This window comes from Diabrotica virgifera, chromosome 4 (assembly GCF_917563875.1).
Source record: "Diabrotica virgifera virgifera chromosome 4, PGI_DIABVI_V3a".
NCBI lineage: Eukaryota > Metazoa > Arthropoda > Insecta > Coleoptera > Chrysomelidae > Diabrotica > Diabrotica virgifera.
This window is the reverse complement of record NC_065446.1, coordinates 100204747-100493104: the sequence shown is the minus strand read 5'-3', so window position 1 is coordinate 100493104 and position 288358 is coordinate 100204747. Positions and strand designations below refer to the sequence as shown.

At 33.3% G+C, this 288358-nt stretch overlaps 5 protein-coding genes across 6 annotated transcripts; 1 reads left to right on the top strand and 4 right to left on the bottom strand.

Moving 5' to 3' along the window:
* Nucleotides 1–15126: 15126 nt before the first annotated feature.
* LOC114330255 (UDP-glycosyltransferase UGT5-like) lies at nucleotides 15127–46354 on the top strand. 2 transcript variants are annotated; one of them, XM_028279580.2, is made up of 5 exons: nucleotides 15135–15448; nucleotides 29168–29401; nucleotides 34893–35456; nucleotides 45073–45298; nucleotides 46039–46354. In XM_028279580.2, the coding sequence occupies exons 1-5, from the start codon at nucleotides 15187–15189 to the stop codon at nucleotides 46313–46315; spliced, it is 1563 nt and encodes a 520-aa protein (XP_028135381.2). In that variant the 5' UTR covers nucleotides 15135–15186; the 3' UTR covers nucleotides 46316–46354. The 2 variants fall into 2 exon arrangements, with proteins under 2 accessions (XP_050505507.1, XP_028135381.2); XM_050649550.1 differs by lacking the exon at nucleotides 29168–29401 and having other exon boundaries at nucleotides 15127–15448.
* Nucleotides 46355–53980: 7626 nt separating this feature from the next.
* Nucleotides 53981–101422, bottom strand: LOC114330257 (UDP-glycosyltransferase UGT5). The gene is made up of 5 exons (XM_028279581.2): nucleotides 101036–101422; nucleotides 91134–91406; nucleotides 65212–65748; nucleotides 62824–63049; nucleotides 53981–54259 (listed from the first exon to the last, which is right to left on the bottom strand). The coding sequence occupies exons 1-5, from the start codon at nucleotides 101286–101288 to the stop codon at nucleotides 53983–53985; spliced, it is 1566 nt and encodes a 521-aa protein (XP_028135382.1). The 5' UTR covers nucleotides 101289–101422; the 3' UTR covers nucleotides 53981–53982.
* Nucleotides 101423–115785: 14363 nt separating this feature from the next.
* On the bottom strand, nucleotides 115786–126174 carry LOC114330258 (UDP-glycosyltransferase UGT5). Its single transcript, XM_028279582.2, has 4 exons — nucleotides 125797–126174; nucleotides 119663–120472; nucleotides 118678–118903; nucleotides 115786–116101 (listed from the first exon to the last, which is right to left on the bottom strand). The coding sequence occupies exons 1-4, from the start codon at nucleotides 126050–126052 to the stop codon at nucleotides 115792–115794; spliced, it is 1602 nt and encodes a 533-aa protein (XP_028135383.1). The 5' UTR covers nucleotides 126053–126174; the 3' UTR covers nucleotides 115786–115791.
* Nucleotides 126175–129009: 2835 nt separating this feature from the next.
* LOC114330259 (glutamate dehydrogenase, mitochondrial-like) lies at nucleotides 129010–130942 on the bottom strand. Its single transcript, XM_028279583.2, has one exon. It carries the CDS (start codon nucleotides 130824–130826, stop codon nucleotides 129090–129092), a length of 1737 nt encoding a protein of 578 aa, XP_028135384.1. The 5' UTR covers nucleotides 130827–130942; the 3' UTR covers nucleotides 129010–129089.
* Nucleotides 130943–144609: 13667 nt separating this feature from the next.
* LOC114330260 (UDP-glucosyltransferase 2) lies at nucleotides 144610–254623 on the bottom strand. The gene is made up of 5 exons (XM_028279585.2): nucleotides 254275–254623; nucleotides 171353–171590; nucleotides 159703–160253; nucleotides 156587–156806; nucleotides 144610–144869 (listed from the first exon to the last, which is right to left on the bottom strand). The coding sequence occupies exons 1-5, from the start codon at nucleotides 254504–254506 to the stop codon at nucleotides 144617–144619; spliced, it is 1494 nt and encodes a 497-aa protein (XP_028135386.1). The 5' UTR covers nucleotides 254507–254623; the 3' UTR covers nucleotides 144610–144616.
* Nucleotides 254624–288358: the final 33735 nt, after the last annotated feature.

The window sequence follows — 288358 nt, the reverse complement described above, 5'->3', positions numbered from 1 at the left end:
TATTTGCTATTTTTGCTTTCCCACAAGTTTCCTCAGCTGCTTTGATTATGCTGGTTTTTAGATATTCCCATTTTTCTTCTATATTTGTATTTTTTGCCCTACCTTTCAGGGTATTGTCTAATTTTTCTTGGAACTTCTTCTTATATCTTTTTTCTTTTAATTTGTAACTTTTTACTTTTTCATTTACTACCTTTCTTCTCTTTTCTTCTTTTTCTTCTGTTGTTCTCATTCTCATTATTACTAGATGGTGGTCACTGCCAATGTCTGAGCCTCTTTTCACTTTCGTATCCTGTACTCTTTCCATTTGTTGCTGCTTACCAAAAAGTAATCTATGATTGATTTTTCGTTTCTGCTGTCTTGTACTCTCGTGTATTTGTGTACTTCTTTATGTTTAAATTTTGTATTTGTTATAACTAGTTTGTTCTCCATACATATTTCTATTATTCTTTCACCATTTCTGTTTAGTATTTCTTCTCCTTCTTTTCCCATGCACTCCTCTATTCCACTGTTGTTGTTTCCGACTCTACCGTTTAGATCTCCCATTACAATTATGTTTTCTTCTTCCCCATTATCAATTTGCATTTGGAGCTCCTCGAAAAATTTATCTTTCTCTTCCTTTCTTGCATCTTCATTTACGCCGTAGGCTGTTATTATTGTCCATATTTCTTCGTCCATCAGTTTCATTTTCACCGATAATATTCTCTGGTTAACATATGTTTCTTCTATAACTTGTTGTATTCTATTCGGCGAAATTATTATCCCGACTCCTTCTTTTGCTCTCTCTTTTGTATCCGCTCCTACCCAAAGCAACCAATATCCTTTGTGTATTTTCTTAAGACCTTTTCCTTTCATCTTCGTTTCCGTTATTCCTAGTATTTCTATTTTTTGTTTTATCATTTCTTCTACCAGTTCTTCCTCTTTTCCATTGATGCTTCTCACATTCCAGGTTCCCATTTTTATCTCTCCTTTTTTCTGCAATCTAGCTTTCCCCTTCTTTTTATTTTCATCCTTGTTTACCTGTGCATCATCTTTTTCCCTATCGCTTTTCCCATTCATTGCCTTGGTCGTCATTGTTGTGTGTCCGGTCTCAATATTTTCTATTACTTTTTTGGGGTCCTTTCCCCGACGTTTCTGTGAATTTGTATAATTTTCTCATTATTATGGTCCCATTTCCACTCCTTCCCATTAATCTCCAGTTTCATATATCCTATCTTCGTAGTATTACCTTTGTCTTTTTCTTCTTTTGCCATTTTCCTAATTTTTGCTTGTATTTCCCTTTCCTTTTTTGTTAAATCTGATTCTATATACACCTTTTGTCCCTGTAGATTCTTCAGTTTTCCTTTGTTTTTTAGTACACTTAGCTTATCCGTTAGGTTTTCCATTTCTGCTACAAAAATTTGGTCTCCGATCTTCACCGCTCCTCTCAGTTTGACCTGTATTTTCAGATTTCTTCCTATGAAGTGTTCTATTGACTCCTTTACTGGTTTTCCGTCGTTAGGATCCAGTGTTAGGCCCTTTAATACTATATTATTTCTCCGTCTATCTTTTTCCAATTGTTCTATTCTTTTGTTTGCCATTTTCAAACCTTCTTCCAATTTTTTGTTTTTTTATTTTAGCTCTTTAATATATTCCATCTTTTCCTTTTGGCCTTTCCGTATGGTTCTTATTTCTGCCATCATTTCATCATTTTTCCACATAACTTCCCGCATCATTATTATCATCTCTTCATTTGTATCGTTGGTTTTATTCGGTGTTCGTCTTGTTATATTACTCTTTTCAAAATACAAATCATCCCCTTTATATTTTTTATTCTTAGATTCTTCGTCGCTACTATATTCGTTCCTTCTATTGGTTTCCTTTCGGATTGTTCCGCCACTGGCCATTTTAAATTAAATTATTAGATGTTATCCTCAGCACTAATATAAATATTATTATATACTTACACTTTAAAGACTATTTTTAATTTCACACAAGTACACTTTTTATCTTTAACGATTATCGATAACGATAGGTCTTTTAAAAACCGGTGTTTTTATTGTGATAGGTTTCGATTCCGAATTTACCTTATCGCCAAGCACACCGGCCGTAGATCCTCTCGCTTTGACTGCCAAACTCGAACTCCCACCCTGATTAAAATGAGTAATTTATCTTATTTCGTCTTCTTTACTTAGGTATTATTAATAAGTTCTAGAAGTTTAACTGATTTAGAATGATTAGTTTAAAAAAAAAATGGAGTCAAAACAAATATCGAATTTTTGAAGTTCGGTAAAAAATTTCCTTTTCTTGAGAATAGAAAGATTATCATCAGAGATACGCAAAAACATTTAAATATGAAATTGTAGCTAATTTAATTCCCAAGAACTTGGTTTGCAAAAATTTTTTCTACGGTAAAAATTGAGTGAGCTATTGACAACTAAATCTTGTAATAACTTGCAAAAATCACCTTTACCAACCCTTTCAAAGTCACCACTTTTTGCGACTGAGGATTTTAAAAAGATTTAATATTATCAGTCTTATAAATCTTCTAAAAACCTACAAAATTATGTTTTACTTAACTTTCTAAGAAAAAAATTAAAAAGGTTAAGGTTAAAAAATCAATAAATATATTTAAAAAAAAAAAAGAAATCCAATTGGAAGCATAATAATGTAAGTTAGCTTTGCTTTTAGTCATTGATCTTATTAATTATTATTTATTTATCTATTATTAATAGATTTTAGAAGTTTTACTGGCTTAGAGTTATTAATTTTTAAAAAACTGGAGTTAAAAGCGAAGAACGACTTTTTGTAGTTTGGCAAAAAATGCCATTTTCTTCAGAATAGAAAGATTAGCATCAGATATACGAAAAATCTTTTTATATGACATTGTAGCATGATACAAAGAATACAGAAGATATAATCATGCGCATGACGGTAAAGTAGGCGTTTTTATGGTGTGACGTTGTGACGTCAGTGGAGAGTGAAAACATAACCTGGCTTAAATTTAGCACGCTTATTGCCGTAAGAAGGTGTCATTTGCTTTTATTTTGAATGTTTTCTTGTATTTTAAGAGGTTTAAATAGTGCAATTGTGCGTTTTTAAAACTTTCGATTATCGAACTAGTATTTATTAGTGAACTGTAGGTTTACCGTTGAATTTTTGTAAGCGAAAGGTACTCTTTTCGTTATTTCAAGATGAGATGTTCAATAGCTCTATGCAATAGTGACAACCAAAGTAAAATGTTTCACAAAAACTTTATGTTTTTTCGGTTTCCAAACGATCCAAAGATGGCAAAAATTTGGATAGATGCATGTAAACGAAAGGACCAGTTTCTTCCTAATTGTTCAAAACATTTTACTGCAGATAGTTTCACGAGGGATTCACCAGTGTTGAATGAACGATGGGCTCCCTTGCTATTTAGTTCCCGGCCCCAAAAAATACTTAATCAGGCGTTTAATATCACATTCCTTGCAAAAAAAAAATAATAAAAACATTTAAACTGACGAAACTAAAGCAGTCCTTCCTTGTATTTTAAGAACGCCACTCTCCACTGACGTCACTGCGCAGAACAGGCGAGATTTGGTCACGCTGTTGACCATATCTTCGTTCTCATTGTATCATGACATTTTAGGTTATTTAATTCCCAAGAATTTGGTTTGAAAAAATTTTTTCTACGGCAAAAATTGAGTGAATGGTAAATGAGTATATATCGAAAAACATTGATTTTTCGATAAAAAACTAACACTTTCGATAGCGAGTAAATCGAAAAGTATTAATTTTATCAAAAAAATGTATAGAACATTTTTTGCTTAGAATGAATGTTTTTATCAACGTTTGCAGTCAAAATATAATAAAAAATGTCCACACCTAAGATGGGGTGGCAACCGCCTCCATGGTAAAAGCGCCTTTCGGCATCATATAGATTTTGATCCTTGAACTATCCACTACTTACTCTCAAATTTTCAAGCAAATCGATCCATTCTGTAAAAATTGCGAGGTGAAATGCTTCGGTTCCTGGACTATATATTATAATAGAAGTATAACTTCTTATGTGCGTACAAAGTACACACACATTCTTTTTTTTTAATAAAACATTTTTATTTTTTTGACTGCAGTAAGATGTATAGATTTAAACAAATTATATACATTTAGCTTTTTGTGTCAATTAATTTAATTTAAAAAACTTTTTTTGACATATTTTATAAATAATTTTGTAAATGTTTATATTAATAAATAGAGAATTACATCCCCTTTCAAATGAGCTATCACATGACAAATATTGTCATTTAAAAAAATCATCGATTACGTCATCACGCCCAGATGGATGACGTAACTAGTATGATACATATGCCAAAACATCGTAATTTAAAAATAAAAATCGACCTGTTTCGGCATTTTTCCTTAAAGTCGCCGATTTATGAAATAATGAATTTATGCGTTACTTCATGGACGCACTGTATATGAAATAGGCAAACGTTGACATACGGAGCAGAAAACTGGATTTTAAGCAGAACACACCAGAGTAGGATACAAGCAACAGAGAGGAAATATCTCAAAAAAATAGGGGCTAAAAGGGTCCCCTTAAAAATGAAGAAATACGAAACAAACTCTTATTCAAACTGTTGTATGAAAGAATAGAGGAGAAAAAATTAACATGGATGAACAGTAACAGGCAAATGAAAAGAGTGTGGGAAGCTACACTAATAGGGAAAACGAAAAGAGAAGACAAATAATAGAGTGGAAAAAGATAGCAAAGATATCACAAAATAAGGGTAAATCTTGGCAAAAAGCATCACAAATGGCGAAGACTAGGAAAGAATGCAGAAAACTCAACAAAAGCTCATCGCACCTTCTCGACAACTAACACTAGAAGAGAAATGATTAGGTCATCATCAAGCAGCCAAATTTGTCCACTGTCGGACATAGGCCTCCTTAAGATGTCTCCACACTTCTCTGTTCTGCGAAGCTGCAATCCAGTTTGTCGCTATCCACGACTTCCCTTGTCTGCCTTTGGCCGCCACTCTAAAATCTTCTTTGTCCATCTGTTGTCTCTCTGTCTTGCGACGTGCCCTGACCATTTCCACTTCAACTTCGTAATGCGTTTTATGATGTCTTCCACTCCAGTTCTTCGCCATAACTCATCGTTTCGTATTCTGTCTCTCAAAGATAGGCCAATCATGGATCTTTCCATTTTTCATTGATGCTTTCTTATTGATGCTTCAGTCAATGTCAGTGTTTCAGCTCCATAAGTAAGCACCGGAAGTACGCACTGTTTAAATGCTTTTCTTTTTAGCTTTATTGGGATGTTTTCCTTGAACACTAGTTTGCCATACGCTGCCTATCCTAAAGCTTTAGAATGATTAAGGTATGTCCTTATAAATATTCTTATAAGGATCTTCATATTGTTTTCTTTTATGAATTGTATTTTTCTAGTTTTTGTATTTGAGTGGTGTTCTTAACTAAAATAGAAAATATTGTTCTTTTCTCCCGTTATAAAGATATTATCACCGGTTGTAAAAATTTTTTGAAAATTTTTGTTTTATTTGAGTTTGGTACATATTTTTTTCATTGTACCATATATTAAAATAATATGTAGTATCGCCAGACACAAATATTGATAATATTTTTACACCTTTCATATCAAAGGTCATCAGTTACTTGTCACAATTCAAATTAATAAAAAAATAAATTTATAATATAGACTATCTGAGAATTTTAAGTTTTAAACACTGACTTAGCATTATACTAACTTTATTTAGTAACACTGAATTTATTAAGACGTACCCCAGTCCTTCATAGACTTTAAACAAGCATAATATGATTCCATAGATCGCTTTGAACTGTAGAGTGCAATGGTGGAGCTAGGCGTACCAAAGAATCTGACCATGGTTGCGCGAATGTGCGTAAACAATTATTTTCTCTTCTTCTTGTATGTAGGCTTTAAAGCCTGTTTCTTCTTCAATATTAGCCTCATAAATTATTTAAGTTATCGCACCATCTTTTTCTTGGTCTGCCAATACTTCTTCGTCCATTTGGTGATTTATCACGTGCTATTCGTACTATCCTATCCTCTGCCATTTTAGTAATGTGTTTGTTCCACTTCTGTTTCCGTTTTGTTTTACCCATCCATTTATGTCTTCTATATTGCATGATCTTCTTATGATTTCTCTTCTCTCCCTATCCAAAAGACTTTTCCCTGATATTCTTCGGAGTGTTTTCATCTCCCTGATATTCTTGTTTTAGATGTGTCAGGTCTTGTCTCCGCCGTGTATCTAATATAGGTCTTTGTTCTTCCAGACTGTGTCATTAAGAGATCCCGCCGCTTTACTTGCTTTTAAACTTTGTTGTCGTACTCCATCTTCAACATCTCAGTAACTGGTTATATCTATTCCCAGATATCTAAACCTTGCATCCTGCTTTTATTATTTTCCCATCAATTTCGATTTTACATCGTAGTGGGTATTTAGATGTTGCCATACATATGGTTTTTTCTGCTGATGATATTTTCTGCTCGGAACCCGACGGAATCTAAGGTGTAAACATTTCCTTTGCACAAATTAGAATAGGAGGTAAACTTCAAAGGCGTTCGGCGTAAACACCGGAGTCAGACAGGGAGACACGCATTACTATTTAATCTCGCATTGGAATATGCAATACGAAAAATCTATACCAGAGTAAAACCAGACATACCTGCCAGAGTAGCAAATAATGTTCTCGCATTTGCAGGTGATATATATGTAGATGCAGTAGCATAGACAACACTGGAAGTTAAGGATATAGTTTCGAAATTTAAAGAAACAACACTAAACGTCGGCCTGAAAATAAATGAAGAAAAACCTAAATAAATGGTCGTGTCAAGAAAGGAACGACAGTGAATTAAATAAGACAAAATATTACTATAAACTATTATAATTTCGAGACAATCAAATAATTCAAATACCTAGGAACAATAATTACCAGTGACAACAAAGGAGAACGGGAGGTTGAAATACAAATACTGGCGAGGAATAAATCCTTCTTTGCCGTTCAACATCTAATGAGGTCAAAGCTTCTCTCAAGATGTGCCAAAATTCAAATGTACAAAACCATAGTACGACCAGCAGTGACATACGGAAGTGAAAGATAAACATTGAGAAATAAAGATATCAATAAACTATTAGTATGGGAACCCAAAATCCTGCGAGTTATATATCGTCCTTGCAGAAACAGTGAGTGTGACAAATGAATGGAGGAGCAGATACAACAATGAATTAGAAACTCTCTTCAGGCAGGGAGACATCTTAAGATACATAAAAGCCAATAGACTAAGATGGGCAAGCCATGTGGTTCGGAGGGATGACGACAGACTGATTAGCAATGTATTTTGGGAAAGACCAGACGGTAGAAGATCGGTAGGACGGCCTAGAAAAAGGTGGAAAGATGTAGTCAGAGAAGACCCGGAGAAGATAGACGTGAGACCATGGGAAAAGACTCACAAAAAGTTGTTAAATCCAATGATGACCTAGTATTTTGCATTTTAGAAATTTCAACACTGAGGTTAGTCCAATTTCTCTTATTCCTCAGCCAAGATTTCTTCTTTCTTTCCAAGCCTTTTTTCCCTCTAGTTGTTGGCATACAGTCTCACTAAATATCACCTTGTATCTCTTAGCCAAGCCGCACACCAAAGAAACATGAAACGAAAAATATGAAACATGAAACGAAAAACATGTTTCATGAAACTAAAACACTGCTAAACAAATCTCAAAGTCCGCCTACCAATGAAACGAGTGTGATTCATGCTCATGACACATTTTTATTTTCGGAGAATTTCATAAATGGCCGGACGTATATTTGTTTGGCAGTGGTTTATTTCCATGAAACGTAATTTACGTTTCATGTTTCTTTTATGTGCGGCCGGGCTTAGATTCACATATATCTTCGTCTCTTGTCATAAAATAATCAATTTGGGAATCATTGTGTCCTATTTTATGCGTAATTAGTTGAGTTCTTTAATTTTTCTTTTAAAGAATGCGTTAACAATAGTCATATTTATTGCTGTTGCTAATTGAAGCATATCTCCAGCTTCTAGTTCTAAAGCCAAATTTCACTGACATTATACGAACTCCCTTCCTAGTGTTACTTTCCCTACATACCACAATTTGTATCTGTCATCTAGTTCTTTCGCTCTTTGTCCTTTCCACATAGTCTCTTGAATGGAAGCAATTTGCACTAGCCTTCTTTTAAACTCATCTACTAACTCCACACTCTTACCTACAAGACATCCAAGATTCTAAGACCTTATTAGTCGTCGGTGATATGGCAATACGTCCTATGTCAAAAATTAAAAATTTTCAGGAGAGGCTAAAAACATGATATTTGGAAAATTCTTCAAAACTGTTATATTATTTTATGGTATTATTATCTTGTTTTTTGGGATATATTGAAAATAATAATACCTATCTTTAAGGCATTAATGTGGAAAGAGTTACGACCACATAGAACCTATTGCCATAAATAGATATTACACATATAGGTAAGGCTGCTGACATAGAACCTATTGCAAATGATGTGGTCTAAGTTAAAATATTTCCAAAGATTAAAAGAGAAAGGGAAATAAGTAAGTAGAATTAATCTTTACTTATTACAAAACATGTGCAAATAAAAAACTAAGTTTAGCTGTTGGTGATATTAACATAAACTATGCAAACAGGTAGATGAATTTAGGCATCGATGTGGTTATTATAGAAATGGTGATCTTCTTCTTCACGTGCCATACTAAAATGGCGATCACCATCGCGAAGGCTTCTCGATCTTCTGAAATATGGAATTGTTGTCCTGTATTTGACATCTTTAGTCCATTCACGAATGTTTTTTAATCGAGAAACTTGTTTTCTTCCTATGGTGATGGTTACCTGGTATAGTCGGTTCGCTAAACTCAGACACAACTGGCTAGTGATTTTAGTCGGTAATTTTTTTATTTTTGGCCAATTTTGACAAAATTGGCAAAATTACTAACTATTTAGTAATTATTAACTATTTAGTAATAATTTTTTTGCCAATTACTTACTAAAATCACTAGCCAGTTGTGTCTGAGTTTAGCGAACCGACTATATTAATGATTTCATTTATTGTAAATGAACAAATTTTAATGTTTCTATGGGTAGAAATTTATGCTTGAATATAAGAGTGTTTTATTTGGTGAGATGTTCAATTGCATGGGTCTTCTAGGCACATCTGACCATTCCATGCTAAAATCAGTTTTATATTTTATTATACGTTCCACTGGATCATAGTGAAGTCCCACGAGATCACTATCGCATAGATCACTTTTTTTATTTCCAGGACTCAAATATTCTGCGAAACTCTGCAGTACAGTGATTCAACTTTTGGCAAGCTATTGAGAAATTCTGTTACCCCTTTTCCCTTTTTCTTCTACTTACTTTTGGTTTTATACTGGTTTGTTTATATTTTCCGTCGCAGTTTTTCTGAAAGCCCAGGTACGATTCACTCTTAAGCCTAGATAAAGCATTTTTTGCACGTTTCCACTTAGTTGGATCACCCTTCCCTCTCCTTGGACGTTTTTTTCTGACGGCCATTGCTAGTTGCAACTACAAATAAATCACCAGTAACAGGATCCAACTCTTCTTTAGTAGAGCTATAATCCGATAGAGCGGAATGCAGGCTAATATCATCAGGAGTATTCTGAGCCAGCTAGGTTCTGGATCACTCTATACACTTTCGTCAGATAAATCTTTAGATCTGAATTTTGTTTTCAGTTCTCCGGTGTTCTCATCTAGGATTGCCTGCTGATGTTAATCTAGAATCTAGAGCTAAACTAACCAATTTCCTAGCTCGATTCATTAGTCCTGTCGCCAGGGGGGGGTACAACGGCCTCCTTAATTCAGATGGACTTACCCAAGTTTTTTTTATATATTTTGACCCGTAGAATACGAATTTTTTGGGTAACAGTTGATCCGGATGTCGATAAGATTGTTATAGACAAAGAACTTGAGGAATTACATAACAGTGATTTCTCGCAAAACAAAACATATTTTTGTATTTTTTGGGTCATTTTAAGCAAAAAATATTCCTACAAGTTTTTTCGTAGAATGCATAGTTTTCGAGATAATCGAAACACAAGTTTAACCGCGGTTATCTCGAAAACTATGCATTCTACGAAAAAACTTGTAGGAATATTTTTTGCTTAAAATGACCCAAAAAATACAAAAAGATGTTTTGTTTTGCGAGAAATCGCTGTTATGTAATTCCTCAAGTTCTTTGTCTATAACAATCTTATCGACATCCGGATCAACTGTTACCCAAAAAATTCGTATTCTGCGGGTCAAAATATATAAAAAAAACTTGGGTAAGTCCATCTGAATTAAGGAGGCCGTTGTACCCCCCCTGGCGACAGGACTACATATTTGACATTATACGCAGGTACCTTTCAATATTTATCAGCGCTAGCTGCACTCTCAACACTATCTTTAACCAAAATACGTTGTCACATAGAACATATTGCTGTCAGTTAAGCCGCCCGGCTGACTTATAACGTTTTGCAATAGCTTTAAAATCTAGTTTGTAATCGGATATTTACATGGGACGTATTGCAGGAGCATAGTCAAGGTCATAATAACACTGTTGGTTAGATACACCAAATAACGAAATTTTTGACATAGGACGTATTGCCGTATCACCGACGTAGTTCTATTAAAGGCTTGTTCGTTGGCTAAAATTTTCGTAAGCAGTCACATGTCCTTTTTTGGCAACTATCAGTCTCTTGATCCAATTTTTCGACACCTTTTCTTCCTTCCATATTTTCTTTCTTCTGCAAGTGCCATCTCCGCGACCGAGGTCGGCAATCATCATAGCTATTCGGACTTTACGAGACGACTGCTCTAAAACGATCATTTGATGTACATCCGTACCATTCTCTCAGGTTGCACCAGCGGCGGCTCGTGGCCTTGGAGACAGGGTCGGCAAGGTTTTTTGTCTCCTCATATAGGTATACCATCAAACTAAAAGGCTTAATTCATCATAGGAGATTTTGTTGTTTTTTGCTTTTTTTTATTTGATGTACTTGACATTCTCTCTTGTTTCATGGTGTTTCGACAATACGTGTTGATTCTTTTGAGACAAGGTAAATCCCGTTTTTTTTGAGGCAGAAATTGGTGGTAATAAGAAAATTGATAAACAGTTTGTTGTAATGAATTGCAGTACTTACTACATAGAATTATACATACATATTGTGCAACTTATCCCACTTTCTGAAAATATTTGGACCAGCATAATTTTTAAGTACCTAACTTGTAATAATAAATATCTTAGAAATTCTTTGGCGAAGGTAACTTTTAAATTTTAAATCGTCAAAGAGGTCAAAAATTTGCAAATCTTCAAAATTCGAAAAACGAGTATCTATTTGCATATAATAGTAGGTATCCAAAATTTCAAGATATACTTACTCGTTTTTCGAGATATGTATCATGTCGTTGTCTTTTTTGGGGTGGTTCGGAAATATCAAGCGAATCCAAAACGTCACTGCGTATATATTGGAAACTACTATCATTACGAAAATCTCTGAGATTTTGCACCAGCTTTCCTATTCTATTTTTTGATTTTGAACAACAAGGAATATCTTGGGCAAACTCTGTCTTAAAAATATTTAAAAAAATATTGAAAGAGTCATTAGTATTTAATAAAGTTCTCAAACCGATTGCTTCACGGATCGAGGTATCGCCACTTTCAAAATCATCGCCTTCGATAATAAAATCAAAAACTTCCAAAAGCTGTTCACGAAAATCTGCTACAGATACTAAAACTATAAGAGATAATCTGCTTAGATAAAACTAACCGAGATTTAAAATTTCATCGCGTCTGACAAACTGTTCGCTTTTTTTTTCGAAACAAATTTGTTCTAAAGCAGTAATCCGTTTAGGTGAGCTAAACTGGCAAGAAAAGACGATATTCTTTATTTTTGTACACGTATCATGTAAAACTAAATTCATTATATGCGCATAATAGTGAGTAAATAAAGCTTGTGATGCAATAGTTTTAACTTTTGCCTGGAGACTATTCAATTCACCACTCATCACAGCAACGCCGTCATAAGACTGCCCCAGTTTGCCCTACCAATTTATTTTTGGTATCAAAAAATTTGAATCTGTTCTTTAAAACACCAAAAATATATTCTGCCTTATTGCTTTTACTCACATCTCTAAAACCTAAAAACCTCTCATAAATATTACCACGTAACGCATATCGAACAACAATAATTGATAATTGTGAATGACATGATAATCAGAAGTTTCATCTACTTTCAGTGAAAAGCAAATGGTTTTCTAAATCTCAGATTCAACAACGTTACTTTGATTACTTTGATTTTTAACAAATGCTTCTATCCATCATGTCCACTAAATGATAATTCCTGACAACTTAAAAAATTACAATATTAATTAAACGACGTAAAACGGCGTGATTATTTTTGACAATTTCTACCGATGCATGCTTCCAAATGAAACACCGACCGGCAAACCGAAATGTGCCATACTTGCCGCTTAACCTGCCATGCCGTATCTGCTATTGCCCACGGAGAGAAGTAATGTTCGCTTGGCTTGAGTTTTACGTGTAAATTGTCAAGCTACGGATGAGTTAGGGACGGCTAGCCGAAAAGTCAGATAAATGGCTCGAATCATTCATTTTTTGAGAAGTCTGTTATGCGCAAGAATCACTTAACGCTCGGATTGATCAAATTCTTTTAAAAACCATGAATAAAATTTAGTCTGTATTATCTGATAGATTTTTTTTTATTTCACAGATACAAATAGTTAAAAAATCTATATCTATAAATGTGGGTCGGCACTGCCGACCCTGCCGACCCTGCCGACCCTGACCGGCCGCCACTGGGTTGCACAACCTTGATATTCTACGTTTCCCTATGCTTCTTTTTCCTTGGATCTATCCCTGCATAATGAGTTGGAGTAAGTTATATCTCTCTCCACGTGTAATATGTCCGAGGTATTCCGATTTTCTGGTTTTGATGGTGTTTAAGATTTCCATTTCTTTATTTATCTTTCTCAGAACCTCTTTGTTTGTGACGTGTTCTGTCCATATTGGTCTCCTCGTTTGCCATTGGTTCCGTTTATGAGGAGATTCTCGTTATCTCTTTGCATTTTAGATATTCTCATAAATTTTGTCTTCTTGATGTTTATTGTTAGACCGTATTTTTGGCTATATACACCGCTACTCTGTTCACCAGTCTCTGAAGATCTTCAATAATTTCGGTTAAGATGATAAATCAGTTCACTGAGAAGTTCAATGGAACTGTATAATTTTTTTATGGAATTGTCCACATAATGTAAAGATTAAAAAATGTAACCTCTATTATTGATTGACATTTTTGAAGTTATACTTCTTTAGGCGCGATAGAGAGTGAATTTTTATTATTCTGCGCGCATGCGCACAGTGTCAGTATGTTATTCGTTGCCAAATATTTTAAGTTATATATGTATCAGTCCAAAAAAGGTGTGGAAAAAGTATATTAGTGTTTTTAGTAAATATATTTATTATCATTTTTGTGTCTTTGGATTTGTCTTCCTCAGGAGTAAAATAATACGTATTATTAAAACATTTTTATATTTAATACTTCACTTCGATTATTTGTTACCGTGATTTGTCTTAATTTCCGAGAAACCGTAAAATTAATGCCTTTGTAGCGTCATTGGTACTAGTCTAAGAGCTAGAGCCGAAAAATCCGCGTCATAAGTAATATGGAGTTTGGCATGTGAAATGTGTCTATTGTATATTGATAATTATGGCCTCTTTCAGGCTGACACCTCAGTGGATACAGGAAGTAGCAATAAGGGATGAAAGGGGAAAGTTAGTGTAGTCTTTAAAGGTTTTCTCCTCCTATTTTGTTAAAGCTCCATCAATTTGCATGAAAATTAGTGACTAGTTAGAGCATACCCCAAGAAATAAAAATGATTTGGTGCCAACTTGCACTTTTACCCTGGGGGTGGATACCATCCCTTCTCGGGGGTGAAAACAATTTTATTAAAAATAACCCCACAAATCGATAGAGGGACAAATTATAAGTAAAATTTGTATCATGTTATTAAAATAAATCAATACTTTTTGAGCTATTAAAGATCAAAGATTTGTCTGCTTAAGAGCACATGCGTGAAGTTACGGATGATAAAAAGAACATATTAATTAATTGTATGTTACTAAAATATTATTTTTATATTATTTCGATATTATAAATTTAGCAAAAGTGTATTCGAATATGTCAAATGTGCCCATTATTGGACACCCCCAGTTTCTGGACATATTCAGTATATATTGATAGAAAAAATTCAATCAAATATCAAAATAATATAAAAATAATATTTTACTAACATACAATTAATTAATATGTTCTTTTTATCATCCGTAACTTCACGCAGATGCTCTTAAATAGACAAATCTTTGATCTTTAATAACTCAAAAAGTATTGATTTATTTTAATAACATGATATAACAAATTTTACGTAAAATTTGTCCCTCTATCGATTTGTGGGGTTATTTTTAATAAAATTGTTTTCACCGGCGGGAAGGGGTGGTATGGTATTCACCACCAGGGTAAAAGTGCAAGTTGGCACCAAATCAGTTTTATTTTTTGAGGTACGCTCTAACTTGTCACCAATTTTCATGCAAATCGATGGAGGTTTAACAAAATAGGAGGTGAAAACCTTTAATGACTGCACTAACTTTCCCCTTTCATCCCTTATTGCTACTTCCTGTATCCACTGAGGTATGAGCCTGAAAGGGGTCATAATTGTTAATATACAATGGACACATTTCACAAGAAAAACTCCATATTATTTATGACGATGATTTTTCGGCTCTAGCTCTCCGTCTATACAGCATTCGACTAGTGATCGAGAGGTCCCGGGTTCAAATGTGGACAATTGTTTTCTTTTTTTTTAATTTTTGGATTTTTAAAAAGTGGTAAGTATTAAAATTAGTTTAATAAAATAGAAATAAACTGTTTAAAGTATTTTATTTGGTTGAAATCAGATAATAGAAGTGTAACTTCTTACGTGCGTACAAAGTACACACACACATTCTTTTTTATTTTTGATACACCGAAATATTACCTATGAGTTTAATATTCAAAATACACTATAACCGATAACTTATCTCTCATCAAACCAACTTTATAAATTAAGTTCAATTTATATCCTGCCGATATTCATGATGTTGACATTACCGTCTCGTTTTGTTCTCATATTAATTTTTTGTTTGTGGTGTACAACTCCAACAAAATGCGCCAAAATCATAGGAGTATTTCCTGTGTTCGGCAGAAGTCATCACATCTTGGCCATTGCTTTGATGAGGGGATTGGCAGATGCTGGGCATGATGTAACTATAGTTTGCTCCTATGAAGATAACTACTCCCCAAAACGTGGATCTTATAGAACTGTTATTTTGGAGGGATTTGCCGAGGAATTTGCAAGTAAGTTTTCAATTTATAATTTGAAAATTTCTGTGTCTTCTTCTTCTTTTATATAAGCAATTTTGCTTGTTTATTGGCGGGTGGTCTCTATGGAAGATTGTCACTCCATCTCTTCTGTCTACGGTCTCTACTTCTTCTACCACTTGGTGATTTATCCCTTGCTATTGTGTCTGCCATTCTACTGATGTGATTGTTCCATGGTTTTTTCTATTAAGTGTCCACTCGGTTATACCCTGAACATTTCATTTTTTCCTAATATCGTCACTCCTTATTCGGTCTCTCAGTGTAGGTATTTCCTATAATTTCTTATATTTCTAGCACTTTATGTGTTTTGACTGTGTCTGGTCTTGTTTCAGATACGTACGTTATTATTCATCTTATCTAGACTGGCCTTACAAATTCTTGATTTCATCTCACAGTTAATCTAACGGTTACGCCATATTATACCGGGTGTCCACTTATATTTTCCCCCATTTTAACTGCCTATAACTTCTAAACGGTTCAAGATAGAAATATGCGGTTTTCGCTGAAATGTTTTATTTTAGTAAAAGTTTTGTCTGAATGGATTGAATTTTTTTATATCGCTTTCAAATACGAAATAAAAAATTGCGAATTTTTGAAAAAAACTTTGTTGACTTTTTTTTAATGGAACACCCAGTAGATTTTTTTGTAAATTGAAACAAAAGTCATTCACCTATCCAGCGACATAAAGTTTTTAAAAATCGGTTGTCAAATCACTGAGTAATTAATTTTTAAAATGAGAGGTGCAACGTGGATATCCCATACCTAAATAACATAACTGAGCAAAATGATATTATGTTAAGTGATTTCCACATTGCATCTCTCATTTTAAAAATTAATTGCTCAGTCATTTGGCAACCGATTTTAAAAGATTTTATATCGCTGGATAGGTAAATGACCGTTTTTTCAAGACACAAAAAAATATACTGGGTGTTTTAATAAAGAAAGTCAACAACGTTTTTTTTTTTCAAAAATCCGCCATTTTTTATTTAAAAGCGATATAAAAAATGGTCATTTACCTAAAAACTTGAAGAAACGGTCATTTATCTATCCAGCGATATAAATTTTTTTAAAATCAGTTGTCAAGTGACTGAGCAATTAATTTTTAAAATGAGAGATGCAATGTGGAAATCACATAACTTGCTTAGTTATGTTATTTAGGTATAGTATTTTTACTACAAAAACGTTATTACGTAGGTCAAAATTTTTGACGTAAGAGAACTGTCAAAACATTAGAATGTGACTTTTCTTTATTGCCATGTTTATAATAAACATGGCAATAATGAAAAGTCACATTCTAATGTTTTGACAGTTCTCTTACGTCAAAAATGTTGACCTACGTAATAACGTTTTTGTAGTAAAAATACTATATGTGATATCCACGTTGCACCTCTCATTTTAAAAATTAATTACTCAGTGATTTGACAACCGATTTTGAAAAACTTTATATCGCTGGATAGGTGAATGACCTTTCTTTCAATTTACGAAAAAATATACTGGGTGTTCCATTAAAAAAAAGTCAACAAAGTTTTTTTCAAAAATCCGCCATTTTTATTTCGTATTTGAAAGCGATATAAAAAATTCCATCCATTCAGACAAAACTTTTACTAAAATAAAACATTTCAGTGGAAACCGCATATTTCTATCTTGAGCCGTTTAGAAGTTATAGGCAGTTAAAATGGGGGAAAATATAAGTGGACACCCGGTACCTATTTACTAGCGTAGGGCACAGTGAATCTCCCTGTGTTATTCCATTGCCTTTATCTATACGCTTTGTAAGTTGTTCATCTATTCTGGCTTACATCTTATTTTTTTGGTGGACGTTTTCAATTGTTTCTATAATATCTAGAGAAATCTCATCTACATCTTTAATTCTTACTCTGTCAAATGCCTTTTTTAAGTCAATTAGATATAGGAATGTGGGTCGATGGTATTCCAATACCGTTGTATGACGAATATTGCATCTGTAAACGTTCTCCCTGTACATAAATATTCTTGCTCATAAGCTAAATTTATAAGCTGATTTACACTTTCGTGCAAAATTTTATTTGGAATGTTCAGGCTACGATTTAGCAAATTGATCCTCTTGTAATTTTTGGTTGTTTCTTATTGCTCCTCAACAATTGTTATTATAAATAGTTGTCTAGAATGAAAAACTATGTATATGCAATTACATCTCTGTAATTGAAAAAAAATTCTGCTATTTTTTCACAAATTACGGATACCTACCCAACATAATTTTTGTTTAATACAAAAATATAATAGATCTCCCGTTCCAATAAAAAATGATAAACATGTTTTCACAAAATAATCTACTGAACATTGAAGGGTTAATAACCGTTTTTCTGCTAAAATTTGGATACAGATTACACATTTTAAAGTACAAGACCTTTAGTCCGTTCTCTAACGGTCAAATATTGCAAATTGTAAAATTGTAAAATATTGTAAATTTTAAAGAACCGCTTAGATTGACATGAAATTTGTCACACACATAACTAACAAGTCAAAGAAAAAAAGTGATATTGTGCCGATATGTGCTTTTGTCCTGGGGGTGGTTTTCAGCCCCTCTTGGGGCTGAAAAAATATTCGTCCAAAGTAAGTCAGGAAATGGATAAACCGGCTAATTTTAAGTAACCTTTTTTCTATAGAGTTTTTTCACCAAGTCAATACTTTTTGAGTTATTTGACAGTGAATATGTTCATTTTTTCAACAAAATAACCACGCTTTTAGACGGTTTTCCGCAAATAACTCAAATAGTAAGTATTTTGTCGAAAAAACATTCTTAGCAAAAATATAGCCTGTAAAAAATTTAAAAAAAATGGTGTATATATCACGTCTCTACACCTAGTAGAAGCAGAGTTATAGCGAATGAAAAATAGGTTCACATTCGTCAAATTTCAAATGGATAACTTTAACGTGAAATAACCAAAAATGAAGCACATTTCATGGAAAACTCATTACGACTTATTTAAAGTGTTTAAAAAAAGCTTCATTTTTGTTTTATAAAAAAAAATTCTAGCATCAATAGTAAACAAGTTACGCTCAAAATAAAGTTAGTACCTTTTGGTTTTGGTAAAAAAATCAAGAAAATCACCCCCTAATTAGTATCTTAAATTATCTTAATCGTTACGACTTCACAAGTTTCTTGACTCGTGTATGTATTGTTTATATGATCTGTAAGTTTTATCGGTTCAAAGTCCTTATTATTGAAAGGGCTGTAGTTAAAAGGGGTTGAACGAGTTACTGATCACGAATGTATGCAAATTTAGAAACACCAAATTTTAATCAATTTTTGTCTAAGAGAAAAACAAAAAAATACATGATATTCAAAAAAGCAATGCTGACTTTTTTGTTTTTCGAGATTTTTGGTATCTCTAACAATTATTAAGTTATTTTGAAAAAAAAAATATTTTTCAAAATTAAAATTTTTAAAAATTTTACTTTAAAACCAAATTTTTTCAAACATAAGCACTTTGAATCCATGAAACTTACAGATCATATTTATAAAAACAATATAAGTAAAATAATTTGTGGAGCGGTAACGAGTATTTTCATTTAAGTTGCTAATTAGGGGGTGGTCTTCCCGATTTTTTTTGTCAAAACAAAAGGGACCAACTTTATTTTGAGCGTAACTTGCTTAAATTTAAAGCTAGAAACTTTTTGTAAAAACAGAAATAAATCTTTTTATAAATACTTTAAAAAAGTCATACTGGGTTTTCCCCAAAAAGTGCTTAATTTTTGGATATTTCACGTCGAAATATTCTATTTGAAATTTGGTGAATATGAATCTATTTTTCATTGGCTATAACTCTGGTTCTACGAGATTCAGAGACCTAACGCGTACACCATTTTTTTTTACTTTTTTTATAGGCTATATTTTTACTAAGAACGTTTTTTTCGACAAAATACTTACTTTTTGAGTTATTTGTGAAAAACCGTCTAAAAATGTGGTTATTTTGTTGAAAAATGAACATATTCACTCGCAAATAACTCGAAAAGTGTTGACTTGGCGAAAAAGATCTATAGAACAAAAGTTACTAATAATTAGTTAGTTTACCCATTTCTGGACTTATTTTGGACATATATTTTTTCACCCCCACGAGGGGCTGAAAGTCACCCCCAGGGCAAAACCACACATCGGCACAATATCACGTTTTTTCTTTTACATATAAGCTATAATTATGCCAAATTTCATGTCAATCCAAGCGGTTCTTTAAAATTTAGAGCAAAAACCGTGAAAGAATGTACTACTTGAGAATTAATAAAATCATACTAGACAAAAAATAATAGCATGTGATTAGTCTTGCAGTCACATGCTAGCCTCTCTAGTAATGTCATTGTAAATTGTGAGGAAAACAAAAAACAGGTCAACAAACTGTCGTAATAAACTGAAAATAACGATACGAAAACTGTCAAAGTTGAATGAAATACTTTTATATCAGAGTTCTCTGAAAAAGCCGTTTCGTTGAGACAGAAAAAGTAGTACTGCAATAATTTTTGTCACGTAGTTGCAAGAACTATATTCCGAAGTTAATTCTGAGAAAATTTGGATAAAAATAACTAATAATTTGGAATTTAAAATTTGATTGATTTTTTGACAAGGTAGTGGTGTCAGAATTTGAATTGCTGCCAGCTTTTGAAAGTCAGGTATTTTAATAAAATCCTTTATAAATTATAATTTTAATAGCCTAAATTAAAACACTTTAATAAAATAATTATAAAAAAAAATTAAATAAATAAAGCAAACTAGTTTTAAAAATGGGGGACACGTCTGGGGGTGATAAGCCCCCAGATTTAAATTTAGTCGGAAAAAATGATAACTTTGATGTTCCAATGACTACAGATACGAGTTATATAGGCAATCTAAGTAATAATAATTTAAGAAATAACAAAAAACAAATACTTGTGAATGATAAAAAAGAAAGTATAAATTTAAATAACATCCCATGTAGATATGATATTTATGATAAAGGTCCGTTTGAAGTCTATATAGAATCCAATAATGAAAATTTAAATATCGGGAAATATAACTATTTGACCATAGCTAGAGAAATCTATGATCTAAAATTAAATGAAATCTTTAAAACTCATAAAAAGGGGATAAATAAAATCAGAGTGGAATTTAAAAACAGAAAAGCGGCAAATGATTTTTTGGACTCAAATACGTTAAAAGATAAAGGATATGACTTGTTCATCCCTAATAAGAATGTAACCTGTAAAGGTATTGTGAAATTCATCAATAGAGGTTTCACAGAGGATACCCTGTTGAAATACTCAGAACCCAATACAAAAAATTGTAAAACTATTCATGTCAAACGTTTTAATAGAAGAATTAAGCAAAAAATGGATGAGATATCTCAACAGGGCAGCCAAAGTGAGGAGGTAGTTACACTTCTCCCAACTGGAACTGTTTGTTATACCTTTACAGGGACTACTTTACCGAGGGGAGTATTGATCTGCGGTATAGAACATAGAGTCTTGCCATATATAATGCCAGTTATACAGTGTTATAACTGCTTAAATTACGGACACACCAAAAATCTGTGCAAAACAAAAAATAGTAAATGCATTAACTGTACTAAAATACATGAACCAAATGAAACGTGTGTTATGAAATGTGTTCACTGTAATAGTATTGAGCATAATAGCACAAGCCATCAATGTCCCGAATTTACGAGACAAAAAAAATTAGAGATGATGTCTTTAGAAAATCTATCTTTTTTTGAGGCTTCTGAAAAAATTCCAAAAACAAAAAACAATAATTTCATTAACCATCCGAGTGATTTCCCTGCCTTTCAAGGCACTAAAAACCTGGAACCACAAAGTATCCCATTAAACTCTAGACGAACGACACACGTCAGTAATCAACAAAAATCCAGCACTTATAGTGTCACACTTAAAGGAAATAAAAGGCGAGCACAAGATAATGGGACATATGATAAAGATCTACACAACGAAAATATATTAAACCCCAATGGTAGGTTGCCATCCACTTCCTCCATGGCATACAGTACCCCAAATTCCCCAAATATTAATAAAACCAATAAACAAACCTCTGAAAACGTTTTCAGAGAAAGCTCTCAGTCCCTTCAAGATATTATGAATATGGCTAGTAAATTAAATAATTTAGACAGAGAACATGTTCTCAATTTTATTGCACAAATTTGTAATTTTAAAAGCACAGGCTCACATACGTTTGACACAGGCTATTTAGATATTAACTCATCACCCACATCATTTTATGGATCAAAATAGAAATAAAAAATTCCAAATGCAAGGCTGTCTCACTCTCATGCAGTGGAGCATTAGAAGTATTAAACCAAATTTTGATAATTTAAAAACCTTTATTAAAGAACTTAAACCAGATGTAATCTTATTAAATGAAACATGGACAAATAACACGTATATATTTAATATAAAAAACTATTTTATATACAGGAAGATATATATGATGGATATGGTGGCATTATGATCCTAATTAAAGATAGTTTTGAACACACTAGTATACGAGTGAGCAACTCTGACAGAACATCAAATATGCAGGTGATAGGTATAAACTTACCAAAATTTGACCTAAATATAATTAATATCTACAACCCTTCAGGTCAGCAAATAAAACAATCAACATGGAATAAAATTAAAAAAGATTTTCACAAACCTTATATAATCATGGGAGACTTAAATGCACATGATCAGGTATGGGGATGTGCTGGTAACAACCATAATGGAAAAATAATAATGGAATTCGTTGATGAAGAACAATTAGTTATAATATAATGAATGATGGTACCTCCACCAGAATGGTACAACCAGGGCAGAATCCATCAGCAGTTGATCTTACCATAGTAACTCAAGATTTAGCATCTAAGTGTCATTGGTGGGTACACCCAGACACTGGACAAAGTGACCATTTCCCAACTATATGTGAAATTAACCAAACACAATCCTCAAATGGAGGCAGCACATTAGGTACCAGAAGAAACTTCAAAAAAGCAAATTGGCGAAAATACATGGGCACTATAGAAACTAAGCTGTCTGATCGACATGGCGTGGATTATAATGAATGGCATAATATTGTCAACTCTAGTGGAGAAGATAATATCCCTTACATAACAGTTAGAAATAAAACTAAGGGGGCACCATGGTGGGACAACAAATGCGATGAGTTAATAAAAAATAGACGAAAAGCAATCAAAACATATGTAGATAATCAAACCGTGGAAAATTACATAAACTGTAATAGAATTAAAGCTTTCGTTAAAAAACAATTACAAATTAAAAAAAAAAGTCTAGTTTTAGACGATTTTGTGGATCACTTACGAGGGAAACTCCAGTTAAAAAAATTTGGAACACAATTAAAAAATTTAAAACTCATTTTCTAATAGCCATGTAACTTTTCCCAATAACGAAACCTCAATAAAAATTAATTCTAAATAATTTAACTTCATGCAATGTAGATCCCTGGTTTAAACTTCTGAGCCCTAGCAATGAAGCTGTTGAGCAAATAACCTACACTGAGTATACTAATATAATATACTCAAAAACAGATAAGGCCACTGGTATGGATAAGGTATCTTATTCTATGTTAAAAAACATACCCACAATAGCAGAATCCCATTTGATAAAAATTTTCAATAATATATTAAAAACAAGTGAGATACCATGGCAGTGGAAACAAACACTAATTTTACCTTTCCTAAAATCTAATAAATGTCCAAACAGTCCAGAAAGTTACCGACCAATTGCCTTAACGTCATGTGTAGGTAAAATTCTAGAAAACATAATTAAAAATAGAATAGAATGGTTCGTAGAGCATAATAGTGTTTTACCTAGCTACCAGCTGGGCTTTCGCAAAGAAACTGGATGTAGTAATGCTCATGTAGCGCTTTCCCACATAGTACTTAATGCTTTTACTGAGAGGAAAGCGGTTTTAACGGTCTTCCTTGATCTAAAAGCTGCTTATGATAATATAGATATTTACCTTTTATGTAGAAAAATGGTGGATTTAAAAATACCATATACATATAATAACCTAATTTTTGAATTCTTAAATAACAGAAATATCTATATCCGAGATAGGGAATACCAAATAATTGGACCCAACATCACTGATAAAGGGCTGGTTCAGGGATCGCCCCTGAGCCCACTACTATTCAACATATATACCAAAGCGCTACATGACATTATTCCATCTAATTTCAGGCTAATTCAATATGCAGATGATCTAGCCCTCATAACAGTTGGTGAAGATATAAATAGTCTTATAAGATTAACTAATATATGTCTTACTCACATAACTCAATGGTTAACAGAAAATAAACTACCCTTGTCCCATGGTAAATCCTCTGCAGTAATCTTTAACAAAAAGAAAAACATCACCAATATTATTCCGTTAAAAATAGAGGGAGAGATAATTCCTATTAGAGAATCAATTAAATATTTAGGGATAATATTCAATAATCGACTTAACTGGATTGAAAATATTAAACGTATCGAAACACAAGCTCAAAAAGGTTTGAATATAATGAGGGCAATATGTGGAACCTGGTGGGGAGCAAACCCCCATATACTCTCATTAATTTATAAAGGAATCGTAAGACCCCATTTGGATTATTCATGTGCAATATTAAAACCCTGTAGTAAGTCCCCACTCTTAATATTAGGTAAAATTCAGTTTAAAGCTTTACGAATCATCACGGGCTGTATGAGATAATGTTTTGTTAGCAGAAAGTGGAGAAATTTCATTAGATGCAAGAAGAAAAATACTTTGCTCTAAGTTCTATCTGAAAATCCTAGCTGATCTGAAAAATCCACTAAACGACATCCTGTCAGAGTTGGGAACCAAAGTAAATTATAAAATAGGAATTTGGAAATCACAAGAGCCACCATATCTGATTGAAATCAAAAATAATTTTGACAAATACTTTATTTATCTATATAAAGAGAACATTAAATCCTGCTTTCAGATCGAACTGAATTATCTTACGGGAACATTTCAAACAATTTTCTCAACCCACAAAAAAATGGAAACCTATACTCATCAGGAATTTCTTAATGAATTTTCAGCTTCTTATGGAAATTATACATGGGTATTTACGGATGGTTCTTTAGATCCCGAGTCGAGGACAGTAGGTTTTGGGGTACACATACCTTCAATCAATTATAACTATGCATCCAGATTACATGAGCACACTCAAATATGCACTGCAGAAATTATTGCAATTAACAAGGCAGTATCTGTTTGTATAGAAAAAAATATTAAAGAAGCAATAATTTTTTCAGATGCAAAAATTACATAACACCACCTGGGGGACAAACAACCATATTGTAAACCTAACTAAAAGACTCATTATTGAGTCAATGGAAGCAGGATTTAATATAATCTTAGCTTTGATTCCAGGCCATACTGGAGTAAAGAGGAATACAGAGGCTGATAAATTGGCAAATATAAGCAAGACTTTAAATGTTCCTGCAGACATTAAAACAGATAAATTTGACTTTTTGCCTTTTATTAAACAAAAAATTGTAAATGAGTTTAAAGTTAAATGGATAAAGCAGTTTAAAACTAAAGGGAAATGGTATCAACAATGCCAAAGTGATTTTTCTATAAACCCTTGGTTCCACAAATTCACATTTGTGGATCGAAAGCACTTGACATCAATTATTAGAATGCGAACGGGCCATTGTCACACACCAGACCATTTGTTTAAAATTAATTGTAGTGATACTCCTTTTTGTGAATGTGGACAAATAGGAAGTATAACTCATATGTTACTTGAATGCCCAATTAACAAAACAAATCAATTTGACCTGTATCAGGAACTTGTTAATATAGGAAGTCCAACCCCCATTTCAATACAAAATCTCCTACATAATATTAATGACCAAACTTTAAGAAAGATCAATCAATTTTTAACAATATTTCAAATTAAAATATAAAATAAAAATAGTTATTTGAAAATCATATCACAGTGAATACAAAGAAGGGAATATGGAAAAATCCAGACCCTTTGAAAAGAGGATTCCCTTCCAGTTAGTATAAATACGAGGACTGGCCAAGTACCTAAGAGGTGGAGGCCATGAAACTACAAGAAGAAGAAAACAAAAAATCTCATGATAATGACATATTAAGTGTTTTGATACAATATCTACTTTTCACTCAATACACTCACTTTTTATCTCCATTTTTTTTTTCTCACCATCTATCAATTTTTGGACACAATACTCCAGGGAAATAATCAAAAAAAGACTTTGTTTGGGACTCTGAATAATCCAGGTATCTAACAAGTTTTTAAGTTATTCTTAACCTATAGGAGGAAAGCCTACCTGTTGCCTGCCAAGAGTTCGGAGCTGTTTATTAATTATTAACAATTTAGTCAAAAAAACTCGATTTTTCCGATTTTTTTCACCCAACAATCTTAACAATAGTTAAGTCCTATGTTTGGTCTCTACTTTTGTATGGTGCAGAAGTGTGCACACTACATATATCGTCCCTGAACAGAATTAAAGCATTGGAAATGTGAATTCATAGACGGATGCTGAAGATACCCTCTACAGTAAGAAAAATTAATGAGGCAGTACTAAGAAGAGTCAACAAAGATAGAGCACTGCTAAAGACTGGTAAACACTGGAAAATGTCTTATCTGGGACATATCGTCATCATCAACCCGTATGCATCCACTGCTGGACATAGGTCTCCCTCAGATGCAGAACATGCTTCAGATGGTCGGCCCATCTGGTTGGTGGGCGTCCTCTGCTCCGTAGTGCTTCTTCTCGTAGCCTCCACTCGACTCGACAATACGTTTTGTCCATCGGTTGTCTGACAACCTGATCACGTCTCCTACCCAATTCCACTTTCTTCTTTCTTCTTCTTCTTTTGCCCTTTAATTCGTCCAATTTTGAACATAGGCTTCCCCCAGTTTCCTCCATTCGCTTCTGTTTAATGCTTTCTGTTTCCAGTGCGTTCCTCCTATCTTTTTAATGTCGTCTCCCCATCTCATCTGGGATCGTCCTCTTGCTCTCTTTCCTGTCCATGGTCTCCATTGTTGTATCGTGCTATTCCACCTATTGTCCGTTTGTCTAGCGTTATAACCTGCGAAGCTCCATTTTAGCCTGGCTATATGTTGGCCTGCGTCTTTGACTTTTGTTCTATTTCTGACCCAGTTGTTTTGATTTTTGTCTGTCAATTTTACTCCTAACGTTGCTCTCTCCATGGCTCTTTGTGTCTTCATTATTTTATCCATGTTTGCCTTTGTCAAGGTCCATGTTTGGCATGCGTATGTGAGAATTGGGCAGTCAAACACTCTTGTTTTTAAGTATTGTTGTATTTTTTATTCTTTAGGACCCATTTTAATTTTCCAAATCCTGCCCAGGCCAATCTGACCCTCCTTTTTACCTCCGCTGTTTGGTTTTCCTTATTTATTTTTATCATCTGTCCCAAATATATATAGTCATTAACCGCTTCTATTGTGGTGTCGTTTAGTATTACGTTTCTAGTGTCTTGTGTGTTTGTCATGGTTTTTGTTTTGGCAAAATTCATTTTTAGACCTATTTGTTCGGATTCATTTGCTAGTTCGGTTAGCATGGTTTGTAGTTCTTGAAAACTTGATTCCACTTTAGCGACGTGATTTTTTCGACGGCGTCTGTTGTTTTTGTTCTACGGCGTATTTCTTCGTTTGGGATTCGGTCTCTCAGGAAGACACCCAACATCTGGTGCTCTATAGCCCTTTAAGTTACGCGAATCTTGTTCACTACCTTTTTTGTGAGTGTTAATGTTTTGGCTACATAAGTGAGTACCGGCAATACACAGTGGTCAAAGATTTTCCGTTTCAGGGATAATATGTCGGCGAACATAGTGGAAGCGGTTTCCGCTTACGGTCAAACCGCGCGGACCCGCTTTTAAACGTTTTGAAAATGAATGCACGTCTTTAAATCTACACGAACATAGTCAAAGCAGGTTCGCGCGGGCCTAAATAAATATGCGGGTTCGCTTATTTCTAACTTACATCCTAGAGAGCGCGGAATACCCCCATGTATCGTTCTCTAAAAAACACGTCCAGGGATATTCCGGGTCGGAAGAGGGGGTGGTTTTAGTTGGTAGGCGGCCGGTCATGGGGGCACGCGGGACGCATGGACCATACTCTGGTCTGTGGGCCCTAGCGTGTTCTCCTCTCCTGTCCGAGTCCAACAGTACTAGGGACACCTTCCCTAGTCTGCTAAGAGCGTTCCACCTCAATCCAAAAAAAAAGGTTCGCGCGGGCCAACCGCTTTAACCCGCCTGACCGCTTTTACTCGAATGATAATTTAGTTTTTTCCGCGCGGTTTTAATGTTTTAATGTTTGTACAGTGAGTAAGGAGGCATTAATTGCTGCCGTTTTTGAAAGATCCCCTATTTGGGACACGAGGGAGAACGATATTTCACTTTCTTTCATTATCTTATTTTAAGTTTTGAAATATGTAGATGATGATATTCTCCATAAATTATTTTTTCGCGATTAAGAAAATGTATTCGCGAGCTCAAGCGAGGGTGCTGCCGCTTATTTGGAACTAGAGGAATTGGGATGAAAATATAAACCAATCATCCGTTAACCGATGTATGAATGTCGTTTGAAAGTTTGTCGGATATGTTTATTTAATAAATAATTTATTTATATTAATTAGTTACATCAATAACAATATTAATTATAGAAAAATACGATATCCCAATTACACCGGCCATTTTCATGCAACTGCACTGCCACCTATAGTCGATTGAGTTCGCGAATACCATCTTTTTTTCTTTTCAGTTTAGTCAAAACAGAATCAAAACCAATCATATCGTCATTAGGAGACTAAATTTTGCTATAAGTTATAGACGCAACTGACAAATTTGAACTATTTCTCTCGCTTTTACCCATCTTCACTGTGTTACCATTCCCGCGCGCGACAACCGCTCAGATTCGCGCGGTTTGCCCGTAAGCGGAAACCGCTTCCACTATGTGTGGCGCTTATGGGTAAGTCCGATTTAAATACATAATTCAGTTCATACACTGGGACATATAGTGAGGGGAAATCGATATAGAATACAACTGATCCTTAACGAAAAGGCAAAATAAAAGGCCGTAGAAGTATAGGAAGAAAACAAGTTTCTTGGTTAAAAAACATTCGTGAATGGACTTAGGTACTAAATTCAGGATAATTATTATTTCATGTTAAAGAAGATCGAGAAGCCGTCGCAATGGTGGTCGCCAACGTCTGCAAATTCTCATATGGCAGGTGAAGAAGAAGATTGACGTTTTATCAATACTACTAGTTTCTTCTTCTTCTTCTTCTTAGCCTTCTATCGTCCACGTTTGGACATAGGCCTCTCCCAACTCCTTCCATCGGTCTCTATCTTGAGCAACATATTTCCAATTTGTTCCGACTACTCTTTTAATATCATCAGCCCACCTCATCTGTGGTCCTCCTCTCGGTCGTTTACTTTGGTAAGGTCTCCAATGTTGTATTGTTGCATTCCAACGTTGGTCTTTTTGTCTAGCAGTGTGGCCTGCGAAGCTCCATTTAAGTTTGGCAACTTTTGTTGTTATGTCCTCGACTTTTGTTTATGATCTTACCCAGTCGTTTTTCTTTTTATCTAACAGTCGTATACCTAACATTGCTCTTTCCATTGCTCTTTCTACTAATTTACTGACAAATTATAGATTAATCTTTTTGTTCTAGATGAAGCTATCAATTTATTCGACTTGCAGGACTTTAACAATGTATTCCAAGAGGCTGTATTTGAAGACTATATGTATGGTATTACCGAGAAAGTATTTAAAGATCCAGGTGTAAACAAACTTATACAAGATAAAGAGACATTTGATGCGATAATTATTGAACAATTTTCTAACGATGCCCTGAAAGCACTAGCATACATATTTAAATCTCATCTAATAGCATACAATTCATTTGGTAAGTGTATGTAATAATTGAATTCCTTTTCTAGTCCTTCTCCATTTTTTCGATCACAAAGTACTCCGCTCATTCGATTCGAGTTAAACCAACCACTAACCAGTGACGTGTATCATGTAATCAATTTCTCGATCTAATGTTTCATTTTTTCACACTCTTTAGTCCGCAGTCTTAATCTATCGCAAGTGAGTCAAGTCTTTTGATGACTTTTTCCTTGGTGTAGCAATGCTGAATAATCTTTTCATACCATCGAGTGTTTCCTCTTCATTACCATCAAGTCTTCCCCGGACGACGAGGTCCAGCATTCTCCCCATCGTTTTGGGGGTCTACCCTGTAATCTTTTACCTACTGGGTTATTCATGTTTGTGCTTTTAAAAACGAGTCTGCTGTCCTCCATTCTTTTTATGTCTGTTCCAGTATTTTGTTTTCTGTCTGATCCAACTTTATATGTCTTATATTCCACAATTTTGTCTGATGTCCTCACTTCTTATTCTGTCACGTAGAGCTTTGCCTTGTATACTTCTTAGTTTAGTGTTCTTATTTCAACTGTTCTCATCATTTGTAACGTTCTATTTGTGTCTGGTCTTGTTTCTGTCGCATATGTTATAATACGTCTTATTGTTGTTTTATATATTATGTTGACTTTGCTTTCAGTATTTAGATATTTATTATTCCATGCGATTTCTTTCAGGCACCCTGAGATTCTAGCAGCTTTCATTGTTTGTTGTCTAACCTCTTTTGAGAGGTTTCCATAACTTGTTATTTCCGCACCAAGATATTTGAACTGATTCAACTGTTCCACAGTTTTGGAGTCAATGTCCAATTTGCATCTTATCGATTCTTTGGAAATTACTAGATACTTAGTCTTCTCGGTGTTGATGAGCCTACTAGCATGATCTTTCATGCCAAAAGGAAGAAAAAGAGGAAGAAGAAAAAGAAGAGTGTTTGCAACTATCCATAAAGCTTTGCAGACGATTTTTCTTAGCAGTAGCTATAGCACAATTTACTTCCCTCCTTTGCTATCTTGTATGTGTCTTTATCGGCCTCTCTTTTAGACCTGTTATAAGATTTTATTGGTTTAGTCTTTTTCTTCTCCCAAGCTTCTTTTGCACTTCATCGTTTCACCACCCATATTCTTTGTCCCTAGTAGGCCATTTACCAGTTCTACACACAACCAAACTTGTATGGGATCACCTGATATTTTTTATTATTTTAAGCGAATTAAAGCTAAATTTAATTTTCTTTAATTACATCCAGTGGCGGTTTCTCCATAAGTGCACATGTGCACGTAAACCCCCAAAATTATTTTCACACCAACATTCATATATGTAATATTTATCATTCTATAAATAACATTTTAATCTAACTATACAGTAATTGAAATTCGAAATAACAGATCCAAGGAGTTTATAAGTAGCTAATAGGTAACATTTAATTATTTTTATTCTATTTCAAAGGAGAAAGTTCACGGATGCGAGGCCTTAGACAGAACCCCGCGTTCACCGCTCTCACAGTGGTTCCTATACCAATGACTTTTCATACGACGAAATACAACTCACCACCCACCCCGCTACCCGCTATAGCCCACAAGTTTAGATGGCCACAGGATCACAAGTTGGATGTGATCTTATGGCATGATCTTTGGTGTTTTCAACGTGCACGGCACACGTATGTTTAAATTTTGCTTTCATGAAGTTCGAATTTCGGAACTATATTAAGAATTGAAGGATTTGTGGACGTAAATGTTAGCGTGGAATATTTAAAATCAATTAAATTTACTTCATTATATTTAGAAGAAAAATTAAAAATGCCGAAACCAAAATTGTTAATTAAGAATGTACCAAAGTGCAAACGTCGGGATAATAAATGATTATTTAAAATGGAGATTTGTGTAAAAACTTACAAATTGTGTAGGTGCACATATTTGGAGAAGAGGAAGCATAATGAATAAAATAGAAGATACGATTTTAACTATCCAGTTAGAATTTCAGATTGGAATTCTCCAATTATGTACTTGTTACGATGCCAGTGACAACTGCAGAAACATAACGATGTCTCTCTGCATTGAAACGTATCAAAACTTTCCTAATGCTGGTCACTCACTTACGGATATCGAAGAGGCCATGGCACGCAGGCTAGGACTGAAGGCCCTTATTTGAGTAGTTAAGTTAATGAACTGCAGTTGGGACGCCACACACATGCAGTTTTGTGATCGAGCGTGCCAACGCCCTTACGAAAACTGCGTGTATGTGGTGATTTTGGCTTCAATTAACCGCCTGTCAGTCGCTCGGCCTCTTCGATATCCGTAAGTGAGTGGCCAGCATTAGAATAGCTATGGGCCAGGATCGATTAACAGCACTCGCAATGTTTTTAATAAAAAAAATGATTCAAGGAATTCCAAATTTTACTGAATTTGTTTGTGAATAATTTATCTAAAAAATAACAGGCGACGGACTTTCGTTACAAAACTTGCTTGTAACATTTAAACACTAAATTATAATTTTACGTCAATAAAATATATTATTTATTGTAATTTTTAATAAGGTCCTTTGATTTTTACAATTTGAAGACACTCAAAAACCTTTACCTACGGAAATAGAGTCTCAAGGTCTTTTTATATGTTAACATTATGTGTGCACCCCCAATATTTTACACCAGGCGCCGCCACTGATTACATCTCTTCAGAGTCTAATTACAGGTTATAGAACCAAATCAACATACCTGCGAGCCATTAAAGTTGGTTGAATGAAACTTAAAGGATTTTTTACCTATCATAATTCCTCCCCAGAACATGACCTCTTTTATATATCGCATCCTCAGTAATATAAGGGCCTAACTCAAAATTTGTGTAAACTGTGATTTTAAATGATAATATGGGCACAAAATGAAATTCTCTACCGGTTAGCGCTGACAGAGATAAAAAGAACATTAAATGGTTCAGTAACTATATTTGTGCCTCTCTCTTACTCTCCTGACCGCCTCTTGTTTCATGTCTTTCCATGACGAATCGGTAACATGTCTTTCCATGACGAATATCCTGGTGAGTTTGTGTTTTAACATTTTGTATTATAAAGAACAGTTTTTAGTTAAGCCGTTATATTATACAAAATATAATAAATAAATGGGTGTAATTTATAATGAATCGCTATTTTTCATAAACAGTGACAGAGCATTCATAATATAAGGGATCAAACTTAAACAGTTCCTTATTTCTGTTATATTTTTTTGTAATATATGGGACTAACTTGAAAGTATATTTTTCATTACATGTAATTAATGTAATTCATTTATATTATTATTTTTTCTACGAGCGTGCAAAAATGTCTACTTTCGCGCACGCATTTTTGTTTAGAAAGTTTTACTTTTCCGCACGCGTGTTAATTTAGATATGTCAATACGGCCTTAAAGTAATTATAATACATGCAATAAACTAATATTTAGATATTATTTACTAATTTATTTCAAATATATCTTACTGTGTTCATGTTTTAATGAAATTAACGCGATTATTTCATTCATAGGAGATTCTGACCAATAGAAAGCTACAGAAATCTGAATTAAATCGATAATTTTTGATAATCTCCCGTCGTTAAGTATATTACGTCAGATGCCCTTCGTTGCTACGACAAAATACATTCAGTGACATTAATGAAATTAATGTTTTAAAAATTATAAAAGTGATTACTTTCAATCGTCAAATATTTATAAAAACTGTGTGTTTAATGGTACTTACAAAAATAAATTACAATAAAATTTTGGTTTTGAACAGTTTTATTCATGAAATAATCGCAACAAGTTGCACTCGACCTCTAAAATTAATATAGAATTTTTGCTCTCGTGACACTTTGACATAATTTAAATTAAAATAATTAATTTGACATAATAAATTAAAACTGTCAAAGTGTCACTCGGGAAAAATTCAATAATTTCAGAGCTCTTGTGCAATTACTACTGAGAATTCGATGAAATAAAATAATTTTGACATAATATTCGAAAGTCAAATCAGTAGACAATAACAGTGGTTTTGAATCGTCGTCATGGAAACCAAGATCGTCGTCACGCTAACCAATTATGCTGAAACTTTGGTTGTGACAACCTTGTCAAAGAATTAATTTGTGTATGTATTTTCGTATATAATATCACAAGAGAGAAAATTTTGCCGGCAATATTTTCGACTGGTATAAAAGTTTGTTGCCTGGCAATTTTCGCGAATTAAATTTTGACTTAAATCACGAGACGTCAGTCGAGTGATTTTGTCAAAATTTCATAAGCGAAAATTACCAAAAGGCAACGAACTTGAATGAAACCAGGAGGAAATTTTGCCGGTAAATAATTTTCTCTCGAATGATATTCGACAAGACTATTTCACGAGACAATTAATTCACCATATCAACGAAATATAATCTTTATTTATTTGTTATTACCAAACACTTTCGTGACGGACCTGTCATAATTTTGTCGCTGAGAAATCACGTCGCTAAGGAGTTTTGTCAGTAGGAAACGATGCGTTGCTATGACGTTTTATCAGTTAAAAACAGTCGAGTGAAATAGTCATATTAATTAAATTAATTGATTAAGATTTGGTCATTTTTTAAAGACTCGTAGAAAAAATATTGTTCCTAACGCTTGCAGAAAGTCTTTTTTCCGCACTCGACTGCTTGCCGAACTCCCGCTTCGCATCGTTCGGCAAACTGCAGTCACGTGCGGAAAAGTATGACTTTCTGCACTTGTTAGGAAAATAACTATTTTATCACGGCTATTTACTGTCTAATTATCAAGTAAGAAATCTGCCAAATTTCACATTTATAACTTAAATAATAAGCAAGTTATTTGAAAAAATAGCTGTAATATTGGAAACTAGAATCTTTAAACTAGATTTCCCAACAATCTGCTTTTTTGAATTGTGCCTCTATATTACTGAGGGTGCGATATGTGAACAAATCTGCCAGTTTCCGTTCCTGCTTGTCTTCCTCGGCCTCTAAGTACACGAATTTGTTAATCATCTGATTTTACATTTTCTACTTTCGTTTGAAAATAGCACGCTTTTCCAATTTCCAATGTTCCAGTTTTGGTGTTGAAGGCACCAATTTACGTGATCAATCTTGTGCTGCCTGGTTAACTCGAGATTACATAAATTTGTCCTGCTATATAGTCCTTGGACACGGCAACTATTCTTCTTATTGTTTCAATTGAATTACTTACACCTATAGCTTCCAAAAGCTGCAGATTTTAAATACATGATGATTACATATAAGTTGGGTTGAGTATATTTACTAGTACTTCTTCCTCCGTCTCTTCCACAACTTTGCTGTATTCTCCTCAACTCTGTCAGCACTCTACTGTTAAAGAGTTTTGCTAAATCTTGATCATTTAAACTCTTATCCTTTAACCTCTTGGTTAATATCTATTAGCTGTCTTCTTCTCCACAGAGCAAAATCTGTCTGTTTTCTATATTACAGATGTTTATGTTTAATATACATTGTTATTTTAGGTTCTTTCAATTTTGTAAACAGATTGGTAGGGAATCCAACAATAATATCCTATACTCCTCAGTTAATATCAACCTTTAGAAGACCAATGTGCCTGCAAGACAGGATTTATAATACCATTCTATATACTGTTGAAGAAATTATGAACCATTTCTTGTTTTTACCCACACAGGACAAACTAATTCACAAATATTTTCCCGATTCTCCCAGTGTATATGACTTGACCAAAAACGTTTCATTGGTACTAGTAAACTCTCATGAAACAATGTGGCAAGCTGTACCTTTAGTGCCCAACGTTATATCCATTGGAGGTTTCCACGTTAAGCCTCCAAAAAAACTACCAGAAGATCTTCAAGCGTTCTTGGATAGTGCCAAGGAAGGTGTCATATTCTTCAGTATGGGTTCAAATTTAAAAAGCAAAGATTTACCAAAGGATAAGATGAATGTATTAATAAAAGTATTTGGAAGTTTAAAACAGAAAGTTTTGTGGAAGTTGGAAAGTGATGTTGAGGGACTGCCTTCAAATATAAGAACTGGTAAATGGCTGCCACAGATGGACATATTGGGTAAGTAAATTAGGTAAGTAATTATCTATATTAGGAGAATAAGTAAATTTAAGGCAAAATATATTTTTCATAGTAAAAGGCATATTTATTTAAAAAAAAATCCTTAACAAGACTACAAATATCACAAAATAACGTTTTCGCTCCCCAAAAAGGGCATCATCAGTGTTACAAGCCTAACATGCTGAACCTCCCAAAAATACAAAGGGTAAAAACCTTTAAAAGTAGATGGATTCGACCGTTACTTATGGAAGTTCATTCTATCTAACAATAAAACACTGAAAACGTTTGTTTTCTATACTTCCACAAAATTTATTATAACTATGTGACTACAGCTGTTTCGACAAAGTGCCTTTCTCAAGTGATTTAGTTTACTATACTATGTGTTTGCCTTTTTAAAGTCTTTAACTGAAGAGGTTAATGAGTGGGGAGCTTTTTGTCTCGAGTTGGTCATTCAGAATTATATTTGTATTTTTTAATTTATTAATTTCCATAGATTCTAATAAAGATAGCTTAAGGCCTTTATTTTGAATATGCAGAATTTGAAACTCTTCATTAAAAGAATGATTATGATCTAGAAGGTGAAGTGCGTATGTAGAAGTGTCTGTTTTTCTATTGTTGAAAGCCCTTTTGTGTTCTGCTATCCGTTTATCAAAGGTTCTGTCAGTTTGACCGATGTAAGTTTTCGGACAGTCACCACAAGTTAGTTTGTAGACACCACTCTGTAGTTGTTTTCTCTTTCGGCTCTTATTGTTCTTAATATATTTGCTTAAGTTGTTGTTAGTTCTGAAAGCTGGTTTCAAAAGACGTTTTTAGGCGATTTTTCGCAAATAGTTCAAAGAGTAAGTATTTGATCTAAAAGAATATCGTTAGCAAAAATGTTTATGAAAATGTTTATGCAATCGTTATGAAAAATGAAACAAAAATGAAGTTTATCTACCCAGTAAAAAAAGTTGTAGCTAATGAAAAGTTTTTCTTATACGTCAAATTCCAAATCGAATATTTTAACGTGAAATAATCAAAAACTGAAATACTTTTCGTCGAAATCTCATTAGAACTTTTTTAAAGTGTTTAAAAAACTTAATTTTTATTTTTTACAAAAGTTTCTAGCATCAAACCTAAGCCAGTTACCCTCAAAATACTGGTAATCTCATTTTTTGGTAAAAGAATTGTGAAAATCTCCCCCTATTTAGCACCCCAAATGAAACTAATCATTATGGATTTACAAATTACTTAACTTTTTTATATGACCTTTAAGTTTCACAGGTTCAAAGTGCTTATTTTTGAAAGGGTTCTAGTTGAACGAGCTTGAACAAGTCACTAATCACGAGTATATGCAAATTTTAAACAGCCATATCTTAACCAATGTTTGTCTTAAAGAATAATGCCAACATATTTATAAAAGCAAAACCCATATTTCTTTACTCTTTGAGATTTTTCGTATCACTAATACTTTATAAGTCATTTTGAAAAAGGGCATTTTTCCAAAATAAAAAATTTTTTTTACTATAAATTCAAATTTTTTCAAAAATTAGAACTTTGAAACGGTCAAACTTACAGATCATATATATAAACAATAAATATTTAGAGTAAATGGTAAAGCGCTAACGATAAATTTTATTTGGGGTGAGAAATAGGGGGAGATTTTCACGATTTTTTTTTACCAAAAAGGGACCAACTTTATTTTGAGCGTAACTCGTATAGTTTTGGTGCTAGAAACTTTTATAAAAAATAATAATAAAGCTTTTTTTGTAAGATTTAAAAAAGTTTTAATGAGTTTTTCCCGAACAGTGCTTAATTTTTTGATTATTTCAGGTTGAAATATTCGAGTTGGAATTGGACAAATAAGAATCATTTTTCATGAGCTTCAACTGTGCTTTTACTGTGTCGATAGACTTCATAAATAAGTACACCATTTTTTTGTATCTTATATGCTACATTTTTGCTAAAACTATTTTTCGATATCTAATATTTAATTCAATAAAATACTTATTTTTGAGTTATCTAGGAAAAACCAGTCTGAAAACGTGATTTTTTTCGTTGAAAAATAAACATTTTCGCTCGTAAATGACTTTAAATGTATTAACATAGATAAAGAAACTCCATAGAATAAAAGTTGCTTATAATTAGTCAATTTATACATTTACGGACTTATTTTAAACGTATGTTTTTGACTTCAAGAACTTGTGTCACCCCCGAAGTAAAAGCAACCAACGGCATAAGACCAACTTTGAAGTGGAGTGTAACTAGAACCTAAATCCAAATTGTCAAGCAAATACCTCCGTGGTGACGGTGATAATTTGAGTCCAAAACTGTGATTTACTGAACTATTGGTGTATTCATGCATTGTTTATGACGACTTACATTTTTCATCTTTATTGGTATAGAATAAAATAGAACAAAAATTACTAAATGGTTACATTAGTACATAGTATTATTCTATGAGAAGAATAACTTTCTTCGTGCACTACTATCAGCGAATATATCTACAGTTTTATTAATTCGGATGGGCAACTTCATTTTCAATACTGTACTGCTTAAAAAACGTATGTATGCGAATAATATAACAACACATTTTTACATATAAGACGAAAGATGGGGCCCCTGACATATTGTATGAATCTCTAAATAATTGTATGTATCGAAATACTAAACGTAGGTAAAGATTAAAGAGGAAACCCATTTCTAGATTTAGAAATACTGTTCTAAAATTCGGCAAATTGTAATTCTCAAATCTTTCATTGGTCACGTACAAAGCATTATAGTTTATTGTCGCCATAAAAGTTCGAGAGACCGGAAAGGATATATACACACGTAAAATAATATATAACAGATTTTTACATAATATCAGACGACAAGATGGGGCCCCTGATTGATTGGGGCCCCTGATTGATTGGGACCCTGATTGATTGCCCCCCTCCCGCAAGCTTCATGTTGCGGGGGCCCCTGTTACGCCCCTGGTAATCTGTAATCTCTCTTATCAGGAATAATCAAGAAACTATTTTTCTGGGTATAGAAAATATACGCACATCTTTAAATAAATTTCTATTCGATTTCACTGACTATTCGCAGACAAGAAATATACTGGATGAGTTAAATTTGAGCTTAAACGTTATTTTACAACTTTTAAATGAAATAGAAAAATCCGTTACCTTTGAAAGACTTGGAATATTTCATAATAGCATTATTGATAAAAATGAATTAATGAAATTCCGCACATATGAAATACCTTTTCAAAATTTTAATAATACTTACATATAAATATTATGATGTTTTAAAAACACAGGTCTATTACTCTGAAATAAAAATCGTTTTCGCTGTTCACTTTCCTATTGTTCACCCAGAAATCTTCTATTATTATTATTATTCAATCCCTACGTCAAACCACAGTACCAATATACCTCGAAACACCTTTCTGACTATGAATGAAAATTATTATCAATATCACTCGCTGCCCTGTCTGAATCTGAAGCCAAATTTCTATTGCACCGAGGGAGATTTTACTGCTGGAATTGAAAAAGGAAAAATTCAATTATTGCAACTACAGACTAGTCCTACAACTTGCCAAAGGACTCATGTCCTAATATCTGAATTAACGATTCACATTACATTGCCATTTTTTATAAATCAAACGAAAATTGAGACAATATGCCAGAAGACAGATTTCATCACACTAGAAGGAGATTTCCTGATTTACATTCCATACCAATGCCAGTTCAAACCAGACAAAAACACAATTATTAATAAAAATACAATCATCCAGGGCCAACCACTACTCCTTCCTGAGTTGACAGTCCCTAATGCCAAAGAAGAAGAAGAAGAAGAAGAAGAAGAAGAAGAAGAAGAAGAAGAAGAAGAAGAAGAAGACGAAGAAGAAGAAGTACCAGAAATTATTTTAAAAGATATCTCACACTCGATAGGATCCACACAATCCAAAGAAAACAGAACAAATTCAACCGGTGGTACTGAAACATTTAAAAGACCGTCCCGTCAACTATTGGAGTATCATAACTAATTCAGTCAATTTCTACTCTACGAACTCCCTAGTGGGAAAGTTTTGGATAGTTCTGATTCCTTTCATTATACAGTGCTCTTCAGATAAAACTATCCACCATAAATAACTTTTGTACCACTGATTTTTAGAAAAAGCTCAAAAACACGTCAAATAATACTTGAAGGGGGAAACATTATGCCATATTTAAGCTTTCCGGGAAAGGCACCCTCTCACCCCCATTATCATCCCTTATTTTTTTTAATTACTACCCCCTTTTTTATTTTATATTTGGATTCTCCTCTTTGTACTGATTTCAAAAATGTATATAACACTTGATGCTTAAAGTGATTAGTTTATGAGAAAAATAAATACAAATGCAACAAAATTGGATTTAAAAATATTTTTTTACAATTTTATTACATTTCACAACTAATTGACATAAACATCCCATTGAAAACAGAAACTGACATCTATGCAGCAGTAGAAAATCTTCAAAAATCTATTCAAGAAGCTGCTATGCTACCCCTGACTGCTACCAAACAGAATTGAAAGATAATTGCCCAACTGTAATGAAGGAAATGATTGCTAGATAGAGAAAAATAAAGGAGGAGTAGCGAAGAAAAAGAACACCTGAGAACAAGACGAAATTAAATAAAATCACCAAGGAAATTAAACTACAATTGCATAATATCAAAAATAACAAAATACAAGAATATCTTACAGGTTTATCAGCAAACGCAGATAGTGAATATTCCCTTTGGAAGGCCACGAGAAAAATCAAACACCCGAAACAACAAATACCACCAATACGAAACCAAGACGGAAACTGGTGTAGAAATAATAAGGAAAAAGCCGAAGCATTTCGGCATTTCGGAAGCCGAAAGAAAACAACTAGGAAAAAAATTTCGAGATATGTACTGGATCATCGGTCGTAAATCTCAACTATCACTTGAAAACAAACTGCTGATATATAAAACTATATTAAAACCAGTGTGGACCTATGGTATCCAACTTAGGGGGACAGCCAGTCAAACTAACCTAGAAATATTGCAGAGATTCCAGAACAAAGTCCTTAGAACAATGCTGAATGCCCCTTGGTACGTGCCAAACTATGTGATAGAGCAAGACCTCAATGTGCCATCCATAAACACAGTAATAACGGAATATTACAAAAAATATTCCAAGAGACTAGAATCTCATCCAAACGAGTTAGCCAGCAACCTCACTGATGACCACAATGATGTACGACGCCTGAAGAGATTCAAAGTAGTGGACCTAGCAAGAAGATTCGAATAATCTGTTTTAATTTAATTTATTTAAAGAGGGTGATCACTGGATCTCCCTCTACAGGTCAAATTTTCAATTTTTGACAAATAATTTACCTATTGTTCTTAGTTGAGAACAGATTGTAAATATTACAACATTAAAAAAAATAAAAAAAAATTACATTTCACTAGGTACCAAAAATTTTAACAATAATTATTCAAAATGACTTTTGAAAACTTGAATATTTATTGTAAAATTTTTTGAATATTTATTGTTAAAATTTTTGGTAGTGAAATATTCACTCTAAATGTTATAAAATTGTTAAAAAAATAATTTTTATTCAATCCAGTTTTCTTGCTTTTGTATTTATTTTTCTCATAAACTAATCACTTTAAGTATCAAGTACATATTATACATTTTTGAAATCAGTACGGAGGAGAATCCAAATATGAAATAAAAGAGGGGGTAGTAATTAAAAAAAATTAAGGGATGATACAACGAGTGAGAGGGTGCCTTTTTCGGCAAGCTTAAATATGGCATAATGTCTCCCCCTTCAATTACTATTTGACGTGTTTTGCATTTTTTCTAAAAATCAGTGGTTCAAAAGTTATTTAAGGTAGATAGTTTTATCTGAAGAGCACTGTACATGTATTTTTTGCTGCTGAATCCAAATATGAGGTTTGTGGCAAAATTTGGTGGCGCAACATTGGAAAAATCACGAAAAAAGCGAAACATTTTTGCTTTTTCCCGCTTTTTTGTTTAAATCTCGAAAACTATTAACTTTTAGTAAATGCCAAATGGTCTGTTAACAGAAATGAAAGTATTTAAAATTCTCTACAAATATCACTATTTACTTTTTTCAGATGAGGGAATGAGGCTATGTTGGTCTTATTTTGAATGATGAAGATATGTATTGTCTGTATCTCAAATCGTTCAGACTGGTCTCTTTTTTTCTTCCATATAGAGCCAGGAGAAATATGTTTCCTGCAGTGGCAACCTCATCTTGATATGCAGTAGGGTTTTTAAAAGCATCAATGGTTGGTTCCAAGTCTGTGTTCTTCGGCAGACTTTAAGAAATTTCAGTTTCCCCTGATTAAACAATGCAGAAGTAGCATCACAACCACTCATAGCTTGTAGGAATACGATGTGGTCCTTTAGGGATTTTTCAGCAGCCAGATGAGGCTTGTTTCCTTTTCCTGGTTTCAGAAAAAATACATTTTTTGTGTTAGGACTACACGGTACCCCGTCAAAATAGCCCCGTCAAAAAAGCTCCGACAAAATAGCCCCGACATAATATCCCGCACACAAAATAGCTCCGACAAAATAGCCTTCAGACAAAATAGCCCCGCCCAAATAGCCCCGACAAAAAAGCTCCCTTCAGAATTCATCATGAAATAATCCCTTAAAAATACAAATTTTCGGAAATGGTAATTATCCTCTATTCACATCTTAACTAAATCTTAACCACATTAAATAAAAATGGTCTTTTCAGAGAACTGTCTTCTCTGCCTCTTGGAAGTCTGAACATTTAATTTAAGCGAAAATCAATGTTTATTTGTGATATAACCATTTTTTTCTGTTTTCGGGCAACAGTAAAATGCAGTATAAATTAAATAAATTACATACATTCTTCTTTTTTTGTCAAAATAATTTAAATTAAAAAAAGTTTTTTGACACCTTGTATAAATAATTATGTAATTGTTTATATTACTAAATAGAGAATTAAATAACCATTCAAATGAGATAGCACACGACCCCTATTCTCATTTAAAAAAAATCATCGATTACGTCATCACGCCTAGATGGATGACGTCACTATTATGACATATATAACAGAATATCGTAATTTAAAAATAAAAATCGATCTATTTCAGGATTTTTCCTTAACGTCGCGGGTTTACGAAATAACGAATTTATTCCTTCCATTTGCACCATACTGTACGTCTGAATAGCCGATATGAATGAGTCAGCTGAAATTAAATTATTAGAATTTTTTTACTGAGCAACGACATTTTTGTTTAATTTATTAATATATTATGTTTTGACAACGACGTCCGAAGTTGAAGTCGAAACGTTAATAAAATATTTTTTTTAAGTAAATTGTGGCTTATTTCCCAATTAGAATAGTAATTTAAAGTAAATGGTACTCCGTTAAAAGGTAAAACTTTTTATTGGAGGTGTTTTCTAAGAGGCTGTTTTAGCCGGGGCTATTTTAGCCGGGGCTGTTTTGACAGAAGCTATTTTGTGTGCGATCTATTTTGTCGGGGCTATTTTGTTTGCGGGCTATTTTGTCGAGGCTATTTTGTGTCCGGGCTATTTTGACGGGGCTTTTTTGACGGGGCTGTTTTGAGCGGGCTATTTTAACGGGTCACGGGACTACACAGACCAATCAAAATGACCAGAAGGTCGATATCTTCCACCACGAGTGTTACATGTTTATTTGACGGTCCCATCTCAAGAGCTGTTGTGATAATTAGGATATCAGCATCCTCCAAAGCTTGCTTTGAATCAGTTTTTGCATCATTTTTTTTTCTTTTTAATTATTTGTGCAGAAAACTATGAGAAATTTATTAGATGACAGTATTCTAATAAAAAATAAAGTTTTGGAATGTAAAAAGTAGGTTTTGCAGAGACCCTTAAAAATTTACAATTTTCAAGTTGCACTTTAGCCCGAACGGTTCGTCTGAAAAAAAAAAGTAAATAGGAAGTGATATTTGTAGAGAATTTTAAGTATGTACATACTTGGAGCAGAAATTTTTCGATTTTTTCGCAATTTTTTCAATGTTCCGTCACCAAATTTTGTCCGCAAACATCATATTCGGATTTAGCAGCCCAAAATACATATATAATGAAAGAAATCAGAATTACCCCAAAACTTTCCTAGTCAAAACACAATTTTATTGAATTAAATATATATCTTACTAATGATCATTGTTATCTCAATAGCCGTCCAGTATATTAAAAAATTTCATTCAAAAAGAAATCCACACCCAGTACAAGATGACCACTCTACAGAAGAAGATAATCCTACAGTTCCTCTACCTAATCCAAGAGCATTTTTCATTCCGTGAAATACATAGGTACGCAGAGTTAAAAATACAAACAAAAAGGCTAGGTTTGGAAATTAACACAGAAAAAACAAAAATAATAACTCAGGCGAACAAGACATATACATGAAACAGATAGACATATTATACAAAACATTATACATGAAGATGACATTGAAAAGGTTGGAAAGTTTACATACCTGGGAGTAGAAATATTTGCCGACGGATCAAAAGATGGAGAAATACGGAAGAGAATAACGCAGGCAAACAGAGCTTATTTTGCCTTCTCCCATATATTTCGGTCTAAAAGGGTCCATCGAAATACAAAGATGACAATCTATAAAACCTTACTTCGACCAATAGCATGCAATGGCAGTGAAGCCTGGATCCTGAAATAAGCATCCAAAAACATTCTCGACACATTCGAAAGGAAAGTACTGAGGAGAATACTAGGACCTCTAAGGGAAAACGAAATCTTCAGAAGTCGATACAACAACGAGCTTTATCAACTTTATAAGGAAACACCCTATCAGACTTCATTAGAATACAAAGATTGCAAAATAGGCTACCAAAAATAGTACTGAATGCTAGAATGCAGGGAAAGATACTGGTTGTAAAACCAAGAAAGCGCTGGGAAGGCACAGTAAACAGCGACGCACAAGCCCTTTTAGGAGTCCGTGTATGGAGAAGAGCAGCCACAGACAAGCAAGGGTGAAGGCAAAAAATAAAGGAGGCCAAGGCTCAATTTGGGCTGTACTGCCGTAGAAGAAGTAACTAAGCAAAATCTCCAGGGGCAGAACGCTGCGTGGGGGACAAAGGAGTGGCAGACAGGGGTGAATATAAAAATTATAAGGTGTTTTTTGTGAAGGCTTGAGATCGAGATAATGCACCAATATTTGGGAATAAGTAGATCATGACATAACTAAATAAAATCTCCAGGGGCGGACACCTAAAATTAAAAAAAAATGTTATATATCAGCCCCTAAATTCCGTCCCAAAATTTTGCTTAGTTACGTCATGACCTACTTATTCCCAAATTTTGGTGAACTATCTCGGTCATAAACGTCACAAAAAATAATAAAAACCACGACTTTGACCCCTTATAACTACCCTCGTCCCCCGCTCAGGTGTCCGTCCGTGTGTGAAAATCATGTGCAGGACTAACTCAACAAATTCTTGTATAGTTTGTCCATATTACTTATCAGGAGCAAAATCCGCTTCCAGCTCTTGCACTACTAGATCTTATATTTATAATATTAATTCCTTATCTAAATTTAATGACATATTAAAAAATGTTATTATCTTATTTTAGCGCATCCAAATGTTGTGTTGTTTATTACACACGGAGGTTTATTAAGTATGACAGAAACCATTTATAATGGGGTTCCAGTTTTGGTGATTCCAGTATTTGGAGATCAAGCTTACAATGGAAATAATGCAGTATATGCAGGTTTTGGATTATCTATTTTTTACCATGATCAAAACTTTACAGAAGAAAGATTTGGTGGTGCCTTAAATGAACTATTAACAAATACGTCGTAAGTTGCATTAAAAATATTATCATATTTCCATTTTAGGCTTGTTCGTTTTAATTTTTATTTATCATTAAAAGAATTAATTTCCAAGTTTCCAAGAATTTTGGGGATGTCATTGTGGGCTAGAAGTTAACGATTATCTATCTGTTGTTTTCGCCAGGAGTTCTCTGAATGTGAGCATTCTGTCCAAAGTAACCCCAAAGTACTTATGGCATTTATTGTGTTTCAACGGTTTGTTATTAAAATACAATCATAATTTTTTGTTTGCTATCCTGTTGAGGATTGAGATGAAAAGCTGATACTTCAGTTTTTGGAGTAGGTACTTGGTTGTAATCTCCATTTCTTAAAGTATTCGCTGAGGGTGGACAGGTCATTAGTGAGAGTGGCTTCTGCAGTTTTTAAAGATTGATGGCTTGTTGCAAGGGTCCAGTCGTCAGCATATCCAAACTTCCGAGGTTCGCTTGCAGGCATGTCAGCAAAATGGGGACTAAAAAGTAAAGGAGCAAGAACAGAATCTTGTGGAAGGCCATTATTATACCTATAATGTTATACATAGAACAAGCTAAGATCCACAAAGCGTTATTGAGTTAATGATATTGATACATTTTGTAAGTTTCTTGTTGATAAGATAAACCACAGAGATCAATAAAATTCAATACTAGGTACCATACCTCCATATAGATAACCATTTTTTTGATGTTTGTTCGTTATAAAAATTTCTGACATTTCATCTTTTATTACAGATACAAATTGGCAGCTCTTAGACATTCCAAAGCATTCCATGATCGTCCCATGAAACCCCTTGATGTCGCTGTATATTGGGTAAACTACGTTATAGACCATAATGGAGCGCAGCATCTACGGGTAGATGGCCTGTATATGCCTTGGTACCAGTATTTACTTCTTGATGTGATTATTATATTAATATCTATTTTAACAATCTCTATAGCTTTGGTAATTATTACTTTAAGATGTTTGTTTAAATCGAAGAACAAAAATGTTAAATTAAAACAAAGTTAATAAAGTAAGTAAAGAAAAAAATTTCTTCATGCTTCTGAGTTAAACCATATCGTTTGTCACTGTGCCGATTTCGATATCCTCTCTGTTGTCTTCCTCAAGGCTTCAGGGGTATCAGTCTCTCAAGTCCCCAGGTACTACACTCTTCATTAGTCACTCCACTACCCAGCAAACAGACCGACGTGTTAATTACGTGAATTTTGGGTACATTTGTCACCAATATACGTAAATTGCTTACGTGAATTTCACGTGAAAATTTGGTTGGAATGTCACATTGAAAATACGTCTTTAAATTATGTGAATAACTCGTCTTCAATAGACGTATTATTTACCTTAAATATCAATAAAATGTTTCGGGAAATTCACGTTGCAAATACGTGTTGATTAACGTATCTTTTAGGGAATGTATATGTTACAGTTCAAGTTGATTCTCAGTTAGAGTCGACTCCAACTAGTTGGAGTCAACTCCAACTGAAACGAGCAGTAAAAGTTGATTTTAAAAATTTAAATCAACTTGTACTAGTTGGAGTTGACTCTTCCTGGATCGATTCAGTAAATGTTGATTATACGAGAATCTCAAGTGCATTTTTGATGAGTTTGCGTTTCTTTGTCTTGTCCGTTTTAACTACTTATTAGTAGAGTCTGTAACGTCGTCCCCGTTAGGTTAATTATTCTGATTCGATTTTTTGCACAAACTTACTCAAAGAAATACATCCTTATAACAAATACACAGGGTGTCACGCGGTACCGTGGTCGAAAAATGTTTTAACCAATTTTTGTTAAATTCACAAAAATAATTTTTATCTACTTTATCTCATATTATGTAAGTAAAGGTTTTATTGTGTGAAAATTGTAAATATAGATAGCAGTACATGAAGGGCTTAAAGTGTGTCTGAAGTAACAATGTATTTTAAATGGCTTTTAATTTTTCGCACTGTTTTTTAGCACACTTTCATATAATTAAACATCCTTAACTTTCGCCTTCGGGAGGAAATCAGACTCGCCCTTGCAACGGCAACTGAAATGCTCACAAAACAGCGACCACGGAAGCAAAGATGGATGACAGAGGAAATATTGGATTTAATGGATAAAAGAAGAAAATTCAAACAGCACAAAGCAATGTACAAAGCAGTAAATAGAACCATTAAACAAAAAATAAAAATTGCAAAAGAAAAATGGATAACAGAACAAAAGAAATCGAAAACTTATATAAATAAACATGATGACTTCCATCTGTATAAGAAACTCCGAAATTCACAAGCACGACATATTCAAAAGGACTAAATAATCTAATCAACGCAGAAGGCAAAGTGATTTCAAGCCCTGAAGAACAAATAAACATGTGGGAAGACTAACGACGAAGGTCTTCCAATACTGAAGTCCGAACTGGAATATGCTCTACGTCAACTAAAAAACAACAAATCTGTAGAAAAAGATGAAAAACCAGCTGAGCTGTTGAAGTTAATCAACGAGAAAACTTAGACCTTCTTCTTGGACTATTTAATAATGTTTAAAATACAGGGACTATCCCTAAAATATGGCTTGAATCAGTCTTCATACCACTACCTAAAAAGAAGAATGCCAAATTATGCCAGGACTTCCGCCTTATAAGTCTATTAAATAACATTCTAAAGCTTTTCTTGCGTATCATACAGAACAGAATATACAGTAGAGTCTCGGTTATCCGCCCTTCATTTTTCCGCCGTTCCGTTTTATCCGCCGCTCCATTTAAGTAATAATTTTTTTTTCAAATTTATATAACTTTGAAAATATTAAAGAATGAGTAAAAATTTTTTAAGATGAGATAAAATAAGCCGAGCATTCCGAGCAACAAGAAGAAAGAGCTGTCGATATTATGCTGCTACAAGATGGCGAGTATTGGCAGCAACAAAACGAGATACATCAGCAAGGCAGATGAAAATCGCTAGTTTTTTTCGTTCATCCTAAATCATTCTATCTACAATGTCCAATGTCAGTCAAAATTAAACTGATTCTCTTCTTCTTCTTCTTCTTGTGCCACTCCTATCGGAGACTGGAAATCATCAAGGGCTCAACTTGTGTTTCATTTAACGCTCCCTATTATCCGCCATTTTTGCTTATTCGCCCTTCCGTCGGCCTGTTTATGGCGGATAACCGAGATTCTACTGTATTATAAAAAATGTGATGAGGTCACCGGTCAAGAACAATTTGGCTTCAGGAAAGGTATGGGGACACGAAAAGCAATATTCTGTCTTCAAACTCTGGCACAAAGATAAGCAAGCAGACTTTTTATCTGTTTCATAGATTTTGAAAAAGCTTTCGATAGGGTGACGCACAAGACCTTGATAGAAAGATTGAACAACATCGGAGTCGACAAAAGAGATTCTAAAATTATAGAGGCTATTTATTGGAATCAGGCAGCAATCGTAAAGACCAATGGTAATACGTCAAGGCCAATTGAAAATTGAAATACAACGAGGTGTTAGACAGGGTTGTGTGCTATCACCCATACTTTTAACGTCTACTCTTAGGTAATATTTGCGAACTCTTTATCGCACTCTTCAGAAGGAATCAGGATAAACGGTCAGAGAGTAAATAACATCCGCTATGCAGATGACACAGTATTAATGACTGATTCGGACCATAGTCTGCAGATACTGGTGGATAGGGATACTGAGAGTTGTGAAAAAATGGGGATGAAGATCAATACTGCGAAAACCAAAGTTATAAAAATATCAAGGAACAAAAATTTACCTCTTCCAATAAATATGTGAAACACCAACAGCTTGAATACGTAAGCCAGTACAAATATCTTGGTTGCTGGTTCAACAATCAACTTGATTATAAACAAGAAGTCAAGAGCGAAAATACAGGTAGTCCGACAGGGGTTTATCAAAATGAAAAGCTTATTTTGTAACAGTAGCATTAATATCAGCCTTAGATGTCGTTTTCTGCATTACTATGTGTGGTCAATACTTTTGTATGGAACGGAGGCCTGGACACAACACAATACTGATGAACAAGTTGGACGCCTTTGAACTCTGGCTTTATAGAAGTGACTTGAAAATACCGTGGACAACCCACACCACCAACGAATATGTTCTGAGGAGAATAGATACAGGTAGGGAACTGCTAAAAATCATTAAAGTCAGAAAAGTTAGCTACCTGGGACACATAATGAGAAACGAAAAGTACCGCCTCACGCAACTGATCATCCAGGGTAAGATTGAAGGAAAACGGGGTCCCGGTAGGCGCCAGATTTCATGCCTTAGAAATATCAGAGACTGGACCGGCCTTGATTCAACATCTTTGTTTAGAGCCGCATTGGACAGAGACAGATTTGCCAGTGTAGTCGCTAATCTCCACTAAAGGAGAAAGCACCACAAGGAGAAGAACTTTCGCCTTGTCATGGTGATGACATGTAAGCAATAAATTACAAAAAATGTGTTTTTGTGGTTTGACAGAAGTTTGAATTTTTAAATGTCAAAATGGTGCAGTGGTGCATCTCACTCGCACTCACATTGATAGCTACGTCAATACGCTCCTAGCGCTCATTGTTAATAATTAAAAATTACCGCTTAGTAATAAAATAATAACAAAAAGTTCTTCAGTATCTTGTAGGGGAGTCGCTAAAATTTTATTTGGTGACTTTCGGATTTTCTCGTGACTTTCGGTGACTTTCTCGTCACTTTCGGTGACTAATATAATTTTTAACTGAGTTATTAAGCCTTGAAAATGGTCATTTTCGTATTTTGAAATAAATATAACATTAAACAAGTATGAGGTCTTTTGACCTTGCTCCGAATGACCCAAATGATGTAAAGAAAATTGTCCTAAATGAATTTTTTTGTGAGTTTGTTTAAAAAAATTGTTTAAACAATTTTTCTACCACAGTACCATCTGACACCCTGTGGATTCGTTATAAGGACCTCTTTTTGAGTAAGTTTGTGCAAAAAAATCGAACTGGAATAATTTACCTATCGGAGGCGACGATACAGCCTAGAATATAAATATCACAATTTGAACATAATTATTTCCAGTAACATTTAATTTCTAGGATGATGACGTCATCTACGTTTTTTTAAATGAGAATAGGGGTCATGTGATAACTCATTTTAAAGGTAATTCAATTTTCTATTCAGTAATATAAACATTAACATTATTATTTATACAGGGTGTCCAAAAAATATTTTTTTTGAATTAAATTTTTTGACAAAAAGAAGAATGTGTGTAATTTATTTAACTCATAATACATTTTACTCCTATCAGAAAACCGGAAATAATGTGTATTTGACAAATAAAAATATTGTTTTTTGCTTAAATTCAGTATTAAAGCAGCCACCCACCTTCCTCTTGACAGTTTGAACATTTAATTTAAGCGAAAAGCAATGATTATTTTTCAAATAAACATTTTATGAGAGCAGTAAAATGTATTTTGAATTAAATAAATTACATACTTGCATTCTTCTTTTTATGTCAGTAAATTTAATCAAAAAAATAAAAAAATTTGGGCACCCTGTATAAGAAATTATGTTATTAGTTTTATTATTGAATAGAGAATTGAATTACCTTTCAAATGAGCTATCACAAGACCCCTATTCCCATTTAAAAAAATCATCGATGACGTCATCACGACCAGATGGGTGACGTCACTACTATGGTATATATGCCAAAAAGTCGTAATTTAAAAATAAAAATTGACCTGTTTCGGGATTTCTTTCTAAAATCGTCCATTCTCGAGAAAATGAATTTATTCCAACCTTTACGTGCTCACTGTATATTATGAAAGTCAGAAACTAAAAAAAATCAAAGATTAAAGCTACCTCTATAAGATCCTGAAGAAATTTTTGTCATTATTTCATTAATAAGATATTATTTCTAATTATCAACAATGAGCGCTAAGCGCGTATTGAGGCGGCCGTCAATGTGGGTGCGAGTGAGATTCACCATTGGACGGCCCAAATGGTGCATCTCTTTAACACTCACCATTGACGGCCGCCTAATACGCACTTAGCGCTCATTGTTAATAATTAAAGATAAAGCTTAGTAATAAAATAGTGACAAAAATTTCTGCTGGATCTTGTACAGGGGGCTATAAACTTTGATTTGGTCACTTTCTGACTTTCATAATAATGGATTTTAACCGAGTTATTAAGCCTTGAAAATGGCTATTTTTGCATTTTTCAAATTTTAAATCGCGTATAACTCGACAACAATCAATTTTAGAGAAAAATCACAAAATACCTTTTTTTGCTCAGAATAACTCAAATGATCTAAAAAAAATTGTTCGAAGTGAAAAAATTATTTTTGTGAATTTGTCTAAAAAAAATTGTTTAAACAATTTATCGATCAAGGTACTGCCTGGCACCCAGTAGATTTGTTATAAGGACCTCTTTTTGAGTTAGTTTGTGCAAAAAATTCGAATCGGAGTAATTTCACTAACGGGGACGACGATACAGCCTAGACTAATTTGAACATATTCAGTAACATTAATTTAATTTCTAGAATCGGCTGTTTGTGTGAATCAGAATCAACTTTTACTAAATGGCATTGGGAAGAGTATACTTTTCCTAGTTGGAGTCTACTTTTACTAGTAAATGTTGAATATAAATCTTCATTTTATATTTATAATCAACTTTTACTGAAACCAGCCGTTAGAGTCGACTCCAACTAGTTGGAGTCAACTCCAACTGGATAATCAACTTGAACTGTAACATATATATTAGTATTCACGTGAAAGATACGTCCTCGGTTCACGTAAATAATTCGACCTTAATTAACTTATGAATCACGTAATTATTGTCATCATATGATATAAATAAAACAAGCATAATATAAAGTATTAAGAATGTATTTATTTAGTAGAATTTAGAGACTTTAAAAACATTTGTCTTGTAAAATTATTATGTGAGAAGCTGATATTAGAGGTTATGATCATCGATTTTAAAAATCGATTATTTTTAAATTACAGTTAAACTATTCCACTTACTTTAAATTAGTATTACTTATTTTCTTTTTGTTTTTAAATTTCTTCTGCTATTAAACTAATTGGTCTTACTAAAAATCTATTTCAATACCAGAATAATGTAAAAAAAAATAATCGTATCGAAACGTATCTATTATTTGATAAATCGATTAATTTAGTTTTCGAACCAACTATGTTAATTACGTACCGTGGTCACGTGGTAGTAGGTTCGTTCCAAGACGACACATTTGTACGATCCCTTGAACCGTCACGAAATCGATTTGACTGTTTTAATGCGCAGAATCGCCCTTGAACGGTTTTCTTTCGATCCCGAACTGATTATCGGTACGTAATCCTCTTGGAACGTATTTGTGTACCATTTCAAGTTCGAGTTGCGCCTGAGCCATTTTTAGTACGAGTACCACTAGTAGTTTGCTATATCTAACATGTTCATTAAACATCACTTCAACTTCAAAATCTTCCTCAGAATCGATATCTAACAAATCGCTGTCTTCCATAAAAAAAAATAAATTATCCATATTTTTAAGATTAATTTGAAAAAAAAAAGAATTAATAATTATTTAAACGAAAATCAAAATTCACAGGTACTAATAGCCTGGATTGTGGATTATTCTATTATTGAATCATCATCTGATCTCATAGCAGTGACTAGTAAAAATGAAAACAATCCTAACTGCGCAAGTCAGTACAAATAGTTTCTGCTTGAAGGCATGTATCAAAAGGACCGTTCAGTTACCGATTTCGAAACGGTACATGGATCGCTTGGAACAACACAGTGTACGATACGAATCATCGTTCATGTTCGCTTGGAACGCATTTTTTATAATGCGCATGACGAGAGCAGTACGAAGGACGGTTTTCATGTCACTTGGAACGCGCCTAGTATTTAAAGAAGGAGAAAGGCTTGGTAGTACGTCATCACCGCGCGCGATTTGAAAATTAGACTCAACATCATTTTAGCTCCTGTGATATTTTTAAAGAAAAAAAAATAGCAAAAATAGCGTCAAATCAATGTTGGATTGAAATAGTTATGCTAAATGATTTTAAAAGCGAAATCATAAACTCTTTGTTTAAATATTTGTATTATTTACATTACTTTTACGTGAAATACATCTAATTTTTCGACGTCCATAAAATACAGTGAGTAAAATTTAAGCGATACGTATTTAACCAACACCGTTGTAAAATTTTGTTTTCCAAAATATTTCTCAAAATTTAACCAGAGGAAGTTATTTCTGTTTCGTGATTATTACGTGAAATAAACGTACCTTTGCGATGTAACCGACATTCACACCTATTATAAAAAACATGTACTATGTATATTCGTCATTATGATTTTATATTATTCTAATGTCAAACATGTATAAAGGAAGCACTAATATATAGGTGAATGATTTGGCACTGAAATACGTTTTGTCATAAATCACCGAGTTACGTATTCGTTGAAATTTTTCGTAAATTTAACGTAATCATCACGTAACTGGGCTCAAACCTGTTTGCTGGGTACTAACTGTAGTTCAGTGAGTAATATGTTGGATGTCATAAGGATGACACTTCATATCATGACTATACCATTTTATAAGTTCAAATAAAAGAGTAAATAAAAACATAAAAAGCATACGTTTATTACTACACGTTTATTAACAACATAAATGCTTCCATTATGAAAAGTCAAATAATTTAAAATAAGTTTAAATTCATAATCTTAATTAATTTTAATTTTATTTTGTTTTCTTAAAAGTCGATACAATAGAAAACAAAACAAAGAGACTAAAATAACAATGGCTAATACAAACAATAATAGAAACAATACAACATCGACTAAGAAATATTTATACCATGGTAATTGCAATCTTCGACTTCTTAAGTGTTGTGCGCCTTTATGCCTGATAATGTAGTCGATCCAGTGGGTTGCAGTTTGAATTGGTGACATTACTCTGTCGTGGAAGATATTGGAACGCGTTTTAGCATTTTCGGCAAAGCTGAAAGAATTAAATTTACCAATTTAAATATCCAATTTATTTCTGCTTTATAGATTTTGAAAAGGCGTTTGATAGGGACCAACATGATAGACCCATTGAGTATCTAGAAATGATCGGAATAGGTGGTAAATATCTCAGACTTTTACAACATCAATTCTGCTTCAAATCAAATCAAGCTTCAATTCTGGTAGACGGCAAATAAACAGACCTAATTTTCATTCAAAGAGGTGTCAGACGAGGTTGTCTGTTATCCCCAAATTTGATTCACGTATACTCGTAAATATCAGCATCGATCAAGTAATAGCTTACAAATATCTAGAGCATGAGATTAACTTAGGCCGAGATAATCAGAAAACTGAAATACAAAGAATCCGTGTTGAGCTGCCCACCCCCCCACAATTGCAAAAATTAAAATAAAAAACAAATAGCTCTGATTTATGAGCTATTTATGAGCTTTCATATTCCGCACATCAAAAATTTTGAGCTCGTTACACTGAGCAGGAATTTAATATAGGGATATTGAATCGATCTTTGCTACAGAATTACGAGCTATTTATGAGCTCTTGAAATGATATAGTTTCGATTTTTGAGTTCATCCCCTTCACCCCCAAACAACCCTTTAATTGATTTAACTTAAGGGAAACATGCTGAAAAAATTAAAATATATCGTATCGGGGATATAATTCCTATAGCTTATATATTCTAATAATAAACTCTTAAATCACGCGCATTTCGATTATTGAGCTACAACCCCTTCGTAAGAAAACCACCCCATCTTCCCGGCTTAAGAGAGAGTTTTACTTAAAATGTATTAACTTAATTATTTGGCGACTACATATCATTTAATAATTTATCAGCTCCCAAAATAAGCGCATTTAGATCATTAAATTGCAATTTCTTTTGTATAGTGCACTCACTGAAGGTAAAAATCAACTATTACCTTCAATTTCGGTGAACCTTCATGGATTTTCACGAAAATTGGTGAGTGGTTATAGGATACCTCAAGAAACAAAGGTCACATGGTGCTACATTGCGCCTTTACCCTGAGGATGGATACCGCCCCTTTTCGGGGGTGAAAATTATTTTATTAAAAATTACTCCACAAATCGATAGAAGGACAAATTATAAGCATAATTTGGTATATAAAGTTATTAAGTTATAAAGTCAATACTTTTTGTGTTATTAAAGTTCAAAGATTTTAATTATTTTGTTTATGTTAATGTTTAGTAAATCACTGAAACACTGTAAGATTTTCCATAATAGTTAATAGTAGTTTAAAATTCGTATAGCTTATATTCTAAGAATAAACTCTTAAATCACGCGCATTTCGATTATTAAGCTGCAACCCCTTCGTAAGAAATTCACCCCACCTTCTCGGCTTAGTAGAGAATTGTACTTAAAATGAATTAAATTAATTATTTATCGACTACATATCGTTTAATAAATTATAAGCTCGCAAAATACACGCATTTCAATTATTGAATTGCAATTTTCTTTCTATAGTGCAGTCACTGAAGGTAAAAATCAACTGCGACCTTCGATTTCGGTGAACTTCCATTAGTTTTCACGAATATTGGTGAGTGGATAGAGGATACCTCAAGAAACAAAAATAACATGGTACCAACTGGCAGTGATTGCCTAGGGTAAATGTCACCCCTTCTCGGGGTTGAAAATTACTTTATTAAAAATAACTCCACAAATCGATAGTGGGACAAATTCTAAGCAAAATTTGTTATATAATGTTATAAAAATAAATCAATATTTTTTGAGTTATTAAAGATCAAATATTTTAATTTTTGTTAAAAAATGCATGCTTTAAAGCGAGGTTTAATAAATAACTCAAAAACTGTAAGTTTTTACAAACAAGTTTTTTATCACTAAAATTTAAGCTAATAAAAACTATAATAAATTCCTTACTTGTAAAACCATTTAATGCTAATTTAAAGTAAGTTATAGGTAATTGAATATATATATATATATATATATATATATATATATATATATATATATATATATATATATATTGTTTAAGGAGGAGAAAATAATTGGGTAACCAGCTGAATATGGACAAAGTGTACTCTTTTTACTTATTCCAATATATTTCGCCTATTTTCATGGGCATCATCAGGGAAAGCTACAATGTTGGTTATTAGGTAGGTACATAAGATGAATTAGCAGTATACTTACTAAGTGAGAATTGTTGTCACGATGTTTTAAAAGAAGCAAATATAAATAAAATGATAAAAAACTAAAATACAGAAATAACATATCACAAAAGTCCATAATTTAAAATATACATGATGATAGATAAAATTTATATATTGACACAATGAATTGAAAACAAGGTCTGACATTATTTATTTACTTTTATGTTAATTGTCAGTCAAATTTTTTTGGTCATTATCCTATTAAGTTAAACAGTTAAAATAGGTTATCAGCAATCAATATTATTAATTATTTAAGTGAGAGATATTAGCTGAACCTGTTAAATTTTGATTATTTTTATTTTTGTCTAAGAATAGTAAATAAGAGTATATTTCACTCAGGTGATTAATGTCTGATTTTTTGTTGATGCAATTATCACATTGTGCTATAAAAGCCATCTCCGAAAAGATTCTTTTAGTATAATTTTTTTCTATATCTAAAATTTTAAATGAATTATAGTCCATGGTATGGTTATTGTCATTTACATGTGTAGCAAGAGTGCATCTTTCTGGATATAGTCTACTGTCACTTTTGTGGGAAGTAATTCGATCTTTTATCGATCTTGAACTTTGTCCGATATATTCTCTGTCACAATCTGCACATGGGATACTGTAGATATCACTTGGACAAAGTTCAAGATCGATAAAAGATCGAATTACTTCCCACAAAAGTGACAGTAGACTATATCCAGAAAGATGCACTCTTGCTACACATTTAAATGACAATAACCATACCATGGACAATAATTCATTTAAAATTTTAGATATAGAAAAAAATTATACTAAAAGAATCTTTTTGGAGATGGCTTTTATAGCACAATGTGATAATTGCATCAACAAAAAATCAGACATTAATCACCTGAGTGAAATATACTCTTATTTACTATTCTTAGACAAAAATAAAAATAATCAAAATTTAACAGGTTTAGCTAATATCTCTCACTTAAATAATTAATAATATTGATTGCTGATAACCTATTTTAACTGTTTAACTTAATAGGATAATGACCAAAAAAATTTGACTGACAATTAACATAAAAGTAAATAAATAATGTCAGACCTTGTTTTCAATTCATTGTGTCAATATATAAATTTTATCTATCATCATGTATATTTTAAATTATGGACTTTTGTGATATGTTATTTCTGTATTTTAGTTTTTTATCATTTTATTTATATTTGCTTCTTTTAAAACATCGTGACAACAATTCTCACTTAGTAAGTATACTGCTAATTCATCTTATGTACCTACCTAATAACCAACATTGTAGCTTTCCCTGATGATGCCCATGAAAATGGGCGAAATATATTGGAATAAGTAAAAAGAGTACACTTTGTCCATATTCAGCTGGTTACCCAATTATTTTCTCCTCCTTAAACAATTTAAATTGAGTCAGCTATTATTAAACCAAGTTTTCTTTATATATATATATATATATATATATATATATATATATATATATATATATATATATATATATATATATATATATATTTTCTGCGAGTATTCAAATCTAAGAATCCAAGTTTAAATATCGGCAACACGATGCATTTTATAACACTTACTAAATACTTGTCAAAGTACTTAGAAATACTTATCAAATGAGCTCTAGAAAAAGTTGATAGCATCAAAATTTATAGTCAAAAAATTTTTCCAAAAACTTTGTTCTTTTTTTCGAATAACTCTGTTAATTTTTATGGTACCAGGCCCATCCAACTATTTGAAAGGTAATTTCAAGAGCTATAAAACTGTATCACATTTTAATCTTTCTAATACTTTATTTTTTTAGGATAATAGGTTAAAGGACTCCAGTTACATTGTTCTCGTATATAATATCACAAGAGAGAAAATTTTGCCGCCAATATTTTCGACTGGTATGAAAGTTTGTTGCCTGGCAATTTTCGCGAATTAAATTTTGACTTAAATCACGAGACGTCAGTCGAGTGATTTTGTCAAAATTTCATAAGCGAAAATTACCAAAAGGCAACTAACTTGAATGAAACCAGGAGAAAATTTTGCCGGTAAATAATTTCCTCTCGAATGATATTCGACAAGACTATTTCACGAGACAATTAATGCACCATATCAACGAAATATAATCTTTATTTATTTGTTATTACCAGACACTTTCGTGACGGATCTGTCATAATTTTGTCGCGGAGAAATCACGTCGCTAAGGAGTTTTGTCAGTAGGAAACTGCGTTGCTATGAAGTTTTATCAGTTAAAAACAGTCTAGTGAAATAGTCGCAGTAAAATTTAGACTTAAACGTTTTCTATCTTGGTTATTTTGATTCATACAGAAATCAAAAGACAAGTAAAATCTTTGCTAATAAAAAAACTCAAATTTCGTTACCTATCTAAAAATTTTTACGTTTATCGTGTATTGTTGGAGTTATTATCAAAAGCAAATAATGTTGTTCTGAAGCTATTTCCTTGTGGCATTTTTATAATTAAGTATTTTCTATGGGAAATAAGCCACAATTTTACTAAAAAATGAATTTATTAAAGTTTTGAAGCCCAAATCGGTTTTCGTTGTCAAAATACAAAATACAATAGTATTTTGTATTTTGACAACGAAATCCGATTTGGGCTTCGAAACGTTAATAAATTCATTTTTTAGTAAAATTGTGGCTTATTTCCCATAGAAAATACTTAAAAGCAAATAATTTACGAAAATTTGAAAAGTTTAGTTTTTTTAAATCATATATATATTTTTTAAAAATATGCCTTTTAAATCGGTCAAAATGTTTAAGGTCATTACTTATGCTAAAGTAAATAAAGTCTGATAGGGATTACTAAAGATTTTAATTTTTGTGAAAATGGCGTTCGCTTTATTTTTCACTTTTTACTAAAAAATGTGAAAGGGTCCTATTGTTTTCATGTTCATTTGCTTAACATTGATCGTATTAACTTCTTTAGGTGCTCATTTAATAGGTATTTCTGAGTACTTTGACAAATGTATATTAAGTATATTTTATAAAATGCATCGGTTTTCTGTTAATTAGGCTTGAATAATTAGATTTGACTACTCGCCGAAAAAAAAAATACATTTAGTTACCTAAAACTCCCCTTGAATTAATAACAAAAGGTTTTCCAAAGCTTCAATTTTGGTAATGAAAACTTTTTTGTAAAAACTTACAATTTTTAAGTGATGTATGAAAAACCGCTGTAAAACATGTAGCTTTGGATCCCGCGTATGAAAAAAAAGTTGATTAATAGCAAGCTGAACATTTGTTAATAGCTTAAGGGTGTCTAGTCGGACAAACTTTGATATATGGGAACACTGGAACAGGGGAAGTTTTAATTGGGGAACAGGTTAAAAATTTGGAACGGTCAGACCACGAAAATGTCACATGTATTTTGTCCGACAGAAATTAAAATTGATTTGTTACACTTTCATTAAACTCTCATGCAAGAATCAGGCTGCTATTTATCACCAAATGGGAATTATAATGAGTTGAACACGTAGAATATATCAAATGATAGAAATTATGACAGGTGATAAATAGCAGTCTGTTTTTTGCATGAGAGTTTAATGAAAAGGTAACAAATTAATTGGAAGTCTTATCGGACAAAATACATGTGACGTTTTCGTGGTCTGACCGTTCCAAATTTTTAACCTGTTCCCCAATTAAAACTTCCCCTGTTCCAGTGTTCCCATATATCAAAGTTTGTCCGACTAGACACCCTTAAGCTATTAACAAATGTTCAGCTTGCTATTAATCAACTTTATTTCATACGCGGGATCCAGACCCATTTTTTCACGAAAAATTAAAAACTTTGATCTTCAATAACTCAAAAAGTATTGATTTATTTTAATAACTTTGTATAACAAAATCTGCTTATAATTTGTCCTTCTATCGATTTGTGGAGTTATTTTTAATAAAAATAATGTTCACCCCCGAGAAGGGGCATGATCCACCCTCAGGGTAAAAGCGCAAGGTAGCACCATGTCACCTTTGTTTCTTGAGGTATCCTATAACCACTCACCAATTTTCGTTGATGAAGGTTTACCGAAATTGAAGGTAATAGTTGATTTTTACCTTCAGTGACTGCACTATACAAAAGGAGTTGCAATTTAATGATCTAAATACGCGTATTTTGGGAGCTCATAAATTATTAAATGATATGTAGTCGCCAAATAATTAATTTAATGCATTTTAAGTACAACTCTCTTTTAAGCCGGGAAGATGGGGTGGTTTTCTTGTGAAGGGGTTGTAGCTCAATAATCGAAATGCGCGTGATTTAGGAGTTCATTCTTAGAATATATAAGCAATAGGAATTATATCCGCGATACGATATATTTTAATTTTTTTCAGCATGTTTCTCTTAAGTTAAATCAATTAAAGGGTTGTTTGGGGTGAAGGGGATGAGCTCAAAAATCGAAACTATATCATTTCAAGAGCTCATAAATAGTTCGTAATTATGTCGCAAAGATCGATTCAATATCCCTATTTTTAAGTAGTGGGGGGGCTGAGACCCCCCCCCCACTAAAATATTAAATTCCTGCTCAGTGTAACGAGCTCAAAATTTTTTATGTGCGGAATATGAAAGCTCATAAGTAGCTCATAAATCAGCGCTATTTGTTTTTTAATTTTTGCAAGTGGGGGGGGGCAGCTCAACACGGGTATACAAAGAAGAGTAGGTGTCACATAGCCTGCCTTTGGTAGATTAAACAACATTTCCAATTCTAATATTCCAGTCTGTTTAAAAAAATGTTTTTAGCCAATGTGTTTTACGGGGTCTTACATATGGTGCAGAAACACCAACTCTGACAAATGGAACAATAAATAAAATAAAGTTACACAACACGCTATGAAAAGATCAATGTTAGGTATTACCATCAGAGGAAAAGTAAGAGATATAGAAATAAGAAGAAAAACAGATGTCATGGATATAGTCAAAAGAATGGCCATGGCGAAATGCGTTTGGACCGGACATGTTGCCATATTTGCGGATGATAGATGGACCAGAAAGATTCTGAAATGGCGACCAAGACAAGAGACATATCGAAGCAGAGGATGACCACCGACTACATGGACGGATGATGTAACGCGCATCACCACAAATCGGATACAAGAAGCTTAAGATAGAAATAGGTGGAAAATGTTACGGCAGGTTTATGTTCAGCAGTGGACAAATATAGGCTAATTGATGATAGTTATCCGAACGTTTTGAAATAAAAGCTATTATAACACCTTTCACAGATCCTTCAGAAACAATATGTATTTTTTCTTTGTGCGATGAAAGTTCAGACATGCTATTCAGTAATCATTAGACTTAAACAAATATGCAAATAAAGGGTTATAAAATATGCGCATAAATATGCAGTATTTTACGTAAAAATATGCAAAAATATGCAAAAAACATTTGAAAATATTTACAAAAATATTAAAATAATATGAAATATCTTCACATGTTATATTAATTAACATGGTCGTATGTATTTTACAAACTAAGTTTATGTAATTAAATACTTAATTATTTTAACAAATAAATAATATTATTTCGAATTGTGGTAACAATAAATTATCAAATTCTGTTCAAAATTTTTTAACAAAAACTTGAATGACTTCTATCTGAGTATATATTGCCACAAAATGAGCAATAAACTTTATCCATATCCACAGATAGGTCTTTAAAAGTAGGTTTTATCCAAGTTGAAACACAGTTTATTTTCGGCATTTTCAAAGCACAATAATTATTCACAAATTACAAAAACACGTGTTCAGGGCTTTAATTTTACGATGGGAAAACTGACCCTCAAAATAAAAATGTTTACCTTCTGTATAAACTGCAGATTTTGGAACCCTCATATTCAAGGAAAAAACGTGACAAAACTATAGGCCGCTATCTCTTATTAGTTTGATACTACCTACATTCTGATACCAAAAATTTGAATTTGAATATAAGAGATTATAAAACAAAATTAAATATTAAGATTTCCAAGTTATTTGTTACATTAATATAAAAATGGGTATATACAACCAAAATTTTTAATTATATTATGCACTTTATGCACACTTTTATAAAAATATTATGCAAAATTTGACATTGCTGTATTTTTTATGCATACTATGCAAAATATGCAATTTGCATATTTGCCTAAGTCTAGTAATCATCCTACTTTTTTCTTGTCGATGACAACCCTAAATTGATTTTTATTAAGTGTTAATAAGAAAAGGTTTCACTACTTACCAGTGGCGCACCTAGAATTTTTTCTGGTGGGGGGGGTTGGCTTGGACACCGAAATTTTTGCTTGTGAAAGACAAGATTTTTATATGCCCTGGGGAGAGCCCTGGGAATTTTTATATGCCCCCAAACCTACCACCCCCTTGAGTTCGCCACTGCTACTTACCTAGAGTTTGTTAAAAGCTGCTGTAAATAAGAATATATTGCTTCTTCGGAGAACTTAGGGTCATGGTACGGAAGGGATAAAGCATATCCTTCCTGCACTCCGTTAATAGCATTCGAGGCTTGGTCGTAAAATACAGGAATTGCAAGGACCGGCACTCCACAATAAATCGATTCGTAAAAGCTTAAAAGTCCTCCATGAGTAATGAAAACTTTTACATTGGGATGAGCTGAAACAAATGAATATTCCATTTAAACAACTTAAGTTGGCTACTTTTTACATAAACTACTACCCCAAACGCTAGTTTGGGTTCAGAAAACAACAAGGAACAATTGAACAAGTACATAGTGTTGTAAAACACATCAGAAGTGATCTAGAACATAAAAGGTATTGCGCTACGTCATTCCTGGACATTGGTCAGCTCTTTGACAAGATATGGCATGCTGGTCTCCTATTTAAGCTAAAAAAAATATTCTCCATCCTTTCCAGCAAATCCTAAAAAACTATATATATTTCCAACCGGCTACCGACATTTCCTAGTCAACCAGAATAATGAATACACAAGCCTAGGACCAATAAAAGCCGGAGTATCACAAGGAAGTATCCTGTGACCAATTTTGTACTAGCTCTACACTGCTGACCTACCGACAAGTAACAGAATAACGTATACAACTTTTGCTGATGACACTTCTGTACTAGTCTCTCACCATGATCCAATCACAGCATCCAGAAATCTTCAAAAATATCTTAACCATGTAACTTTCACCATGAAAAACAAACATGTCCAAATGTAACTCTGAACGAAATACAGCTCATACAAACCGATACTGTCAAGTACTTAGGAATCCACCTTGATAGAAGATTAACTTGGCCAAAGCACATTTTCAAAAAAGAAACAACTAAGAATAAAATTCCAAGAAATGTACTGGATCATCGGTTGTAAGCTACTGATATATAAAGCCATATTAAATCAGTGTGGACCCATGATATCCAACTATGGGGGACAGCCAGTCAAACAAACCTAGAAATACTGCAGAGATTCCAGAACAAATTCCTTAGAACAATGCTGACAGCCTCTTGGTATGTACCAAAATGTGAAAAGAGAGTGATCAATGGATCTCCACTACAGGTCAAAATTTTCAGTCAAATATTGTTGAAGTGAAAACTTCTTTAGGGACGTTGTGCGATTTTTGGATAGGGGAAAAAGCATTGAATTTGCGACCGTCATCGCGACCGTCATCGCGACCGTCATTGCGACCGTCATCGCTTATGCTATATATTATTTGTATGTATATTATATAAATTGTGTAGAGATATTTAAATTTAAAATAAATGTAAAACCTATTTTAGGATGGGGAAAAAGGATTTATTTCGCGACCGTTATCGCGACCGCCATCTCTTCGGCGAAATAAATTTTGTACGTATCTATATTACGTGTATGTACACATAAATTGTAAAGAAGTATTTAAATTTAAAATAAATGATAAACCTATTTTTGGATGGAGAAAAATATTTATTTCGCGACCGTCATCGCGAAAAAGTATTAATTGCCCACCGTCATCGCTTCGAAGAAATAAATTTTTGAAGTGAAAACTTCTTGAGGGACGTTGTGCACTTTTTGGATGGGGAAAAGTATTAAATTAGCGACCGTCATCGCTTCAAAGAAATACATTTTTGAAGTGAAAAGTTCTTGAAGGACGTTTTGAACTTTTTGGATGGGGAAAAGTATTAAATTAGCGACCGTCATCGCGACCGTCATCCCTTCGACGAAACAAATTTTTGAAGTGAAAACTTCTTTGGGGACGTTGTGTACTTTTTGGATGAGAAAAAGTATTAAGCTAGCGACCGTCATCGCTTCCACGAAATAAATATTTGAAGTGAAAACTTCTTGACGGACGTTGTGCACTTTTTGGATGGGGAAAAGTATTAAATTAGCGACCGTCATCGCTTCGACGAAATAAATTTTTGAATTGAAAATTTCTTTACGGACGTTGTGCACTTTTTGGATGGGGAAAACGTATTGAATTTGCGACCATCATCACTTCGCTGAAATAAATGTTGTACGTATATAAATTATGTGTATGTATACATAAATAGCTTATCGCATTTGCAAAGCGTATATAATATAGGTATAGCACTTCTTTTTGGATGGGGAAAAAGCATTGAGCTCGTAATTTATATACTAGAAGAAGTTTTCACTTCTGTCGGCACTCCCACGAGTGCCTTAAATTTTTTCTTATTTAACGACAGGTTATAAATATTACAAAACTTTAAAATATCTACATTTGTTTAAAATATAAAGAAAGTTTTATAACTTTTATAATACTATTAAAAAAAATATCATAAAATTTCTTTCTCATGAATGGTTTTATAAGAAAATAATGTATTCACCTAACACTTCCATTTGCGGTACCCATTTCTCTATCCTAACATTTGCTGGCTTTCCTGGTAAGACTTCTGCCTCCCATTTCCATAGCACATTCTGTTTTAGTCTCTTAAAAGCTTGTATAAAGTATTGCATCTTATCAAAACTCATCCCACTGCTCTTTAGATGAGAACCCATACTGAAATATATAACACCGTCTGTAGACTCGTCCAGATATCGTTGAAGGTTCTCTGGTAAGATCCCTGCTGGTTGAATATGTAATCCTCCTACGTTGATCAAATTGGGCACCAGAGGTTTTGACGGGGTGAAGCTTTCATGGGAATTAGTAAGCACCAATGAAACGTTGGTCAGTAGTTCAAAAATATCGGGACATCCAGGAAAATGCTGTTGAATCAGTTGGTTATGTTGAGGTAAAAAGTATAACTGGTTAGCTAAGTATTCAAAACTGTATATTATGGTGTTATGTACTCTTTGAAAAAAGTTCATGTCTGTTGGAAAATTAGTATAGGGCATGGGATTGTAAGCAAGTTCGGTCGGGCTACCTGAAACAAATTTTTTATTTATTATTAAACAGAAATAGTCTATTTTCTATTTTAACCCGGTAGCAGTCGCACCGTTAGAAAAAATATCACATTTTATCTTTTTCCGTGATAACTTGATGAAAATTTTTTGCAACATGGCCTTCCACTCGTATGTGCCTCTAGGAGGACCGTAGTAATACGTGGATTTTTTTATTTTTTAATATTTTTTTGTGAAATTTATGTAAAATGGTTAAAAATAGATATTTTTAACATAAGTAAATAAAAATATTATAAAATAGAAATTTGTCTTAAATTCGTATTTAAAGTTTTGTGAGATTTTTTCTCTACGCTCGACTACTCACGTGACAGAAGTGAGCGCGACTGCTCCCGGGTTATTATAAATCAAATTCTTAATATCCCAAGCACAAGCACCATCATCATCATGGGTGGTGGTGGGTCTTGACCTGTTCTCGAATTAGGTTCTTCTTCCAATCCTTCGCCTAGGTATTCCAATTTCGTTCTCTTAACACTCATAAGTCGTCTTCAACCTGGTCCTTAAATCATGCTCTGAACGTGCCTCATTTCCTCACTCAGCTGGTCTTTGATTATAAATGTATTTTGGTGGTTTTATCTCGTTCATTCTCTCTAAGTGGCTTAGCCACCTAGCCTGTATATTTTGATGAACGTACCAATACCAGGTTCACTATAAAGGCTGTAAAGTTCAAAAATGTAGCGCCCACGCCATAATCAGTTTACCTGCACGGCCTTATAAATATGTCTGAGGATTTTACGTTCAAAATACGCCTAAACATTCTTCATCTCTTTTTGTCATCGTCCACGTTTCTGACTTTTAACTGAAAACGGGCTTGATAAGAGTTCTATTTTAATATTTTCGTTCTTTTTGTGACTATTTTTGATGTTAAAAGTTTCATTAATCCATAGTATGATCTGTTTGCTGGATATATACGTCTGTTGATTTCTGCAGTTATTGTCTTACTTTGGTTGATTTGTGAGCTTTTCTTTTGAAATGAGGTGGAAAGATTCATAAATCTGTGTCCCTAGTAGGTAAGGTGTCCCTAGTACTGTTGGATTCAACCAAACCAGAGACATACGCCGACGGCACGGTGTCAAAACTAAGTGACAGAGGGCCCCCTTCGGACATCCCTGCCAGGTCACCTGCCAACTAAAACCACCCCCTCTTCGATCCGACGTATCCCTGGACGAGTTCATTAGCGAACGAAACATGGGGTGTCCTTAGAACTATTTATTATATCTACAGCACTTACCTACTAGCGGTGAGCGTGTAGGGAAAAGATCTAGTTACCAAGCGGAGGAACTTGGGAACATTAAAAAAAAGAGAAGGTAACTGGATACATTTTTATACAATAAAGAAGAAAGAAAGAAATAAATAAAGATTTTTTTTTATAATTTTTTTTACAGTTGACCGCTATGAAGGAGGTAGACTCTCTCACCCAGCTTGTTCTACTCTTTCCATTATAGACTTTCTTTTCATGATGTTTGTTATATGGTCGATTATACACTCGAAATTCTCTTTGCTGGTCATTGCAATCTGAATGATGTTGTTGGGCGAGATAGCGCCAAACCTATTCTGCAGCCTTTGTTGTTCTACGACGAAAACATTACACCGGAAGATGCAATGTTCCGCATCGTCCCTCTCGTGACACGTGGTGCATATGTCATCGTTGGTTTTTTTGATCCCATATGTGTAAGACCTAAAAGATCCATGACCCGTCAGGAACTGAGTAAGGTAGTAATTTACCCGTTTAAATTTATAGTTGTACCAAGCTACAACATCGGGGATCAGCGTTTTGGTCCAGCGAGCCTTCGTGGTCTGTACCTCTCATTCACTTTGCCATTCCATTAGCATGTTTAATCGTATGGTCCTTCTCGCCTGTGGTAAGTGGCCATCGCGTACTTCATACAGCATTTGTCTCTCTTTGGCTAACAGGTGAATAGGAAGCGTGACCAAATTTGTGATCCTAGATATATGAACTCCCTTACTCCACATTATGCGAAATGCATGAAAGAACATCCTGTTTGAAGAATCTCAGAACCAGTGGCGTAGCGTGAGTGTCGGCCGCCCGGGGCGGAAGACAATTTTGCCGCCCTCTTATTTAGGTATTTTAATTTATTGTATACTATACACTACATACATTAATTATAGAGAACTTTTCGGCGAGAACAGTCATCATTATTTTGCATTATACAGGTTGGATTAAATAAAAAAGTTTATCTAAGTTTTACAATCACGTTTATTAATACAAAAATTCTTTTACTTTAACCAATTAGATACATTGATATAACTTAGGTACCTATTACTTAAGATTAGGTAGGTACACCTTGACGATCGACAAAATTAAATAAAATCAATTTTTAATTAGAAGTAGAACGATACTGTTATATTTTTATTTTTATTGAAAGTAATATGAATTAAATTAGTTTAATAAAATTAAATAATTAATTAAATATTAAATAATTAATAATTAAAAAATTAATAATTAAGTAAATAATTTAGTAATTAATATGAATAAAAAAGTTTAGAATTAAAAACAAAACCTCCGTCTTTAATTAAAAATGTATACGTCTAGTTTTTTTAAGAGCAAAGTCTTTTATTGCAGCGTCAATGTCTATAGAATCACACACCTCTTGCTCAATAGACAAAATAGCCAAATTAGTTAGTGCATTGTCGATCTTAAATATTTTTTAATCAATTTCAATTTTGAAAAACCCATCTCACAGCTGGCATTGCTTATAGCAACTGTGAAAAATATTCGGAACATTATTAAAATATTAAGCAGAGTACCTTCCAGCTTGGATTTAACTATAAATTTAAATAATTCCAGTTAGTCTGCATTAATCAATTTCGTTGCCTTTAGCAGCAACGAATGTCCGCAGTCCAAGTTTTTCCAGCTTGAAACCCTGCTCGTCAGTTTCGTCAGATGCGTAGTCTAGGTCTAGATTACATTCAGTGTTGTCTGGATCTAATAATATAGCCGGCGCCGGCGTTAGATAAACAAACTTATCCGTTGAATTCTGTAGCTGTTGAGAACGCTCACGAATTTCTACAATAGCTCTATCTAACAAAGAAAACAGCTTTCGTCTCAACTCATTTTCACAAGATAAGTTAGCACCTCTAGTTCCGTCATCAAAAATATGTTTTCTTGTTATGCGCCTCCGAGGTTTTATGGAAATTCCAAGGTCTTCACACATATTTCACTTCATATGTAGCACAGGTTGCCACAGGCCCAAAAAAACAAAGAAAGGAAAATGACTGCATCGAAACTAGTAAAACGCCTGCATCTGTCCTAGTGTTTAAGCTTTCACCTGCCTCTGTCAGTTTTTCAAAAGTGACGAGAATGTCTTTGTAATGATGCCATATCACATTTATGGCATCGCCTCTTGCACTCCACCGTGTGTCTTGAATCATTCTTTTGCCTGTAGCTGCTATCAGCAGAACTTCCCAACGATGTGTCGATGAGGAAAAAAAGAATAGTAACGTTCTAAAGTACCGAAAGAAGTTGTGCTGATTGTTAGTCATAAACGGGGAATTTCCACAAGACAGTATAGAGACGTTGTTGCCAGTCGCTACAAAATATCATTCAAAGAAAAGGAATTCCCCGAATTCGTCACAAAATAAGTAATGAAAAATTCCGTGCTTCTTTCAATCGGCCCAAAATTGTAGTTGCGATAAAAATATAAAATGGTTCAAATATTTACAAAATATTTTTATTATTTATTGTTAAATTTTGCCGCCCCTAAAAAGTGCCGCCCGGGGCGCACCGCCCCTGCCGCCCCTACTACGCTACGCCACTGCTCAGAACCTGGTTCAACACAACAACTGGGCAGCTTTTCCACGCTGCTGTAGATAAAATTAAGATTGCCATGATGATTGCCAACATTCGTCGCGGATAGTCACATTAAGAAGAAGACTTCTTCGAAAGTATATGTTACAAGCGTTAGATATTCGGGTTTTCCTACTTGATTATTGGTTGACACCTTTATATACTTAGTTTTATTAATATTAACGTGTAGCTCCATTCTTTTTGCTGCTGCTTCCAATGGCGTGAACGATTGGACCAGATCCGCCTTTCTTTTTGCTATTAATAATGGTTCCTCTCATTGTTATCCCAGACTCTCTAATAGCTTCTTCTAGGGCAATTTTAAATAGGATGCACAATAGATTATCATCTACCTGTCGAGATCAAAGGGCCTAGCCGGGTAAGATGGTGAAAAGTGCCCCCAACTCAATTTAAATTCCATATAGGTCACTTTTTAGCACATATAGAGGAACTCACTTTCTGAAATTTTTAGCCCCCTAGGTGGTCACGTGACCCCCCTAGAGCCTAATTGGGCTTTTTATGTTTTTATTTTTTATCTCAGCCGCGTCAAGAGCTAGCCAAAAACTTTATGTAAAAAAGTTGTAAGTTTCAAAAAGATCTATAAGAAAAAATTTTTTGACGGGAAATTCGAATTTTTAGAACAATTTTAAAGTTTTAAATAACTCTGAAAAAAAAAACTAAGACACTCGTTTTTACGAAAATCAATTATAATGTGTATTTTTGCACAATATTTCACCCTGAATTTTTTCAAATTTTTAAAATTGGTGAAACGTACCTTTAAAAATAAAAAAACCGCATTTTTTCGGTTTTTTTTTCGTTTTTGATACAGTTTAATACATATTTTTCAAAAAAGGTAACACCGTCACTAAAATAGGTAAAAAAAATGAAAAATAATTGGGTTTGCTTAATAAAATTTTTTTGTAACGCCATCCATTTTCAAGATACGGGGCGTTGAAGAAAACAAAATTTTACACATTTTTTACGATTTTGCTGAAACTAATGGCAACATTGCAATAAAATTTGGGAGGTTTTAAGAGGTAGTTATTGTGCATTTTTGACATACAATTAAGAATTTTATATTCATCATTGGCGCGCATACGGGTAATGGTCTGAACTTTTTAAAGAAAAAAAGATGGTACGCCACTGTCATATTTGAAATTAACAATCATTTTTGAATTCCTCGTTCCATTTGTGACAAAAAATCTATCTTCTCATTTTTTCATACGACGCGCCTTTTTGTTGCAAAAAATAAAATATCTTAACGCTTCCAAAGTATTCGAATTAATTTTTATAATGGATGTACGAGTTTATGTATTATGTAGAAACTACTAGAAGTTCGAATGCTTTGTAAGGATTAAGATCTTTTATTTTTTGAATAAAAATTCCGCGTCGTATGAAAAAATGGGAAGATAGATTTTTTGTCACAAATGGAACGAGGAATTCAAAAATGATTGTTAATTTGAAATATGACAGTGGCGTACCATATTTTTTTCTTTAAAAAGTTCAGACCATTACCCGTATGCGCGCCAATGATGAATATAAAATTCTTAATTATATGTCAAAAAATGCACAATAACTACCTCTTAAAACCTTCAAATTTTAATGCAATGTTGCCATTAGTTTCGGCAAAATCGTAAAAAATGTGTAAAATGTTGTTTTCTTCAACGCCCCGTATCTTGAAAATGGATAGCGTTGCAAAAAAATTTTAATAAGCAATTATTTTTCATTTTTTTTACCTATTCTAGTGACGGTGTTACCTTTTTTGAAAAATATGTATAAAACTGTATCAAAAAACGAAAAAAAAACCGAAAAAATGCGGTTTTTTATTTTTAAAGGTACGTTATACCAATTTTAAAAATTTGAAAAAATTCAGGGTGAAAGATTGTGCAAAAATACATATTATAAAATTGATTTTCGTAAAAACGAGTGTCTTAGTTTTTTTTAAGAGTTATTTAAAATTTTAAAATTGTTCTAAAAATTCTAATTTCCCGCCAAAAAATTAAAAAAAAAATTTTCGTATAGATCTTTTTGAAACTTACAACTTTTTTAAATAAACTTTTTGGCTAGCTCTTGATGCGGCTGAGATAAAAAATAAAAACATAAAAAGCCTAATTAGGCTCTAGGGGGGTCACGTGACCACCTAGGGGGCTAAAAATTTCAGAAAGTGAGCCCCCTATATGTGCTAAAAAGTGGCCTATATGGAATTTAAATCGAGTTGGGGGCGCTTTTCACCATCTTACCCGGCTAGGCCCTTTGTGTATGGAGACTTCTTGATACCCCGTTCTGCACTATAACCGTACACTCGACTGTTGAGGAGGCTACTTTCATCAATTTCACTAGGTGTAAATTGGGATATCGAATTCTACCATGGCTTTGTACAGCGTGTTTCTACATACTCTATCATAGGCATATCTAAAATTCACAAATAAATGGTGAGTAGCTTCTCTTAATGTTGGGCCACAGTAACATTAACGTCTAACGTCCATTATCGTATTAATTGACACACCAAAAATGATGGAATAAAATGCGCGTTAAAGTGACTGGCCACACTTATTTTGGCGCGTAGTCAGCAGAAAACGCGTTTTTTAATCGAATAATTTCAAGATCGAAGTCGAAGCTGCTACGTTGTTATATTTTATGAGTGCTAATTATTATTTTGTGAATTTATTATTTTATAAACGGATCAAGCAAAAAACCAAGACTCGCAAAAAAAATGCACAGAAAACGAACACGGTAATGACATCAAATGCAAACCAGCTTGTTTTATATACCTCATTCGTTCCCATTATGGTGGGAAGCGGGGTTTGATTAACAGGAACGCACTATGTTCTCATAACTCCTTTATTTGGTTCAATTAGTACCATATAAGTGTATTCAGTTGATAGGTGATTACATAGTTCTGCTATAACGGCAGCAAACTCCCGAACCTAACTAAATAACTCTACTGACCCACTAATGACTCAAATCTGATCGTGTTCCCATATTTATCAAATACTTCGTTATGTAAATATGTTTGTATATATTCTCGTTAGTGTGTCAAAATGAATAATCGACCTTGTTGATCTAAGCAAAACGTGGACTTTAGCTAAGGTGTTCTACTTTGCAATTATTATAACAAATATGCGTGATGTTTATTGTTTTATAAATAAATATCTGACGAATAAGTTAATTGGTTTAAGGATTTTTAAAAGATCTTAATAATGAGATAAATCCCATTATACCATCCCCCTTAGAAAGAAAATTTTCTGAGCCATGTACCGTGCTTCCTTTTTCCTCCTCGAAGAGAAGAAAATTTTCTTACTATCATCATCAACTGATTACGTTATATGTATAGATTTATACAAATTTTTACAAAAAAAAATATATAAACAAAATTTACAAATATATACAATTTATTTCACTAATTATATCAAACATCGTCTATTCTTAGTTATTTCTTTCCTTATGACTCGCGAAAATCTATACTCAGAAATTGTATTTTATACTTTACTTTGATTTCAGAGGTTTAAAAAAAATTACAACTCCTACATTTGAACTTACTTGTTAATTCTACTTCTTTACTGGATCTTTAAGACAAATCTTTTGATGTCCTCAAATTTTACATATTCTTCTATTAGAAATTATCTCTTTTTTTCTTCTTCTTCTTCTTGTCTGGTACTTCACAATAATTACATACTTCTTCATTTTCTTTATACTTAGTACTTTCTTCATCGTATACTATTAAACATATCTCTTCTTCTTATTATTATTATTCATATTTACGCATTTAATTAGTTTAAGGATTTTTAAAAGATCTTAATAATGAGATAAATCCCATTATACCATGTCAGATTTTAACGATTTTTTATATTTATTTAAATGGGTCCTATAGTATCCCATAAGTGTGTCTTTTTTCTTTTTAAAATTTTCGACCGTCGCTGGAAAAGATAATGATTGCACAATTCGACGCCAAGCGTCACCATGAACACCACGATTTTTATGTGATTTTTGTCGGGGATCTCATAAACAAGATTCGGTTTCAAACACTGTTAAAATTTAATTATTTTCTCATTACTCCACTCCATTTTCGTGGAATAGTGTCTATGTAACCTATTTCACAAAACAAATTACTCACAGTAATTACAAGTGTAGCAACAACAACGCGATATGTAATGGATTAACTCCTTTGTAGTGTCGAAAGAAACCGACACCCGATCTATCGCCTAACGTTTAACGGCATTATTAATGGCATTAACAAATTAGAGCGCTAAGTCATGGCTACACCTAACGCGTTAGTCAAATAACGCGTTAATTAACGGCATTAGACGTTACTGTGGCCCCAGCATTAGAATGAATATTTGATGAATAGTATACACCTACATTGTATTCCCGTAACAGTAACATCACCCTGGATGTGGTAAATTTTACAACTCTTTAATTACTCTTATTGCATATCCCTCTTGTCGTTTTCCCATTACTGAGGATCGTGATTTCTTCCAGTATTCCTAACAATTTTTTTCCATTGGCCTCTATCTTCAGCTGCTCTAAGAGCTTCGCAGAATGAGTTTCCAGCTGAATTCTTAATTTGGTCGGACCATCTAGTTGGTGATCGTCCTCTTGATCTTCTCCCCGGAACGATTTCAGAAACAATTAATCTCTCCAAACTATCGTCACCTCTACGAACCACGTGATCGAATAATTTCAGAATTCGTTGCAGACATATTGAGGACAGCCTTTTTTAATCTCGAATTTGTTTATAATGGAAACGTTTGTCCTATGAGCTGTTTAAGGCATGCGCAGCATTCTTCTCCAGCACAACACCTCAAAGACATCAATTTTTTGGCGCTCGCATACGCGAAGAGCCCAAGTCTCTGAGGAGACGTTAATTTGTCCAATTCGTTCCTTTATTTGCGCATGTGCAAGAAATATCATATTGAATTTAGTGCCAAAATTTAAATTATGGGCAGTGGACTTATCACGGCTAAGAAAAAAGATAATAAATAATATTATTCTTTCTTCAACTACTAGATTTCATACTTTCGTATTATCTTAATATGCTTTTAAACAAATGTTAGTGTAGATTTCAATTAAATTATTTATCTTTTAGATATGTGATAGAAACAAATGAAGCAAGTCTAAACTAAAAAAATAGGTTAGGTTAAATAACAATATTTTCAAATAGATTGGATAAGTAGATACGAATTAAAATGGACCATTGCCAACGGAAAAGACGCTATTATTTTATCAGATTGGACACTTTACTACTACACATTTATTTTAGAGTGTAGTGTGCTTAAAGTGCAATTAAAACAATTGATGGATTCCACAGTTACTTTAGTCGAGGCATTGAAGGATTGAAGTGTCGATTTTTTTGCAGTAAGACGGATTTTAATGCGGATTGGTGCGTTAGATTCGTGAGAATGTCAGGAAATTTTGTGAACTAATGTAATGAATAAGAAATCTCAAATTGCATTTGTGCATAAGAAAAATGCATTTCAAAAGTGCATTTTGAAATAGAAATTATTATAAATTTGCAACTCGGTAATTTTTTTTACTCGGGGTTTTTGGGGTCGCTGAAAACGAATATGAGGTCGGCAAGAGTGTGCAAACTACCTGGTGCCTGCAGCGGGTGTAATAAACGTCTTCCTCTGGAGTATTATGGTAATTTATCATATAATTAGTTTAAACTCGTTACTCGGGGGTTTTTGGGGTAATCTATTTTCTTCGATGTAACTATAGTGATCGAAAAGGGTGGTATTTTTATTATAAATAAACATAAATTTTTATTATTATAATATATTTATGGTTAAAAAAGTTCATTATACAAAATTTATCGTAATTTATCTTTAAAATTCATTTTCTTCATCATTATCATCTTCTTCTTCATTATTGCCTTCCTCTCTCGAGTCCAACGCAATATTTGTGCAATCAGAGCCTGCACAATTTTTGCAAGCTAAATTACAAACTAACCCATGCTTCCTGCACCCGCATGAGTTGGCGCAGTCTGACTTACAACTAGAGAAAATTAAATTTAAAATGTTTGGAGGAACAGGTGGCTGAGTCATTCTAACTGGAATTAATACATTATTTTGTAATTCCCATCCCCAATCGGTTGGGTTCATGTTACTGTCCTTTCCATGCAGCCAAATTTGTGTTTGTAAAAATACCCGTTTTAAATGCTGGGTAAATGCATCAACAGCTGAAATAATTTTTCCAATGATTATCTTCTTATTTTTGGCAATAGCCATTAAGTACATTCTGTATCGGTAAGTTTCAGCTAATTGGATATTACTCAGTTTAAACTGCTCAGGAATATTCGGTTTCCTGAAACTTATCGGGGCATTGTACATGGCCACAAGAAGTTGGCAGCCGTGGTCAATAATTTCATTATGGGGTACAACATACAGTAAACCAAATGTGCTTGAGAGTCTAGCAAAACCTCTGGAATAGAACAAACTCAAAACTCCATAATATTCAACCCAGAATACCTGCTTTAAAAATACCAGCACTTTGTAGAAGGGACAAAGTTGTCATGAGAAGACTAAGAATTGGACATTGCCGTCTTACACATGGTTACCTGATGAGACAGGGAAATCCTCCTTGGTGTCATACCTGCAATACTCGTGTCACCGTCAAACACATACTAGTTGAGTGCCAGATATACACGAACACCCGAAGACAACATAAACTGGATGAAAACCAAACCATCAGTCTTAGTGATAATAGTAACTTTAATAATGTGATAATGTTTCTCAAAGACTCTCGGGTATACTACGCCATATAAATGTTGTTTTTTATCATTTTGCTGATATTGTAATTTCTTAATTTAAATTCGTAATTTTCTTAATTCTTGTAATTTAAACATATTGTAAACCTTACTTTTGTAACCGTGTCAATGGCCTGCGTTGCTGAGATACGTTAATTTAAATAAAAAAAATATATTTTTTACACTTCTTTATAATAGATTATTTAAATAACAGGAAAACAAAATAAGAAAAAAAAACGTGTAAACGTGTTCTGTTTTGCTTACAGTGTAACCGTTATATTAGTGTATACAAACGTGTGAGAGAGAAAGGCAATAAATCCTACATGAAATTAGTCAAGAATGTATCAATACTGCCAACATAATTTTAAGCGCCAAATTTAAAAAAAATAGAGATCCTGAACAAAATAATCATGTTTTTTTATATCCTATGAAATTAGAATTTAGTCGTTGAGATATTTATTTTCAGTGACCCCAAAGACCCCCGAGTAACAAGTTTGGGCCAATTATTTAACAAATTACCATAATAGTCCAGAGGAAGACGTTTATTACACCTGCTGCATGCACCAGGTAGTTTGCACACTCTCGCCGACCTCATATTCATTTTCAGCGACCCCAAAACCCCCGAGTAATGAGTTTAAGCCAATTATATAATAAATTACCACAATACTCCATAGCAAGACGTTTATTACACCCGCTGCAGGCACCAGGAAGTTTGCACACTCTCGCCGACCTCATATTCATTTTCAGCGACCGCAAAAAACCCCGAGTAATGAATTTAAGCCAATTATATGATAAATTACCACAATACTCCAGAGGAAGACGTATATTACACCCGCTGCAGGCACCAGGTAGTTTGCACACTCTCGCCGACCTCATATTCGTTTTCAGCGACCCCAAAAACCCCCGAGTAGGAAAATTTACCGAGTTGCAAATTTATAATAATTGCCTACTTCAAAATGCACTTTTGAAATGCATTTTTCTTATGCACAAATGCAATTTCGGATTTCTTATTCATTACATTAGTTCACAAAATTTCCTGACATTCTCACGAATCCAACGCACCAGCATTAAAATCCGTCTTACTGTGCCAAAAATCGACAGTAAGGCCTTTTTTGTGCTTCGATGCCTCGACTACTTGGTGGAAATTCAAATTCATATCTAACAATAAACACAAAACTTTTGTCTTCAATCTTCCCACAAGATTTACCTATTTAAAATATTTGTTTAAGTTGTTGTTAGTTCTGAAAGCTGGTGTTATTCCTTTCTTTTTATGTGTTTCGCTACATATTTGTTGATATCTTACCTGTATATGTATATGTGATAGAGCAGAAGGCATAGAAGCATAGGAACTGGGCTGTGATAATGGGAAGACTAATTTCAGGGTTTGTTTTCTCTATTTGTAGATTAATCTATTTGTAGATTTCAAACAAGCGTATGACTCAATGATTAGAAAAGAATTTTATAACGCAATTCAAGAGTTAAATGTGCCAAAAAAACTAAGCAGATTAGTAAAACTATGTCTAACCAACACCAAAGCAAAAGTAAGGATTCAAAATCAACTGTCCGATGAATTTAACATTAATGAAGGCCTAAGACAAGGGGATACACTGTCAACAACACTTTTTAACCTTGCGTTGGAACAAGTAATCAGGAAAACTCCTATAGATAGGGATGGTACAATATTTACAAAGCTCAATCAGGTCGTTGCCTATGCAGATGATATAGACATAATCAGCTGGACATTAAAAGACCCAGAAAAAATTTATACATATTTTAAAGAAGCGGCACAGACTATGGGTCTAGAAGTTAATGTCTCAAAGACAAAGTACATGATAACAACACGGGAAAAAGTACAAACGAAAGGCAACATATCTCTGAGCGGGCAAATATTTGAAAGAGTGGATCGTTTCAAATATTTAGGATCAACGATAACAGAAGGAAATAAAAACAGTGATGAGGTAACAGCAAGAATTGCATTTGGAAACAAATGCTTCTACAGCCTACAAAATACCATAAAGTCAAAATCAATATCCATTAATTCAAAAGTAAAAATATACACAACAGTAATAAGACCTGTAGTAATGTATGCATCAGAAACATGGACCTTGACTAGTGAACAAGGGGAACAACTTCTCAGATGGGAAAGAAAAATCTTAAGGAAAATATATAGACCTATACAGGAGAATGGAGAATAGCGTATACGAATGAACCACGAAATAAATAGAATGTTTAACAGGCCGAATATTATAAAAGAAATACGAAGTAAACGACTGAGTTGGTTAGGACACGTAGAAAGGATGGATGATAATAGAAATACAAAAAAAGTTCTTAGAAAAGAATTAAATGGGAAGAGACCGAGAGGTAGGCTTAGAAAGAGATGGATTGATGGATTGATGGAAAAACAAGCAAAGGAAAGAAAAACATGGGCAGCTATAGTCAAACAAGCAAAACACACATAACTCCGAAAGGACCTCCTCAAAAAAGAAATAAGAAAGTAATATTTTAGAGAAATATCGTTTAGAATTTTTGAGGAGTTATGCGTGTGGCTGGCCCCCACACCATGTAAAACTTTAGAGCCTAGAAACCACAACGGGCGACCATGGCCTTCCATGGGCTATCGGCCGTCACCGATGATGATGCTGATGAATATTACACATTGATTATACGAACTATGACAAACTCGAATCAAATGAGAAGCGTTGAAAAGTCCTATTTATATTGTGTTAGGATGGGATGATGAATTGTGTCAGAACCTATTTTGTATTAGATAAAAAAAGTAGCAAGTTGCCCAAAGTCTCCTTCTCTTCTTCTTGTCTTTTTCCTTATGCCTATTACGGCGTTGGATAAATGGATGCCCAAAGTCTAATATCTCAAAACCATGTTTTTGATTTACAATGATGATTCGGGAAATTTGCTACTTTTTTTATCTTATACAAAATACTGACACATTTCATCATCCCATTCTAACATAACGTAAATAGGAATTTTCAACACTTCTCATTTGAATCGATAAGATCAGAAAAGGCGTGAGTCATTTGGTGGACATTTCGAGAAAATTGATGAAAACTGTTCTGATCAAGCAAACCGTGTTTATTGCAACTACAACATATCTATGGTATATTTTATGGTATGTTGTAGTTGCAATAAATAAGGTTTACTTGATCAGAACAATTTTTCTCAATTTTTTTCGAAATGTCCACCAAATGACACATGCCTTTTCTGATCTCACTGATTCGTTTGTTTCGAGCTTGTCATAGTTCATATAATCCATTTATAATATTAATATACGACATTATGGACAAAAGCTCTAAACAAATGAGAAAAGGGCTAAAAAATCCTATTGGCAGCTTACATGTTACATAGACTGACAGAAATGCCCATGTCATAAATAACTTCAAGAGAGAACTGTACATCATTCAACAAATAGCAGTAAATAATGGGTTCAAGGAACAAACAATTAACAAAATATAACATCAAAAACTGCATAAAAAGCCCTGAAATTAGTCTTCCCATTATCACAGAAATAACCCAGTACATGTCTTCTGCTTCCTCACATAATATACAGGTAAAAGATATCAACAAATATGTTAGTCCAAGCTGTGGGTGAAAAATAGGTCGATTTCAGGATATAATTCAGGAATTTTTGAAACCTATCAGGTGTTGTAAAGGACGATGCCAGGAATAACTTATACTAAAATGTAACCAAAAATTTTGTGCGGTTTTTTATTTATGACGATTTTCATTTGTTAAATTTGCAATTTTTAAAGATTTTTAATTTTGCAGCTTAGGATATTCGTTTTAGAGAAAAAGTTTTTAAACGAACATTGTAGTAAACTAAAAAAACCTACAATTTGAGCTATTGCAAGTTTAATTTCGTTAATATGTTATTGCAAAACACCCTGCGAAAGGTCCAAAATGGCCGTTTTTTGCAATTGCGTTATTTATTGCAAAAATAACTTTTATGTATTTTTTAAGGCTTTAAAATGAATATCTTTTAATACTAAATATAAAAAAAATTTGTAGTGCCCGATTTGTGAACTTGTTGCTTAGATATTATAATTTGTTTATCCCAAGAGGTCAAATGTCCAAGGCTATAACTTTTTCAAAAAAAAAATCGTACAGAGTTAATTCAAGATCCCCTCTCCTTCTAAAGACTTATATTTTCATATTCTGATGTAAATAAATGCGTATAATATTTTTCAACCTCTTATTTTTTGTTTGAAAATAAGGGGGCAAATTTCGTTATAAACATTTAGAACTGAAGCCGCCCCTGTACATCCTATGAATTTCTAACTTGTAGATTATTGTTGCTGAAGCCAAAATAAAGATTCAGAACCAAATGAAAATATTCTACGACCAACTGAAGCCCAGATAATTGTTTTTGTTTTCTTACTTTATTTATAACAATTAAGAAATTATTTCACAGTCATTGACTAAGGAAGATATTATCTTAAAATAAAAATTATTTTGGCCGAAAATTACATTTAATTATTAAAAATGATTTTTAAAGTGTAGTGGAGATTTACTTTTCGTTTCGACTGTGATTTATTGTGTCGGTTGCCCTTAGCAACGGCTAGCAACTTATAATACATTGAATCACGGTTTTCGCTTTAAATTTTAAAGCGCCGCTTGGATTGACATGAAATTTGGCAAACACGTAGATAATATGTTAAAGAATAAAAATGATATTGGGCCTCTGTGTGCTTTTGTCCTAGGGGTGAATTTCACCCCTTATAAGGGGTGAAAAAATATATGTTCAAAATAAGTTTGAAAATGGATAAAACGTCTAATTCTAAGCACCTTTTGTTCTATAGGATTTTTTCACCAATAATACCTTTCGAGTTATTTTCGAGTAAATACCTTCATTTTTCAACAACAAAAAGACACGTTTTTAGGCGGTTTTTGACAAATTACTCAAAAAGTAAGTATGTTATTGAAAAAAAGAGTTTTAACAAAAATATAGCAAATTAAAAATTGAAAAAAATGGTGTACGCGTGAAATCTCTAGACCCAGTAGAAACAAAGTTCTAGCTAATGAAAAAGAGGTTCATATCCGTCAAATTTCAAAGTGAATTATTTCAACGTGAAATAACCGAAAAATCATGCACTTTGTGGAGAAAAATCATTACAAATTTTTTAAAGTGTTTAAAAAAATATGTATATCTGTTTTAAAAAAAAGTTTATAGCATCAAAAGTAAGCAAGTTACGCTGAAAATAAAGTTGATCTCTTTTTTTTTTGTCAAAAAAATCGGGAAAGTCACCCCCTAATTAGCATCAAAAATGAAATTAATCAATTTTACTTCAATGTTGTTTTACTCGTGTATGTGTCGTTTATGTCTGTAAGTTTCATCGGTTCAAAGTGCTTATTTTTGAAGGGGCAGTAGTTAAAAGCACATGAACTAGTCAATAATCACGAGTGTATGCAAATTTAGAACAGCCATATCTAAACAAATTCTTGCCTTCCAAAAAAGCTAAAAATCCAATATATTCATAACAGCAAAAACTAAATTTTTTTGCTCTTTGTGATTTTTGGTCACATTAATAAATTTTAAGTTATTTATAAAAAACATTTTTTTAAATTAAAAATTAAAACAGATTTACTTTAAAACCAATTTTTTTAAATAAGCCCTTTGAACCGATGATACTTATAGATCATATAAATAATACATGAGCAAAGTAACTTGTGAAGCGGTAATGATTAATTTGATTTAAGATGCTAATTGGGGGTTGACTTTCGAGTTTTTTGACCAAAAAAAAAGAGATCAACTTTATTTTCAGAGTAACTTGTTTACTTTTGATGCTATAAACATTTTTTTAAAACAGATATACATATTTTTTGAAATACTTTTAAAAATGATTTTTCTCCAAAAAGTGCATGATTTTTTGATTATTTCACGTTGAAATAATTCACTTTGAAATTTGACGGATATGAACCTATTTTTCATTAGCTAGAACTATATTTATACTGGGTCTAGAGATTTCATGCATACATCATTTTTTTCAATTTTTAATTCGCTATACTTTTGTTAAAACCCATTTTTTTCAATAAAACACTTATTTTTAGAGTTATTTGTCAAAAACCGCCTAAAAACGTGTTTTTTTGTTGTTGAAAAATTAAGGTATTTACTCGAAAATAACTCGAAAGATATTAACTTGGTGAAAAAATGCTATAGAACGAAAAGTGCTTAGAATTAGACGTTTTATCCATTTCAGAACTTAGTTTGAACATCTATTTTTTCACCCCTCATAAGGGATGAAACTCACCACCAGGACAAAAGCACACAGAGGCCCAATATCATATTTATTCTTTAAAATGTTATCTATGTGTTTGCCAAATTTCATGTCAATCCAAGCGGTGCCTTAAAATTTAAAGCAAAAACCGTGATACAATGTATTATACTGTTGCTAGCCGTTGCTAAGGGCAACCGACACAATAAATCATAGTCGTAACGAAAAATAAATCTCCATTACACTTTAAAAATCATTTTTAATAATTAAATGTAATTTTCGGTTAAAATAATTTTTATTTTAAGGTAATATAAGTCTTTCTTTAGTCAATGACTGTGAAATAATTTCTTAATTGTTATAAATAAAGTCACTACGATTTAAGAAAACAAAAACAATTATCTCGGCTTCAGTTGGTCGTAGAAAATTTTTATTTAGTTTTGAATCTTTATTTTGTCTTCAGCAACAATAACCTGCAAGTTAAAAACTCATAGGATGTACAGAGGCGGCTTCAGTTCTAAATGTTTATAACGAAATTTGCCCCCTTATATTCAAATCCGAAATAATAGGTTGAAAAATGTTATACGCATTTATTTACATCAGAATATGAAAATATAAGTCTTTAGAAGGAGAATGGATCTTGGATTAACTCTGTACGATTTTTTTTTCAAAAAGTTATAGCCTTGGACATTTGACCTCTTGGGATAAACAAATTATAATATCTAAACAACAAGTTCACCTATCGGGCACTGCAATTTTTTTTATGTTTAGTATTGAAAGATCTTCATTTTAAAGCCTTAAAAATACATAAAAGTTATTTTTACAATAAATAAGGCCATTGCAAAAAACGGCCATTTTGGACATTTCGCAGGCTGTTTTGCAATAACGTATTAACAAAATTAAATTTGCCATAGCTCAAATTGTAGGTTTTTTTAATTTACTACAATTTTCTATTTAGAATTTTTTTTCTAAAATGAATATCCTAAGCTGCAAAATTAAAAATCTTTAAAAATTGTAAATTTAACAAATGAAAATCGTCATAAATAAAAAACCGCACAAAATTTTTGGTTACATTTTAGTATAAGTTATTCCTGGCATCGTCCTTTACAACACTTGATAGGTTTCAAAAATTCCTGAATTATATCACGTTTTTTCACCCACAGCCTGGGGTATGTAGCCAAACACATAAAAAGAAAGGAATAACACCAGCTTTCAGAATATTTTAAATAAATCTTGTGGGAGTATTTTGTATTAGATAAAAAAAAGTAGCAAGTTGCCCAAATCATCATTGTAAATCAAAAACATGGCTTTTCAGATATTAGACTTTGGGCATCCATTTATCCAATGCTGTAATAGCCATAAGGAAAAATACAAGAAGAAGAGAAGAAGACTTTGGGCAACTTGCTACTTTTTTTATCTAATACAAAATAGGTACTGACACAATTCATCATCCCATCCTAACACAATATAAATAGGACTTTTCAACGCTCCTCATTTGTTTCGAGGTTGTCATGGTTCGTATAATCCATGTGTAATATTAATAAACGACATTATGGACAGAAGCTCTTAAACAGATATGAAGTGTTGAAAAATCCTATTGGCAGCCTACATAGTATGTTACGCATGCCCGATTTCACCAACGATACCTAAACATTTAAAAATTACCTAAGTGGGTTTAGGTACTTCCTAACTCTAAAACGGATTTCACCATACGATAAGAATTGCCTAAACCGCTTAAGCATTACCTTACGTTAGGATACTGATTTCGATCTCCCTAAACTTTAGGTATTACTTATCGTTGACAGTCAGGTTATATTTTTACAATTTTGACTAATGTACTTGTGACGTTTGTCAATAATCCACAGAGAACGGCAGTTCTCACCAGTGGCGCACAACACCCCTACAAGCGACACTATATATACACGAAATTTTCGATTTTCTAAACCTGACTGAATTGAAAATTTGGCCAAATCCCATCTTAAAGTTTAGGAAAAGACTCGTCCATCTATATGTTACTTCTCCATTTTGGTCCAAGGGTGTGGATTTTACGGCCCTTCCCATTTAAAGCCTGTTTTTCGTTCTCGTCCCCAAAACTCCCAAAAATTTCAAAAATTTAAGCTTGACCTTTGCGGCTTCTGATAGCATAGATCATTACCTTTCCAACACATGTTTAATTTTGAAAATCGGTTATAAAATTCAAAAGTTATCGAGCTCAGAAATATGACTCAATTTTTATTTAAAAAATGGAAAATGTTTGTGGATATGTATGTATGTATGTATGTATGTGTGTGGAAAAGTTAAACCGATCTGAATTTTTTTTTCTGTGTTTCAAGAGGGTGTGAGGGCCGATTCAGAACCGGTCTAATTTTTGACTTCTGACTACCCGTAAGTTAGCTAGAGGACTAGGTAAATACAAAATAGCATATTTTTTGGGCGTATATATCTTAGGTTCAAGGAAAGACAGGAAAACTAAAAATACACCAAATTAATAGGGTTGAGTTAAGCTTTCAAATGGCGTTTAAGCGATCAAGCTGAGACATACGCAGTGCTCACCATAGCCAAAAAACTGAAAAATTAAACTTTTAAAATTTTGGTTTTTTGACAATTACTCAAAATTTCAACCTACGAATTTCGCCAATAACTGAGCGTTTGTAGAAGAACTTAGGACGCGTCTAAAGGTGTATACCTTATATCTGGGAAAATTCGAATTTTTAAGTTATAGGCTTCATAAGTATGATCAAATCTATTTCTTATGGGAAAAAACGGTTTTTCAAGCTCAATAATTCCTGTAATACGTTCAGTTATCATACTCGATCTTGGATGCATCAGATACTACTTGTCAATACGTTTCAAATTCATGTTTAGTGATCAACATCAGGTAAGTCGTTCAGAAGTTATAGAGCTCCAAAAGTATAATTAGTCCAGGAACTGAAATTTTTCACTTCGCAATTTTTACAGAATGGATCGATTTGCTTAAAAATTTGACAATAAGTAATGGATAGTCCAAGGATCAAAATCTACATGATGCCGAAAGACGCTTTTACCATGGGGTGGTTGCCACCTCATCTCGAGGGTGGAATTTTTTTTTATATTTTGACCGCAAATGCTGGTAAAAATATTAATTATAAGCAAAAAATGTTCATTATACATTTTTTTGATAAAATTAATAGTTTTCGATTTATTAGTTATCGAATCTGTTAGTTTTATATCGGAAAGATTACCAGATAAGGGCAGTTCTCGCCAGTGGCGCAGAAATACACCCTCTACACGCGACACTATTATATATACGAAATTTTCAATTTTCTAAATCTGACTGAATTGAAAATTTTGCCAAATCCCATCTTCAAGTTCAGAAAAAGACTCACCCATTCATATGTCAACCATCCATTTTGGTCCAAGGGTGTCGATTTTACGGCCCTTCTATTTAGGGTCTGTTTTTCGTTCTGGTCCCCAAAACTCCCAAAAGCGTCGAAAATTTGTCCAACCTTTGCGGCTTCTAATAGAACTGATCATTACCTTTCCAACGCATGTCTAATTTTGAAAATCGGTTATACCATTCAAAAGTTATAGAGCGTAGAAATGTGACTCAATTTTTATTTAAAAAAGGGAAAATGTTTGTGGATATGTATGTATGTGTGTTTGAAAGTTAAACCGATTTTATATTTTTCTCTGTGTTTAAAGAAGGGGTCAGGACCGATTTAGAACCGGTGTAGTTTGTTACTTTTGATCACCCATAAGCCAGCTATAGGACTTGGTAGGTACAAAACGGCATATTTTTTGGGGGTATATATATTCGGATCACGAAGAGGCAGGAGAACCGCAAATACATCAAATCAATAGTGTTGACTTACCTTTCAAATAGTGTCTAAGCCGTCAGGATCAGACATATACACGGCTCAGTATAGCCGAAAAACTGAAAAACTAAACTTTGAAAATTTTGGTTTTTCGACAATTACTCAACATTTCAACGTACGAATTGCGCCAATAACTTAGCGTTTGTAGAAGGACTCAAGAAGAATCTAACGATGTATACCTCATATCCGGGAAAATTCGAATTTTTAGGTTATAGGCTTCATAAATATGATAAAATCTATTTCCTGTGGGAAAAACGGTTTCGAAAGCTCAATAATTCCTGTAATAGCTTCAGTTATCATACTTGACCTTAGATCCATCAGATACTACTGGTTAATATGTTTCAAACTCATGTTTACTGATCAAAAGCGGTTAAGCCGTTTAGAAGTTATTAAGATACAAAACTATAATCCAATTAACGATCATTCCCCAAATGGTTTATGTAGTTGTAGTGGTTACGACGCTAAATTTGATCTGGCAACGGGCAATCCGACTTCATTTACCGGCCATCTCAATATATTTTTTTTCAATCTATTTCGAATAGATAAAAATCTAGTGTACATTCGATGGACACTAGATCATTTGGGAGATAATGCAACAAAAGTGACAATTTATAAAGCTTGACGTGTAATAGAGGAACATTGCATTCAACTTCATACATTTAATTTATAAATACCTTTGAAAAACTCCTGATACAAGAATAAAAAACCGCTAAACGCCGTAAAAATGAGTGGCGCATAAAATATTCCAGCTACAAAAGATCTGATATGAATGTTACGTGGCGCGAAAATGGATTTTCATTTGATGCAAAGCAAAATTTTAGTTTTATTTTAAAATATTTTTCTATAATATTTGCTAAATTTGAAGTAAACGCGCCATAAAAGAGTTTCAAAATTCAAACTGTATCAAAGTTACTCTTTTGTGGCGCGTTTACTTCAAATTTAGCAAATATTATTGAAAAAAATTGTAAAATAAAACTAAAATTTTGTTTTGCTTCAAATGAAAATCCATTTTCGCGCCACGTAACATTCATATCAGATCTTTTGTAGCTGGAATATTTTATGCGCCACTCATTTTTACGGCGTTTAGCGGTTTTTTATTCTTGTTTGCTTTTTACCGTAATTTTTCTGTTGTTCTGTAATATGAGGTACATTAGTTGTAATTTTGTATTTTCTTTTATATTATTAATATAATATGTGTTGGAAAATATAGAAAATCCTTTGGAGTTTTTTACAGGTCTCTTGACAAAATTATGTAGTCTACCTACTACCTAAAAAACTAGTGTTGTGTTTCAAAAACCCATTCATGATATAACTAAAAGTATGTCATTAAAAAATTAATAATAAAAAGCAATTTTCAACATATTATTTATTTTAAAATTATTTCATCAATGACAATTCAACTAACTTCAATTTTTCGTCATATGTGAAATTTACAACTCTTTTCTTTTCCTCCATTTCACTGTACATAATATATACAAATAACATACAAGATTATATTTATTATATACAAACTTAATGCACAAATAACTAACTACTAAATAAAATAACTATAAGCCAAGCCGCACACCAAAGAAACATGAAACGAAAAACATGAAACATGAAACGAAAAACATGTTTCATGAAAAGAAAACACTGCTAAACAAATCTTAAAGTCCGCCTACCAATGAAACGAGTGTGATTCATGCTCACGACACATTTTTATTTTCGGAAAGTTTCATAAATGGCCGGACATATATTTGTTTAGCAGTGGTTTATTTCCATGAAACGTAATATACGTTTCATGTTTCTTTGATGTGCGGCCTGCCTAACAGTACAAAACTGAATAAAACCAAATTGGCAAACAAACAATAATGACAAATAACACTGGTAAACACACAGTTTGCTGCCGGAAAGTTTTTTACTGTTTTTAGGTAATTTGGGTCTGCTAAATCCAAAAATGCCACCAGATTTGCTCCATCAGATCGTTTTCAGAAAATACGACAACAGGTCACATTTCTAACATATAGAGTAATTTAACGCAGCACTACCTACATATATGTAGTGCTGTTACCCATGAAATAAACCAAATACGAATAAAAAGTAAGATATTTATTGTACAATAATGTACTTACAAAAATCATCATACATATCTGGCAAAAAACTTAACTTTTCATCTAACTTAACCGGCAGCGTCGCAACAAAAATGTGTTTATTCGGCGTCACCTAAAAACTTCCTTTTATATGATTTTCTTGCAAAGGCTTTAAAAGGACGGTCCCTTTGAAGACTCCAGCAGTAATCCGCCATCATGTGATTGCCCCATCTCCCTAATACCCCTCTTCTATCGTTTTGATATCTTGGTGAAGATTTTCTGGGAAACGGTCTAAAGTGGCTGTGGAGGTAATGAATTTGAATACTCATATGACAACCGTGTTTGTTAAAATTGTTGAGCATTTCTTCCACTCTAAGGAACAACTGTATACTTCCATATTTGTTGCCATTATGTAGAAGGGCACACTTTAAACTTCGTTTGGAACTGTCGATAAAAAGACGCCAGTGATCTGGTGTACACTCCGATACACCCATTTTTTAACAGTCCTTTAATATTGTTATAAAAAACCATATCATCTTGCTGAGAAAAAAAGGCAAAAGATCTTTTGTCTCTATTACGGTAGTATGTAATTTTGGTGTCTGGGTGAAGAACATTCTTTTCTTTTAGTCTGGAAAACTCGGAAGAATCCTTTGGAAGGTTCAAATTTCTGATAAGATCGCTTAGCTCTTCCTGCGTAAAGCGCTCAGGACGTGTTGAATCCCCTTCAAAATCACTGTCGTCTTCCTCAAATCTATTAGTCTGCAGTTCGTCAGATAACGTTTCGACATTATTCTCTGGTATCATAAGTAGACTGCTAAATATTGGAATGGGTATCTGCTCAAGCTGATGCGGAATTGGTCTTATTGCTGAATCCAGGTTAGGATATGTTCACGTACGTCGATTTTTACGATTAATGCCTTTTATATTGACAAGACAGAAATAGCAATCGTCAAAATGATTTTTTGGTTCCCTCCATACCATTGGAAAACCAAATTTAAACATTTTCGTTTTCCTTTCGTCCACTGTCGCAAGTTTTCAATACAAATTTTGCACACCACATGTGGAGCTCAGGATTTATCTTGATCTCCTAAATGAACACCAAAATAGGCCCTTTTGTTCATTTGCCCATTTGTCTTAGAATTTGCTAAATTTGTTTATAAACATATTGCAATTATAGTGGTGGAATATAAAGAAATGTAAGAATATTTAAGTATTTGATAAGTATGTTATATCTCGAAACTTAGAGCTGATACAAAGAAAAGGTTTGTATTTTTGGAATTAGCACAAATGAATTAACTAAAATCAGTTGATTTTTTTTTCAGCAGCAAGACAAAAATTTTTTTGTTGGGCTGTGTAATCGAAAAAGTAAGGAAATGTCATCTTGTTCTTCTTTTTATTTATCAAAAATAGTTCAAACGTACCCTAGGTAATACCTAGGAAAGCATTTCCTAGACAAGCAGTTCTTTTAGTTGCGAAATACGATTGTTCCTAAGTATTGACTTAAGAAGTTCCTATCGATAAGAATTATTTAATAAGGCAACTGTTTAGGTATCGTTGGTGAAATCGGGCAATAAACTGACAGAAATATCCATGTCATAAATATGTAAATTCAAGATAGAATTGTACATCATTCAACAAATACGTAGCAGTAAAGAAATGGGTAAAAGGAATAAACTATTAACAAGATCTAAAATCAAAAACTGCATAAAAAAAGCCCTGAAATTAATCTTCCCATTATCAGAGCCCAGTACCTACCTTCTATGCCTTCTGCTCTATCACATATACACATAAGATATCAACAAATATGTAGCGAAACATATAAAAAGAAAAGAATAACACCAGCTTTCAGAACTAACAACAACTTAAACAAATATTTTAAATAGGTAAATCTTGTGGGAAGATTGAAAACAAAAGTTTTGTGTTTATTGTTAGATATGAATTTCCACCAAGTAACCATGGAATCCATCAATTGTTTTAATTGCACTTTAAGCACACTACATTCTAAAATAAATGTGTAGTAGTAAAGTGTCCAATCTGATATAATAATAGCGTCTTTTCTGTTGGCATCCTATACATCCTAAACATAACCTAGTTTTTTTAGGACTTGCTTCATTTTTTTGTATCACATATCTAAAAGATAAATAATTTAATTGAAATCTACACTAACATTTGCTTAAAAGCATATTTAGATAATATGAAAGTACGAAATCTAGTAGTTGAAGAAAGAATAATATTATTTATTATCTTTTTTCTTAGCCGTGATAAGTTCACTGCCCATGATTTAAATTTGGCACTAAATTCAATATGACATTTCTTGCACATGCGCAAATAAAGGAACGAATTGGACAAATTAACGTCTCCTAAGTATCTGCCCCGCATAGAAATATTGAGAATAGAAGGGCATTCAGTAGTCTCATCTTGATATTTTGAGAGATATATCTGTCTTTCCAAACTTTAGTTAGGCCACTCATCGCATTTTTTGCCATACCAATACGTCTCCGAACTTCTGCTTCACAGTTACCATCGTTAGTTATACTGGACCCGAGCTAGACAAAGCAATTGCATATTGAATAAGGTAAGACAGATATACGTATAATGCGGAAGTATATGAATTATAATCAAAAAATTATAAGAAAAAATTATTGTCAACTTACCTACTAGAGAATTAGTTCCACAAGAGGAAGCTCCGGGAGATAAAACTACCAGATGGGCGTTATAATACCAAGCCAAGGCTTTAAAAGCATCACTGTGAAATTGTTCGACCACTACTACATCAAACTGTTCAGTACCTGACTTGATCAAATTCTGGAAATTGTCGTGCTGGAGAGTTTTTTCTATTATTGGGAATACTGCATTGTGAAGTCCTAATAAGTAAGTTACTTTATTTATAAAATCAGCTTCGTAATGATTTCTCTTTTTGGAAAAAACTAAAACAAAATAAAATTTTATCTAGAAGTCTGACAGGATTATCTAGTCTGGAATGAAATGCAAAATTCTAGCTTTGCTGGATAAATTTTTTGACAGTCAACGAGCAAGCCATCTTTATTTGAGTAAGCTCAAGAAGCCAATGGTAAATTGTAGTAGCAGTAAGAAAAGCATCATCATCATTCGGCCTATACTTGTTCTCTGCTGAACGTAGGCCTCCCGTAGTTCACTCCACAAATTCCTGTCCTGAGCCGCTTGCATCCAATATTGGCATATCCGCTTCAAGTCATCTGTCCATCTTGTTGGTGGTCGTCCTCTACTTCGAATGCCCTTCGTTCGCGCGACATGCCCTGCCCAGTTCCAGTTCAAGGTCGATATTGTTTTGATTGCATCGATTACTTACTCCCGATCTACGGCGCAATTCAGTATTGGTTATTCAGTCTCTAAGGGAAGCCGCACACCAAAGAAACATGAAACGTAAAACATGAAACATAAAACGTGAAACACGTTTCATGAAAATAAAACAATGCTAAACAAATAGAAGTCCGCATACCAATGATAGGCCAGGGTAATAAGACAAAAATATACCCTGTTCGTGACACTTCAGCAGCCAGGGTACTGAAGCGTTTCTTCGACAAGTAATACCTGTAGGAACAAATTGTAACTATTTCCTGCGTAGGATCTGGCGGCCATTTTTATTTATAAACAATTAACTGTCAAAAAATTGCATTTTTCCCTTTTTTTTTTCAAATCAATGGAAAACAGTGAAACTTATGATTTTTTAGTACAAATAGCTTTGAGATTATGGAAAAAACTTTAAAATGACATATTACAAAGTTTGATATACTCATTTATTGTTAATATAATAGCCAAAAAAGTCAGAATTGCAAAAAAAATATTTTCGCAATAACTATTGTAAAAATGGGTGTACAGGTTTGAAATTTTTGTCAAATGAGGGTTCTTTGTTGCTTAATATGTGATAATAGTACATTATATACCGCGGGACTGAAGTAGTACATTTAATCCTGAAGGTAAAGTTTATGGCCCGACCGCAGGGAGGGCCATAATTTACCTGAAGGATTAAATGTACTTCAGTCGCAAGGTATATACGATACTTTTCGTACTTCCGGTATGATTTTATTAATTATTTCAATAATTTCAATCAGTTTTTTCTCTCTTCAACTCATTTAATAAACTGTCTTTAAAATAAGTTACCATAGTAACATTGCGTTGTGACAGTTATAATTTAGAAACATTGTCATTACTAGTGTCATTGTAAAGAAACATTGTTATTGATAATTATTGGTATCATGAGTGAAGAAGGTGTATCTGATATTGATAAAAGAGCAGCCGAAGTAGGTGAAGAATTGTTACCACCGAAATCTAGAAAACTATACGAGCAGCAGTACGATGCTTTTAAAAAGTGGTGCCGCTTAAAAAATGTGAGACAACCTACTGAAAATGCGCTGTTAGTCTACTTCGATGATAAATCAAAAGCGGTTGTCAATATGACGAACTGTCACAATATTAATTTGAATATTAACGTTAATTACCATTCTAATTAATTATATTTTTCAATAAAATATCCCTTAAATTCGTTTGTTTGTGATTTAATCGTTCCGGGAGTTTCGTCAATATTTAATCCCGGAGGGATTAAATGTGACACTTTAGTACCTGTCACAAGGGAGTGAAGTTGTCACTTTAGGCCCGGACGTACGAAAAAAGTTTAAAGCGATTCATTCAATTGTTTAAATTTTATTCGAATTGTTTATCTCAGAGAGAATTTTTTTTTTGCAATAACATAAGTCAGAAAAAAATGGCGTTAGAACCATTCCACAGGTGTCAAATGGAAGAGCATGAGCTATATTTTCAAATAGGTTTAAAAAAGCGAATAAAAATGCATTTATTAGTAATAAATAATTATGCAAAATTATCGTAAATCTCTCCTTATAAACTTTTTGAATAACTTTTTCCAAAAAAATTAACTTTTTTACCCTGTTTTAAGTGCACAACTAACAAGTAATGTTATTTATATCATAATTGATAAAAAATTGTAATAAATATATATAATTTCTTATATAACAAAATAAAAAGTTTATAAGGAAAAATTTACGATACTTTTGCATAATTATTTATTACAAATAAATGCATTTTTTATTCGCTTTTTTTAAACCAAGTTGAAAGAATAAAATTTAAACAATTAAATGAATCACTTTGAAATTTTTATCACATATTAAGCATCAGAGAATCCTGATATGACAAAAATTTCAAAGCTGTACACTAATTTTTACAATACATATTGCGAAATTAATTTTTTTTGCAATTCCGACCTTTTTTCGCAATTATATTAACAATAAATGAGTATATCAAACTTTGTAATAGGTCATTTTAAAGCTTTTTCCATAATATCAAAGACATTTGTACTAAAAAAACGATAAGTTTCACTGTTTTCCATTGATTTAAAAAAAAGGGAAAAATGCCATTTTTGACACTTAATTGTTTATAAATAAAAATTGCCGCCAGATCCTACGCAGGAAATAGTTACAATTTGCTCTTATAGGTATTACCTGTCGAAAAAACGCTTCAGTACCCTGGCTGCTCGAGTTTCATGGAAAAAACCTTATTACCCTGGACTATGAAACGAGTGTGATTCATGCGTGTGAAACATTTTTAACTTCGGAAGGCGCACATCAAAGAAACATGAAACGTGAAACACATTTCATGGAAATAAAACACTGCTAAACAAATAGACGTCCGCATATCTATGAAACGAGTGTGATTCATGCCCATGAATCATTTTTATCTTCTTGAAACGTGTTTCATGAAATAGGACGTGGTTCTATTTTTCGATATCAGTTTCATTGTTTTGAATAATTAATTACGTGCGTAAAATTAATGCCGACCAAGAATTTAATTTTGAATTGGTTTCTGTGGTGGAGCAGAATGAAGAGTTGTACAATTATAACCTGGAGTGTTACTCGAATAGACAATAACAAGAAAATATCGTTTTTTTAAACCAGGCCCACAATAAAACAATGTAAAATGTTTGAATACTCATTCTATAAAATTATTGAAATTTAGCAAGATGATTATTTAATTCGTTTGCAACCAAATATTAGGTATGTACTATGGTTATGATTTTTGGACAGTAATAAAAAAGTTGCCACAACAGCAACGACCTCGTCATCATCACTTTCCATTATTTACTACACAAATTTTATTTTTGTTTCTTTGATTAGCGGATTAGTGTAGGAAACAGAGGTTAAACTTCGCCAACTCGACACAAGTCCCGTTTTATTTTTATTTTCTTGTATATCATGGGGTGCTTATTATGAGACTAACTTTTTCTTAAAAGATTTGCCCCGGTACACCCATTTTCATTACTTTAAAGGAGGTAGGGAAAAATCCTACTCAGTAGCGTTTTTTATAAATATATATTATGGTTATTGCAACATCCCTGCGAAAACTACCCCTATCCCTGAAAATAAGTTAGGCGAGCATGTTTTTACGATTTTTTCATTACCTATATATTTTTTTGAAACAACGCTTATACAGAATTAAAGACCACTATTGCACTATTTGCTCTACAAATATATAAGGTCTTATGCATTTTTTTCGTATAAGCAACCGTTACGCCACAATGGCGCCGCAAACGTTAGAAATGCTTTGGCGGACTCCAGTTTCTGTTTTTTTTTCGTCACCTATTCATTTTATTAATAACATACTTATGACAAATAAAAGAACACACTGTCTGCTACATATTGTGACCTATACATATTTTACTTTCTTTGCACCCTAAAGCCGCAGTGACGGCCCAGAGTCAATTTTTGCATATTTTCTTTATTCATTTTCCTCTTATTTGGGTGGTTTCAGGGAAAATATGAGGGTGAATTATACAAATTTGTAAATAACACTTGTACATGGGTAATCGCTGAAAGTTTTTTTACGCTAGCATAAGCGGTTCAGATGGTATAAAAAGGGGCTTTTTAAAATTTAACACCCTGTAATTAAAAAATGGACAATTGCCTTAAATGAAACCTATACCAAAAAATCAGACATTTATTTATGATTAATTGCCGCTGTGTTGCTTCTTGATTCCCGTTACGGTTAGGGAAAAATAATTTTTTTTAAAACATCTTTTTTAAAAACTTGTCAAATTTGGGGCGACACCTCCGCTAAACGGTGTGTGATAGATATATGCTGTCGCGGAATAAATTGTAGCAAATACAGTCCTCTTCATATTTCTATTAAGGAATTTTTTACAATAACGTACAGGAAGGGCTACGTTTCGCAAAAACCACAAACTACCCCCTTTAAAGGGATGAAAATGGGTGTTCCGAAGCAAAATCTTTTAAGAAAAAGTTAGTGTCATTAAAAGCACCCCTTGATATACTAGAAAAAAACTAAAACCGGACTTGTGTCGAGTTTGCGAAGTTCAACTTCTGTTTATTACACTATATAGGGAGGGTGTCAATTTAAAAAGTTGCCACCCCTATAATTTGGTCCCTATAGAAAATCTAAAAATATACAAAAACACGTCAAATTTATTTGTGAGGGGGACATTTTATAGACCAGTTTTCAACTAAATTACACTAACCCTCTAGCGGGGACGGACACAACCCCCAAAATCTTTAACGGAAAGGGGGGTTGAGTGATACCTCATTTTAAAGGTCGTTCGATTACCTTTTCAAAAATACCACATACATTATATTTCTTTTCAGTAATTTTAATTTTTTTATAATTAATTTTAATAATTAAATATCGAGTTCAGAACTCCAAAAATTTTTTTGGAGTGTTGAACTCCAAATTGAATTTTTATTTGGGGTGTTGAAGTATTTAGAGTATTTTTTTTAAGTATTTTTGGAAAAATCAAGTAAAACCTTAAAGATATTAAGTATAGTTTTTTAAAAAAATTTTACAGTATTGAGTTTAAGATTTTTCCAAAAGTACTGAAAAGAAATATAAGGCATGTGGTATTTTTGAAAAGGTAATTTAATGACCTTCAAAATGAGGTATCACTCAACCCCCTATTCCATTAAGGATTTTGGGGGTTGTGTCCGCCCCCGCTATAGGGTTGATGTAATTTAGTTGAAAACTGGTCTACAAAATGGCCCACTCACAAATACATTTGACGTGTTTTTGCATATTTTTAGATTTTCTATAGGGACCAATTTATAGGGGTGGCAACTTTTTAAATTGACACACTGTATACCATGAAACGGTTTCGTTCTTCACAATAATTTTATTTTTGTTTCATCGATTAGCATATCACATGAAACGGTTACTTTTTTTACAATTTATTTGTTTCATGTTTCACGTTTCATGTTTCTTTGGTGTGCGGCCTGCCTAAGGGTTAATCACAACATGGACCGTTCCATTGCTCTCTGTGTTGTTCGAATTTTATTTGCGGACGTCTTGGTGAGCGTTAGTATTTCCGGTTAGAATCGGCAGGACACATTGATCGAAGACCTTTCTCTTTAAGAAAATCATATATTGCATGAAAAAAGTGCAAGCAGCAATAGTATTACTGCAGAATTAATCAAGCATGGGGAGAAGCACTTATAATAAAGCGGATATGTAGCCTACTGATAAAAATCTTAAAGCGAGAGGAAATTCCGGAAGATGGATAGAGGCAATGGTATGTCCCATTCATAAGAAGAAAGAGGGAGATGTACGCGAAAACATTAGAGGTATTACTTTCTAGATGTAACATATTATAAGGTACCTACTCACTAGAGTCATAAGAAGCAGACTGGAAAGGCACTTAAACGAGCAGGTTGGTGAATACCAAGGAAGATTCAAAAAGGGAAGATCTACCTTAGATCAAATATTCGTATTGAAAATGATTCAGAGCAGTACGTACGAGCAACAGTTAAAGATGATGAAACCGTTAAAATTGACCTTAATGAAGACTGACAATAGAATAAGGATAGAAGGAAACCTTAACAGAAAAATTCGTTAAAGCAGGGAGATAAACTGTCCACAGTACTCTTCAATTTCTTGTTGAAGGCAATATTGAGAGAGGTGGTATGTGTATTCCACGAATATACAACTGTTTTGGATTATCGCGACAACGAATATTTTAGTGTGCAACATAAGAAGTACGAAAGTATTTTGCTCTAATAATTGCTCCAATAAACAACAATGTAATGTGCAATTTACTTTCGTTCTTCATATTTTTCACAGTAAAATATTCATTGTCGCGATAATCCAAGAGGGTCGTATATTCGTGGAATGGGGTATATATGAACGAAAGATATGATTTATGAAAACAGAAGCCAGGTCCCGGCCTTTGCGGACGATGTAGTGTAGGCAAGAACTGAAAGGAAACGATGTAGTATATGGAAATGGAGCAGACCACATATAAACAAACACAACTGAGGAGTACTAAAAACAATGAGCGGAAAGATTATTGCTTCAAAAAGGTGACAGAGTTTGAATATCTAAGAGTAACCCTAACAAGTAAAGGGGAAGCAAACCAAAAAATTGAGAACCGAATTTCGAGAGGAAGGAAGACTCTCGGAGCCCTACATAAATTACTAAGAGTAAAAAACATCTCCATAGAGGCAAGATTCAGATAATACCGAACAGTGATTGAGCCCACAGTTTTTTACGGAAGCGAAACATGGGTTATGAACACAAATCAAGAAAATATGCTGAATATCTGGGAGCGGATCAAGTTCCGGTGGCATATTTATAGATGCTAGCGTGTGTAGACACCAGGGTGTTGAAATCAGTTAGGGTTTGGAAAAACAGTACATTTACAGATGCTAGCGCGTTTTGACACCACGGTGTTGAAATCAGTTAGGGTTTGGAAAAACAGTACGTTTACAGATGCTAGCGTGTGTTCACACTAGGGTTTTGAATTCAGTTAGGGTTTGGAAAAACAGTAGATTTACAAATACTAACAGATTTGGACACCAGAGTGTTGAAAGCAGCTAGCGTTTTTAGTGGTTATACATGTATAGATGCTAACGGCTATTGACATTGATTTTATATACCTACTGCTGTGGAAAAATATTTAAGTGATTTAGGTATTAATAAATAATTAAACGTTGTTGGGATATAAACAATATTATATTAACACAAACGAACAACAAAAAAAAATAATGTTGTTCTGAAGCTACTTCCTTGTGGCATTTTTATAATTAACTACTTAGATGGGAAATAAGCCACAATTAAATTGAAAACAATAATTTTATTTACGTTTCGGCGCCCAAATTTGGTGTCGTTGTCAAAATACAAAATACTACTAAATTAAACAAAAATTCTTCTAATAATATATTTAATCTGACTCATTTATATTGGCAATTCAGACATATATTATACATTTTAAAGTATTTTTTACTAAGCAACAATATTTTTGTTTAATTTAGTAGTATTTTGTATTTTAACAACGACACCCGATTTGGGCGTCGAAACGTTAATAAAATTATTTTTTTCAATTTAATTGAGGCTTATTTCCCATCTAAATAGTTAATTATAAAAATGTCACAAGGAAATAGCTTCAGAACAACATTATTTTTTATGTTGTTCTTTTGTGTTAATATATTATTGTGTATATCCCAACAACGTTTAATTATTGATTAATACCTAAATCACATAAATATTTTTCCACAGCCGTAGGTATATAAAATCAATGTCAACAGTCCTTAGCATCTACGCATTTATAACCACTAAAAATGCTAGCTGCTTTCAACACTGTAGTGTCCAAATCTGTTAGTATTTGTAAATGTACTGTTTTACCAAACCCTAATTGATTTTAACACCCTAGTGTGAACACACGCGAGCATCTGTCAACGTACTGTTTTTCCAAAACCGAGGCAACAAAAGGAAAAAAAAGAAGCAGAAACCTGATGAGAAACATCACAGAGAACCAACCTAACCCTAAAAGACACGGATCTGCTCATTAATCTAATATGTATTATTTTTTATAATTAACTATTTAGATGGGAAATAAGCCACAATTATATTGAAAAAAATAATTTTATTAACGTTTCGACGCCCAAATCGGGTGTCGTTGTCAAAATACAAAATACTACTAAAATAAACATGAATGTTGTTGCTTAGTAAAACATACCTTAAAATGTATAATATATGTCTGAATTGCCGATATAAATGAGTCAGATTAAATAAATTATTAGAAGAATTTTTTACTAAGCAAAAACATTTTTGTTTAATTTAATAGTATTTTGTATTTTGACAACGGCACCCGATTTGGGTGGCGAAACGTTAATAAAATTATTTTTTTCAATTTAATTGTGGCTTATTTCCCATCTAAATAGTTAATTATAAAAATGCCACAAGGAAATAGCTTCAGAACAACATTATTTTTTATAATGATCTTTTGTGTAAATATATTATTGTTTATATTCCAACAACGTTTAATTATCTATTAATATCTAAATCACTTAAATATTAAAATATATAAAATCAATGTCAATAGCCGTTAGCATCTATGCATGTATAATCACTAAAAAAGCTAGCTGCTTTCAACACTCTATTGTCCAAATCTGTTGGTATTTGTAAATGTACTGTTTTTCCAAACCCTAACTGAATTCAACACCCTAGTGTCAACACACGCTATCATCTGTAAACGTACGGTTTTTCCAAACCCTAACTGATTTCAAAAGCCTAGTGTCAACACACGCTAGCATTTGTTAACGTTCTGTTTTTCCAAACCCTAACTGATTTCAACACCGTGGTGTCAACACGCACTAGCATCTGTAAATGTACTGTTTTTCCGAACCCTAACTGATTTCAACACCCTTGTGTCTACACACGCTAGCATCTGTAAATATGCGTCCCGGTGGCATATTTACAGATGCTAGCGTGTGGAGACACCAGGGTGTTGAAATCAGTTAGGGTTTGGAAAAAAGTGCAATTACAGATGCTCCCTTCCCTTCAAAGTTGGACTTGTGCCATTGGTTGCTTTGGGTTTGGGGTGAAAGTTACGACTGCTCGGCTCGGGAGTGAAAAAATATAGGTTTAAAATAAAATAAGTCCGGAAATGGATAAACTAACATAATTGTAAGCAACTTTTGTTCCATAGAGTTTTGTAACTAAATCAATATTTTTGGAGTCTTATTTGCGAGTGAAAATGTTTATTTTTCAACAAAAAAGCACGTTTTGGGTGTTTTTTTGCAAATAACTCAAAAACTAAGTATTTTATCGAAAAAAATATTGTTGTCAAAATGTAGCTTATAAAAAAACGAAAAAAATGGTATATTCATGAAGTCTATAGACCTTATCCTGAAAATTGAAGCTCATGAAGAATATGTTCTTATCCGTCAAATTCCAAATCGAATATTTCAACGTGAAATTACTAAAAAATGAAGCACGTTTCGGGGAAAATTCATTAAAACTTATTATGACTTCTAAAGTTCAGTTTTTGCCTTATCTCAAGCACCTACCTAAAATACCTACCTGCCTTCAAAAAAATAAATAAATAAACATGAACCAAAATGCCTTAAGGGGCACCAAAATCAATTTTTGCACACAGGCGCCAGTAGTCTTTACGGGGGCCCTGATTATGATATAAGTAAGACACATTATTTTCTTGTACCTACTGATTTTTTAATTGATATGCGAAAATCAAAACAATAGTAAAATTAGTAAAATATACTATTACCTGTGTATTCCTCGACAAATCCAGTAAGTACAATATTTCTGTATGTACCATTTTGTACTGGTTTCTTATCATAATATGGACTTACCATGGTGACGTCATGTCCAGCTTCAGCAAGCCCTCTCATTAACGTATTTGACAAGACATAGTGACTATTGGTACTCATCACAAAAACACCTAGTATACGAGCACCATTCGTAATCGTAAATAAGCCATAATACGATAACAAACAAATATAAAGTAGTTTTTTAATCATTTCTTTATGATTGAGGATATCTTTCACGGATAGTATTTTAATAAACAGAATTAGCTGGCAAAAATAATTTTAAGTCAAAAATTTACTCAAAACAGGAAACTCACACTGTTAACGGTGTTGACAAAAATTTTCAAAACAAACTAAATCCAATAACACTAATGAATCCACTTATCTGAGGTTCAATGTAAGTGGAATCTTTATTAATATAGTCCGGTTAATATGGGCGCAGAGGTTGGGAAAATATTATCATTCCATATTTTTTTGCAAAATCTAACTTAAAATAGGCCCCTTATAACAAAAGCGCATGTTGCCAAAAGAAAATGATGGTCAAAAATAAAAAAAATAGCAAATTGTAAAATTTATTTTTTAGCAGGAAAGGCTAGGTTTATTAGGTTAATTGACTTTCGAGTTATAAACAATTTAAGGTATGAAAAGCGCGAAAAGGCGATATTCAAGACTCAATAAATCACTGAAAAATTAATATATTTAAAAATTCGAAATATTATTTCGGGGGAAATAAACACTTCTCTTGGGACCACTTTTTGGTTACGCCTGTGTTTGTGGTTTCTATAACTTGCAAACCAAACGAACAATAAATGAAAGAAGACACGAGGAAGTCTAAAAGTTACACTTCACTACTTGTCTATTCCTCAAGGCAAAAATCCAATGAAATCTTGGTCCCTATACTCAGATAGGAGTGTGGTTATGCACTTTTGTTATAAGGAGACTATTATCACTTCAAATCATCATCATCAACCAGTACGCGTCGACTGCTGGACATAGGTCTCCCTCAACTCTTTCCATGTGTCTCTGTTTTGTGCGACTTGCATCCAGTTACCGATAACATGCTTCAGATGGTCGGCCCATCTGGTCAGTGGGCGACCTCTGCTCCGTAGTACATCTTCTCGTGGCCTCCACTTGATAATATGTTTTGTCCATCGGTTTTCTGACAATCTGACGACGTGTCCTGCCCAATTCCACAGACAGCATCTGCTGTTTTTGTTCTACAGCGTATTTCTTCGTTTGGGATTCGGTCTCTGAGGGAGACACTCAACATCTGGCGCTCCATAGCCTCTCAGTTTTACGCGAATCTTGCTGAGTACCTTTTTTGTGAGTGTTAATGTTCCGGCTAAGTGAGTGCAGGCAACACACACTAGTCAAAGATTTTCCTTTTGAGGCATATGGTAACTCCGATTTAAATACATAGTTCAGTTTACTAAACGCTGCCCAGCAGTGCCGGATTAAGAATCCTGAGGCCCCTAGGCAACCCAAGCTATAAGGCCCATTAAGAAACCTAGGTTTCTCCGTTTTTAATAATTTTTATTTTTGAAAATGTCCGTTCTCCTGTTGCTAAATAACCCAAAATGACTGTGAAGCAGGAATAAATTGTTTTCCCTGCAAGTTTGAAGCTGGGATATAAAATATTTGAACTGTTCTAGTTCATTTTCAAGCGCAGATTCAATATCATCAGGATAGTTTTTATGTAGTTTTGTAGCACACTCATTTATTTGAGTATCACTCAATTTTGGAAAAACACGAAAGGCCAAATACTGAGTCCATTGACTAGTGATGTTGAAAAAGGAACTATTCGTTACAAAGTACTCGTTCCTTACGAATACCGAAAGTAACGATTACTATACAGAGAGGCAAATCGTTACTTTGATTACTCTGATTACTTCGTTACTTCGTACCAATCGTATCAGAGCGAGTAACGACTATTATATCTACTTTGATTACTTTGACTACTCTGATTACTTCGTTACTTCGTACATCAGAGTGAGTATCGACTATTGTATATACAACTAGTACACTTGATTACTTTCTACCAATCGTATCCCAGCGAGTAACAGACCGGACCGGTATTTTACGAGTGTTATCGAATATCGTTATCGGTATGAAGCGTTTTAAGGGTGTGAGGGTGAGGACAAGATAGAAGATGAAACAGAGGGAGGTCGAGGTGTAATCTTCTTCTTCTTCTTCATGTGCCATCTCCTCTAAGAAGGTTGGCAACCATCACGGTAATTCGCACTTTCGATACCGCTGCTCTAAAGAGATCAGCAGAAGTGCAATTAAACCAAGCTCTCAAATTGTTTCACCAGGAGATGCGTCTTCTTCCGCGACTCCTTCTACCCTGTATTCTTCCTTGCATTATCAATTGTAACAAGTTATAACGCTCCTCCCTCATAACATGTCCCAGATATTGCAGTTTTCTGACTTTAATTGTATTTAAAACCTCTTTATCTATTCCCATTCTTCTCAACACCTCGATATTCGTGACTCTATCCACCCAACTTATTCTTAATATTCTTCTGTAGGCCCATAACTCGAAGGCTTCTAATCTGTCCGAAACATCTTCTTTATTGTCCAAGCCTCCAACCCATAGAATATTACGGAGGACACGTAGCATCTCAGAAGTCTTATCTTTAAAGAAATTGTAATGTCCCTGCTACAGAGTACTCTTTTTAGTTTGTTGAAAGCATTTCTTGCCTGTCCTATTCTTGCTTTAATCTCTTCTGTGTACTCATTAGTTTCATTAATTATTGTACCCAAATATTTATATTTTTCAACCTTTTTAATTTGTTCTCCATGTATTGTTATGCTTTCTTGGCGCTGTTGAACTTTTGTGATTACCATAAATTGTGTCTTTTTTGTGTTTAGGGACAGTCCGTTTTCTTGGCTGCCTTCTACCACTCTGTCAACCATTTGTTGTAAATCCTCAAGACATTCGGCTAATAAAATAGTGTCGTCGGCAAACCGTATATTATTGATTGGTCGACCATTTACTTTTATTCCCGTGGTTAGGTCTTCTAGTGCTTCCTGGATTATTTCCTCTGAATACAAATTGAATAAAGTAGGAGACAGGACACAGCCCTGTCTGACGCCCCTCTCAATTCGTATTTCATTTGAAAAGGCGTTGTTCTCTTTTACCACAGAGATCTGATTATAATAGATAGCACTAATGACCCTGATGTCCCTCATGTCTAAGTTTTTCTTTTCAAGTAATTCGATAAGGCGGTTATGTCTGACCTTATCGAAGGCTTTGTTGTAATCCAAGAAACACATATATACTGGCTGAGTAACATCCATGCACCTTTGCACAAGTACATTTACAGCGAACAGGGCTTCCCTCGTTCCCATTGCATTTCGAAATCCAAATTGCGTGTCGCTTATGTCCTGCTCAAGTTTGTTATGTATTCTCCGGTGTATAATTTTTAAAAATATTTTGAGTGTATGACGCATTAAACTTATCATCCGGTGATCTTGGCATTCTTTTGCATTTGGTTTTTTTGGCAGTGTTATGAACGTTGACAGCAGCCAATCTCTGGGAATGATTCCTGTACTGTATATTGTATTAAATAAGTCGACCAATATTTCAATTTGCTGGTCTTCTATTAACCGTATTATGTCTACAGGTATTTGGTAAGGACCTGTTGCCTTGTTGTTCTTTGTTCGCTTTATCGCCTCTAGTACCTCATCTTCTGTTATGTCTGGGCCGTTGTCGAACTTTTCCTGCTCTAGTACTATTTCAGTCCGTTCGTCTTTAAATAGCTCTTGAATATATTCCTGCCATCTTTTAAACCTTTCACCGACGTCTATAATTATTTTTCCGTTTTTATCCAGCAGTATGTTTGATTTTTTCTTAATATTAGTGCCTGTTATTTCTCTAATTTTCTTATGAAGGTTTAAGTTATCATGTTTCTCTACCAACTGTTCAATCTCTGCGCATCTGTCACTATACCATCTTTCCTTTGCCTCTCTGATCTTTCTCCTTATTTCTGTGTGTATAATATTATACATGTTTTTGTCTTTGGTTTTATAAGATCGCCTTGCTTCCATGAGATCTAGAATCTCCTCGGTCATCCATTCATTTTTATTCTTAATTAGTTTAGGTGTAAGTGTTGTCTCACATGTGCGGATAAGAGCATCTTTTAACATGTGCCATTTCCTGTTCGCATCTTCAGTAGGAATAATTTCTATTTTGGTGAGCTCTTCTTTAATTTTTAGTGTGACTTGCTCTTTTGTTGATGGATCTCTCAAACGAGATACTTGTATCGTCTCTACTTTAGTTTTAACCACAGGCTTCTTTAGATTAATTCTAAACCTTCCTACAAACTGGATTGTGATCTGATCTCACATCAGCTCCAGGGTATGATTTTACTGATTTTATGGAATTTCGGTATCGTTTGCAGATGAGAAGGTAGTCAATTTGGTTTCTGATGACGTTATGTTGGTTGTCTGCTGGTGATTTCCATGTATAGAGTCTCCTGGTCGGCAGATCATAATAAGTATTCGTGACAATAAAATCGGTCTCTTTGCAGAATTGAGCCAATCTTTCTCCTCTCTCGTTACGAGTGCCCAGTCCAAAGTTTCCAATAAAATCACCTTGACTTCCTCTACCGATTTTTGCATTTAGATCTCCCATTACTATTGTAACGTCTCTAGATTTGGTTACTTCTAAAGCTTGTTGTAATTCGTTATAAAACTGTTCGAGCTCTTCATCCGATTTATCTGCTGTGGGAGCATATACTTGAATTATATTGACTCTAGACTGGGCTGTTTTGAGTGTTACCATCATAACTCTATCCGAGATGGGTAAGAAGCCAGTTACAAATTTCTGGGTGGTTTTATCAACTAATATCGCTACTCCGTTCCAGTGATTTGGGTCATTGTCATTACCAGAGTAGTATATCTTTGTTTGGCCTACTAATATGTCACCTGCATTGGGCCATGTGGTCTCACTTAGTCCTAATATTTTTATGTTAAGTCTTTCCATTTCCTGAATGACATTATGGACTTTACCTGCTTGGTATATTGATCGTGACTATCTTCATGCACTTTTTGTCGATTTTAGTCTTCTTTTTGGACGATGTGTTACTGATGGGTATTTCACAGGGATTTCGTTTGATATCGACCTGAGAGGCCCTGTGGTCTATCTGTGATTTGCCTCCCCTGCCGGATCTTGGTCTCCGATATCCATGATCAGTAACAGAGTTACTTTTTTGTACATCCATGACAATTGTACTAGGGATATCCGTATATGATCTTTAATGTAGTGGTTTCCCCTTGCCTTCTACATCCTTATGCCGTTGACCGTTTTTTTTTTGTTCATCCGCCTTCGAGGCCGATTTCTCAACCCCAGGACAAAAGAGTGCCCTACCACTTACTAACTCATCCGCCCGAAGCCGTTGGTCGGTAAGTGGGAGATTACTTATACCGGCAATCACTCGGTGAAATTATCGCCATATCTGGCTACCCTCACTTAGTTTAGCTGCAGACCAATGCAGTTGCCCGGGGTGTGGCACGTGGAGCCATAAGTGAGAGTTAGTTGTCTTATGAGGACCAGTTATCAAGAACCATCTCCCGTCTATGACGCTTGATGTGGTCGTTCCGATAAAAGGTGCTACCTCTATAACACAACCCTACAACCCCAATTGGTTACTTCGTACCAATCGTATCAGAGTGAGTATCGACTATTGTATATACTAGTACACTTGATTACTTTCTACCCATCGTATCCCAGCGAGTAACAGACCGGACCGGTATTTTACGAGTGTTATCGAATATCGTTATCGGTATGAATCGTTTTAAGGGTGTGAGGGTGAGGACAAGATAGAAGATGAAACAGAGGGAGGTCGAGGTGTAATGGTATACGTAAAATATGTAATGTATGCCATTAACAAAGTTTGAATGCGAGAACCCTCTATTTTGATCTAGATCAGGGGTGTCAAACTCAATTTTGCAGAGGGCCATATATTAAATTCAGAATGTGTCGGCGGGCCAGATTCAAATAAAAAAAAATGTACTGAATTATTATAACATTTTATTTAATAGTATACTTATAATATACGGTTGTTAAAAATCATATCAAAGTTATAAAAGAGGGTAATTATTTTGAGCTCGAGGATCCAGATACCTGACTTCTCTTGTTTTTGACAAGCTCATTGATGTCAGGTATCATATTCGTTGTATTTATTTTAAGAATTGATTGGAGATGTTCATTTGTAAGTCTTGTGCGATGTTTGTTCTTATTTATTTTCATGACGGAAAACATCTGCTCACATAAATAGGTGCTACCAAACATGCACAGAATGCGTGCTGCATGCTTTTTTAATTCCGGGTAGTTATCCAAACTCTTGAAATATTGTGTATAAAATGTAAGTGCGTTAACCTCTTTAAATTTTTCTTTCAAAATACTGTCCGATTGAAGATCTATCAACTCCATTTGCAAATGAACTGGTGCCTGTGAAGCTTCAAAATTGAATGGATTGTTGAAAATTGGGAATTCCATTTCATTCATTTTGTGGAAGTCTTCAAAACGATTGTTGAATTCCGTGATAAGATTTTGCAGAAGTTGAGAATATTGATCCAATTTTTTTTGATCCACTGTGCCAAATGATTTTAAATGAGGGAAATGATCCAAAGTTTGATTTTTTACCTGATTTTCCCACAGCCTCAACTTTGTTTCAAAGGCTTGAATACATGAGTACATTTGAGTGACAATCAGATTTTTACCCTGTAACTTTACATTCAGATCAGTCAAGTGTTTATTCATATCTACCAAAAAGGCACAATCAACCCACCAGTCATTGTCATAATCAATTGGGTTGCCTTTTTCTAACATGAAAGCTTGAATAGGGTCACGTAATGCAAAAAATCTTTCTAAAACTACTCCTCGACTGAGCCAACGAACTTCGGTGAAATAAGGGACATCAGAAAACTTTTCGTCCAAATCTTGTAAAAACTGCCTGAACTGTCGGTGATTTAGTCCTCTGCTCCTTATAAAATTTACTATTTTAATTATAGGTTGCATGACATGGTCCATTTTTAAATGTTTGGATGCCAATGATTCCTGGTGAATTATACAGTGAAATCCCACAAAATTTCCTGATGTTTTCTGTTTTAATTTAGTTACAACGCCCGAATGTTGGCCAACCATGGCAGGAGCGCCATCCGTAGTTGTGCTGCTAAGTATATTCCAATCGAGTCCATATTCTGCCATCAAATGCTCCAATGCAGAATAAATATCATTTGCTGTTGTATTTTGAGATAAATCATTTATTCTTGAAGCAACAGTGTTTCTTGACAGCGAAATATTTTGAATTATTGACTTTTGAAATGGAAATGAAACATCGGCAACTTTCAACATACAGTCTTTAATAAAATCACCATCAGTGAAAGGTTTTGATCTCTTCGCGAGTTCTAATGCAATAATAAAACTTGATTTCAGGGCATCTTCGCTCTCAGTATTAGCTTTAGTAAACATCGATTGTTGACCTTGAAGTTTAGATTTTAAAGATGACAATCTGTCCATTCTTATTTTTTCAGTGTAACAATCGAATTTTGATTTATGATTCGTATCATAGTGTCTCTTCAAGTTAAACTCCTTACAAACAGCAACTGTTTGATTGCAAATCAAACACAGTGGTTTACCTTTCCATTCTATGAAAAAATATGCATTTTCCCATTTAGACTGAAAAACTCTACGTTCACTATCAACTTTACGTTTTTGTGACATTATGCCGAAATCGTAACAAATATGGAACTCGACACAATTATGGATATCGCACACGCACGACACAAACAAATGTACAATACCTTCTCAACCACTACTTCGCAACTGACTCACGTGACACGTCGACGCACTTCTTTTATATCGATAAGGAAGGTTCTAGTCTAGACTCGAAGCGCATGGAAGATTCTATTGTTCTCAACAAAAATAATAGGGTGTTTCCGCTAAGAGATGGTGTTACTGTCTATCTCTCTCGCTTGTCTAGGCACGCGCTGCCTTTGAAATGACTTATAAATGTAGTGTAGTGTACGCATTTTAAAACTTCCGTAGAGCAATCGAGTGAAGTCTAAAAGCTCTAAAAAACATGATTCTTCTTTCTGTGACACATTGCGATCGCGGGCCGTATTGGTATGGCCCGGGGGCCGGATGCGGCCCGCGGGCCGTATCTTTGACATGACTGATCTAGATATATATATATATATATATATATATATATATATATATATATATATATATATATATATATATATATATACCTATACAAAATATCTATAACTGAGAACCTACTGAGAAATACGATTCTCGATATGAGTACCGGTACTCAAATACAAAAGTAGCAAAAGTAATCGTAGTAATCAAAGTAACGAATACTGTAAATGATTACCTTATACAAAAGTAATGATTTGTAAAGAATACTCGAAAGTAACTACAATCAACATCACTACTATTGACCCGTACACTGTCAACCGACGACTCAGCTCAGTAATTAAAGTATAGTAGAGAATATTCAGAGTATTGTAGGTCGCAGACGCAGACCCTCTGCTCCTAATAAGCAAAATTATCTTTTTGGAATTTTAAGAACTCCAAAAGTGAATTTAGAAGCTGAACTGCAGTTTGAAGTTCAATCTCTTCTCTCTGCAATGATTTACTGACAGTGATGATGCGTTTTAAAACTGCTACCCAAAACTCATTCATTATGAATGTTTCTTCTATTTTTGACATTTCTTTCAACAAATACTTAGCCTCATGAACTGTTTCAGCTTGCTGATTAGTGTCTTCAGCAAGAGTATGAAGAGCAGATTTGAAAGCGTTTTAACCTTTAGGCAAAGGTCTTATGGCATGTGCTGCTTTTTCTTATAAGGACTAGATCGTGGCGAATGAGATCGCTAAGCATTTAATCATAGCTTTCCAACGGTTGGTAGAGGATGAAATAAAGTTGTACACAGACTGAACAAACTCAAAATACGATATTCTATTTGAGGGAAAATAGGTCAGCCAGTCTCTTTTAATTTTTGTTCCACTGATTTCGAAAAACCATAGATTGTGTAAAAATCTTGTAATGCCTTCAAAATTTCTTTTTGACGCTGAAACACTTCCATCAAGGTTTTTACATTCTGAAGACCTTTCCCGATCCAAAATGTCCATACTTCTTTAGTTACTGTATTCCGTAATCCTATGCCGTTTTCCGAATTTAGGACCCAATTTATCTTTAACTTCAATTTTTAACTTAGTTTCGGTTTCTGGTTCTTTAACTTCTTGAACTGGAATAGAACTGTCGTTACATGTTTTTTCATCTTCTTCAGTTAGGGAAGCTATGTTTCCCTCAGTTATTTGTATTCCATAACGTGCATTTTCATTAGTTGCTGCTTCACTAGCTATGGATTTCCGTGTGAAACTGAGTTTAAATAAGTTTTGCTCCTGCTTTGGATTTTGATTAGGGATCTTTTCTTTCTCCTGATTTTTCTTGTGCTTTTTTGCTCACTTTCGATTCTTGTTTCCATCTGTAGTACTGGTCCTTCTACCAAAGGGCATTCATTAGCGATGTATTCCCACAGCATATACTTTTTATGTGAACAAAAGTATGCATTGTAATGTAGATTTATACGTCCACCTTAACTTTTATGGTATTGCGCGATATTTGAATCTTTCAACATTTTTTCGTTTTGGTCCCCGCGAGGCCCCCTTTGGGGCCGAGTCCCCTAGGCAACTGCCTACTTTGCCTAATGGTTAATCCGGCACTGCTGCTGTGACGTGGGAGCTCGCACGTCTGATTATCTCTTTCCAACCGAATTCCATGTCCCAAGTACTTATAAAATGCAGTCTGCTCAATATCCATTCCATCAACAATGAGAATTGTTGTTTGTTGTTACTTCAAGTAAGATTATACAAAAAAATGGAATGAGAATATTTATTTCTAGCCAGTGCACCCATACTATCCGGATTAATAAACCTCTGGCAGTTTATGTGTTTCCTTTGAAATAAACTTGATAATTTCGTTTATTGTTTTTTAATTATATACAGCGATATGATTCAGGTGTTATCTAGCAGAGGTATTCGTCAATTATTAAAACTCACACTAATCATATACAAACGCAAAATAATATAATAAAGATTAGAACTATTTTTCTTATGCCTGCTCTACACATCGGCAGACGCGTCCGCGGATGCATCTACCGATGTACCATCACGAGCTGACCACATATCTGTAAATCGTTCAGTCTGTGTTAATTCTAGGGCGACGCAATATCTACTTTGAATTCAGTGCGAAAACTAATGCGCCGTAGAGGTCAGAGAACAGATGTGTGGAGAGCCCTTTGATCCGTGGTGAAAAAAACCGACAAATATCGGATATTTCGCAGACGCGTCTGCCAACGTGATATATAAACAACAAACGATCAAATTACCCAATCTACACATCTGCTGATGCATCAACAGATTAGTGATGTTGAAAAAGTAACTATTCGTTACAAAGTATTCGTTACTTACGAATACCGAAAGTAACAATTACTATACAGAGAGGCAAATCGTTACTTTGATTACTCTGATTACTTCGTTACTTCGTACCAATCGTATCAGAGCTAGTAACGACTATTGTATCTTTTTCGGTTACTTTGTTTACTTTGATTACTTTGATTACTTTGATTACTCTGATTACTTCGTTACTTCATACCAATCGTATTAGAGCGAGTAAAGACTATTGTATCTGCTTTGATTACTTCGTTACTTCGTACCAATCGTATCAGAGCGAGTAACGACTATTGTATCTACTTTGATTACTTTGATTACCCTTATTACTTCGTACTTCGTGAAAGTCGTTATTATATCGGAATACCTATACAAAATACCTACCTACTGAGAAATACGGTTCTCGATATGATTACCCGTATTCAAATACAAAAGTAACAAAAGTAATCATCATAGTAATCAAATCATTATTATCCCTTAAACAGATCGGTGAAGGTCGTTGTTATATCGGAATACATATACAAAATAACTACCCACTGAGAAATACGATTCTCGATATGATTACCGGTACTCAAATACAAAAGTAATCATAGTAATCATTGTAATCAAATCATTTTTATCCCTTAAACAGATCGGTAAAGGTCGTTGTTACATCGGAATACCAATACAAAATGCCTACCTACCGAGAAATACGATTCTAGATATGATTACCGGTACTCAAATACAAAAATAACAAAAGTAATCAAAGTAATGAATACTGTAAATGATTACTTTATACAAAACTGAGAAATACGATTCTCGATATGATTACCGGTATTCAAATACAGAAGTAATCAAAGTAACGAATACTGTAAATGATTACTTTATACAAAAGTAACGATTTGTAACGAATACTCGAAAGTAACTATAATCAACATCACTACAAGAGATGCTGTCCGCGGACACGTCGCGAGGCCAAAACCGAACCAAACGGACACCTGTTCGTCTTCGGAATCGGAGATTAAGAAAAGAGCAATGAGGCTGAGCTACGCGTTCACCTCATTGACTCTAAAAGCAAGCAAACAAAAAATAAAGGGAACCTCCTCGGAACCAGGGACCTCAGATACTCGGCAACCGGATACGCTCACAGAGACTGAAACACCCGTGGTTCCACAGCAGGACGACGACCATCAGATGGTGGTCGACGAACCCTGCAGAGGAAGCACCGAAACGATTAAGGCTGCCGCCTCCTCAAGTGAGAAGGAAATGGACGTCTAAAAAGAACCAATACGACACCTGGATGTAAAGGAGGATGCAATAGCATTAATCCAAGAACCTTGGATAATTAAGACCAAAATAACTGGTTTTGGCAGTCTAAATGGTCAAATATTCATCTTACCAAGCAACCAACAACCGAGAACAACAATATATGTTCCCAGGAAAATCAACGCCTCCCCCTGGTGCAGTTTTGCACCTCAGACGTAACTGCTGTTAAAGTAAAATGCCCGTGGGGAAAAGGCAAAAGCAGACAGTTGATACTAGCATCGGTCTACCTACCCTCAGATGCAGCCACCCTACCACCAACAAAGGAGATGGAAGATCTGGTAGACCATTATCTCAGCCAGAAGGTAGATCTTATTATCGGCTGCGATTCGAATTCTCACCATCTAGGCTGGGGCAGCAAAGGTAACAACTCTCGAGGTAAGTCTCTTTATGACTATATTATTAGTAAAGATTTGTATATCTTAAATAGAGGCACGGAACCTACATTTATTAATGTTCGTAGCCAACCAGTTATAGATATCACGCTAGCAACAGCAGAAATATCTAATAAAATTCGGAACTGGCAGGTCTCAGAGGACATCTCTATGTCTGATCACCGCTGGTTGACCTATATTATTAGTAGTGAAATTTAATAAAAAATTTTCTTCTTGGTAAAAGGTATATTAGTTTAAAAAGCCATAAAGGGCTACAGACATATGAACAAAACGTTTTCGCTCTGTAACAAGAGCATCATCAGTGTTACCTAAAATAAGTATAACCACATTAATTAAACAAATGTTAAAGTTAAAATGATGACAAAGCTAAAAGGAAAGTTTGGTTATACTTACAAGACCATGGTGAGCCAACCAAAAAATACAAAGGTCGCCTTTCAAAAAACAGACAAAAGTCTTATATAAATGAAATCATCGAAAAATCCAAAGGATGGATAAAATTCCTAAGGATACGGCCCTAGGAATTTTATCAATCCTTTGGATTTTTCGATGTTTTCATTTATATAAGACATTTTGTCTGTTTTTTGAAAGGCTTTGACCTTTGTATTTTTTGGTTGGCTAAGAAGGTATTTTTCATGAGCTACAAATTTGCTTTTAATAGTTCTATAGGCTTTACGAATATACGATTTTTTCGTTTTCATTACATTTTTTCTAAGAATATTTTTTTTTATAAAATATTTGACTTTTTGAATATTTGCGAAAAACCGCCTGAAAACGTGTTTTTTTATTAAGATTTGTTATTTTTATAGTCGCAAATGACTCTATAGAACAAAAAAATCTATAGAACAAACGTTGCTTAAAGATAGTCAGTTTATCTATTTCCGGACTTATTTTAAACGTATATTTTTTTCACCCCCGAGAAGCTCTGACTTTCACCTCCCAATTAAAAGCAACCAACGGCACAAATTCAACTTTGAATTGGACCTAAGTAGGACCTAAATCCAAATTTTCATGCAATTAGGAGTTGACCCTGAAAATTATTAGTGTTTCTTTTTATCCTGTTTAAATAATTTTGCTCAAAAACATTTTTTAATTACAGAAATAATTATTTATTGATGTATTTTATTTTTTAAATTTTAATAATTATAAAATGTTTTACTTTCTTGTAATGTATTTTTAAAACAAGCAATCATTTAAACAAATTTGTAACAATTTGTGTTATTTAAGAATATAATAATTACATGTTTGTTTTGAAATAAATGTTTCTTAAGAATATTAATGTATAGTTTTAAAATAGTGTATTGCAAATTATCATTATTAAGCGGATTATTTGTGAAGTATTCATTTTCCTTTTTCAGGTATGTAAAACTAAGGAACTTTCTGAAAGGCTAGTGTAATAGCTAAAGAGGGGGCGGCATAATTGGAATTGCACGCGGGCGGCCAAACTGTTAGCGGCGGCTCTGCTGTCAAATAAATGTTGCCAATTTATGCCAAAATGTTACCTTTGTTCGATCGCAGTTAGAGTGTAATTCGAACAAGTGTGCTTTATAAAAACGCTTTATATTCCACTTAATTATACAAATTAAGTGAAACAAGTTAGAGTATGTTTCTTTAAATTTACATTAATAGAAATCTTCCAATATTATTTCTACGCGTATATAATAAAATATGTCTAGTGGCTGTAATTCCAGTGTACTGAGTTAAATGATTCTAAAACTAAAAAGGAACACACCTACGACTTGAATATTTCGTGTTGGTACCATGTGACGTCACGTGCGATGACGCGGATGGCGTGCAACGGTATCTATATTGTACGGACGGTAGTACCAGTATAATAAATTTAATTTCATTTTTAGATGTAGATGTACAGCTGGTTCTTTAAAAACCTGATACGACTCTTAAAGCCTATTTTGTAGAAAATTGAGCAGTGTATTTTGAAGGATAAATACTTATTATTTAAATACTGTCACTGTCACTGCCAAATATTAAAATTTATCAGATAACTTATACTGTTCAACCTCAGAAAATGGCTCCACATGCTAGCAAAGAACTAAAAGCAAGAATTTTAACGAAATTAGCACTATCTGCCGTCAAGAGCCATTTTAACGTAAGCAGAACAACAGCTTTTAATATTAATAAAAAATGGAGAGAACAAAAAACTCTCGAAAGAAAGCAAGGTTCTGGAAGACCAAAAATATCTACCGCTCATGAAGATCGTACGCTGTTGGAGAGATTAGAAGAGAATCCTTTTGAAGATGCGAAAACAGCAAGAATTCAAAATAATATCAAAATTTAGACCTTAATAATTATTACAATTTATGAATTAACATATTATTAATCAGTTGTTTGTTGTTTGTTTGTTTATTTTATTATTTGTCTGTCATAATAAAATAGAATGTAATATCAAACCAATCAAATACACTGCTCAAAATGATCAAGTCGTACTAAGCGTCGTATTAGTTTTTTTAGGAACCAGCTGTACATAATTACCTACACAGGTACTGAATTCAGAACAAATCTAACCAAAAACGCAAAAATAAAACAATGATAACGATTAGTTCTTCTTTACTTTTGAAGCTTTGTTTTGGGTAAAACCAGCTTTCTTATGACTTTTAGTACAAGGTTTTAAAAATAGATTTATAGACATACACAGCAATTTTACAACAATCGCAATAAACAAAAGAACTACAGTAGTGACATCTACCAAATAATGTTGATACCAAGGAAGATTAACACCAGCAACTCTCAAATGAGTAGCTCCATTGTGACGTATCACATATTCTATCCAATATACAGCTCTTTCCATAGGACCCATCGGGCGATCGTGGTATAACTTTGATCTGTGTTGGGCGTTTTCCTTGAATCTAAAAAGTATTATTTATTATAATATTTGTCTACTATTACATCCACAACATAAATGCAGGGGTCCCACAAGGTTGCGCCTTAAGACCAATTCTCTACACAATCTTTACAGCTTCTCAACTAGAGAAGAATCCACAATCGCAACATTCGACCAGAATTGCAGGTGTCACTGCTTAGAAATCGAGATCCCATACAGACAGCTAAAATATTGCTACAAATATACACTTCATTGAAATACGGGCTAAGAAATTGAAAATAAAGATCAACGAAGCAAAATCAGTTAACGTAGTATGTACTAAATGCCACAAAAATACAACAAATATCCTAATGCATAACAAGAACTTTCCTAGAAATGATACCAAAAATATACAAATTAATCGAGGGCTTTTCCTAGGATACTCGCTGTATTCACTGTGGTTCTGTCTAGCGACGAACCCACTATCTCATCTACTGAACTCCACTGACTCCCGTCAGTATAACTGAACAGATTTAACTGAAACCTTCAAGGTCACTTGCACTGCATCAACGAACGTCTGTCGTGTCCAGTGTTGCCAATCGGCAAATAATTATCCGATTTGCGTACCTTTTTGAGAGTTGTCGTATCTTCTTCGTATCTTTAAATAAATCGGATATTTGCGGATATTTTTCAGTGTATCTACCATCGACTAAAACTTTCTCATCCATATATTCCCAACACCAACAACACATTAATTTTGTTTGGTCTCACCCAAATTTTTATACTGGATGAATGTTAGTGACATCCGATATTTTTCATCTTTTGACAAAAGGGACATGTGCCAATTCTTTTGTTTAGAATTTAAATGCACAAGTGCGTCCACTTAAGGCATACTAATCCAATTCAAATTTCAAAAACCTTCTGCCGTCCGATGTTATTTATGAGTTTTTAGTTTTTAGTCTTTAAATTTTTTGCCTATAAAAATTATTTAGTCTGGCATTAAACGTTGATCGCACCACGGGCATTATGGATAATAACCTTGATATCTTAATAACTACAAGACTGTCAAATACATTTCTATTGTTTTAGTTGTAATCAATCTTTAGTTGTTAAAAGAGCGTAGGCGCAAAATTTCGGACCAATAATCTTAAACGTATTCATTTTTTTCGAATCCTGAGAAAACTAATAATTTTTTGGAAAAATTTGAACGCAGAATGAAAGATTACATTATTACCGAGTTCCGAAAGTCCCTTAGAATAAACAAAATGTTTCTTTTGAAGGAGATATTTAAAATTAAAAATTACACTCAATATTCTCTTTTCCTTTCACCCCTGTAACTTATTAGAATAAAAATTATAGAAGTCTTCAGGAACTTTCGGCCCTCGGTAATAATGTAATATTTCCTTCTGCGTTTAAATTTTTAAATAACACTTAGTAGCTTTCTCAGGACTCGAAAAAATAATGCATTTTAAAAGCATTGACCAGAAATTTTGCGCCTATGCTATTAATGTAGCTGTAGTTTTTTTGTATTGATTTATTTATTAGTTATTTTTCTAGTACCTAGTTTTAGGTAGTTATTAGGTACGTTTTAATAAAATAATATTTAAAAGTGTTTTTTTACTTAAATAATTATAATAAATATCACGATCCAAATAATGAAATATTTAGATTGATTTATTTATTTATAATTTACCACTTACGATAATACAAAATACGAATAATATAATAATAGTAAGTAAATAGTATTTACATACATGAATTAGGTAATCAGCTAAAATAGGAAAATTTTTAATATATGAAACAAAGAATCCAGTAGATTAAAAGGCCGATTTTTCGAACGCTAATCAGAAATGGAATCAACTGATCATTATCAAATATTTAATTACTGTCAATGTCAACTTTGATTGGGTTGCTGAAAACATAATTGATAACAATTATGAGATTAATTGATTAATTAATCAATTATGTTAATAATTGTTACGGTAATTGATAATTAATAATTAATTAATCAATTAATTATGTTAATTATCATAATGATAATTGATTACAATCAACTGATTGGCGTACGAACAACGCATTTTGTTATTTGATGGTTGTTAAGGGGACTAAAAGAATATCATTGGCAACATTGATTTTAATTACCGAATAATTTGTGACCTAGCGTACCTTTTCGTGACAAATCGGATATTTTTCGAGCGATCATCGGATAATCTAGAGAAATGCGATTGGCAACGCTGGTCGTGTCTACACTTCGCGGTTGCAGATAAATGGGTTTTACTGTACAGAGATCTGGAAATTCAAAGACGAATATAATGGAGAACGTAAAGTACCTAGACAATAACTATTATCCTCCCTACTACTGGAGTCATTCCGAAGAACCTCTTAGAAAATATAAAAAAGCTGAATCTGAATGAATACCTCTATAACACCACGAAAGTGCACGAAAATTTTTGTGAGATACTGCAGCATATCAAGTCACCTAGGGCTAGATAACACTGAAAGATGTCACTAGACACTAGACCTCAATCTCTTTGATACTGTAGGTACGTGGGAAGAGTGAATTTTCTCCATAGAGGAAGTGAGAGCTAAATCAGGATAATAATAATAATATATAAACCTTACGTTGGATCGTTAAGCAGCTTTGATGTATATTCAAGCAGCTTGGATTCCGAAAAATCTTCATCATGGAACGATATAGTAAGTCCATACTTATCCAATACAACATTTTGGGCATTCATCGCTTGGTCTCCAAAAATTGGTACTACAAGAACTGGGACTCCGTTGTAGACAGTTTCTGTTAAACTGAGAATGCCTCCATGGGTGATAAATAGTTTGACATTGGGATGAGCTAAAACAAGTATATTTTATTATTTAAATATAAGGTAAGTATGGAAGTAAAAAGTAAACAGTAAATAATAGAAGAAACCACAATTGATCGGTTTGAGGTTGTGAACTCATACTTATATCTGGGATTGGGATCATTAATCACAAACACAGGGTCACTACAAGAAGAAATAAAACGTAGATGTGATCTAGCAAAAGTCGCCACAGCAAAAATGACCACAATATGGAAGGACTGTCAAATTTCAAGAGCGTTAAAGATGAGGTTGATCAACTGCTTAATATTCCCAATACTGATCTACGGATGTGAATCTTGGACCCTGAGAAATTCGGAAAGAAGAAATATAGACGCCACTGAAATGTTCTGTTGGAGACGAATGCTACGAATCCCTTGGACCGACCATAGAACAAATAATTCAATTTTAAGGGAGCTGAAAGATAGCCAACGACTCTCCAGTAAAGTCCATCTCCAAGAATTAAAATGCTTTGGACATATTATGAGAGCAAATACAGAAAACATGGAAAGACTCATTATACAAGGAAATGTGGAAGGCCGAAGATCGCGAGGAAGATCCCCAACAAGATGGATCGATCACATTACGAGAATATGCAAAAGACCTATGCATGAGTTAAAAGAAATGACCAGAGACAGAGATCTTTGGAGACGGACAATACACAACATTACGTCGACCACTACACTCCCTCGGGGGGGTCAGGATTGAAGAGAGAGAGAAATAATAGAAGAAACAGTAAAATATTTGCTTACCTAGAAGATCCATTTGTGGAAACCATTTCTGGGTCTTTACATTTGGTGGTAAACCTTTTAAATCGTCGTCTTCCCATTTCCATAAAACTTTCTGATTTAATTTGCCAAAACTGGTTATTAAAATTTCCTTTTTATCTTTTGGCAAATTGACAGCCTTTACTGAAGATCCGAAACTAACAAATATTACTCCTTCTGTTGCATCATCCAAATACTGCTGGAGATCTTTTGGTAGCGGTTTGGGCTTCTTAACATGGAATCCTCCTATGGGAATAATGTTTGGTACTAGAGGAATCGATGGTTGCAGACTTTCATGCGAATTTACCAAAATTAAAGAAACGTTATAGTTGAGTTCGAATATAGATGGTGAATTTGGAAAATATTTCTTCACCAATCCTTCCTGTTGTAAAGGAAGCCAGTGGTAGTGGGTGACTACAGCCTCAAAAATATACAGCAAAGTATTATACAACCTTTGACAAAAAGTCATTTCTCTTGAAAAATCTGTATCTACTTGTGGTACGTACGATACCATAGTTGGATTACCCACTACATAGTTTAATTTACTGTCAGCTCCTATGGATGAAAACAGAACTAAATGTGCCTTGAAATGGTGAGCTAATGCCTTGAAAGCTTCAGTCGCAAACTGCTCTACAATCACTACGTCAAAGGTTTCGTCAGAATTGATAAGTTTCTGAACGTTAGGATGCGACAAGGTTCTTTCCAGACCTGGGTAGACTATCTTTTGGAATTTTAAGAAGTGTGTGAAGTCGTTGGTGTACGCTTTTTCAAAAGGATTCACGTGCTTCATTATAGCTGAAAAATTTTAATTATGTAGTGGATGATTTCAATAAAAAATAATTAACATAATCAACTTATACCACTCTAGGCGAAGCAATAAAGCACTAAAATCGACCTTACCTCCGAAAAAAAAGGACAAGACGGATCTTAATAATTCTTTTTGCATTCGATTCGTGAATGCGCCAGGAAAATTTGTGACCCCGAGCCATGATATAATATTAAAAAACTGCATACAAAAAATGCATTCTTAAAGTGCATCTGAAGCCCTACAGGAGTTAATGAACAGAATCGCAGAAGTCAGTCAGAGATACGGACTTTCACTAAACACTAAGAAAACAAAATGTATGATTATCTCTAAGAACAAACAGCAATTTGGACGAATCAGTGTGAATGGTCAACAAATAGAAAGAGTAAAAACATATACCTACCTTGGTACGAACGTCAATGAAAATTGGGACCATTCTATAGAAATCAAATGTAGGATAGAGAAAGCAAGATCTGCATTTCAAAAAATGGCAAAGTTGTTCAAATGTCATGATTTGTCGATACCCATAAAAGTCAGATTACTACGATGTTATATCTTTCCTATCCTGTTGTACGGAGTAGTCGTGGACTCTCACAGACGCCACCTCCAAGAAAATTGAGGCTTTTTAGATGTGGCTTTATTGTCGAATCCTGAAGATATCTTATACCGACCACATTACTAATGTAGGTGTTTGCTGAGAATGCAAAAAGAAAAAGAGCTCTTAATCAAAATAAAAACAGCCAAAATCGAATACCTCGGTCACATCATGAGGAACAGTGAAAGATATGGACTGCTGCAACTGGTCTTACAGGAAAAAGTAGAGGGAAAGCGATGACCAGGAAGGCGAAGAATTTCGTGGCTGAAAAATCTACGTACGTGGTTCAACACAACCACTACAAATCTTTTCAGAGCAGCAGTGTGCAAAGTACAGATTGCCATGATGGTCGCCAACATCCGAAACGGATAGGCACTACAAGGAGAAGAAAGTGCATCTCAAACAGACAAAACAAAAAATTCAGAACTCGTCAATTTATCGGCGGAAATGAGTTTAATTTTGTTACTCTGGAGTTTTTGGGGTCGCTGAAAACGAATATGAAATCGTAAGTGATTTCCGGAGTACCTGGTGCCCAGGGTACCTACTGTTTACGTCGCCATTAAAATTCATTAAAAAATTAGTCAAAAATCATTACTCGGTGGGTTTTTAGGGTCACTAACGACGAATATGACATCGGAAGTGATCTACGGAGTACCTGGTGCCCAGAGTACCTACTGTTTACCTCGTCTTCTGGAGTTTTCGGCAAGTTCATTAAAAAATTAGTCAATAATCATTACTCGGGGGTTTTTGGGTCGCTGACGACGAATATGACATCGGAAGTGATCTACGGAATACGTGGTACCCAGGGTACCTACTGTTTACCTCGTGCTCTGTAGTTTTCGGCAAATTAATTAAAAAATTAGTCAAAATTCATTATTTGGGGGGTTTTTGGGGTCTCTGACGACGAATATGACATCGGAGGTTATCACCGGAGTACCTGATGCCCAGGGTACCTACTGTTTACCTCGTCTTCCGAAGTTTTCGGAAAATTAATTAAAAAATTAGTCAAAAATCATTAGTCACGAGATAAACAGTAGGTACCCTGGGCACCAGGTACTCCGGAGATCACTTCCGATGTCATATTAGTCGTTAGCGACCACAAAAACCCCCCGAGTAATGATTTTTGACTAGTTTTTTAATAAATTTTTTGCCGAAAACTCCACAAGACGAGGTACCCTGGGCACCAGGTACTCCGTAGATCACTTCCTATGTCATATTCGTCGTTGATAACCTTAAAACCCCCGAGTAATGATTTTGACTAATTTTTCAATGAATTTTAATGGCGAGGTAAACAGTAGGTACCCTTGGCACCGGGTACTCCGGATATCACTTACGACGTCATATTCTTTTCAGCGACCCCAAAAACCCCAGAGTAACAAAATTGAACTCATTTGCGCTGATAGTTGACGAGTTCTGAATTTTTTTTATTGTCTCTTTGAGATGCACTTTATGTAAGAATGCATTTTTTTTGCAGTTTTTCAATATTATATTATGGTTCGGGGTCACAAAGTTTCCTGGCGCATTCACGAATCGAATGCAAAAATAATTATTAAGATCTGTCTTGTCGTTTTTTTTCGGAGGTTCAGTGCTTTATTGCTTCGATTACTCATAAAGACTTGGATATTGGGTTTATAGAATCCATTGTGATATTTTGTGTCTCCAGAAAATCCATGAAACAATTTGCGTTTAGACCAAATATACATGGAATGGCATAGGTAAATAAAGGTAAATTACCCTTTTAATTGACAATCAAACAAAGTAAACTGAGCCTCCTTTGGGACTTCGGGCGAGGGAGAGGATTCAGGGGAAAAACTATTACAGAGAGAAAAATTAGGATAGTGTCTTGGAATCTTGGACGGCCTAGAGGCAACAATGTTGAGATAGTAGATATTCTTTAAAGAAGGAGAGTAACAATTGCTTGCATTCAAGAAACTAGGTGAAGGAGCCAAACGGTGAAAGAGCTGGGTGAAGGATACAAATATATGGAGATGGATGCAGTAGAATAATGATTAGATAGATGAAGTTTAATGAAGCGAGTGGTGGATTGTGTGACAGAAAAATATTAAAGAATCCGAAGGAAGAATTCTGTAAAACAGCCTTAAGACCAGTTATGATGTACGGAACTGAATGGTATGCAGTTCAAAATAAAGGGGAACAACGAATGCATGTGGCGGAAATGAAATTGCTTAGATAGATGAGTGGAGTGACAAAAAAAGATAAAATTAAGAATGAGTATATTATGGGACATCCAGGGATGGCAACAATTGATGTCAAAATGGGAGGGCATAGGTTAAGATGGTTTATTCATGTTCAATACCCCAATACGAAGGATTGGTATAGTGGTGCAGGTTCCTGAAAAGAGAGGAAGACCAAAGAAGACCTGTAAAATGCACTGGAGGAGCCCCCATTTTTGTTTCTTTATCGTCACACTACAAACCAGGGTGGGTCTCGACTGACTACTCAACTCGCTTCCATCTCGAACGGTCGTCCATAATAGTTGGGTCGGTAGGTAGTCCCATTGTTAAATCTGACCATATTATGTTATCTCTTCATCGCACTCGTGGACGTCCTAAACGCCTTCTTCCTGTCGGATGTTCCTCCCAGTTTAACTTGGCAAGGCGGTTATTAGGGAGTCTATGGACATGACCTGTCCATCTTAGACGTTGGGAAGACGACCTTGTATAGGGATATAAACAAAGAGAATTATGATAATGATGCTTCTACTGAAAACTAATGAAATGCACTAAATGACGCAGCCGAGAAAATAGCAACACTTAAATGGAACTGGGCAGGTTACGGGGCTCGAATGACAGATAACAGATGGTGAATTCGGGTACTGGAATTAAGACCAAGAAATGATGCCTCGCGAAGCAGAGGTCCACCAATACGTTGGACTAATGATCTGAAACGTTGTCATAGAAATTAAATCCAAGAGGCACAACATCGAAACAAATCGATGCTGCCAAGCCAAAACGGCATAAACGCCAAAACGGCCACTTTTTAGTTAGCTGCACCAAAAGATAGGATTTTAATATGCGCATCAGTCAACGCGGCATAACCACACACAAAGTACATTAATTGTAATATTGGTTTAAAGTTTTGATAAACGTTAATTTAGTCACGTGTGTGGACACCGATTGACATAACCGCCAAGCGCCGGTAAGAGAAACATTGTGTATAGTTCGGTCCAGTATTACTAGTAAAGGTATTATTATTAACTATTAAAGTAAAGTATTACAATTTTTATACACCAGTAACATGATTTTAATTACCTCTGCTATATTTTGTGCCAAAACCAAATATTTACATCGTGGTTGACACTGACACAAGTGCCATCCCTCCATGGTATTCTTATGCAGGTTTCATATTTAAAAATTGCGCACATAAAAAGATTATTTTAAAATTTTCTGTTGTAACTTTGTACGACTGTGTTGAACAATTGTTTTTAGGTATTACAGCACAGTTCAAATTGTTTTTAGACAGCTTAAAACGGCAATCGATTTTTGGCGTTTACGCATTTTTTTTTTTTTTTTTGTTGCAGATGAATAGCAGAAGTAGTAAGAAAATAATGTCGTTACCAAAGAAAAATAATACATAGCAGTACAAAATGATAAGAAATATTGTAATTTTAGTGATAAACATCGACAAACTAGAGAATTTAAACCGTACACACTGACAATAATTGTATTGGCTGTAATACCTACTTTTATATTCCCCTTAGAAGCTTATAACCGTTTTGATGTTTATATTACAGGAGCTTCTTCTTCTTCTTCTTCCTTTATTGGGTTATATCCCTCGGGATAATTCGCCCAGCTTACACCAGGGAAATACTTTAGCAATGGTATTATTATCTTTGATTGAACCAACAAACGCTATAGTAGAAGAAGAAATATAATTTATCACTATCTCATATGTTTTAACTTGGCAGCAGATAATGGTTTGGACACAAGTATAATTAATCAGGATAAGGAAATCCAAGCAAGGAAACCAATAAGGATGTTGATCCAAATATTGAATGTGACAGTGATTATGAATAAGTATCCGTCGATTCAGAAACTGATGATTATGATAAACAGAAGAAAAATCCCGATAAGAAACTTAGAACGTATTTTTGATTAATTAAAAATAAAGGCTGTCAAAAATCTTCATAGTTCTATAATTTCGTTTGTTGGTATTAACGACAATTTTTAATTCTCGTCTTTTTTTCATTTATGGCATATATCCCTTTTAAGCGCCATATTGGCTAACGTTACAGCTATGCGATCGACATAAACGCCAGAGGTAAGTTTGGCATATTCACTAGTGTTACATTTTGATTTGGCATAAGCTCCATTTCTTAACTTTTAATGTATTTCAAACAGAATCTTTAGCCACATGTTCACATGATATTAAAATTTGAAAAAAAAATCACCAAATTTTTTGAGCCACTGTGCAGATAAATAGAATTGGCGAAAATAAAAATAATCAGCTTTTTGTGTTTCCTGAAAAATCAAGTTAATATCGTTTATGTCGTTTTGGCTTGGCAGCGTCGAAATGAAAAAATATGAGGGAGATCTATATCCAGCAGTAGACAATCGAAGATTGAATGATGAACCAAATGCACAATCAGACTTATAAGGCAAAGAAAAACAAGAAGAAATTGATAAATTCATAATGTAAAATCAATGCTAAAAAGTTGAGAATGTTGTTTATGCTAAAAAATGCTTTTTGGCAACTTACCTTCATATCGCTCGGCAAAACCTGTCAAAACAACGCTTCTGTAGCTGCCGCTTTTAGTGGGTACTATATCCTCGTAAGGGCTTATCATCGTAACATCATGGCCTGCATCTGCAAGTCCTCTTAGCAGTGCGTTTCCCAAACTGTAGTGACTCTTGGCGGAAAGAATGAAAACGCCTAATATTTTCGCAGCCTGAGTAGTTTGTAGACATAACATGCAGATTAGAATTGGAATGAGTAAAACATATTTCTTCTTCATTTTTAAAAAGTATTTTAAACTTTAGGTTAAGTATATTCCTGCAAAGTTCTTAAAATTGAATAACCCAGTGTACTAGATTGTCTTCAACAAATCTTAAAATTGGTTATCACAGGCTGATAAATTATAGGTAGGTACTTGAAAGATAAGTAAATTTTGTACCGGGTAGCACGTCATTATTGAGGTATAATACTTTATTTTTAATTAAAATAGCACTTGAAATTAATAAATAGAATAACATAAAAAAATATTTTTGATGATTACATAACTGATATTATTTACTGAATTTTTTTTGTTTTTGTTTTCGAGATGTTTATATTTAAACCCAGAAAACAAAAACAAAAATAATGACAAATTTGGTACCCAACCAGAACATTAGTATTTGTGGGAAGGAAATAGAACTCGTAGATAGATATAAATACCTGGGACATGAAATTACGATTGGCAGGGATAACCCGATTCATGAACTGAAGAGAAGAATATGTCTTGGGTGGGCAGCATTTGGAAAACTGAGAGAAACTTTTAAAAGTGAGTTTTAAAAGAGAAAGGTATGGAGCGGTCAATTAACAGAGAAGAATGGAGCGGTCAATGTTAGGAATAACTCTGCGAGACAAAATCAGAAACGAAGAAATCAGAAGAAGAACAAAGGTGACTGACTTCATCGAGAGGATAGCCAGGTTGAAGTGGAGATGGGCAGGACACATAGCCAGAATGACAGATGGGCGATGGACGAAGAGGTTATTGGAATGGAGGCCAAGAAAAGACGAGAGAAGCGTCGGTCGACCGCTTACAAGATGGACTGACGACTTAAGAAAGGTAAATAAAAACTGGATGGGAGCGGCGCAGGATAGATGGGGTTGGAAACGAGGAGAGGAGGCCTATGTTCAGCAGTGGACTTTTGCGGCTGGATGATTATTTACTAAATAATTTTTTTAATTTTTATCTCTATCTTCTCCCTCTTTAAGTGCGTTGTCCTCCCAGAACATTGGCGATCAGTCGCAAGATCTTTACTTTGTCCACAGTTGACCTAAATAATGTCGTAGTGCTCACTCTATTCGATAAAAATATCGATATTGTATTGGTATCGTATCGAAAACCAATACGATACCGATACAATACATACCTTAGCAATATTAATGTCGATACGATACTCATTATCTGAAATCAATACTCTTGTATTGTCGATACCCTTGCCTCGATATTATTGAAAATATCGATATCGAGAAAAAATAAATAAAACGCCACAGTTCTTTGATAATATTTTGTGGAATAGGTATTTAGATCATAATTATTTATTACATAAAAGTATAAGTGATCTGCAACCAACCCAAGCATCAGTTGTTATAATATTTTACACTTGAGTGCATGAACTTGAAATTCTTGAGAGTCAGTAAATGTCTGTTATGATTACACTGTTTATCATGTGGCATTTGTGGCAATATTATGGAAGTAAGTGATGATGACTCAAAAATAATTTTTAACAAATACTGAATTGCGATTTATTACGAATCTCCGGGGATTTCCCTATATTTTCAAAAGTAGTTTTTAAACAATACAGAATTAGTTAAGTATTTGTCGGCTTTCAAAGAAGCATTCATCCATATTCAATCTTTATAAGACTATACATATAAGGATAAGCATAATATTTTTAGAATAATGTCCATTTGCCAAGCACGCAAAAGTAGGCATAAAGGGCCTACACAGCTCCGGTGTATAATCCTTTTTATGTCAATATTTTATCGAGTATTGTATCGATATTGTATCGAAATCAATATCAATACGATATTTTTATAAGAAAGTATTGCCGATATCGATACTCGATACGATACTTCATTGGCATAACCAATACAATACTCAATACTTAAAAAGTATCGATATTGTATCGTATCGTGAAGCTCTAGTCAATAAACTATAAAAAAAATTACTTCCATTACGTTGAATTCAACATTATTGGTATATTATACTACGTAAATGGAAACTTTTTACTGGATATTAGTATTGTTAAGAAATTATTCACCTGGTGTATGATATTGGGAGTTACTACTTTTTACCTCTATGTCTTTAAACAGGTAATATGCAAAATAAAAATCGTAAGTGATTACAAAAATATTATATTCCATATTTATAAACGCAAAAACCAAATCACAATGTTTGGAATAAAAAAAAACTCGTTAGAAAAAAAAGAAATAAAAAAATATATAAATCCTAAATATCTTAATCTTAATAAAGGTGATACCTTTATTTTAATGTAGAAATGGAGCTACGATTGTTTACCATTACCGCATACCAAAGCATACTATCGTGTACGTACGTATCGATGGAGTTCCTATGGATATACTACTATTTACCTCAACTGACTAATAAAGTTGCTATTGTTTCTAAACGCCTTATCTAGGCAACTAATAATGTTGGATGTACGATTTTTTGCCACCAGTTGCTATGAAAATCTGACAACAAGAGCGTGGTATTAACTCCATTTCGGCAAAAATTGGAGTTACGACTGTTTACCTCAACGGTACAGATATAGTATTTCATATTTCGGATTTCTCATCACGTGAGAAAAGATCTGTAGTTTTCTTCGTTTTATGATATTCAGTACTTCTCTTTCTTTGTTTAGTCGCTGCATTACCGATGGATTTGTTACTCTGTTCATCCACGATATCCTCAATATTCTGCGATAAGCCATATTGCAAAAGCCTTAATCCTTTTGTACATTGTTTCCTAAGGGTCCATGCTTCCATTTCATAGAACAAAATGCTGAACACATAGTAGCGTAATAAGCGTATTTTTAGGCAAATTTTTAGCTTTGTTGGTTGGTACCTTTTGCATTTTCCTAAATGATCGCTTGCTCTATTTTGCATTTGATTTCCTGTGATAAGTCCCATTTCTCATTCACCCAGCAGCCTAAATATGTTATATTGTTACATGAAAAGGCATGAATCACATGTTAAAGAATAAAAAACCATAAAAAATTTATTAAAAACAGAAGATTTGAAATGTACGTGCAATATTTAAAACAAAGACATTGTTTTCACTGAAATTAAACAAAACCAGCATCATTTATAGTGACGAAAATCTTTTCTACAGAGTTTACATATGCAGCAGCTCGAAAATCTATTCCCAAGTTGTACTTCTTCGCAGTTTTCTTAATTCTCTTGGATGCTCTTTCCATAGAATAGTGCAAACCAGAGTGAACTATGTCTTTTTCGGAAGCTCCAGCAATTCTCTTCTGAAATGCTTCGGATGGAACTATGGGAATATCACCTACTTCACAAAACTTCCGTTCTAGGGACTCCTGTACTGATTGTAGCAGATGGTAGTTGGAATCTTTTTCATATTTGAAGGTAAGACGACCATAAGACACATGGTTAATATTTTTCAGCCACTCAAAGTAAGATACTGTCACTCCTCCAGCGTTGCAGTACAAATCTGGAATAACTAAAATGTTCTTTTTTACCAATATGTCGTGAGCACCTGGTGTAGTAGGCCCATTGGCCCCTTCAGCTATTATTTTGGCCTGTATTTTATCAGCATTTTTCGACGTGATAACTTTTTCAGTAGCTGCGGGTATTAAAATATCACATTTGTGTTCCATTAAGTCGCCATCAAACTTTGTAGCACCTGGAAAACCTACTATCGTACCTTTAGCTACTTTATAATCCTCAAGAGCATTTGGATCTATGCCTTGTTCATTGAAAATTGATCCGTCGATTTCTTTAATGCCGATTATTTTGCATCCTCCTCTATGGCAAAATCTCATGCTATGTAATCCAACATTACCTAATCCTTGTATGATTACGGTTTTGCCTTCTGTGCCTGGTTTTAAGCCAATAGTTTTCATAATAGCTTCTTCAGATATAAAATTTTGTATACCATGGAATATACCTCGACCTGTAGCAGGCGTTCGACCGTGTATACCACCTTGGTTTATAGGTTTACCAGTTGTTATTGCTTGGTGGTTGATATCCAAATAGCCTATAGTTTTAGCATACGTATCAGCCAACCAAGACATTTCCCTTTCACCTGTGCCCATATCTGGAGCAGGCACATCAAGACCTGGACCAACAAAAGACTTTTTGATACATTCTAAAGTATATTTTCGAACTATTTGCTCTAATTCGCTAGGACTGTAACACCTGGGATCAATTTTTACTCCTCCTTTACTTCCACCAAAAGGAACATCTACACACGCACATTTAAATGTCATCAAAGCAGACAGTGCCTTTACCTCGTCCCTATTGACATGCTCAGAAAACCTTATTCCGCCCTTTAAGGGTGTTTTGTGGCCACTATGATGCGCTCTGTAAGCTTCAATAATTTCGTATTTACCATTATCTAGTTTAATAGGTAGAGCTAACTCCAAAAGGCCATCACAATGTTGCATCGAGTTAAATATACCATCAACTCTATCTTCAGCTTGTTCTTTCGTCAATTTGCTTCCTTTTTTCTTCATTATATCTTCAATTAATTTTGGTTCAACAATCATGCAAGCTCTATGGAAGAAATACTCAATCATATCAAAGAATTCTGGATCTGGCTTGGTTGCCACGTCTTTTAATCTGTCGGGAATTTTATGGGCATAATGACGACTTTGTATACTGGTTTTGATCAAAGGAGATACCTTTAACAGCTGTTTTTCTTCATTTCTGAAAATAGTTGGCGTTTTGCGTTCTCCACAGAATCTTTTTTCGTTTTCACTCGGTACTAAAATCAGACTTCTTAACGGCAATTTTGCATTTTGTACAAATCTATTTGAAGCAACGTTATTTAAAGACATGCTGTTTAGCCGATAGAGGTATTTGGAATGAAAAACCGTTGAAAATTTTACAAAATAGTGACATTACTACTTTGACAAATAAAAAAAGCTTACTGGGAAATTATACTGACTAACATATTTATAGGACCGTCATGACGTCTGTATTTATTTATACATTTCAACGTTTTTGACGCTAAGCATATCGAACAAAACAGAACGGAACCAATAAAACAATAATATTACTATACTACATATAGAATAGCAGCTGCTATCGAAAAAACAGGAATATGAAATGTCTAAAAATGAAACTAGAACCCCAAATTATTAAAACCAAAAATATGGAAAGAGAGGACAAAAATAATTCGAGCCTCCCAAGGAAAATTGTCGTAACTATTTTTTTTTGTGCTGTGAATAACGGACAAACGCACAAGATAGCCACGAGAAAAATCCCGAAATAGGTCGATTTTTATTTTTAAGTTATCATATTGTGGCATATATGGTATACTAGTGACGTCATCCGTCTGGGCGTGATGACGCAATCGATGGTTTTTTTAAATGAGAATAGGGGTCGTGTGCTAGCTCATTTGAAAGGTTCTTCAATTCTCTATTCCGTAATATAAACATTTACATAATTATTTATACAGGGTGTCCAAAAACAGTTTTTAATTAAATTATTTGAAAAAAAAGAAGAATGTATGTAATTTATTTAATTCAAAATACATTTTACTGTTACCCGAAAACTAAAAAATGTTTATTCCACAAATAAACATTGCTTTTCGATTAGATTCAATGTTCAAGCCAGATCCCGCCAGCCACCTGCCTCTTGGAAGTTTGAACATTTAATTTAAGCGAAAAGCAATGTTTATTTTCTGATTTGTGAAAGCAGTAAAATGTATTTTGAATTAAATAAATTACATACATTCTTCTTTTTTGTCAAATAATTTAATTTAATAAAAAGTTTTTGGACACCCTGTATAAATAATTATGTAAATCTTTATATTACTGAAGAGAGAATTGAAGAACCTTTCAAATGAGCTAGCACAGGACTCCTATTCTCATTTAAAAAATCATCGATTACGTCATTACACCCAGATGTTTTGGGATTTTTCCTTAAGGTGATACAGTAGCGATCAACAGGTAGCCAAAACGCGTTCCAAGATTGCGGCTGTAATTTTGAATATTTTTTCGAGATATTTGGCACACTTATTCGTAATATAATAAAGAATGGCGGTACAGAGCCCAATTTGAAAAATATATTAATATGTGGAAATTACTCTGTAATTAAATACAATATTAAAAAACGAGCCTGTACCGCCATTAAGAAGAACAAAAAATATACTTTCTTCAAATAAACTTTTTTATCCGATGCCTAGATTTTGTGTCATTTTGGAACTACTAAATTTGTTTATTTCATTAATAGTTCCAAAATGACACAAAATCTAGTCATCGGATAAAAAAGAAAATATTTATTTGAAGAAAGTGTATTTTTTTGTTCTTCTTAATGGCGGTACAGGCTCGTTTTTTTAATATTGTATTTAATTACAGAGTAATTTCCACATATTAATATATTTTTCAAATTGGGCTCTGTACCGCCATTCTTTATTATATTACGAATACGTGTGCCAAATATCTCGAAAAAATATTCAAAATTACAGCCGTAATCTTGGAACGCGTTTTCGCTAGCTGTTGATCGCTACTGTTTCCTCTTAAAGCCGCCGGTTTACGAAATAACGAATTTATTCCTTTCATTTGCACCATACTGTATACACATGCAACGGTGGAAAATAGTGTCGGGCACGCTTGATTAGCAATTAAAAAACAAAGGAGTTCTGAATATTGTATTGCAAAAAACTCTTCGGGATTTTATCAATTGATGTTTAACGAATATCTACCTATCTTGGCAACATTCAAATTTTCAGTTTTTCACATAGTTTTTGAAGGTCAAAAATGGCTGATTTCGCAATTTTTCAATTCTTAATCGCTTATAAATATGTCAAAAACTATCATTTTTAGAGAAAAGTCACTAAAGACCTTTTCTATTTGGAATGATCCAAAAAAACCTAAGAAAACTTTGTTCCATGCAAAAAAAATAATTTTAGGAAAAAACAAAAAAAAAACGTTTAAAAAATGTTTGACCCACTTTTGGTCCTGGCAACATGCAAATTTGTTAAAAGAGGTCCTTTTTGAGTAAGATTGTGCAAAAAATCCGAATCGGAATATTTTTCCTAGCGGATGCGCAGTGGCTTTTTGGACTATAATAAAAACGTAATAGTAAACGAAACCATAATAGAAGCGGTTAATGAATAATGACTAATATATTTGGGATAGATAATAAAAATAAAAGGAAACCCAAACAGCCAAACAGCGGAGGTAATAAGAAGGGCCAGATTAGCCTGGGCGGGATTTGGAAAATTAAAATGTATCTTAAAGAATAAAAAAGTACACCAATACTTAAAAACAAGAGTGTTTGACCAGTGCATACTCTCAATTCTCACATACGCACGTCAAACATGGACCTTGACCAAAGCAAACATTGATAAAGTAATGAAGACACAAAGAGCCATGGAGAGAGCAATCTTAGGAGTCAAATTAAAAGACAAAAAGCAAATCAACTGGATAAAAATAAAACAAAATTCAAAGACGCAGGACAACGTATAGCCAGGCTAAAATTGAGTTTCTAAGGTCATAACGCTAGACAAACGGACAATAGGTGGACTACCACGATTCAACAATGAAGACCATGAACAGGAAAGAGAGGAAGAGGACGACCCCAGATGAGATGGCATTAAAAAGATAGGAGGAACACACTGGAAACAGAAAGCACAAAACAAAAGCGAATGGAGAAACTGGGGAAGCCTATGTTTAAAATTTGACGAATTAAAGGAGAAAAGAAGAAAAAGAAGAAGGTTTAACAACTCATAATAAGATCAGATCAAACCAGATACTATAACAACTCAAAATCAGTTAAGAGGAGGAAGGAATATAGGAAGAAGGAGAGTGTCATGGTTGAAGAATTTAAAGAACTGGTTTAAATACAGTTTTATAGAACTCTTCAGGGCAATGTTAGATATCGTAAGGATAAATATAGTGATGATGACATTCAACCTCCGATTGGGAGACGGCACTTATAGAAGAAGATAACAACTCATGTTCTCATATCTTAATATAGGCAACACAATATGCATTAATAGACTAAGAGCAGGGATAGGGAAAATTTGCTAATCATTTTATGATTACCAAAATTTGATAATCTTAAAATGATTAGCAAAAGACCACAGGGGGAAAAGGATGAGGGTCCAAAAAATGAAAATTTGAGATAAACATTGTAAAGTACGGCCAAACACCGTTACGTTCTGTCTATGGTATTATAAAAAGCAAAATACAGATGAGAATGTCTAGTAAAAATTCATTTAAAAATACCAGTACAGGGGAAAAAGGATGAAGGTCCACTCGATTCATGCAAAACGGATGAGAGTCCAAAAATTTCTCACTCCTCGATCTTCAGTCAGTCGTTACAGACATCAGAAAGTAGAAAGTTAAAGAAGGAAAGAGGAGAGAAGCAGTTTGATTTTAGTAAGTTGCATTTTGTGTGTTGGAAGATGTCGGAGTGTGATATGCCGCCCACAACAAAAAATAGGCCAAGGATGGACCATGTTTCTGACTCCTCCAAAAAGTTAAGATTGCAAACACATGAAACTGGTAACAGTTGTCATTGTTCGAGGTTAAAATGTTTCGAAGTTATTGGTGTTCAAGACCGTTTAACGATATTATCAGAAACTTTAATGTATTGAAATCGCATGATGAGCAGAGCCTGTATTTAGCAGGTCTTATTTCATACGAACCAGTTAAAAGACATCGTCAAAGAAAAGCTAACGATGAAAATGTGGATTATCATTACTTTTCCTATAAGTATGAGGTAAGTCGTATTTTATTTTGCAAAGTAGAGTGTTTTGCAGTAGATAATTTGTTTTAAGGTTCGAGTGATGCGAGATAATGGTACCCTAGTAATACCTATTTGCTACAAAGCAATGCTGTCATTACATGGAATATCAGCAAAGCGCCTTCAAAATATCCAGCAAAAGCTTGTTAACGATGGACATGTTGGTAAAGATGGTCGGGGTCGACATTCGAATCGATGAAATAAGCTAGGCCAAGAAACAACTAATTCAGTCTGTGCTCATATTAGTTCATTTAAAGGTAGGCTGTCACACTATAGCCTTAATAAATCGAGAAAAACTTACCTGCCAGAGGAGTTAAATGTTAAAAAAATGATCCGGATGTTCAAGGAATTATATCTGATGAAATAAATTTCATATGAATCATATCGTTCAATCTTTGTAAACAAATTCAACATAAGTTTTGGTTACCCGCGTAGTGATACATGCAGCACTTGCGATAAATATAAGACAAAAATCGCAGATCCTTCACAGGCTATAAATTTACCTGCACTAGCTGTGAGTAATGAACTTCACCTTAGGAAAGCTAATGCTTTTTACCAGAGAAAACGATCTGAACGCAAAAAAACTCAAAAAATGCTCATTTTGAAGCCATTGCTATGGATTATTCAAAAAAATTACAGCTGCCAAACAGTAGCACTAATGTTTTATACTATATGCGTCAATTTTCGTTTAACCAAATACTATTGACTGTAATACATCAAACTCCCACAGAAATCTGGAAGCACGTTGCCACTAGCGCCACAGTCGGCTTGCTGTGGGCTTGCGGTGAAACTACGTTTTGACAACGTAAAATTTGACGTAAACATTCAAATTAATTTTATTGATTTTTGAATAACGAGCTAATTTTGCTAAATTAAATTAAAATAAAAATAGTTCAAACACTTATACAAAAACAATAATAAAGCAATTTTATAAATGTAAGGTTAGATTGCTCTGGTTATCACCGCAAGACCGCTAGATGGCGCTATTTTTTGCTTCCTCAAATGCAATGGGAAATGTAAAAAGTTGTATGTATTACAGTCTATAGTATTTGGTATAACTTAATTAATATTCACGTTTTATCCAACATTGATGTGCTATTTTATACATATACTGAAACAGCGGGACGTAATGCATCAGATAAAGTAGCCTCTATTCTGTTTGATTACATCATGAATGAATTAAATCAAGAAGTTCAAGAACTTGTGATTTTTTGTGATTCTTGTTGCGGACAGAATAAAAATTATACATTGTTTCGAATGTTACATTATGTCGTACATAAAGTAGGCCGACTTCAGTGTATAAAAATGGTTTTCCCAATTCGAGGACACAGCTACATGGAATGTGATCGTAATATGGGCTTAAATTAATGCCAAAGCTGTTATCGAGCTTCCCTCAGGTTAGGATGATCACATTCGAAATGCCCTCCTAAAACCGAACCATTTTCAAGTTTTTAGCTGTGAGGACCAACAGATCTTCCGAAGCTGGACTGATTATCTGAAGAATTATTATGTGCTGAAATGTCCCTTTGCAAGCCGCCCAATCAGAGAATTAGTAATGGTCAAAGAAAAATCCAGAACGATGGATCACCGCGACTCTTATTGTGGAGGCTTTATCTCAAGCGTTGTAGTACCCGCCAAAAAGAATGAACCAAACAAAACCAAAGGAAGGAAAAAAGTAAAAGCTATTGAAATTAAGACAAAAAATTTGGGCAATATAGTGCATCAGGGTTTACCTCCAGGACAATTTGAACTTCCAAATTTCAAATATTAAGATAGGACTCCCATTAAATCTGTGAAGTAACGGGATTTACAGAACTTAAAACGTTTTTGTAGCCTAGAAGCTCGGCTTTATTTTGAAAATTTACAGCATAAGTAAATAAAGTAATTTTTTGTGGACTCTCGTCTTCTTAAACCTGACTTTATATACATAACCCAATTTACAATTATTTTCTGGACGCCTATGTTAAAAAATAGCATTGAAAATTCTTTTTACCGGAAATAGATACACAATACAACTTTTTAAAATCTTGTTGTTTCCAAAAAGTTCAAACCATAAGGTAATACGAAGTTTTGAAATTTAAAAATCGTTTTATCAAAATTTTGTTTTTGTGACCCTCTTCCTTTTTCCCCTGTGGTCTCCCCTGTGGCCTCTTACAATTGACAGAGAGACTCATTGAGTCCTTTGCTCTTCAATTTAATCATGGATGAAATCATCAAAAGCGTCAACAAAGGAAGAGGATACAGAATGGAAACCAAAGAAGTAAAAATACTCTGTTACACACACGATGCAATATTGAAATCCCAAGATAAAGATGATCTGCAAAAGATTAGTGCACAGATTTAACATAAGAGTAAAATAATTCACTATGACAATTTCATCTCGGAAAACTAAAACAATAGTAATCAGTAAAGAACCAATCAGATGTAAAATAGAAATTGATGAAATCAGTATTGAATAATTAATTAATGGAAATAACTAAAATACCTTTTAATAACATTATTAAACTACGAAGACCGGGACAAAGAAGTAAGAAATGAAATACAAAAAGCAAATAGACAAGCAGGATGTCTTAATAACACTATATGGTGAAATCACTGAGGTGAAGTCAAGAACTTATAGAGCCAGTGTAAAATCAATAATGATACATGCATCAGAAATAAGACCAGATACAGCCACAACAAAAAGACTACCGGAAACGGCAGAGATGAGAGTACTGAGAAGAGTCACGTACCACGCTGAGAGATCTAAAGATGAGTGAAGACACTATAAGGCAATGTATAAACTGCAATGACATTATAGACTGCGAGAAAACCTGAAGCAACGTACCAGTTAAATCAGGACATAGTAGAATAACGAATGAAACTAATGCTGCCGAATGGATGATGATTTCTGACCATATGACATCAAGATATAAGCCTGAAGTACCTTTTCAAGTGGACATTTGCCCACGAGACGAATGGAACAGAGGAAACTCTCGACCCAGACTGCAGGGTTGCACCTGGTATACGGACGGGTCTAAAACTGCAGACGGTTCGGGCGCAGGAATATTCTGTAGTGGTGGAAATTTCAACATTTCTATTCCACTGGGAGAATATACTTCCGTATTTCAGGCAGAGATTTTTGCAATCTTGCAGTGTGCAAGAGAAAACAACCTGAGGGCATTCGAACTGCAGCGGGTTAACATATGCACAGATAGCCAAGCAGCCATTGGGGCTCTTATAAGCCCTAAGGTGAACTCTAGGCTGATGTGGGAATGCCGACAAGAACTTAATAGACTGGCACAACATAATAGTGTTATACTGGTATGAGTTCCAGGTCATCGGGGCATATACGGCAATGAAAGAGCTGATGCACTTGCCAAGAGAGCATCAGCTACAAAATACCTGGGTCCAGAGCCGGCCGTGGGAGTGCCAAAAAGCACCGTCCGTGAACGAAAAAAAGAATGTGTGTGTACTTTGTACGCACGTAAGAAGTTATACTTCTAAATATGATTTCAATGAAATAAATATACTTTCGGACAGTTTATTTGTATTTTATTTAAAGATTAAATTAATTTTTACTTACTACTTTCCAAAAATTTTAATTAAAATACCAAAAAATAAAAAAAGATTAGAAAACACCAGGATTCGAACCGGGGTCCTCTTGATCTCCAGTCCAACGCTCTACCACTGAGCTATACCCTTTTGTTTATTCGGGCTACAAGATTTCTCAGACATAGTAGTCCTGTCGCCAGGGGGGGTACAACGGCCTCGTTAATTCAGATGGACTTACCCAAGTTTTTTTTATGTATTTTGACCCGTAGAACACGAATTTTTTGGGTAACAGTTGATCCGGATGTCGATAAGATTGTTATAGACCAAGAACTTGAGGAATCAAATAACAGCGATTTTTGGCAAAACAAAACAATATTTTGTATTTTTTGGGTCATTTTAAGCAAAAAATATTTCTACAAGTTTTTTAGTAGGATGCACAGTTTTCGAGATAAACGCGGTTGAACTTTCAAAAAATCGAAAAACTGCAATTTTTAAACCCGAATAACTTTTGATTAAAAAATAAAATAGCAATTCTGCTTAGCGCCTTTGAAAGTTCAAGTCAAATTATGTCGGTTTTGATTATTTGCATTGCTAAAAATTTATTGTGTTATTGTTAAACAAAGCTACAAACAACTAGTGCGTGAGTGATGTTTCTATGATTTCTCATTTAAAATCGAACGAGTAGGTAGAATAGGTACTAGTGCAATCAAGACTATTTCTACGTTACATGCGGTAAATCGCATGTAAAAGCACGGGAAACCCTACGTGTTTATAGCTTTGTTAAACAATAAAAAAATAAATTTTTACCAATGCAAATAATCAAAACCGATATAATTTGACTTAAACTTTCAAATGCGGTAAGCAGACTTGCTATTTTATTTTTTAATCAAAAGTTATTCGGGTTCAGAAATTGCAATTTTTCGATTTTTTTAAAGTTCAACCGCGTTTATCTCGAAAACTGTGCATCCTACGAAAAAACTTGTAGAAATATTTTTTACTTAAAATGGCCCAAAAAATACAAAATATTGTTTTGTTTTGCCAAAAATCGCTGTTATTTGATTCCTCAAGTTCTTGGTCTATAACAATCTTATCGACATCCGGATCAACTGTTACCCAAAAAATTCGTGTTCTACGGGTCAAAATACATAAAAAAAACTTGAGTAAGTCCATCTGAATTAACGAGGCCGTTGTACCCCCCCTGGCGACAGGACTATAGTGACAAACAGACAAAGTGAATTATAAAATACTTTAAATATTATTATTTATTATCTTATTCCCGAGGTAGACAAGTCCAAATACACAAAAATTATAATAATAGTTACCTATTTATGATATAAATGTTAGAAGTACAATTTTAAGGCACGTATGTGAAAGATTCGCTTCGCTCATTCTGCAATTCACATAAGTGCCTTAAAAATATACTTTTTAACACGTACCTATATCATACAATATTTTTTCTACAAACGTCTTATATATCAACAATTATAATTTATTCATTCTCAATTACAGGGCAATACCTACAAAAACTTTTATTTCAACTTGACTGACATTCCATTTTTATATTTTTCTTGACATTACATCAAAACTGCCTATATTGTCAATACGTAAATCAGAATAACATCTACTTTTATTTTTGTAAATTCTAACAAATTTTAATACCTAGTTTTTTTTTCTACAAACCTGTTAAAAATGCAATAATACAGTTTAAATTACTTACTTACTTACTTACTTACTTACTTAGTCCTAAGCCTTTCTACCTTTAGGTGTAAGGTGTAAGTTTAAATTAAATTTTAAAAAACCTTTTAAACCACCTTTTTCAAATTGCGCAAGTTTTATTATTAATATTAATGTTAATAAATGAAATATAAATATTTTGACGTTTCACAATTTGACAATTCACTTTTAACTGCAGTTCCTTAAAATTTTTAAAGCACTGGTGCTTTCAAGTAGCATTTTTAACGCTCCTATGGAGTGCTATAAATTGCGTTTTTAACACGTTTGTAGAAAAATATATTTAAAAACACTAATATATTCTTTCCACACCTTTTCTGGACTGATACATACATAAATTAAAACATTTAGTAACTAACTCCATACTGCCGGTGTGCGCATGCGCGCAGATTAATAAAATTTCACCCTCAATGAAATCGCACCTAAAGAAGTATAACTTCAAAAAGCCTGGATTCGAAGCCAACACAACTCACACTGGGAGAGTGTACCCGGTCAAACACATGGCAAGATGTATATCGGACGGACATGTGCTAGTAGGGCTGACTTACTGCTGAAAACAAGCAGGAATCAGCTCAGAGTCAAAACAGGTTTCCTCACTGGACATGCGTCAGTGAAGGGTCACCTGCATACAATGGGGCTGTTTCAAGGAGACTTGAGCTGCAGACTCTGTAACAGAGAGCCTGAAACAGTCAACCATATTTTCAATGACTGTGAAGAATTGGATCAGAGGCGGCAAACACTTTTCGGAGACATCGAAGTGACTCCAAATTTATATGGCAGCCACCCACTAGACCTGTACAAGCTGGTACAGGTCTCCAGAATTCTGGAAGGGGTTTCATAAACGAATGGAATGTGTACAATAAGCCAAGTGGCTGCAGTACAACCGGTTCACAACAGACGGCTTCCAGGAAAAAAACAAAAAAAATAAGGCAATGTAACGTACAGTGTATAAACGAATGGACACTAAATAGAAAAAAAGAATGGAACAACCACATAACCAGAATGGGAGAGACACGTGTGGTCAAAATATCAAGATATAAATCACCAAGCGGTAGAAGTATCGGCCGACCGCGTAAAATATAGAGTGATAACCTTCTATAGAGGTATCAACTTGCCCATGAACAAGCAGAGTTGCTTATAAAAAACTTACACATTGCAAAATAAATGAGATATTTATTAAAAAACCCTTCAAGAAAGTGCCTTGATCCAGCAATGTATCGCCAAAATAAAACATCATCATCATTGGCTCTACAACCCATAGTGGGTCTTGGCCTGTTCCAGAATCAGCTTCCATTCCTTCTTATCCTTCGCCTTGGTTTTCCAATTTCTCACTCTTATCACTCACAAGTCGTCTTCCACCTGGTTCTTAAATCGTGCTCTAGGTTTGCTCTTCTCCACACTCCATCCGGTCTCTGGCTATAAATGTGTTTCGACGGCTTCACCTCATTCATTCTCTCTAAGTGGCCTAGCCACCGCAGCCTGTTTATTTTGATAGATCTACCAATACCAGCAGTGGCGTAACAAAATCCGTGGCCCCCCTCGCAGAATTGGAAATGGGGCCCCCTTTAAAATATTACTAAATGCGACATGTGTATTTAACAAAAACTTATATGTGTTATAGCTCAGTAAGTGAACGTGAAATAAGGCGATACCATGTTATTTTCAATGTTACCACCGAAGTTGGCCAGTCAATACTTTTTGAGTTATTTACGAGTGAAAATGTTCCAACAGTGTTCAACAAAAAAACCACGTTTTCAAGCGGTTTTCGCAAATAACTCAAAAAGTAAGTATTCGTAAGTAGCAAAAATGTTGCTGATACAAAAATGAAGTCTTTCAACCAAGTAAATGCAAATTTGTAGCTCATGAAAAATTGTTCTTATTCCTCAAATTCCCAATCGAATATTTCAACGTGAAATAACCAAAAAAATAAGCACTTTTTGGGGAAAACTCATTAAAAATTTTTTAAAGCGTTTAAAAAATAGTTTTAGGTATTTTTACTCTTTTAAAAATTTTTATTATCAAAACTAAGCGAGTTCCACTCAAAATACAGTTAAAGCATTTTTTGGTAAAAAAAAATGTTAAAATCTCCCACTATCAACTCACCCAATATAACCCAAATGAAACTAATCATTACCGCTTTACAAATTACTTAACTTTTTTTATATGACCTGTAAGTTTCACCGGTTCAAAGTGCATATTTTTGAATGAGTTTTATTTGAAAGGGCTCTAACGGGTCACCAATTACAAGTGTATGCAAGTTTTGAACAGCCATATCTTAGCCAATTTTTGTCTTACAGAAAAACAAAATAAAACCAAAATATTTATTAAAAGCAAAACCTACATTTCTTTACTCTTTGAGATTTTTTCAAAAAAAAACTTTTTTTACTATAAAACCAATCTTTTTCAAAAATAAGAACTTCGAACCGATCCAACTTAGAGGAGATCTTCACGCTTTTTTTTAGCAAAAAAGGGGCATATTTTATTTTGAGCTTAACTCGCTTAGTTTTGATGCTAGAAGCTTGCTATAAAATGCTATAAAAAATAAAAATAAAGCTCTTTTTTAAACAGCAAAAAAAAAGTTTTAATGAGTTTTCCCCGAAAAGTGCTTTGTTTGTTGGTTATTTTACGTTGACATATTCGATTTGAAATTGAACTAATAAGAACAATGTTTTATGAGCTACAACTTTCATTTTACTGTGTCGATAGACTTCATGAATAGGTACATCATTTTTTTGTTTTTGTTTTTTATAAGCTACATTTTTGTTAAAATATTTTTTCGATAATTTTTCGATAATACTTAATTCGCTAAAATACTTATTTTTTGAATTATTTGCGAAAATTCGTTAGAATACGTGGTTTTTTTGTTGAAAAATAAACATTTTCACTCGCAAGTCACTTGAAAAGAATTGACTTAGATAAAGAAGCTCTATAGAACAAAAGTTGCTTATAATTAGTCAATATATCCATTTCCGGACCTATTTTAAACGTATATTTTTTACCCCCCGAGAAGAGGTGACTTCAGGAGCGTCATTTGAAATTTTGATAGGGGGGGGGCAAGCATTATATATACAATACATTTATATGCAAACATAATACAAAATTGATCTATTTTTTGTAAATTTCAGTAATTTTCAGTGTCTCGGGGGGGCAAAAGCCCCCCCTGCCCCCTATCAAATGACGCCCCTGGGTGACTTTCACCCCCAAAGTCAAAGCAACCAACGACACAACTCCAACTTTGAAGTGGATGATAAGTAGAATCTAAATCCAAATTGTCAGTAGTAATTGCACAAGAGCTCTGAAATTATTGAATTTCTCCCGAGTGACACTTTGACAGTTCTAATTTCACGAGCCGAAGGCGAGTGAAATTATGTCAAAGTGTCACGAGAGCAAAAATTCTATATTAATTTCAGAGGTCGAGTGCAATTTGTTGCGATTATTTCATGAATAAAACTGTTCAAAACCAAAATTTTATTGTAATTTATTTATGTAAGTACCATTAAACACACAGTTTTTATAAATATTTGACGATTGAAAGTCATCACTTTTATAATTTTTAAAACATTAATTGTCATTAATGTCACTGAATGTATTTTTTCGTAGCAACGAAGAGCATCTGACGTAATATACTTAACGACGGGAGATTATCAAAAATTATAGATTTAATGCAGATTTCTGTAGCTTTCTATTGGTCAGAATCTCCTATAAATGAAATAATCAGTAGTAATTGCACAAGAGCTCTGAAATTATTGAATTTTTCCCGAGTGACACTTTGACAGTTTTAATTTAAACTTTAAATATATGTCAAAGTGTCACGAGAGCAAAACTTCTATATTAATTTCAGAGGTCGAGTGCAATTTGTTGCGATTATTTCATGAATAAAACTGTTCAAAACCAAAATTTTATTGTAATTTATTTATGTAAGTACCATTAAACACACAGTTTTTATAAATATTTGACGATTGAAAGTCATCACTTTTATAATTTTTAAAACATTAATTGTCATTAATGTCACTGAATGTATTTTTTCGTAGCAACGAAGAGCATCTGACGTAATATATTTAACGACGGGAGATTATCAAAAATTATCGATTTAATTCAGATTTCTGTAGCTTTCTATTGGTCAGAATCTCCTATGAATGAAATAATCAAGCAAATACGTCGTGACGCTGAAAATTACACTCCAAAACGGTCATTTACTGGGCTAATAGTGTATTCATGCACTGTTTATGACAACTTACATTTTTAATCTTTCAACAACTTTCTTCGTGCACTACTATCAGCGAATATATCTACAATTTTATTAATACATACAATACATACATACGATACATTGTATCTATCTGATGGGCAACTTCATTTTCAATACTGTATTGCTTAAAAAACGTTGCGTATGTATGCGTAAAATAATTTAACAATAACACATTTTTACATATATTAGACGACAAGATGGGGCCCCTGACACATTGGGGCCCCCGCAAGCTTCATGCTGCGGGCGCCTCTGTTACGCCCCTGAATACCAGGCTCACTATAAAGGTTTTAAAGCTCAAAATTATAGCGTCTACGCCATAATCCGTTTTCTCGCACAAAATAAAACACGAATTTATGTTTAGGATGCTTTCACTTTTTTATTTCGGACATCTCTTTTTGCAATCTTTGTAATTAACATTGTTACAACAATAACAACAAATACAATATCTAGTAAATAGAGCTGGAACCAAGAGAGATCTAATGCAGGACTTCTAAAGTGCCTCTCAGGATTAAACTTCAAGACGTATTCAATTGTATGTACCGCTAAGTCCATTGGATGAACGGGTCGATCTCTGAACATCTTGGAGATTTCCTTGGCATTCTTTTGGTATCTGAAATAATAAAATAATAATAATAATTAGATATCATAGCTATAGACTATAGACTATATCGATGGCTAAGAGGACAAATATTGTATGTCCATTTTTGTTTAAAATGCCCATGGTCTGTACCAGTCGAGATAAAATCTTTATTGTGCTCAAATATTGTATATCCTCTTAGAACGGTTTGCTAGTTACTATAGTAGCATTAAAGACATGACCATTAATAGTACCATAAACTTAGAGCACAAATGTTATATGTCCAATAATACAATATTTGTCACACAAAATGCTGTTCACAAAATAAAACCAAACGACTATTTTATTGTATGTCCAAAGATACAATATTTGGTCCATATTGTTGGAGGTCGTCAACCTATGGTATGTGTTGCACAAGTCTGTGTTTGTACTACTTGTACTACCAATACTACATATTTTAAACCTGAGTCTATGATAGTTTCACAATTGCAGTATGGAAATAACATATTGTATGTCCATGCTTTACTTCACACTTATTGTATGTCCATACAGGGGGTTACTTTTAGCTTGTTAAATGTGATTAACATTTAACCCTTACAGAAATAGAACTGAATAATATATAAAAGAAAGGTTTAACACGAACTTAACTGTAATTTTGGTACTTTTAAAGTATGTACGGCTTGTCACGGATAACTCAAACTTTTAAATTGATTTTACCGAAAACATCAATTTTGGACATACATGTCCTTTTAGCCATTGATATTCTCTCCAAACTAGACTCCGAAACAAGAAGGGTACAATGGACGTTAACCATACGCCTAAGCGATTTAGAATACGCCGACGATATAGGACAAAGGTTCCAAGATGTGGCTGACCAATTGGAAACACTTTCCACTGAAGCCAATAAAATAGGTTTGAAAAGTAATATTAGTAAAACCAAGTCCATTAGAATAAATGCAAGGAACAACACGCTATTTACTATCGACAACATGCAGATTGAAAATGTGGAAAACTTAAGGTATTTTGGAAGTGTCATAACAGAAAACGGAGGTACAGAAGACGATATTCGTATGAGAATATGAAAAGCTCAACAAGCATTCAGCATGCTCAACTCTGTTTGGAGGTCTAGCGAGTACACTACAAGGACAAAGATCCGAATATTCCAGTCAAATGTCATGTCTGTTCTACTCTACGAATGTGAAACCTGGAAAGTAACAAAAACCCTTACAGACAAAGTGCAGGTCTTTGTTAACAAATGTCTACGAAAAATTGTTTATATTTTCTGGCCCAAACATTATCAGAAATGAAGATCTGCTACACCTGACCCAACTAAAGAGGGTAGAAAATTAAATAAAGTCCAGAAAGTGGGGTTGGATCAGTCACACACTCCAAAAAGATAGTTCCAGTATTACAAAAACTGCCCTAGAGTTGGCATTCCCAAGGAAAAAGAAAAAGAGGTCGCCCAGCACAAACTTGGAGAATCATGGACGAGATAAGAGGTCAAGGAGAGTGTTGGAATGAGGTGAAGGTCTTAGCTCAAAATAAAACTCGATGGCGCGTTTTCACTGAAGCTCTATGCTCTATGAATATTACATTAAATTATTGGATATCAACTACGTCTTAAAACCCAACAAAGGTACCTCCAGTTAAGATAGGCACAATGCCCCACTGTCAGAATTAAATTTTTTTCAAAAATGAATAACCATTTTCAGTCTCGTTGCAAAACGAAAATACAGCCGCATCATATTCTAGTCCAACCAGAGAATGCAGCAAGCACCTCTACCGGTTTCGAAACTTATTAGTCTCTCATCAGGAGGCACATATGCTGCCCTCTCTGATACTCTACATCCCACCAGACTGAAAACAATGAGAACCTTCTCTGGTTACACCTCCAAGCTTCTACAATTTGCAAGCCATAACGGATGCTGAGACTAAGGAAGATGATTTCAATCATTTTTTTTTTATTTTTGAAGTTATATTTCTTTTGGCACGAGGGTGAATTTTTACATTCCCTGGCGCATGCGCACACCGATAGTATGGTATTAATCGCTACATCTTTATGTAGCGCAAAAATAAGGTGTGCGTGAAAATAATATATTATTACTGTTTTTAGTAAATATATTTATTATAATTTTTGTGTTTTTGGATTTGTCTTCCTCGGGAATAAGATATTTTATAATAATAGTAGATTTATATTTAGGTATATTTAAAGTATTTTTGTATACTTCACTTGGTCTATTAAATTTGTCAGTATGTATGAGAAATCTTGTAACCTGTCAAAGCAAAGGGAATATAGCTCAGTGGTAGAGCGTGTGACCGGATATTGAGAGATCCCCGGTTCCCCGGTAAGAAGTATAACTTCTTACGTGCGTACAAAGTACACACACATTCTTTCTTATGTTCTATGTGAGTAAAAAATAACACTCGGCGCAATCAATTTTTACCCATTCTTCTTCTTCTTGTGCCGTTTTCTAACGAAGGTTGGCAATCACGAGGTTAGTCAAATTTCTGATATTCCTCAGCTAAGATTTCTTCTTTCTTCTTAAGCCTTTTTCCCCTCTCTTGTTCCTTGCATGATGACGTGTAGCAGAGAGTATTTAGCGTTTCGAAGTATGTGGCCCAGATACGATGTTTTTCTTATTTTAATAATTGTGTTCATAAACGTCCTGCCATGTCCAATTCGTCTTAACACTTCTTCGTTTGAGACTTTTGCAGTCCAAGGAATTTTCAAAATACGCCTATATAGCCACATTTCGAATGTCTCCATTTTTTTTACGGATTGAGCTTTCAGAGTGCATGCTTCTACCCCATATAGTAGCTGCGACCAAACGTAACATTCAGCGAACCTTTATCTGATGACCAAACTCATTTTCTTATTTGTAAACATTGACTTATATTAATGTTATGAAATAACAGTTAAGAAATTGTCGATAATGGCAGTGTTGATTGTCTGTGTTAGTTTTTATTGATTTCATGTGGTTGGAAGTCGTTTAAAAATTTCGCTATTTCGCCAGTGATATCAGTAGTATTTTCTTCACTGGTCAAAAGAAAATTTATACATATTTATAGTGGTTATACAATACTGTTTTTGAACATATTTCTATCACTTTTTGCAATAAAAAGTGCAAAAACAAAACAATAAGCAAAACATCTGATAGCAGTTAATCACTTTATGGTTTTCTGTTATAGTCCAGGAGATAACTTATAATTTGTGACCTAGGCTGATTGATTCGCTGTAAATGGCTGGCATTTGTTACTGCTGCAGGGACAAACTTGGGGATAAGTATGTCGCTTGTGACAGTTGTCACGTAGTCTCACATCCAACTGAAGATTGCACAAGATTAACCGCCTCTGAACTTCGTGCAGTTATACTGCAGAAAAGAACTCTTATCTATTTCTGCAATGAATGTCGCTCTTCTTTTAAAAGTGTACCGAAGATTTTACGTGAAATGGAAAGCCTTTAAAAGGAAGTCACTACTTTAAAAAGGGACATCTCTAAACTCAAGGAAAAAGCATCCTTCTCGATGGAGGAAGTAACATATGAATTACACGAACGTCAAAAGAGATCAAACAATTTACTCATATTTAATCTTCCTGAACCAATACTCCTGAAGACGTTGAACAAGTGAAAAATATTCTATCTACTGCTGATGATTCTGTTAAATTGGATGGTATGAAAATGGTACGTTTTGGCAAGAAAAACAAAAATGGGCATCGACCACTCAAATTAATATTATCTTCAAATGAGGATGTTCATTTGATAATTAAAAACAAGATAAAGGTTAGTCGAGAGAAAAATATCTTCATATCTCTTGACCAAACACCTACTCAACGGAAACTGTTTGACACCGTCAAGACTGAACTACTAGCCCGTCAAGATGCAGGTGAACAAGATCTAATAATTAAATATATCAATAACGTACCAAAAATTGTCCAAAGGAACCAAAAAAACCACTAAAGCCGGGCAAGCTATCTCTTTATTACCAAAACGTTAGAGGACTCCGTACCAAATTAACTGATTTAAGTATTAATGTGTCAAACTGTGTCTACGATGTAATCATTTTTACAGAAACTTGGCTTACTGCCGATTTCAATGATGCTGAACTTGGATTGACAAATTACAACATTTTTAGACAAGATCGTACACCTGAATCTAGCAAATTTGTAAAAGCCACCAAAAAGTTTTAATAGCCACTAAGAAGAAATTTCCGTAAAAATTGTTCCGTCAGATTCCTCCATTGAGCAACTTTTTGTTCACTTGTGTGGTAAGTTTATCTTGGGTGCATTGTATATTCCACCAAAGTCTACACCTAACAAGTACCAAGTGCACTTTGATCAGCTTATTAGTATAGGTGAACAATATTCAAATTCTAAATTATACCTCTTTGGTGACTACAACCTGCCATCAGCTGATTGGGAACTTGAAGACTTTTGCTCATCGGCAACTGCTAAACCTAATACATCGTTTGCAGAAACGGAGGCGATTGGTGTTATCTCAAATATGTGTGCTCTTCATAATCTATTCCAATCAAATAACATTGTCAATTCTAGAGGCGCTATTCTAGACCTTGTTCTCTCATCAGAAGAGCTTGTGATAACCTCCACTTGAAACTATCTTACAGCTACACTTTGATCAAAACACTACTGCAGGCGATGGTGAATACTACTATGATTTTCATAAAGCTAATCTTCCTTGCATTTATCAATACTTAGAAACAATTGATTGGGACAGTCTTATAAGTGATAAAGAACTTTCCGAGATGATAGGTACTTTCTATGATATTCTTTACTGTGTGCTTAATATGTATGTTCTATTGAAAAAAGTTTGTACAAAGAAATTTCCTGGTTGGTATTCTAGTGAACTTACAAAATTAATACGTGACAAAAAGACTGCCCATTTAATTTACAAGAGTAACAGGTCTCCTGAGAATTATGCAGGTTTTAGTCAACTTAGAGCTCAGTGCAAAATTTTATCAAAAAATTGTTATGCTAATTATATACATTCAACTGAGATTTCGATCCAAGCTAATCCAAAAAATTTTTGGAAATTTGTAAACAGTAAGAAAGAAAATAATAGTATGCCTGTCTCAATGTCACTCAACAATACACTAGCCTCTAATGGCAACGATATTGCAAATTTATTTGCTAGCCATTTCTCTTCAGTTTTTAGTAATAAAACTCTTAAGCATAATGACAATTTAATACAGTCTAAGGTCTGTGTATCTTCCTATATTATACCAATTTAAAAAATATACGAAAAACTTTCAACTCTTAATGTCAATAAGGGACCTGGGCCAGATGGTATTTCTCCCATTTTTCTTAAACGATTCTATTTTATTCTGTCTCGGCCGCTTTATCATATTTTTAATAAATCCTTTCAGTTGGGGGAATTTCCTGACTTTTGGAAACTATCCTATGTCACTCCAATTTACAAAGCAGGTAATAAAGCTGACATAACGAATTATCGTCCTATTTCTATTCTCGGCACAATTCCCAAGGTATTTGAGAGTATTGTTACTGATTACCTTAATTATGACTGCTCTTGGATACTAAATTCTCAACAGTTCGGATTTTCTTGTGGTAAATCAGCAGAACTTAGTTTGTTGCTTTATGTTGATACCTTGTCTGGAGCTTTGGAGAGGGGGTTGCAGATTGATTCAGTGTATACTGACTTCTCCAAGGCTTTTGATAGGGTGAACCATGATCTTTTGTTACATAAGCTCAAATTATATGGCATAGAAGGTTCTGTGTTGAAGTGGTTGGGCAGTTACCTAACAAATAGAACACAGCAGGTTAGGGTTAATCATCATTACTCCAACACTTTTCTAGTAACCTCTGGTGTACCTCAGGGCTCTCATTTGGGTCCACTTTTGTTTAACCTGTATATTAACGACATCGTCACCTGCTTCTCTAACACTTCTGCTCTCTTATTCGCTGATGATCTTAAATGTTATCAAATCATTAATAATCAAGATGATGCAATATCATTGCAATCAGATTTAGATAATTTAGCCAACTGGTGTCTTGATAATGGGATGGATTTGAATGTCAACAAGTGTCACATTATCCGGTTTTGTCGGAATCATCATTTATCAGTATTTAATTATACCATAAATGATCAATTATTGGATACGGTAGACTCAATTAAAGATTTAGGTGTTGTTCTTGATTCCTCTCTGAGCTTTAACCATCACATCAACAATATTACTCAAAGATCCATGAAAATGCTTGGCTTTGTTAAAAGGACAACTCGTGATTTCACGAACGTGTTCGCTATTAAAATGCTCTATTTTTCTTTAGTCAGGACGCACCTTGACTACTGTTCTCCAGTTTGGTCCCCACATTATTTACACCTCAAGAACAAACTTGATAGTGTTCAACATAATTTTCTTAGATATATTGGGTTCAAAAAACACATCAATTATAATTATACAGATATGGAACGATTTTTGAATATCTCTTCTCTGGCTTTCCGTAGGAAGCGTAAAGATCTTACAGTATTATTTTAATATTATCAATGGCATATATTACTGCCCTGAACTCCTTGCTAAAATATTGTTGTTTGTTCCACCACGATCAACAAGACAAATTCAAACCTTTCATATTTCTTTTCATAGATATAATTACTCATATTTTACTTTTGTTCCTAGAACACTAAGACTTGCTAACTCCCTAGGTGACCTTTTACTTTTTGGTAACTGTTGATGTTTTTAAGAACCATTTAACCAAATTAAATATTTAGCAATGTCATAACCTTGTTATTTGTTAGTAATTAATGTTTTGTAATTATTTTACTTTGTCATGTCTTTTTAAATGTTTCGTACTCTCTCATTTTATTCTTATATATTCAACACTGTAATTATCAATATCTTATTAATGTATTACCGAATTGGGCTTGCCCGTATAAATAAATAAATAAATAAATATATTTTATAAATCCTTTTCGAGCTATTTATATTCTGACCCCTATCTCCTCTTGATCTAACTGTGATTTTATAATTGCTCCGAGGTATTTATACTTGTCGACCCCCTCTAGAGGTTTATCCTCCAATGTCAGATGTATGTTGTCAACAGGGTTTTCTGAGATCACCATGTATTTAGTTTTATCTATATTCATTGTTAGTCCCATCTTTTTGCTTTCTGTGTTAATGATTTCTTCAAGACAATTTGTAAATCGTCTATATTCTCTGCCATTATTGCGGTATTGTCTGGAAATCTTATGTTATTAATGATGCTCCCTCCAATCCTTACACCTTCAGTTGTCCATAGTGCCCACAGTCTCATGTCCATATCCCATGATCGATGCTGATCGCAATATTTAGGATTATTTATCTTGGGTAAGGTAAAAAGATAGATGTTAACTATCCCATCCTCGTCGCCAATTATATTGTGTTTTGTACGTAATTTAATATGAAAAATTGTTCAAGGTATTTAATGATTAATAACTGATATAACAATTTTCGAAACATCAAAACAATATGACACTAATAAATTATATAAATTAAATAATATTGAACAGTTCTCCTCGTTGTATTTACAATTTCAATATGTAAGGTGTGTATTTAAAACTGGTCCAACATAATCAATGTGAAGACGAAACCATGGTTCTTTAGGATACTCCCAAGAATGAAAAGGAACTTTCCTTGGACTTGTTTGAACTAAACAGCAATTTCGACATGATTTCACCAGTTCTATGTCTCTATCGATTCCACTCCACCAAACGTAACTACGTGCAAGTGCTTTCATTTGGACAATTCTTGTATGTGCTTCATGTAGGTCTTGATGAACAAGTTGGCGCAGACTTCTTGGAATTAAAATTCTGTTGCTATATAAAATGCAACCATCTTCTAGTGAGTACTCATGTGCTACATCGGAACTTATTTTCCCAGTTTTTATTTCCTTTAAAAGTTTGGCGCACTCAAAATCTTTTTGGATTTCTGATCTAATGGCATCCCTTGTAACCGGTAAGGTGTTAATTTCATTAAGAAAGTAAGCGTAAGCACTGTCAGTATCTATCTCTTCGTAATTTCCTTGGCTTTCTTAACAACATCTTGAAAAGTAATGTATATTTGCATGATCGTTTGTAGCTCTGGTTATAATATTGTACTTGAAACCAGACAAAAAGTTGGAATAATAGACTAAACGTAAAGCCAATGTAACTGGCAAATTGACGTCAAACGGTGTTAAAACTTTTGGAATAATAATTTCTTCCTTTAATTGTTAAAAACTTTCTTCACAATCTTTATTTCACTCAAAATTTTCATCAGTTTGTAATAATTTATGTAAAGGATTTAATTTTGAAGTATGGTTTGGAATGAATTGATGATAATAGTTTACAAGACCGAGAAATATGACATTAGAAGGTTTTGGACTTTTAATTATTGCTTCGATATTTTCTTGCATTCGATGTAATCCATTTTTATCAATCGTACGGCCAAGGTATGAAATTGAGGTTTTGAAAAATTGACACTTCTCCTTATTGAGATGAAGGCCACTGTTACGTAGTCGATTAAAAACAATTTGAAGTCGTTGAAGTAATTCATCTGGTGAAGATCCCTTTATAACAATGTCGTCAAAGAAACATCCAACACGTTTTATATCTTGTAATGTTTGATCCATAAATCTTTGCCAGTTATTAGGAGCTGTTTTAATTCCAAACATTAAACGTTTGATCTTATATGTTCCTTTCGATGTGCTAATTGCTTGTAGTAGACTGCTTTCTTCACTAACAGGCATATGCAAGTATGCTTGATTTATATCTAAGGTACAGGAATACGCACCACCATTCATTTTTGCAAAAATATCTTCAATTCGAGGTATTGGATAATTATCATTGATAATACAACGATTTATAGTCATTTTGTAATCTGCACACAAACGAATCCTTCCATTTTTTTTAACAATCGTTACTACAGGGGTTCCCCGTTTAGAGTAGGTTATTCTTTTAATGATACCTATTCTTTCTAATGGATCAATTTCTTCTTCAACGCTTTCTCTAAGGGCAAAAGAAACTGGTCGAGCTCTAACATAAACAGGTTGTGTATTTTCTTGAAGTTGAAAAGAACATAATATATAATTTGTTATTAGTCCAACTTCTTGAGAAAACAAATCATCATAATCTTTAAGAACTTTGGAGAGCTTATTTTTTAAAATTTCTTCAGAATACTGGAAGTTAGTTTCCAAATTGTTAATTTGTTTCCAATTAATTTCGAACAAACGTAACCATTCTCTGCCGAACATAGGTGTAACGTTGTTACGTAGTACAAACAATCTTCCTGTAGCCTGCTGATTTTTGTAGCGTAGATTTACTTTGCATTCACCGAGAAGCTCAATGATCTCACCTGTATAGGTTCGAAGCTTAATGTCCGTTGTTTATCATTGATTGTTTATATTAAGATTTTTAAAAAATGTGCTTGAGGAAGTTGATACTGCAGCCCCTGTATCAAATTCAAATTTGCAAGGTACATTTTCAATTGATAGCTGTAATAATATTTTATCTAGTATATCTGTATTATGATGTATAGAATTTATCATCAAAAATTCTTCGCAGTCATTGTAAGTGTTTCCTGAATATTCTTCCAAAACTTCCATTGCATTAGAACTTCTAAATTGTCCATTTTGTTTCTTAAAACAAACAGATTCTAGATACCCACGTTTTTTACGAAATTTACAATAGAAATTATTTGCTAAGCACTCTGAATGTTTGTGAAATTGACCACATCTGTATCAGCTTAGTTTTAAATTTGATGGATCAGGACGAGACATATATGAACTGAAATTTGAATTTCTGTTTACTTTTGAAATTTTATTTAGATTTTCGGAAGTCTGCATAGAACGTGATTCAATTTTTGATGCTTCAATGGAAGAAGCTACTACAACAACATCTGTTAATGTGGATTTGTGACTTGTTGTAGTGACTTGTAAAAGTTTTTCTCTAATTTCATTTGAACGTACCCCTCTTATAAACTGACCCCGTAAATAAGTATCAGCAGTGGGTTTTTTACAGTTTCCACATCTAAAATTACAATTTACCGTCCGATGCTTAAGCTCTGCTTGATATTGTGTAATTGATTCACCTTCTCGCTGATTCCTTGAAAAAAAAAAATTATGCTGTTCTGTTATTTCATTTGGTTTTGGGCATAAATGTTGTTTCAACAACCCGATTAATTCACTATACTTCTTGGCAGATGGTAAATCTGATGTTGTAAGTGTTGTTAAAGTTGAATAAATCTTAGGTCCCAAACAATTGATAAGAATTTGTACACTTTTTTGATCGTTTTCAGGTGTATCATCAGTTAATTTACGTAATGCAAAGAAATTTTCTAAATGTTGTAAATAAGCTTCAAAAGTTTCATTTAACTCGTCATATGGTTGCAAGGACATTCCTTTGGTATCCACTTGGTCGGTGCTGGATCTTGCCATAATTTGCCTTGTAATATTCTCTTGCTGAATTTGAAAATTTTTTAATGTATTCACTAGTACTGCTGCCATCGTGAGTTCTCTTTATTCTCGTCGCCAATTCTATTGTATTGTGCACGTAGTTTACATAATATGAAAAATTGTTCAAGGTATTTGACAAGAGATTGTATTTTAATGATTAATAACTGACATAACAATTTTCGAAACATCAAAACAATATGACACTATTGTTGTTGTTTGTTTGGGTTTATATGAGTGCGGACACTAAATCCATTCGCCAATTTTACTATTTTTTATTTTATTAGTCATTTTTTCGTATCTAATCCTAAAACTAATACTAATATTAATCTCTAATAAACAATTCTACTAATAAATATTTATTTTTGTATTTTTTTAATGATGTTTTATAGTAGGTATATTTTTTTTATTTATTTTTTTCTAAATGATGTTCTCAGAGTTCCACAGCAAAAACTGCAACATTCTTCTTTAGCCCTCTACTTAATTCGAAAGCTTTTTACTATGGACTGTCCAAGTTCGTCATTCATTTTTATCTACATATTTTTTTTTATTATATTTTTTTAATTATTATATATTCTTTTCTATTATTTTTTTTATATTATTTTTTTTTATATTTTTTTGTATATATTTTTTTTATATTTTTTCTTTCTTTTTTTTATTTTTTTTATTTATATTTTTTTCTTTTTTTTTTCTTTTCTTTTAACATATAACAATTTACAAGAAATACTTACTCTATATTTTACAATTATTACAATTTAAGTTTAATATCTAAAATATGTTTATACAATAATCGGTATACCAACTCATTATTTTCTAATGTTAATAAATAATTTAAATTAATGGGATGGTGGACATCAGTCAAAGAATACAGTGAATTTAAAAACATATTTACTTTATTAGAGATAAGAGAACAGGTCAAAATTTTGTGTCGTAGATTGCCCAACTGACCACAAATACAATATGACACTAATAAATTATATAAATAAAATAATATTGAACATTAACCATTCATCAGGAATTCAGGAATTTGACAGTCGCGTCGTGGTATATGTTATTAAATAGTTTAGTTCTCACTAGCGTTATACTCTTTTCTAGTATTTTTAATGTTCTCCTGGGTTCTTATAGTATCCTTCGGTTTATGGAGTCGTATGCCTTTTTAAAATCAATAAATACCATAGGTAATCCTAAGTTATGTTCTTATCTGTTATTTTGAATTAATTTTAACATACTTAGTTGATAAGAGCTGATCATATACAGTATTAATTCATCCACTAAGATGTTCTAAACAAGCTGATGATATAAAAACTACTTACTGGTTATCATTTATGATTTTCTGAACTCCGCCAAGAAGAGTGTCTCCATCCAATTTAGAGAATTCAATTTTAACTGCAATGCCTTTCTCAACAGCTCTAAGGGCGTTCATATGTTGATCACCGAATATAGGAACAACAACAAGTGGCACTCCATGGTGTACTGCTTCTGTGATACTTATAAGTCCGGAATGGGAAACGAATGCGACTACATTTGGATGGGCTAAAAATAAACAAATTTTAAGTTAAAATCTCTAATACCTATAATGATTTGGTCTTTTTATTTCAAGGAAATGAAATGGAGAAATGTACATAACATAAATATTGTATTTTTGAGATCTGAGATTTTAGCTTTGGTGGCCTGCACTGATGCAATGATTAAGATCCTAAAACTAAGAGAATCAACATTTACACAGATGGCCAATCGGCTATTCTGGCTGTAAAGAATCCTCTCACCAAATTAAAACTGGTGAGAAACTGCAAAGATCTCCTCAACAACCTGTCAAATGACAATAAAGTGTCTTTAATATGGGTGCCGGGTCATGAAGGGGTGCATGGGAACGAACGAGCAGTATGTTCAGAAACAAGGCTCGAGAGAAACTTTTGAAAACCCAGAACCTTTCTGTGGCATCACTAAAGATGCTACGAAAAACGAGGTTCATAAATGGCTGATAAATAATAATCAAAATAAATGAAGAACCACTCAAGGGCAAATCCAGACTAAAAAAATAATAGTCGAAAAAATGATAAATTTTGTACACACTTGAATGAATAAAGGAAGTGAAAAAAATTCGTACATTAAAGTGTGTAAAGGTATTTTATTTTTCTTAGTTAAGCGCTTTCAACAAAATTGTCATCTTCGGAGCTAATGGTCAATGTATAAAAAAGAAATACCACTACTTAGAGTTGTGTGTGTGCGCATCGTGTTGAACATTGGATATTAAAAATGCATTACAATATGTAAATCTAATGTTGCAGTTGTCTATTGTGCAACTTCGGAGGATGAAAAAATAAATACATGTAAAATAGCCACTCCAACATTACAAACACATAAAATTTTTGTTCATGGTATGGGTACTTTTTCACCCAACATTTACAGTTGAAGAGAAGTAGTTGACTGACTTTGACTGAGTTTGATGAACCTCAATAAATGAGACATCAAAACGTTCACTGAAATGGTGACGACATTGCCGTTTAAGAAATCACCTATTAGTTCAGAGAAATAAGGAAAAAAATATCCTGTTGGTGACACAACACCCTCCAGGCCGAAACCAAATTTTTTGAATAGTATGGACATCTATATTAATAACATATGTTTCCTGCAGCCGATTTTGATGATATATATACATAGTTATAAACAAATGAAGATTAAAAAACGGTAAATTTTTGCTTTAGCAATTTTGCGGTCTATTGCCAAAAAGTTAAGCATTTTAAACAAATTTGAGAGTAAGCAGCTCATAAATCGTATAAAAAACTTCAATATGACTTTCGCGGAATATGTCTATCCTTATTGGTTGCTTAGAAAATTGAAAAATAAATCATAAATTTTGAGTCTTATAAATATTCATAACTTATGTAAAAATTAACTTAAAATCTTCTTATTAAACGGAATGCTGAGACTTCTGGTGCTTAAATCATACCCTAAATTTCAAAGCAATTGGTCAAATAGTTTAAAAGTTATGTAATTTGTTTATCCCAAATTAATTTTTTTTGCAACACTATAAGTCAGAAAATGATGAAGTTACAGTAATACTTTGGATAGTTTATAAAAGAAGAAGGTATACACTAATAATTTAATTTTAAAAAAATGACAAAAAATAATTCTAAATATTGCAAGATTAAACAAAACAAAAAATAATTTTAATTATTTGGCAAGAACATGTGAATTAAAAAAAGGGGGGGGCTAACTTCGCCTAATTGTCCTAGGACAATTGTTTTTCTTTCTAAATGTATATAAAAATTCAGTCTTTCTAAATATGGAAAAATAATTTTTCAACGGGTAACGGTTAAAAAGTTATTCTAATTATTTATAAGTAAGCAAAAAATGGACATGTTTTTGCAAAATAATTTTACACTGTTTAAAATTACTTTTTGTCATTTTTAGTTAATTAAGGTAATAGTATAAATGTTCTTATTTCATAAACTGTCTTAAATATTACTGCTACTACATATTATAGTGTTGCAAAAAAAATTAATTTGGGATAAACAAATTAAATAACTTTTAAACTATTTGACCAATTCCTTTGAAATTTAAACTATAATTTAAGCACAAGAAGTCTCAGCATTCCCTGTAATAAGAAGGTTCTAACTGAATTTTTACATAAGTTATGAACATTTATAAAATCTCAAAATTTATGACTTATTTTGCAATTTTCTAAGCAACAAAAAAGGATAGACATATTCAGCGAACGCAATATTGAAGTTTTTTTATATGATTTATGAGTTTCTTATTGTCAAATTTGTTTAGAATGCTTTACTTTTTAGTAATAGACGAAAAAAGCGAAAATTTACCGTTTTTTTGATCTGCATTTGTTTATAACTATGTATATCATCAAATTGGGCTGCAGGAAACATATAGGTTATTAATATAGATGTCCAATGTCCATACTACTCAAAAAATTTGGTTTCGGCCTGGAGGGGATGTGTCACGAGAAAAATCTTATATCTGTTGACTATATACAAACTAAGTAAAGTGAATGAACCATGATGCAGAAAGTGCGAAATGGAGAAGCGACTGCCATACACATATTATGCCATTGCAGTGTGCTAGGTGATGTAAGGCAAGAATTTACTAATCAAATAAGGTTTGAACCATAAGAGATCCTAAAACTACCAATAAGAAAATTGTTGGCCTTCGTTGAGGCCACAGAACTCATCAGAGTTTGAGAAGAAGAACAGGGTGTGAGTGTGGTACAAAGGTCTTATGATACTAAAGATCTAAAGAGACTAACGAGTCTCGCCTGAGTTAGGAAGAAGAAGAAGAAGAAAAAGAAGAAGTGATGAAACAAAGGGTACTTTTCTGCTGCTAAGTTTTAAAAAATATAATTTTGGTATCCGTATCCGATAGAAGAGAGATCAGTTTTGATCAGAAAAATCAAGAAAATGAGTTATCTACTTACCAAGAATATCCGACTGAGGTAGCCATTTTGAAATCAACAAATTATCAGGTTTATTAGGAACTTGAAGTGCATCAAACTTCCAGATAAACCGCTGTGGTAGATTTTGAATAGCTCTCAGCAAACTCTCAATTGTATTATTCGAAAATGTCTTCATATCAATGTTAGTTCCAAAACTGATTAAAACTGCACCATGCTTAGCATCGTCTAAAAACTTCTTGATATCGTTAGGCAACTTTCTAGTAGAAACATGGAATCCTCCAATTTCTACAGCAGCGCTGGTAAGCAAAGAAGGTTCAGTGGTGAGGGGGTGAGAGTTCAGAAGGAGGAAGCTAGTACTTGTCATAACTTCGTGAAGATCCATTTCATTGCCAAAGTGTTGTTTCAATATTTTTTGTTGCTGTGGGTAATATACATATTCTTTGTAGTACTTGTCGTATAGGAAAAGTAAAGTGTTCGTGAGACGTTCATAAAATGTCATGCTGCTGGTTTTTTGGGTTAAACTGTAAGGTGTTATAGATGGTATTCTTACATTTCCAATGAGGTTGCTGCACCTAAGGAATAGATGTTTTGAATTAGACATAATGGCATGAATTTTAAAATAAAAGTTAATTAACAGTACATGGCCACAGCCATCATCATCATCATTCCCCAACTGCATCCACTGTTGGATATAGGTGTCCTCCATATTCTTCCATTGTTCTCTATCTTGTGCCTTGTGTATCCAATTTCCCACTGTTTTTCTCAAGTCATCCATCCATCTTTTTGGTGGTCTACCTCGGCGTCTTTTATCTTCTCTAGGTCTCCATTCTATGAGTCTTTTGGTCCACCTGTTATCATTTAAACGTGCTACATCTTCAGCCCATCTCCATTTGGCTGATAATTGTTTCTATGACATCTGTCACTTTGGCCCTCTCTCACTATCCTATGTGATACCAAATCTCTTCTTGTTATGTTATTCCCAACATTGCTCTTTCCAGTTTTCTTTGGGATATTCTCAATTTATTTGCAGAATGTTTAGTCAACGTTATGGTTTCGGAACCATATGTTATTACCGGCAGTATGCATTGGATATGCAGTTGCAATATGCAACCAATGCATACTGCCGGTAACACCCATACCAAACTGAATTATACCGGCTCTTTCCTATCATCGAAGTCAAGAAGAGTCGGGTGCGGTTAATATTTAGATGGATGACCGCTTTGGTATTGGTACACTGCATGGTGTTGCCTTCCTTTTAACAAAACAACAATATACTGAATAATTGGAACATAAACCGAGACAATACAATAATGAGGATGTACAGGGTGTTTCATTAATAATTGTCCATATAGTAACTGGAGAAACTTTAGCACAAAATACGAAGATTTAACCTAAAATACTTAAATAAAATGTGGTTCCTTACTGAGTTACAGGGTGTTTTATCTAAAAATTTAAAAACTATTTTTGCTCAGAATTTTAAAACTATTCGACGTATCGTTTTCATACTTGGCACAAAGTGAGACTACTATACACCCTACTAAATTATGATAAACAAACGTATCTAGATACTACCAGAGGCGTACGACAGGGGGTAGTGAATGATTGACCCTTCTCAAATTCTACGCCACTGGTGGAATTACTATTTTAGTGCCATTTTTAGATTTTTCAATACTTTCTACGTAAATAATATACTTCTCATTGGTAACGATAAAGTCATTACTTTTCGAGATATTTGAAGTTAAATATGAAACGGCACAGTTATTTTGATTAGTTTATGATGTGATTCATATGATTAAAATTTAAAAATTATTTGTACCCAGTACTTTTAAACTATTTGGCGTATCCTTATCATACTTGGCAGAAAGTGTAGGTACTGTACACCCTACTAAATTAAGATAAATAAACGGTTCTAGCTACTACCAGAGGCGTACGACAGGGGATAGTGGCTGGTTGACCCTTCCCAAATTCTACGCCACTGACGAAATTGCTATTTTAGTGTAATTTTTTGATTTTTCAATACTTTTTATATAAATAATATACTCTTCATTCGTAACGATAAAATGATTAGTTTTCGAGATATTTGAAATTAAAAATGAAGCGACACAATACATTAATCAAAATAACCGTGTCGTTTCATTTTTAACTTCAAAGATCTCGAAAACTAATGTCTTTATCGTTACAAATTAAGAGTATATTATTTTCATAGAAAGTATTGGAGAATCCAAAAATTGAATTAAAATAGCAATTCCGCCAGTGGCGTAGAATTTGTAAAGGGTCAACCATTCACTTTCCCCCGTCGTACGCCTCTGGTAATAGACAGAAACGTTTGTTTAACATAATTTAGTAGTTTGTACAGTACCTATACTTCCTGCTAAGTATGAAAAGGATATGTCGAATAGTTTTAAAATGCTGAGAAAAAATAGTTTTTAATTTTTTATATAAAACACCCTGTAACTCAGTAATGAACCACATTTTATTTAAGTGTTTTAGGTTAAATCTTCGTATTTTGTGCTAAGGTTTCTCCAGTTACTATATGGACAATTATTAATGAAACACCCTGTATAAAAGGAATAGAACACAAAAGAATCAAACTAAAAACATGGCGAGAAATAAATGAATGGAGCATGAAAGTCAGGAACAACTAGAACAATACTGAAGAGAAAAGCAACAAGCCAAAAAAATCTAGAAGAAAGAAACAGACATGGATCTCTGAACAAATGCAACAGTTAGAAATAAATAATTAAGTCAACAAAAGACTGTTCGAATATATAAAACAACAATATAGTACAAGGAAAAACATTTTACGGATCTATATAAAATCAGCCAATATACATATTCTTCTTCTTCTTCTTTTTGTGTAGACATGACTCTGTCTATTGTTCAATGTGCCTCCACAATGACAATTTGTCATTCCATCGTTTTCTTGGTCTTCTCACTGATCGTCTTTTTATTGGGAAACCGTCTCTAGCCGTCATTATTACTCTATTTGTTGTCATTTGGCTTATGTGGATGTTCCATTCTACTCTTCTGGTAGAAACATGGAATCCTCCAATTTCAACAGCAGCGCTAGTGAGCAAAGAAGGTTCAGTGGTGAGTGGGTGAGAGTTTAGAACAGTGTTTCCCAACGTGGAGCCCCCCTCCCCACATGGGGGCAATTTGATTGTTAAGGGGGGCAATTCGAATATGTTCTCGACACGACTTATGGGCCATTTAAATGCAATCCTAGATTTCTGTGAAAAATATTGAAGTCTCTATTTACTGTTCATATTTCAACTAATAATTGTATTCTTGAGGCTAGTTATCAAATATTTTTATTAATCACTAAAACTGCAAAAAAGATGACAAAAATGTAAAAACTATGCCACTCAGTAACAGAACTGCTAGCAGAAGAGTAGACAAATTGGAATATATTGAAAAACAACTTGTTGAAAAGCTGGAAACAAGAAATTTCTTACAGCAAATGGATCAATCTACTTTGAGAGAATTTGAGGCAGTTTTGATAACTAATGTAAGCTATATTAAGACAGGGCTTTTTGTTGAAGAAATGTTCTTCTATAAACGGTTATAATAATGAAAAATAAAACATCTTGTGATACTGATGGTGCTCATTATATAATGAGCAAGAAAAATGTTTGCTTAAGATTGATGAAAGATGCGAATCCATAAATGATTCTTGTGAAATGCGTTATTCATAGGGAAAACTTGATAGCTAAAACAAAAATATTCTCGCCTATTTTATGTGAAGTATGTACTACATTTCTTAAGAAAGTGTGTTAATGCTCAAGCTATCTTGTGAAGAATAAAAATAAAGACTACGTGAGACTTTACTTCATACTGAAGTAAGATCGCGATCTGAAGGGAACTGCTTGAAAAGATTTATAGAACTGTCTGATACTGTTAGTGACTTTTTATGCAACAAATCTGAAATTAAGTATCTGTTAACATAACCGATGGTAAAGTATTTGTGAGTTATTTAGCCGAAATCTTTGAAAAATTAAATATATTAAATAAGCAACTTCAAGGAACAAATAAAACTCTTCAGTATGTCAGAAACATATTAACAACAAAAACTTTGAACAGTTTCATTGTCTCCAAAAATGTGACATAACTGATACCGCTTTACTTAATTATTGTCAATCATCTGAATTTTCTACGCGCCGATTTAAAAAAAAAATTCTGATTTAAAGCAAATGATTATCCAACATGGATGATGCAGCCAATGCTAGTGGATTTGTCTGATATATCAAATACGCAGTATAAGAAGGTTTTATCAAAAAGAACTCATAGAATTGCAAAAGGACGAATCAGTTAAAACTTTATTTAGTATAAAAGGAGCGATGGCATGGCTTTGTGGGAAAACAGAAATCAAAATCAAATACCCAAATTCAACCAAATGTGCTATTGCTACAATTTGCATCTTCATATTTAGCTGAAGGTCGATTTAATACTGTAAATGATTTACTGGTAAAAAAGAAATCAGCTGTATTATAACAACTTGGAGACAAGACTGAAGCTAACCAAATTGAAACCTAATATAAAATATCTGTGCATCCAGAATCAAGAGCAAGGATCTCACTAAATTAAAATAATAATAAATTAATATAGAAAAATCTTCTTGGTACATTAAAATTATTTGGAATCTGAATCTTGAATTATATGTTTTGAAAATTTACTTAACTGTTTCGTTAACAATTTCCTATATAGTGATGTCTTCCTAAAACCTATCATTTAAATTTCTAAGTTGAACAATTAGATTTTTTAATATTCAAAATAATTATGTATGTGCATGTTACATAGGGGGGGGGGCATAAGAATTTTTGGAATGGCTAAGGTAGGACATGGCATAAAAAGGTTGGGAAACACTGGTTTAGAAGGAGGAAGATCGTACTCGTACTGGTCATAACTTCGTAAAGATCCATTTCATTGCCAAAGTGTTGTTTCAATATTTTTTGTTGCTGTGGGTAATATACATATTCTTTGTGGTATAGGAAAAGTAAAGTGTTCGTGAGACGTTCATAAAATGTCATGCTGCTGGTTTTTTGGGTTACGCTGTAAGGCGTTACAGATGGTATTCTTACATTTCCAATGAAGTTGCTGCACCTAAGGAATAGATATTTTAAATTTGACATAATGGCATTCATTTTAAAATAAAAGTTAATGAACAGTACATGGCAACAGCCGCACCCAATATACCGGCTCTTTCTTATCATCGAAGTCAAGCAGAGTCGGGTGCGGTTAATATTTGGATGGATGACCGCTTTGGTATATGGTATACTGCATGGTGTTGCCTTCCTTTTAACAAAACAACAATATACTGAATAATTGGAACAGAAACTGAGACATTACAATAATGAAGATATATAAAAGGAATAGAACACAAAAGAATCAAACTAAAAACATGGAGAGAATAAATGGCTGGAGCATGAAAATCGGGAACAACTAGAACAATACTGAAGAGAAAAGCAACAAGCCAAAAAAATCTAGACGGAAGAAACAGACATGGATCTCTGAACAAATGCAACAGTTGGAAATAAATAATAAAGTCAACAAAAGACTGTTCGAATATATAAAACAACAATATAGTACAAGGAAAAACATTTTACAGATCTATATAAAATCAGCCAATATACATATTCTTCTTCTTCTTCTTCTCTTTGTGTAGACATGACTCTGTCTATTGTTCAATGTGCCTCCAGAATGACAATTTGTCATTACATCGTTTTCTTGGTCTTCCCACTGAACGTCTTTCTATTGGAAAACCGTCTCTAGCCGTCATTGCTACTCTATTTGTTGTCATTTGGCTTATGTGGACGATCTATTCTACTCTTATGGTAGAAACATGGAATCCTTCAATTTCAACAGCAGCGATAGTGAGCAAGGAAGGTTCATTGATGAGTGGGTGAGAGTTTAGGAGGAAGCTCGTACTGGTTATAACTTCGTGAAGATCAATTTCCTTGCGAAAGTGTTGTTTTAATATTGAGAGACATGTAATACATGAGACTTGTAATACATGAGACGTTCATAAAATGTCATGCTGCTGGATTTTTGGGTTACGCTGTAAGGCGTTATAGATGGTATTCTTACATTTACAATGAAGTTCTGCATCTAAGGAATAGATATTTTAAACTTGACATAATGGCATGCAATTTAAAATAGTTATTTAACCAACAAGTCAAACAAGTGTATTAATAAGGGCGATTAACAATTCAGATATTTTAACACGTGAGCGAAGCGAGCACGTTAATGTTCGAGATTGTTAATTGCCATTTTAATTCACGAGTTCGTTACAAAACTTTTCCGTCGACCGTAATTTTCAGAAATAAAGATATCTTAGTTTAAATTTTTATTTACTTAACGATAAACCACAATTTTTTTCAGCTTTCATTAACTTTATTTAAAGTTTAATTTTCCTTAGTGGTAGTTTTATTATTATAAACATTAATATTCGAAATAGTATAATAATAATATCTGCTGTATAGCATTTTGACAAATTTATATTTAAGTCTTCTTGGACCTCTGTAAATTCTGTGATAGTCAATATCCATCTTTTGATTTTTCAAATACGCAGAATTTTAAACAATAAAGTAAATAATGACATACAATGACAGATAGTACTAACAGCGGCTACTTGATTTTAAATTTTTAGTGGGAATATAAATAGGTATATGTTTGGTTGCCTACACCACAGGTCACTGCCAATCACAGAGCGTTTAATTAATTTATGCAAGCAATGTATGTTGTGTTGCCTATAATGAAATCGTTCATTAATAGAAAAACATTTATTAATAGGGGCCATTAATCAATGATTTTGAGGGTGTTAAAATTGATCATAAATGGACGGTCGACGGAAATAAAAGTTAATGAATAGTACATGGCAACAGCCACACCAAATATACCGGCTCTTTCTTATCATCGAAGTCAAGCAGAGTCGGGTGCGGTTAGTATTTGGATGGATGACCGCTTTCGCATTGGTACACTGCATGTTGTTGCCTTCCTTTTAACAAAACAATATACTGAATAATTGGGACAGAAACTGAGACAATATAATAATGAGGATATATAAAAGGAATGGAACACAAAATAATCAAACTAAAAACATGGCGAGAAATAAATGGCTGGAGCATGAAAGTCAGGAACAACTAAAACAATACTGAAGAGAAAAGCAACAAGCCAAAAAAATCTAGACGAAAGAAACAGACATGGATCTCTGAACAAATGCAACAGTTTTTTTTTTCTCTGATTCTGGCCTTGGTTTAGAACTAGAACCTTTAGCCACGTAATTGTATAACTTATCACTATCTCAGGTGTAATGTGTAGTGTGTGTGTTGAGTAAGTGTCTTGTTACTTTGCAAAGTCGACGTCATTGTCTTTGCAAAGAGACGCTAATTGTATCCGAACGTCTGCGGTCCCTCCGGTGAGTAAATGCAACAGTTAGAAATAAATAATAAAGTCAACAAAAGACTGTTTGAATATATAAAAAAAAACAATGTAGTACAAGGAAAAACATTTTACGGATCTATATAAAATCAGCCAATATACATATTCTTCTTCTTCTTCTTCTTCTTCTTTTTGTGTAGACATGACTCTGTCTGTTTTTTCAATAAGCCTCCAGAATGACAATTTGTCATTCCATCGTTTTCGTGGTCTTTCCACTGATCGTCTTTCTATTGGAAAACCGTCTCTAGCCGTCATTACTACTATATTTGTTGTCATTTGGCTTATGTGGACGTTACATTCTACTCTTCTGGTAGAAACATGGAATCCTCCAATTTCAACAGCAGCGCTAGTGGGCAAGGAAGGTTCAGTGGTGAGGGGGTGAGAGTTTAGAAGGAGGAAGCTCGTACTGGTCATAATTTCGTGAAGATCCATTTCCTTGCCAAAGTATTGTTTTAATATTGGTTGCTGCTGTGGGTAATATACATATTCTTTGTAGTACTTGTCGTATAGGAAAAGTAAATAGTTCGTGAGACGTTCATAAAATTTCATGCTGCTGATTTTTTGGGTTACGCTGTAAGGCGTTATAGATGGTACTCTTACATTTCCAATGAAGTTGTTGCATCCAAGGAATAGATGTTTTAAATTTGACATAATGGCATGCCTTTTAAAACATAAGTTAATGAACAGTACATGGCAACAGCCATACCAAACTGAATATACCGATTTTTTCTTCTTCTTCTACTTATCGAACGTTTGATATCATATTGGCTACCATATTCGCTACCGTGACTTTATTAACAGCAGCTCTGAATAACGATTCAGTCGATTTTCCATACCATTGCCCTAAATTTTTCAACAAAAGTGTTCTACTTCTACTAGGACCACGTTTACCTTGGATGTTTCCCTGAATGATCAAATGTAAAAGATCATATTTTTCTGGGTGTCTCATAATGTGACCGAAATATTCCAGCTTGCATCTCTTAGGCTTAATCTCTCTCAGATGAATTAAACTCTATCCATCTATATTGATGCCCATATCTTGCCATTGACTTTTCTTAAATGTTGACGTGATGTTGACTCTAGAACTGCCGTGAACAATTTAGGTGAAACATTGTCTCCTTGTTTTACTCCCTGACCTCAGCTGAATTTTTCTGTGTCTTCGTGTAGTCGTCTACTTAATGTAGCGTTCTAATAGATGTTTTTGATGGGTCTACCCCAAAATCCCGACAACCAAATTCCCGACACGCCAGAATCCCGACAGGTTTGATAAGTTTCTTTTTAACATATAATTACATTTATTTCTTGGTTTTTGTTTATGGTCATCTGTTTTTCTATTTTGTGTTACTAAACAAAAGAATTTACCATTTAATATGAACTAATTTTCTAAATCAAATTTCTAACATGGGTATATGAATTAAATTTTTTTTGCCAATATATAGTCCAATAATATATGTATAATCAAATCCTGAATTCAAGTTTATCTTCATATAATAGATATTATGATGTCACTTACAACCTTCCATTTCAGTAAGTACAGCTTTTATATTATAAAATGAAGTGTTTAAATAATTTTTTCTTTTAAAATACATAATAATTAGTACCCGTACTTATTAGTAAGTAATAATTTTTCAATTTCAATACTCTATACTCTATAGTATGATTTGGTATTTCATTTGAAAATGAAACAATAAATATTCAAAATGTAGTGGTCGGAATTTTTACTTATGCGAGGATTTTTGCATGTCCGAATTTTGGCCTGTCGGGATTCTGGCGTGTCGGGATTCTGGCGTGTCAGTGTTTTGGCCGTCGGGATTTTGGCTGTCGGGATTTTGGCTGTCGGGATTTTGGCTGTCGGGATTTTGGGCGCCACCGGTTTTTGATTAGTGACGTGTACCTAGACTCTATTCGGCTTTGTTTTAGGGCTTCCAGTACTGTTTCAAACTCTACAGAATAAAAAGCCTTCTCGTAATCCACAAATGCAAAAAACCAGTGGTATGTTGTACTCGATGCATTTTTCAATTAATATCTTTATTAGGCCTGGATCTCGCGTACCAAAAAAAAGTTCTTTAATAACAAGCTGAAAATTTCTTAAGGCCATCGGTACATAATTCGCAAATATTTTACGGGTATCCCTACTTTTTCTGTCTTTACACGGCAAATTACGTGTAGTGAAATTAACACTGGTATGGATATGTAAACATTACCAGAATGTCATTCTACTTGAAAATGTCATCATTAATTTAAAGAGATGGCTTTTGAACGTTCTTGGATAACTGTTATTTTTATAATTGCAAATTGTTAATTCAGTTAATAAAGGTGATTATTTCATTCATAGGAGATTCTGACCAATAGAAAGCTACAGAAATCTGAATTAAATCGATAATTTTTGATAATCTCCCGTCGTTAAGTATATTACGTCAGATGCCCTTCGTTGCTACGAAAAAATACATTCAGTGACACTAATGACAATTAATGTTTTAAAAATTATAAAAGTGATGACTTTCAATCGTAAAATATTTATAAAAACTGTGTGTTTAATGGTACTTACATAAATAAATTACAATAAAATTTTGGTTTTGAACAGTTTTATTCGTGAAATAATCGCAACAAATTGCACTCGACCTCTGAAATTAATATAGAATTTCTGCTCTCGTGACACTTTGACATAATTTCACTCACCTTCGGCTCGTGAAATTAAAACTGTCAAAGTGTCACTCGGGAAAAATTCAATAATTTCAGAGCTCTTGTGCAATTACTACTGATAATTTTTTCACTAACTATGTAGGTACTCAGTAGTTGTAATAATTTATATGTAGGTACAACAAAAACTAATACTCAATCGAGAAAAGAGGAAAAGTGTTAAAGTGATTTTTTAATAATATATTGTTACTATGGAACGCTTACAATTATTTTGAACATCTTTAACAACAAAATACTTGGATCACAGAATATATTATCCTGATTCTCTGCTTGGATCTTCCACAAATAAAACACAATAAATAACTTTTTATTAAGTTCACGTCTTAAATCAAATATTTATCAAATACACTATATTATTATATCAATATTATTTAATCAACAACTCAAAATATTGCCGATGCCATGTCAAATATTTAAAATTGTCACTGATTGTCACTGTTTGACTGACAGTATGCTGACAATATTCTATTCGACTGAGTGCGTTGTATGACAAAGACAGATTTGGAAATATTACCACGGACATTGTGTTCATTTTTTTCGAATTCTGAAAAAACCAATAAATATTTTTGAAAAATTTAAACGCAGAATGAAAGACTATATTATTACCGAGGGCTAAAAGTCCCTTAGAATAAATAAAAAGTTTATTTTGAATGAGATATTTTAAATTAAATATCACACTAAATTTTCTCTTAGTTTTTCACTTCTGTAACTTATTAAAATAAAGATTATAGAAGTTCTCAGGGACTTTCGGCCCTCGCCAATAACGTAATCTTTCATTCTGCATTTAAATTCTTTAAAAATACTTATTAGTTTTCTCAGGATTCGAAAAAAATGAATCCCCATTTGAATAGCATTGCAGCCGAAAATACGTACCCATCCTCTTAATAGCTTAACGGTGTCTAGTCGGACAAACTTGGATGTACGGGGACACTGGAACATGGGAAGTTTTAATTGTGGAACAGGTTACAGGTTTCTAACGTCAGACTACGAAAACCAATTCAATTGATTTGTTACCCTTTCATTAAACTGTCATGCAAAAATCAGACTGCTATTTACCACCAATATAATTTCTGTCATTTGACATGTTCTACGTGTCGGACTTATTAAAATGCATAACATGTTTATTGGACAAACATTTTTTCATATAATTATATTTGTATAGTTTGCTACTGAATAAACTCACAAACAACCTGCTAGTTTTCACAATTATAAGCTTGTCAGGATCACACGTTTCACAATTAAAACTTTCCCTGTTCCAGTGTTTCCATACATCAAAGTTTGTCCGACTAGACACCGTTAAGCTATTAAAAAATTTTCAGCTTGCTATTAATCAACGTTTTTTTGGCACGCGAGATCCAGGCCTATATGGTATGCAAATAGTGCATTAGAGTTTATATTAGAGTTTATATTACATTTTACATTTTTTATTGTTCTGAAGCTATTTCTTTGTGGCATTTTATGCAATTTACTATTTTTTATTAATACATGCTTTTGTATAAAAAAAGGTGAAAATACTTACGAAAAACCTACTTACCACTCATTCATTGCCAAAGAATTAAATACGACCAAAGAAGCATTAAAATGCTTTGCAAAACCCATTGCGGCCTCACTTCCAAAGGATTCGAATATGACCATGTCAAAGGTACTGTTTGAATTGATTAGATCCTTAACCAGTTGTTCATCGAACAATCCTTCTGTTATCTTAAGCCATTTGTCGTGTATAGCTTTGACATGCTCAAAGTCATTTTGAGTTTCCCACGACAGAAAATCAACTAAAATCAAAGAAAATAGATTTTTACATATTCCCATCGAAATGCAGCCATCATTAATATAAAACAAGTGCTTAAATTAAAATTGCAACAGATTTCAATATTAATTTATACACTAAATCTGGCTGTAACCGATTTATAACCCCTGTTTAGCTACCCCTCCCCCACCCTTGCAGAAATTAAAAAACAAATAGCGCTGATTTACGAGCTGTTTATGAGCTTTGATATTCCCCAATTTAAAAATTGTGAGCTCGTTACACTGGACAGGAATTTAATATTTTGGTGGGTAGAGATATTCAATCGATCTTTGAGGCAGAACTGCGAGCTATTTATGAGCTTTCGAATTGATATAGTTTCGATTTTATAGTTCAATCCCTTAACCCCAAACCAGTGGCGACGCGTGACTTTTTCTGAAGTGTTACCAAAACCAGATGCAAAAAATCTTATTTAAAAAAAAATGAAGATATGGCTAAATGTATATGTATACAGTCACTGTCACAAAATTCCGCCACCCAAAATTTTTGATTAAGTTTGACAATCTATAACTTTATTATTCTTTGTACTTCGATTTTAAAGACTCCTGCACGAGTTTGTAGGTACATGTATTGATGTAAATTACTATTATTCCGGTAACAAAAAATTTTTGCTTAGATAGCATTATACGGGGGTGAATGTAAGCGTTGTTTTTTCTTTTCTTACTTTAAAAAATTCTGTGGAAAAATTGGATTTTGTTTCATACTCCTTTTGTATTATCTTGGAGGTATCACTAAGGTCTTGTTTTTATGAATTATCTGAATATCTCTTTTCTTGTAAGAGCTGTAATTAAAAACACTGCTTTGAAGGTTTATTTAATTAAAAATATCAAACGCACTAAAATTAACAAAACAAAACAAATTTAACAACAAAACAAAACAATTCAATAGCGGTTATGTCCACCTCTTGCAGCAACGACTGCTCGCAATCTGTTTAGCATCTAATAAATATGTGTTTTCCTTGCCTAGGGAATAGCCCGATATTCCTCTACCAGGGCCATAACTGTACCAAATTTTCTGGAGGCCTAGGATGAAGGCAAATAGCTTTTTTTATTCATCCCATAAATGCTCAATATGATTGAGATCTGGGCTGCATGCGGGCCATTCTAATCTTATCAATCCAACCTCAATTGTATGAGTCAATCAGTGTTTTTATTTACAAGAAATGGTACAGCTCTTACAAGAAAAAATATATTCGAATAATTCAAAAAGCAAAATGTTGATGATGCCTCTGGGAAAATATGACAAGACTATGAAACAAAACCAGCTACTCCATTTTTCCACAGAATTTTTTAAAATTAGGAGAAAATACAACGCTTCCTTTCACCCCTGTATAATGACATGCAAGCAAAATTTTTTGTTACCGGAATAATACCAAACAATATGAATACATGTACCTACAAACTGGTGTAAGAATCTTGAAAATCGGAGGACAAATAATAAAGTTATAAATTGTCAAACTTAATCAAAAATTTTGGGTAGCGGAATTTTGTGCCGGTGAGTGTAGCTTCAATAATATCATTTTGTATATCACTTGAAACTCTTGAAAAAACAGATGTTTCTAGATGTTGACAAAATTTTTGATCTTTTTTGGCAATTAATGTTAACAATTCCCTGTAATTGCCTGGATTGTCAGAGTCGTCGCACTCAAAATGACCACGAAACGCTAGTTCTTGTTTGGCCCAAAAACATACAGTATCTATTATAAGTGTGCTAAAGATACCTATCTATTTTTTTAACAAACTCATTATGTTTAGCAATATTTGCTTTAAAAGCTTGGTTAAGAGAACTTTGGATTTTTGTTTTGCCAAACTGAATCAAATTGGGTATACATCCTACATGTAGGTAACGGAGAAATTTCATGTCTCCTTTTTAAAAATCTTACACTATTTAAATCGTGAACCTGGTCCACCCATTTTTCTGTAGAAACCAGAAGACATGGCCAACAATACAGTATATTTTTCTTGCAACCATAATATAACCAAGGATTTTCACTGTACCAACTAAATTTAAAATATCGAACTACTTTTGTTGATTTCTTTTTTAAATTGTTTAAAATAGGTCTTTCATTTTTAATCTCATTTTATTCTTCAAAATTATACAAGGAGAATTACTTTTCAAGTAGTTGATCGATTAAGAAGCGACACTCATCCATGGTTAACTGCACGCACACTTTTTATAGGTACTGTCACCAATTTTAAATCTGGTAACAGCGCTACTGATACACAGCGCGCTTATGCCGTCGCTTCTTCAAAATTTTCAGTCACTAGCCGGTCCCGAGCGCCAGCGTGGGTATATAACCATTGTAAACAGAAATGAGTCTGGTAACAGAGTATAATAAAGTGCAACTGAGTCACATAAACTCGCCAATATTTTCGTGTCTACGAGTAGTTGGCTATTTACTGAGTTAGGTACTATTACCACATAATATAATAATATATTTCTATTGGTAAAAATATTGGTAAATAGAATTATTCATCGTCATAAAATATTTATTTGCAAGATTTTTAACTGTTACCAATGGTAACAGTGGTTACATGGACGCTTCGCCAGTGCCCCAAACAACCCTTTAATTGATAAAACTCAAGGAAAAAATGTTAAGAAAAATTAAAATTATCGTATTGCGGATATAATTCTTATAGCGTATAAATTCTAAGAATAATACGCGCACTTCGATTATTAAGCTACAACCCCTTCGCAACAAAACCTCCCCATCATCCCGGCTTATGAGAGAATTGTACTTAAAATGAACAAAATTAATTATTTTGCGACTACACATCGTTTACTAATTTATGAGCTCGCAAAATACGCGCATTTCCATTATTTAATTGCAATTTCTTTTGTATAGTGATATGAGTCCTGAAGGTAAAAATCAACTACACTAAGCAGCAAAATTAACGCACCACCTTAAAAATGAGACATTTTGTTGTCTAGAATTTCCTAAACCTGTTGTCCGATTTGAGTGATTTTTTAGCCTCAACTTTTAAGAATATCGATGTGATAATATTGTTGCTAGACAAGTAAATGTTATTGTATACCGGGTATAACAATCATACTGTGTTTTTTCGTCGAAGTTCGGAGCACCCTTTAGAATATTCTAGCAAATTAATACAAAATATTGAAATTAAAACACAATTGTAGCCTTAGGCTTTCTTCATATTTTGTTTTTCGATTTAATTCACTTATGTTGGATAATAAAAAAGTTAGGTACGTTAACAACTAGCCATGTTTTTCATCAATAAATCCCCATTACATTTTCTGCTTAGTCTAATAAACAAGCTTAAAGTAAGGTATGAGAAATTAACAATTTGATAGATGTCAAATTGTTAACAGTCAAAAAGTATCAAGTCTTTCATAGGTACGTAGTACGTACTTCGTAGGTAAATCATTAGCTGCGTAAGGTCACTGTTTGAACCGACTCGTCACGGGCCAAATTCCTTGTAGCACGTTCCATTTCCACAAAAAAAAAAAGATTACGGGCTTAATTGAAACTTAAAAAATAATAAATCTACTAATTTTCACAACAAATCAGATACTTTTTGACTGTTAACAATTTGACATCTATCAAACTGTTAATTTCTCATAGCCTAATTTAAGCTTGTTTATTAAATTAAGCAGAAAATAAGGATTTATTGGTGAAAAAGATGGCTGGTTGTTAACGTACCTAACTTTTGCTATCTAACGAATGAATCAAAAAATAAAATGTTAAGAAAGCCTAAGGCTATAATTCTGTTTTCATTTCAATATTTTATATAAGCTAGAATATTTCACAGGGTGTTCGGAACTTTGACGAAAAAACACAGTATGATTGTTACACCCGTTATACAATGGCATTTACCTGTCTAGCAACAATATTATCACATCGATATTCGTAAAGATTAAGGCTATAACATATTAAAAAAGTTACTCCAATTTTGCTGCTTAGTGTATTTCGATTTCGGTAAACCTCCATCGATTTTCACGAAAATTGGTAAGTGGTTAGAGCATACCTCAAGAAACAAAAGTGATATGGTACCAACCTGCGCTTTTACCCTGGGGGTGGATGCCACTCCTTTTCGGGGGGTGAAAATTAGTTTAATAAAAATAACCCCAGAAATCGATAGAGGGATAAAAATTTAAACAAATTGGTTATTAATAGTATAGTATAGTTGATCCAAAAGATGGCATAACCCAGACATCCAAAGTGAAAGTTATCCTTCAACACCACATTGTTCTATATGGTCCACACAATGTCCAGAAAAAAGTCACACCATTTTGAGCGTCGGGTTTGGGGGGAGAGGGGGGAGAAATCGGTGAATTCGTAGTTCTTTAAGTTTTTCGCCAATATTTCTAAAACTATGCGGTTTATCATGAACAACCTTCAATACAAAATTGTTCTACATTTAATTTGAAATAAAAAAGGCCCTATGCATAATCTTTCTAAAATGAATGGTTCCAAAGTTACGGAGGTAGTATAGTATACCTGGTCCAAAAAAAGGCCTAACCCAAACATCCAAAGTAAAAGTTTTCCTCCAACACCAAAATGTTCTATATGGTCCACATATTGTTCAGTAAAAAGTTACACCCGTTTTGAGCGTCCGGTTTGGAAGGGAGATGGGAGAGAAGCCGGTAAATTAGTAGTTTTTTTACGTTTTTCGTCAATATTTCTAAAACTATGCTGTAGCGTAAACAATGTTATAGACAAAAATGTTCTACATGAAATTTAAAACAAAAAATGTTCTATACATAATTGTTATAAAATCAACGGTTCCAGAGTTACGGAGGGTGAAAGTCGAAGTTTTCGATACTTTTTATATTTATTGGGCAATATTTATGATGTAACTATACCAAAAACCCAGACATCCAAAGTGAAAGTTATCCTTCAACATCAAATTGTTCTATATGGTCCACATAATGTTCATAAAAAAGTCACACCATTTTGAGCGTCGGGTTTGGGGGGGAGAGGGGGGAGAAATCGGTAAATATAAAAAGTATCGAAAACCTCCACTTTTCACCCTCCTTAACTCTGGAACCGTTGATTTTATAACAATTATGTATAGAATCTTTTTTGTTTTAAATTTTATGTAAAACATTTTTCTATAGAATATTCCTTACGCTAAAGCATAGTTTTAAAAATATTGACGAAAAACCTAAAAAAAACTACTAATTTACCGACTTCTTCCCCATCTCCCCCCCCCCCCAAACCGGACGCTCAAAATGGTGTAACTTTTTACTGAACAATATGTGAACCATATAGAACAATTTGGTGTTGAAGGAAAACTTTTACTTTGGATGTCTGGGTTGGGCCTTTTTTGGACCAATTATACTATACTACCTCCGTAACTTTGGAACCGTTCATTTTAGAAGGGTTATGCATAGGGCCTTTTTTATTTCAAATTTAATGTAGAACAATTTTGTGTAGAAGGTTGTTCATGCTAAACCGCTTAGTTTTAGAAATATTGATGAAAAACGTAAAAAACTACGAATTTGCAGATTTCTCCCCCCTCTCCCCCCCCCCCCCCCAAACCCGACGCTCAAAATGGTGTGACTTTTTTCTGAACATTATGTGGATCATATAGAACAATTTGGTGTTGGAGGATAACTTTCACTTTGGATGTCTGGGTTTGGGTCTAACTATACCATACTATTACATAAAGTTACTAAAATAAATCTTTACCATAATAAATAATACCTTTTGAGTTAATAAAGATCAAAGATTTATAACTTAAATACAAACATAAATAACTTAAAAACTGTAAGTTTTTACAAAAAGTTATGTTACAAACAAATGTGGCGCGGTTCAGAATAGTCATCATCTACTATCATGCACAGAAATGGGAGAAACCTCACAGAAAAAGACCTAATTTTAGCAAATGACAGGGTCATCTATGTGGCTAACCATTGGAATTATGTACATGTACAACATTTAAATTTGTTGGTGTTCCGGACACGTAAAGTAAGTAAAAGTATTTCTTTCGCTTGTGCTTATAGGCCTGGATCCCGCGTACCAAAAAAATGTTGATTAATAGCAAGCGGAAAATTTGTTAATAGCTTAACGGTGTCTTGTCGGACAAACTTTTTGGAAGTCTTGTCGGACAAACTTTTTGGAACACTGGAATGTATGGGAACACTGGAACAAGGGAAGTTTTAATTGTGGAACGTGATTTTAATTGTGGAACGTGTCATCCTGACAAATTTATGATTGTGAAAATTAGCAGGTTGTTTTTAAGTTTATTTAATAACAAACTTTATACATAATATAAAATGTTTGTCCGACAGATTTGTTGGGAATTTTAATAAGTCTGACACGTAGAACATGTCAAATGACAGGAATTATGTTGGTGGTAAATAGCAGTCTGATGGGTGTAATGCTAGTTCGCCTCCATGTGGTGCACCCTGGGTAACGCTAAATGAACTAGCAAAAATTTGGCGGCAGACGAACGAAAAACAAAAACAATATCCTGCCAACATCACAGATCACAAACAGAAATCTTATCTATACGTAAACATACGATGGGAACAAATAAAGGTTCTTCTCAGAACCAACTGACTAGAGATCTCGGACCGTGTATCCGAGTCTGTCACCTTAACATCGAGGGCATAAGCCAGGCAAAATGCTAAGTGTTGCAAAAAATCCTACACGATAACGACATTGACCTGGTTGCCATACAAGAGACCCATACTGAAGACAAAGTCCAGCTTGATTTAAGGGGAAAGATACCTGGCTACGATTTACTGGGAGCCACCTATGATAAACATTACGGCGTCGCAACCTACATTCGCTGCAATATAGAAAATGGTTTCCTACTTTCTGCTTCCAATGAAAATAATATACATGAAGTAGTCACCAAGATTGGAGATATTACCGTAGTTAACATATACAAACCTCCAGCCACTACATGGAACCCAGAAGTGCTAAAGACTCATCCACATCCTACTATATACATCGGCGACTTCAACAGCCACCACGAAATGTGGAAGTACACCACGAATGATGAAAATGGGGAGGCACTAGTAGAATGGTCCGAAGAGCAAAACACATACCTAGTTTTTGATGCCAAAGACAGAGGAACATTTAAATCAGCTGCATGGAGAAAAGAATATAACCCAGACCTATGTTTTGTCTCAAAAGATACCAATGACAGACCACTAACAACTGCGAGAAGTGTCCTTGCAGACTTCCCACATACTCAACATCGTCCGGTGCTTATCACCATCGGAATATCAATTCCAATAATTAGATCATATCCTCGACCCAGGTGGAATCTTAGAAAAGCAAACTGGAAGAAGTTCTCTGAACAACTAGACCGGACCTTGAGCTGGGTCCCTCCAACCAGCAAACATTATGAGAGGTTTGTGGGCGCAGTAATAAGCACTGCCAAGAAAACCATCCCTAGGGGGTATCGCAAAGAATATGTGCCTGGATGGACTGAAACATGTGAAGACTTATACACGAAGTTTCTCGAAAGTGGTGACCGAGAAACAGCCGATGAGCTTTTACACAACATCGATACAGCTAGACGCCAAAAATGGATAAAGACTGTCGAAAACCTTGACTTCAAAAAATCAAGCCGGCAGGCATGGTCCTTGTTGCGGAAAATTGGAGGAGCTAACCAGCTGGAATCCAGAGAGTCTAAAATGTCTCCTAACAAGGTTGCCTCCCATATAGTATCTCTATCCAGAGCTCCACGAGATCGAACACATACTACCAACGTGAAAAGATACTTAAGGGCATTAAAACAAATGAACAGAACGAACTCCGAATATTCAGCAAGAATACTTATTTCTGAAATCACACATGCGCTGAAAGAAATGAAATCAGGTAAAGCACCTGGCTTTGATGGTATCCATCCAGAGTTCTTGATACACAGTGGTGCATACACGAAACAGTGGCTTGCAATGTTCTTTAATGATATACTTCAGTCAGGTAACATTCCTTTCTCACTTAAGCGAACAAAGATAAGCCAGAAAACTACCGCCCCATAGCTCTACTCAGCATGGTATATAAACTATTAGAAAAGCTTCTCCTCAACAGAATTAGTCACAGGATACTAGAAAATGTCCCCATTGAACAAGCTGGCTTCCGCCCTCATCGAAGCTGTACGGACCAAGTGCTGTCATTAACAACTTTTATAGAAGCTAGTTTTCAAAAGAAACAAAAGACAGCAACAGTATTTATAGATCTAACAGCAGCATATGATACTGTTTGGAGACAGGGATTAATATATAAACTGGCCCGCATTATCCCCTGCAGAAAGATAATTAACCTCATTGACAACATGCTGACCAACAGAGCCTTCCAGGTTATAATGGGAAAGGAGACGAGTAGACAGATGAAACTTAACAATGGTCTTCCACAGGGTTCTGTCCTTGCCCCTTTACTTTTCAGCCTCTATATTGCTGACATGCCTGAAACCGAATCTCGGAAGTTTGGATATGCTGACGACTGGACCCTTGCAACAAGCCACCAATCTTTAGAAACTACAGAAATCACTCTCACGAATGACTTATCCATCATCAGCGAATACCTTAAGAAATGGAGACTACAGCCAAGTACTACAAAAACTGAAGTATCAGCTTTTCATCTAAACAACAAGTTGGCAAACAGAGAATTGCGAGTGTATTTTAATAACAAGCTGTTAAAACACAATAAATACCCGAAATACCTTGGGGTTACTCTAGACAGAACGCTCACATTCAGAAAACACCTGACGAAAACAGCAGCAAAATTGAAAACACGCAACAATATAATACAGAAACTCTGCGGCACTACATGGGGGTCCACAGCATCAACATTAAGATCCTCTGCGCTCTTGGCCTGATATATCCGGTGGCAGAATACTGTGCTCCAGTGTGGCTAAATAGCAGGCATACCCACCTGGTCGACACCCAACTAAACCGTACTATGCGTATGATAACAGGCACAATTAAGCCCACCCCTACAATGTGGCTACCTACCCTTAGTAATATAGCACCACCCAACCTACGCCGCGAACATGCATTGGTTAAAGAATATAACAAAATAATGGACAGTCGCCAGCTTCTAGTCCACAACGACATCCCCGATATTCTTGGAAACCGTCTCCGATCCAGGTTACCCCCTCTACAATCTGCTCAAGCGCTGCAACAATCCAACTTTGACTTAAATACCCGATGGAGAGAAGATTGGGAAAGTAGGACAGATCCGCATTACCATAGTCTACCGGACATCATAGGGAAACCTGGCGAATTTGAACGTCCCCGTAAGATTTGGGCAGCCCTTAATCGAATTCGAACAAACTGTGGAAGATGCGCCGACTCCCTCCACAGATGGGGTAAACTCCCCTCGCCTTCTTGTGACTGCGGCGCTGCAAGACAGACGATCAGTCACATTGTTCAGGACTGCCCACGCAGAGCATACACAGGCGACCCTATAGACTTTGTAATGGCAACCGAAGGGTCAATCGAATATATAAAAAAATTGGACATCTGTTTGTGATGCATTGTATAATGCATAAATCTAAATATATTATGTGATATACTTAAGCCATACGCTAAATAAAAAAATAAAGCAGTCTGATTTTTGCATTTGCATGAGAGTTTAATTAAAGGATAACAAATCAATAAATCAATAATTGGAAGTTCTATCCGACAAAATACACGGGATGTTTTCGTAGTCTGACGTTCGAAACCTGTAAGCTGTTCCACAATTAAAACTTCCCCTGTTCCAGTGTTCCCGTACATCAAAGTTTGTCCGACTAAACACCGTTAAGCTATTAACAAAATTTCAGCTACTATTAATAAACTTTTTTTGGTACGCTGGATCCAGGCCCATTATCGATGTCTGCAATTCTTTGTTTAATTAAGCAAGGAAGATTACTACTGTGGGAAAAATTACTTAAAACTGTAATTTTAAATGGTTTTAATTTCTTTTAATACCGGTATATGCAAATAATCTTAAATTGCTAGTTGCGCCGTATTTTTCCAGTTCATTACTGGTAATTTTATTTCGTTATTTTCCATTTTCAGTTTTCAAAATGATTGTTGGGTTTTATTTTAAAATTGAGCTTTTATATACTTATCCATTTAAAACTTAAATCCAGTAATCGATTTTAATTATTTGATTAATATTTTCAATTTTTTCAAATTAGTATGATTATTAGTATAGGATGAAATTGTAAAGCTTGATGATAGAAAAAAGGATACAAACATTATTGAAAAAACCCGGTGTTACTATTAGGTCTGGATCCCGCGTATGAAAAAAAAGTTGATTAATAGCAAGCTGAAAATTTGTTAATAGCTTAAGGATGTCTAGTCGGATAAACTTTGATATATGGAAACACTGGAACAGGGGAAGTTTTAATTGTGGAACAGGTTAAAAATTTGGAACGGTCAGACCACGAAAACGGCACATGTATTTTGTCCGACAGAACAGACTTAAACTCTCCGAACAGAGATTAAACTCTCATGCAAAAATCAGACTGTTATTTATCACCAAATGGGCGTTTTAATGAGTGGAACATGTAGAATATGTCAAATGACAGGAATTATGACAGGTGATAAATAGCAGTCTGATTTTTGCATGAGAATTTAATCTCTGTTCGGAGAGTTTAAGTCTGTTCTGTCGGACAAAATAAATGTGCCGTTTTCGTGGTCTGACCGTTCCAAATTTTTAACCTGTTCCACAATTAAAACTGCCCCTGTTACAGTGCTCCCATATATCAAAGTTTATCCGACTAGACACCCTTAAGCTATTAACAAATTTTCAGCTTGCTATTAATCAACTTCCTTTTCATACTCGGGATCCAGACCTATATTACTCAGGAACTGATATGATGCAGGAACTGCAGAAAAAAATTGCAAAAAATGCATAATTGCAGTATAGAGTGTCATGATGTATTCATTATTCATTAGGCTATAATATATAAAATCTAATGATCTATTTATACACATAGATAAATATGGGCATCAATATAGATGGAGAGAGATTAAATCATCTGAGGTTTGCGAATGATGTATTAATCGCAGATAACTTACAGGATATAATCACAGCATAGAAAACGCAACAGCAGTGACACACTAGAACGCGGGAAATGTTCGCGCACTATTACTGCGCAGATCGTCGGCCATTATTCGCGTGTATTACCAGACGGTGTAGAAAATTGACAGTGTTGCCGATTTGTACATAATTATCAGATTTATTTAACTTTTATGACATTCTGATAATAAATATTTTTTAACATAATTTTATATGTATGCCTCTGGGAATTATGTCAATAATTGGGACATAACACAAAATATTGACGATGAATGGCGATTGAATTGTTAATCTTTTGCAGAAATTCCAGAAAATATTCAAAAAGAATCTCTTACGGGTAATAAAGTTAGTGCGATAACTGATACTGCAGCAATGCAGAAATAAAAAAAATCACGTTTTCTTAGATATCGTTGTCTGTCGACGTTTAAATTCGATCTGTGAGCAAATATTAAATAATTAGTGTTAGCAAAAGTGAAGGAGTAAAAGAATGTTACTCCTTTCAAACAGACAAAAAATGTTAAATTATTTTAATTACATAAATAAAGTCTTCATTTTCACAAGATGAGGATGAGGAAATTGTATTTGAAAGCGTTCCAGATGTAGTTTTATTATAGTATAAAATATGATATTATGTTTCGTTTATTATGCTTTGATATAGTTTTTATGATCTTCTTCTTCACGTGCCATCTCCGCGACGGAGGTTGGCAATCATCATGGCTATTCTGCCATGCAAGCTGCCCCAAATTTTATTTTTCTAATCTTTAGGGGGGTCAATAGTAGTATAAATTTAAAATCTTGACTGAATTTGAGCGTTGCGCTAGCCGCCATCTTGATTTTAAACGAGAACGGTTTTTGCTCAATATCTCCTCCATTTTCAACTTTTAGACAAAAGGTGTAAAAACTGAAATTGTTGAATATGCGATTTTCTATAATTTTGTTTATTATAATTTTTTTCGTGCGGTCGATATTTTCCGAGTTATGGGGGAAAATAGTGACAGTTAGAGCATAATTATTGGGGCCATTCCATTTCAAATCACTCAATTTTGGAGCAAAAAAAATTTTGGACCTCCGATTTGTCTGAAAATTGGTATATAGCTTCTACGGGACGTAAAAATAAGATATTTAAGGTCAAACAATTTTCTTCTTCTTTTTTTCTCAAAATGTTATTTTATGCGGTTTTACAGTGATTTGGTGTTTATTTATACAAATTTGCATTTTCTATCGTAAAGTATCGATGGAAAACATAATATTTTAATAGAAGGGACTCAAAAATGTCATTATATGGCATTATAACAAGTTACTTTGATTCAAGACAAGCTTTTGATCAAATTTTATAGTGTAGAAAACGTTAAAATACCGTTTTTTACATTTTTCTCCATTCCCAAAATACATCATAATCGATTTGGCTGAAAATTTGCCCACAGATAGACAAAACATAGGACTTTAAGCGGTGAGAAGGATTTGAATTATATTACAATACCAAAAAAGTTACATGCAATATTATAGCCACAAATATAGGCGTCTACTGTAAGTACAATTAACTCGAAAATATCGACCTCACGACAAAAATTGTTAAAAAGAAATTGTAATAATTGTAAATACGATTTATTTGGGACCATTTCAGTTCCTACCATTTTTGTCGAAAATTTAAAAATGGCGCAGATATTGAGCAAAACAGGTTCTCCTTTAAAATCAAGATGGCTGCTAACGTAACGGAGGAATTCATTCGTGATTTTAAATTTAGGCTACTATTGACTCCCCTAAAGATCAGAAAAATAAAATTTTGGGCAGCTCGGCATTCAAGGTCAAATGCTATCCCGACTGGACTAATATATACTTTTGAGTCTGATATTACTGCATGTAACTTTTTTGGTATTGTAATATAATTCAAATCCTTCTAACCCCTTAAAGTCCTATCTTTTGGCTATCTGTGAGCAAATTTTCAGCCAAATCGATGATAATGTATTTTGGGAATGGAGGAAAATGCATAAAACGGTATTTTAACGTTTTTTACACTATAAAATTTGATCAAAAACTTATTTTGATTCAAAATAACTTGTTATAGTGCCACATAATGACATTTTTGAGTCCTTTCTATTAAAATATTATGTTTTTCATCGATACTTTACGACAGAAAATGCAAATTTGTTTAAATAAACACCAAATCACTGTAAAATCGCATAAAATAACATTTTGAGAAAAAAAGAAGAAGAAGATTTTTTGTCCTTAAATATCTTATTTTTACGTCCCGCAGAAGCTATATACCAATTTTCAGATAAATCGGAGATCCAAAATTTTTTGCCTAAGTGATTTGACATGGAATGTACCATTGATTTATTAAATTATCTCGTTTATTATTAGTTTTACAACAAATTTGAACCTATACAAAAATGAAGAGAATTAAATTTTTTACAATTTTAATCTCCTTAATTTTTTGATAAAATCAATATTTAAGGTAGTACGTATGCGGTAGAGGCGCGAGCGTAAGACCTGATTGCTTTTATAGCAATGTTTTTGTTAAATATCTCCGCCATTTCGAACTTTTCGACAAAAAGTATAAAGACTGAAATTGTTGCAATTACGATTTACTACCATTTTTCGAGAGAACCAGTGGCGGATCTACGAGGATGGGGGGAAGGGGAAAATTTCCCCGAACAGGGTCCAAAATTTAAAACAAAATTGTTGAAATATTAAAATATGGTACAGTCGGAAAAATGAAAGAATACCCATGAACGAACATATAAAACACGCTGTATTTTCCTGTCACCGTGTCACAAAGAAAATTGCCCAGCGCAAGTACATATAATAATAATTATTACATGTACTTGCGCCAGCCAATTTTTTGTATGACACGGTGACAGGAAAATACAGCGTGTTTTATATGCTCGTTCATGGGTATTCTTTCATTTTTCCTACTGTAGCTGACATGAAACTTAATTATCGACAGACAAATTCAACCAATAAAACCGGCTAGTTAATAAAATTAAGTGAACTCAATGCATAATATAAGTTATTATTTATGTCTTTTATGTACTTAGTTTGGTTGGTGTTTCATTGGAAGTTTCAAAAATTGTATAAAATATAATTATTTTTATTTTTGTGTATGTACAACTATGTCGTAAAGTTAATAATAAATGTGACAATTCAATAATTATGCTTCCCCTCCGCTTCCACTATTTTCCACCGTTACTCGGAGAATATTGATCGCATAAAAAAATTGTGGAAAAGAAATTGTAGGAAATTGCGTCTCCAACAATTTTAGTTCCTACCATTTTTGTCGAAAAGCTGAAAATAGCGGAGATATTAAGCAACAACGGTTCTCCTTTAAAATCAATATGGCGGCTAATGCAACCGCGGAATTCAGTCGAGATTTTAAATTTACACTACTATTGATCTCCCCTAAAGGAAAAAATTATAAAATTTGCGACAGCTCAGAAACAAGATTCAATTCAGTAATTATGCTTCCCCCACCCCTTTTTACTATTTTCCCACTTAACTCGGAAAATATCAACCGCATGAAAAAAATTGTTAAAAAGAAATTGTAGAAAATCATATTTGGAACAATTTTAGTTGAAAATGGCGTAGATATTGAACAAAAACAATTGCTACAAAATCAATCGCGTCTTACGCTCGCGCCATTATCTCATACGTATCACCTTAAATATTATTATTCTCTCTATTTTTGTATAGGAACATTTTTGTCGTAAAACTAATAATAAACGAGATAATTCAATAATTTTGCTCTAACTGTCACTATTTTCCACCATAACTCGGAAAATAGCGACGGCACGTAAAAACTGTAAGAATAGAAATGATAGAAAATCACATTTTCAACAATTTTGGTTGTTATACTTTTCAGTTCTCGTTTATAATCAAGATGGCGGCTAACGCAACGGAGGAATTCAGTCGAGATTTTAAATTTACCCTACTATTGACCCCCCCCCCCCTAAAGATTATAAAAATAAAAATGAATAACCATTTTCATTAGCTCATTTAACCATTTTCAGAGAAGGTTCCCATTGTTTTCATTCTGGTGGGATGTGGAATAGCATTATGTTGTTTTATATGCCATTAGAGTGAAAACTTAGTCTTTTTTTATAAAAATAAAATTTGGGGCAGCTCCTAATGCAAGGTAAGGCCTGTTATTCGTCTAACCCGACTGTACTATAAAACTCTGTCTGAGAGAGCAGGATTAAAAATGAACTTTGATAAAACTAAAGTTATGACAAATCTCGTAATGAGTTGAAATATAACTGTTGACAATAATATTATACAGCAAAGAAACACTTACAAAAATCTGAGACACGAGATCAAAATAAGCAGAGACAATCAAACACATGAAACCGAGAGGCGAATAGGTCTTACATGGGCAGCATTTAGCAAACTTATCCACATTCTAAAAAGTTCAATTTCCATGTGTCTCAAGCGAAAGGTTTACAACCAATTTGTTTTGCCTGTACAAACTTATTATGGAGTAGAGACTTTAGGGCTATGGGTACATAATAGGGAACTTGCATAAAATTTAAAATTGGAAAAAAATGTTATAAATCACAACAGAACATAATTTAAAACATGTATCAATGATAAAAAAGTTTTGTTTGTCTTTCGTTTTTCCCCTAAAGACGATTAAAAATTCAAATTATTCCAGCCAGCAAAAAACGCGTCGTGACGTCATATGGTTTTGCATTTACATTTTACCATAGAGGTATATATTAACACCAAAAAGTAAACAAAATTAATTAGACATTATAAACGTCAGTAAAAAAAAAAACAGTTATGTGACGTTAAAAGTGTTTTGTTCGTTTGAACTATTCATAGAAAATTTTTACTTTTACAAAATGGTTTTATTTTCAATAGTAAACCTTCTTTTCTTCTCTTCAAAAACTGTATCAAACTCCAATCTCAACAAACTGGTATATATTGTTACAACGACATACGACAAATGTCATTAGAATATAAATATTTTTCCTTTATTACCCTACGACGAGCTGGCCAAATACCCAAGTAGGTAAAGGCCAATAAACTAAAGAAGGAAAAGAAGTATATACCTAAATATAACGATGTGTCTAGGTCATAGAGTTATATATTAGCATAGAGAGAATGTCATTCAGAGCGAAGTGACGACACCATCTTTTTTATTTGGATTAGTGCTGTTTCACTCTTACGCATAGTAAAGCTGCTACAGTTGTCCTCCTCTTCCATGCCTATATTCACACTGAATGTCATCATATATTTTCGATACAATGTGTTAGAAAGAGATGCAGCAAACCAGTCCATGAGATCTTGTCGTCAGGAAGCGCGGAAGGTAGGCTCCCTCTATGTCAATATATACCTCTATGGTCTAGGTACACGCTAATGTGTACGCAAATAAAAAAGTTAGTGTCAGAGTGTTGGAATTTGTTTAATTGCGTTGTGTTTATACTTTAATTTAAATATTGATTAGTAAAGAGATTTCTTATTACTATTTGTTTAGTGTTTGTTTTTAAATTAACTATGCAGTGTGGACAATTATTTAGTTGTTTTAATGAGTTTAACAACATTTTAAAACAGTATGAAAGAGACTATAAATTAATATATATTTTTTTAGTTATAAGTGAAATACAGTATTTAGTATTACAATATAGTACAATATGTTACAATTTAGTATATACAATATTTAGTATTACCGTCCAAAATTAAAATAAAAGGAAGACCTAAAGCTTTCACAATAATAATTAACTTGTTATGAAGCTATTTCCTTGTGGCATTTTTGTAATCAACTATTCTAAATGGGAACTAAGCCACAATTTAACTAAAAAAATGATGTTATTAACGTTTCAACATCTAAATCGGACGTCGTTGTAAAAATACAAAATATTATTAAATTAAAAAAAAATTCTTGCTTAGTAAAAAATTTTTTCTAATAATTTATTTAATCTGACTAATTTTTGTATTTTGACAATGACATCCGATTTGAACGTCGAAACGTTAATAAAATCTTTTTTTTAGTTAAATTGTGGCTCATTTCCCATTTAGAATAGTTGATTATAATAATTAACTTGCGTATAAAAATTATTTTAGCAATATTTTGTACATGTCATGTCAACTAAATACATATATTTATTTTGCTAACCTAAATATTCTTTTTCTCATGATCATCTTTCAGTGCGTCACAGTTTTTCGATTTCTCTCTAACGCATTAAATTGTATGTGACAGAAAAAAAGGCACGTCTGTGAATACTTTGGTAATTATTCTAGTTTGGTGATTATTCTAGTTGTCGATAGATGGCGCCATAATCAAAAAAGAATTATTTATTAAATAAAATAATACTATTATCAATATAATCTGTACAATTTATAAGACTATTCAAATGAAAGAAAATACCATTTTATAAATGCAATAGACACAATTGATTTGGTTTTATTCCAAATTGAAAATAAAATTTGACAACTGTCAGATTTAACAAAATATCACGTTAGAATAAATGTCATAAATGTGTATTATCACGGACTTACCTTTTTTTCTATAATTTGTGACGCACTGAAAAATGTTCATGAAAAGGAGAATATGTACTTTTATTGTATACATTGATTTATTACAATTAAGTCTGAAACATCGGAATAGTTCTGCTTCCCTTCCCTTAACAAATATTTTTCGCCGGTTGTTCGAACGCTAATCAAAAATGATCATTATCAAATATTTAAACTGTCAATGTCAACTTTGTTTGGGTTGCTGAAAACATAATTATGGATTACAATTATGAATTTAGTTAATCATATGTTAATACTTATTATGTTAATTGACTAACTAATCTCATAATTATAATAAATTATGTTTTCAGCAACCCAATCAAAGTTGACAGTGACAGTTGGTGACAGTAATTAAATATTTAATAGTGATCATTGTTGATTAGCGTTCGAACAACCTGCCCTAAACATATCAAAAAAGCATGTATTTACCAAAATATACAGTCACTGCGTACGTTAAATAATGACGTCACTGGCTTGATGAAGTTAAATTCGCGTGTATGTACCTAACTTTTTTATTTGCGTACACGTTAGCGTTTACCTAGACACAGCGAAATATAACCATAATAATAACTAATGTAAAACTAGGTGACGTCACGGGCCGTTCGAACTACTTTAAAATACCGAAGACTTTAAAGTACTTCTAAGTTATTATGAGGTTTTGAAGCGTGATATTTTGGAAATCTCATTTTTATACAAAACTGAACATTATTATGTAATAAAAAAAATGTGCAAGTTCCCTATTCGCAAATATTTTACGTGTATCCCTACTTTTTCTGTCTCTACACGGCAAATTACGTGTAGTAAAATTCACACTGGTATGGATATGTTAACACTACTAGAATGTCATTCTATAGTATTTTTACTACAAAAGCGATATTACGTAGGTCAAAATTTTTGACGTAAGAGAACTGTCAAAACATTAGAATGTGACTTTTCATTATTGCCATGTTTATAATAAACATGGCAATAATAAAAACTCACATTTTAATGTTTTGACAGTTCTCTTACGTCAAAAATTTTGACCTACGTAATATCGCTTTTGTAGTAAAAATACTATACTTGAAAATGTCATCATTAATTTAAAGAGATGAGTTTTGAATGTTCTTGGATAACTGTTATTTTTATAATTGCAAATTTTTAATTCAGTTAATAAATGTGATAATTTTTTCACTAACTATGTATTCAGTGATTGTAATAATTTATTTGTACAACAAAGACTAATACTCGATCGAGAAAAGAGCAAAAGTGTTAAAGTGATTTTTTAATAATATATTGTTATGGAACGCTTACAATTTTGAACATCTTCAACAACAAAATACTTGGATCACAGAATATATATTATCCTGATGTATTCTCTGCTTGGATCTTCCACAAATAATACACAATAAATAACTTTTTATTAAGTTCACGTCTTAAATCAATTATTTATCAAATACACTATATATCAATAATATTTAATCAATAACTCAACATATTCCCGAGGCAATGTCAAATTAAAATTATCACTGATTGTCAGTGTCTGACTGACAATATATGCTGACAATATTATATTCGGCTGGGTGCGTTGTAAGACAAAGATAGATTTGGAAAATATTACCACGGCATTGTGTTTATTTTTTTCGAATCCTGAAAAAACCAATAAATATTTGACAATGAAAAGTCAACTCGACTTTTCTCTGACTCTCTGACTACTGTCACTTGGCCATGATATGCTGAACCTATAGATCTATCGCGTTTTTTTTATTATTAGGCAAATGCCACTTAACTGGCTTTCGGCTCGCGTTTATGAAAAAATAAAATAACTTAAACGAATGTAATCCTACATATTTTTGAAAAATTTAAACGCAGAATGAAAGACTAAATTATTACCGAGGGCCGAAAGTCCCTTAGAATAAATAAAAAGTTTATTTTGAATGATATATTTGAAATTAAAAATCACACTAAATTTTCTCTTAGTTTTTCACCCCTGTAACTTATTAAAATAAACATTATAGAAGTTCTCAGAGACTTTCGGCCCTCGCTAATAACGTGATTTTTCATTCTGCGTTTAAATTTTTCAAAAATACTTATTAGTTTTCTCAGGATTCGAAAAAAATGAATCCCCATTTGAATAGCATTGCAGCCGAAAATACGTACCGATCCTCTTAACACTAACGCAAAAATCCACAAATAAAATCCGAGTTACACAACGAGCCATGGAACGTGCAATGCTGAACATGAGCCTTCGAGATCACATAACAAACCAACAAATCAGACAAAGAACAGGAGTTCAAGACGTCATCGAAAGAGCTACGACGTTTAAGTGGGGCTGGGCAAGGCACTTGGCTAGAACACAAGATGAACGGTGAACACGGTGGTTATGGAATAGAGGCCCAGAAACTATAAAAGAAGCCGAGGACGACCACCGACTAGATGGACCGACGACATACAAAGAGTAGCGGGAAACTTGATACAAGCTGCCTAGTGTAGAGAACACTGGAAAGAACTGAGGGAGGCCTATATCCAGCAGTGGACGCGATTGGCTGATTAATGATGATGATTTATACACAGATGACGTGTTAACTATGAGAATTTACTACTTGGAGATGTATATTGTTTATGCCCTCTTCTAGTTTATTTAATTTAATGCCTATTCTTAGGACGTGGCAACGTGGTATTTTTATATCGATATATCCACATGTCCTCATACGATAAGGGCAGTCGCCAAGAAGCAATAGCCAAGAAAGGTTCGTAAAGCATTCGTCGAGTCTTGAAACACCACGGCCAAAGTCATATTGGTAAAATAATATCTTTAGTCCAGAGAAATAAGATTTTTCTCGTGACACATCCCCCTCCAGGCCGAAACCATTTTTTTGAGTGGTATGGACATCTATATTAATAACGTTTATGTTTCCTGCAGCCGATTTTGATGATATACATAGTTATAAACAAATGAAGATCAAAAAACGGTAAATTTTCGCTTTTTTCGTCTATAACCAAATAGTTAAGCATTTTAAACAAATTTGAGAGTAATCACCTCATAAATCGTCTAAAAAATTTCAATATGGCGTTCGCTGAATATATCTATATGTCTATTGGTTGCTTAGAAAATTCCAAAATAAATCATAAATTTTGAGTTTTTGTAAATATTAATAACTAATAACTTATGTACAAATTAACTTAGAACCTTCTTATTACACGAATTGCCGAGACTTCTGGTGCTTAAATTATATTTTAAATTTCAAAGCAATTGGTCAAATAGTTTAAAAGTTATTTAATTTGTTTATCCCAAATTCATTTTTTTACAACACTATAAGTCAGAAAATTATGAGGTTAAAGTAAGACTTCTGACAGTTTATGGAAGAAGAACATTTATACTATTGACATAATTAAAAAAAAATGACAAAAAGTAATTTTAAACACTGTTAAATTATTACCCGTAGAAAAATTATTTTTTCATATTTGAAAAGACTGAATTTTTATACACATTTAGAAAGAAAAACAATTGTCCTATGACAATTAGGGACGAAGTTAGCCCCCCCCCCCTTTTTTTAATTCACATGTTTTTGCAAAATAATTTTGCAGTATTTAGAATTATTTTTTGTCATTTTTTTTTAATTAAATTAATAGTATAAATTTTCTTCTTTCATAAACTATCCAAAGTATTAGTGTAACTTCATCATTTTCTGACTTATAGCGTTGCAAAAAAAATTAATTTGGGATAAAAAAATTAAATACCTTTTAAACTATTTGACCAATTGCTTTGAAATTTAGGTTATGATTTAAGCACCAGAAGTCTCAGCATTCTGTGTAATAAGAAGGTTCTAAGTTAATTTGTACATAAGTTATTAGTTAATAATATTTACAAAAACTCAAAATTTATGATTTATTTTGCAATTTTCTAAGCAACCAATAAGGATAGACATATTCAGTGAACGCCATATTGAAGTTTTTTATACGATTTATGAGTTTCTCACTCTCAAATTTGTTTAAAATACTTAAACTTTTGGTTATAGACGAAAAAATCTAAAATTTACCGTTTTTTATCTTCATTTGTTTATAACTATGTATATCATCAAAATCGGCTGCAGGAAACATATAGGTTATTAATATAGATGTATGTACATACTACTCAAAAAATTTGGTTTTGGCCTGGAGGGGGTTGTGTCACCAACAGGATATTTTTTTCCTTATTTCTCTGAACTACTTAGCGTGCATCTCTTCAAAGTGGTTCGTGTCGTGTTTATCAAACTTTATCAAAGTGTAACGGACTTATCCTATATTTTACTGTTTAACTTAGTGTTTTAGAATCAATAAATTCATATCTTTCACATGTTTGTATCACTTGCAACCAGCATCTTATCGAAAGTGTTTATCGCGTCAAATTCATATTTGTTACAGCATTGCACTTTTTGTGCTCCCAATTATGATGTTAGAAATGGAAAAATATGGCTTATATTTTGTTTAGACCAAATGTAGGTAAAATAATAATTTTACGTTTTGTCAGATAGTTTGGTCGGGACGTGTGTAGAGCTGACCCGAAAAGAATGGTCGGGGAATTCTGTCGTGTCAGGAGGTTTGGTCAGATCGTGTGTAGAGGGTTTAATCTTAGTAAAGTGTTCACCGTTGACTAAGATGATTAAGTGACGTTTCTAACGGAATCTGGTCATGCTCGAATTGATTCTACTTTGGCTATATAATTTATTATACATTATGTACCTAGAAATCGGTTGCCTAGACAACTTTTTAGTGATATTTTGTAGATATTTTATTTGTTTTCGATGCGGATGGCTTGTTTCAGCTAGTTCTTGATAATCATGCCGTAATATATTTTTTATATGTAGGTAACAGTCGATGAAGAAGTTGAATCTCTTAATATTTTTATATCATAAAAAATACATATAGCACGTCCGCTCAAACAGTGTCATAAGTCAAAAAAGTAAAGTATCGAAAAAACGACGTTTAAAAGAAGCTTTACAAAATAGTGTATTAATTCTGATAAAAATATTTTTAAAAAATATTTTTTGAGTTGTGATAAAATATCAAAAAATTTACGAAATATTATTTATCAAAAGTGGCTCTTGCAGAACAGAATATGAATATAATATTATTATTATCGGGTGAAGAGACTTATAGTCGAGGAAATGAAGCATTTTGGCTCGCAATTTTTTCGTATAGTACGGATATACTTGAAATGTTCACAGAAGGTAGGGAATAGTCCAAGGATCATTTTCTAAATCATGCCGCTGTACGCTAAAACCTTGGAGGTGGTTGCCACCCCATCTCGTCTCGGGCATTTTTTATTACATTTTATCCATGTAAATCGATGTAAAAAGTAATTCTAAGAAAAAAATGTTTTTTTACATTTTCTTCGTAAAACTAATATTTTTCGAGTTGTTCGCACTTGAAAGTAACAGTTTTTCGACGAAAAAATCGACTTTTTTAGATTTAATCAAAAAAATTGCAGATATCAAAATTGTGTCTTTTAGTAACACAAACCAAATTCTTTTTCTGTAATATCTTTAAGATCAATACGGACCGAGATACAGCATGTTAAAAGTTAGTTTTTTTCCTAAAATGCATAATTTGAAATATTCAAAGCCAAATAACGGAAAAACTTTGCATTTTTCGAGGAAAACTTAAATAATCTTTTATTTGTTAAGTATAAAGTTAGACCTTTCAACTGCGAAACTTCAACTGCGAAAATTAAGCGACTTATGATAAAAAAAGTAGGTCGGTACCTACCTGCTTTTCTCTATGAAAAAATCAGTGAAAACAACTCTCTAACTACCCTCCTAATTAAAAATTGGTCTTCACCTTTCTGTAATTCCTTTTATATTTGTATTATTAATACACCCAAGAAGTTTGACCTATTTAAAAGACCTAATTTTAAAAAAATTGGAGTTTAAAGAAAAATTAATTTTTTGGAATTTCCCATGTTACACCTTTTACTTCAAAATATCTCCGTAAATACTGCAGATAGGAAAAAAATGATAGATTACTAAATTGTAGCTTTTTTAATAACTAAAGTTCTCTTGCACATAGATTTTCATTACAGTGAACTGTTAGCGAGATATAGCTGTTTAAAACCTCTATTTACGAGCAAACATCCCCTTATTCGGGCCCTTTAAACCCACTCTAATTAAAAACTAAGGGATCTTATGGAATTTAGTTTACACAGTCTTATAACTCCTCAAAAATCCTACAAAGTCATTTTTGAAAAAACTTTTTATCGCCAAAAATGAAGGAGCTCTTTTTATAAAACGAATTTTTTTTTTTTTCGAAAAATTCGGATAGTCCGCTTATGGATAATTTTCAATGTATGTATAATACCACAGAACCGGTTCGTATACTGGAAGATGACAAAAAACTATTTGCATTTGTACATATGTATTTGTAAATTCGTATTTTTGTGTAAATAAATGTTTTTTTAATTCTTTAATTCTACTTGTTTTCTGTATAGATCTATTAAAATTTCTACTTATAAAAACTCTAATGTTATTAAGGGTGGTTTTTAAGGGTTAAAATATTATGATATTATATCCTAAAGTATAAAACAATCATTATTTAACCAACCAAAACCAAATTTTACCCATATTAAAGTTTACAATGTTTTTATATAATTTTTGACAATAAGGGGTAGTTAACAACCCTAAAAATAATCAACGCCCTTAAGCATGATATAGAATATGAAGTACAGGGTGAGATGATTTTAATCCCAAATTTTTATGTAAATCGATGCAAGCCGAAATTATTCTTTTAGGATAAGTAAATTTTTTATATATAGCTCCAACAAGGGTGGGTTTAAGGGTCGAAATATTATGATAGTATATCTGAAAGCATAAAACAATCATTCTGTAACTAATAAGAACCAAATGTTGACAATATTAAAGTTTAAAATGTCATTTTATAATTTTTTAGAATTAAGGTTAGTTTTCACCCTTAAAAAACCAAAAGCGTACAACGGCTCAAAATAGAAAATGAACTAGAGGGTGTAATGAGCCTAATCCCAAATTGTTGTACAAATCGATGCTGGACGAAAAAATTGCGAGGTTTTGCCATTTTTTCAGCTTCATTTCCTCAACTATTATACTTTTTAATGATGTAACTTTAAATACAAATAACAACATTAAACAAAAAATACTGCAAAAAGAAAAATAAATAAGTGATAAATGTGTCACTTTTCTTGAGCACATACGCAGATTGTTTTGAATAAGGTAATCACATATACTGTCTTAACACGCTTTATACACATCTAATGCCTCCTCTACACATCGGCAGACGCGTCCGCGGGCAACATCCGCGTATGCATCCGCAGATTTGTAGATGGGGTAATTTGGTCGTCTGTTGTTTATGTATCACGTCGGCAGATGCACCTGCAAGGCATCCGATTGTTGTCGGTTTTTCGAGCACAGATCAAAGGGTTTCAGTGTGAACGTCCGACGCCTGTCCACACATCTGACAACGCATCAGTTTTCGCAGTGAATTCAAAGTGAACGCAAGAGTTCTGAAGAAGTTCATAGTGTTGTACTAGCTGTTTTATGTATTGCCAGCATCCACCACCTTCTTCTTTTCCATTATTTTAATGATTCTACTTCCATGTACACTCAAGTAGTACCTAGTTAAACGTACTAAAAAGGTATAATTATAAAGCTGCGGCAGCGATAGTCATCAACATCTATTTTTTTAATTCTGGCGAGGATATTGCGTCTCCCGGGAATTCACACAGTTTGAACGATCTACAGATGTGTGGTCAGCTTGTGATAATACATCGGCAGACGCGTCTGCGGACGTTTCTGCCGATGTGTAGAGGAGTCATTAGATGGACAAATATCTTGCACAAGTCGATATGTGACACTATTTATGTTTAATGCACCGTTGATTTTGTTTAATCTTATAATGGCACTAGTGTCATCTAACGACAAATACTTGAATTATAAACGTAACAATTTTTGGGATAAGATTTTATAGTTTTATTAAACTGTTGATGCAAATAAAACCGTTTTTAATTTTTGAAGTGAAAACTTCTTTAGGGACGTTGTGCGATTTTTGAATAGGGAAAAAGCATTGAATTCGCTACCGTCATCGCGACCGTCATTGCGACCGTCATCGCTTATGCTATATATTATTTGTATGTATATATAAATTGTGTAGAAGTATGTATTTAAATTTAAAATAAATGTAAAACCTATTTTAGGATGGGGAAAAAGATTTATTTCGCGACCGTCATCGCGACCGTCATCTCTTCGGCGAAATAAATTTTTTTACGTTTCTATATTATGTGTATGTATACATAAATTGTATAGAAGTATTTAAATTTAAAATAAATGTAAAACCTATTTTTGGATGGGGAAAAAGGATTTATTTCGCGACCGTCATCTCTTCGACGAAATAAATGTTGTGCGTATATTTATTGAAGTGAAAACTTCTTTAGGGACGTTGTGCACTTTTTGGATGGAAAAAAGTAATAAATTAGCGACCGTCATCTCTTCGAAGTAATACATTTTTGAATTGAGAACTTCTTGAGTGACGTTGCGCACTTTTTGGAAGGGTTAAAAATATTAAATTGGCAACCGTCATCGGGTCGACGAAATAAATTTTTGAAGTTAAAATATCTTTAGGTACGTTGTGCACTTTTTATATGGGAAAAAAGTATTGAATTAGCGACCGTCATCGCTTCGACGAAATAAATTTTTGGATTGATAATTTCTTTAGGGACGTTGTGCATTTTGTGAATGGAGAAAAATGATTAAATTAGCGACCGTCATCGCTTCGACGAAATAAATTTTTGAAGTGAAAACTTCTTTAGGGTCGTTGTGCACTTTTTGGATGGGAAAAATTATTAAATTAGCCACCGTCATCGCTTCGACTAAATAAATATTTGAAGTAAACACTTCTTGAGGGACATTGTGCACTTTTTGGATAGGGAAAAAGTATTAAATTAGCGACCGTCATCGCTTCGACTAAATAAATTTTTGAAGTGAAAATTTCTTTAGGGACGTTGTGAACTTTTTGGATGGGAAAAGTATTAAATTGGCGACCGTTATCGCGCTTCGACGATATTAATATTTGCAGTGAAAACTTCTTGAGGGACGTTGTGCACTTTTTGAATGGGGAAAAATATTAAATTAGCGACCGTCATCGCTTCGACGAAATACATTTTTGGATTGATAATTTCTTTTGGGACGTTGTGCACTTTTTGGATGGAAAAAAGTATTAAATTAGCGACCGTCATCGCGACCATCATCGCTTCGACGAAATAGATATTTGAAGTGAAAACTTCTTGAAGTGGGGAAAAAGTATTAAATTAGCGACCGTCATCGCTTCGACGAAATAAATTTTTAGATTGATAATTTCTTTAGGGACGTTGTGCACTTTTTGGATGGAAAAAAGTATTTAAATTAGCGACCGTCATCGCTTCGACGAAATAAATTTTTGGATTGATAATTTCTTTAGGGACGTTGTGCACTTTTTGGATGGAAAAAATATTAAATTAGCGACCGTCATCACGACCATCATCGCTTCGACGAAATAGATATTTGAAATGAAAACTTCTTGAAGTGGGGAAAAAGTATTAAATTAGCGACCGTCATCGCTTCGACGAAATAAATTTTTGAGTTGAAAAATTCTTTAGGGACATTGTGCACTTTTTGGATGAGAAAAAGAATTGAGCTCGTAATTTATTTACTATAAGAAGTTTTCACTTCTGTCGGCACTCCCACGAGTGCCTTCAATTTTTTTTTTAGTTGTGGCATTATTTGAGATGAGGTTATCTATTATAAAGCCACTGATCCACTCTACTATATAGCATACGAAGTACGAAAGTAAATTGTTCTATTAATGAAAATATTATGAAACAAGTAATTACTAAATCAAATTAAAAATCCTTTTATAATAGTTTGTATAGTCTTAATAAAAAGTTATTTATAGTAAATCCTTTTGATATAGTAATTCATGTGCATTGCACATTTTACGCGGAAATATTTATTTGCCTAGCAGTTTTACCTTTTTGCTCAAAATTAAAGACAGTTAGACATACCATTCGGAAATTTTCTAGTAGAGGTGGCAAATTGTCGGTAGAAATCTATACTAAAGTCACAATCAAGATGCAGTAGAAATAAACAAACCAATATACTTCAGTTTTATGAGGAGCACTCCCAAATTATGATCTTCAATATATATTATACATTATATAAATCTCAAATCATGATATACAAAGTTTATACATTGTAAATCATGATTCGAGGGTGCTCCTCGTAACATTTGAAGTGTCTTGGTTTGTTTATATCTAGTGCATCTTGATTGTGAATTTAGTTTATACATTTACAGTATATTAGGTATGGTTCTTTTCATGAGCATTTTTCAGTGCGTCACAGTTTTTCGATTTCTCTCTAACGCATTAAAGTGTATGTGACAGAAAAAAACGAACGTCGCTGATTACATTTCGCCGGTGACATTTATAACATTTAATCTAGTTGTCAATAGATGGCGCTAATAATATAATATTAAATAATATTATATTATTCTATATAAAAAAATTTAATCTGTACAATTTATAAGACTATACAAGTCAAAGAAAATACCATTTTATAAATGCAATAAACACAATTGGTTTGTTTTTATACCAAATTGCAAATAAATTGTGACAACTGTCAGATTTAACTAAAATGTCATGTTAGAACAATGTCATAAATGTGTATTTATCACGGACTAACCTTTTTTTCTATCATTTGTGACGCACTGAAAAATGCTCATGAAAAGAACCATACGTGATAGTTTCCCACCTTTAGACGTTAGCTAGTTGATTTCAGTCATGAACGTTTGACGTTTAGTAAAATATTTTAGTTGAGTAATTTTATTATTAGTTTGATTCATAATTAAAATGGCTACTATTTATTAATGATTTTTTTACTATGGTATGTTTTTAAACCAGGAGGAGTATACTAAAAAGACGTATTCACACCCAAGAAAGTCACTAGAACAATCACCAAATACATCTTCTTTTTTGGTTGATCATATCTGCCTTCGACGGTAACACATACATATTATATTATACTAACGTATCGCCAAAGAGTTCTAAAAACAACTGTGTTTTATATAAAAGAAGACTAAAAATCTAAAAATTAAAGGAATAATGCAGAAAACACAACAAATCGCCGATAGGTATAACTTAATTAACCTATGAAATGCAGAAATGTCAAAATTTCATAAATGTCATTAGTGTCAAAATTTAATAACAGTGGAGTAAACTTGTCTGAAATTGGATTAAGAGGAAACAGTAGCGATCAACAGGTAGCAAAAACGCGTTCCAAGATTGCGGCTGTAATTTTGAATATTTTTTCGAGATATTTGGCACACGTATTCGTAATATAATAAAGAATGGCGGTACAGAGCCCAATTTGAAAAATATATTAATATGTGGAAATTACTCTGTAATTAAATACAATATTAAAAAAACGAGCCTGTACCGCCATTAAGAAGAACAAAAAAATACACTTTCTTCAAATAAACTTTTTTATCCGATGCCTAGATTTGTGTCATTTTGGAACTACTAAAATTTTTTATTTCATTAGTAGTTCCAAAATGACACAAAATCTAGGCATCGGATAAAAAAGTTTATTTGAAGAAAGTGTATTTTTTTTGTTCTTTTTAATGGCGGCACAGGCTCGTTTTTTTAATATTGTATTTAATTACAGAGTAATTTCCACATATTAATATATTTTCAAATTGGGCTCTGTACCGCCATTCTTTATTATATTACGAATACGTGTGCCAAATATCTCGATAAAATATTCAAAATTACAGCCGCAATCTTGGAACGCGTTTTCGCTACCTGTTGATCGCTACTGTTTCCTCTTAATTACAAACAAGCATTACTGCGCGGTAAATTTGAATTACTCCTCTTGTTTTAAAAACAGAACATAACATATGTATTAATTTATTCATTCATTTGGTCTAACATGGGAAATTAAAATTTTCCATCAAGTATAATAACTGAACTTAACTAGCCAAGTATAAGAACTATTAGATTTATCTCATACTGTCTCAACTTAATGTTTCCATCTTTTGCGTGATTCTACTATAGTTATCCAAAAGGAATGAAATACCCATGACAAACTTCCAAATAATACATATATGTATATCACTAAATTTAACGTAATTTAATAGTTATTTATGATATAAGTGTTAAAAGTACACGTTTAAGGCACGCATGTGAAAGTTTGCAGAATGAGCGATAGCGAGTTCTGAAATTCACATGAGTGCCTTAAAAATGTACTTTTTAACACGCATATCATACAATATTTTTTCTACAAACGTAATTACAGGACAATATCTACAAAAACTTTTACTTGAACTTGACTGACATTCCATTTTTATATTGTTTTGACATTACATCAAAATTGCCTATACGGTCAATACGAACTGCAGTGCCTTAAAAATTTTAAAGCACTAGTGCCTTAAAGTAGCATTTTTAATGCTCGTATGGAGTGCTAAAAATTGCATTTTTAACACGGTTGTAGAAAAAAATACTAAAAAGACAGATTCACACCCAAGAAAGCCACTAGAAAAATCATCAAATACATCTTCTTTTTTGGTTGATCATATCTGCCTTCGACGGTAACACATACATATTATATTATACTAACTTATTACACATCGCTAAAGAGTTCTAAAAACAACTGTGTTTTGTATAAAAGTAGAATAAAAATCTAAAAATTAAAGGAATAATGCAGAGAACACAACAAATCACCGATATAACTTAATTAACCTATGAAATGCAGAAGTGTCAAAATTTCATAAATATCATTAGTGTCAAAATGTAATAACAGTGGAGTAAATCTGTCTGAAATTGAATCAATTACAAACAAGCATTACTGCGCGGTAAATTTGAATTACTCTTCTTCGTTTAAAAACAGACCATACCATCTGTATTAATTTATTCATTCATTTGGTCTAACATGGGAAATTAAAATTTTCCATCAAGTATAAGTATAACTGAACTCAACTAGCCAAGTATAAGAACTATTAGATTTACCTCATACTAGGTATCTCACAACTTAATATACATATGTATATCATCACTAAACTTAAAGTAATTTAAAAAAAATTAAAGCAAACAACTAAAATCTCATTTAATGATCTAAGCTATTTTTAAATTGACTCTTTTTGACAAGCATTAATTACAAATTTTTCGTTACCATTTTGTATTCTAATATTTTTGCGATAAAGAAGGTATGTGTTGCATAAACACTAAAATATCTATAGGTAAGCACTTGTAAATGAATGTATTCTTTTTCTCATCAGCATCTTTCAGTGCGTCACAGTTTTTCGATTTCTCTCTAACGCCTTAATTTGTATGTGACAGAAAAAAAGGCACGTCGGTGATTACAGACATTTATAACATTTATTCTAGTTGTCGATAGATTGCGCTATAATCGAAAAAAAGTTGTTTACGAATTATACAGGGTGTTTCATTAATAATTGTCCATATAGTAACTGGAGAAACCTTAGCACAAAATATGAAGATTTAACCTAAAACACTTAAATAGAATGTGGTTTCTTACTGAGTTACAGGGTGTTTTATCTAAAAATTTAAAAATTATTTTTGCTCAGCATTTTAATACTATTCAACGGATCCTTTTCATACTTGGCAGGAAGTATAGGTACTATAAAAAATACTAAATTATGTTAAACAAGCGTTTCTGGCTATTACCAGAGGCGCACAACGGGGTAAAGTGAATGGTTGACCTTTTCCAAATTCTACGCCACTGGCGAAATTGCAATTTTAGTTCAATTTTTGGATTCTCCAATACTTTCTATGAAAATAATATACTCTTCATTCGTAACGATAAAGTCATTAGTTTTCGAGATCTTTGAAGTTAAAAATGAAACGGCATGGTTATTGTGATTAGTGTATTGTGTCGCCTTATTTTTAATTTCAAATATCTCGAAAACTAATAATTTTATCGTTACGAATGAAGAGTATATAATCTACATAAAAAGTATTGCAAAATCAAAAAATTACACTAAAATAGCAATTTCGTCAGTGGCGTAGAATTTGGGAAGGGTTAACCAGCCACTATCCCCTGTCGTACGCCTCTGGTAGTAGCTAGAAACGTTTATTTATCTTAATTTAGTAGGGTGTCCAGTACCTACACTTTCTGCCAAGTATGATAAGGATACGCCAAATAGTTTTAAAGTACTGGGTACAAATAATTTTTAAATTTTAATCATATGAATCATATCATAAATTAATCAAAATAACTGTGCCGTTTTATTTTAACTTCAAATATCTCGAAAACTAATGACTTTATCGTTATCAATGAAGACTATATTATTTACGTAGAAAGTATTGAGGATTTTAAAAATGGCACTAAAATAGTAATTCCTCCAGTGGCGTAGAATTTGAGAAGGGTCAACCATTCACCATCCCCTGTCGTACGCCTCTGGTAGTAGCTAGAAACGTTTGTTTATCATAATTTAGTAGGGTGTCTAGTAGTCGCACTTTCTGTTAAGTATGAAAAGGATACGTCGAATAGTTCCAAAATTCTGAGCAAAAATATTTTTTAAATTTTTAGAAAAAACACCCTGTAACTCAGTAAGCAACCACATTTTATTTAAGTGTTTTAGGTTAAATCTTCGTATTTTGTGCTAAGGTTTCTCCAGTTACTATATGGACAATAATTAATGAAACACCCTGTATAATATAATCTGTACAATTTATAAGACTACACAAATCAAAGAAAATAACATTTTATAAATGCAATAAACACAATTGATTTGTTTTTATGCCAAATTGCAAATAAAATGTGACAACTGTCAGATTTAACTAAAATGTCATGTTAGAATAAATGTTATAAACGTGTATTATCACGGACTTACCTTTTTTTCTATCATTTGTGACGCACTGAAAAATGCTTATAAAAAAGACCATACTAATAGCATAACTGAAATTATTAACATGAAAACTATATTAAATTTACATTCAAGATGCAGTAGAAATAAACAAACCAAGACACGTTAAATGCTACTAGGAGCACTCCCGAATGATAATTTACTTTGGAAATCATGATTTGGGATTTACAATGTACCGGGTGTCCCAATAAGAATGGCTCTCGGCCATATCTCAGGAACCGTTTATAGTACAGCTTTGGAGAAAAATTTTTATAACAAAAGTTGCCTCGAGAAAAGCCTGGAAATTATTTTCATATTTGTAAGTCCACCGCTAGAGGGCGTAATTGAATATCAAAAATTTAAATATCAAAATTTTACAAAATTTACATAATAACAGGGCACTGAAAATCCGATCGTCGTATTCTTCGCAAAATTCTGCGAATATTTGATTTCACAAGTGTAACTCTACCTTTGCAAATAAGAGGTGGGGGTGAGTGGGAACCTTGTTATGAAAAATGGCTGTAAGTCCGGTTCTGCTTAATCGATTTTTGCAAACTTGGTCTCGTTGAAAACAGATCTTTTTCGTTAATGTAAGAGTTATAATTACGAAACAGTCTAATAAGTAATATGCCAGCTAGGGGGCGCTATTTTATGTTTTTCAGAAATCTTGTTTTCTTTGGAAAATATTAAATACAAGTATGCACTTTTAACCCTGTATTACAAAATTAGACCAAATCATCAACAGAATATCGAAAACCGCATGTCGATAACTTTTTTCTATCTCGAGATATCTTAAGAAACGTGTTAATTTTTAAACATAACTGATGATGTCTCCTGTAAACGAAGTTACGGAAATCAAAGTGGAAACAAGTAGTGTGCTGTGGAAAAAAATTAAAGCGTGACACTTGCGGAATGCCGACAGAAGTGAATACTTATTATAGATTCGATTATATTCATTTGATTCGATTAGATTCCATTCGATTAGATTTAATTTTATTTAATATATATTATATCTATAATTTAATATAAATATATAATATATACCTAATTTAATACATACTATTATATACTAGTGATTTTATCCGTTAAAATTAGGGTTAATAAGGTATAAAGATACATAAAGCTTTAAATTATTATTTTTCTTAATAATGTAACCGATATTTTTTAATTTAAAAATGTAATTACTGATGAAGTATAGTAAATACTTCGTGTACATTTTAATCGTAAATAATGCATGGAAGAGTTCATTTATTTTATAGATACTCTCATTAAAGGGGAGGCCGTTATAAAAAAGTGACTTTTTTAAATTTGTTGATTACATTATTCCTTTCAACCTACTTATCCTCAAATTCTATTTTTAAACATCCTATTCATTTTATATAATAATAATAAAATTCACTATCAAAGGACATCGCACACATCTTATGGAAAATATAATGTCACTCAAATTCAATAAAATTTATACGAATAGATTCGTTTTAAATTAACTGTCAATTCTTATCATTGCGCCAACTCTTAATTATGATTAATTACGGCGCAAATTGCAATTAAAGTTTATCGAAATCACATTTTTGGAGTCTATAAAAGTGTCAGTTATAATCACTATTGCTCTCGGTGCTATTCAAAACAGCTTAAACCCCGCTGGGCCTAAGCGGATTAGTGAAACTATTATAATAAGATGCTTAAGAGCTCGAGAAGATTTATGAACTAACTATAATTTGGGTATTTTAAAATATTTTTTCTCTCTCTAACTTATGTACCTACCCATTTGATTTCAGATTGATTTATATCAATTTCTGCTCTTATTATTGAAAATTAAGAGTTGGCGCAATGATAAGAATTGATCGTTAAATTGAAACGAATATATTCATATAAATTTTATTGAATTTGAGTGACATTATATTTTCCATAAGATGTGTGCGATGTCCTTTGAAGTAAAACTTCTTTTGAAAGTTTGTTAATTCTAAAATTAATGGGTAAAATCACTAGTACAGTTTGTCAAACGTAGAAACGTAGAAACGTTTGTCAAACGTAGAAAAACGTTTAAAAATTTCGGCGATTGTAAGATTTTCAAACTCTTTCCTACGTTTGAAAAACCATATATTATATTATGTATTAAATTGGGTATATTTTAAATATATTAAATTTTACGCATAATTATAATAAATAAAATTAAATCCAATTAAATGGAATCGAATTGAATTGAACCGAATATAATTGAATCTATGAGTAATATTCACTTCGGTCGGCACTCCGCAAGTGTCCCGCTCTAATTTGTTTCCATAGACACTACCTGTTATCACTTTGACTTCCTTAACTTCATTTACCGGTGACATTATCAGTTTGTTTACAATTAATACGTTTCTTAAGATATCTCGAGATAGAAAAAAGGTATCGACATGCGGTTTTCGATATTCTGTTGATAATTTGGTCTAATTTTGTAATACAGGGTTAAAAGTGCATACTTGTATTTAATATTTTCCAAAGAAAACTAGATTTCTGAAAAACAAAAAATAGCGCCCCCTAGCTGACATATTACTTACTAGGCTGTTTCGTAATTATAATTCTTACATTAACGAAAAAGATCTATTTTTAACGAGACCAAGTTTGCAAAAATCGATTAAGCAGAACCGGACTTACAGCCTATTTTCATAACAAGGTTCCCACTCACCCCCACCTCTTATTTGCAAAGGTAGAGTTACACTTGTGAAATCAAATATTTGCAGAATTTTGCGAAGAATACGACGATCGGATTTTCAGTGCCCTTTTACTATGTAAATTTTGTAAAATTTTGATATTTAAATTTTTGATATTCAATTACGCCCTCTAGCGGTGGACTTACAAATATGAAAAGAATTTCCAGGCTTTTCTCGAGGCAACTTTTGTTATAAAATTTTTTTTCCCAAAGCTGTACTATAAACGGTTCCTGAGATATGGCCGAGAGCCATTCTTATTGGGACACCCGGTATATACATTGTAAATTATGATTCGGGAGTGCTCCTAGTAGCATTTAACATGTCTTAGTTTGTTTATTTCTACTGCATCTTGATTTTAAATTTAGTATATAATTTATACTTTTTCTGCGAATAAGCATGGTGTGATGGAAAACATTTAAAATTATTCAATACGCATTTATTTTTTGACTTTTTACCCACCACCATTTCTAAAAATTTAAATGATGAAAAGGTTTCATCATCATCATAAGTGGCTCGACAATCTGATGTGGATCTTGGCCTGCTCACAAAGAAGTTGCCACTTCTGTCGATTCCTGGCAACTTCCCTCCATCTTCTGACCCCCAGAATCTTTAGGTCTTCTTTCACATCATCAATCCATCTTCTTCGTGATCGTCCTCTACTTCTTGTGCCCTCTGGTTTTGAAAATGTTAATTTTTTAGTGTATTCGTGATCTGCCATCCTAGCAATGTGTCCAGCCCATCCGAAAAGGCTGATGAAAAGGCTTTGTTCATCTTATTTTACAACTCTTTGATCAACAATGTGACTTTTCTGTTCCGAGACATAATATTGTTTCTGTGTGCTTTATGGGCTTATAGTCCATCGCCCATCAGTAGGATACTAACCTGGTCGTTAACCTATCCAGGTTAATCCGGACCTGGATTTTTCTTGTGATTAGTAAGTGGGGCGTTCCAATATAGTAAATAATTATTGATGATATTTAAAATGACTTTTTATTTATTTACTTTAGTAATTTATTATTAAAAGTGCTTTAAAAATCTGCTTCTTAGCAGAGTTCTTAAAAATTTCAATATATTCAATTTCAAAATTAAAGTCAGTAAATTTTCTGTGCAGAAAAATTAAAGCTAACCTATAAACTCAGTCTTTTGTGTTCTTTTCAAATGTGCAAGCGGATTTTGAAAATTTTCATATAATAGGGTATTGTTTCAAGGTCACAATTTCTTTATCTTTTTTGTTAATTCGACCTGGATTTTTCTTGTGATTAGGTACTAAATGGGTCGTTCCAATATAGTAAATAAGTATTGATTATTTTTAAAATGAGTATTTGTTTATAATAATTTATTATTAAAAGTTAATAATACCTGCTTTTTAATCTCAAGAGTTCTTACAAATTTCAATATAATTTCAAAATTGAAGTCATTAAATAGTCTGCGTAAAAAATTGAAGCAGACCATTAAACTTAGTTTTTGTGTTCTTTGCAAATTTTCAAACAGATTTCGAAAATTTAAATATACAGGGTATTGTTTCAAGGTCACAATGAATTTATAATTTTTTTTTCAATCCAGACCTGGTTTTTCTTGTGATAAGTAGTTGGGAAGTTTTGGTTCTAAATGAGACATATGTACCAAATATCAAAAAAATACACAAGATGGTTCTAATGTTATGTGTCCAGAAACAAATGGGCAAAATCGATATAACACCCAGTTATAAAAGTCGGTGATTCAATAAATGTAGTAGGTATATCTATTTAATGTTGTTCTGAAGCTATTTTCTTGTGGCATTTTTATAATTACGTATTTTTTATGGGAAATGAGCCACAATTTTACTAAAAAATGAATTTATTAACGTTTCGAAGCCCAAATCGGGTTTCGTTGTCAAAATACAAAATAATAAATTCATTTTTTAGTAAAATTGTGGCTTATTTCCCATAAAAAATACGTAATTATATCTATTTAGAACCGCCTCAGTTACCTCTGTTCAATATTTAAGTATTTCAGTTTCCCAATGAAACACCTTGTATCATTGGATAAAAAATAATTTATTAAAACAAAGATATTTCATCGCTAGGCCTCCAAGATCTCTTGAGCGTTATAAATATGAATTATCATCGATTTAGGGATTTAAAAATTAAAAAATTATTAGTGTTACTTTATTAGTATTACTCCTATCGAGTAACTAGGACCATTTTCCGTTGGAATTTACCACGCTGAGCAGACGGGGTTGTGAATTGCAAATTTTAGAATTCCCTCTCGTCTTCTTTGCAGCATACATCTGGTTTGCAATTTTTAGAAACCGTGGAGGTGTTTTTATTTTATTAGGTTAAAAAACTTTTTACTTTTAAAAAATTATTATTAAATTTATTAATGCCTGGTTGTACCAACAGATCTTAAGCCCAGCTTAGCTAAGCTCTGCTTATAGATAGGGCCACCGGAAGTATCACTTACGTTACACCATAACTTTGGATTCTTACCTTGTTATCAAGTATATCTATTATTATATTATGATATTCCTATTATATTTTATTGTAATTATATTACATTAATTCTTATGATATTCTCGGCTTAAGTCTAAGATCTGTTGGTGCAACCAGGCATAAGGCTTTTTATGGTCTCTTTAATAAAATGAAGTACTCATAATTTGCGTATTCAATTTCCTCCAGCTCCAGAACTAAATATCGTTTTCAAAGTATTTCTTATGATTAGCTACTCACTTTGAAAGTGTGTTAATTATATTATATTGAACCATCAATCTTTACCGTTACTTTACGCCTTATTACCTAACAAGAAAGTTCACTTATATTAATGAATCCTCGAATTACTCCATAATGCAGTTATAATCTAAGTTCATTGTTGTCGTACCTATTGAATGAACACAGTAAAACCATCAATTATTAATCAAAAATAATGATAAATATATTAACAAGAATAAAAAACCGCTAAACGCCTTAAAGATGAGTGCGCATATAATATTCCAACTACAAAAGATCTGATATGAATATTACGTGGCGCGAAAATGTATTTTTATTTATTTATTTTTTTTTTTTTATTAAGAAGAAGTCGCATCCACCTAATGGTTATTAGCGACGGAACAATACATAGGTTAAACAAAAATGTGGTACAATATAAGTATAGTACAAAGGTAAGGTTACATGCATTATCTACAAAAACTTGTTAGATTTTATTGAATACACCAATTGTTTTTAAAAAGTCAATTAAATTTTTTGGTTCTTTATTATTGTCACATAGAACTGGCATATTTGACACGATATTAAAATCAATGCGTTCTTGTGTATATTTTTAACATTCAGTGAGAATATGTTTGACAGTTCATTGTGTGTTACACGATTCACAAATGGGTGGTTCAGATCTTGAGAACAAATATGAGTGAGTAAGCCTGGTATGGCCTAGTCGTAGGCGGTTGAAAACTGCTTGCTCATAACAACTTTTATAAACTGTTTTGACTTTTTTTACTGTGTCTTTAATTTGCCTGAGTTTTGAATTTGAATTTTGCCATTCATCGAGCCAGTCATTTAACACATATTGTTTTAACAACACTTTCAAGTCATTAGGCGCACATTTTAATATCGTTTCTGAAACCGCACTAGTCACTGCACTACGCGCACTTGAGTCTGCATCTTCATTTCCACTAATGCCCACGTGGGAAGGAATCCAAATGAAGTTGACTATTCTGCCATTTGTTGGGATAAGTGAAGCTCCAACTTGATCATTTGTTCAATTGGATTATTTGGATATATCTTTTGTACCGATGTTATCGCACTAAGCGAATCAGAAAGAATCACTACTCTAGTTATGTTATTGGTGTTAGAAAACTTAAGTGCTCTGTAGAGAGCGAATAATTCGGCTGTATATATACTGCAATGCGGGGAAAGTCGAAATAAGTGCTTATTTGAATTGGTAACGAAAGCCGCACCAACTCCTTCGTTGTTTTTTGAAGCGTCTGTAATATATATGACAGAAGTTTTGGTAGGGTTCCAATATATTTGAAAGATGTGCTTTAATAAGTAAGGAAGGTGTTTCTGCTTTATTATAGCAGCTTAGGCTAATATTACATAATGGAATATTGATGGACTAAGGGGGAGGATCATTGACTAGGTTGGAGTCAAAAATACTCGGAAAGTCAAAATTAAGTTCACGCAAATATGTTCTAACTCTTTCGTAATATGGTTTTCTCAAATTTGGTTTGGCGTTAAACAGATTGCAATATTTATTAGTGAAGGTGTTACTGTACAAAAGTTTATCTGGAGTACAGTATACCGAGGATGAATGTGAAAGGGTTAGTTGCATTCGTCTGCGATAAAGAGATGGTTCGCCCAATTCTGCATATATACTCTCTATAGGTGTACTCCTAAATGCTCGCAATACTATTCTCAGACCGTTATTATGAATTACATCTAGAGATTTTAGAAGAGTTTTTCTTGCTGATGTATACGCAATGCAGCCATAGTCCAGTTTAGATCGGATTAAAGATTTGTATACTAATAACATTGTGTCTTGGTCGGAACCCCACTTCTTATTTGACAATGTTTTTAAAAGATTCAGTCGTGTATGGCAAGTTAAATTTAACTGTTTTATATGTTGCTTCCATGACAGTCTGTTATCCAAATACATTCCTAAAAATTTTAAATGAGAACAGAAAGCTATTGATTTTTTATAGAAAGTAATATTTGTGTTGATATTTGCGTCTGTTTTTGAGAAAATAATGCCTTTGGTTTTGGAAGTAGAAAATTCGAAGCCAGTGTTCAAAGACCAAGTATCTAATTTATTTAAAAAGGATTGTAAATTTCTTGTCATGGTTCTAATATTTTTCCTTTTACAAAAATTACCAAGTCATCCGCATAGAGTCTTGCTTTTAAAGGCTTTTCTAAGTTTTTTAGAATGTCGTTGATTGCTACTAGAAAAAGTGTGGGACTGGTGACAGATCCTTGAGGGACTCCGTTATCTGAGTGATGGATTTGTGAATAGGAATTTGAAACTTTAACTTGGAAGGACCTGTTATTTAAAAAATTACTTATAAACCACAGACAGTTTCCTCGTATGTTCCATTCGTGTAATCTACGTAGTATATTGTTTTTCCATGCAGTATTAAAAGCATTTTTTAAGTCAAAAAAAATGGCCATACATTTTCGGTTAGTTGCAAATGATTCTAGTATATCGCTTTCTAGTTCCAGAATGTTGTCAATAGCTGAACGATTGTGTCTAAATCCATTTTGCTCACTAAATAGCAAGTTATCCTTTTCTAATATCCACATCAATCTACAGTTAATTATTTTCTCCATAAGTTTGCTCATAGAGCAGGTAATGGATACTGGTCTATACGATTCCACTTCAGAGCGGGGTTTCTTGTCTTTTAGGAGAGGGAAAATATAAGCTTTAGACCAGATTGTAGGAAAACATCGCTTTTCCCAGATGAGGTTGAATATCTCTAGTAAATGAATTTTCCCTGCCTCAGGAAGGTGTTTTAGAAATATAGGTAAAATATCGTCTGGTTCAGAACTTGAGTCTTTAAGATTGGAAAGCGCCATATTTAACTCTAAAAGGGTCAGTTTATTATTTATAGTTAGGTCGGGAGCAGAATCACTAAGATTAAGATATGCGTCACATGTATCTCTTGAGGCAAGAAATTGCGCCTTGTAATTTTGATCACTAGAGAGATTTTGGTAGTATTCTGCCAAATGGTTTGCAATGTCTTCATCGGTTGATATTATTTGATCTTGATGTTTTAGATATTTAATGGCGTTTCCCTGTTTAGTGCCACAAATTTTTCTAATTGTTTGCCAAACTTCCTTGGAACTTGTTGTATTATTAATTGTTGACACAAATTGTTGCCATGAGTTTCCTTTTGCTTGAGTGATAGTAAGTTGCGCCTGTGCTTTTAACTTTTTAAAGTTGACTTTATTTTGAAGTGTTTTATGTTTTCTATATATATTTAAGGCAGATTTACTATCTCTTATAGCTTTTTCGCACTCTGTAGACCACCATGGTACTGGTATCTTCTTGGTTATTTGTTTTGTTTTGCCAATGAATTTCAGCACTTTTTAAAACTAAATTGTTGAATAGCCTGATGGTTTCATTAATATCGTTTTTTATTTGAATATTACTTATATTAGTGTCAATATATTGGGAAAAAGCATTCCAATCTGCCTTATTCGTTCTCCATTTTGGGGTAAATTGCTGGGATTTCTGTATATGGTTTAAGTTTTTAATAAGTATTGGAAAATGATCACTTCCATATGTGTATGACAAAACTTCCCAGTCTAGATTAATAGCTAAATGTGGATCGCATAAAGAGAGATCAATAGCTGATGATTCTCCTGTCGATAAATTAAATCTTGTGGGACTACCATCATTCAAATAATTTAAATTGGAGTCAGTTATGATGTTTTGTATCATTGTGCCCCTTGAAGTTGTAACCTTAGAGCCCCATATTGTGTTGTGCCCATTAAGATCTCCGAGAATAATTCGTGGTGTTGGTATTTGGTCTACAATTTCTTGAAGTTCTTCATAGTTAATATGTTTATTTGGGGGTAAATAAATATTACATATATACATTTTCCTACCAGGTTCTGTAATCTCAACTGCTATTGCTTCAAGATTAGTTGTAAGTGGAAGAGGTTTATGTTCTATGGATTTGTGTACTAAAATTGCAACTCCCCCACTTGCGCGAGTTGTGTTAGTCCGGTCTTTACGAAAGCATGTAAAATGTTTTGGCGAATATGGGTTAGAAGGTACAAGATTAGTTTCCTGTAGACATATAATTTCGGGACAGTGTTCTGATTGAATGATATTGAGCATTGGTAAGCGATGGAAAAGTCCATCAATATTCCACTGCAAAATTGAGTTGAATGTTATGTCTCAGTTGAAGAGAGTTCACTCTCAGTAGTAGCGTCTTGACCGAGGAAACGTAGCAATAGGGTTTTTAGCCTTGTAAAGCGATGTTTTGTAGCTCTGTCTGGAATATATTGATAAGAAACGGTAAGCAGATTTACGAGCCCAAGGAAATCAGATGTGAATTCCTTAACAATTTCGATAGGAGATTGGCTGCCTTGGATATTTTCAATAAGCATCATTAATTGGTCATAGCTTAAAATGGACGGTGTTGATTGTTTACTTAGAAATGATTCAAGCGATTCTGGGATAGGTAATGAGCGTTTAGGTTTTTTGTTCTTTTGAGTTTTGGTTTTATGAGGCTGAGCAGGAAGAAGAAATGTTTGGTTATCAACAATATTTTCAACAGGTGGAGATAATGTGTCCTCTATGGTTCGTTTGGTGGAGGGACAGGGTGATTCTTTCGTGATCGCTAGTGAAGTCTGTGAAATTATCTCTATATTTTTGGCTGTAGCAGAAGATTCCAGTGGAGTATTTTCGTTAGTTTTTAAATCTTGAATTGCTTCAGAAACGGGCTGTATAATTTCCACTGATGTAGAGTTAGAGGTGTTTGGTGTGGATACTTGTAGAGATATTTCGATATTTTTATTTTGATTATTATTAGAAGTTTGGTCTACTTGATTTCCAGCATTGGTAGGAGAGTCAGAAGATTGAACAGTAGGGGGGACTAAGGGTCCTGAAGTCTGAGAAGAAGAATTTTTATTGCTTGAACAATTATTAGCAATGTGACCAATTTGTTTACAGATGTAGCATGACATACTATCCTGCGAAATGAATATTCTATAACTAGTATTATCATAATTTAGAAGAATTGAATCCGGGATCGTCGTGTTATGCGGACTAATAAACACTTGCCTTCTAAAACTTTTTATATGGCTATATTCTGGCAGAGAGGCACTGATCTTTAAGAAAGTGACTGGAGAAACTAAATTTAGGCCGAGATGTTTTAATTCTTGGATGATTACTTCGTGTGGGATACTTGGACAAACATTTGATAGCACTATTCTTTCTGCAGGCGTTATGAGCCTTCTGGCCCTGACCATTTCCACATTTACCTCTATAGAACCATAGTTTGTCATAAAATCCTCAACAGATTGCTTGCTACTTAAATACATGCATATTCGGTTATTGGATAGGCGAGACGAGAATAAGATATTTTTGGGATTTATTAAATTACCTAAAGAAATAAGGTAATCTTGCAGTGGTGTATTATTAATAGCGCTAAAAAGTATTGCGTTTTCTTTTCCCGGGAAGAAATTTTGCTGTGAAGCTGCGGTAGAATAAGATTTATTCGCTGGGACATTCTGTATAGTAACGTCTGATGACATATTAGTAATTTATTTACGGTACTACCGAAACTAATTACTTTCGTTTCCCGCAAAAAACAAACTGGTAAATTGTTTATAATCCATAAACCTGTGTCTATTTACAATAACTGCTGTAGTATATAGGAATATAAACTAACAAAACTGGTTTAAACACGCAAATATACGATTAAATAATATATTGTGGTATAAAACTTACAGTTTAAAATTAGTTTGATCACTTTAACTATAATTAAAAACAAGTAGTTTCACTGGTATTAGGCAAAATATCAGGAGCCGAGACACAACGTGTTTTTCTGTATTAGAATTGAAACTAACAAATCTATTTTTATTTTGATGCAAAACAAAATTCTAGTTTTATTTTAAAAGATTTTTCCATAATATTTGCTAAATTTGAAGTAAACGCGCCACAAAAGAGTAACTTTGATACAGTTTGGATTTTAAAACTCTTTTGTGTCGCGTTTACTTCAAATTTAGCAAATATTATGGAAAAATCTTTAAAATAAAACTAGAATTTTGTTTTACATCAAAATGAAAATACATTTTCGCGCCACGTAATATTCATATCAGATCTTTTGTAGCTGGAATATTGTATGCGCCACTCATTTTTAAGACGTTTAGCGATTTTTTATTGTTGTATCAGGAGTTTTTCAAAGTTATTTATAAATTTAATGTATGAAGTTGAATGCAATGTTCCTCTATTACTCGTTAAGCTTTATAAATGGTCACCTTTGTTGTATTATCTCCCAAATGATCTAGTGTCCATCGATTGTACACTTAATCTGTTTTTCGATTCATTCGCTTATGTTGGATAATAAAGAAGTTAGGTATGTAGTACTTTAACAACTAGCCATATTTTTGCTCAATACAGGGTGTTTTAAATAAGTATTAACCCTTTAAGGGTTAATTCTGCATGAAAAAATAATGATAGTTTGCTTTATAAACGTATGTCCAAAATAGGGGGTGTTGAGATTTATGTTACAAGCTGACGATTTATTTATTGCTCTAAAACCGGTTGATATATGCAAATGAAATTTGATGGGTTCTAACAGGTATTTACGCAAACTGTCATTATTTTTTCATACAGAATTACCCCTTAGCGGCCTCGCATACCAAAGCAATATCCTACATCGCATGTGGCATGTATTGCGAAAAGATACGCACTGAGTGTCACATCTGGTTTTCGGTGAATCTTCGGTGACTTTTGCTGGAATTTCGTTCACCGAAAACCAGATGTGACACTCAGTGCGTATCTTTCCGCAATGTATGTTATGCGATGTAGGGATATTGCTTTGGTTTGCGAGCTCCCTTAAGCGGCTCACAAATTGCGTTATTGTCCAACAGTTTTGTTCGATGAGCAAGTCTGTTCGAACAAAAATGACCCAAAACGGAAGTGTGTGGGTTGAAAACTGTTGTTCTTGCTCGCTTGCAAAAATGATGCAATAATCATTTTTGTTCGAACAGACTTGCTCGTCGAAGAAAAAAAGTTAACAAAACTGTCGAGCAAGAACGCAATTTATGGGCCGCTTTAGAGTTTGTCATACTTATTTAAAAACACCCTGTATTGATGAAAAACAAGGCTAGTTGTTAAAGTACCTAACTTTTTTATTATCCAACATAAGAATGAATGAATCAAAAAACAGAATGTTAATAAAACATGAGGCTATGATAATTATGTAGTTGGGTAGTTGGGTTTTAATTTCAGTATTTTATAAATGCTAAAATATGCCACAGGGTAACGCGAACTTTGAGAGAAAAAATCACAGTTTGATTGGTACACCTAGTATACAATGACAATTTACCTGTTTAGCAACACTATTATTACAGCGATATTGTTAAAAAATAAGGCTATAACACATTAAAAAAATCACTTAAATCGAACAACACGTTTAGGAAATTCGAGACATCAAAAATTACCCATTTTTAAGGCGATACGTTAATTTCTTGGAGAAGTGTATTTGCTTGCCGCTCACCGTTATACCATAAGAACAGAGCTTCTTTGTTTAAGCTCATTTTCAATGTCAATTCATCCTTGGATTGAAAAAACTGAATCTGTTTTCAAACAATGAGTCTCGACAATTCAAATCTACACTAAGCGCCAAAATTAACGCACCACCTTAAAAATGGGACATTTTTAATGTCCGATATTTCCTAAACCTGTTGTCCGATTTTAGTGAGTTTTTAAATATTTTATAGCTTTATTCTTCAGGAATATCGGTGTAATAATACTGTTGCTAAACAGATAAGTTTCATTGTATACCGGGTGTATCAATGATAGTGTGTTTTTTCCTCAAAGTTTGGAACACCCTGTGGAATATTCTAGCGTATATAAAATATTGAAATTAAAACTTAGCTGTAACCTTAAGCTATCTTAACATTTTTCTTTTTAATTCATTCGCTTATGATGGATAATAAAAAAGTTATTTACTTTAACAACTAGCCACGTTTTTCATCAATACAGGGTATTTCTAAATAAGTGCGACAAACTTTAAGGGGTAATTCTGCATGATAAAATAATGACCGTTTACTTTATAAACATGTGTCCGCAAATACTTCGTTTCCGAGATACGGGATGTTCATTTTTTTCTTACAAACTGACGATTTATTTATTGCTCTAAAACTGTTTGAGATATGCAAATGAAATTTAGTGGGTTTTAAGAGGTAGTAATTTCACATTTTTTGACGTACAACTAAGAATTTTATATTCACCATTGGCGTGCATACGGGTCATATTACCCGGTCATATTACCCGTATGCACGCCAATGGTGAATATAAAATTCTTAATTGTATGTACCAAATTTCATTTGCATATCTCAACCGGTTTTAGAGCAATAAATAAATCGTCAGTTTGTACGAAAAAATTCAACATCCCGTATCTCGGAAACGAAGCATTTGCAGACATATGTTTATAAAGCAAACGGTCATTATTTTTCATGGAGAATTACCCCTTAAAGATTGTCGCACTTATTTAGAAACACCCTGTATTGATGAAAAACGTTGCTAGTTGTTAAAGTACCTAACTTTTTTATTATCCAACATAAGCGAATGAATCAAAAAGCAAAATGTTAAGATAGCTTAAGGTTACAGTTGTGTTTTAATTTCAATATTTTATATACGCTAGAATATTCCACAGTTTGTTCCAAACTTTGAAGAAAAAACACACTATCATTGTTACACCCGGTATACAATGACACTTATCTGTTTAGCAACAATATTATTACATCGATATTCTTGAAGAATAAAGCTATAATATATTAAAAAATCACTAAAATCGGACAACAGGTTTAGGAAATATGAGACATTAAAAATGTCCCATTTTTAAGGTGGTGCGTTAATTTTGGCGCTTAGTGTATTTTTCTAGTGTGGTTTAGAGTTTATTAAGTTTATTATCATTTATATTTGGATGTTATACGCAGAACTTATTAGTTTCTACAGTTGTATTATGTAGTGTGCAATTTATTTAAATTTTGCAATATTTTTTTTTTGTTTTAGGTATTTCATTATCTTTTATTTTGTACTAATATTAACGATTTATGTAATTTCAGTAAACTGTATTTGTTTTTGTTTTTTTTTTTTCGACTTTTTGTAAGCCTTGTCCATAAAATTGTAAAATTTTCAGTGACAATAAAACATATTTCTACTCTATTGTATACAAGCCTTTTTGCTTCTTTTGTCGCAGGGGAAAAAGGGAAAAAATTGCTGCGATTTATTGATTATTTTAAAGCTGTTTAGACGCTGCGATAAATTGTTGCGATTGATTTTAAACTGAAACAACTGGATCATTACAATAAATTCATATAATCCGATACCAACTCCAATCCAATTCCGATAAATCGTTGCGATGTACCGTTTACACACAACGATAAATTGAAGCAACTCGATTGATACCGATACATTGCCGCGATTTATCGCTGTGTCTAAACGCTGCCTTATATATAAATATGACTATTTTCAAATACCGAGATCCCGCGGGATTGAAAATTCGTAGTCCCGCAAATACCGAGATTGAACTTAGACTGCAGGATTGGAAGCCCTAGATAAGACCCTATAACTTAAATAGTAGATCCTAAAATAAAACGTATGAACACTGTGCCTTCACTTTTTAGTGGCACATTGTCGATTCTGTGCATCAGTGGTGCATCAAACTTTCCACTTATGGACGGGATAAATAGATTAAAAGATACCCTCCCTCACTCAGACAATTAAATTTTTTTCTTTTTTTTTAAGTTCTATGTAATTAAATAATAAGACTCGTAATTTTAATCCCACCACCCCTTCCCCTTTCCCCCACCATCAAAAACTTCATTTTTCATTTTTCTTTTTTTTTTAGGTGCGATGTAATTAATTTTAAAATTTCAAAAAATTCATAGACATAGTTGAGGCTTTTACAATATATGTCTATTTTTTATAGCTCCATAGGTTGAGTGTACATAACCTCATCATAATGAAGTTCATTATGATACAGGTAATGACATCATAATTGATATATTATAGTATGAGAATAGAAAAACAATTTTATTTAAACTAAAAGAGGGTAGTTCCCTGGGTTGGCTGTATACCATGTAGTTAAAAAACTCTAAACATGAAGTAAAACCACTTCTATGTAAAAGGTATATTTCCTACAATTTTAAAAATCCCAATGGATTAAATAGAATAGGTTCATTCAGAAGGTTTTCGGACCTATCAGTCCATCATCAGTGAATTCATATATACTTGCTAACTAGCCTCAGAATCAAACAATGGTTGTACTTATAAATCAACCTACATTATAGTGTTATGTATTTGGACACTTGGCAGACATCGTTGGCGCAAGATGGTTGAGAGGGTTCTCGTTTAGAGTATCACCATGTTCCTGAAGGTATTCTTGTAACATCGGCGTTTAACCTTTCCAAATACATAACACTATAATGTAGATTGATTTATAAGTACAACCATTGTTTGGTTCTGGGGCTAGTTAGCAAGTATATATGAATTCACTGATGATGGACTGATAGGTCCGAAAACGTTCTGAATGAACCTATTCTATTTAATCCATTGGGATTTTTAAAATTTTAGTAAATATACCTTCTACATAGAAGTGGTTTTACTTCATGTTTGGAATTTTATTTAAAATTATCTCAACTACATTATTTGTTTGAAACATTTCTGCGGCGTACAGATTCTCGGTAAATCGATGCCCGCTTACTACGGGGTTTTACATATTTAATAAAGTTTACGATGTATATGCAAAAATTAATTGTAAAGATAATATTCTCAAGTAATTAAAAAGATTCTGACGTTTACTTAGCGAATTGAATAATAATTGTTTAACCTTGAGAATACATAATAAATCTCTCTTTGTTTGATTAAAATGCTAAACGTTAATGATACATAAATACAATACATAAAATATAAATTCATATATCAAAATACAGTGATGAGCACGCTAATAACCGGCAAAATAGCGCAAAAATGGAAAACATAATACCGGGTGTCCACTTATATTTTCCCCCATTTTAACTGCCTATAACTTCTAAACGGTTCAAGATAGAAATATGCTGTCTTCGCTGAAATGTTTTGTTTTAGTAAAAGTTTTGTCTGAATGGTTTGAATTTTTTATATCGCTTTCAAATACGAAATAAAAAATGGCGGATTTTTGAAAAAAAACTTTGTTGACTTTTTTTTAATGGAACACCCAGTATATTTTTTTGTAAATTGAAAGAAAGGTCATTCACCTATCCAGCGATATAAAGTTTTTCAAAATCGGTTGTCAAATCACTGAGTAATTAATTTTTAAAATGAGGGGTGCAACGTGGATCTCACATACCTAAATAACATAACTGAGCAAAATGATATTATGTTATGTGATTTCCATATTGCATCTCTCATTTTAAAAATTAATTGCTCAGTCATTTGGCAACCAATTTTAAAAATTTTTATATCACTGGATAGGTAAATGACAGTTTTTTCAAGACACAAAAAATATACTGGGTGTTTTAATAAAAAAAGTCAACAACGTTTTTTTTTCAAAAATATATGGATACCTACGGCATGCGCTCCCCTACATGTAACCTCAAACCGGTTGAATCGAAGAGGGTGAGCGCCGATCGGCGATCACCAACGTATCCACTATGTGGAGCTGCTACACCGAGTGCGGATCACCTTTTATGGATACGTACCTTTAAAAGAAAATGTTTGCGTAAAAAATACATTAAGGTACTTAGTATCCATGCAAGGGTGATCCGCGCTCGGTGTAGAAGCTCCACATAGTAGATACGATTCAACCGGTTTGCGGTTTATATGTAGGGGAGCGCATGCCGTATCCATTTGAGCAGCTACACCGAGCGGGGTTCACCCTTGTATGGATACGTACCTTAAGGTAACACATGTTCTTCCAATCATTCCGTAATGTACCTATCAGCATTAAAACCCCCTGCCCCTAACATCTGTATAAGTTTTTAAAAAAAATCCGCCCCATACCATTATCCACCAAACTGTAGGTAATCTAGGAGTTATGGAACCATTTTCTAGACCTTCTCCCAGAGGCGGCTTTACCTATTGTGTAGGGTGTGCGGTGCACACGGGCGCCGGGATGTTGGGGGCGCCAAGCGCCAAAGAGCGGGTCCTTTATTTTGTTTCAACATAAAATATGAATTTTTTTTTCAATTATGAGGCGGAAGATGAATCAGTAACTGACACTGACGTAAATCCACTAATGGATGTTAGCGATAACATTTTCCATTAACTCTCTGTTTCTTGCAATGTGTATCAGAGATTGTATGTCGTTAATCCCTGTCCATTGCCTAATGTTTCGGAGCCAGGACATTTTCTTGCGTCCTATTCCTCTCTTGCGTTCAATTTTACCCTGAAGGGAACTGGTATTTTTCGTTTCGCATGATGTGACCCAAATACGCCGTTTTTCTTTTCTCGAAAAGCTGGCGTTCTTGGTTGATTCGTTTAGGGACATCTACATTTGTTACTTTCGCCTTGCATGGTATCTTTAGCATACGGCGATAAAGACACATTTCGTAGGCTTCTAATCTGTTTATATCCCTCGTTTTGAGTGTCCAGCCCTCTATGCCATATAGCAGCACAGACCACACGTAGCATTTAGTAAACCTTAGTCTTAGTGTAAGATCGAACTCTGAACAGGTCAGTCCTTCCTGAATTTTACGAAAACTTGTCGGGCTTGCTCAATGCAACATTTTACTTCCCTGTCCGATGCCCAGTCTTCAAAAAGCCACGTTCCCAGGTATTTAAATTTGCTCACTCTTTCAATGGACTTAGTATTCAGTGTTATGGTGGAATTTTCAAATGCATCCAAGTTTCTGGAGATGATCATGAATGTGGTCTTTTTGGTATTAATCTCTAATCCCATTCGCTTACTGTATTCTCCGATTATAGTGACAAGTTGTTGAAGATCTTCTATGTTGTCACAAATTAAGACAACATAATCAGCATATCGTATGTTGTTGATCAATAACTCATTCACTTTGATTCCCATCTCAGTATTTGGTTCAGTAACTGACGCGAAAATACATTTTAAAGTAAATTTTTACTATTACCTATTAGCACTTTTAAAGCAAAATAATGACACTTTTTCGTTCCTTCAAAAATTAAAACACTAGAAGGATTTAGAGTTGGATACAAAAAGAGCATATTGTTCTAATTTAGAAAATTAATTGTGTCTTGTTGGCTCTTCAGACGTAGGTAGATAGGTTTGAGCTCTTAAATGAAATAGAATTATTACCAATCTTTATCGATGATTCTACTACACCTTTGGATATTTTAAATTCTTCTTCTTTAAGTGCCATCTCCGCGACGGAGGTCGTCATAGCTATTCGGGTTTTAGAGCCGCCTGCTCTGAAAAGTTCATTTGATGTACATCCGTACCATTTTCTCAGGTTACACAGCCACGATATGCTGCGTCTTCCTATGCTTCTTTTTTCTTGAATCTTTCTTTGTATAATCAATTGGAGCAAGTTGTATCTCTTTCCACCTGTAATATTTCCTAAAAATTCCAATTTTCTTGTTTTGGTGGTATTTAATATTTCCATTTCTTATTCATCTTTCTCGGAACCTCTTTGTTTGTGACGTGTTCTGTCCACGATATTTCAGAATTCTTCTGTACACCCACAGCTCGAATGATTCTAGTTTTTCATTGATACAGCATTCAAGGTCCAGCTTCATTTTAAATTACTTGTATACAAATAAATTACATTCAGTGTTTCCAAATTTGTTCACTGCCCTTAGAATTTACCTCACATTGCCAGTGACAGTAGCGCATAGTAAAAGATCATTTTCTAAATTGAAAATAATTAAAAACTATCTAAGGTCAACATTGTCGCAAAGTCGATTGACAAATTTATCACCAGTAAGTATTGAACATGAAATAAAAATAGAAGTAAGTGATATTATTTCAAGATTTTGCTAATGCAAAAACACGAAAAGTATCTTGTTTATAATTATATGTTGTAGTAAGTGCCTACGTGCGTACTTTAATAATTCGTTATTAAATTATTATTTTTTTAAATAATCACAAAGTTGTTCTTTTTTATTCATCTAACCCAGTGATTCCCAACCGGGGGGCAATCGCCCCCTTGGGGGCGATTTGAGATTTTCAGGGGGCGATAGAGCGAAGGGGGCGATATGGGGGGCAATAGAGAAAAGGGGGCGATAAGGTGGGCGATTAGCATCTGGGAAACGAGAAATGGGTAATAGAGAAGAAAAAACAATACTTTCGATCGGATATCCATAGGATAATAAAAAGTAATTAAATGTACACCAATGCAGGTAATAATAACACAAATATCTTGTCTAGTAACAGAGGGCTATGAATCATGATACAATTTTATTCTATAGGTAAGTAATACATTATAATTAATTCTGCATTTTCCTTTTATCGAGCTTTCGGATTGGGCGAACATCCGCACAAAAGAGAAAGGGATAGAAGTGGGATAAGAATTGTGAGAGTATAAATTTAAAATCTCGACTGAATTCCACCGTTGCGTTAGCCGCCATCTTGATTTTAAACGAGAACCGTTTTTGCTCAGGTACCGACCCTGCCGATCTGACTCCAACAAAAAGTGTATACGGCCGAAATTGTGATCGTTTTGTCATCTATCTATCTTTTGCCCTTCATTTGTCCAAAGTTGAACGTAGGCCTTCCCCTTATTTTTCCATTCTTCTTCGTTCAGTGCTAATCCTGTCCATCTGGTCCCAGCGTATCTTTTTGGGTCATTCGACCATCTCATCTGTGGTCTGCCTTTTCCTCTGTTACGGTCTCAAGGTCTCCGGTGGATTATCGCTTCATTCCATCTTCCATCTTTTTGTCTGTTGTTTTGTCATGTTTTCCACTAGAGAGTAGCTGCATGTTTGTTTAGATCTTTCACTTTGGTTTTATTTCTGATTCATGTATTTTTATTTTTGTCACTTAGCTTGATACCCAGCATCTTTCTTTCCATTGCCATTTGCGTATTGGCCATCCTTTCCATATTTTCCTTTGTGAAGGTTGAAGGTCCATGTCTGTGCTTCATATGTAAATATTGGTCTTGTCATAGATGAGGTAAATAAAATTAAAGCAAAACCAAAGAATGATGGAATATTTCGTACACTCTGACACTCTGTAAAGAAAATGATGAGATATTTAATACATTGCTACTACAGTAGTACATACGGAAGTCCGTTGGCTTTCGAAAGGGAATTGCTTACGGCGGTTCTGCAGTCTCATGGATACTGTTGTCGAATTTCTTATAACTACTGACCCCACACTGAGTACAGCACTACAAGAGAAGCGAAATGACATCGCTTAACTGTCAGATATTTCCGAAAAATTAAATGGAACGAATCTGGAATTACAAAGGAAGAACGTAAATATGGCCAAAGCGAAGGGACTAGTCGGAGCATTCATTGACAAACTATCTATTTTTGAAGGAAGTATACAGAGAGGAGGTCTGACCAAATTCCCCAGAAATCATCATGTGGTTATTCTGAGGATCTTCAAACATATTGCCTCCACCTTGGAGTAGTCCAGTCGGGTTAGACGAATAACAGGCCTAACCTTGCATTAGGAGCTGCCCCAAATTTTATTTTTCTAATCTTTAGGGAGGGTTAATATTAGTATAAATTTAAAATCTCGACTGAATTCCACCGTTGCGTTAGCCGCCATCTTGATTTTAAACGAGAACCGTTTTTGCTCAATATCTCCGCCATTTTCAATTTTTTGACAAAAAGTGTACAAACTGAAATTGTTGAAAATGCGATTTTCTATAATTTCATTTATTATAATTTTTTTCGTGCGGTCGATATTTTCCGAGTTATGAGGGGAAAATAGTGACAGTTGGAGCATAATTATTGAATTATTAAATTATCTCGTTTATTATTAATTTTACAACAAATATGTACCCATACAAAAATGAAGAGAATTAAATTCTACATCTACACAATTTTGATCTCTTCATTTTTTGCTAAAATTAATATTTAAGGTAGTACGTATGCGGTAATGGCGCGAGCGTAAGACCGGATTGGTTTTATAGCAATTGTTTTTGTTCAATATCTACGCCATTTTCAACTAAAATTGTTCAAAATATAATTTCCTACAATTTCCTTTTAACAATTTTTTTCTTTCCGAGTTACATGGGAAAATAGTAAAAGGCGGTGGGGGGAGCATAATTATTGAATTGAATTTTGTTTCCGAGCTGCCCCAAATTTTATAATTATATCCTTTAGGAGAGATCAATAGTAGTGTAAATTTAAAATCTCGACTGAATTCCGCGGTTGCATTAGCCGCCATATTGATTTTAAATGAGAACTGTTGTTGCTTAATATCTCCGTCATTTTCAACTTTTCGACATAAATGGTGGGAAAGAAAATTGTTGAAAATAAAATTTCCTACAATTTCTTTGGCACAATTTTTTTATACGATCAATATTCTCCGATTTAAGGGGGAAAATAATGGAAGCGGAGTGGAAGCATAATTATTGAATTGTCTCATTTATTATTAACTTTACGACATAATTGTACATAAACAAAAATAAAGAGAATTATATTTTATACAATTTTTGGAACTTCCAATGAAACATCAACAAAACTAACTATATAAAAGACATAAAAAGACATTATATGCATTAAGTTCACTTAATTTTATTAACTAGCGGGTTTTATTGGTTGAATCGATAGTTATATCGATATTTTAAGTATTATGTCAGCTGATATATCGTGATGTTTCAACAATTTTTTTTTTAATTTTGGACCCTGAGAGTATTCATTTGGCTTTCGACAAATAAACATCACATCGTATCGTTAGCAAATGAATTAAGCCATAATTACAGTAATTAAGGTGATAATTAAAAACCGATTGTTATTAAAGTTAGAAAGTTTTTATTTGCAAAATTAAAATTCGACTGTGATAAGATACAAAAGTTTTATCTGCACAAATAAATAGTTACACTGTTAAATATCTCATGGAATATATGGCCTGGAATAGTCCAGGCAATCTCGGGCCATAGTGTGAGATGGGTGTACTGAAAAATGGAAAAAGACAATATGGTTTCCCTACCGACAACATCAAGTGAAACATTACTTTTTCAACAAAATCAAGTGCTCTTTACTGAGAATCAAGCCAGAAGTCAAAATGAGCAGATGTTCTACAACGCCTGGTTACAGGAAAAACAAGAAAGAGAAAATCTACATATCGTCATACAACAAATGAAAATCCAAATAGATACCCTACAAAAGAAGATAGGCGAAGAAAAACAACAGCACAATGAAGATATAGAATATCGCACAGACGACGAAGAACTGAGTAAAGAAACGGAATGGATTCGAGTCCAAAATTCAAAAAAAAAAGGAAGATAAGCAACTCCCCAAAGGAAGTACAGCCCCACTCCCACCAACAGAGAAGTAAACCAGATGAGACACAAACGGCACGTAAACCACCACCAGTCATTATAAACAAATTGGAAAAATACGACACCCTAGTCAGCCACTTATCAGGTAAGCAAATATCTTATCAAACTAGCATGCTTGCAGGTGGAAATATAAAAATTAATGTCAAAGACGAAAATAGCTACAGAAACCTAACTAAGACTCTAAATGACACAAATCTCGAATGGTATTCGTTTGAAGATAAACAAAATAGACCTCTAAAAGTGGTTGCAAGAAAACTGCATCAAACTTGCCAAGTTAAGAACATAACGGAAGACCTAAAAAATAAGGGATATAAAATAGAAAACGTAACCCAATTACTAAGAGGAAAGGACAAATCGCCACTGCCACTTTTTGCACTTACTTTTAGTAAAGAGGAAAATACAAAAAAAGTGTATGAAATTACGGAAATTTTAAACATGAAAGTGACGATAGAAGCTTTCAGAAAACCGAATTTGATTCCACAATGTAAACGGTGTCAAGAGTACGGACATACACAAAATTATTGCAGAAGAAAACCGAGATGCGTAAAATGCATATGAAAACATTTAACAAAAGATTGTAAGAAGCCACAAGATAAAGAACCCAAATGCATACACTGTGGTGGTGCCCACCCAGCTAGTTATAGAGGTTGCACCACTGCTATATCTCTTCAAAAATTACGGAACAAACAGAGACCTACAACCAAACTACAAAACAAGGCAGCAGACATGGAGAATCCTACGCAAATCCATCCAAGAGAGGTTAACCAAAACCAAACATATGCCCAAATAGCCTCTAACCAGCCAAAACAACCAGTAGAGAATGATCTCAATTCGATATCAAACATGCTACACATACTAATAGAACGCATGAACAATCAAGAAGAATTCAATAAAAAAATCCTAGAAAGATTAAATAGCATAGAAACTAGTAGACGATAAAATGGCGGAAGAGTTAAGAATTTTACATTGGAACGCAAACGGCCTCTTGCAACATCAGCAGGAGATGCTGTTTACCTTAAATAACCAAAAAATCGATATATGTTTAATATCAGAGACACACTTCACTAAACAAACATATATTAAACTGAGAGGATATCAAATATATCAAGCTCTTCACCCTAGAAACATAGCTAGTGGAGGAGCAGCAATAATCGTTAAGAGTAATCTAATTCACCTCGAAAGAGAAAATATAGAGACTGAAGCCATCCAGGCAGCTAGTATAAGTGTCAAAACAAAAAAATATGAAGTAACAATAGCAGCTGCATATTTTCCACCCAAACACAATCTAAAAAAAGAAAATTATGTCCATTTGCTTAACACGCTTGGAGAAAAATTTATTATTGGTGCAGACTTTAATGCTAAAAACACTGTATGGGGTTCAAGGTTAACCAATACAAAGGGTAGAGAACTACATGCAGCAATAGAAAAGATAAACGGTAAATGGCACTCAACTGGAAAACCAACATATTGGCCCACTGATCAAAATAAAATACCAGACTTAATTGACTTTTTTATTTCAAGAAAAGTTGCAACAAATTTTATGAAAATAGAAGAAGTTGATGGTCCCAGTTCTGATCACTCTCTAATACTACTCACAATCAGTGAGCATATAATACTAAGAGAAAATAACCCAACATTAACCAATAAGAGAACGGACTGGTCTAGCTTTAGACAGGAGTTAAGTGACAGAATTGAGCTTAATGTACCAATCAAAACTAATGAACAACTTGATGAAGAAACAGAGACACTAACCATAAATATACAACAAGCAGCTTGGAATAATACCAAACAAATTATAAGAAAAACCAAAGGACAAAATTATCCCAAAGAAATTCGAGAACTGGTGCAAAGAAAAAGAAAAGCCAGGAAGACATGGCAAAAAAGCAGAACTGCAGAAAATAAAAATATATTAAACAACCTCACCCAACAGTTAAGAAGGGAAATAGATTTAATTAAAAATGAATCAGTAAACCAATACCTAAATGATCTGACAGATGACCAAACCACTGACTACTCGTTGTGGAAATGTACAAAAAGAATAAATAGACCAACGCAACAGATTCCGCCGATTAGAAAAGAAAATGGAACATGGGCAAGAGATGGAAAACAAAAAGCAAATCTTTTCGCTTTATACTTGGAAAATGTATTCCAAAATAACGAAATGGGAAATAATCATCAAGCCGAAAACGAAGATGATCAAAGCACTGAAATTGATTTGAACAATACTGATCAAGACATAATAAAGCCTACTACTCCTAAAGAGGTTACCAACGTAATCAAAAACAATATCAATCCCAAAAAGGCTCCAGGATTTGACTTAATAACAGGAGAAATACTACAACAATTACCTAGAAAGGCCATCGTAAAAGTCACAAACCTTATAAATGCAGTATTCAGGTTGCAATATGTACCAATAACGTGGAAAACATCTGAATTAATCATGATTCCCAAACCAGGGAAACCAACCAACAAGGTAGAATCATACAGACCAATATCTCTGCTACCAATTTTATCCAAACTATTTGAGAGGATATTGCTAGCACGAATGCAACCTATACTCGACCACAGGGAAATTGTTCCTTCCCACCAATTTGGATTTCGCAATAAACATTCAACAATAGACCAAATTCATCGAATAACAGATATTATAGAGAGATCTCTGGAGGAGAATAAAATATGCTCAGCTATTTTTCTAGACATAGCAAAAGCATTTGACAAAGTGTGGCACAAAGGCTTGTTACTAAAATTAAAAAGATATCTTCCCATCCAATTTGTACATCTAATACAATCATATTTGGAAGATAGAACTTTTAGAGTTAAACAGGAAGGCGAATATTCAGAATTACGGCCAATTAAAGCAGGAATCCCACAGGGCAGTATTCTGGGACCCATACTATATTTATTATATACTTGTGACATACCTGTTACAGAAAATATTAAACTGGCAACATTTGCAGACGACACTGCAATACTAGCAGTCGGTGAAACATTCGAAGAAACAACTAGACACCTGCAAAATGCAGTAAACAAAATAAACACCTGGAATAATAAATGGCGCATAAAAATCAATGAAGGGAAATCTGCCCATATCGATTTCACCTACAAAAGAATAAATAGTCACCCAGTTAGAATAAACAATAAAATCGTTCCGTACAAGAAAACAGTTAAATATCTAGGGCTACATTTGGATAGCAAATTAAAGTGGCAGGAACATATCAGAAAGAAAACCGAAGAACTAAAACTGAAGTACAAGAAGTTATATTGGTTATTAGGTAGAAGCTCACAACTTACAATCAAAAACAAAGTATTAGTTTACAAACAAATGCTCCAACCAGTATGGTCCTATGGTCTACAGTTATGGGGCTGTACTAGTGAGAGTAACTATGCTTGCCTTCAAAGAGTCCAAAACCGAATACTAAGAAACATAGTCAACGCTCCATGGTATATCCGCAACAAAGACCTACATCGGGAACTTCGTATAGCAACAATCAAAGAAGAAATAAAGAAGATTGCCAAGGGTCACGAAAAACGACTCCACAACCATACAAACAGGGAAGTGTTAGAACTTTTAGATAATCAAAACCTAGTCCGCAGGCTCAAACGCACCAAACCTTTTGAACTTGTGTGATAGTGATAAATCTATAAAAATGTCAGTGTCAGTTTAAATTCGGACAGTGAACCTAGCCACAACAGTGATGTGTGCAACAATAATTATTAATTTCTAATGTGAACCGTTGGGAATACCTAGGACAGTACAGTAGTAGATTAAGTTAAATGTAAAATGCTGGTTAGTCTTAAGATTAGGTGCATTGTTAATTTAATAAATAATAAAAAAAAATTTTGGACCCTGTTGGGGGGAATTTTCCCATTTCCTCCCTTGTAGACCCGCCACTGGTTCTCCCGAAAAATTGTAGTAAATCGTAATTGCAACAATTTCAGTTCTTACACTTTTAGTCGAAAAGTTGAAAATGGTGGAGATATTGAACAAAAACCATTGCTATAAAATCAATCAGGTCTTACGCTCGCACATTTACCACATACGCACTACCTTAAATATTGATTTTATCAAAAAAATGAACGGCAACAAAATTGTACACAATTTAATTCTCTTCATTTTTGTATAGGTATATATTTGTTGTAAAACTAATAATAAACGAGATAATTCAATAATTCAATAATTATGCTACAACTGTTACTATTTTCCCCTCATAACTCGGAAAATATCGACCGCACGAAAAAAATTATAATAAATGAAATTATAGAAAATCACATTTTCAACAATTTCAGTTTGTGCACTTTTTGTAAAAAAATTGAAAATGGCGGAGATATTGAGCAAAAACGGTTCTCGTTTAAAATCAAGATGGCGGCTAACGCAACGGTGGAATTCAGTCGAGATTTTAAATTTGTACTAATATTGACCCTCCCTAAAGATTAGAGAAATAACATTTGGGGTAGCTCCTAATGCAAGGTAAAATGCTATCCCGACTGGGCTAGAGGGGACTTGAGGTACATAGCTATTAACCAACATTGAGCCAGACATAAATAAATTATGTGAGTATCACCAGGCCCAAGGAAGAAATTAACAATGATTACTAACCATGTTCACCAACACGTGGACAAGATGCAAGAGGCACAAGATCGAAATAGAGGGAAAATTATGAGAGAGATCTATGTCCAGCAGTGAACAAGCGAAGATTGAATGACTTACCATGTATCATTTTACGAAATGTAAAAATAAATCAATATTGTACTGATTAATTTTTTGTTTCAATTTAATTGGGGAGGGGGCGATTATAGTATTCACAACTGGTGAAACCTGTCAAAGGGGGCGATGATGGAAAAAAGGTTGGGAACCACTGATCTAACCAATTCCTTCCTAAAAGTATTATTTACCCGTATACTCGTGTACTCAAACCTGTCAAATTTCCCCAACCAATTTTCCTTTATACCTCATAGATAAAAAAAGTTCATTTTTAATTATGTAAATATTTTTAACAGATTTGGGAAGGTTGTTCTGACGCCGTGAATACCTATTGGCTCCCGACATAATTTAATATTGCACTATTGGCATCTGGATTTTTGTTTACATTATAAGCGTACCTAATACCATTGTATAACTAGACTATATGCTAATACCCCCTAATATTCTATGTACTATTAGTACAGATATTAGGCAGGTATTATAGGTACCTATACGACTATTCCATTTTGACTGCCCGTCAATTAAAGGGCGCCAGGGCATCGACTGCACACGGGCGCTACATAGGCTAGAGCCGCCTCTGCTTCCCAACCCTCTTTTGTGGCCATCAGGTAAAAATCTCATAAAACGAGATTCGTCTGTAAAAATTAACTGCTTCAAGAAGCAAAAGAAGTAAATATTCGATTTATCGAGGGCACCTTACAAAAACTTTTTTTTCTGTCACAAAAAATGACAAACTTTTTAATCAAATATTTTGAAAAATATTTTCAATTCAATAAAATTAAAGGAATTATGGAATTTCACATGTTCGGTTGTTTTTGCGGGTCATTGTAAAAAATGTCAAAACTCGGGGTCCAAAATTGCAAAAAAATTTGGAAAAAAAAACAAACAAAAAAAACACGTTAATTTTAAAATAAAAGTTAAGAATTTAAATATTATTAGGTATAAATAGGGGAAAAAGAGGAGAAAAGCAGAATACTTCGGCCATATAATTAGAGGACCTAAATACCATCTCCTTCGCCTTTAATACAAAGAAAAGTAGACAGAAAGAGATGGATTGGTCGAAAGAAACTTTCATAGTTAATAGTTGATGGTTGCGTAATATTAGAGAATGATATGGAACCACAGTAAAAAAATTATTTCGCGCAGTAGCCGATAGAGAAAGGTTTCAGGGACTTATTCTGTTTATTGTTTCGTTTTGATAGTTTAGTGCAGTGATTCCAAACCGAGGGGCAATCGCGGCGATAGAGAAAAGGGGCGATAAGGGGGACGATTAGCATCCGAGAAACGAGAAAGGGGTAATTGAGAAATACAATACTTTCGATCGGATATCCATAGGAGAGTAAAAAGTAAATATGTATATGTATACGAATGCAGGTAATAATAACACAAACATCTCGTCTAGAGATTGGTGCCAGAGAATTTATCATTATAAATGTGAATGTATGTCATCCTTGTATAAATTCTCTGGCACCAATCTGTCTAATCAGTTGATTATAAACCTCTCACTTGATCACAACAACCTTCTGCAATTTCCGAGCAAGAATGACATACATCGACATGTGATATTCATAATCTTAAGACATCGACTTAATGTCGACTACTATATAGCATACAATGTAGCAATATTGTTATTTAGAGGTTTTTACACCTATTGAAGTGGCTAGTCACAATTACTTGTACACTGGACGTTTACACTGATGATGGTCAGTTTGACCGAAAACGTTTTGTACTTCCAGTCCCTTGTGGATAAATTTTAAGAATTTTAATAAATTCATATACAGTAGAGCGTCGATTATCCGAACGTCGATCAACCGAACGACCGGTTATCCGAACTCCCGACTCCTGCGCCCCGCACTCGAGTACTGAGGAAGCGTTAGTAATTAACGCTTAAAATATCTTCAATTTTCTTCAATATTGTATCCAAAAATATGTTGTTGCAAAGACTGCACTTTTTTGTTTAATTGCTATTTGTCATTATGAAGATATAAATAAATATGTAGGTATGTATATAAATACGGTTTTTATTCACTTGTGGATAAATATGTATGACTATATCAATATAGTTCGATTATCCGAACAAATCGGTTTTCCGAACACCCATGTCCCCCAATTAGTTCGGATAATCGACGCTCTACTGTACCTATATACAACAGAAGTGTTTACTTCATTCCACGTTGGTTTATCGAAGGTATACAGCCAACTACAGGGTTTACCCTTTTTAAAGTTTTTGTTGAAAAAAAGCTTTTAGACCTGGATCCCGCGTACCAAAAAAAAGTTGATTAATAGCAAGCTGAAAATTTGTTAGTAGCTTAACGGTGTCTAGTCGGACAAACTTTGATGTACGGGAATACTGGAACAGGGGAACTTTTAATTGTGGAACAGTTTAAAAATTTGGAACGTCAGATTACGAAAGCGTCCCATGTATTTTGTCGGACAGAACATCCAATTGATTTGTTACCGTTTCATTAAACTCTCATGTAAATATCAGACTGCTAGTACTAACCAACATGATTCCTGTCATTTGACATGTTCTTCGTGTCCCACTCATTAAAATGCCCAGTTGGTAATAAAAACCAGTATGATTTTTGCATGAGAGTGTAATGAAATGGTAACAAATCAATTGGAAGTTCTGTCCGACAAAATACATGGAACTTTTTGGTATTCTGACGTTCCAAATTTTTAACCTGTTCCGCAATTAAAACTTTTCCTGATCCAGTGTTCCCATACATCAAAGATTGTCCGACTAGACACCGTTAAGCTATCAACAAAATTTCAGCTTGCTATTAATCAACTTTTTTGGTACGCGGGATCCAGGTCTATTTATTTTTGTTTTTTAAAAAAGTTTCTAGAATTTAAAGTAAGTTACGGTCAAAATAAAGTTGTTCCCTTATTTTTTGGTAAAAAAAATTGTAAACATCACCCCCAATTAGCACCCCAAATAAAATTATTCGTTACTGCTTTACCATTTACTTTATATACAGTATGGTGCAAATGAAAGGAATAAATTCAATATTCCGCAAACCGGCGTCTTTAAGGAAAAGTCCCGAAACTGGTCGATTTTTATTTTTAAATTATGATATTTTAGCATATATGTCATACTAGTGACGTCATCCATCTGGGCGTGATGACATAAGTGATGATTTTTTAAATGAGAATAGGGGTCGAGTGCTAGCTCATTTGAAACGTTATTCAATTCTCTATTTAGTAATATAAACATTTTTATAATTATTTGTACAGGTTGTCCAAAAAAAAAATTTTAAAAACATTATTTCACAAAAAAAAGAAGAATATATGTAATTTATTTAATTTAAAATACATTTTACTGCTGTCGGAAATCAGAAAGAAAATGTTCATATCACAAATAAACATTGCTTTTCGCTTATTAAATGTTCAAACTTCCAAGAGGCGGGTGGCTAGCGGGAGCTGGCTTAAACATTGAATTTAATCGAAAGCTATATTTATTTGTAAAAAAAACATTTTTTCTGTTTTTGGGCAACAGTAAAATGTATTTTGAATTAAATAAAATACATACATTCTTCTTTTTTTGTCAAATAATTTGATTAAAAATTTGTTTGATACCCTGTACAAATAAATGTGTAAATGTTTATATCACGGAATAAAGAATTGAATGACCTTTCAAATGAGCAAGCACACGACCACTATTAGGTTTTAAAAAAAATCATCAATTACGTAATCACGCCCAGACGGATGACGTCACTAGTATGACATATATGCCAAAATATCATAATTTAAAAATAAAAATCGACCAGTTTCGGGATTTTTCATCAAAGTCGCCGGTTTACGAAATAACGAATTTATTCCTTTCATTTGCACCATACTGTATGTATTTTTATACAATCTGTAAGTTTTATCGGTTCAAAGTGCCCATTTTTGAAAAGATTTGGTTTTAAAGTAATTTTTTTAAAGAAAAAAATTCCTTGTTTTCAAAATAACTTAAAAATTATTAGTGATACCCAAAATCTCGAGCAGTAAAAAATGTAGGTTTTGCTTTTCTAAACAATTTGGATTGTTTATTTTCCTCTAAGACAAATATATATTTGTTAAGATATCGCTGTTCAAAATTTGCATAGGTGCACTCGTAATTAGTGACTCGTTCAAGCCCTTTTAACTACAGCCTTTTCAAAAATAAGCACTTTGAACCGATGAAATTTCAGATCAACATAAACAATACATCAGTAAAGTGTTGAAGTGAACTTAAAAGATAAACAAAAATAAAAATCCTTTTAAACACTTTAAAAACGTTATAATGAGTTTTTTCCGATAAGGGCTTGATTTTTTAGTTTCTTTTTTTTTTATTTACATAAAGCCGCATCAACCATGGAAGGTTATTAGCGGATGTTGAACAATTACAATATAATTATTACATTTTATGAAATAAATGTATATCTTTAAGATAATTAATTGTACTGAATAAATTATAATTTAATATATTCTTCAGCTGACTTGGTTCTTCAGAAATATTGTTGATGCTTCGTTCATACGAGTAAAGTGGACATTCTATAAGAATGTGCTGGACTGTTATCAGGCATCTATAGTATGAGCATTGTGGTGGTAGCTCTTTGGATATTAAGTAATGGGTTAATGTTGTTTATCACTTTCTACCTCAGAGGACGAATCAGTAACTGTGGGATGAATATTTTTTCTAAGTCTTGTTAATTTATTTTTTATGCTATGGTCTGGAATATGATCATGAGCGAATAGTAAAATTTCTTTAAAAGAATTTATATCGGTTGTGTAATTTTCTACTATAGAGGCAGGATTTTTTGAGTTTAAAGCATTACATATAGCATCGCAAATAACTGTAAATTCTAAATAGTCCAATGAAATGTTACATTTAGTGTGCATTTCTTAGAGGAGTCAATTTTATTTTTTAATGTGTAGGGGGGTTCAGTAGAAGCTTAAGTTCAAATTTTTGGGGTTGAGGCCCTTGTCCCCCGGCCGCAATCTTGGAAAAAGAGGTGAAAAGGGCTTTCGCGCTGTATCTCGTAAACTATCTACCCTACAGAAAATTTAATTTCACATAAAATGAAGCAAATTAAATTTCCTACAATTTTATATCTATTACTTTTTATCGTAAAACGACCAACAAAAAAGTTATAAACAAAAATAAGAGAAAATTTTGTAAGAAATTTCCTTTTGGAGGTTATAACTTTTTTTACGTTCATTTCACAATAAAATAACATCATAGCGATTTTGTAGAGGATTTTTCAATAAACAATTTTCACTATAAAATTGTTTAATTTTATTTATTATCTAGGTTTTACAGCGCTCCAAACTTGACCAGATTCTCGAATTCTCGTAGAAAAATAATGCTTTTCTATCTATATATTAGACGAGCGGCATTAACCGTTATGCCAACCACGAAAATCAAATTTAAGGTGAATGATCAATGTTGGTCTATTTTTATGTTTTCGAGGTCGCTGAATCCGAATATGAAGTTTATTTTTATCTAGAGTTGGTGGAACATGTTAAAAAAATAAATTTTATACAAAAATGCCAAAAATCAATTTTGATGATTTTTCAAATTTACCTCGCTGTATCTTTGGTCGCTGTAAATATTTCCTTTTAAAAATTTTACGGTGTCATCTTTAAAGTATGTAGATAACAATGAAATTTGTCCAAAATGTTTAAACACATTAAAAAAGGAGTTGATAATTTATTAACATTAATTTATTAACATTTTGTCATCATATTTCGTTAGTTTCATGTTTACTTAGAAAAGTTGAGTGACAAACTTTTTAGTTTATAATTTTAACCAACACAACAATAAAATATAGTTCATGAAGAAGTTTTTTGGAAAATTTTAAGTCAAAATATATAATAGGAAAAAAGTTATGTTACTTCATATACAAGCGGCACACCTTAAAAAACGCTTATATCTCGAGATCCTGACCACGGTGTGGTGAGTGGCTAATTTTTATCATACTTTATGATTTTTATATCAAAAATCGTTTTTTTGCCCTGCTTAAGAATTTTGCATTTTGCGGTTGCGTCATTCTTCTTCTGAAGCGGCGAATTTGTCCTCAAACAACTTCTTGGGCCTTTTCTATATATGCTTAGAGTTATAAGTTTTATAGTGGGAAGAAAGGTCAGAAACAGATTAATAATAGCATAGGAATGTTAAAATCATAATAAATTGTATGAATAAAAAATATATATAGATAGAAAAGTAAGCCTAACTTTTGTTTTTATTGTATCCCTATGAGCATTCGAGAATCTGGTCAAGTTTGGAGCGCTGTAAGACCTATATAAATAAATAGAATTAAACAACTTTCTAGTGGAAATTGTTCGCTGAAAAACCCTCTACAAAATTGGTATAATGTTATTTTATTTTAAAATGAACTGAAAAAAAGTTATAACATACAAAAGGAAACTTGTTAAAAAAAATTTACATATTTTTGGTTATATCTTTTTTGTTGGTCACTTGACGATAAAAAGTAATAGAAATAAAATTGTAGAAAATTTAATTTGCTACATTTTATGTTTAATTAGATTTTCCGTAGGGTTGGTAGTTTACGAGATATAGCGCGAAACCCCTTTGCACCCCATTTCCAAGATGGCGACCGGGGGACAAGGATGGCGACCCCAAAAACTTGAACTTAAGCTTCTACTGATCCCCCTACACATTAAAGAAATAAAATTGACTCCTCTAAGAAATGCAAGGTACGGCCTAAAAAATGTAACATTTTAATGGACTAAAATTAAATTTCGGGGATTTAGATTCTACTTTACCTTTAATAGATTCCAGTGATTTAAGAATATCATGTTGGGGGACTTTTGGACGCTTAACTGGATTTTTTGGTTTGGAAAAAATAGTTGGGTCGTCTGGATTTTCAGGAGTGTCGGAAGAGTCAGCAGATATTTGTCTTTTTGTTTTTTGATGAGGGGGATCAGTGTTTAAAGTAGTAGTATTATGATTTGTAGTTGTTTCATTGTAATTGTCTTGTGCTGTAATTAGAACCTTAGTAGTACGATTATTAGAAGTTCCAGCTTCCATTCTCATTGGTTGGGGTTTGGTTCAGAGTGGTATTCTTGGTTCAGATTCAATGGTTGTTTCACATGGTATTGCTTGCGATAAAACAGGGCAATCTATTTCACGATGACCTTTTGTCATGCACTTATAGCAGTTTAAATTGTCTCTGGATAGATATATTCGATTATTGGTGTTGTCGAAAGATACTGTAATGAAGTCTGGTAGACTTATATTTTCATCAGGAGTGATAAAAACTCGACGACGGAAACTTAATACGTGGTTTTACGCAATGTCCTGTACTCCAACTCGCAGAAACGTTATTTGAGATACTGCATGAATCCCCAATTTTTTCAACTCAGCTTCTAGTATTGAATTTGGTATAGTGGGAGAAATATTCGAAATGATCAATCTTGTGGCAGGATTAATTAAACGTCTTATTTCGACTACGGTATTGTTGATGGATAACGATGTGTGTGATTTTAGCAATGTATTGACGACTTCAGTATTTGCAAGATAGATACAAATTCTGTTGTTAGAGATGCGGGATGCAATTAATACATTTTTGGGTTGTACTAAATTTCCTATTGCAATAATATATTCGTGTATGTTGACTCCATTTAGAGCAGATAGAACAACGGCTTGGTTTTTTGTTGGGTATTTAATTGAGGTTACAGCATTGGAATATGAACTTGGTTGATTATTATTAGAATAATTAAGTCCAACAGAATCTTCGTCCATTTTTATATATATTTTTCATACCACGGTATAAATTATTTGGAGACGATACTATTTTCACAAGAACAAAACGACAATGAGCTGCCGATAAAAACGTACTTGTTATGATGAATGTGTAATACTCACAGTTGTTATTTTTTCCGCAGAAAGTCACTGTAACTAGAGTGTTTCACTGGTATATTATTTATGTATTTATTTAATATATTTCTTACATAATTTTACATAAATCTCGGAGTAAATTAATTACAACCTGACTTTGACAGTTATTTTCTTGATTTTTTAGTTACTTCACGTCGAAATATTCGATTTAGAATTGGACGAATAAGAACCTACTTTTTATTAGGTAAAACTCTGCTCCTACTAGATCTACAGACTTCATACATACACCATTTTTTCCGTTCTTTATAAGCTACATTTTTGCTAAGAATGTTTTTTTCGATAAAATACTTACTTTTGAGTTATTGTGAAAAACCGTCTAAAAACCTGTTTTTTTGAAGATATTTTTCTTTAGCGGCGAATCGATTGAGGGTAAAATTTGATTGATCCGCGCGCATGCGCACACCGACAGTATGGTATTAGTTGTTATACGGGCTCTGATTGGGTGTTGAAATTTTGAAATGATCTGTCAATAATTGTTCAATATGGAGGTTATCGGTAAACAAAAATATTGTATAATATTAGTTTTGATTGATGTGTGGACAGAAATAAAATCAAATTTATAATTATAGTGACTTTCTAAATAGTTTTTAAAAGCCGCAGGTACGTAATTCTAAATGTTTCAGTTGGAAATACCTAATAGTTTCAATACCTATTTGGAAATTTGGAAAACCAATTTGGAAAATGTAAACAAAATAATGTAGTTACCTATTTAGTAGGCAGTGCTTTAATTTACATAATCTGATTACGAACAAACTTTCTACAAATCTTCATCTCATATATCGTTTTCTTACTCTATATTTTGTTGTATTTTATTTCGACAAAAATCAAACTAATAATTTTATTAAATTCATATAAATTTATGGTGTAAACGTTTAGTTTGTGTATATTCCCACATGACGTATACGAGAGTTTGGTGCAGTTTGAAATGGCTTCAACTTTCGTACGGCGCGGTAGACGTGAAGTGGGTTCAAGCCCCAAGCAAGTTATTATTTTTTTATTTTTTTTTATAGATTTTATGATTGTAAGTATATTATTATATAATTTTTGAAGATATTCTTCTTTTTTGAAAGTGGTAGATAAGAAAGTTAGTTTGATTTTTAAATAAAATAAGTACAAATAACCTTTTAAGTATATTTACTTCGTTTAAATTACCTATTATATAATAGAAGAATATCTTCTTACGTGCGTACAAAGTACACACACATTCTTTTTTTTTTATTGAAAAATGAGCATTACTCGCAAATAACTCGAAAACTTAGTGAAAAAACCCGATAGAACAAAAGTTGCTAAAATGAGATATTTTATACCATTCCGGATTTTTTTGAACGTATGTTTTTTTATCCCCGAGAAGGGGTGAAACTCACATCCAGGTCAAATCACATATCAGCACAATACCACTTTTTGATATGTTAACTATGGTATGTCAAATTTCATGTCAATACAAGCGGTTCTTTAAAATTCGGTGGTTTTGCAATATTTGACCGTGGATGAATGGACTATGATTACTATGAATATGACTTCTAAAGTTTACTTTTTTGCTTTATTTCTAGCATCTACCTACCTACTGTCAAAAAAATACATAAAAACATGATCCAAAATGCCTTAAGGGGCGCCAAAATATTTTTTGCACACAGGCGCCAGTAACCCTTACGGGGGCCCTGAGCCTACATATACACACAACCAAACTTATATGGAATCACCATGTATTTCAAAGCAATATTTATTTCTTTTGAAAAAACTTGTTATTGTTGCGAAGTATAAAGCTTTTTATTGAAAATAAACAAATCGATAAGATAATAATAAGAGATAAGAGATAAGACAATAATAAGACAATCGATAAGAACGAAAATAAATAAACTAGGGTGGTTCGCCAAAATAAGCGGCATATTGTGTAACTCGCTTTTTTCTTAAGTCCTTTACATACTGTGTTTCAAATTATGTTGCCAAAGTTAAGTTGTATAATAGATGAATGTACGCCACTTAACATTAATTTAAAAAAAAGTATTTTTACAAGCATTTTATGCAATTTTAATGTCAAAATATCAACTCCGAGGCTGTAACCCACCTGGTTTTTTGATCTGTTTTATAGTATTACACACTGAAAAGTTACAAAAGTGCAGATTATTTTATCAATAATTAATTAAAAACCCAATGTAATTTAAAACTGTCAAATTAATAACTTTCATTTTTAAAATTAAACCATAAAAATCTACTACTAAAAACTGTAACCAACTTTGTGCATCAACACTGAGGCTTCATGAAAATATATGAAAATTTAGGCCAAACTGCACTATACTGTATGGCAGGCAGCTTGACAAGAGAGGAACGCTTCAGTCTAACCCAAATTGTGGAAGAAAGTGGACGAACATGGTATCGTTAAGCGATAGAAAATTTTTCAAGGTTTCTTAAGCTAAGCGTATGTTTTTATACAGTCAATACCGAAGCCTTCGTAAAAACTTAATTTTGCTAATTTGTTAATATGTTTTTCTTTTAAGTATGCGCTATAAAGTTTTTTTGACACCCCGTGAATAAAGCAGAATTATTTTTAAAATTTGTAGAAAGTAGAATTAAAAATGTATGAAATCATCAACACCGAAGCCATCAACTCCGAAGCTCAGTCTTGCCTCGGAGTTGTTGAAAGTGTGTGAGTGGTCATTCTTAAACTAAAAAATACAATTTAAATTTAGTCTGATATAAGAAAAGGGTTACTGGGTAATCTCTCAAGATGTTTCGGTCGGTTTGGTAATATTATCTTCTTTTTATAGAAAATGGCTCGTATACACTGGAACACTGGAGTACGACGGAAAAATGAAGACGAAAATCCCCAAAATCGTTAAATAAATATTTTATGAAAGAAAGTAATATTTTATGCAGCTATGCTTATTTCTGTAAAAATATACAATTTTGGGTAGTCTTCTCTAATGTTGATAAAAGAGACAGCTGTCTATGTAGGCACATTATGTGAAAACATGGAGCTCATGTGTGGAAGCGGATAACAAATCATTATGTTGTGCAGAAAAGACAGAAAAATGTATAGAAAGGAAATGCCAAGATTGTGTTCAAAAGCAGATTACATTTTTGAAGTTTAACGGAGAAGACACAGCTACATATTGGAAAGTTTTGTCAACACGAAGGCCGGTCTAAATCAATTCCGACGCAATTGATATTTTACCTATTTTTCATGTTTTTCTGTAGTAGTTTATATCAAAATGGAAGTGTTTTGTATAGTTTTATTACATACCAATTTTTATTTCATTGTTACGATCATAAATTTCAGTTAACAGAGAATTGGACACTTAGTCAACTCCGAAGTCACAACATTTCCGTTTTTCGGAAAATATTTAAAAATGATCTCTGCTGGTATCATGGGAAAGTTGAATAGTTCATTTTATAAAAAATATTTAAAAATGAACTAATTCTAAACCATGTTTTAAATTAAATTTCTCTACCTCGAAATTGCCGTCTATTTTGGCGAATCACCCACTAACTTTTGCGTCCAAAAACGAAAATATGCCTCATGTGGGGTTATAGAACTTACAACGGAGAAAGATTATTGGTCTTGTGGAGCAAGTAATGTTCTCAGAGGGACATAGCTGCAGAGCTAGGCGTAACACAGGGCGTTTTGTCCAAAACCTATGATAAGTAACAGGAACAAGGAAAGCTCAAAAATAAAGTAAGGGAAAGTCGCCAAAAAGTAATAACGGCTCGCCACGATCGTTTAATTGTTCAATCAGCTGGAAGACACCCAACCATTTCTCACCTGCAGCTCCAAAGGCATGCAGCTTTTGGAAGCTACAGGTGTAGCTGTTTCAGTTGAAACAATAAGAAGAAGAGTTCGTGCCAAGAAGTATACAGCAGGAGAGAGTTATGTGATTGATCGCCTAAATTAGTGTCTTCATCACCAAAACTGGAACATTGGGAATTGACAAAATGTGTTATTTTCAGAAAAAGTCAGGATTTGTGGAAAATCAGATGACCCACGAAATCGTGTACTTAGAGGTCGACGAAGACACGCAAGAACGAAAATTGTCAGATCTGTTCACAAATATAAAATGGAAAGTGTAATGTTCTGGAGAGGAATTGTGATCCGTAAAAAAACTACTTTAATTTTCATCCAATCAACTTTAACTGCTCACAGGTATGTTGATAACCTGTAGGTAGGCTCTGGAGAGGTGCAACAGGCAGCGCCGGATAAAGGGGCGGGCGAGACGGGCGACCGCCCTGGGCGCCAGAATTTGGGGGCGCCAAATTTTGAGAGACGCCGATATATAAATATAATATTTTTTACATTCATTATTTTTTTAGACTTTATAGATTATCTTTGGGCTAAGATTACTCCTAAGATAATTATTATTGAATAATTGTAACAATAAGAAAACTATTTCTAGCTCACAAAAATTCTCTAATAAAAATAATGCAACATAAAAATTGTTATGGCTTTTAAAGGTCATTTGTCAGGTAATACCTATCACTTTTATGGAAACAATAAACAATAAAGTATACATACTTAAAATACACGAAGATCAGATTTACAAAGTATCAACAAATTTATGAATAGTCAGTGATATTATACTGGCGCTTGTCATCATAGCCTCAATGGTTAAATAGTTTTGTCTTCCTGTTCTGTAAACTTTACGTTATCAACATTGTCGTGTGTCCGTGGGTGTCTAATTTGAAATAAAAAAAAAACAAACTGGGTATGTATGAATTAGAAATGACAAGTTCTTTTTCATATGAATATACATATAGAAATTTATTTCGAATACTTTGTAAGCGTTAAGATGTTTCACTTTTTGCATAAAAACGGCACGACCGACGCGACGTATGAAAAAAAGCGTACTATGTTTTTCTTTAAAAAAAATTCAGACCATTACCTATATTCGCGCCAACAGTAGATAAAAACTTCTTAATTTTATGTCAAAAAATGCGCAATAATTACCTCTTAAAACACATCAAATTTCATTTGTATATCTGAACCGGTTTCAGAGCAATAAATAAATCGTCAGTTTGTAAGAAAAATGTCAACACTCCATATCTCGGAAGCGAAGTATTTTCTGACATACGTTTAAAGAGCAAACTGTCATTATTTTTTCATATAAAATTACCCTTTAAAGTTTGTCGCATTTATTTAGAAACACCCTGTATATAAGTATTTCCATAGTTTTCACTGTATTATTTCACTCAACCGTTCTCTTCAGTTCTTTCTGTTTTGCCATTCCCCTTCCTGTAGGTTTCTTTCTTAATATTACTTCGTCCATTTTATCTCTAAAAGATCTTCGGGGTCTGCCTTTCTTCCTATCGGGCTCCAATCTGTTATTCTGTTTAACCAACGATTTTGGTCTGTTCTTCTGCCATGTCCGTACCAGGTTAATCTCTTTTGTTCTATGTAGTCTATTATCTCTTGAATTCATTACCATTATTTTCTTAATCTCTATGATATTTATTCTATCTTTTCTACAGCTTCTACTTAGGTATTCCATCTCTGTTGCTCTTATTTTGCATTTGGTTTTCGTATTTTTTATTCAATTTTCATACCCGTTATTCAGAATACTTCTTGTCATGGTGTTATATTATATTCTTCTTTTTGTTTTTATACTGATGTTCTTATCCCACAGTACCGGCTTTAATTTAGTATTGTTTGTCCTAGTCACTCGATACCTAGAACCATAGCTTGGATCTATAGGTATCGAGTCATAGAGATAATAAAAAGTTCATGAGATAATAAAAAAAAATTTATGAATGATTTTATTTGAATTTACATAGATCATTGTAAGGCCAAGGATATGCCAACGGCTTTAAAAGGAAGAGAAAAAATAAAGGTGTACAAGCTCGCGTTTGCAAAGAATATCCTCGTGCTATTTTATGCTAAGTGGATGCCACTCCCTCAATTTAGTTATTGGGGATGCAGCTATATCTTGCGCACAATTAAGATTTTTTTTGGTATTGTAGAAGATTTATACACATTAAATGATATAAATGAGTCAGATTAAATAAATTATTAGAAGAATTTTTTACTAAGCAACAATATTTTTGTTTAATTTAGCAGTATTTTGTATTTTGACAACGACACCCGATTTGGGCGTCGAAACGTTAATAACATTATTTTTTTCAATTTAGTTGTGGCTTATTTCCCGTCTAAATAGTTATTTACACACATTTTTTTCTGCTTGTCGACAATGTGCATTTATCTTTTACCTTGCTCCTTCGTCGCTTGAACGTCAAATGTGCTCGTTATGCTATGCCCTATGTTGGATAAGTTATACATAATAATAATCGTACTATTTTTTAAATAAATATATTTTTACATAGTTCTTTATGGTAAAATTTTGATTTTTCCTATTTTTTTATATTTGCAGTAAATTTGTATATTCTTAAATGAAGGGGCGCCAAATTTTATTTTGCCCCGGGTGCTCAAAACCCTAAAACCGGCCCTGGCAACAGGAGAAAATTTAATTTTATTGCATGATATTGAACCTACCCATACCATTAAAGTGACTAGAGACATCATTGAAGCAGAAGGTATACCTTGTTTGGAGTGGTCTGCTTGCTCACCCAAGCTTAACCCTATAGAGTATTTGTGGGATATGGTTAAAGAAAAATCAGAGCTCGCCGGGATAATCCACAAAACAGCGCACGGCTAGTACAAGCTGATCTTGAAGAATGGGGCAACCTACCACAACAAAATGTTGATAATTTGATTAGGAGCGTGTCCAGGCAAACTGAAGCTTGCATAAGGACTAGAGGTGATAACACTGACTACCAAGAAAAACAAAAAAAAAAAAAAATAAAAACAATTTAAACATTATTCACATTGAATTTTTTTATATTATTGACTTTAAAACAACTAGTTTCAATTTGTTTTTTAAATACTTTATTGTTTTATTTAATTGTTATATATTTGTTATTAAATTGCTTTAAAATAAATATTGTTAGACTCCGTACATCGTCCGTTCATTTTAATTCGTTAAATTCTCACGAAATAAGAAATATCAGATGATTCCATATAAGTTTGGTTGTTTGTAGATATCTAACATAATTTTTAAAAACTGTAGAGGTTTAAAATAACTAAAAACCATAAATTTGGAGCAAAACTAATAAAAATAACTGGTTTTTTCGTTTGCTGAAAATTTTTTGTTATCACCTGCCAAAAAGTCGACGAAGAAATTCAAATGAAGGACATTTTGTAACTAAAATAAAGCAAGATAAATAGATTACATAATCCATATCTGGTTTTTACTGAAGGTCTCTCTACTAAAATAATTTTTTAACCGATGAAGGTTGTTTGATTATCTCCCATATTGGTTATTAAAAAATATTCGTTGATCAAGATTTGTTACAATTTGGTTCAATCTCGACGAAAGGCTTCGTACAAATGCAGGCGGTTACACCGCGATTTACCAGTGCTGGCTGGTAATCTCGCGGTTGCATAATATGTACGATGATGAGCGGTGAGCAGTTGCATTTGCTTCTATGTTAACTTGGACCGCGGCGGTTGGGTTTTTCAGGAACGTCGACGTTGCCAAACCGCTCTCATATGAAGAGTATAGGGGAAAAACAAGGAATGTCACTTTTTCATGAATTTCGGTTTTTCTCGCCATGTGGTAGCAAAAACTGAGTAGGTACTATCGACTAGCCTATCGATTCAGGACAATAGCCAGAAAGATCAATCTATATAAATTTTCTAAGAATTTGTATCCAGGCGAAGAACCAGGATTGTCCGTACGCCACTGAACAAAAATAAGGAATGGTAGCAGTTTTTTGGTGCATTATTAAATTAATAAGTTAATATAGATTAATATTATATTAAGATTATAGAACAAGAATTGCTAGAATTCTGCTAAGAATCCCCTAATAGTCCAGAGAAATAAGGTTTATGTCGGGACACTTGAGCAGCCATGTGGTAAATGGGTTTTTTTAGTACTATATACCTAATACATTATAAATACAAAAATGCCCATCACAGTTCGGACGAGAATTTTAGATATTAACAAATAAGTGTCAAAAATGGCAGTTTTTTCGTTTAAATCGCTGCAGGCAAAAGTAGTATAATTAAATATCCTATTTAGAGTATTCATCTTTTAGTAGATGAGCAAAGTTTCAAAATGGCAGTTTTTGAATTTTGGTTCGATCATTTGTTGCTTCGCTAAAACTAAAATTTCGAAAATAAAAAATTTGCTATAACTTTTGCGAAAATTAACTTAAGACTTTGATATTGCATGAAAAGTTGAGACAACCAGTAGGTACATATCATGCACAAAAAATTTCAAGACGATTCGTCAATTAGTTTAAATTTTGTTCAATTTGTTTATCCAAAAGAACTTTTTTGCAATGTTCACAAAATAATAACGATACAGCAATTCTGTGGAAAGCACATGAAAGAAGAACACTTTTATATTTTCAAAACGTTTAAAAAAATCTATAAAAAGTCATTTTTATCATTCCGAAAACATTTTACTAAAGTAGAGTCATTTTTGGCTTAAAAACGATTTGAAAAGCTTTGTTAATATTGACTGTAGAGTAAATTTACTTTGGGATTGCAAAAGCTGGTATTTTTACAAGAATTTTCAAAAAAATACTTTTTGCCTAGGTTAATTGCGGTCAAAGTTAGCCACTTTTATTATTTAATTCACAGTTACTTCTATATACATAAAATTCTCCTGTAACAGTGTTAGTTACCATACTTCTCCGAAACGACTTGGCCGATTTTGATGAAATTTTACACGTATATCCCGTAGGACTGAGAATAGGTTCTAATCTATTTTCATGCCCATAAATTATCAGGGGGTTGCCCCCTTGACATTTTTTTTATTTTTTTGGACAAAATTGTCTACCTTAATTTTATATGGTGTAGAATTAAAAAATACATATAACCATTAATTTTCACTCTTCTATCGCCAACCCCTATTTTTTAAAAACCATCTATATATTTGCATCTATAAAGTTCTCCTGTCACACTGTTAGTTGTCATACTTCTCTGAGACAGCTTGACCGATTGTTATGAAATTATATATGTATATTCGGTAGGTATTAGAATCGGTCGTAATCTATTTTTCATATCCCTGAGTGAGAAGTTAATAAGTTAATAAGACTCATTAAAGCCACAATGGATGAAACTCAGGCATGTGTACGAATACAAAACCACCGGACAGACTTTTTTAACATTTCGCAGGGACTAAAACAGGGAGATGGGCTGGCCCCAACATTGTTTAACCTGGCACTGGAGTATGCGGTTAGGCAAATGCAAACTGGACGAGGAAATCTACTGACCAACCGAACGGTTCAACTGGCCGCTTATGCTGATGATATTAATATTATGAGTAGAACATCAACAGGAGCACAGGAAACATATGCAGAGTTAAAAACACAAACAAAAATGCTAGGTCTGGAAATTACCACAGAAAAAACAAAAATAATGACTCAGACGAGAAGAAATATAGTCTCAGAAAACATTATACATGAAGATGACATTGAAACGGTTGAAAAGTTTACATACCTGGGAGTAGAAATATATGCCGACGGATCAGAAGATGGAGAAATAAGGAAGAGAATAACGCAGGCAAACAGAGCTTATTTTGCCCTCTCCCATATATTTCGGTCAAAAAGTGTCCACCGAAATACAAAGATGAGAATCTATAAAACCTTAATTCGACCAATAACATGCTATGGCAGTGAAGTCTGGGTGCTGAAAGAAACATCCAAAAACAAACTCGACACATTCGAAAGGAAAGTACTTAGGAGAATACTAGGACCTGTGAGGGAAAACGGAATCTTCAGAAGTCGATACAACAACGAGCTTTATCAACTTTATAAGGAAACGCCCCTGTCAGACTTCATTAGAATACAAAGATTGCAATGGGCCATACATGTGATAAGAATGGGAGAGGATAGGCTACCAAAACGAGCACTGAATGCTAGAATGCAAGGAAAGAGACCGGTTGGGAAGCCACGAAAGCGCTGGGAAGACACAGTAAACAGCGACGCACAAGCCCTTTTAGGAGTCCGTGTATGGAGAAGAGCAGCCACAGACAGGCAAGGGTGGAGGCAAAAAATAAAGGAGGCCAAGGCTCAATTTGGGCTGTAGTGCCGTAGAAGAAGAAGAAGAGTCATTTTTGGCTTAAAAACGATTTGAAAAGCTTTGTTAATATTGACTGTAGAGTAAATTTACTTTGGGATTGCAAAAGCTGGTATTTTTACAAGAATTTTCAAAAAAATACTTTTTGCCTAGGTTAATTGCGGTCAAAGTTAGCCACTTTTATTATTTAATTCACAGTTACTTCTATATACATAAAATTCTCCTGTAACAGTGTTAGTTACCATACTTCTCCGAAACGGCTTGGCCGATTTTGATGAAATTTTACACGTATATCCCGTAGGACTGAGAATAGGTTCTAATCTATTTTCATGCCCATAAATTATCAGGGGGTTGCCCCCTTGACATTTTTTTTATTTTTTTGGACAAAATTGTCTACCTTAATTTTATATGGTGTAGAATTAAAAAATACATACAACCATTAATTTTCACTCTTCTATCGCCAACCCCTATTTTTTAAAAACCATATATATATTTGCATCTATAAAGTACTCCTGTCACACTATTAGTTGCCATACTTCTCTGAGACAGCTTGACCGATTGTTATGAAATTATATATGTATATTCGGTAGGTATTAGAATCGGTCGTAATCTATTTTTCATATCCCTGAGTGAGAAGGGGTGTTCCCCCTAACATTTTGTAATGTTAGGTGGGGATATGTGTACATAACGTACTATACAAGACTACGAGTACATACAAATTAAAAAAATTATGATCAAAATCCATCAACAAGCTCCGGAGATATTAATTGCAGCATTTGTTTGAAGAATCAATTTAATTTTTTGAGTGCACGGATTAATAATTATTCCCATCCACCGATCACGAATCGATTTCGTTAGGACGTAATTTTTAAAGCGTTATTAACCACTTTATTGAAGTTCAAAGTTTAGTCAAACTTTACACATAAACTACATACCTTGAACTTCAAAATGGCGCTAGTTAGGTTGCTTAATTGTTATAAACAAAGTAGCTGTGAATTAAATAAAAGAAGTGGCTAACTTTGACCCCGATTAACCCAGGCGAAAAGGTTTTCCTTGAAAATTCGTGTAAAAATATCAGCCTTTCAAATCCCAAAGTAGTTTTAGTCTAGAGTAAATATTAACAAAGTTATTCAAATTTTTTATAAGCCAAAAATGACCCTACTTTAGAAAAATGTTTTCGGAATGATAAAATAGTTATTTTCCTAACTAGTGCGGAAAGTGATACTTTCACGCACGAGACTGCCGTTGACCCGAACGACGCGACAGCGGAGTTCGGGCAAGCAGTCGAGTGCGGGGAAGACACTTTCCGCATGAGTTAGGAACAATATTTTTTCAAAGGCCGTACGTTTGGAAAAAATCCACAAAAAATAGAGTTATATAAATTTTTATTCAGAAGTGAAAATACACAAATTAAACTTTCAATATAATGGGTTACCACGACAACGATATTGGTTTCCATGACGACGATTCAATACCATTGTAATTGTTTACTGATCTGACTTTTAAATATTATGTCAAAATAATTTTATTTCTTTGAATTACTTCATCATAATTTAATTTCATCATAATTATCGCGCTAATTTCAATGAACACAATAAGATAAATTTGAAATAAATTAGTAAATAATATCTAAATATTAGTTTATTGCATGTATTATACTATATGGCAATGCCATATTACAAGGTATTTTACTTCCCCGCACGCCGTGCGGGCTAATTTACTTTCACGCACGCCGTGCGGGAAAGTGCAACTTTCGGAAACGAAATGCGTGCGTGAAAGTGGCTCTTTTAGCACGGCCGTAGAAAAATGACTTTTTAATGATTTTTTTAGTGCGTTGAAAATATAACTATAACGTTTCCCCACAAGTGCTATATCATTATTATTTTCTGAACAATAACATTGCAAAAAAAGCTCTTTGGGATAAACAAATTGAATAATATTTAAACTAATTCACGAATCGTCTTAAAAATTTTTGTGCATTATATGGACTTTTTGACTCAACTTTTCGTGCAATATGAAAGTCTTAAAGTCATTTTCGCAAAACCTATAGCAATTTTTTTATTTCAGAAATTTTAATTTTATTTTGAAATTTCTGAAGCAACAAAGGATCGGATTAAAATTCAAAAACTACTGCCATTTTAAACCTTTGCTCATCTACTAAAAGAAGGATACTATAAATAAGATATTTAGTTACCCTATTTTTAACTGTAGCGATTTAAACGAAAAAACTGGCATTTTTTGACGCTTATTTGTTAATAACTAAAATTCTCGTCCGAACTGTGACGGGCATTTTTGTATTTATAATGTATTAGGTATATAGTACCCAAAAAACCTATCTGCAACCTAGCTGCTCAAGTGTCCCGAACATGGTATATTTTTGCCTTATTTCCCTGGCTTATAAGTAGTGTTTAGATATCATAAGAATTAAACTTTTATTGGTGTTTTTCGCAATATGTATAAAATGTGATATTCCTTGTTTTTCATCTGTACTCTTCATATGGACTAAGCGGAAAACGACCAGGCGAGCGGCAGGCACCCCCAAAATGACATGGTACTGACCACGGTGTAGTGAATGGCTAATTTTGGTCATACTTTTTGTTTCAATGGTGCTGAAAACGAAAATGTGATTTATTTTCAACTATAAGGGGAGGAAATTCTTCAAAAATGCAATTTTACCCTAAAAATAAAAAAAGAAGTCCCGCTATTCTGCGTTTAACTCGCTACAACTCCGTTCGGTCTTAATATATTTTTCTAAAATTTTTATAGCAAATTTTTCTTACCTTTCTGCTGACTAGGGACCTATTCTAAGCTTTCAGTCTTACAAAAGTTATGGATTTTTTAAATAAAATTTAAATTTCAAATGCAATGGTTAGGTAACGAAAAGGGTCAATACGCACAATCTTATCCCTTATTGTTGTTGAAAAATTTGTTACCGGTTTCGGGACTTACAAGTTATGTCCCATCAGGCCAGAATAAGAGATCAAATTCTTTGTTGTCACAAATCAAAAGATATCAGTTACAAGTAGGCTTGCAGCTAATGTATGTGAATGCATTCCAAGTCATCACCTTCCCAAGATAGGACTCCGTTCACTCAGATAATAGGCTAGGGATTTTAGTTAAACAAATGATAACTGACAATAAACGCAGAAAAACGTGATTTCTTTTTTTTATTATATTTAGGGTAAAATTGCGTTTTTGACAATGGTCCCCCATATAAAATTCAAAATAAACTTCATTTTCGTTTCCAGCACCATCAAGAAAATAAAGTAAGGCCAAAATTAGCCATTTGCCACCCGTAGTCAGTATCTCGAGAAATAAGAATTATTTTGTGGGTGTATGTGTATAATGTATAACCTTGATAAAGTTGCGCCATTTTTTTTTCTATAAAATAGTTTGATCTACAACTCCCCAGAGAACTTCTTTGTGCCCTATATTTTAACATAAGCGTGATTAAAGAGCTAAATTTCAAATTTTGTTACCCAAATGTTACGATTTAATTTTGCATTTCACGAATTCAATTCCTTTACTTTAAAAAATTCATAACTTTCATTATAATAAGACCCAATAGATCCATTGCAATAGATCCTATAGTCTTCAGAAAGGTGAAAAATATATGCTGTAAAAATTTCTTAAAACAAAAATATAAAAACCAAACGAGTTAAACGCAAATTTTTTTTTTATTTTTGGGGTAAACATAAGTTTTTGACAGTGTTCCTTCCCAGACATAAAATTCAAAATAAACCTCGTTTTCGTTTTCAGTACCATCAAAAACATAAAGTAAGACCAAAATTAGCCATTCACCACCGGTGGTCACTGTGATCGGTATCTCGAGAAATAAGCGTTTTTTGGGGGGTGTTCCGCTCGTCTATACCATGAAAAAGTGACTTCTTCTTGATAGCTGTAAAATGGTAGCCAAAAAAGGCCGACTTTTTAACTCTCTTGAAAAATTGGAAATCCCAGAAAAATCCAGGAGTTAAACTTTTCCATAAAAAAGTTGAATGTTACCATTATTTCGTAAGAAATATTTAAAATAATTTGTTTTGCATTGTAAATTTACACATTGTACTGTACCGGGTTATTCACTATATTTTGACCCCCTGTAAACTGCTTTATTTACAGAATTAGAAAAAAATGTAAAATACAAAAGTTATTTGATTTTTAAATTATGATTTTTTGACATATATATCAAGTGACGTCATCCATCTGGGGGTGATGACGTAATCGACTATTTTTTTAAGTGAGAATAGGGGTCGTGTACTAGCTTATTTGAAAGGCTAATCAATTCTCTATTCAACAAAATGCCTGTCAAAATGTTCAATGTATTTTAAATGTATTACTTTTTTTCGAATCCTGGGATAACTAATAAATACTTTTGAAAATTTTAAAAGCAGAATGAAAGATTACATTATTACTGAGGGCCGAAAGTCCCTGAAAACTTCTATAATGTTTATTTTAATAAATTACAGGGGTGAAAATAAAAGAGAAAATTTAGTGTCATTTTTAATTGTACATTCAAAAGAAACTTTTTATATATTCTAAGGGACTTTCGGTTCTCAGTAATAACGTAATCTTTCATTCTACGTTTAAATTTTCAAAAATACTTATTAGTTTTCTCAGGATTCGAAAAAAATGAATACATGTAAAACACATTGAAAATTTTGACAGACGAAATTTTGCGCCTTTCTCCTTAAGGCAATGTAAATGTAATAGGTATAATATGAATGAAAATGTCAAATAACAGAATCAAATAAGTATGAGAAAATAATGAAAAGCAACTAGAGTTAAATTAAATCCACTTACAAGAATTTTCCTCCATCAAATTAACACGAATTAAATGCAAATTTTCATGTTTTTCTTGAGGCACGAATTTCCCCAAAAGTGTAACATTATGTCCTCTTCTCGCCAGTTCCCCTAACAACCTCTCCCCCAAAAGAAATTGACTTCTCCCTTGGGCCACAAAAATCCCCAAAATATTCGCGCTTTCCGCAGCTAGCAGCCCGGCGAACAAAAAAATCAAAGTCACTTGCTTCATCCCGATACGAGAAGCGATATCCGAATATGTACCGCGGCGACTGCACCTTTCACTAGTAGAGTAGAGATAGTGCAAACACTCCTGACCACGGCGCAGTAGTCTTTACGTGAATTTTGACTCCGTACCACGGAGAAGTACTAGTATAAAAATCGCAAATACTGTTATTATTACTTACAATTTGCGGGTCTTCGCTATCTTTCATGGAAGTAGAAGAACAATACGGTGCACGGGGTCGACGGATGATTGATGTGAAAGGAACTAGTCATTAAAAATTTGCACTTACGGTACCAATTTAAGTAGAAGGGACATTCAAGTGACAAAACTAATTGAAAAGATCATTAGAGGCATTACATTGTATATACTTATATTTTTAAGAAACCACCACATTTCTCATTTTTATTGGGATACAAAAACTGGTCAGTTGCCATGGACTTCTGATTTAATATAATAATAATAAAGTAATATACTCCATACAATGTTAAGAAATGACCAGCAAGTCAAGCCATTCCAATTATCTTTATCTAGGAAGTTGTCATTAAGCTTTTCTCTTTTTATGTCGATGTCATCGTGGTATTTTGACTTTATAATAATTTAAATTCCATTTTAAAACACAAAAATGAGTAGCTAAAGAGGCTTTTTCATTACTATCCTTTCATTTTTGTATTACCAAAAATTACAAATACAAAGTTTTGTGGAGATATCCTTATACGGGCTGTTACACGTGCACCAAATGCCGACATTAATACTCGTATCTATAACAAACAGATAGAACCCGTACAAATTTTCCAATATCTTGGTTGCTGGATAACAAACGAGCTTGACCACGAGGTCGAAGTAAGTGCTCGTATAGAATATGGTAGATCCGCTTTTCAAAGAATGAAAAAGTTCCTTATAAACTCTACCTTATCGTTGGATATCCGATACCAATTTGTAAAAACATTCATTTATTCCATATTGCTATACGGAGCGGAAATATGGACTCTCGGAATCACAAGTATGAGGCATGTAGAAGCCTTTGAGATGTGGGTTTTTCGAAGGATGCTGAAGATCTCTTGGTCAGAGCATGTTACCAACAACGAGGTGCTGACAAGAACGGAGACTGAGAGAGAACTCCTAAATATTGTAAAAAAACAGAAAAGCGAGTTATCTAGGACATATTTACAGGGAAAGTAGAAGAAAGAAGAGATACAGGAAGAAGAAAATACTCCTGTCTGAATAGGCATCGACACACATTCGATACTAAGAACCGCTCAAGATAGAGAGCAATTTGCTGTAGTTATATCCAACCCTCACGTCCTTCTATCATCCCATTGGCCATCTCTAAGATCCCTTGTACTCATTGCTTTGGTTACCCCTTCTTTCCATGTCTTTTTGGGTCTTTCTCGTTTTTGCGGTTTGGTGGTACCCACTGCATAATCTTTTTGGGCAATCTTGTGTCTTCCATTCCTTGAACATGGCCATAACAAATCAACTGTTTCTTCTCAATGTCTGTTGTTAAGTAACCATCTATTCCAATTCGTAGTTTTACTTCCTCATTTTGAACTCTTTCCCTACGGGATATACCTAACGATTTTCTAAACACATCCATTTCTACAGCTTCTAATTTTTTCCTGTTGTTCTCGGTTATTCTCCAAGTTTCTGCTCCGTAAAGTAGGCTGCTTTTAATAAGTGTTTCATAGATATTGTGTTTTCGCTGTATTCCTATTTCGGAGCTTCAAAGTATTCCATTTAGGCAGCCAGTTGCTCTTCTAGCTTGTGTTACCCATTTCTTTATTTCTCCATCGTCTTTTTCCGTTCTATCGAAGATTACTCCCAGGTACCTACGTGTATTCACTGCAGGATGTGATTTCTTCATTATCCTCTAGTTCGATATTGGATAACTCAACTCCTATGGGTAGGTATTTAGTTTTTTCCACTGTTCATATTCCTCCTTTAGTTTTCTTGCCATATACTGTAGATCAGCGGTGCTCAAAGAGTCGATCGCGATCGACCTGTCGATCGCCAAAGTTTTTGAAGTCGATCGCGGAGCTGCAAGCAGTTCATAGCGAGTTTGAAAAACGCTTCGTTGGTTACAAAAACTGACAGATATTGCAACATTCTTGTCTAATCCATTTTCTTGTGAATACGTGGAACAATTTGTAATTGAAATATCCATTACTTTCAATACGGAGATCATTTCCGTACAAAATAAGGTACTGAAAATAATTTCGGATATACACCTTAAGTTCAGAGCGACCGATACATTTTGATCTTTCATATCGTCTGACAAATATCCGTTTTTGAGGCAAGTATCTCTGCACCTCGCAGCATTCTTTGCATTAACGTACTTGAGTCTCCATTTTCCCAAATGTAGGTAGTGAAATTAAAGTATCTTGTCGGCTAACTGACGAGCATCTCTCATCATGCTTGCTTTTGGCCCTCGGTAATTACATATAAACTTATCGACTTGTGGACGATATGTTGTGCCATGAATCATGCAACATTCAAATAAAATTAAGATGAAAAACATAACTTTAATTTCAACTCTCTGTAGTTACAACTTTTTATCAAATAGAAATGTGCAATGAAGTTTTTTCTTTTCAAAATTGTTTTTTTTTATTAGCAGTCCATCTATAGCAAATTGTAAGGTATATAAACAAACCTCTCCAAAGTCTATACCCATACCGTGGCATTTACGTTTCCACTGGTTTAGTGCTTTTGCAACATATATCTAGAACAAAGTTGGTGAAATACAGCAGCCCTGGCGCAGACCCTTGTTAACGATGAACTTTTTTGATAGTCTGTTGCCAATTTTTACTTATGATGTAGAATTTTCATATAGATTTTTTAAGGCTTTGATTAGAATGTAGCTGATGTTAGTTTCTTGTAGTGATTTCCACAATTTAGTCACAGGAACGCTGTCGTATGCTTTACGGAGGTAAACAAACATGAGATAGGTTTCTTGATTGGTTGCTGATTTTTTTCAATTAATTGTTTTAGGCAGAAGAGATCCCCATACTCATTCTTTAAGCCCTTATTAGGGCGTGGTTACACTCTAAATATTCATTTAATATGTACTGTTAACTTCATGTGGGAAGTTTCCCACCAAAGTTTTCATTTGGTCTGTCCATCGTATTAGAGACCTTCCCCTTGGGCTTCTTCCATCTTCCTATCCTTCTAGTACTACCAATACCAATTTAGCTGTGAGGTTAAATTGATAAAAGGGTCTCTGTGACTGTCTGTGAGTGTGAATGTGATTATTTTTAAAAATATTTACCACAATTTGAATTAGATTATATTATGGAATTTGTCAATTATAGAAGAGATGTATGATGTCTTTTAGTTAGACACTGTGAAATGCCATCTCCAAATAAATGAAATACATATAATATATCGAGAGGCTTGTATTACATTGATTTTCCTTAGATCAGAATCCTTGTTGAAGAACGTCGTCTAGGGATTATAAGACTATTGATCTTGTTTTTTATCGTCTCTGTCGTAAGTTTTAATAATAATAATACGTTTGTTTAAACCAATATTTTTAACATAATTGACAACTATTTCAATTTATTTACATATAAAAAACGTAAAAAAATAATCTTAAAAGCTTAAAAATTCTTGTTGACTTAAGCTGTTTATTATTTATCGATTTGTTGTTGTTGTTATATTTACAGTCGTAACTGATTGTTTATACAAATAAAAATTTCTGATATTTTTAAGGTTTATCGAAAATTGATTATATTTATAGGCCCTGGATCCCGCGTACCAAATAAGTTTATTAATAGCAAGCTGAAAATTTGTTAATAGTTTAACGGTGTCTAGTCGGACAAACTTTGATGAATGGGAACACTGGAACAGGGAAAGTTTTAATTGTGGAACGTGATTTTAATTGTGGAACGTGTCATCCTGACAAGTTTATGATTGTGAAAACTAGCACGTTGTTTTTAAGTTTATTCAATAGCAATCTTTATATAATAATATGAAGAAATGTTTGTCCGATAGATATGTTAGACATTTTGATAAGTCCGACACGTAGAAAATGTCGAATGACAAGAATTATGGTGGTGGTAAATAGCAGTCTGACTTTTGAATGAGAGTTTAATGAAAGGGTAACAAATCAGTTGGAAGTTGTGTCCGACAAAATACATGGAACGTTTTCGTAGTCTGACCTTCGAAACCTGTAACCTGTTCCACAATTAAAACTTCCCCTGTTTCAGTGTTTTCGTACATCAGAGTTTGTTCGACTAGACACCGTTAAGCTATTAACAAATTTTCAGCTTGCTATTAATAAACTTGTTTTTGGGACGCGGAATCCAGGCCTAATAGTCTTGAAAAAAAATATTTAATCAAACATTGCGTAAATATTTTATTTGATGCGATATTCTGAAAAAGATGCCCAAAAAAAATTAGAAATAAGATTAGACAAGCAAAAGAAGAGTGGCTAACGAGGCAATGCAGAGAAATAGCACAGTTAGAAGCCAAACACGACTCATTTAATATTTGTAAGAAAATTAGAGAGACCGATGGTCAACATAAAAAATAATAAGAACATCTTTATGAATGAACAACAGCAGATTCTTAATAGCACAGTGAAACTACTGCAGGAATGGAAGATATATATTGAAAATCTCTTTGCAAATGATAGAAGCGACTCACACGATGTTAAATACTACACATGACAGAATAGATATCACTAAGGCAAAAAACTTTTACGCTCCATGGCAGGTGTAAAAAATGGAAAGACGCTGGTACCAGACGAAATACAGGTAGAGGTTTTAAAATCTCTGGAAGAAGATAGACCTATCGGACTTCTGTAAAATTTGCTCAACTGTCTATATAGGACATGAATTATCCCTAAAGAATGACTCATATAAACTTTTGTTGCAATACAAAAAAAGGCCAACAGCAAGTATTGCAAAGAATATAGAATAATTAGTTTTAAATTGACAAATATTAGAATAAATGTAGTGTTGCCCAAAATCGGTCTTGGTCTTGCAGACTTGGTCTTGTTCTTGCGTTTTTGCAAGACCAAGACCAAGACTTACCGTGCAAGACTTGAGCAAGAATAAGACTAAGACTGCGAGACTCTTGCGTCTTGCAGTTAGAGCTGAGGGTCGTTTTAGGGAGTATATTAGTTCAAGAGAGTTCTGAGAAACAAAAAAATTTGTAACAAAAATTTTGAAATTTGGACTTATGCGCATTACAAACAATACAAACATACATAGCGAATCAAAATATCCATTAAAATAACTTTTGACACATTTGACACGTACTCAGAGGTCATTATTACAATGTAAAAATAAAACATTTTGTACATTCCAACGTGGAATGAAGTACAGGGCTTACTCCCTTTTTAAAATTTTGTACATTCTTTCAGTCCTAGCAGACGACTTCTTCGCTCTGAAATTAATTGTCCATGTTTTGAGAATAGTCGCCTTCTAATCATAACATAACATTCGTTATCAAAAATATCGAATATCGTATACAAACTTTTTAAAAATATGTCACCTTAACTGATAACAAATATACCTAATAATTAATTACTTTTTTTCATTATTAGTTTTCTAGGAATCTAAACAGCACAAATCGTATCGGTAAGACTATTATGTATTTTTTGTGCTGAGAGTGTTATGACGTCACTCGGTTAAAAAAAATTTGCCGAAACAGCGCAGCTAATGTTTAAAAGCATGTATTTTAACGACACAAAAGAACAGATAATGACAGAGATAACGTGTAAACAAAATACCGAAATATTATTTAATAACGATATACACTTCTCCGAGTAATTAACGCACCACCATAAAAACGGGCCATTTTTAATGTCTCGAATTTCCTAAACCTGTCCGATTTAAGTGACATTTTTAATATGTTGTCTTATTCTTTATAATAAATATCGCTGTAAATTATTGCTAGACAGGTCAATTATTGTCATTGTATACCGCGTGTACCAATCAAACTATGTTTTTTTTGTCAGAGCTAGCATCACTCTGTGGAATATTCTAGCATTTATAAAATACTGAAATTATTAAAACCCAATTAAGCCTCATAGTTTCTTAACATTATGTTTTTTTATTCATTCGCTTATATTGGATAATAAATGCCACCGAATTAAATGCTTTTCAAATCACAGATAGCAGATAGTGAATGGCAAATACTCGAAAAAATACATAAACTTTAGTTAGTTAGAACATAGGCACGGATCACTTACAGTCGGAAAATGAAAGACCCATGAACGATCACATCAATCACTTATTTTGTATTTGCTGTCTTTTTCTACAACAAAAGTTTGTTATTTATAGAAAAAGACAGCAAATACACAATAAGTGATTGATGTGATCGTTCATGGGTATTCTTTCATTTTTCCGACTGTAGATCGTGAGTTCAAACCCTACCTAGGGTCAGTTGTTTAAGATATTTATTAATTTGGTTGGTCTTTACTATGGCTCTGATATTCAAGCTTAAAATGTACCTCTCTGTTACGTTGTTCTAAGATAGGCAATAGGCTAATGAGCAACTGCGAGACTTGCAAGACTTTTGCTGCAAGACCAAGACCAAGACCAAGACCGGGAGCGCAATACCAAGACCAGATGTACTGGAGCAAGACCAAGACCAAGACTGTCCAAGTCTCGTCTTGGTCTTGCATTTGGGCAACACTAAAATGCAGATATGGTGCAGAGAGTACAAGCATATAAGTATTTAGGCTGTTACTGCTGGGTGAAAGAAAAATGGGTCTTATCACCGGAAATCAAATGCAGAATAGAGCAAGCGAGAACATCATTTAGGAAAATGCAAAAGGTACTAACCAACATAGAGCTAAAAATTACGCTAAAAATACGCTTATTACGCTGCTACGTGTTCAGCATTTTGTTCTATGGAAAGGAAGTATGGACCCTCACGGAAACAATGTGCAAGAGGATTGAGGCTTTTGAAATGTGCGCTTACCGCAGAATATTCGAGGATATCGTGGATGAACAGAGTAACAAATCTAGCGGTAATGCAGCGGCTAAACAAAGAAAGAGAAGTACTGAATATCATAAAAGGAAGAAAACTAGAGTACTTTGCACACGTGATGAGAAATCCGAAATATGAAAGGCTACATGTAATCATCCAAGAAAAGATAGAGGGAAAGCGCAGCCCGCACGCAGAAAAACATCCTGTCTCAGGAATCTCCGCCAGTGGTATGGAGTGAGTACCACGACACTATTTAGGTCAGCTGTGGAGAAAGTAAAAAATCATGCGACTGATCGCCAATGTTCTGGGAGGACAATGCACTTTAAGAAGAAAAAAAGTTTGTTTTTAAAGTATGAAGGCAATCAATATTTTTGAAGTTATACTTCTTTAGACACGATTGAGAGTAAAATTTCATAATACTGCGCGCATGCGCACACAGACAGTATGGTATAAACGTTATACGGGATCTGATTGTGTGTTAAAATCATCTGTCAATAATTGTTCAATATGGAGATTTTGGATAAACAAATTAATGTTGTGTATATTAGTTTTTATTCTTGTGATGGCAGAGAAAAAAGCAAGTTTATAATATTGTAGTGACTTTTTAAATAGTTTTTAAAAGCAACAGGTACGTAATATTTGTAAATGTTTCAGTATCCTAATAAGAAATTTCATAGGTACCTACCTATTTGGAAAATTTAAAAAGAACCTACCAAAATAGTAGGTATGTAATGCTTTGATTTACATAATTTGATTACCATCAAAATTTCTATCAATATTCACCTGATATATTGTTTTCTTACTCTATGTTTTGTTGTATTTTAATATTTCTTTCAATTCTAAATAATTTCAATTCAAAATAAAAATAATTTGGTTAAATTCAGAACCGTCAAAAGTTTAATCCGTTTAGTTAGTTGATCTTCGCACATGGTGACACATGGTGTTCTCCGTGGGTAAAAGTTAAAGGTGAATGAATTTCAATACTAACTGCGCTGATAAGCGGGTTCGAACCCCAATGGAATTTTTATTTTTTTATTTTTTTATACATTTTATGATTGTAAGTTTATTTAATATATAATTTTTTTTCAGAAAATACGAATTTAGTTAAAAAAATTTCCTACATTGTTCAGAAATCATTTGTGCCATTTTTCAATGTGTTTGTTTGTGTGTGTTTTATTCTTTTATTATTTTAATTTTTGGCACTGTTTTAATAAAAATTTGTGACAAGTAGTAAGTACTAAAATTAGTTTAATATTTAAACAAAATATAAATAAACTGTTTAAAGTATATTAATTTCGTTGAAATCATATAATAGAAGTATAACTTCTTAAGTGCGTACAAAGTACACACACACATTCTTTTTTTATTTTCGTGTTTCATAATTTTACATTTTTTTAAAACTATCATTACTTACACATGTTGTGTCCAGTTTGTCCTCTTCATAGTCTGTATGTATAGTCCAGAGAAATAAGGATTTTCTCGTGACACATCCCCCTCCAGGCCGAAACTAAATTTTTGAGTAGTATGGACATCTATATTATTAACCTACATACAGAGTGGGCCAAATAAAAGGAGCCACCCCGATATTTGGCAGTATTTATTGGATTTTAAGAAAATAAAAAAAAGGTCAATTTTTGATTTAAGGGGGACACATTTTTACGGTACAAACATCTGTCATTTGTCAACTCCCTCCCTTCCACTTCCCCCACCCCTTATTTTTAAATAGGGAATAGGGGTCGTGTGCTAGCTCATTTGAAAGGTTATTGTATTCTCTATTCAGTAATATCAACATTGACATAAAAATGTACACAGGGTGTCCAAGAAAAATTATTTTAAATTAAATTAATTGACACAAAAAGAAGAATGTATGTAATTTATTTAACTCAGAATACATTCTACTGTTGATAAAAAAACAGAAAAAAATGTTTATTTGATAAATAAACACTGTTTGTTGCTTAAATTCAATATTCAACCTACCAAGAGGCAGATGGGTGGAAGCTTGAACATTAAAATTAAGCAAAAAGCAGTATCTATTTATCAAAAAACATTTTTTTCTCTTTTCTGTCACCAGTAGAATGTGTTCTGAGTTAAATAAATTACATACATTCTTCTTTTTGTGTCAATTAATTTAATTCAAAATAATTTTTCTTGGACACCCTGTATACATTTTTAAGTCGATGTTGATATTGCTGAATAGGGAATTGAATAACCTTTCAAATGAGCTAGCGCACGACCCCTATTCCCTATTCAAAAATAAGGGGTGGGGGAAGTGGAAGGGAGGGAGTTGACAAATGACAGATATTTTTATCGTAAAAATGTGTCCCCCTTAGATCAAAAATTGACCTGTTCTTTTATTTTCTTAAAATCTAATAAATACTGCCAAATATCGGGGTGGCTCCTTTTATTTGGCCCACTCTGTATATGTTTCCTGTAGCCGATTTTGATGATATACATAGTTATAAACAAATGAAGATCAAAAAACGGTAAATTATCGGTTTTTTCGTCTATTACCAAAAAGTTAAGCACTTTAAACAAATTTGAGAATAAGAAACTCATAAATCGTATAAAAAACTTCAATATGGCGTTCGCTGAATATGTCTAGCCTTATTGGTTGCTTAGAAAATTGCAAAATAAATCATAAATTTTGAGTTTTTATAAATATTCATAACTTAGGTAAAAATTAACTTAAAATCTTCTTATTACACGGAATGCCAAGACTTCTTATACTTAAATTATATTTTAAATTTCAAAGCAATTGGTCAAATAGTTTAAAAGTTATTTAATTTGTTTATCCCAAATTCATTTTTTTTTGCAACACTATAAGTCAGAAAATTATGAGGTTACAATAATACTTCGGACAGTTTATGAAAGAAGAACATTTATACTATTACCTTAATTAAAAATAAATGTAAAAGTGTAAAATTATTTTGCAAAAACATGTCGATTTTTTGCTTACTTATAAACAATTAGAATAACTTTTTAACCGTTACCTGTAGAAAAATTATTTTTTCATATTTGGAAATGAATTTTTATACACTTTTAGAAAGAGAAACAACTGTCCTAGGATGATTAGGGACAAAGTTAGCCCCCCCCCCCATTTTTTAAATTCACACGTTTTTGCAAAATTATTTTGCAATATTTATAATTATTTTTTGGCATTTTTTTTTAAATTAAATTAATACTGTAAATTTTCTTCTTTCATAAACTATCCAAAATATTACTGTAACTTCATCATTTTCTGACTTAGTGTTGCAAAAAAAATTAATTTTGGATAAACAAATTAAATAACTTTTAAACTATTTGACCAATTGCTTTAAAATTAATTCTTACATAAATTATGAATATTTATATAAACTCAAAATTTATGATCTATTTTGCAATTTTCTAAGCAACCAATAAGGATAGACATATTCAGGAACGCCATATTGAAGTTTTTTATACGGTTTGTGAGATTATTAGTCTCAAATTTGTTTAATAGCCCAATTTTTTAGTAATAGACGAAAAAAGCGAAAATTTACCGTTTTTTGATCTTCATTTGTTTATAACTATGTATATCATCAAAATCGGCTGCAGGAAACATATAGGTTATTATTATAGATGACCATACTACTCGAAAAATTTAGTTTCGGCCTGGAGGGGGTTGTGTCACCAACAGGATATTTTTTTCCTTATTTTTCTGAACTAGTAACATAGATATCTTAATCAATATTTTTTTCAATAGTCCATGCTAATTTTTTAATGTTTTAATTTAGTTTTTCACTCAACTGTGGTTTAATCTCATATAAAATAGTACTTTTCTTGTTTCTTGTTATAAAATATACTGAATGAGCTAAGTAATATCAATACCTACTAGTATGAAACGTATTGGTACGTTTATGGAATCGATGTATGTAGGTCAGGTGTGTCTTGAGAACATCTTTACTTAGAGTAAACGGAAGAGATAGTATGTATTTAATAATAGAACCGTAGTGAGAGAAAAGAAGAATATGCATTTTTAAAATGTGCAAGTGATCTTTGCCTGTTAAAGATTTCTATGCAGTTTATGTTTACTCTGTTTAAATTATTTTAGAGATTTATGTATGAACATAGAAAATAACTTTTCTATTTGTAAATTAATAACAAAAGTCAACGTGAGCGACTATTTAACGTTTCTAAAAAAGTTATACGTTATTGACTGAGAATAATATTGGTCCAAGAGCTGTGAGACATTTTTGAGTAGGTATTTTAGGCAACCTGAAAATTTTTCAGGTGACTCTTCCATGATAGCCTAATACAAAAATGCCGGTCTGGCTGGAGGGCAGCGGTTATTTTCCCCAAAAATCCCCCCCAAAGTTAAACAAAAGGGTAAAAATTGTTATTACAAAAAATATCGTTGACGTGACTTAAAGTAAATTTAAATATTCAAATATAAAGAAAATAAACAGGCCAGGCGATTTGAGGGCTATTTTAACTCTGCAAGATACTTGCATGGGCGCCCCAGGATTATTTTCAGGGGATGCATCTGAACTTCAGAAGATTTCATCTGAATCTGTACATACTAATAACGAGTATAAAATACACAACTATACATGCATAACTATGTACATTCCTTCCGGACAGGGAGGTGCAATTGTTATTTTAACGGGGTATTTTTTCATATTAAACATAAACATTCTAAAAAAGACAGTTTTTTTGGTGAAATTTTTCAACTGCCAGGTGATCAAACAAATTACGCGTGCATATAAATAAAAAGCGCTATAGGTAAGCAGCAGTGTGAGAAAGAGCGTATACCGATAGCTGTTTGCGTCCTCTGTTGTAGCTGAGCGAGTCCGTTCGATCGAGAAAAATCACGTGACCTGGCGATATCCATGTTGTTGTTCCTCAAAACGTTAGAGTATTTATTATAATATATTATAGTTTTTTAAGTAACTTTTTCTTAATTAAAGAAAAATAATACGTACTATACAATAGATTTTGCAAGTATGATAGAAAAAGACAAATTTATTATTATAAATATACAGGTAGAAAAGTATAAAACTATAAACTAAATTAATTCTGTGTCCGAATCTTGTACTTCTTCTTCAAACTCCTCAGCTGAGCTTAAATATTCATTCTCTTCTTCCTCGTCAGACACCCCTCGAGACTCAGATTCCTCTTCTACATGATCTGTAAATAGTTGTAATATGTACCTATTTAGAATTAATTAAAAATTAATTAGTAATTAACTAGTAGAGTTGCTACATATTCTCCGTCCTTTTATACGGAGTCAAAGCCTGGACAATCACGGGCGCATCTGAAGAAAGACTTGCCGTTGTTGAGATGTGGAGTTATCGAATAATGTATCGATGTTGAAAAATACTCTACACTATGAAGGAAAGAAACATGAGCTACTTTGGTCATACCTACACTAAGAAATAAAAAACGTGATGTGATTGGTTATATAAGGAAAAGTATTAAGCATTGGTAATTTTTATGAATATTTATTTTAGCTCATTTTTCTTTCCTTCATAGTGTTGAGTATTTCTTTTGCCTTTTTCATCTTTCTTAATGTTTTCTTGTTTTTTAAGTGTTGTGTCCATGATATTTTTTACATTATTCGATAACACCGCATCTCAACAATGGTAAGTCTTTCTTCAGATGCGCCCGTGATTGTCCTTCTCAATTAATTAATCACTGATTAATTTTTAATTAATTCTAAATACATATTACAACTATTTACAGATCATGTAGAAGAGGAATCTGAGTCTCGAGGGGAGTCTGATGAAGAAGAACAGAATGAACATTTAACCTCAGATGAGGAGTTTAAAGAAGAAGTACAAGATTCGGACACCGAATTAATTTAGTTTATAGTTTTATATTTTCTACCTATATATTTATAATAACAAATTTGTCTTTTTCTATCATATTTACAAAATCTATTGTATAGTACGTATTATTTTCCTTTAATTAAGAAAAATTACTTAAAAAACTATAATATATATAATAATTACACTAACGTTTCGAGGCACAACAACATGGATATCGCCAGGTCACGTGATTTTCTCGAGCGAACGGTCTCACTCAACTACAACAGAGGACGCAAATAGCTATCGGTATACGCTCTTTCTCACACTGCTGCTTACTTATAGCGGTTTTCATTTATATGCACGCGTAATTTGTTTGATCACATGGCAATTGGAAAATTTCACCAAAAAAAACCTGTCTTTTGTAGAATATTTATTTTTAAAATTAAAAAATACCCTGTCAAAATAACAATTGCACCTCCCTGTCCGGAACGAATGTACATAGCTATGCATGTATAGTGTATAGTTGTATATTTTATACTCGTTAATAGTATGTACAGATTCAGATGAAATCTTCTGAAGTTCAGATGCACCTCCTGAAAATAATCCTGGGGCGCCCATGCATGTATCTTGCAGAGTTAAAATCGTCCTCAAATCGCCTGGCCTGTTTATTTTCTTTATATTCGAATATTTAAATTTACTTTCAAGTCATATCAATGATATTTTTTGTAATAACAATTTTTACCCTTTTTTAACTTTTGGGGGGGATTTTTGGGGAAAATAACCGCTACCCTCCAGCCAGACCGGCATTTTTGTATTAGGCTATCATAGAAGAGTCACCTGAAAAATTTTCAGGTTGCCTAAAATACCTACTCAAAAATGTCTCACAGCTCTTATACTATATATTCTTGTGACACGTCTAAGTTAAATATACCTACATAAATTTACGTGCATAGAAATCGGCTACTTAAAAATTTGGTCATTTTTGATGTCTCGTATTTCCTAAACCTGCTGGCCGATTTAAGTGATTTTTTTAATATGTTATAGCCTGATTCTTTAACAATATCACTGTAATATTATTGTTGCTAGACAGGTAAATTTTTATTGTATAACGCCTATACCGGGTGTACGAATCAAACTGTTTTTTCTCAAAGTTCGCATCGCACTGTGGAAAATTCTAGGATTTATAAAATACTGAAATTAAAACCCAACTACAGTTTCAGGTTTTCTTAATATTCTGCTTTTTGATTCATTCGTCTATGTTGGATAATAAAAAAGTTAGGTACTTTAACAACTAGACATGTTCTTCATCAATACACGGTGTTTCTAAATAAATGGGACAAACTTTAAGAGGATCGGTACGTATTTTCGGCTGCAATGCTATTCAAATGGGGATTAATTTTTTTCGAATCCTGAGAAAACTAATAAGTATTTTTGAAAAATTTAAACGCAGAATGAAAGATTACGTTATTAGCGAGGGCCGAAAGTCCCTGAGAACTTCTATAATGTTTATTATAATAAGTTACAGGGGTGAAAATCTAAGAGAAAATTTAGTGTGATTTTTAATTTCAAATATATCATTCAAAATAAACTTTTTATTTATTCTAAGGGACTTTCGGCCCTCGGTAATAGTTTAGTCTTTCATTCTGCGTTTAAATTTTTCAAAAATATTTATTGGTTTTTTCAGGATTCGAAAAAAATGAACACAATGCCGTGGTAATATTTTCCAAATCTATCTTTGTCTTACAACGCACTCAGCCGAATATAATATTGTCAGCATATATTGTCAGTCAGACACTGACAATCAGTGACAATTTTAAATATTTGACATTGCATCGGGAATATGTTGAGTTATTAATTAAATATTACTGATATATACGCTCTGAGCATAGAGTTATATATTAGCATAGAGAGAGTGTCATTCAGAGCGAAGTGACGACACCATCTTTTTTATTTGGATTAGTGCTGTTTCACTCTTACGCATAGTAACGCTGCTACACTTGTCCTCCTCTTATGTGCCTATATTCACACTGAATGTCATCATAGATTTTCGATACAATGTGTTAGAAAGAGATGCAGCAAACCAGTCCATGAGATCTTGTCGTCAGGAAGCGCGGAAGGTAGGCTCCCTCTATGTTAATATATACCTCTATGGCTCTGAGCTTCGCTTGTGGCGCTCCTAGCGGATTACTAATTCAACTTTCACCGGTAATTTTTAAATTGATTATTTAATTGTTATCGCTTAATATTTACAACGCAAAAAAGTAATTAAATTGTAATCAATTTTTTTAAGATTTTGCTAATCATTTTGACGTTCTATTGATAAAATATGAATTTCTTACTTCGGATACTTTCACAGTTATCGTGTAGATGGCGCTAAGATTAATAGAATAATTTATAATTAAATATTACGGAACAGTAAAAAAAACTTAAATTCAGTATTTAAAACGTAAGTATATTTAAGGTAAAAATATATACCACAGCTTTGACCAACTAATATTTTTTATAATTAATGTTTTTAATTTTAATTTTAAATTAATCACTTTGACATTTATGTCAAATTTCCGGTAAAGGTTTACAGACTTGTCACTACTGGCGCTCGCGAATTTGTAAATATCCCCTCTACGTACGAGCTCACAGCGTATAGTGTATTTGATAAATAATTGATTTAAGACGTGAACTTAATAAAAAGTTATTTATTGTGTATTATTTGTGGAAGATCCAAGCAGAGAATACATCAGGATAATATATTCTGTGATCCAAGTATTTTGTTGTTAAAGATGTTCAAAATTGTAAGCGTTCCATAACAATATATTATTAAAAAATCACTTTAACACTTTTCCTCTTTTCTCGATTGAGTATTAGTCTTTGTTTTACGAATAAATTATTACAATCACTGAATAGATAGTGAAAAAATTATCACATTTATTAACTGAATTAATAATGTGCAATTATAAAAATAAGAGTTATCCAAGAACATTCAAAACCCATCTCTTTAAATTAATGATGACATTTTCAAGTAGAATGACATTCTAGTAATGTTTCCATATCCATACCAGTGTGAATTTTACTACACGTAATTTGCCGTGTAAAGACAGAAAAAGTAGGGATACACGTAAAATATTTGCTAATTATGTACCCATAGCCTTAAGGGGTAATTCTGCATAAAAAAATAATGACAGTTTGCTTTATAAACGTATGTTTGCAAATGTTTCGTTTCCGAGATACGGGATGTTGAATTCTTCCAAACTGACGATTTATTTATTGCTCTAAAACCAGTTAAGATATGAAAATGAAATTTGGTAGCTTTTAAGAGATAGTTATTGCCGATTTTGATATAAAATTAAGAATTTTATATTCACCATTAGCGTGCATACGGTAATATGATCGGTCATAAATACTCGTCATCGGTCGCAGTAAATAAATCGTCAGTTTGTAAGAAAACATTCAACATCTCGTATCTCTGCACCGAAGCATTTGCGGACAAATGTTTATAAAGCAAACGGTCATTATGTTTTCATGCATTACCCTTTAAAGTTTGTCGCACTTATTTATAAACACCGTGTATTGATGAAGAACATGTCTAGTTGTTAAAGTACCTAACTTTTTATTATCCAACATAAACGAATGAATCAAAAAACAGAATATTAAGAAAACCTGAAGCTGTAGTTGGTTTTTAATTTCAGTATTTTATAAATCCTAGAATATTCCACAGTGTGATGCGAACTTTGAAAAAAAACACAGTTTGATTCGTACACCCGGTATACAATAAAAAATTACCTGTTTAGCAACAATATTATTACAGCGATATTGTTAAAGAATCAGGCTATAACATATTAAAAAAATCACTTAAATCGGCTAGCAGGTTTAGGAAATAGGAGACATCAAAAATGACCAAATTTTTAAGTGGGCCGATTTCTATGCACGTAAGTTTAGTTAAATATACGTAGTCTACAAATATATATACCTAGTCGTACATAGTTTCAAAAGTTATGCATCTCATAAATTTATGCTCATTTTCATAGTTGATTTTTTTTGTGAACAAATTAACGGATTCTGCTAATTTTTTTATTATTTTTGGTTTTCTATGGTATTTACATACACTCCTGGCCAAAAAAATCGGGACATCTTAAAAATGGGTCATTTTTGATGTTTCGAATCTCCTAAACCTGTTGTCCGATTGTAGTGATTTTTTAATATGTTATAGGCTTATTTTCTAAGAATATGGATTTTTTAATAGTGTTGCTGAACAGGTAATGTCATTATACCGTAATGTCAGGTATAAATCAAACGGTCATTATTTTTTCATGCGGAATTACACCTTAAAGTTTGCCGCACTCATTTAGAAACACCTTGTATTGATGAAGAACATGGCTAGTTGTCAAAGTACCTAACTACCTAACTACAGAATGTTAAGAAAGGCTAAGGCTACAATTGAGTTTTAATTTCAATATTTTTTAAATTCTAGAATATTCCACAGGGTGTTACGAACGTTCAGGAAAAAACACGGTATTACTGTTACACCCGGTATACAATGGCATTTACCTGTTCAGCAACATTATTACTGCATCGACATTCTTAGAGAATAAAATTAATTAATTACATATTAAAAAAATCACTAAAATCGGACAACAGGTTTATGAGATTCGAGAAATCAAAAATGACCCATTTTTAAGGTGTCCAGATTTTTTTGGCCAGGAGTGTAGTTGGGCAAAGACTTAGGCTATTTTCACATCAATACGAAATCGTGTATACGATGTCGTTAAACAACATCAGGGGCGAAGCGTATACGGAGCTATTCACACTAGTACGACGTATGTCGTGTGTCGTCTAAACGACACACGACAGTCGTGAGACCGCGTATGGCAGATGACACTTCCCACTGCATTCATCCGGTTGTCGTGTCGTTTGAATGACAGATAGGATAGATGGTAGGAAAGGCAAAGTAGTGGAGCTGCTCACATCAATCCCGTAGGTTGTGTAGACGACTATTTGCTATTTTATTAGTTCAGCATAGTACACAAGTGAATTGTTAATAACCTTTTTGTTCTGGATATGTGAGAATAATTATTTTTTAAATAGTTAAAAAACTTTCCTTGATCTTGATGTAAATCATCAAAAAGTACATAAAATTGATTGGATGCACCCAATGCAAACTATTCCTTCTCTGTCTTCTTTTTAATCTTCTATACAGCACTACCCAAAGTAGCCCGTCACTGCGATCCATAATTTCTTACTACGACAACAATATCTTGTCAAATATCACTTCACGGATTGAAACCACACGGACTGTCAGATGAATGTTGTTGGTGTGAAATGAGCCAAATTTCTGTCGTTGTCGTGGACGACATCGTATACACTACTGTCGTGTTGATGTGAAAAGAGCCTTACTCAAACTTCTTTTTTGGACGTATACCGGGTGGAAGAAAAGAAATGTTGTTTTTATGTTAAATTTGAGACACCCTTTTAGTCCAGAAAGCCACTGCGCATCCGATAGGAAAAATATTCCGATTCGGATTTTTTGCACAATCTTACTCAGAAAGGACCCCTTTTAACAAATTTGCATGTTGCCAGGACCAAAAGTGGGTCAAAAATTTTTTAAACGTTTTTTTTTTAATTATTTTTTTTGCATGGAACAAAGTTTTTTTAGGTTTTTTCGATCATTCCAAACAGAAAAGGTCTTTAGTGACATTTCTCTGAAGTTGATAGTTTTTGACATATTATTATAAGGGATTAAAAATTGAAAAACTGCGAAATTGTCCATTTTTAACCCTCAAAAACTATGTGGAAAACTGAAAATTTGAATGTTGCCAAGGTAGGTAGATATTCTTTAAACATCGATTGATGGAATCCCGAAGAGTTTTTTGCAATACAATATTCAAAAGTCCTTTGTTTTTTAATTGCGAATCAAGCGTGCGCTACACTATTTTCCACCGACAGTATGGTGCAAATGAAAGGAATAAATTCGTTATTTCGTAAACTGGCGATTTTAAGGAAAAATCCCGAAACAGGTCGATTTTTATTTTTAAGTTATGATATTGTGGCATATATGGTATACTAGTGACGTCATCCATCTGGACGTGATGACGTAATCGATGATTTTTTTAATGAGAATAGGGGTCGTGTGTTAGCTCATTTGAAAGGTTCTTCAATTCTCTATTCAGTAATATAAACGTTTACATAATTATTTATACAGGGTGTCCTACTTCTTTTTTTGTCAAATAATTTAATTTAATAAAAAAATTTTGGACACCCTGTATAAATAATTATGTAAATGTTTACATTACTGAATAGAGAATTGAAGAGCCTTTCAAATGAGCTACCACACGACCCCTATTCTCATTTAAAAAAAATCCCTTGCCCAGACGGATGACGTCACTAGTATACCATATATGCCACAATATCATAACTTACAAATAAAAATCGACCTGTTTCGGGTTTTTTCCTTAAAGTCGCCGGTTTACGAAATAACGAATTTATTCCTTTCATTTGCGCCATACTGTATACACATGCAACGGTAGAAAATAGTGTCGCTCACGCGTGATTAGAAATTAAAAAACAAAGGAGTTCTGAATACTGTATTGCAAAAAACCTCTTCAGGATTTCATCAATCGATGTTTACAGAATATCTACTTACCTTGGCAACATTCAAATTTTAAGTTTTTCACATAGTTTTTGAAGGTTAAAAATGGCCGATTTCGCAATTTTTAATCGCTTATATGTCAAAAACTATTAACTTTAGAGAAAAGTCACTAAAGACCTTGTCTGTTTGGAATGATCCAAAAAACCTAAAAAAGCTTTGTTCCATGCAAAAAAAATAATTTTAGGAAAAAACAAAAAAAAAACGTTTAAAAAATTTTTGACCCACTTTTGGTCCTGGCAACATGCAAATTTGTTAAAAGGGGTCCTTTGTGAGTAAGATTGTGCAAAAAATCCGAATCAGAATATTTTTCCTAGCGGATGCGCAGTGGCTTTCTGGACTATTTAGGGAGGACGAGAACAAATTTGAGTATACATCGGGATCCTATTGTAATTATGTTTTGTGAACAATTTGTTTTTTGGATGTCCCTGATGTTTAGAAACAAATAAAATAGACGGTTTTATTCTATAACATGGCGCGATTTAACTGAAATAAAACTAAATTAATAATAAAAATAACAGTTAACAAATTCAAAAACAGAACGGCACATAACTTTAACAATTCTAGTCGACACCTCAAGCGATATTTGTCGACCAAGTGAGCGGTATGCACCGCGTAACACAAGAGATATGATATTGTTTAATGGAGGCTCTGTGATACCAAAGAAGACTTAAGGAGACACTTAAACAGGATATATGCTTGTAATAATATTGATATAACTCAAGAATCAAACTTATAGAGAATAGCTATTTCTGCCTCTCAGGCGTTATCAATGGAGCTATGTAGTCACAACTCTGAATGAAACACTAACACAGCTAACACTGCCTTATTTAAGGGAAATTACCGTGAACGCAATAATTCCACTTTTGAGACGGAAATCAGCGGCATTTCTCGTAACACGAGGAAGACGAAAAGCCAGAGATACAAATGTTTACTATAATTAATCAATTAAAATAACTGAATAAAAATAATAAACAATATTTTAAATCTAAGACTTTTCGTTAAGAAATTGCTTTCTGGCTGCATCCCGTACTGGCTTTTACAATATAATAAGCACAGGGACGACGAATATAGAAGAAAGCAAATAAAGGACACGGTCACCTCTCTTCTTTCATTTCATCTAGGAAAAGCACCGAAAGACAGTTTGAAGTACTCAAATCTGAGTAAAGATGAAAAAAGCATTTTAATTAGGGAGGCCGGTCCCGTATAGGGGTAGAGCCAAAATAGAATGATGATATTATTCTTCTATAACAAATTTATAAAATTTACATCTACAATGGGTATCTTTAACATTTTATCTATTCTTCGGTCCATCTTTGGACATAGGCCTCCCCACCCATTCCACCCAATCCTTTTCCATTCTTCTTTGTCTGTCGCTCCAGTCATCTACCTAGAATCTACGTGCTTCTTGATATCATCTGTAGATCTCATTTAGGGCCTTCCTCTGCTTCGTTTATATTCCCACGGTCTCCAATTTATAAGAATTTTGTTCCATCGGTCTTTTTTTGTCTTATAATGTGTCCGGCAAATCTCCATTTCAATTTTGCAACTTATTGTCTAACATCCCTAACTTTTATTTTCTCTCTTACTCTTATCCACACTCTTCTTATCTATTTGTTTGGAAACCGTAACTAGGAACATAGAGTACGTATTGATTGTATAACGTGGTCTTAAGATGTTGTGGATATCTTTTGTTTTTAAAGATGTAGCTTAGTTTACCAAATATGTCGCAAATGCCAGTCTAACTCGTCTTTTGACCTCTGCTGTTTGGTTTTCGTTTTTAAGTTTTATAATTTGACCTAGATATAAAATATATAATCGTGAACTTGTTTTATTTCATCTCGTTCGAAGTCCGATCCTCATTGTGATGTCCTTATCTGTATTTTTTACAATTTTGGTCTTGTTGTAATTCATATTAAGGCCTATCTTTCCAGCTTCTATGTCCAGTTCTTTCATGATTTCTTTTTTAACATTGTATATCTTTAATAAAACTGTTTATAATAATAATAATTTAATACCTGCCGACACAAGGTTACAACGATAAAAAAATTAATTTTAAATAGAACATTTTTTTAAATATTGATAATTAAAGATGTTGCAGAATTAATTAGTTTATATTTACTTCGAGGAGAACAAGGTTCTAACATAATTTAACAAGGTTACCATAGGCCGATTACAACCTTGTTAAAGTGTAATGACGGACCAAGCAAATTATTTGTTTTGTATTCTTTTAAATTTCCAGAGTGTGTGTGAATTTATATGCAGTGTGATGCAAAGGGGGTTTGCTAGCTACAATCTTCTACGCTGGCTAGTAGGGTTGGAAGAATTCGAAGTATAAGAGCCGTTAAAAACTGCTACAGTTCACAACTTATTGTCCAAGAGTAGGCCAGTCCAGGATCATTTCCTCTGTGCCCTATGTTAGTACTGAATATACTGCTGATAATATATTAACCCTAAAATCGGGGGTTGCTACTTCCGCCACCCGCACCGTATCGAAACTCCGCTTCTTCACCGTGGCTGCCGTTGTGGACTTCATCCGTAACCCTGGATAAGGGACCCTAAACAAGAACTAGTTTCCCGGGTCAGGAAACCCCCGTAATCTGCGGAGGGCAGGGATTGATTCATTTTCCTTAGTAGGACTATCTTCAAAAATTTAAAGAATTCCTATCCGCTACCCACAAAATGGCAAAAGTGTAAAGATCGATGGAGAGATGCTGCATATAAAACTTAAAAATCGCAAAAGAAATGTCTGGATCAGAGGAGAAGCAAAGTGATAGACGTTAAGGAGCAGGTGGCAAAACTCAAATGGAAATTTGCAGGTCATACCATCCGACAAGCAGATGAAAGATGGAGCAAGAACATAATCTACAGGCGAGCATGTGAACATAAGAGAGGAAGAGGAAGGCATCAGATGAGATGGAACGACGACCTCAAAAAGCATACAGGATCCAGATGGATGACCACAGCGCTGCATAGAAACTCATGGAAACCAGTGGAAAAACGGGAGGTCTATGCCCAAAGATGGATAGATTAAGGTTCGAAGATAAATAGATGATGAAGTATGGAATAAATTAATTACTTCACAAAGAGAGGAGTTTTAAAAAATCTTAAAACAGGTCAATTTTAATTTTGAAATTGCCATTAATTGCTATACAGTAGAACCCCGCAAATCCGAACTAATTGGGGGGACAGCCTGTTCGGATTCCGAAAAGTTCGGATTATCCGAAAGTTAGCCTTAACTAGTAGTTCAAAGCTTTCATTGTGATTTTGAGTAGCCAAACGTTCTCGCAAGAGTGTGGACAATATTTTTGGACTCAAGTTGACTACGAGAGAACCAAAGTAAGTTTGTGTTTAACCTTTATAAACACTTTATAAACCTATATATTAAAGTATAATATTTATTTTTAAGAAATTTTAAATGTCAAAGTCCTAGTAATCCTAAATTGTCCAATTTTCTGGCTTTACTCTGTATAATAAACATGTTTTTAAGTTTTTGTCTTGAATTTTTAAATTTTTTTCACTTTCCGTTGGTTCGGATTTGCCGAAAGTTCGGATTCGCGGGGTTCGGATTTACGGGGTTCTACTGTACTTATAAAGGGCCGCGCCAAGGCTTTCAAGCGCCCCGGGGCAAGTAATTTTAAGCGTCCCTTTCCTCCTCCCTTTGTAAGTAGTTTTTTGCAACTTAGTGAATCGGTATACGGTATACCTACAAACTATTTGTTATGTGTTAGGAAAGTGAAATCATCATCATAATCTAGCCGTTATCGTTCACTGCTGAACATAGGCCTCCTCTAATTTTTTCCATGTCACTCTATCTTGAGCTTCCATCATTTAGTTCCCGGCAGTTCTTTTTACATTGTCACTCCAGCGCGTTGGTGATCGATCTCTGCTTCGTTTATCCGATTGTTCGCCCGCGGTCGCTATTTCACATGACGGTGTTCTTGCCACATGACCTGCCCATTTCCATTTCTTTTTTGATACATATTCTACTATGTCTTTGAATTTTTTTTCTTTGCTTGATGATATTTGGTATTCTGTCTCTCGTTGTGATTCCTAGCATGGCAATCTGGGTAACTCTTAGTTATCTGCTCTTAGATTTTCAGCAGCATGAAGGTAATATGCTGATAAATTATTACGAATACTATATATATTAAAAAAAAACAACGATTACACTATCAGAGAACAGATTACACTATCACAGCTAACATATCAAAGAAAGAAATTGATATTTCGTCTATGTGTGCTTTTGCCCTGGGGATGAGTGCCACCCTTTTTCGGGGATGAAAAAATATATAGTCCGTCCGCTATAACTTTTCCCATGCGGTACGATTCATTTTCAATCAAATTAAGTCAAAACATAAATTGAAACGAACGTTGATGTGTATATATATACATTTTGTATACTGTATACTAGAAGAAGTGTGTGGCCGCCTTTTACAAGCAAGTCGGTTTGAAAGTGCTCTCTCAGAAAAATTGTGAATTTGGGTATGTACACTTTGTATTTAAACTGAAGAACTGTCAACCATATACCAATAGATGCAAAGAAGAGTTTGAGAAGAAAGATTTAAAAAATATCATTCTATTCTTCTAATAAAAGGAAATCAAAATTAGTAAATTATTCCTTAAAATTAAAGTAAAAGTTTTTAGTATAAACAATTTTAATACATTAACTTTTTGCATTTTAAGTAACGCTTTTGTTCAAAACAGTAATTACGGTCTGCTATAATAAAGGTGACCATACACTAAAAGCCACCGTAGTAAAAATATGGAACAGAAAATTGATGCGATTCTTAAAAAACTATTAAAGTTAGACCTACTGGAAAAACAAAACATGAGAATGGAAGACAAAATCGACACAATCACTAAAGAATTGGCAGAACTAACAGAAGAAAATACAGAGTTAAAAGAAAAGAATCAAGAACTTCAAACAATATTGCAAATTCAAGAAAGAAGGGTAGAAGTATTAGAAAGAGAAGTAAGAAAAAGAATCTGATCATCCAAGGAATAGAAGAGATCGAAAATGAAGACGAAACGCAAATCAAGCATAAAATTTCGAAAATATCAAGAAAATTGCAAGTAGAACTAAATACAGATCAGGATATTATAGAGATACGAAGACTTGGTATCAAAACTGTTAATAAGAAAAGACCGATCCTCATAGAATTCAAAAATTGGAGTAAAAAAACGAGGTCCTTAAAGAAACAAAGAAATTAAAAGGTACACACATATTCATAAATGAAGACTGTCCAAAACACATACAACTTCAAAGAAATGAATTTCGCAAATATCAAAAAGAAGCAAGAGAGAAAGGTCAAAATGCAGGTATTCGTTATAACAAATTGCTTCTAAATGGCGAATTATTCACTTTGAATCAATTGCAAACCTTATCACAAGAAAATGAAGCTATAGTAATAGAAGATCAGAAGAAGAATAGAGCTAGAAAATATGGTGATAAATCCCTCTCGGAGTAAGAGTTACCAATGGGCTCTACTACAGAAAGATCAACGAAAATAACGAAAACAGCGTACTCAAAAAACAAGTAACTAAAGCAAGTTGGACGGAGACAAAGAAAAAAGAAAATAGGACGAAAACAGCAATGGAATAAGATACTACCGAAAACCGAAGAGAGAAAGAAATACTCACTGTCGGTGCGGACGCCTGCAGCGTACTTGATAGTAACAGTAATGTTAAGGTGATTAATTATTATTTTGGCGACGGCGTCCGCATTGAGGGTGAAAATAGTAATAGTTATAGGTACAATAAGAGAAATGATGATTTTTTTATGAGAACATTTGATCATTTTGATTTTGTTTTTAATAGTGATGTAGACTTTAATTTTAAGAATAGGGGTAAAGATAACAGAATTGTAAAGGTAGGTCAGAAAAACGAGCAAACTGCAATAATAAACCAAGACATAACTCCTTATACTTGTAATGTTAGGGAAAGTCAGGGCAATAATAGAGCAAAGAGTATTGGACAGGACCGCCATCATCGGTTGACCGCTGAAGGCACATCGGGGGATTTTCCCAGCTCTAGTCAAATTAACGCAAAAAATCAAAATACAACAAGTAATGCTGAAATAAAAAGTGGCCAGGATGGCGACATACAGATTGAATGTACGGAAGAGACTAGAAAACAGGATAAAACAAACAAAAAGGTGAATAAGTACAACAGGAAAAAAAATAAGAAAAGTGGAAAAATTTTAATTGGAACCTGGAATATAAGAACATTAGGAGAAATAGGAGAACTACAAAACCTTATTGAACAAATAAAAATCTACAAAATAGATATTTTAGCGTTGCAGGAAATGAGATGGAAGAACGAAGATATCTGGGAATATGGAAAATATCTAATATGTCATGGTAATTCAAGAGGTGGACAAGGTGGGATGGGCTTCATAATAAGTGAAAGATACAAACATGCGGTAAAAAGCTTTACTAATATAAATGAAAGGATAGCTATTCTGAAAATGAAAGGCAAGTTCTTTGATATTAATTTCATTAATGTGCACGCACCTACAGAGGACAAAGAAGCAGAAGAAAAAGAAAATTTTTATGCCAGATTAGACCAAGAAGTGTCAAATATAAACAATTATAGCGTTAAAATACTTTTAGGAGATTTAAACGCAAAAATAGGAAGAGAGGAATTATATCAGGGAACAATAGATGCACATAGCCTGCACGAAATAAGTAATGACAACGGGCAAAGAATCATAGATTTTGCAACAGACAAAAAAATGGTGATAAGCAGTACAAAATTTCCACATAAAAATATCCACAAAGAAACATGGATTTCTCCCGATATGAAAACAAGAAACCAGATCGACCACGTCTTAATAGAAGCAAGACATGCTTCAGACATTTCAGATGTGAGAAGTCATAGAGGGGCAAACAGCAGCTCCGATCACCACCTTGTGCTAATTAAATATAAACAAAAAATTACCGCCAAAGAAACAGAGAAAGGTGAAACAAGAATGTGTGTGTACTTTGTACGCACGTAAGAAGTTATACTTCTACTACATATTAGGTGATTTTTAAGACAATACCAAAAATTTTAAAAAATAAAAGAATAAAACGCACACAAACACATTGAAAAATGCCACAAAAAAAAATGATTTCTGAACGATAATAATTGTTGGCAAAAATTTTAAATACGCATTTTCTGAAAAAAAAAATATATAACAAATATACTTACAATCATAACATGCATAAAAAAATAAAAAAATAAAACTTGCATCGGGAATTGAACTCGTGAATTTCGTGCCGCTTTGACTCGTAATCGAAGCGTAGACTCACTCGTCCAATCCCACATTATTTATCATGTGGAAAAATACGGTAACTGAACGTTTTACTGTTTGACAGTTGTTTAGAAAATTAAATTATGTAGTTTAAATTTTGTGGAAGAAAATATAGAAATATAACAAAACAGTAAGAAAACAATATATTAGATGAAGATTGGTAGAACTTTTGTAGGTAATCAAATTAAGTATGTAAATCAAAGCATTACATACCTACTAGATAAATAAATCTACGCCAAAAAATCATAATTTAAAAATAAAAATCGAACCTAATTTGGGATTTCTCTCTAAAATCCGCATTCTTGAGAAAATAAATGTATGTATTTCAACCTAATCCAAATGTATAATTACAATCTGATTATAATAAAAACTACTTACCAAATTAGAATGAGTTTTCCTTGTCCAAAATAGTCCAAAAATATAGGTATATGAAAACTATTTAAAAAGGCAGTATAACTATTAACTAACTTTTGTTTGTTGTTTCTTTTCACACAAATTTTAAAACGCAACAACCATAAATAATCTAACTACAGCTGTGCCACAGCCGCCATATTGAATAATTTTTGACATGTCATTTGAACATCAAATCAGAACAAAGTTATAATGCGCATGAGCCCGGTCGCTAGGTTTTCCCATATAAAAATTTACCCTCTATCGCCGGTAAAGAAGTATAACTTCAAAAAAGATCAAATACGCTTCAGATATATATGCCTCTAATGAGGAAAAGAGAGCAATATATGAAACGAAAATAGAGAACATAATTGAACAATATGATCAAGTAAATGAAAATCAGGTCAGAAATATCGAAGATAAATGGAGGGTCTCAAAAGAAGTAGTAATAACAGCTGCAAAAGAAGTAGTGGGGGAAAGCAAAGAACCTAGCCAAAAAAGATGGTATGAAAAAGACTGCCAGAGACTAATGGAACAAAAAACCATGCTAGGCTTAAAATACTGAACAAGAGTACGGAAGAAACCAAAGAGGAATATACTACAAGAAGACGACAATTAAAAAAACATCTAAGATTTAAAAAGAGGAAACACAGTAAAGATAAGATTGAAAGGCTAGAAGAACATGAACAAAAACGTGAAATAAAACTATTTTATAAGGAAATAAATCTTGAAAAAAAAGGTTTCCAACCAAGAACAAAATTATGCAAAGACAAAAATGGGGACTTAATAGCAGACGAAAAAGGAGTGCTAAAACGGTCGAGAGAACATTTTAATGAACTGTTCAATAAACAAAGTCAACGTTACGAAATAGGAGAGCTAAGATTAGTAGGAGAGACTGAAGTAGACCAATATGCACCAACAGAAGCAGAAATAAAAGAGGTAATAAAAAAAATTAAAAATAACAAAGCCCCAGGATGTGACACAATAACTGTAGAAATGTTAAAATATGGAGGACATAGAATACAGAGTGAAATATCAAAGTTAATACTAGAAATATGGACCACAGAAATAATGCCGGAACAATGGAGAATTGCAGTGATATGCCCTATACATAAGAAGGGAGATAAGTTAGATTGCAATAATCACCGGGGAATATCACTACTAAACGTTGGATACAAAATGTTTAGCGAAATATTGGAAGGAAGACTAAATAATATAATGGAACAAACAACAGAGGATTATCAAGGAGGATTCAGGAAAGGCAGGTCAACTATAGACCAAATATGTACAGTAAGGCAAATGCTGGAAAAATTCTACGAGCAGAATACCGAACTACATCATCTATTTGTAGATTTCAAACAAGCGTATGACTCAATAATTAGAAAGGAAATATATAGCGCAATGTAAGAGTTAAATATACCAAAAAAACCAACACCAAAGCAAAAGTAAGGATCCAAAATCAACTATCCGATGAATTTAACATTAATGAAGGTCTAACACAAGGGGATGCACTGTCAACAACACTTTTTAACCTTGCGTTGGAACAAGTAATCAGGAAAACTCCTATAGATAGGAATGGTACAATATTTACAAAGCTCAATCAGGTCGTTGCCTACGCAGATGATATAGACATAATCAGCTGGACATTGAAAGACCTAGAAAAAATTTATACATATTTTAAAGAAGCAACACAGACTATGGGTCTAGAAGTTAATGTCTCAAAGACAAAGTACATGATAACAACAGAAGGAAATAAAAACAGTGATGAGGTAACAGCAAGAATTTCTCTTGGAAATAAATGCTTCTACAGCCTACAAAATATCATAAAGTCAAAATCAGTATCTATTAATTCAAAAGTAAAAATATACACAACAATAATGAGACCTGTAGTAATGTATGCATCAGAAACATGGACCTTGACTAATGAATAAGAGGAACAACTTCTTAGATGGGAAAGAAAAATCTTAAGGAAAATATATGGACCTATACAGGAGAATGGAGAATGGCGTATAAGAATGAACCACGAAATAAATAGAGTGTTTAACAGACCGACTACCACAAAACAAATACGAAGTAAACGACTGAGCTGGCTAGGACACGTAGAAAGGATAGATGATAAGAGAAATACAAAAAAAGTACTTAGAAAAGAATTAAATGGGAAGAGACCGAGAGGTAGGCCTAGAAAGAGATGGATATTGATGGTATTAACCAGGATTTGAAAGACCTAGGAATACGAGAATGGAAAAAACAAGCAAAGGAAAGAAAAACATGGGCAGCTATAGTCAAACAAGCAAAACAAACATAACGCCGAAAAGACCTCCTCAAAAAAAGAAACAAGAAAGTAATATTTTAGATAAATATCGCTTAGAACTTTTGAGGAGTTATGCGTGTGGCTGGCCTCCACACCATGTAAAACTTTAGAGCCTAGAAAGCCCAACGGGCGACCATGGCCCTCCATGGGCTGTCAGCGGTCACCGATGATGATGATACTGTATACTATATACTACACACATCGGCGTACGTTTCACTTTCTGTTTTGACTTATAGGGGAGTGCATATAGATTTTCACTTCGGAAAAAATCAAACAAGATAAAACTTTTTGTAATTTCATTAAGAAATGTTTAATAAACAACATATCAAAAAGTTCTTCTCGAGAAGTGGGTGCTTCATTTTTTATTAAACAAATGAACTACGAAATTAGATGTTTTTTTAAATAACTCAGAAAACATAAATTTTAGAATAAAACTGACTTGACCATTGAAAAATTCAGAAAATTTTACAAAAAAAAACTTTTATAAAGAATTTTCTAAAATTAAATCTGTATCTTCTATAATTTTTTACTTATAACGCTAAAGTCACCCTTCTCACAAACATTGGCGTACTGTAAACTAGCGAAGTGCACGGTTGAGTTATTTTAATGTAATTCTTTAACTAATGGATCAAATAAAATTTTACAAATTGAACATGAAATAAGAATAATTAAGCTACCTTATGGTTATAATAAAAAGAAATAAAATGTATGGGCATAATTACAGTGAGGGCGGAAAGTGAGCCTTACATGAATTTTGTTTAAAAATGATTTAGACATCTGTAACTAATACAATTTTTCTTATAAAACTCTAATTTTGCAAAACCTACCTTTCAAGCATTTTGCTAAATGATGTTTCATTAAAAAAAAATTTCAAAAATTTAATTCAAATGATATGACGTCTCAAAAAATGTAATTTTTGAAATCTTCGTAGTTTTATAGAATTACCACCACTTAGAGACGGTATTACTCGAGTTTGAACAGATCTATTACAGCTTTATAAGTGCTTTTTTAAAGCTTAGAATGTAATCTTTAAAATGCACTAAATTATTTTACTTTAGAAATGAAATAAACTATTTCTTTTTGAGAAAATTAAGAAGGATAAGAAAAATGTAATACAAAAACCGAAAATTACCAGCTAAAAAAATGTTTATACAAAGTGATCAACACTTTTTTCTGTAAAACTTACCTAAAATACATTTAATAATAAGCTTCAACAATAATAAATGTTAAGCAAAAAAAATTTTTTTAGCTCTTACACAGATCATCAAATATCATATTTAATTAATTTTATACAAGGTATGTCAAAAAATATGAATTTCACTCAAGAGTAAAGTACCTTTACATTTCACAATATCGAAAATTGTTATTAAGAAAAGTTGTTTGGAATTAAAAACTTTGTTTTAGTGTTCAATTACATCCTTCTAATTAAAATATTGTGAATAATAAAGGCACTTAACTCTTAAGAAAAATTCATATTTTTACATACCTCGTTGAACAAATTCCCTTCGTTGGCTCAGTGTAGATGGTCTTTTAGTTGTGATGGAAACACCAAATAATAGTAGCAGAGTTTATTGATGAGACTTACACTATGGATGTTGACCCGGGGTACTTTGAGTAAAGACTTAAATGATGAGCGTTGAAGACAATCACTCGCGTTAATGAATTAATAATAATTGAATTTCTAGACAAGAGATCTTAGTTTTCTTCTTCTTCATGTGCCATCTCCTCTAAGAAGGTTGGCAACCATCACGGCAATTCGCACTTTCGATACCGCTGCTCTAAAGAGATCAGCAGAAGTGCAATTAAACCAAGCTCTCAAATTGTTTAACCAGGAGATGCGTCTTCTTCCGCGACTCCTTCTACCCTGTATTCTTCCTTGCATTATCAATTGTAACAAGTTATAACGCTCGCCCCTCATAACATGTCCCAGATATTGCAGTTTTCTGACTTTAATTGTATTTAAAATCTCTTTATCTTTTCCCATTCTTCTCAACACCTCGATATTCGTGACTCTATCCACCCAACTTATTCTTAATATTCTTCTGTAGGCCCATAACTCGAAGGCTTCTAATCTGTCCGAAACATCCTTCTTTAATGTCCAAGCCTCCAACCCATAGAATAATACGGAGAACACGTAGCATCTCAGAAGTCTTATCTTTAAAGAAATTGTAATGTCCCTGCTACAGAGTACTTTTTTTAGTTTGTTGAAAGCATTTCTTGCCTGTCCTATTCTTGCTTTAATCTCTTCTGTGTACTCATTAGTTTCATTAATTATTGTACCCAAATATTTATATTTTTCAACCTTTTTAATTTGTTCTCCATGTATTGTTATGCTTTCTTGGCGCTGTTGAACTTTTGTGATTACCATAAATTGTGTCTTTTTTGTGTTTAGGGACAGTCCGTTTTCTTGGCTGACTTCTACCACTCTGTCAACCATTTGTTGTAAATCCTCAAGACATTCGGCTAATAAAATAGTGTCGTCGGCAAACCGTATATTATTGATTGGTCGCCCATTTACTTTTATTCCCGTGGTTAGGTCTTCTAGTGCTTCCTGGATTATTTCCTCTGAATACAAATTGAACAAAGTAGGAGACAGGACACAGCCCTGTCTGACGCCCCTCTCAATACGTATTTCATTTGAAAAGGCGTTGTTCTCTTTTACCACAGCGATCTGATTATAATAGATAGCACTAATGATCCTGATGTCCCTCATATCTAAGTTTTTCTTTTCAAGTAATTCGATAAGGCGGTTATGTCTGACCTTATCGAAGGCTTTGTTGTAATCCAAGAAACACATATATGCTGGCTGATTAACATCCATGCACCTTTGCACAAGTACATTTACAGCGAACAGGGCTTCCCTCGTTCCCATTGCATTTCTAAATCCAAATTGCGTGTCGCTTATGTCCTGCTCAAGTTTGTTATGTATTCTCCGGTGTATAATTTTTAAAAATATTTTGAGTGTACGACTCATTAAACTTATTATCCGGTGGTCTTGGCATTCTTTTGCATTTGGTTTTTTTGGCAGTGTTATGAACGTTGACAGCAGCCAATCTCTGGGAATGATTCCTGTACTGTATATTGTATTAAATAAGTCGACCAATATTCCAATTTGCTGGTCCTCTATTAACCGTATTATGTCTACAGGTATTTGGTCAGGACCTGTTGCCTTGTTGTTCTTTGTTCGCTTTATCGCCTCTAGTACCTCATCTTCTGTTATGTCTGGGCCGTTGTCGAACTTTTCCTGCTCTAGTACTGTTTCAGTCCGTTCGTCTTTAAATAGCTCTTGAATATATTCCTGCCATCTTTTAAGCCTTTCACCGACGTCTATAATTATTTTTCCGTTTTTATCCAGCAGTATGTTTGATTTTTTCTTAATATTAGTGCCTGTTATTTCACTAATTTTCTTATGAAGGTTTAAGTTATCATGTTTCTCTACCAACTGTTCAATCTCTGCGCATCTGTCACTATACCATCTTTCCTTTGCCTCTCTGATCTTTCTCCTTATTTCTGTGTGTATAATATTATACATGTTTTTGTCTTTGGTTTTATAAGATCGCCTTGCTTCCATGAGATCTAGAATCTCCTCGGTCATCCATTCATTTTTATTCTTAATTAGTTTAGGTGTAAGTGTTGTCTCACATGTGCGGATAAGAGCATCTTTTAACATGTGCCATTTCCTGTTCGCATCTTCAGTAGGAATAATTTCTATTTTGGTGAGCTCTTCTTTAATTTTTAGTGTGACTTGCTCTTTTGTTGATGGATCTCTCAAACGAGATACTTGTATCGTCTCTACTTTAGTTTTAACCACAGGCTTCTTTAGATTAATTCTAAACCTTCCTACAACTGGGTTGTGATCTGATCTCACATCAGCTCCAGGGTATGATTTTACTGATTTTATGGAATTTCGGTATCGTTTGCAGATGAGAAGGTAGTCAATTTGGTTTCTGATGACGTTATGTTGGTTGTCTGCTGGTGATTTCCATGTATAGAGTCTCCTGGTCGGCAGATCATAATAAGTATTCGTGACAATAAAATCGGTCTCTTGGCAGAATTGAGCCAATCTTTCTCCTCTCTCGTTACGAGTGCCCAGTCCAAAGTTTCCAATAAAATCACCTTGACTTCCTCTACCGATTTTTGCATTTAGATCTCCCATTACTATTGTAACGTCTCTAGACTTGGTTACTTCTAAAGCTTGTTGTAATTCGTTATAAAACTGTTCGAGCTCTTCATCCGATTTATCTGCTGTGGGAGCATATACTTGAATTATATTGACTCTAGACTGGGCTGTTTTGAGTGTTACCATCATAACTCTATCCGAGATGGGTAAGAAGCCAGTTACAAATTTCTGGGTGGTTTTATCAACTAATATCGCTACTCCGTTCCAGTGATTTGGGTCATTGTCATTACCAGAGTAGTATATCTTTGTTTGGCCTACTAATATGTCACCTGAATTGGGCCATCTGGTCTCACTTAATCCTAATATTTTTATGTTAAGTCTTTCCATTTCCTGAATGACATT

Bases quoted from the DNA above. Each gene is read 5' to 3' on its own strand.
- LOC114330260 (XM_028279585.2), bottom strand. From the start codon at position 254,506: ATGAAGCAAGTGACTTTGATTTTTTTGTTCGCCGGGCTGCTAGCTGCG. The intron at 156,807-159,702 runs GTAAGTAGATAA...GTTTATTTTTAG, and splicing joins ACCTCAGTCGGATATTCTTG to CCCATCCAAATGTAGTCGCA. The intron at 144,870-156,586 runs GTAAGTAGTTTT...TTATTATTTCAG, and splicing joins AAAATCATAAATGATAACCA to ATACCAAAAGAATGCCAAGG.
- LOC114330255 (XM_028279580.2), top strand. From the start codon at position 15,187: ATGATGTTGACATTACCGTCTCGTTTTGTTCTCATATTAATTTTTTGT. The intron at 15,449-29,167 runs GTAAGTTTTCAA...TTTTTGTTCTAG, and splicing joins ATTTGCCGAGGAATTTGCAA to ATGAAGCTATCAATTTATTC. The intron at 29,402-34,892 runs GTAAGTGTATGT...TTGTTATTTTAG, and splicing joins AATAGCATACAATTCATTTG to GTTCTTTCAATTTTGTAAAC.
- LOC114330257 (XM_028279581.2), bottom strand. From the start codon at position 101,288: ATGATTAAAAAACTACTTTATATTTGTTTGTTATCGTATTATGGCTTA. The intron at 65,749-91,133 runs GTAAGTTGACAA...AATTTGTTTCAG, and splicing joins TGGAACTAATTCTCTAGTAG to GTAGCCCGACCGAACTTGCT. The intron at 63,050-65,211 runs GTGAATACATTA...CATTTGTTTCAG, and splicing joins ACCGCAAATGGAAGTGTTAG to CTCATCCCAATGTAAAAGTT.
- LOC114330258 (XM_028279582.2), bottom strand. From the start codon at position 126,052: ATGAAGAAGAAATATGTTTTACTCATTCCAATTCTAATCTGCATGTTA. The intron at 120,473-125,796 runs GTAAGTTGCCAA...AAAATTTTTCAG, and splicing joins TTTTGCCGAGCGATATGAAG to CTATAATGAAGCACGTGAAT. The intron at 116,102-118,677 runs GTAAGGTTTATA...AATACTTTTTAG, and splicing joins AAGCTGCTTAACGATCCAAC to ATTCAAGGAAAACGCCCAAC.
- LOC114330259 (XM_028279583.2), bottom strand. From the start codon at position 130,826: ATGTCTTTAAATAACGTTGCTTCAAATAGATTTGTACAAAATGCAAAA.